This window comes from Pinus tabuliformis, chromosome 1_1 (assembly GCF_031772625.1).
Source record: "Pinus tabuliformis cultivar Carrire ecotype Pingquan chromosome 1_1, CPIR1, whole genome shotgun sequence".
Classification (NCBI taxonomy): domain Eukaryota; kingdom Viridiplantae; phylum Streptophyta; class Pinopsida; order Pinales; family Pinaceae; genus Pinus; species Pinus tabuliformis.
In genome coordinates, this window is record NC_142297.1 from 178,848,827 (window position 1) to 179,137,184 (window position 288,358).

At 38.9% G+C, this 288,358-nt stretch overlaps 1 protein-coding gene and 1 pseudogene across 2 annotated transcripts; one reads left to right on the forward strand and one right to left on the reverse strand.

Moving 5' to 3' along the window:
* Nucleotides 1–30,428: 30,428 nt before the first annotated feature.
* Nucleotides 30,429–32,687, reverse strand: LOC149212136 (uncharacterized; annotated as a pseudogene).
* A 6,046-nt stretch (nt 32,688–38,733) lies between these two features.
* On the forward strand, nt 38,734–201,037 carry LOC149212137 (uncharacterized). Of its 2 annotated transcripts, XM_089391730.1 has the most exons (7): nt 38,734–38,886; nt 39,051–39,439; nt 117,487–117,622; nt 141,601–141,685; nt 141,796–141,846; nt 200,271–200,371; nt 200,461–201,037. In XM_089391730.1, the coding sequence occupies exons 2-7, from the start codon at nt 39,160–39,162 to the stop codon at nt 200,591–200,593; spliced, it is 786 nt and encodes a 261-aa protein (XP_089247856.1). In that variant the 5' UTR covers nt 38,734–38,886; nt 39,051–39,159; the 3' UTR covers nt 200,594–201,037. The 2 variants fall into 2 exon arrangements, with proteins under 2 accessions (XP_089247856.1, XP_089247855.1); XM_089391729.1 differs by lacking the exon at nt 38,734–38,886 and having other exon boundaries at nt 38,897–39,439.
* Nucleotides 201,038–288,358: the final 87,321 nt, after the last annotated feature.

The following is a 288,358-nucleotide window of genomic DNA, read 5'->3' on the forward strand; positions in this document are numbered from 1 at the left end:
CGATGATACACAAGCTGTGTGAAAAAGCCTCTGCCCTGATTAAGCAATATGCGCACTGGATTCCTAGCAATGGACAGCACATCCAAATTTGGGATGATTGCATTATGGGCAGCGATCCACTTGTTGATGACCGATCTCTAGCCTCACTGAAAGAATGGTTGGAAAACGCAGGTATCAAAACGCTGTGGGATTTATCCCACTGGGAAAACGATGACTGGCAGCGATGGAAAAACTTAGAGGTGCCACCGAATCTTGTCAAAGACTACGCTACATTTCTCTCCCACCTAAAAGGCAAAGCCCCAATGAATAGAAGGAAAGCAGACACCCGGGGATGGGGCCCGACCCCTGGAAATTACACTGTCTCGCAGGGATATAATCAGCTCTCTCGTTATCCTAATGTTCCGCCTGATCCGAAGCCCTGGCAGGGGATCTGGTCATCAACAACGTTTCCCAAAATCGACTCCTTTTGTTGGCTTCTATGTCATCACAGAATTTTGACAGAGGATAGGCTCCGGAAAAGAGGATTTTTAGGGCCCTCTCGCTGCTCGCTGTGTGGGGAACATGAAGAAAATGCCTCCCATATGATGTTGTTCTGTAAATTTGCTGCAGATCTGTGGAAGGAGGCTTTAAGCCCATGGAGCATGGAATTCGTTCCCCTAATCACTGCTCAGAACTGTTCTCAAATTGGAAGCGAATGTACCCTGGTGGCACTACTCAGAACCCCCATATCAAAGAAGCATGGCTCGCCCTTCCCAAATTAATTTGCTCGAACATTTGACTGGAAAGAAACCAAAGGATTTTTAAAGATAAGAAGAGTGACCCTAAGATAACCTAGGTAAAAATTAAAAGTCATCTCAAAGAATGCTTATGAGACCAGCTAGATATGACGGATCTCAGTGAATAAGAAATTGTATGGGACGCCTCCCTGGATCTCCAATTCTCTGATAGAGTAAAGGCCCCCTCTCCTCCGCTAAAACATTGGCAAATCCGCCTTAAAGATACAGAATTTGCTGAGTTTTGCATCAAAAAGGTGAGGAAAGCTCTCTTTTTGGACGGTGCAGCAAAAGGCAATCCAGGCACTTCTGGAGCTGGTGGAGTTATCAAAAGCGCAGAGGGCAGAATTGAAGCTAGATACGCTTGGGGAGTGAGCATTAACACCAGTATGCAAGCTGAAGCACTAGCTCTCCTCCAGGGGCTTAAGGTGCTCAAGTTCTTGGGAATCAAAGATGCATTTGTTTTTGGGGACTCTCAGACTATTATAAAGGCCATTGTGGACAAATCCTCTCCTTTAGATTTAAGATTATCTAGATTGTTGAGCAGAATTAATTCCCTAACAAACTCCTTTCAAAGTTTGGAATTCCTCCACATAAAGAGGGACAACAATAAAGAAGCTGATGCCGAAGCCAATAAAGCGGCTCTCCTCCCTCTCGGAAATCTTATAAGAGACGGAGACGAAGGCTGGGATCCCATCCCCTAGCTGTCCGATAAAAATGTTTTACTGTCTATTGTTGAAGCAGTTTGTTTGCATCTACAAATTAGGAAAGATAGAGAAATCTGCAAGAAATATAGAATGCAAAATGTGCAGGTTCATTAGGAGGATAGTTATATGGTTCCTGGTTTAGGCAAAATCTAAGCCCTCCCTTCCTCTTTGTAATCTGAATTGAGGCATATCAACCAAGAATTAATATACCATTCTAACCGTTTCTGTAAAAAAAAAATGAGATATAAGAAACAAAAATATTAAGCGAGGTTCCACCTCATATAATTAGCAAATGGGGGAGGAATTTCCAAGTAGTAGCGATTGATGCTTAGAGATACATGGGTGGAATGGCTATTATTTGGAATGATCACGACATCAAGGTTACCCATATGTTTACCTCTTTTCGCATTATGACAATACAATTTTGATTAATTGACATCGAGGACTACTACCATGTATCCAAAGTCTATGACTCCAATATCTCAAATGGAAAACCTCTATTTCTCAATTCTATTTCCAGTTAAAGTAATTTATACTCCCCATCTCCATGGATTATTGGGAGTGACTTTAATATTATCAAGTGTCTTGAGGAAAAGAAAGGATGAATCACAATTTTTACCAAGAGATTTTGTAAGCTATACCATCAAATCCCTAAAGTAGTCTCCATTAAAGTTCTCAAGCAATGAGTCTCCAACCCACACATGTGGATCAATGAGATGTAATACATGTGTGTGTGGTGACTAACTTAATACACTATTCTAATAACTCCACAAATTTAAGTATTTCACTCCATCACATAAATTGACTGTAGTGTGACATAAGTAAACCAAGAGTAGACATGAAACCCTTAGGCAACAAACATTCCCTAGATCCTCAATTAGGTGCTTAAATGATGAAGTCAAAATGCAAGGGAACAAGAGGACTTCGTGATTTAACCATCACAAACATGTGATCAAATGTGACTAGGAGTGTATATATTCATATGTTTGCCAAAGAGGGAATGAATACACGAGTTACCATTCATCGGGCCTTATTTTTCTTTCTTTTGTTTTTTTCTTATATATAGGACTTGGGGAATGAGGTTTTCATAAGTTTGGCACAACTCATAGATACAACATTTACATGAATTTTCACTTCAACCTTAGAGTTTAGACTTAGATAAATCATTCTAGTGTATCTTTAATGATTTTGGCTTTCACTTTTTTATTTTCTTTCATCATAAATGACAAAAGGGGAAATATTTTGCCACAAATCTATGAATGCTTAATCATAAAGGCGTCATGCAATGAAAACAAATTAATGATGTTATTCTCTATGAAAATGATGGGTATTCTTGAGAAAAGCTTATGCTTGTGGATGTCTCCTCCCTGGTTGAGAGGGAGTAAGGGTGGACACCATATTATCCATGTGTCATGTATTAGGGTCAGAACTAACAGTCATAATCCTAGTAAAGACACCAGTAGGGAGAATGGTGGATTGGATAAGCATCTGGGACCAATATTCTTTGAGAATTCGTACTTTGACTAGGACTAACTTTAATAAGTTAAGTACATTAATCCAAGATAAGAATAGTCATGAGGATCGATATTTCCTGGTGTCAAATATTATGACATTGGATAAGGAAATGATCATGTAAGGACATACCTAGTGAACATCCTAGTGGGGTAAGTGCCTAGAGAGGCAATGGTGTCCAAATTTAAAATAGTCTCATGGAACATGAGGGGCCTCAATAGTAAAGGAAAACAAAGACTCCTAAAAAAAATGGTACACAAAGCACCCATCAATAATGTAGATATAAGAAACAAAAATATTAAGTGAGGTTCTACCTCATATAATTAGCAAATGGGGGAGGAATTGCCAAGTAGTAGTGATTGATGCTTAGAGATACTTGGGTGGAATGGCTATTATTTGGAATGATCAAGACATCAAGGTTACCCATATGTTTACCTCTTTTCGCATTATGACAATACAATTTTAATTAATTGACATCGAGGACTACTACCATGTATCCAATGTCTATGACTCCAATATCTCAAATGGAAAACCTCTATTTCTCAATTCTATTTCCAGTACAAGTAATTTATAATCCCCATCTCCATGGATTATTGGGAGTGACTTTAATATTATCAAGTGTCTTGAGGAAAAGAAAGGATGAATCACAATTTTACCAACATATTTTGTAAGCTATACCATCAAATCCCTAAAGTAGTCTCCATTAAAGTTCTCAAGCAATGAGTCTCCAACCCACACATGTGGATCAATGAGATTATACATGTGTGTGTGGTGAATAACTTAATACATTGTTCTAATAACTCCACAAATTTAAGTATTTCACTCCATCACATAAATTGACTGTAGTGTGACATAAGTAAAACAAGAGCAGATATGAAACCCTTAGGCAACAAACATTCCCTAGATCCTCAATTAGGTGTTTAAATGATGAAGTGAAAATGCAAGGGAAAAAGAGGACTTCATGATTTAACCATCACAAACATGTGATCAAATGTGACTAGGAATGTATATATTCATATGTTTGCCAAAGAGGGAATGAATACACGAGTTACCATTCATTGGTCCTTATTTTTCTTTCTTTTGATTTTTTCTTATGTATAGGACTTAGGGGATGAGGTTTTCATAAGATTAGCACAACTCATAGATACAACATTTACATGAATTTTCACTTCAACCTTAGATTTTAGACTTAAATAAATCATTCTAGTGTATCTTGAATGATTTTCTCTTTCACTTTTTTATTTTCTTTCATCACAAATGACAAAAGGGGAAATATTTTGCCATGAATATATGAATGCTTAATCATAAAGGCGTCATGCAATGAACACAAATAATGTTATTCTCTATGAAAATGATGGGTATTCTTGAGAAAAGCTTATGATTGTGGATGTCTCCTCCCTGGTTGAGAGAGAGTAAGGGTGGACACCATATTATCCATGTGTCATGTATCAGGGTCAGCAATAATAGTCACAATCCTAGTAAAGACACCAGTAGGGAGAATGGTGGATTGGATAAACATCTGGGACCAATATTCTTTGAGAATTTGTATTTTTACTAGGACTAACTGCCATAAGTTAAGTATATTAATCCAAGATAAGAATAGTCACGAGGATCGATATTTCCTGGTGTCAAATATGATGGCATTGGATTAGGAAATGATCATGTGAGGACATACCTGGTGATCATCCTAGTGGGGTAAGTGCCTAGAGAGGCAATGGTGTCCAAATTTATGCCTCCCAACATTGTGCTCTGATCTAATGGAGAGATAGAACTTGTTAGTTAAGGCCTTGATATTTTGATAATGTTGGCTATGATGATGTAAATCAACATTGATTCTTATCAATATAGGTCCCTTCTTATACGAATATTTCAACTTGAGAGTACTTTTTTGTCTCATCATGCGTACCTCCCTAGTTTAGAGGGAGTGTTGAAAAATGTAACTAGTGTCGGTCTTCATAATGCAATAAAATGTAAATTTTATCATTAATATTTATTATTATATTCATTATTATTATTTCATTTTTGTCAAATCATGTTCTTCATGCTTATAGAGTCAAAAATAAATTATTTTGAGTCAAGAGAAATGTATTTGAGTCAAGTCCCATTTGGACTTTTGAAAGAAAAAGAAAAGGAATTTTTATTTTGAGTCAAAGAATCAACACAAGACCAAGTCGGCCCTCCTTGGACAGGTCGGCCTGAGAGGTAGCTATTCGACCCTCTTGGATAGGTATATATATCAGTCAAATCGATCACTTGGAATACCAATCACTTATCATCACAAAACATCGTTACTTGTGCCAAATAAGAATAAAAGACAACTGGAATTAAAGGATAGATAAACTATAATTTTTTCAGCTTGTTCCTACACACATGTGCAAAGATTTTGTGGCATCTCTACGAAAATTATAGGTTTGAACTTCATCCTTCACTATAGGTCCAAAACTTCTATGATTTGACCTTATTTTAGAATGTTTAATCAACGTTGAATTTCGTTGACTTTGACTTGGTTGGAGAAGACATGGAGTAGGGTTGACTTGGATATTTATGGAAATCTTGGTCTTGGTCTTGGGGCTTGTATATCTCATTTTGACCTAATTTTATAAGAGAACTATTTTTTGGGTTTTCCCCCTTATGGGGTCTTGCCCTGGATTGGAGCCTAATTCAAGGTGTTCTTTGCTTCCTTGTGATCTTTATGTTTTTCATTTTTGTGTAATTACTTGATGAAGAAGACAATCTAAGTAATGATAAGCCAAAAAGCATTCACAAGTAATTATCAAGTTAAGATAAATCAACCATTTTTTTCTAACACTTCATTCTCAACATGAAGTAGGGTAATAGGTCCTATGACATCCAACCTACAACCTATGATGGGAAATCCTCAATAGTCTCTCTAAACAAAGATGTCCTATTGAGGGTACAAGAAGAGGTATGAGGCATCACCAATTTTATAGTTGAAGAAGTTTAAATCTTGGTTTGTCAATTTTGGCCCTATGTAGGAAAGAAAACATGGAAGGAGGTGATCCCCTTGGAAGATTTGAAAAGGGGAAGGCCACATAAGGCCTTATATAAATATCTAAATCCAAGGACCTCCCTCATAAATAGAGTTAGACATGTATTGAAAGAGAGTAAAATGGGGCATATAGGAGAGGGGAAGGCCTTGAATCTCATAATAAATGGGGCATCTACATATTAGGTGACACTCTAACTCTTATCACAGGTGAAATAGAAAATGTAAAAAAGTTTGATAGTAATATGTATGCAAAAGATGATCTTGAAACTAGTAAGTTCATGAATCCATGATGTAAGGTCATTGGCATCATCATAGTCATTTTCATCATCTTCATTATCATCATCATCACCACCGTCATCATCATCATTATCGTCATCAATGAATTATCATCATAATAACCATTCATGTCGTCATCATCATCATCATTATGGACATTGTCGTCAATTGTTCATAATTATAGAGGTCGTAAGAAATATTATCAACCCAAAAAATGTTACAAGTGCTAGAAAAGGGTTGTTAGGACACACGACATATGCAAGAGAAATAACAACTCTATTTTTGAGAGATGATCAATCATCATCATCATCACTACCATTATCATCGTCATTATAATCTTCATCATCCCCATCATCATAATTAATGTAATTTCTATCGTCATTGTTGTCATCATCGTCATAAACATCATCATCATCATTCATGCCATTATTGTTGTTGATGATGACCAAAATGAAAATAATGATAATGATGATCAGATGGTGATGACTTGGAAGACGACGCCAAAGATAATGATCATGATTATGACCATGACAACATCTAAAAATTGGGAATATAGGCCAAGGTCATTAGCATCATCATCATCATTGTCATTGTAACCCCCATCATCTTTATCATCATAATCACAATTGATGTCATCTTCATCATCTTCATTATCATCATTGTCATAATTATTGACATTGTCATCAGTTGTTCATAATTGTCAATGTCATAAGAAATATTATCAATGCAAAAAATATGATGAGTGTTGGAAAAGGGAAGCAAAAGTGAACAAAAAAAGGGAGCAACAATAGACGTAAAATTGGATGAAGAGTGGACACAACATAAGTAGATGCAAAACAAGACAGAAAAATTGACACAAAAGTGGATGAAAAAGTAGATGTAGTATTTGATGCAAACTTGGACACAAAATAGGATGCAAACTTGGATGCAAAAGTGGAAGAAAACATGGATGCAATAGGAGGCATAAAACTTAGCATGAATTGTGGTGAAACAAATGTGGATAAAACAACGAACACCAAAAGGGACACAAACTTGCATGAAAAAAGGAGGAAAAATGGGATGTAAACATGGACCAAACATGGGTGGAATAATGTACACAAAATTAGATGCAAAATTGGACGCATCAAAAGTGGATGTAAAAGTATATGAAAAATGGGATGCAAAAAACATAAGCAATATTTGATGCAAACTTGAACACAAAAGAGGATGCAAAAGTGGAAAAAAAGTGGGTTGCAACGGTAGGCACAAGATATGGCACAAATTATGGCACAAAAAAAGTGGATGAGAAATTGGATGTAATAACAGACACAAAAAAGATGCAAACTTAGATGCAAGACAACATGCAATAAGGGATGTAAAAGTGGATGCAAACATGGGTGCAACAGGAGAAACAAATTGGATGCAAAATATGGATTAAACGAAAGTAGATGTAGTAATTTACAGGGCAAGTTCCTCAGACAGAACACCAAAGGACACCGCTCACAAACAGATCGCAGATCAATACACCAGTACTTTTGACGTGGTTAAAACCCTCAAAGAGGGAAACAGTCCACGGCCTGAGCCAACGCGGCCACTTCAGGCAATTTATTAATAAAAGAATGAAAATTTACATAAGCTTCTCTCATGAACGGTTAACCTACAAATGACCCTCCATGCTCTTTAAATAGAGATCATGGACCAATCGGGTGTTAAGCCACGGATCAAGTGTCGATCATACCGAGGACAGAATGAACCGTCAGATCACTACATATCGTGACAGTCAGATTGTAAGTTACAAAATGTACATAGTAATGAAACACACTTTACCTAACTCTATAGTAGACCAAGTTATACTTAACTATTTCCTATGTGTCAGAATATCCTAACATCCCCCCTTAAGAACAACTTGGGATAGGATTGAAGGATTTACAAATATTACACAATAGGAGAAGGAAGGAGGCACTAGAGCCTATCCCCCCTTAGTGACAACTTCCTGAACTCCAACCATAAATCGAAGTTTAGTGAACTTCGCCTCTGTGAGAGCCTTTGTAAAGATGTCTGCAACTTGATCATCTGTTGAACAATATTGCACTTCAAGAACATGGTCGTGGATGAGTTTTCTGATGAAGTGCATGTGCAGTTCAATGTGTTTGTTGCGCTGATGTTGGACTCGATCTTTGCATAGTTGAATGGCACTTTGATTATCACACCAAAGTGTAGTCGGATGCTGCTGTTGAAAGCCAAACTCTGACAGGATCTAACGAAGCCACAAGGCTTCCTTACTAGCTTCTACGGTACCACGATACTCTGCTTCTGCTGAAGAAAGAGAAATGGCACCTTGTTTCTTGCAAGCCCATGTAATAGGTCCTGAACCAAGAGTGAACACATAACCTGCAGTAGACTTCCGATCATCAGGGTCACCAGCCCAATCGGAATCAGTGAAACCAACCAATAGAGGAGATGCTTCGACACTGTAATGAATCCCAAACTGAACTGTACCTCGAACATAACAAAGTATTCTTTTAGCTGCTTTCCAATGACTTTCACGTGGGTTTTGCATAAACCGAGCAACAAGGCCAACAACAAAGGAAAGGTCAGGACGAGTATAGGTTAGATACAAAAGTTTTCCTACAAGTTGATGGTATAAGGTAGCATCAACTTCAGGAGAAGTACAAGTGACTGAAAGTTTGACTCCAGACTGAAAGGGAGAAGGGGCTGGCTTACAGTCTTCCATGTGAAAATGGCGTAGAATATCACAGACATACTTGGACTGGGAAAGGGAAATACCTTCCTTGGATTGCAAGACTTGAAGACCAAGAAAATAATGTAAGTGTCCTAAGTCTGTCATTTCAAACTTCCTTTTAAGGCTAGTCTTCACATGGTTTATAAGGTTAGGATCTCTACCAGTCAGGATAAGATCATCAACATAAAGAACAAGAATGATAAGAGACTTGCCCACTTTCTTGGTGTAGACAATATTGTCAGAATGACACCTAGAAAAGCCATTTTCTAAAAGAAAGTTATCCATTTTGGCATACCAAGCTCGAGGATCTTGCTTGAGACCATAAAGGGATTTCTTAAGCCGACATACAAGGCTGGAGTCTGTTTGTATAAAGCCAATAGGTTGTTCCATATAGATTTATTCATGCAAGTCCCCATGCAAGAAGGCGGATTTAACATCCATCTGATGGACTTCCCATTTGAAAGAGGCAGCAAGGGAAAGAACAATGCGGATAGAGTTCATTTTGGCAAAAGGGGAGAAGGCTTCAGTGTAGTCAATGCCTTCAACTTGTGAAAAACCCTTAGCAACAAGACGAGCTTTATGTTTATCAACTTTCCCATCTGGTCCATACTTGGTTCTGTAAACCCATTTGCATCTAACAAGTTTTCGTCCCTTTGGTAGAGGAACAAGATCCCATGTATCATTTGCCAATAATGAATGATATTCTTCATTCATAGCTGCTTCCCAATCTGGATGGCCTGAAGCTTCTGCAAAGGTGTAAGGATCATAATTCATTGAAGCTTGAGCCAGTAAAGAAGAGGCTCTATCAAACTGAGAACGTGTACGTCGCTGATCTGTAGGATCACCGGCAAGATCACCTGCTGCATCCCAAGCAGCACAGACCCATTTTGGAAGCTGAGGAGCTGAAGGAGGATCCTGAGAAGGTGGGGGAGGATTTTCATCCTCGCTTTCATCATCTGAAGAAGAAATATTTTCAAAAGTAGAAGAGAGAGGGAGAGGTGGCACATCCACCGAACTAGGCTCGTAGGCCGATATATTTTCAACAAACTTTACATCTCTTTTAATGATAAAATTTTTGGACTTAAGTGGAATAAGTCTATATCCTTTGACATCTTCAGAATCTCCAACAAAAATACATTTTTCACTCTTAGGTTTTAAAGGTTTATGTTTCTCATCTGGAATATGGGCCCATGCTTCACTTCCAAAAACATGAAAGTGACTTACATCTGGTTCAATTGAGCTCCATGCTTCTTCTGGAAGTAGGAGTGTGATTTATTATGTAATTTGCACAGTTAATTGTTTCTGCCCAATAATTAAGACTAAGTCCTTTAGATTGAAGCATACAATTAGCCATTTCCTTTAAGGTGCGATTCTTCCTTTCAGCTACACCATTTGTTTGTGGAGTATATGGAACAGTATGCTGCATTTGAATTCCATTCTCAGTGCAAAAGTTGATGAATTTGTTGTTAACATATTCTCCGCCATTATCAGATCTTAGCTTAAGAATTTGATGTCCAGATTGTTTTTCAACAAAGGCCTTAAAGGCCAAGAACATGTTAAATACTTCACTCTTGAGTTTTAAGAAGTATACCCAAGTGTGTCTGGAGAAATCATCAAGCAAAGTTAAGAAATACTTGTAGCCAGAGAATGAAACAACTGGAAGTGGACCACATAAATCACTATGCACGAGCTGTAAAGGGGTTGAGGCGTGCCAAGAGGCACGTTTTTCAAAACTATCCCAATGATGTTTTCCGAGTACACATCCGGAACAAACACCATCTCTGCAAGATACCATTGGAAGACCTGTCACCATATTTTCTTTACATTGATTCTGAAGAGGGTGATAGTTTAAGTGACCAAATCGCTCATGCCAAATTTTGCTCACTTCATCATTATGAGCAACAAATACTGAGGGAAGATTTGATGACCCAAAGTTGTAAAACTTATACAACCCTCTAGAATCATCAGCAATGCCAGTAGCTAAAATCTATCTAGGATCTCTTAGGTCCTTAATTACAACATCATGAGGTGAAAATTCAACGATTTTACCTTCACCTGAATGAGTTATCTGATATACAGATAAAAGGTTGCAGGATAAGGTTGGAACACATAATACATCATTAAACTGACCATTGTCTAGATGAACAGTTCCAGTCCCTACAACACTAAGAGATTTATCATCACCAACATATATATTTTTGGTGTTACAATCATTTAAAGAAGAAAACATGGCTTTGTTTTTGGCCATGTGATAAGAAGCTCCATAATCAATGAGCCACTCATGAGAATGAGAAGAAGAAGATACATTTAGTGGATAGCCAGACCGAGATGCTTTACAACCACATGCAGAAAGTGCCATTCCTGAAGATGAAGTTGAAGTTGAAGAGTGCTCCAAATGGATGTTATGCTTCTTCATTGCTCCTTTGAAGGCTTCCATCTTCTTAAAGCATTTGGATTCTAAGTGGCCATCTCGATTAGAAAAGTTGCAATGTCTATCAATCTTCTTCCCTTTGTTTTTATTTGTCTTATCATTTTGTTGAAATGATTTTTCATTTTGAGGCTGAGATTGCTTAGGACCCTTGTTTGGTTTAGGACCATTCCTTTTAGGATACAACTTCTTAGGATTCTTTGGATTTGGTTGCTACTGGGCGGCTAACGCTTTCTTAGAAGAGTTTCCAAGATTAAGAAGACCAAGGTGTAAGAGTTTTTCTTGTTCTCTTATTAAAGAATCACAAAAAGAATCAAAGGAAGGGGACTTGTAGCCTTGTCCTTGAGAAATGAAGGCTTCTCTTGTAGAATGGAAGGTGGAAACAAACACAGAGTAGGTTGGTCCCAACTTAGTAAGAATGGAATAGATAAGGTTACTATCTTCTTTCTTAACCTTAACACCTGCCAAGAGAAGTCTAAGGGTCTTGAATTTGGACAAAAAATCTTCAATGCAAGAAAAATTATTGGGGTCCAATATAAGCAACTCATTTTCAAGTTGATGGGCTCTAAGTTCATTTTTTATTCCAAAAACTTTAGTAATCTGTTTCAATGCTTCATCAGGAGTATCAAGTTTTGCAATATGGAATCTAAGATCTGGAGAAATAGACATCCCTATCAACCCACGTGCTTGATCTTGCCTATTTTCCCATTTAGCTGCCTTATCTTCATTTTTCAGTTTTGTTTCTTGGCCTGTGGCTATTCTGTAGAGACCTTTACTTCTAAGTAAATCCACAATTTAGGACCACCACTGGAAGAGTTCGTGCTGTCAAGAATAACTTGGCATGGACTTTCCATTTTAACAGAAACTGAAGCTAGAGATGCTAAAACTAAGTGTTCCAATGGAAAGATCTCGAAAAATTAGGCTGTTTCAAAAAAATGGTTCTGAAAACGGCTTCCGGATGAAGAAGTTATGGCTTTTTGAAGGAAATTTGATGAAGTCACCGACGAAGTGCAGGAATGTGCGGAAATGAAAAATCCGCCCCCACAAAAAGGAGACTTGAACTCAAGACCTCTACTCTCATAAATTAGCTTTGGACCAAGTGAGCTATACAAAAAGTTTGAGAGAGAGAGAGAGAGAGGTTGAAGCTTTGGGTTGCGTGCTTGCTTTGAGAAAGCTCTTTTTCCCTACAAAACAAAAAACACAAAACCCAACACGGACATACAAAAAAAAACAAACCTTGCGGCTCGAAGTTAGCTTTAGCCGGAAACTAAATATTTTCCTCAATGTTTCTTATTTTCTGAGATCACACTGAGGCGCAGCGGAAAATAGCATACGCATGAGAAAAATCCTTCCTTTTTGTTTCGGATTTTCCCAGATCGCACAGAGTCGCGAGGCAAAGAGCATACACAGAAATGAAAGGTATAGATCCGGTAATAAAAAAGGCTAAATAAACCGAAACCGAAATAAACAGAGAGAAAATAATTGTAAACTGCAAATAAACATTGTATACCTCCAGATCTTAAAAATGACGTAGCTAGGGCTACCGGAAACCTTTTCGCATGAAACAAAAGGGGTTCCTCACTGGAACAGATGCTCCCAACACAATAGAGCAGTCCTCTCAGCTCGAAAGTAGTCAGAAACAGTAGATCTAGGAAACGTTAGTCGGATGCAGTTCTGTCGGCTTCAGATTTGGATCACCAACGGACGCGGCCCTCAAATAGCTCTGATACCATGTAGGAATTTACAGGGTAAGTTCCTCAGACAGAACACCAAAGGACACCGCTCACAAACAGATCGCAGATCAATACACCAGTAATTTTGACGTGGTTAAAACCCTCAAAGAGGGAAACAATCCACGGCCTGAGCCAAAGCGACCACTTCAGGCAATTTATTAATAAAAGAATGAAAATTTACATAAGCTTCTCTCATGAACGGTTAACCTACAAATGACCCTCCATGCTCTTTAAATAGAGATCATGGACCAATCGGGTGTTAAGCCACGGATCAAGTGTCGATAATACCGAGGAGAGAATGAACCGTCGGATCACTACATATCGTGACCGTCGGATTGTAAGTTACAAAATGTACATAGTAAAGAAACACACTTTACCTAACTCTATACTAGACCAAGTTATACTTAACTATTTCCTATGTGTCGGAATATCCTAACAGTAGATTCAAAATAAGATACAAAATTAGATGCAAAACCCAACACAAAACTGGATGCAAAAATAGATGCAATATTTGATGCAAAAGAGGATGCAAAGATGGATGCAAAATTGGAAGCAAACGTGGGTACAACTGTAAGTGCAAAACATGGCACAAATTGTGGCACAACAAAAGTGATCTAATAATCACCCTATGAGTGACCTCAGTTGAAGATTTATCAAACAAAAGGTATTACAGATCCATGTGCTGGTGTGTGTGTTCTATGTTATTGAAACAACGGATCGATCAGATTGCCAATACACAGAAAATTTATTTTATTTTATTGTGTCTTTCATCAGAGAAATTACAATGTAGGGACTCAATATGAGTTCTCCTGAAGCAGAGTTTGCTTGGCAGGGTGGTTCTTGGATTCCCCAAGCCACTCGGAGTACACAGATTCTTGTTCTTCCTACCAGCTCTGTGACTCTTGGTCTACAGTGGAAAGAGCCAACTATGGTGCTCAATCCGGACAGATTCCTCTATGGGAAGGCTTGAATCTTCAAGCTCTCTGGTGCTCGATGCTGCCTGTGGTCAGCTTGGCCCTCTGTCTCCTCTGCTTGGCTTTACTGCTCTCTGTGCTCAGTCCTCCTCTCAGGGTTCACTATTCACTGTCTCTCTTGGTCGCTTGGACTCTTTGCTCTCTCTCTCTTAATCTCCATTCAGTTGTCTCTGTTCATGGCTTTAGCCATTCGACTTCCATGCATGTTCGGTTCCTCTCCTGCCTGCGTCGATTCTCCTTCCACCTGTGTGCTGGGAGTTCCCTGTTCGGTGTCAGCATGAACGCTCGAGAAGTAGCCATGCGTCCCCATCGGAACTGCGCCAGCCTGCTCGTCGATTCGTTTCTTTCTCCACCGTGGTAGTCAACAGATTCCAAATCCCCTTAAATCGCGGCTTAATTCCCTGTCAATTCCGCTTATGTCTATCGGGCGCAATCTCAGCCGTCCGATCTGGGATCCTCCAGATCCAACGTCATACGCACGTCGATCGCGGTTGACTTGCTCGATCGATAATGCATGATCACGGCGGTTTTTCTCTCACGTCCGCTGCCACGCGTCAATCGTTGAGTGTGATCGCTCCGTTTTCTCCAAAACCTCTTACCGTTCAAGGGCACCCCGATCAAACCGTCGATTTCCAGGTCTTGGGTCCCACCTTCGTACGATGTCACTTTTCGTTTCTCTGCCCACAGTCCTCTGGCTCCCAACGTGACCGAGTGCTTAAGGCTCTACCATTTAAGCCATGTTCGCCCAGCGATGCGCGATTAACGCTAATCGCGCATAAAAAAATCAGCTCCTTTTCACATTCCGGAGCTCTCAGGGGCTACATCAACCTCTTGCACAGTCTCCATGGGCCTCGTTCAATGCGCTTTGACCGAGGTCCTCGTGGTTCCACGCCGACTGCCATGGCCACTGGTTCAGGGTGTTTTCGATTGCTGTTTTGGATTTCATTCGAGATTTGTTTTGTCCCGATACAGTCATGGTTCTATAACAGTCATTTATGGATCCGATTTGGATCAAAAAGTGAATGTAATAATAGATGCAAAAAAGAAAGAAAATGAAGATGCAAAAAGGGATGAAAAAGTGCATGTAAACATGGATGCAACAATGGATGCAAAATAGGATGTAAAAGTTGATGCAAAAGTAGATGCAATATGAGACACAAAACATGACGCAAATCTTGACACAGAAGTGGATACAAAAAGGGATGCAAAAATATATGTAAAAGTCAATGAAAACCTAGATATATATGAGGATGCAATCGTGGATGCAAAATTGGAAGCAAAAATGGGTGCAAAGGTAGGTGTCAAACTAGGTGCAAATTATGGCACAAGAAAATTGGATGTAATAATGAACACAATAACAAATAAAAAAGAGGATGTAAATATGGATGCAAAACAAGATGCAAAAGTGGATGCAACAAAATTAGATGCAAAGCTAGACATAAAACTCGATGCAAAACTTGGCGCAAAGGGGATGCAAAAAATGATGCAAAAGAGGATGCAAGAGATGATGCAAAAGTTGATTCAAGTGTAGGCGCAAAAAGTGGATACAATAGAGGACACAAAAGTTGGAGAAACAAAATTAGGTGTCAAACTTGATGCAAAAATGGTGCAAAGGAAGGCACAAAACTTGGCATAAAACCTGGCGTGAAATTTGGTTTAAAACTTGGTGCAAAACCTATTACAATATTGGTGTAAGACTTGGTGCAAAACTCGGTGAAAACCTTGCATCAATTTTTGCACCATATTTGATAAATGGACACAAATAGCACCAAAAATGGGCTCTAGATGCAAAATAGGAAGCAAAAAGGGACACTAATCACAAGGTTTTATTGTAGTGATAGTAAGTCATTTTGGAAGCATTAACGACGTGATACTGAGTGAGCAAGCTAATTGTCTTTTTCATGTGAAAATAATTCTTCAAAGAACGTTACATAGAATGGAATAGTGATTAAATATATTGCAACGTTGCATAGAATGGATTAGCAATTAACTATAGTGTGATTAAAATACTTGATGCGAAGGTGAAAATTATTAGCAAAGTGATAAAATGTTAATATCGTGATTGCATGGGCATTGTTGGCTGGCCAATAAAAACTAGGAAGGATTTGCGAGATTTAGCTTGAATATAGGAGAAAAATTTTATTTTATAAAGTTTCATCTTTAGTAAAAGCAATTTTAAATGCATGTGACGCATATTAAAGTGAATGGAAATAGAGTTGTTGTGGGAGTGCAGAGGAATCACAATGAAAACTTCCTTTGCATAACGAGTTATGCTTCCTCTGCCCCCCACACAACTCGTTGGCATTTTCTCCATCTTTTTTTATATATATTTTAAATTTATCTTTTAACGAGTCAAGCATAAGGATAATAAGTCACTTTGGAAGCATTGACAACGTGATGTTGATTCAGCAAGCCGATTGTATTTTTTCTTTTTTTTGGTGAAAATAATTCTTCAAATAATGTTGCATAGAATGGATTAGTAATTAACTTGTTGTTGCTATGACAACAACCCTTCAAATTTTTTGTCTATGTCAATTTTGGAGGCTATGCTAGCTGTCGTTTCAAGCCCCCATGTGTCGTCATGCGGTTTGATTTGTTATTTGAGTGTTTTATCCTAGTGTCGCATCCTCCTAAGTTAACATGTCTCAAGCGTTGTCACTTAACCATTAGAAGTGTTTGAGTTAGTAAGTTGCAATTGGGTGAACTAGCAGTCTTTCTAGAATTATAAACTTGCCTTATAGCCATGCACACACTCAAAAAAGCACACAAAAGCAAAAAAAGCAAGCAAAAAGCAAGAAAATTTATCACAAAAGCAAGAGCGCACTTTGAGTTGACGAAGGCTTACACTTGAGGTGAGCGCACTCCTTCGGGTTGAAGAAGAGCGCCCTACTTGGGTGCATTCATTTAGGCTAAGAAAGTGCGCCCTACATGGGCGCACTCCTTCGTGTTGGAGACATGCACCCTGTCTAGTTGCATGCATGACCCAACTTGTTGCATGAAGGCGCACTCCTAGGAAATAAGAACCTCCTTAACTCCTTAACTAATCCTTTCATACGACGACAAGTAGAACTCATGCATTCATCTATTTTTCATGTCAATTTCTTTAAATGAAATCAAATAACCATTCTTTCACCATCATTTCATCTAAGTTGAGCACATAGCTGGAGAATTAAGAAGCCCTTCATTAACTAGTGCAGTAAGTAAGTTTACATGCCTAACCTTCTACTGTTTTTCACAATTCCATTGTCAAATATTGCTTTGTTTGTTGTTAATATCTTTCTTTTCAGTTTGTTTGTCGGTGTTTTAGTTGAATCTTCATCATGCAAGTGTTAAACCACTAACGCATGAAAGAAACCTTTCACATTTTAGAGACCTTCCATATTCCACCGTGCACGCGGCAACAACTATAAATCCTTGCAGGTCATTCTTCTCCTCGTATTAGCATTGAATCTTGTAATTAAAGTTGTATTTGGGATTTCTACAGGCATAGTGCACTTCTTGAGGTCAAAGCTCCTTCAACCTTGAAAATTGTGCCCTGTTTGACCCAGTTTTCTTCTTGAGCTCATGAGAGCAACACGAAGGCACGAAGCTTTTCACTTTGGCCCTTCAGAGTGCTACAATGAACCCTCTTTTCCTTGGGGCACATGGGTGCAACACAAAGGCATGAAGATCCATTGATTCAATCCTTCAGCATGCGACAGTGTGCATTCCTTTGCCTTGAGCACATAGGCTCACTTTGAAGACCTGGAGCTCTATTTTTTTCAACCTTCATCCTTTCGAAGTGCGACAATGTGCCTTCCTTGTCTCCCAAGGCACATGGGAACATAAGGAAGACCTGAAGGCCTCATTTCCCATTCCTTCAACCCTTCAGGGTGCTATAGTGTGCCCTGGCTGATTTTTTCCTCTTTCTTGAGCACATGAGCGCACTACGAAGCCCCGAATGACCATGCATGTCCCCTTCGTGCTTTGAAAGTGCGCCCTTGTAATTTACATGTGTATTTTTCTTGCATGCAAGTTATTTTTGGATCTCATTCATAGTTTTTCATGATCTATTATCTATAATGACTCTTTGAATGTGATTTACGAGTATTGTTGCGTAGTTAGTTGTTTTGAGTTGATATTGTTGCTATGAGTGTGATTCCACAAATAGGTGACTGCGCTACAAGTTTCGTCGTTGTGTCATCATCTATTGGAGACATACCGCCTCATAAAGTAGCCTCAAGAGAAATTTCATAAGCAAGCGTCGGTGAGGCGATTGAAGTTGCAAATCCCAATGTTCTTATATATGCGGACACACAATGTTTTATTAACAAGACGACAGAGGTTACCTGGAGAAATATCTACAACAAACAAGTCATGACATGTGCTAAAGTTATTGAATGGATCATCACACACATGGATGACTCTCACCTTGTGCTTCGCAGTGAGAGTGGTGGTCATCTCTCCACCTATTATGGTGAGGATATGTAGACATACTATAAGATGTTCAAGCCCAATGAGGATGCAAATGACAACTTCTACATGGAATGGGCTACCCTCAACACAACTGATATTATCAAACAATGGTGTCGAGAACCTACAAAGTTTCACCATCGTCCATCAGCAGTTTATCCGACAAAGATCTTAAGAGATGTATATCAGTATTTGATGGCTATGTATTGTCAGATGTTTGGGCTTAAGAATGTTGAAGTGTTCCAAGAGAATTGGATATATACACTTAATATAGTGGTGAACCATGGAAGAGCCTTCAATTGGGCAAATATGTTATCATATGAACTGTAGTGACAAGTGGGACAAGCTAAAACATCTTTAGAGGCAAATCAAGCTCCAAAATTATACATGTCTGCATGTCTCCTGGATGGGATTTGTGCATGGTATGCATTCCTGAAACTATATTGGAAATAGACTCCCAAAGAAAATTTCCCAGTTTATTTCCACTATAGGGAGTTATCAGAAGGAAGCTTTAGAGGCGCATACGACAAGTTGGCAAAACACTTCTTTGCAACTATTTTTCGTCCGATATTTGACATCGATCCGCCATGCATGACTGATCAAGTGAGAGAATCACATCAAGATATCGTGGACTGGTTTGCAGCTCGTGAGGGCACATATATTAGATGCTTTGGATGTCAAACAACCCCTCATCTTATGCCGTGATATGTGACAAACAAGTTTGTCTTGTAGCTGGTGGAAAATCAACTTGACAAGGGGTTGTTAGGAAATCTTCAGAGGAGGAAGAAAGCCCCTTGGCATATCTTTCCATTAAGGATCAGATTATACGAATTAAATGGTCACAAGGCATTGGAAGCCAAGATAGAAGAGTTGAAGCACCTACACTTTGCAACAAAATACTTCCATGCATATGATCCTAGGCGAATTGTAAGGCTCCATTATCAAAGGGTCGATCATAACACAGAGTATTCATCATTTTCCACACTTAGAAGATGAAAAGATAAAGAAATGGTACAATGCCATAATTAAGACATATCCAACCACAGAGGTCGGTTCACTCCATGACCCACCAATTAAGGACTTGCAAGAGCAAGAGTAGGAGGAGGAAGAAACAACACATCAAGTAAAGAAGCTAGCTTCCAGGAAAAGTCTCAGGTATTCGTAAGGAGAGAGCAGTAGGAAATGGAAGGTCGATCCTTTAAACACGAGAGCTACACAAACAAAGCTAGAGAGGAGAGAAGGGGAAGAAGAAGAAGAACATGAGGAGGAGAACATGAAACATGATCAACTGCTTAAGAAGCAACATATAGAAGAAGAAGAAGATAGGAAATAGATAGAGGAAGAAAAACAAAGGCAGTCTCAGGAGGCAGAAGTTGCGCAGAGGTTGGAAGAAGAATAATTGACTCAAGATTTGGATGAGGAGCAGTTTTAGGAATAAGACACCGTCTAGCCCATGGATGATGAGCCCAGTATGCCAAGTGAACAACCACTTGCAGGAGGTCATCTTCCATTCAAAGAGATGGGATCACACCTCCACTAGCAGATCAAGTCATGGATGTATGCATCGTTACATTTGATCAGTTGAAGAAGAGGATCATGCAGCATAGGCATAGATACTTCCCATCGGATCTTGGAAATATAGTCTCATTAGCGAGAGAAAATGTGATCACCTCCAAAACTAGAAGGAATCCAAGGGCGGTCATGGTGGAAAATGTTGCATTCGCCACAATGACACAAGATAACTCAGATTACTTGTTAAATGAGAATGCCAGGTTGAGAAGAGAAATTGTTGTGACGAAGCAACAAGTAATACATCTTGCAGTGGAGAACCAACGGTTGTCATCACATAACTCCAATACTCCAAAATAGCAGTAAGCTATGCTAGATGAATTGGAACCAATGGAGGACACTACGGCGCTGTTGTATGATGAGATGATATTTATATAGCAGGTCATGGCTCCTCTCATTGGCATTTAGAAGAATGCATAGGAAGTGGTGAAAATCCTGAAGATAACAACCAGAACAGTTGACTAGATGCAAGAGTGGACTACCAAATATTCAAATGCCCCGCAACATTTGGAAAAGAGGGATTAAATATTCGCAGAAATTGATAGAGTGCAGTTCAGACTCCACCTAAAGAACTACACGCATCTTGGAGAACAGTTGTTTAACACCATGGCTACCTACAACTGATTGCATAATGAGTATGATTCTCTTACATAGAAGCACAAGATGCTTGCCATCAAATATCCTGAAGCAATTAGAGGGAGGGAAGCCATCTTTCAGGAGATCAGGGATTACATTGAACAAATCAAGCAAGTAACAGAACAAAAGGCTTGGAGGTGACCAAAGATGTTATTCAATAGTATGTCTTTGCACCAGTCAAAGTGCGCATGAAGCTTTCATGGCTATGGAATAATGTCCATTCAAGCTCCAAAAAAATGCTATCAGAGACATTGTAGATGAAGGTGTGCTACAATGGAAACTTTCCAATCCGGGCGAAGCCATCACAAAGGAGTTCAGAGCATGGCACACTTACATCGCAAGTGAACTCCATGAAGAAGAAAATGATATATCCATTTGATGAGTTTTGTCCTTTAGAAATTTTGTCTTATTAGGCCACTATCTCATTTGTAAATTGTCTTATGTGATAAATGTTGTGTAATGAAGTCCAAGGGACACATGTGGAATATGAAAAGCCACACATTGGAATGTAATGAGTCATATTAGAATATGAATAGTCATAGGAACTCAAGAGTCATGAGGAAGCTCAAAAGTCATTGTGTTTGTTATAAATAGCTCCTCATAACTCAAACAAGGGGCTTTTTGTCCAGCTTTTGGAGGCCTAGCCTTGGCTTCTCTTGTAATACATAGGAGATATATCATTCTTTGGAGAAGCAAGTTGTGGCTTCATTTTCCACTATTGGATACAATGATTCACTCATGTAATAATGTACTTGGGATCTTGCACTTATAATAAAAAGCTCAATGAGCCAACATTCTTTCATACATGTATCATAGATGTAGTTGGACTATTCTGGTTATGTGTATGGTATATGTTGTTTTATTCACATACTAAGTTAATGAACTGTTTTGTTGTTTAGATATCTCTATTATTGAATGAATGTTGTTATGTTTCAACGATTGTTGTTTATTATGTGGACTAATTTGTAGGTACTCAACAAGTCTCTCTCATTTCCCTGGTTCCCCCTTTATGATAGTACTATTACGTTTCTAACTGATGGCTTGTTTCTCTCTCCAACCATGCAAGTCTCCCTTATACACCTTGCATTGGGAGTCTCGCAAAGCTCACATTCTTGCTGACCCAAAGAGGCCTTGTGTTCTCTTATGTCCAATTGTAACCAAGGAATTTCTTACCATTCCAATGATGGGTGGGCTGTATGACCATATGGGACTCCTACACCAAATGGTGTGAGGTATAATTGGCACTTCACATCGGGGTTATCCCCTTCCAATGTTGGTAGAATCTAGCACCATCAACATTTCTAGCGCTAGAAGGAGGGCCAGATGACGAGCTCAACCCGCGAAGTCTATCTGAATCTTTTAACTTTAATGGCTTCATCCCAAATCATAATCTCTAGGAGTTTTACACAAGCTTTAGATCTTTTAGTCCCCATGGACTTTTTACATGAATTGTCACGATTTAAATTTAACAGCCAGGGTACATCAATTGTTCTTGGGTATGTTGTTGAATTTGCTCAAATCTACTTCTCGAATGGTGTTGATTCAAAAGAAACCATTGCACATTTGTTTACCCTTACATTAGATGGTTGTGCGAAGCAATTGTGCTATTCTTTACCCACTGCTTCTATCACATCTTTTGATCACTTGGTTAACAAAATTTACCGATTTTTTGACAAGTATGAATATCAAGATGTTATTGATGAAATTGATCAACTTAGAATGGAATTGACTGAATCTATTGAGCATTTTATTGATTGGTTCCTTCATCTTTGTTATTAGTTTCCGGATGAGGACATGGAATGACAGTTCTTAGATGAGAAGTTTCAATTCTTAGTCCATATGTCAAGGAAATATTTCGAATAAAATTCATCTTGTCCTCTTGATTAGGAATATTTTCAACATTCGAAGGAAGAATTAGATATGTTCTTTGTCCCATGTCCTCCTCCCTTTGATGTTTCGTACATTGGACCTAGACCAATTATTGAATCGAAAGACCATCTTGTGGATGAAGAACTTATCTTTCTCTCACATCTCTCATCCGGTGGTGATTCAACTCACTCTATCAATCAACCATCTTCAGCTCTTGATATTCCTCTCGTCAATCTTTCACTGTTAATCAAGGTGAACCCTTGGATGATCATGACCCCGATGATTTTCTTCTTTTTGAATTATATGGTCATGATTGTTCAAGTAATTTGGATGAATTGTTGTTCCCACATGAATATCTATATTTGCAAGATTTTCAAAAGGAGCCTAACACGATTATCGAAGATTTTCTTTCAAGTATATATCCTTTCAATCAAGAAGATGACATGCTTGTCGTTGAAGAATTTTGCACTAGCCTTGAACATCTATCTTTTGTTGAATCTCATTATTTAAATGTCGAATAAGAAACTGACTTTGTTTTATCATAATCCAAAGTCAAGTTAGGTGAGTAGGGCACTTCAACTAAGGCTAATGGTTATGTCAGGTCCCCGTCGCTGTGGTTGTATTTGTGATTTCAACTAGTTTTTTATTTATCTGCGTCGATGTCATCACATGGGATGACGATGCCTTCCTGAGGGATGCTTCCTTTATTCATATAAAAATTTTAAAACCGCAGGTAAGGAAATTTAATTTGATTATTGAAATTCCACCTCTTCATCCCATTTCAAGCAAATCTCAAAAATGTAAGGTAGAAATAGAGAAGAATCTTAATGAACTTGTTTCATCATCCATCAAAGAATTTCACGTGCACGAAATCCTGGGTTTTGGCCAACCTAATGACATGACTTATATGGATTTTCCATTGATTAGTCTCTCTTATAAGTCTTTCCCTAAAGGTTGTGTCCATGATCTTGTTGTGGATTCATTAGAAAAGTCTTTTTTCAGTTTGGGCCCATGTCTCATAGCCTGTACTTGCATACTCTCCATCAAGTCATATATGATCATAAGCCCAATGTTTATCACTGCTGTGAAGTTTCCCGTGTGGTAGAATAGTTGAGTGCAATACATCATTGTGGTTGCACTTCCTATTTTGGCTAGTTAGTGCAAATGTTTGCACAACTCCTCTTGTTCATTACACTATTTTTCATTTTCGTTGTACATGATCACATCCTTCAGTTTAAAGGTTGGGAGTAACTTCTATGGCTACACTCAAAGTTCCACTTCACATAATCTAACCTTGTATTGTTTAGTTTAAGCTAGGTTAGGTTGCATGTAGTTAGATGCATTACACTATCCTTTTTCTTTTCATGTTGCAATTATATTTCTTTGGTTTCATCAATCCTTAAATAAGTCGGTTTTGAGCTCTAAGATGGATTGGCTAATGTTTTGTAAAGGGATTTTTAATAAATCACAACCATTGGCTTATATGTCACCCTCTTCCTTAATTTGGTTTACATCTTTCAAGTTAGTGATTTACTGATGGAAAATACGATCCTTCAATTGGGAAACTGTAAGAAAACCATGAAATCTGCATCTATTTAACTTTCACATTCACACTCGGTCCTATTAAGAATGGTGTGTTCTTGCTTATCTATCAGTGTAGAATAAGACAAGGGGAAAACATTTAGCGATTAAAGCATCTAAGGTATAAAACTTATCTTTGAAGGAACAACCTCTTATGCTCTCAATAAGTTGGGATCCATCTTCCACCAGTTGAAAAACAATAAGTGTTTATGCACAATCCAATGAAATAAAAGAAAATATAAAAGGGTGTAAGAAGAGAAAGGCTTCATGCACAGGGAGGCAAAGCAAGCGACTTCGCTAAGGAACTGTCTAGGCTCACTGGCAGTGAAGTAACATTTGTGTTCCTGAAGTGACTCCGTTGGGGTACTATCTAGGCCTTTTAGCAGTGGAGCAACATGAGAGATGTAGAACTCAAACTCTAATTGTTTTATTTCGTTGTACTATATTACCCTTTCTTATGTCAACAGGATGTCGAAATGGCTTGTTTAATATTTGTGTTACACTGAGCAGTGGAATTGGGAAGAATATATCTTTAACTGGGTAGAGTGGGGAGCTGAAGGTAACTCATTGATTGAATCAATACTTCCTGGAGAAATGAGACTTTGTGCTTACAATGAAACCATTTCAGAGAAGTTGAAGTTCTCCCAATGTGTTTCCAATGTTGTTGCTGCTACAACGACCCTCCAAAATTTTTTCCTACGTCAAATTTGGAGCCTACACTAATTGTCATTTCAAGCCCCCATGTGTGTTCATGTGATTTGATTTGTTATTTGAGTGTTTTCTCCTAGTGTCGCATCCTCCTAAGTCAATGTGTCTCAAGTGTCATCACTTAACCATTAGAAGTGTTTGAATTAGTAATTTGGGGTTAGGTGAACTTACAGTCTTTCTTGACTTAGAAACTTGCCTTCTAGCCATGCACAGTCTTAAAAAAAGCACACAAAAGCATAAAAAAGTAAGAAAATATCTCACAAAAGCAAGAGCGCACTTTGAATTGACGAAGGTTTGCACTTGAGGTGAGTGCACTCTTTCGGGCTGAAGAAGTGTGCCCTGCCTGGGCGCATTCATTCAGGTTGAGCAAGTGCGCCCTACCTGGGTGCACTCCTTCGTTTCAAAGACATGCTTCCTGTCTAGTTGCATGCGTGACCCAACTTGTTGAATGAGGGCGTACTCTTAGAAAATAGGAACCGCCTTAACTCCTTAACTAATCCTTTCATGCGACAACAAGTAGCACTCATGCATGAATCTATTTAGCATGTAGATTTATTTAAATGAACTCAGTTAATCATTATTTCACCATCATTTCATCTAAGTTGAGTGCATAATTGGAGAATTAAGAATCCCTTCATCAACCAGTGCAGCAAGTAAGTTTGCATGCTCAATCTTCTACTACTTTTCATCATTTCACTGTCAAATCTTGCTTTGTTTGTTGTCAATCTCTTGCTTTGCAGTTTGTTTGTTGACGTTTTAGTTGAATCTTCATCATGCAAGTTTTAAATCACTACTGCATGCAAGAAACCTTTCACATTCTGGAGGCCTTCCATCTTCCACCATGCATGTGATAACAACTATAAATCCTTGTAGATCATTCTTCTCCTCATCTTAACATTGCATGTTATCAATGAAACTTGTTTATGAGCTTTCTACAGGTAGAGCGCATTTCTTGAGCTCGAAGCTCCTTCAGCCTTGAAAACTGCGACCTGCTTGACCTAGTTTTCTTCCTAAACGCATGGGCACATCACAAAGGCACAAAGCCTTTCCCTTTGACCCTTCAGAGTGCTACAATGCACCCTCCTTGCCTTAGGGTGCATGTGTGCATAACGAAGCTCCATCCATTCAGCCCTTCAGCATGCGATAGTGTGCCCTCCTTTGCCTTTAGCACATAGGTGTACTTTGAATACCCAAAGCTCTATTTTCTTCATCCTTCATCCTTTTAGAGTGTGACTATGCATCCTCCTTGTTTCCTAGGGTGCATAGGTGTATAGGGAAGACCTAAAAGCCTCGTTTCCCATTCCTTTGACCCTTCAGGGTGATATAGTGCGCCCTGGCTAATTTTTGCCTCTTTCTTGAGCACATGAGTGCAATATGAAGCCCCGAATAACCATCATGTCCCATTCACACTTTATGAGTGCGCCCTCCTAGTTTGCATGTGTATTTTGCTTGCATGCAAGTTATTTTTGGTTGTCATTCATAGTTTTTCATGATCTATCATCCGTAATGACTCTTTGAACGTGTTTTACAAGTATTGTTGTGTATTTAGTTGTTTTAAGTTGACCTTATCGCTATGAGTGTGATTCCACAAACAAGTGACCGTGCTACAAGTGTCGCCATTATGTCGTCATTTGTTGGAGACATGTCGCCTTGTAAAGTAGCCTCAAGAGAAATTTCAGAAGCAAGCATTGGTGAGTCGATTGAAGTTTCAAAGCCCAATGTTCTTATATATGCGAACACTCAATTTTTTATTGACAAGACTACAAAGGTTACTTGGAGCAATATCTATAACACATTCATGCAGGAGAAGTTTCTTGAGGACTTAGAAGATGTTCATGCATATATCAACATTAAGAAGTCCAGGATACATAGGATCACATGCAAATTCCCAGTCATGCCATGTGTTGAAGCTATTGAATGGATCATCACACACATGGATGACTCTCACCTTGTGCTTCGCAGTGAGAGTGGCAGTCATCTTGCCACCTATTATGGTGAGGATATGCAAACATTTTATAAGATGATCAAGCCCAATGAGTATGAAAATGTTAACTTCTATGTGTAATGGGCCACCCTTGACACAACTGATGTTATCAAACTATGGTATCGAGAACCTGCAAAGTTTCGCCATCGTCCATCAACAATTTATCCGTCAAATATCTTAAGAGAAGTATATCAGTATTTGATGGTTATGTATTGTCAGATGTTTAGGCTTAAGAACATTGAAGTGTTCCAAGAGAATTGAATATATATGCTCAATCTAGTGGTGAACTGTGGAAGAGCCTTCAATTTGGTGGATATATTATCATATGAACTATAGTGATAGGTGGGGCAGGCTAAAGCAACTTTACAGGCAAATCAAGTTCCATAATTATACATGTCTGCATATCTCCTAGATGGGATCTGTGCACGGTATGTGTTCCTGAAACTATATTGGAACTAGGCTCCTAAATAAAAGTTCCCAGTTGATTTCCACTTTAGTGTGTTATTGGAAGGAAGCTTCAAAGGTGCATACAACAGGTTGGCTGAACATTTCTTTGCAGTTATTTTTCACCTGATATTCAACAACGATCTGCCATGGATGACTGATCAAGTGAAGGAGTCACTTCAAGATATCGCATACTAGTTTGTATCTCCTAAGGGCACATATACTAGATGATTTAGATGTCAAACAACCCCTCATCTTATGCCGCGATATGTGACAAACAAGTTTATCGTGCAAGTGGTGGCAAATCAACTCGATAAGGGGTTGTTGGGAATTCGTCATAGGAGGAAGAAAGCCACTTGGCCTATCTTTCCATTGAGGATTAGATTGTACGAATTAAAGAGTCACGAGGGATTGGAAATCAAGATAAAAGAGCCGAAGCACCTACACTTCGCCACCAAATACTTCCATGCATATGATCTTGGGTAAATTGTTAGGTTGCATTATTAAAGGGTCAATGATAACACAATGTATTCATCATTGTCGAGACCCGAAGAAGAAAAGATAAAGAACTGTTATAATTCCAGAATGAAGGCACATCCAACCACACAGGCCAGTTCTCCCCACGACCCACCAACTCAGGACTTGCAAGAGCAAGAGCAAGAGGAGGAGGAAACAACACTTCTAATAAAGCAGCTAGTTCCCAGGAAAAGGATCAGGTATTCATCGGGCGAGAGCAGTAGGAAATGGAAGGTCGATCCTTTAAACACAAGAGCTACAAAAACAGAGCTAAAGAGGATAGAAGGGGAAGAAGAAGAAGAGGAGGAGGAGGAGAAGAAGAAGAAGTAGAATGAGTTTCTTGAGAACCAACAAATAGAAGAAAAATAGAGGCAGTCTCAAGGGGAGGTAGCAACGCAGAGGCTAGAAGAAGAACAACTGACTCGAGATGGAGGAGGAGTAGTTAGAGGAAGAAGATACCATCCATCCCATGGATGATGAGCCCAGTACTCCAGGTGAACAACCACTAACGGGAGGTCATCTTCCATTCAAAGAGATGGGGATCACACCTCCACTAGTAGATAGAGTCATGGACATATGCAATGTAACATTTAATCAATTAAAGAAGAGGATCATGCTGCAAAGGCATAGATACTTCCCACAGGATCCTCAGAATCCAGTCTCAGTAGTGACATAAAAGGTGATCACCTCCAACACTAGAAGGAATCCAAGGGTGGTCATGGTGACAAATGTTGCATTCGCCACAGTGGCACAGGATAACTCAGAGTACTTGCTGAATGAGAATGTCAGGTTGAGAAGAGAACTTGTTGCGATGAAGCAACAAGTAGAACATCTTGCAGTGGAGAACCAACGACTATCATCACATAACTCCAATACCGCAGAATGGAAGTCAACCATGCTAGATGAATTGGGACCAATGGAGGACACTATGGCATGACTATATGACGAGATGATACTTATACAACAGGTCATGGCTCCTCTCATTGACATTCATAAGAATGCACAAGAAGTGGTGAAACTCCTAAAGATAATAACCTAAGCAATTGACTAGATGCAGGAGTGGACTGCCAAATATCCAAATGACCTGCAACATTTGGAAAAGAGGGATAAAATCTATGCATAAATTGAGAGTGCAGTTGACACTCCACCTACAAAACTACTCACATCTTGGAGCATATTCGGTTAACACCATGGCTGCCTACAGCTGACTGCATAATGAGTTTGAGTCTCTTACATAGAAGCAAGGGATGCATACCATCAAATCTCTTGAAGCAATCAAAGGCAGGGAGGTCATCTTCCAGGAGATCAAGGATTACATTGAACAAATAAAGCAAGTAACAGAACATGAAGTCTTGGAGGTGACCAAAGATGTTATTCAAGAGTATGCCTTTGCACCAATCAAATCACACATGAAGCTTTCAAGGTTGTGCAATAATGTCCAATCAAGCTCCAAAGATATACTATCAGAGGCATTGGAGGTGAAGGTGCGCTACAAAGGAGACTTGTCAATTCGAGTTGAGGCCATCACAAAGAAGTTCAGAGCATGGCACACTTACATCACAAGTGAACTCCATTAAGAAGCAAATGATCCATCCATTTGATGAATTTTGTCCTTTAGCAGTTTTGTATTATTAGGCCACCGTCTCATTTGTAAATTGTCTTATGTGATAAATGTTGTGTAATGAAGGCCAAGGGACACATGTGGAATATGAAAAGCCACACTGGAATGTAATGAATCATATTAGAATATGAATAGTCATAGGAACTCAAGAGTCTCAAGGAAGCTTAGAAGTCATTGCGTTTGTTATAAATAGCTCCTCATAACTCAAACATGGGGCTTTTTGTCAGGATTTTGGAGGCCTACCCTTGGCTTCTCTTGTACTGCATAGGAGATATACCATTATTTGGAGAAGCAATTTGTGGCTTCATGTTCCACTATTGGATACAATGATTCACTCATGTAACAATGTACCTGGGATATTGCACTATAATTGAAAGCTCAATGAGTCGGTATTCCTTTATTCATCTATCATAGATGTAGTTGAACTATTATGGTTATGTGTACGATTTATGTTGTTTTATTCACATACTAAGTTAATGAACTATTTTATTGCTTAGCTATGTCATCTATCAACAATTGTTTTTTACTATGTGGACTAATCTGCAGGTATTCCACAAATCTCTCTCATTTCCCCCGGCCCCCCTTTAGGATAATACTATTACTTTTCTAACGGGTGGCTCATTTCTCTCTCTAGCCGTGTAAGTCTCCCTTATACACCTTACATTGGGAGCCTCACAAAGCTCACATTAAATCTGACCCAAAGAGGCGTTGTGTTCTCTTATGTTCGATTGTAACCAAGGTATTTCTTGCTATTCCAACAATGGCCAGGTCCTATGATCGGATGGGAATCCTACACCAAACAATGTGAGGTCTAATTGGGACTTCACATTTGGGAGATTCCCTTGCAATGTTGGTGGAATCCAACACCGTCAACATAAACTATAGTGCAGTGTTGCATAGAATGGATTAACAATTAACTATAGGATGATTGTTCTTGCATAGAAGGACCGTCGATACAAGAATCATGACAAAGATACCAATTGAATTGTAAGTTAGTGACCACCTTGGCCTGCATCATTGCTTCATGGCTACCACACTTGACTACATCGTGGTCCTCAGTGTAGACCATCTGGTAACTCTTAGGGATGAAGGGTAGAATCCAGAGCATGAACCTCATGTGAATGAACCACACCCCTAGAACACCAATGACGTGGAGCACACCATTGTCATTAGAAAGCTCTATGACAACGGAACCTTGAGCAATGTCACCAACAAAGTAACGACAACGATGAGCTGAAGAAGCTAGTGGTAGTGCCCCTCTACACCCATGTGGTTTGCTAAGTGAAGGTGGAAGAGCTGTAGCTCCTGACTGAAGGTAAGTGCACTGATCATGTGTAGTGCCCTTGGCGGAAGCGTGAGCTTACTAAGTCTCACCTATAAAGCAACATAAGCATAGATAAGAAAGAACAACGATATGGAGGAATGCTCGAAGTCGTGAAGTTATTGAGGTGCTTTGACAGGATGCTCCAGTGTTTCTAAGTGTTTGTGTGTGTTTGTGTTAGGAAACCAACTCACAAAAAGATAGAAAAGATAGATCAACGCCTTAGAATTCAACCTCTTCAAGGGGGCAACCTCCTTTACATTACACAAATGAACAATTCTTGGATGATACAAATGATTAAACCTCCCTTCTATATATAAGAGTCTAAGGGGTCACAGTATAATCAAGCTGACATAACAGTAATAACATAAGGGCACAACAATAACAATAGTGGGTTTCCATGGGGCACACTAATAATAATACGGTGATAATAGGGGCACAATAATAACAATAAGGGATATAATGACAATAGTAATGGGGGAATCACTAGTATTATAGGGACCTAACATGCCCCTCTCCTTCCGAAAAGTGTTGTCCTCAACGCTTGAGTAGTTCTAGATGCTTATGTATAAAATTCTCATCCTCCCATGTGGAATCTTCAACGGATAAGTTCTTCCACTTGATGAGATACTCCGAAATTGATTGATTTCATAGCTATTGAGTTCTTGTTTCTGTGACTGCTTCCAGTTCCAATATGATTTTTCCTTCCTCGTCAAGTTCTGGCAATATTGTTTGAACTGGGAGCTTGTCACCTATAACCTTCTTTAAACATGAAACATGGAAAACTGGGTGCACTCGGGAAGTTGCAAGAAGTTCCAATTTGTATGCCATAGTACCAATCTTTTGCAACACCTTATACAGACCATAATACTTTGGTGATAGTTTATTATCCTTCTTAGCTTGCTTGAAGGACATTTGTTTATATGGTTATAGCCGAAGGAATACCTAGTCACCTACATCAAAACTTCTTTCACTGCGATGTTGATATGCCTGTTGTTTCATTCTATTTTGTGCCAATGTGAGGTTATCCTTTAGGAGTTGTAGAACTTGTTGTTGATGCTCAATGTGATGTTCCATTGCTTGAACCTTAGAATTTTCTCTTAAATATGATGTGATGGATGGTGGATGATATCCATAAAGTGCCATAAATGGGGTCATTTTTGCTGCAGTATGGAAGGAAGTGTTATACCACCATTCAACCAGTGGCAACCATTTGACCCATTATGTCTGTTTATCAGATACAAAGCAACAAAGATATCCTTCCAAACATTTGTTTACTATCTCAGTTTGCCCATCAGATTGAGGATGATAAGATGAGCTATGAGCTAACTGAGTACCGAGACAAGAAAATAATTTTGTCCAAAAATTTCTAGTGAAAATGGGATCTTTGTCGCTTAAAATAATCTTTGGGTTTCCATGTAGCTTTTGGATTGTTTCCATAAATGCAGTAGAAATTGTACTGGCTTTAAATGGATGCGTGATAATGCACAAAAGTGTGCATACTTGGTAAGTCTGTTGACTACCACAATGATGACACTCTTTCCTTCAGACTTAGGTAAACCTGTGAAAAAATCCATTGAAACCTCCTCCCAATGTTGGTTTGGAATGGATAAAGTTTGTAATAGACCTGGGGTCTTCATTGTTTCAACTTTATTTTGTTGGCAAACTAAACATTCCGCCACAAACTTTTGAATATTTGATTTAAGGTCATCCCAAAAAAAATCATTCTTAATGTTGTGCTAGGTTTTTAAAAATCCTGAGTGCCCTCCTAAGGGAGAAGTGTGCAATTCTATAAGAATCTTTTGTTTGAGTTCGGAATTCTTACGTAGGTATAAGCGATCTTTGTACCATAACGAATCATTTTTCCAGCTAAATGTATAAGATGTACTAGGATCTTGTTGTAGCTTTTCAATGAGTGCCCACACTTCTTCATCATTCTTCCATTCATCCCTTGCTTTGTTTATCCAATCTGGTAGGATAATAGAAATGGTGCACAACAATGCTTCCACATCCTCATCCTTTCTTGAGAGTGCATTTGCCACAACATTTTGCTTCCCTTTTTTGTAGATGAGTTCAAAGTCATAACCCAACATCTTTGTGACCCATTTTTGTTGCTCTTTAGAGGATAATCTTTGTTCTAAAAGTATTTAAGACTATCATGATCTGTTTTTACCTTGAAGTGTCTTCCCATTAGGTAGGGTCACCATTTCTTAAGTGCATGTAGTATTGCCAACATTTCCTTCTCATAAATAACTTTGTGTAAATACTTTCCTTTGATTGGATGACTTTCAAAAGCAATGGGTCTTTCATCTTGCATTAAAACAACACCAATTCCATTTCCTGAAGCATCACATTCCACAATAAAGGTTTTTGTGAAGTCCGACGTAGCTAAGATCGGTGTTTGGCACATTGCCTCTTTAAGATGTTCGAAGGCCTTTGTTGCTTCTGGAGTCCATGAAAATGCACCTTTCTTCAATAATGTTGTTAGAGGTGCTGCTATTCTCCCATAATTCTTAACAAACTTGCGATAATACCCTGTCAACTCGAGAAATCCTCACGGATGCTTTATGGATGTGGGGATTTTCCATTCCTTAATGGCTTTAATTTTGCTAGGGTCTACCTTAACACCTTCATGAGATACAATATGACCCAGATATTCCACCTCTTGTACTCCAAAGAAACATTTGGAGCTTTTTGCATATAATTGTTTCTCCTCCAACAATTTGAGCACCATGTCAACATGTTCAACATGATCCTTCCAAGACTTGTTGTAGATTAGTATATCATCAAAAAATACTAACACAAATTTTCTAAGGAAGGATTTGAAAATGGAATTCATTAAACCTTGAAATGTAGAAGGTGCATTGGTAAGGCCAAAAGGCATGACCAAAAATTCATAATGACCCTCATGAGTTCTAAATGTTGTTTTCTGAATGTCTTCAGTCTTCATTCTGATTTGATATCCTGAACAAAGATCCAACTTGATGAAGTAAATTGATCCATGAAATTCATCCAACAATTCATCAATGATAGGAATGGGAAATTTATCTTTAATAGTGAGCTTGTTGAGCTCCATATAATCCGGACACATGCACCATGATCCATCCTTCTTGTGCACCAATACTACTGGAGCAGAGAAAGAACTTTGACTAGGTTGAATTATACCAGCCTTTAGCATTTGTGCAACCATACATTCAATTTCACTCTTTTGGGCATAGGGATCTCTATACGGCCTGATGTTTGGAGGAACACTTCCTGGAATCAAATGAATAGCATGATCATGATCATGAATAGGTGGGAGGCCTTTGGGAGTCTCAAATACCTTGGAATGATTGTCCAAGACTTTTTGGAGATCAGGAGAAAAAGTTGATTTCGATGTGGGAATCTCTAGTGAACATAATTGTGTAATTACACCTCGTTGTTCCTTCTTTAGAAGACTTGTCATACCGTTAGAGCTGATTATCTTTCTTGGTTTCCCTGCAATACCCCTTAATTCAACTTCCTTTCCTTCCACACAAAATTTCATGAAAAAAGTTCTTGAAAATTAAAATCTATTGTACCCAAGGATTGTAGCCATTGGACTCCTAGTACAACATCAACACCACCCATTAGAATGGAAAGTATTGGGCTATTCAATACATATTATCCCATGGGTAGCTTGATATTATGGCACTTACCAGAGCAATTTATGGTTCCTCCACTTGCAACCATCGCTTGACACTCTGGTGCTGGATACAGGAAACAATTCAATTCCTTGGCTATCTTACAATGAATAAAATTATGGGCACTTCCCGAATCAATCAACACTATTACCTTTTTCTTCTTGATATGTCATTCTATCTTGATAGTTCGAGGAGTGGTAATTCCAACCAATGCATTACAAGATATGGCCGGATTCATTTCTTCTTTATCTAGGGTTTGTTCCTAGAGTATATCCTCTTCTTTTGACATTTCTTGTTCCTTTGCTTCCTCCTATTCACAATCTATGTAGAATAATTTCTTCTCAACACACTTATGACCTTTAGTGTATTTGTTATTACAACTATAACAAAGCCCTTTTGCTCATTTTTCTTCCAATTTTTGTGGTTTCAACCTTGTAGGTTGTGGAAGGCTAGGGGCAACAACACTTCCATCTTTATAGTTGTGAGCGGTAGGCTTCCTGGTTGCCATAATTTTGCTTTCCATTTTTCTTGCTAACCTGAATGCCTTCTCCAATGAATCAGGTTCCCAAAGACGAACCTCATGTTGGATATTATCCTTTAAAGCCCTATGAACACATCAATCCTATGCTCCTTTGGAATATCTTTTACCCTTATATTCAATTTTTGGAAGTCCTCAATGTGCTCCATCATTCAACCCTTTTGTTTGAGATTTATCAATTGGCTAAAAAAGGTGTTGCTTTTTGTATCCTCATAATGTGTTATCATTTCTTCTCTAAAAACTGCCCAAGTGACAATTTGTTTACGAGAGCAAAGCTATCGATACCATACAAACTGATTTGTTTTCGAATATGAAGTTGCAATACGTACCTTTTGTATGTTTTTCACATTATGGAGATTGGAAAATTGCTCCATCTGTAGTATCCATGTTCCAGGATCCTTGCCATCAAACTTCCTCATATCGATTTTTGGAACATGGTGGGTCTTCAATCCAACATTAGAGTCTATGAAATCATGATTACCATTTCTTTTGTTCTCATCATGAGTTTCCTTTACTACCCTCTCACCATTAGTAACCATTTCTTGAGCAACTTATTCAAATTTATCTTCAATTCTTCCATCTTAGCATCCATGTCATTCATCTTAGCATCCATGCCATTCATCTTAACTTGCATTCCATTCATATTAGCTTCCACACCATTCATCTTGGCTTCAGTTACCTTTTGTGAGAGTGAAATTTGTTGTATTTGGTCTTGTAATTTTGATATATCATGTTGCATTTCTTCCTCTTCTTCACGAGTCATGCTAGAGATTTCATGTTTTTTCCAAAGGAAAAAAACGAAACTTTTTATTAAGGATATAAAAGGTTTACATTGCATATGCTGAGCATCACTGTTCGTTCTGAGTTCTGTCCGCTAGAGATTTCATGTTGTTTACTAGGTGTTTCCATTTTTTTCTTTGGGGCATAAATTAATGCTAATAATACTTCACTATTCCCTTTGAATTCCTTCAAACTATTTTTTCAAACCAATCTTATGCCAAATTTAAAAAAAGCTACAAACCTTTTTTTCACTTTATAAGAGCTCGATATTGAATCTGTTGTATCTTTGTAACTGCGGATCTCAAATATCTGAAATTGCGTCCTGCAGTAGCCCTTTGAGTCCTCTTTCTAACCCCACAAGTCTGATCAAGATTGGATTCTCCAAGGAAGTGTTATGTCAAATCTCCCATGGTGAACTGATTATAGACTAGTTCAGTAGAGAAAACTTGTACAAAGTGCCACGTGTCACTGTTTCGACCTTAGTACCTGAAACTTATATACAAAAAACTACAGGCCGTCCTCTTTCTGAAACTTCTTACGAAATTTCAATCTGATGCTCAGAACAAAAGTTATGACGATTTTCCCTAGGTCACTTGTTTGGAATGTAATTTGGGAGTCTGCAAAACCTAACTTCTTTAGATCATATCTCCAAAATATAGCGATACAAGGTCTAGAATTCGGACCTAAAGTTCAAAACGATTTCGAATAAAATGGGGTTTTGTTTTAGCTTCTGAAATGTTGCAGAAAAAAATTTATAGCGAAAATTCCACGATGGCCTGTTTGGAGCAGCGAAACCCTAGAATCCAAAGCTCTGATACCAAATGTTAGGAAGCCAGCTTACAAAAAGATAGAAAAGATAGATCAACGCCTTAGAATTCAGACTCTTCGAGGGGGCAACCTCATTTACATTACACAAATGAACAATTATTGGATGATACAAATGACTAAACCTCCCTTCTATATATAGGAGTCTAAGGGGTCACAATATATCAAGCTGACATAACAGTAATAACATAAGGGCACAACATTAACAATAGTGGGTTTCTATGGGGCACACTAATAACAATATGGGGACAATGGGGGCACTATAATAACAATAACGGATACAATGACAATAGTAATGGGGGAATCACTAGTATTATAGGGACTTAACAGTTTGCACATGTGTGTGGGGTGGGAATATGTGCCTCTTTATATTGAATGAGACTTTACAAAAATCAATAGCATAAAAAATGAGCAAAAATGGTTGTTTGTCAATTTTCTAATTATAGCTTTGTGTATATTTGAAGTTTTGCATCCTTTGCCTAACATGTGTGCTTTTGTTAATGTGCAAGCTTCTAGTTTGTTCTTCAATAGATTTCCTACCCATTACATCAACTAAGCGTAACTTAACAAACCTGGTTATTTAAAATTGTTCTAAATAGTTGCAATTTTCGTCTATTGGCTAGCAACTGCGCTTATTTATGACTAGAAATACATTTTGCTGACTAATGTTGCAAGAAATCTGCTGAAGAGAAAACACTAAAACTCACATTGATTCGAGAATACAAAAATCCTAGTGGTCTATTCGTCTAAACAATTAGACAACTTCCTGAAGTTAGAACTAAATTGAGGAAGCCATAATCATTGGAAGAATGCAGATCATGAAAAATCTACCCATAGGTGCACAATGGTGAAAATAATAAGGTGGATTGACATGGAATTGAAATATTTTCTAGTGTGTTGATTGCATAACTAATGCTATAGAATTTGTAGAACAAGTGGTTGAGTACACGCCACTAAAAATTTCAAAATTTTGTTCTTCACGAAAACAATAGACAATACACTTCCACAATCTGCATATAGGAATTTGCAAGGAATTGGTGTTTGTTTACAACGTACACTGTGGGCAAGGAATTGTTATTGGTGCGAAGGTGCGGAGGAAGAAAGCTTCTTCTTCCTTTGCACCTTCACACTCTGCACAATGTTTTAAATGGAGAATTGTTCAGTGGTCCCCACCCCCTTGTTTCTTTCTTTGCACTCTGCACAATTAGGGAGATTTGTTCAGTGGCCTCCACCCCCTTGTTTCTTTCTCTGCACTTCTCACAGTTATGGAGATTTGTTTAGCCGCTCCCTCACTTACACAAGGGACCTGGAACCCTGTCAGTTCTCACATCATTGGGCAAAGCAATAGTGCGTGTGAGAGCACTCACCAATAAAATAACCACTCACAAAATTAGTCAATTTTATTTTATTATTTTTTTTTCTAAGAAAAAAATTGTAATTTCCATTATATTAATATTGAAGATTACATGTTGTATCAACTGCATAAAGTGTTATGCGTGAATCAGAGATGGACCGAGCCATCTATCCGAGAATATCAGTTCATCGTTCATATAAATTTAACATAAATGACAAAAATATATACATGTATGCGCAGTGTATAGTAATTGTTTGATGCAAAAATATCAGCAAAAAGTGTTTAATAAGATCTGCCAGTGATCATGTAGTTTGACAAATTCCGAAAATAAAACACCCACCATTAAGGGAATTATGTCACATCAAGGCTCTATCAACCAATAAAAAAAAAAAAAAAAAAAAAAAAAAAAAAAAAAAACTAGAAAATTATTTTTAAATTTACCAAAAAACAAAAATATTCAACATTTTCTAAAATTTGATTAAAATTACAAAAACTCTATAAAAAATAGAAATTCAACGCACTTTGACCACAAAACAAGTAAAACAAAAATTAATAATAAAAATAATCCGCCATAAAAAAACCAATTTTACAATACATAAAATCAAAGATTGAATGTGGAAAAAGATAACATAGAACAAGTCACAACAATAATTAAAGATTAAATGTGAAAAAAGATAACATAAAATAGGTCACAACAATAATAGCACATTCCTTATACCGAGAGAGAATTAAGGTGATTGCCATTCGTTGCGAAAAAAAGAAGAAATATAAGAAGAATGAAACGTACATGCATGGTAGGATTACCAAACATACGAGGAAAAACTACAAATCCTCCATGGAAGCAAAAACAAGAGGAAACATTGTTAAAAGGAGGCTACATCAATTAACATGGTATATTGGGAACCACCCCAAGAGCTTAAGTTTTTAAAGCTTTATGACGATTAAAAAGTCAATTGCAGCTCTTAAACCCTTTGGCTGTAAACCCTCCTTCCTCTGTTCAATGTTTTACTCCAATTTTTTTTAAAGATTTATGACCATTAAAATGTCAATTGCAGGTCTTAAACCCTTTGGCTGTAAACCCTCGTTCCTGTGTTCAATGTAATCAATGTAGCTTGCTTTGTTTATCTATTTTTCACATTTCCTACTCCGAAACTATTGGAAACCATGATGAAATTGCGAAGGGATCTTCTGCTGAGGTCAAGCCTCGGCATCTCTTCTAACATAGGTGCTGCCTTCATTGCAACAAGGGCCGCGCTTCAGAGCGCCTTCAACAGCAGAGCCTCGGCTGTGGAGTCTCGCGATGGAAGATTTCTTGGAACGGCTTCGATCCCACGACCTCCTGCCCGTGTCATGCACAACACGCGGTCCTTTTCGGCCAATCCTATCATTTCGCCGATGACAGGTCCTTCGCCCAACTTGGTCCCTCGATCCAAGCCAAGCGGAAGTATGTCGTCTTTGTCCTATCCTGCATTATATTGTTTTAGCAGAGGCAACCATGACTCAGAAAGTCAAATTTGAATTGTGTCTAAAAAAAGGCTGTTTGGGCCATAGGGGCAAAGATTAAAATATGACGATTCGGTATGGACAAAAATAAGCAACCAAAAAAACCAAGTGCTTTCCCATTATGGAAGTATACATCATGCATTTTGTTCTAAATTTTAGAAGAATCTCAGCCTCATGAAAGACCAGTAAATCAGAAAATTAAAATCTTTTCCTGGACTTAGTTTATGTTTATAGGTGTTTTTAGGGTTTTTTTTTAAATGTTTTTGAGGTTTTTTGGGTAAGTGCTGTTGGTTTTATAGGTGGACGGTATTGAATATATAGAAGGTATATTATCCAATCCTGTCAAGAGTAAGGAGACCGTTCGTGTACTGTATGCAAAATTAGGCAAATTTGTTACTACTGCTGAAAGGCTGATATGGTTGAATCTAGCAACTGTGGTCTAGGCAGTATGTTCTGTTGGATCTGGTTTATGGTTATTTCTCTCATCTAGTTAATTTAAAAAAATTCTGTTGGGTGATTAGCCATTCTGCGGAGACTCTTTTCGCGCAATCCGGTTAAAGTAGCCAGACCAAGCCTTAATAATTAGTCATTAAAGCAGTTTTCATAATTGATTCCATCCAGAAAAAAACTTTCGACCCAATGAAATAACGTTTGTTCAAATCAACCTCTAGAGCGGCATCTTTTATAGAAACAAAATAATTAGGGGTTCGGTTGACTTGAACACCAATGTGATAGTTGGCTTGTTTTCTTCTTCTTCCGGCAGTCCGAAAAGTTTTTTGATTTAAAACTCTTGACACAATAGTGAGTTTTAGCTTAAGAACTAGTGAATTAGAGACTCTTTTCGCTCAATCCGGTTAAATTAGCCAGAGCAAGCCTTACCAATTGGTCATTAAAGCAGTTTTCATAATTGATTCCTTTCAGAAAAATACTTTCGACCCAATGAAATAACGTCTGTTCAAATCAACCCCTAGGGAGGCATCTTTTATAGAAACAAAATGATTAGGGGTTCGGTTGACTTGAATACCAATGTGATAGTTGGCTTGTTTTCTTCTTCTTCCGGCAGTCCGAAAAGTTTTTTGCTTTAAACCTCTTGACACAATAGTGAGTTTTAGCTTAAGAATGAATTGCTTGTGGTATTTTGTCTGAATGTAGCGTCGTTTCGTGTTAGGTTTAACAACCAGTGAGCACAAGTTCGAAATATACTAAGGGTTACTGTAAAAATGCTTGTTAGATTGCTAGAATTTTGCATACAAACGACAGAATTATATTGGTTTTCTAGGCACATTATGGTGAGATTTAGTGAATCGGTTTATATTAGTTGCAATGTAGCTATGCAATATGTGTGTATCTGTACACACTCGTGCAATGTAATCTAATATCTAAGATATTTTGTGAGATTACACGTCTTTGTTTCCAGTGCATGATTATGATTTATTGACCCCTAGGTTGTTCCCACTCTTATGGGGTCAATGCTTGGGCATAATGTGCGGTAAAACTCCCCATGCCACTCTAGACTTTTGAGTCTGCTCTCAGGCTAGAGGGGTGTTACCCTCAATGAATTAGATATCCTCTTGGAATGCATGGTCTGGGATTCAAGAAGATAGCATTGTTATAGCCTCAAAATACTGAAAGAGCTTTGAGTTATAGTTTTGGGAGTGGCCAAGAAGCCAAACAACACGGGGATTCAATAGTTTAAGCCAAGGAATGATCTTTCGAAACCATGATTTAATTCTACATGACAAATAAATGAAGGAAAAAGAATTTGCAGTCAAGGGAGGGCTGTTTAGAAATTCTTTCCCATGGCTGCAAACTCTAGTCAGTAGACTTATTGGGTGTTTAAAAAATTAAAACAGATCCAAAAGTTTAAATGAATACCATTAAACAAATAGAAGCAAGAGCAATGGCTAGAACTTTATTTGATCAGTGAAGCGGAGCTAATAGCTGGACTTACACTATTATTTTGCCATTAATGAACAAGAATTGGAAAAATCCACCAGGGATTGGGCTAACTTAGCTCTATCTTGGGGTTGATTCACCTTTGCCCTCCACAATTCCTTAAAAACTGAAGTGGATGCCATGAGGGATTGATTCAGCACTGGTTCTGTGACATTCTCCATTAAATCTCTTCCAGAGTGACATACATTGGGTCTTCTAGGAGAGCTAAGTATCTTTCCTGAGCCAATCTAGCATCTTGGCTCAGACAATGATTACAATCTGCCTATGGGGCATGTAGGGAGAATGAGAATGCAGACAATCAGAAGGAACAGAGCAGAATAGTTACTTGTTTTGTGTAGAAACAGTGGTGCTCTAGACAAATCTTCAGTTTTTGATGGTCTCTTTGCTTTCAACATTCCTTCCGTTGCTGCTGATTTGAACTTTTGGTCCTTAAAATGAGAAATTATTTCTATTATAGACCACTTGGAGAGATATGTGAGCCCCAAAATTAGGTTAGAATAACATCTGTTAATTTTAGATAACAATGGTATGTTCTATGCTTAGAGCAATTTTACTTCAATTTATTTATTAGCCCAATATCAATATCCAGTTTAGCAATCACATCATCATGATAGTAAAATGCAGATAGAACATAAACAATAACAGTAGAAGACAAGCCAAGACAAGAGGACACAAGATATGGCACCAGCCAGGGACAAACCCCAATGTGGGGAAACCCTTGATCAATTCTTCTTATAATTCTTCAAAAGTTCAGCAGAGAGAGAGTACAATATACAATATTCACTTGCCCAATCACAGTGAAATCTGATCAGTCAAACAGCAGAAACAGAAATCCCTAACCAGAAAGTCAACGCTGGTCAACAGGGCAGATTTTGACCTCCAAAACAGCTCGGTCAAACTTGGTCAACTCAGCCTCCAACAGCTAGTCAAATCAGCCCAAAAACAGTCTGAAAAGTCCAGTAAAATCTGGTCAATGAAAGTCAACGCAGCAGCAAGCCCTTCTACAGTCAATGCTGGTAAAACAATGGTCAAACAACCTCGGTTTTTGTGCCCAGAACTGCAGTCTACCCAACAGAGATACCCCACACAAGAACGCAATCAAAACTGGTCAACGCTGGTCAACGCAGGGACAGAAAAAGTACAGTCCTTTATTCGCACGTGTGGAGAGAGAGAAGCCTCAAAAATCTGTACCTAATCAAGAAGAGAGAGATATGTGTGAGTGAAATGCTAAAATGAGGAGGAGGCCTCTTGAATTTATATGCAATGTTGTTATATAAAAAAATAATTAATTAGTAGTTATTAGGCAAAGGGCATGTTCAAAGATCATGCCCACTCACCAAGAGGCACCCAAGGTAGTATAAAGGCAGGGGCCTCCCGCAAATTGTAATCATCTTCTATCTGTTTAATAATAATAAAATATGAATTTGCTGATTCGCTGAGTTTATTTGTGCCATCTGGTATCAGAGTGGTTCCAATCCTTGGTGCCTGGTTATCCGCCCCCTTCTCCACATCCACATCCCTACCCTCATTCCTATTCAACTCCATGGTTCTTCACCCTGCCGTCGTACACCGTCTCAGTCCATCTCTCCCTGCGTATCCGCTGTCATCCTCACAGTACCGTGAACCGCATCATCCACAGTCCCGCCACACAGGCTGCTGTCCAAACTGCCGCTGCCACTGCACAGTCAACAGAGCCAATTCCACAGCATCGATGTCCCTTTCGCTGCCCACACGCTGAATACATGCTATCATCTTTCACGCCCTCGTCTTCCATTAACCCTTCCGCCTCTGCAGTCATTGACCTCTATTGCCGTCCAAACCGTGTCCGTTCACAGTTGTCTCCCTCGAGTTTCGCTCTGTTGACCACCAACTTGCTTTCACACACCGATTTTATTTTTTTCATTCAATATATAATTTTATTATATAGTCACATATAAATCTTAATTAAATTTTAATTAATATTTATATAATTATTATATAATTTAATTATATATCCAATTATTAAATTAAAATATATATTGTATATTTAAAAAAATATTATTATTTAATTTAAAAAAAATAAGAAAACACAAAAAACTATATGTTATAAAAATAATTTCAATATATAATTAAATTTAATTATTAAAAAAATATTCAAATTAAGGAAGGAAGTTTAAGTTGGCAGACAAATATACGATCCCACAAACCCGTTCAATGTCGTCGATGACAATGATCGATTTCAGCAAAAAATTGATTGATCTTGAGAATAAGATTACTAGCCATTTCGATGATTTTAACCAAAAATTAGTTGATCTCGAGAGTAAGGTTACCAGACATTCCGACGACATCAAGAAGCTTCAGGATACGACAAATCAGATAGAAAAACAGCTCGGGCAGAACCATATCGAATCCAAAATGAATCATAATCAGACAATGACAATGCTGACTGTTATTTGTGACAAGATGAAGATTACACCCGAACAAATATTCCAGGATGATGGAGGTAATCAACAACACAATTCATCAGATTCAACAAATTCAACAGATTCTCATGAAAAAACCGAGTCTCCAAAAAAATCATCCACGCACCATCAAGAAAATAGTAATGCGAATTTTCAAAATAAGCAGCTTTGGAATTCATTCACCAATCAATACCCTCTTTTCACTCCACTGTTAGCGATGTATCAACGAAGAGCAAAAAATCGAGCTACCCAAGTTCGACGGTAACAAAAAATGCAACATTATGTGGCTCAATAAAGCAAAAGAATATTTTGAGATTTACGATGTTGATAATGATGACAAAAATATTAGGCACACTTCTATGAAAATGGAAGGCGAAGCATATAACTGGTATATGTGGTGGAAGAAGACGACACTCGCTATCAGTTGGAGAAAATTTAAGGATGCGTTCTTTAAAAGATTCCAAGGTGTTAAGGAAGAAGAGTTCTTTTCAACACTCATCATATTGCGACAAAAAGGAGATGTGGATGAAATTATGAATACACTCGAGAATGGGAGACCTTAGGAACACGAGTACCTGGGTTATCAGAATCTCGTCTAAAGCAATCATACATCTTTGGACCATAAACTCATCTACGAGTAGAACTTGAGCTTCATGACATTACATCGATAGAAGTAGCAATACAAAAAGCAAAAGCCGTTGAAAAGAAATTTGAAAAGATACTGTGGTGAAAACTGGGAAAAGTATATTCGAGACAAAGAATTCCCCAGTCTGTAAATATGGATAATACAAAATATGTTTCACCACATCTTCGTGAAGGCGAAAAGTCTAATGTGGAAATGAAAAGGATGAAAGAAGGCAAGTGCAAACGCTGTGGCAAAAAGTGGGACCCTAAACATAGGTGTGCTAAAGGAAAAGAGACAAAGAACCTATATAACTGTGAAGCAACTAATGATTCAAACAATGATGAATCAGACATAGAAGGAATAGAAGATGCCCCAGAATTCTCTCCAGAATTAGATGATGGAAGCATTCCGCAAGTGTCATTATCGGCTATGACAGGTATATCACAACCCTAGACTTTAAAATTAAAAGGACATATCAAGAAGAACAACGTAATGGTTCTCATCGACACTGGTAGCACCCACAATTTTTTAGACTCAACCATGGCAAAGAGACTCAACATTTTCACATTTCCCATGCCCAACATGAAGGTGATGGTAGCTGACGGTAAGAAGATTGAAAAGGTAGGGAAATGCCATAAGGTCAAATTGCAGATTCAAGACTTTAATTTAGAATCTCTGTTATACTCTGTACCAGTAGGAGGAGTAGGTGTGGTCTTAGGTATCCAATGTCTACAAACTCTAGGCACTTACTCTGCCAACCATCAAAAGCAGTTTATAAGCTTTAAATGGGAAGGGCAGAGGTACAAGTTATACGGATTCCAAGCATCAAAAAATCAAATCGTGTCGTCATCCCAAATGATGAAAATGATTCGAAAAGGAGCACCAACCTATGTAGTACAATGTCACCAATTAGAAATGTTATTTGCAAAAGCGATTAGCGAAGAGTCACCAGAAGTACAACAGCTAATCCAGAAGCACGAAAAAGTATTCCAAGGCCTACCCATGAAAATGTCGCCTAACAGGGAAATTGAGCATATAATAGAAGTCAAAGTAGGATCAGACCATGTCAACATCAAAACCATATCGATATCCACATTACCAAAAGACCGAAATTGAGAGATTAATCTAGGACATTTTAAAATGTGGGATCATCTCGAAAAGTAAGAGTTCGTATGCTGCTCTAGTGGTATTTGATAAGGAAGAAGGGTGGATCATTCAGGCTATGCATTGATTATAGAGGCTTAAACAAAATAACGATTAAAAATAAATTCCCAATTCCTTTATCGACGAAAAGTTGGATAAACTACATGGCGCAAAATACTTCTCAAAATTGGACTTAAGGTCAGGCTATTACCAAATCAGAATTAGGTTGGAAGACATACCCAAAATTGCGTTCCTAACACACGAAGGTCCTTACGAATTTAAAGTAATGCCCTTTGGGTTAACCAATGCACCAACAACATTCCAAGTCACTACGAACGAGTTATTCTGTCCATATCTTAGGAAGTTTGTATTAGTATTCTTTGATGATATTTTAATTTACAGTAAAACTTGGTAGGAGCACCTAAAACATCTGGATAAAGTTCTTACACTATTGAAAGAGCTTCAGTTCTACGGTAAGAAATCCAAATGCACCTTTGGGAAGGAAGAAGTAGAATATCTCAGACACATAATATCCCATGGAGTAAAAGTGGACCCTAATAAAATCAAGGCTATAAAGGAATGGACCAAACCAGTTAATAGGTCCAAGCTAAGAGGGTTCTTAGGATTGACTAGATATTACCAAAGATTTATTAAAAACTATGCACATATAACTGCACCTCTAACAAACCTTTTAAAGAAGAATTCATTTCAATGGAATCAGGAAGCAGGAAGGTGTTTTGAAGAATTGAAAGAAGTTATGTGTAATGCCTCGGTTTTGGCAACTTCAGATTTCTCTAAACCATTTATCAATGAGTGTGATGCTTCTGGGTTCAGTATAGGTGTAGTGTTAATGCAAGAGGGGCATCCAATAGCTTTTGAGAGTAGGAATCTCTTTAAACTAGAACGTCTTAAATCCACATACAAGAAGGAAATGTTTGTTATTATGCACACACTGGCGAAGTGGAGACAATATCTTTTGGGAAGTAAGTTCTCCATTTGAACAGACCATAACAGTCTCCAACACCTTTTCCAACCAAAAACACTTTCCGAAGAACAACAAAAATGGATTGAAAAAATTGCCGCCTTTGACATGGAGATATTACATAAAAAGGGAAAAGACAATGTAGTAGCAGATGCCCTGTCTAAGAAGGATGAAGAACCATCATTACTTGCAGTCTCGATTGTTGTTCCTGAATGACTTAATGAGATTCGAAGTGAGTATGTCAAGGATACTGAAATAATTGCGATAATCAATAACCTTCCAGACCACTCGAAATTTGAATGGAAGAATGATATTCTATGGTACAAGGGAAGAATCTATCTGAATTCAAACTCCAAGTTTAAATCCAAGATACTCAAGGAGTCACATGATTCACTGTTAGTCGAACATGTAGGATTCTTTAAAACTTACTATAATGCACGCCAATCATTCTTTTGGAAGGGGATGAGTCACGATATCCAGAAATATGTAGCAGGATGTGACAAATTTCAAAGAAATAAAAGTGAAAATATTATGACACCTGGATTACTTCACCCCTTAAACACTGCGAATCAGAAATGGGAAGAAATATCAATGGACTTTATTGAGGGATTACCTGTATTTGATGGCAAGGATAAGATTTCGTAGTAGTCGACAAACTCACCAAATATGCTCACTTTATTGCAATGATGAAATAAGATTCAACTAAACAAATCGTTGAGATATTTTGCAAAAATATTTATAAATTACACGGTTTTCCTAAAGTCATTGCGAGTGATAGAGATGCCAAATTTAAGGGTAATTTCTGTAAGGAATTGTTCACCCATATAGGAGCCTACCTAAATATGAGTTACGCTTAACACCCTCAAACAGATGGACAAACAGAGGTTGTCAATAAATGTTTGGAAGCCTACCTACGTTGTTACGCTACAAAAAAACAAAATAAGTGGGTTTAGTGGTTGCATCTCGCTGAATGGTGGTATAATTCTACTTATCATACGTCAACAAAAATGACTCCATTCCAAGCTTTGTATGGGTACAAACCTCTGAAATGGAAGGATCTAGCTACCGTCCAGACAAATCTACCAGCTATTAAAAACCAACTAGAAGAAACCCAAAAAATCATCCAAACCCTAAAAGAAAATTTAAATAATGCAAGAAACTGTATGAAGCAACAAGCTGACCGAAACAGAACCGAGAGAGAATTTGAAGTTGGAGAATGGGTATTTGTCAAGCTCCAGCCATACAAACAATTGTCCTTGAAACAAAAAGGAAAAAATAAATTAGCACCAAAGTTCTATGGACCATACCAGATCAACAAAAAGATCAGCCAAGTTGCATATAGTTTAAGCCTTCCGGATAAAAGTCATGTTCACAACGTCTTCCATGTATCTTGCATTAAAAGGGCACTGGGCGACCATCAATTAGTACAAACAACGCTTCCATCCTTAGATGATGAAGGAAGGGTCATTTTAGAACCTGAAGGTATCATATCCACCAGGAAAAAGAAGCTCCAATCTCGTGTAATCAAGGAATACTTGATCAAGTGGAAGGACTTACCAAAAGAAGAAGCTTCTTGGGAGACTGAAGCATTTCGTCAACAACATTCGTCGTTACGTATGCTTTGAGGACAAAGCATTTTTTGGGAGGAAGGCAATGTTATAAAAAACTAGTTAATTAATAGTTATTAGGCAAAGGGCATGTATAAAATGTGAATTTTCTGATTAGATGAGTTTATTTGTGCCAAACGTTGAGGTGCAAATTAGATGACTAGCCGACCTTGACAATTTGTCCATAGTCAAAATAAATTCATAATTCCATTTGTACATGTCAGGATGGGATGATCTTTAGATCAATCCTACATCTCTTGGAGAGAGGAATCCAATAAAAATATCAGCTGCCTCATATGAGCTGTCCAAGGTGAAGTTTGGCCGTAGTTGCCAAATTTAACAACATCTCCACTAATGAGAATGCTCGCTTTGTGCATTTGTTAGATTCAGTTCAAAGAGAAGCTTATATTCAACTTAGCTTAGCCTTCTGCCAAAATTATGGCCAAATTTGGTGCTGGCTTGGTGCCTTAGTCTTGTTGTTAACTTAGCTTTCTCAACATACTCTTTCATAAAAAGTGTTCCCAGGAAGAAAGAAAATGGCATTGAAAGGTTGATTCACCTTTGCCCTCCACCATATCTCATAAATTGAGGTAAACTGCCACAGAAGGGTTGATTCACCATTGGTGCTATGACATTCTTCTTTAAATCTCTTCCAGAGTAACATACATTGGGTTTTAGGAGGGGACTAAGGCTCTTTTCTGAGCCAATCTTGTATCTAGGTTCATATGATCGTTACAATCTGCCTCTTGTGCATGCAGGAAGAATACAAATACAGGTGAGGAGAAGTAGAAAAACTAGAATAGTTACATGTGTGCAGAAAGAGTGGTGCTCTGGGAAAATATTCAGTTTCAATGACCTCTTTGTTTTCAATGTTCTTTTCCTTGCTGCTGATTTGAATTTTGAACTTCTGATCCTTACAAGAGATTTTTTTTTTCTCTGTTATAGACTGCTGGGAGAAATACATGAGCCCAAAATTAGGTTAGAGTGCATACTTTGTGTATTTGTCAAATTCAATTAGAAGAGAACCTTCTATTCAACTTAGCTTAGCTCTCTGCCGAAATTGTGGCCAAATTTGGGGTTGATTTGGTGCCTTAATCTTGCTGTTGTATTCCTTTGTATGGCTGTAGCAGCTCTTTTAGAGTAGGCAAAAAAGTAACAAATACCTCTTTGCCTTTAAAAATACCTCATTGCACCCTTTAGTCTAAAAACCCATTATACGCCTAGCACTAAAACTGATTTGTAAACTGCCGTGGATATTCCATCGGATAGTCGTCACAACAGATCTGATAAAGAAAATTTACTGAACTCCGAAATCTGTACTATGAGGGTTAATTTTTCCTTAGATGTCTGGAATTATTAAGTCACTATTTCTAGATATGCATGCAAAATATAAAAATGCAGAAAATAGAGAGCAAATAGAACAATCACTTATAAAACCACAATAGCACAAGATATGACTTGGGAAATCCTTTTGTGAAAAACCTAGCTGGAAGGTGAGGCTCTTTGCTCTCTCGTTCTCTAAATGGAAATGGATGCAAGTACAAAGGAGTAAGGCCTGTGGCCCGTGGGTTGCTACAAAACACAAACCCTCTTTGTTTGCTCTCTTTTGCTCTCTCTCTCTCACACACAACTACTCTGCTCAACTATGGAACAAAATGCACTAGAATAGAATCAAACTCCTTTTCCTCCTAGTGGTCCGGTTATAACACAACCCAATAGCCAATTAGGGGTTAAATTCGACCCATTCGACCCTCAATATGGTTACAACTTGACCCCTCTAGAGTATTCTTAATCGTGCCCATGTGGCTAGCCCATTTTCCATGAGTAACGAGGGCTGATGTGGCATCCTCTCGAATTATGGTGGTCAATTCTGATAGGTCAACTTTTGAGAGGTATAACCTTTTTATACAAGCTCCGATTTGGACGATTCTTGCGCTGTTGGAAAGGTATCAATATGCAGATTATGGAATCTAGGTCCATAGTAAGGTTGAGACCACAAGTGGTCATATAAGGCTTCAAAATGGCTCTTGAAAAATTTTCACCCAAAATTTTCCAAACCGGGGGTGCCTGTAAAATGACCTTGCAAGCTGACTGCTCCAAATTTTCCACTCCAAAAGCATTGAGATGGATGAAAAATAGTATATTGATCCAATCTAGATCATACCTCCTCATTTTGGGAGACTTTTGGTCCCCAAAAACTTTTATTGAACGACGTGAGGAAATTTTTCCTCCACCTTCTCCTAGGTGTACCGTTTGGCCTTGCTTGGAAGTTGTCCTTTGAACCCAATCTGCTAAAGGTCATGCTGCCACTATCTTGTAGTTTTGGACCTCTTCTGGAAAATCGTATCCTCTATGACTTTGGTTGAGCATCTGGTGCTAAATCCTCTATAGAAGGCAATATGTGCTCCTCTTTCAAATTTTCTACATTTGTTGAAATTGTGTAGCTCAGAAGGTATTTCCGAGTGGAGAAAACCCACAAAACGAAGAGCTTGTGGACAAGGCACCCAAGGCTTGGGGTTTTGACCCAAAGGAGTGGGCTTAGAACCTAAGAAAATGAATTTTATATTCTAATTTAATGTTGAATGGTGAAATGGGGTTTTTTGAAGGACAAAGAGGGCTCTCAAGACACTTAATGAAAAGTATAAATATAAGACAATGGAGAGGCTATTGCACATCAAGTGAGAAGGACTTCACTTGTGTGAGGAGGCTTAAAGGACTTAAGCCTAGGCATCAAAGCACCTGAAGGAAGCCGATCATAAAGGAAACCCGAAAAGAGCCGCAACATGCCTAAGAAGGCTGCAGCCAAGAAGGAGGTAGTCTATTTGAAGGTTTGTTTGATGGTTAGTTTGTGGTAGGAGAAGAGGCTGCAATCTTGCTATAGGAGGACACATGCAGACTGGATTGTCCACAGGCCTAAGGAGCAGAGGGTTGTTGTTAGGCCACATAAGGCTAATAAAACTGGCCAAGGGCTTGTAACGACTAGTCGAGACCTAGAAGGAGGAGGCCGAGGGCCTCAAGGACTAAGATCGGTCAGGTCAAGGGTTACTAAGCATGTTGGAGGCTGGGTAGAGGTGTGACAACTTGGCCACAACAAGAGAAAATGAGGTTGAGTTGGGTTCTAGGCTACTGTAGTAGCTCGCTGAGGTAAGGAAGGGCAGTCACAGTCATAAAGGAAGGGGCTATGGCCTTGTGGAGTGGCTAAGCAGAGAGACCAAGGGCCTAAAGGAGCAAGCCAAGGTCTGGGAAAAGCTACAAGAAGTCTGCTAGGTGGGCAGAGGACTTGATAGGGGCCTAAAGGAGTAGGACAATGATTATAGAAGGCTTTAGGAGCTTGACTACAAAGGACATCACACTAGCGAGGTAAGTTGATTTGTTATCTAAGTGTTTTATTTGGGCAAATGAGAACCCGAAGGAATTGGCCTTAGCCCTGACTTATTGGTCGAAAGATATACTTGTATATCTTGTATTATAACATTGTACAGGGGTTTGTAAAGGGCCATGATCCCTTGTATGGGAGCCTTAAGGTTTTCTTATTGAAGGATTAATAAGGAACATATTTTAGGCCATAAATTCTTTTGTATTGTTATTGATCTTATTATTGTTATATTCTGTTGTGCAACGTTGTTTAAAGTTGGGCATCTTTAGTGTGTTTATGTTCCTAGCTAAGGCATAGACGAGACCTAAGGTGCTTGGAATTCCAACAACATTCACCACTGAGTAAATATGCATGTATGGGGGCAAACTGAGTTTGTAGGTGTTATCTCCCACCTTATCTAGTATCTCAAAGGGACCATATTGTAGAGCTTTGATTTTCTTACTAGGACCTTGTAGCCTCTCCTTGTTCAACTATGACTTCTCTGTTCTATGTTGATCATACCCGACCTTATACTTTTCGTGTGGCCTCTTCAGTGTCTCCTATACTCGTAGATGGATCTGTCTGATCTTCTCAACAAATTTCTTTGCCCTTAAGGCATCCCTTGTGAGATCCTCCTTTGCTCTTCCTTGTTGTCCTAATGCAATATCCAAACGTGAATGTGGCGAATATCCAAAACAAGTTTCAAATGGGGACTTACCAGTAGAAGTGTGGACTACTCTGTTACAAGAATGTTGTATATATAATAGATTTTCATCCCAAGTCTTCAGATGCTTTTGATTATAACCCCTCAAAAACCTCACCAAAGTCTCGTTGACAACTTTTATTTGCCCATCTATCTGTGGATAGAATGTTGTAGACCTCTTCACCTTTGTGCCCGTCTTCTCCCACATTGTAGTTCAAAATGCATGCATAAATCTCGTGTTCCTGTTTGAAACAATGCTCCTTGGTATCACAAAGGGCACATAGGCTTGTCTAAAGAACATGTTCGCTGCTTCTTGGCCGCTAATGGTATTTTCATAGAGCATTAAAACATACATCTTGCCGAATTTGTCAATTACTATGAATAGGTAGTCATGTTCCTTCCTAGTTGTTAGTATGTTTCCCACAAAGTTCATGGAAATGCTTTCCCAAGAACGAGTGGGTATATGCAAGGGATGATATAGACCCTATTTGAACTCGAGCAGGAACCATTTGGAAGAACCATTTGAACCCTCAAGCAGTAAAGAACCATTTGGTAGAAAGTCAAAAGAAGTGAGTTATTGGCTCGAGTTCTATATTTCGCAAATACACTTCGAAGGAAGTCAGTACTATACAAAATTTCCAGAAAAAGACTACCAACGAATTAAAATAGAATTACCTAAGTACGATGGTAAGGATCATAGAGGCGCTATTGTTTGGGTCAATAAAATGGAGGCCATTTTTGAGTCAAACCCAACCATTGGTGAACGAGAAAAAAATCATGACTGCATCCAACAACGTGGAAGCTCAGCCATATGACTGGTTCCTATGGTGGTCCAACAAATGTGAAGCTTGTTCATTTATTTGGAAGAATTTTGTGGCTGCCTTACTAAGAAGGTTTCATGATGAAGAAGAAGATGTCTACGAAAAATCCGTTCATCTCAAGTAAAAAGGGTCTGTAAGTGTTAAATTATGGTATGTTCTATGCTAAGAGCAATTTAATTTAATTCTTCTTATTAGCCCAATGTCAATTTCTAGTATAGTAATCACATTAACATGAAAATAAAACGCTGATAGAACATAAATGAGATGAACATAAGACAAGCCAAGACAAGAGACACAAGATGTGGCGCTAGCCAGGGACAAACCCCAATGTGGGGAAACCCTTTGATCAATTCTTCTATATTCTTCAATAATTCAGCAGAGAGAGATAGTACAATATAACAAATTTGTGATTTACAACAACAATTATGAAACCTTTGAAGAACAATAGTAAAGGTGATCAATCAACTCCCAAAATGTCCTCAAGACAACCTAGGAGAGCTCGGTCTCCAACAACAGTAATAGCAACCCAAAATAGTGAATGTAAGATGGTCAAAACAACAATCAATGCTACAACATACTGCAACCAACTCTAACCAGTCAATGCTGTCACAAATGTGCCCTCCAACAAGTCAACGCAGACTTGTCTAGCACTACGTCTAGCCTAGGAGAGGCTGCCCACACAAATCCGTAGTCAATGATGTCTATACGCTAGTCAACGCAATGCTTAACCACTTGCTGCACCTTCCTGCATCTTTGCTGGCCTAACTACGTCCTCCTCCAATGCTGCCCTAGCTGCGTCCTCTTTCCTTCGTATACCCAAGAGACAAGGAAGAGATGTGAGGATGAGATGGGTGAGATAATGCCTCAAGGTCTCTTCTATTTATATGCCACATTGATGTTTAGCTGGGGGTGTGCAACACAATTTTACTTGCTGGCCGAACTTGACAAATTGTTAAGAAATACAAATAAATTCATATCTCCATGAATACATGTTGGAATCGGATGATCGTTAGATCAATCCTACACCTCTCGACGAGAGGAATCCAAGAAAAATATCAGCTGCCATAAATAAGATGACCCACATGGAGTTTGGCCCTAGATGCCAATTTTAACACTCCCTCTCAACAAGGGAGAACTCCATCTGCTAATCCATTTGTCTGTCGGTACTATCTCTGCCATCAAATGCATTGCTCGGCTCTGCTGTGCTCTGCTGAACTATGAAGAAGACGAAATGATCGAGAATGTATCATATGTCAGTCCTAGATAAAAGAGAGTGTCCAATGGCACTCTGATTGACTCGAAGTCAGTTCCAATTGATCCCATATCAATGTCATCCTAGCAGAGGGAGTATGGTAGATACACGATGCGTCCATCGGTACTACTATGGTCCCTATCCTCATTTCCCTACTCATTGGCTAGATGAGAGGTACTTCCCATGAGTCCCAGACTGCATGGGTAGGATGTCTCTGTAGGAGAAGGATGAACCACTCATCTTGCCTACATGTCGCCACAGGGTATCACAGGGGAAGGCTGAACCATTTACCCTGTACACAGTGCACCACAAGGGGAGGGTGAGTCACCCTATGGTCGCTCGTCGCTCCAAGAAGTACCCCAAGCCCCTCGGAGCTCCCAGAGCGCAATGTATGCATCATACAGGACCCTCATAAGAGGGTCTCTCAATGACTCCCCTAGTCGTTCTCGGAAAGTCAAGAATTTGACCTTTACCAGGGGCTTCATTAGAATGTCGGCGACTTGCTCATCTGTCCCAATATGATGGAGCCTTATTGCTCCTCGCTGTACCATATCCAGGATAAAGTGGTACCTGATATCGATGTGCTTGGAGCGATCATGAAATACGAGATTCTCATATAAATGAATGCCACTCTGGTTGTCGTAGAGGATCACTGTAGTATCTAGCGTATGTCCAAACAACTCACTGAAGAGATTCCTCAACCAGACAACCTCACAGGAGGCCATACTCGCAATAGTGTACTCTGCCTCAACGGTGCTCAGAGCCGCCGACTTCTGCTTCCTGCTCATCCAGGATATCGAGGCAAAACCCAAAGAGAAACAACACTTGGAAGTGCTTTTTCGGTCCACCACACTGCCTGCCCAATCAACATTGGAATATCCATGTAGCCTCACGTCTCCGGCAGTGTATCTCAACCCATGAGTGATTGTGCCCCGAAGATATCTCAGGACATTCTTGGCACCAATCCAATGTGAGTGATGAGGCTCAACCATATATTGGCTCAACGTGTTGACTGCAAAACATATATCTGGATGGGAGTTCACTAAAAACCTATGTTGTAGGAAACGTGGTATAGAGGTCTGTTTCTGTACGGAAACGGGTACGAAATGCGGAAACGCGTTTGGTACGGCCGTGAAACGCGTTTCCGGCTGTACTGCCACGTTTCCCGAAACGGAAACGTGGCCAGTACAGCCGGAAACGCGTTTCAGGGCCATACAACCCACGTTTCCTCATTAACTTGTGTTTTTTTTAATTTGTTTTTTAATTTACTTTTAGGGTATGTTAGTGACTTCTTGTTGCTTCTAAATGCGTGTCTAAAGTTATAAAAGTGAATTTTTGCCCTAGTGTTGATATGCAGTTCATCAGGGAGTTTGAGGGATATGCATTTCATGGTAATGTTAAATTCTTAAAGTAAAAGTGATATTCTCCTTTATTTTTCATTTTCGTCCTTTTACTTAAATTTTTTACATTACCATGAAATGACTCAGGATGTTTGAGAGTGGTTTCGCCCTCATTGGATTTCATATGGAGAAAGTAGAATTTTAGATCTCACTCAAAATCCAACAGACTTATTTGTTTTTCAGGATTTCAGGATTGGAGGGATTGCAATGTTTCCATTGGATTTTATCATGTACTAGGGTATGGAACTTGTATTTAATCAAGAGAACCAAGCCCTCTATGCAGGGGAAACTCCCAATAATCAAGATCATGTAGGGCACTAGTGTATGAAACGTGTATTTAATCAAGAGCACTAAGGCCGTTCGACTATGTAGGAGGAGACTCCCAATACAACAGTGGTCCTTCTAAAGAATGGGATGTGGATGCAGAAAATCCTGATTTGGATCTCTCTCTTGTAGCCTTATAGTCTTTATTGTACTTGCAGCCTCATATATTAATATAAATAAAGGCTGATTTTGAGATTTGGATATATAATAAAGGTTGCTTTTGGATATTCCGATATTTTTATTTTCATTATGTGATCATTCATGAGTAACTGTGATGTAAATTAAATCTTAATGTTTAAGTGTAATAGATTATAATGTCTCATTTATGCTTTATGATTGCACATATATATATTTAAATATTTTCAATATATATCTATATATCTATATATCTATATATATATATATATATCTTTGCGTTTCCCCGTTTCCAAAATTTGGGGAGGTTGCGTTTCGTATTGCTTCCTGTTTCGGAAACTCGTACCCGTTTCCCCGTTTCGTGCAACTTAGCCAAGAACATCAATGCTCCTAAGAGTTGATGATACCTAGAAGCATTTCCCAAAGCAGGTCCGACAACACTGCCGCATAACTTCTTGAAGTTAAGCTCCATCGGGGTAGTCACGGGATTGCAGTCCACCATACCAAATCTCTCCAAAATATTCACCACGTATTTTCCTTGAGATAGGAAAATTTCTCTTGGCTATTGCCAGACTTCCAACCTTAGGAAATAGTGCATCAATCCTAGGTCCTTTATCTCAGATTCGGAAGCCAACTCCCTCTTACATTTGTGAATGAGAGGGTCTGCACCTGTCAGAAAGAGGTCGTCAACATACAACACCAGTAGGAGAGGCTTATCATCCTCAACCTTAAAGTAAAGGTTTGGATCGACTTCACTCCTAGTGAATCCCGACTTCATCAAGTAGCTATCGATCCTCTCATACCAAGCTCGGGGTGCTTGCTTCAGCCCATAGATGGTTTTCTTCAACGTGCATACGTGAGATTCTCGATTATGAATCTCAAACCCCTCAGGTTGTTCCACATAGGCTTCCTCTTTAATCGAACCATGCAAGAATGCGGTCTTGACATCCATTTGATGTAGGTTCCATCCTTGCGAAGCAACAAGGGCTATGATCGATCAGATGGTGGTGTATCGGGCAATTGGTGCAAATATCTCGTCATAATCTACACCTTCCTTTTGAGAGAAGCCTCGAGCAACAAAGCGAGCCTTATATTTTTCAACACTCCCATCAGCCCCATGCTTTATTTTGTAAAGCCATTGCGAGGTGACAACTGTTTTGTCCTGGGGTCTGGGGACCACATCCCAGACATTATTCTTCATGATGGACTCGTATTCCTCATTCATTGCATCCTTACATACTTGATGCTTCACGACTTCTTCGAACGATGAAGGGTCATTTTGAATGATGGTGCTCATAATGGTCAAGTATCCTTGATACCTGGTCGGCTTCTTACTTTCACGAAAAGTCCCTTTGGGTGCAATAAGTCTCTCGACATCTTCAAGAGTCCCCCTAAGCCATGAGGGCCTCTTCCTAGAAGAGGAAGGCTCTTGCGGAGGGGGATCAATATGATCCATAGGTTCTTCCACATCGGGCATCCTCTCATTTTCCTTCTCATCTGGCTTCCTGGTGTTAGTGTCTTTATCTTTCCTTAGAATAAGAAGATTGTCTACCTTGTTAAGAGCCATATCTTCGTCAAAGGTGACATCATGACTTATCTCGACTTCACTTTGACCAACAACATAGATTCTATAGCCCTTATAATTTTCGCTATAGCCCACGAAGATTCCCTTCTTTCCAGATGCACCCAATTTGCTTCTTTTCTCTTTCGACACATGAAAATATATGGGACTTCCAAAATTCTAAAATGAGAGACATCCGGTTTCCTACTAGTGAACATTTCTTCGGGAGTCTTGGAATCCAACGCTTGATGAGGGCATCAGTTTTGAACATATACGACGGTGTTTGCAGCTTCGACCCATAGAAGCTTCAGAAGCCTTTGATCATGGAGCATGGCACGAACCGCTTCCACAATCGTATGATTCTTCCTTTCCGCCACACCATTCTGCTCATGAGTGTATGGTGTTGTGGTTTCCCGCTTAATGCCAACTTTTTTGCAAAAGTCATGGAACTCATTGGATTCATACTCAGTCCCATTATCAGTTCTTAAGATCTTAATCTTCTTCTCGGTTTGATTCTCGATCAAGGCTCTGAAGTGACGGAACTAGAGAACACTTCATCTTTCTTTTTCAAGAAGTATATCCAAGTCTTGCGAGAATAATCATTTGTAAAAGTGAGATAATATTGATATCCTCCCAAAGAGTTCAGAGGCATCATACCAGATATGTCGGAGTGAACCAACTGTAAAATGTCGGAGGTCTTGCTATGGCTTGAGGGGAATGGTCCCCTTTTGAGATTTCCTTTGGCACATCTCGGATGTACACCTTCATGCTCTACTTTCAACTCGGGCATCCCTGTCACCATCTGTCTCACATCGGGTAGAGCCTTATAATGAAGGTGGGCAAGCCTCCGGTGCCATAGTTCAGACTGTAGAGTTGTGTCGCAAGACATGATTACCAACAAACTTCCTCCAACTTGATATGAAGAGTCAACCCGAAACCCAAGAGTGAAAGCATCTTTAAATTTTTTTTTCCACACATGTACCTTGCCATTGATGAAGGCCACCTTGTAGCCTTTGTCTTCCATTGCTGATCCGTTAATGAAAAAGGTATTATAGACTATGTGTGAATTCATTTATGTTACTTAATGTAATGGATCAAAAAGATTGCGAATAACATAAACCCTTAAGCAAATTGAAAACACATTTAATCACATCAACACAACCAAATTTAATAAAGGAGTTCACCAGCCTTTCTGGCTACGTCTCCTGGTCCTTTCGCTTCCAGTGTTGGCCTCTTTATTTTGTATTCAAAATGCTGTAATAGACATGAGCTCAAAAACAGAGTCTTAGATGAGAAAATGGACGTCACCACTGCGTCTAGCTCGAAATTTCGAGTCAAACGAGTGTAAACTCGACCATATTTGGCCACAGTGACTTTCAAACCCCCTGGAAAGTCAAAAACCACCTCTGCCTATAGCAAAACCGCCTTTCTGCTGCGCAAAATGCCTCCGCCTAGGAAAAACTGCTTCTACAACCAAAACTCGCCTTGGAAAGCGTGCTAGTGGTTTTGGCCTGGTTCAACACCTGCATAACAATATAAAGATTTTTGGCGGATGGAATATCAAGTTCCACTACTTGGTATGTTGGCTAGCACAATTGTGTTAAGGCGTGGTATATGTAGTTTGGGAGGTCGGCGGGTCGAAACCCCCGCCCGACTATTCCGACCTTTTACATTGCTTATATATATATATATCATATGTTATCGCAACGCATGTGGGATCTTTGTTATTCGATACATTTGATATGGTTGGTTTATATGGTTTGGACTATGGTGTAATCTCAATGGTTATGATACACATTTAATGCTAAGGGATCGGCGGTTATGGGGTTGACCGTGACCGTCCAACCCTTTTCTGGTGGCTCCAAACCAACCTTAATAAATATATTATCCATACCTCCGTTACCCAAGCGGCGTTATAGCTCATCCGGTGAGCGGAATCTAGCGAAATCTTAGTATTCCAGGAGGTCAGGGGTTCAATCCTCCTTGACCCCCAAAATTTTGGGATTTGCATGTCGATATAGGGCAAATTCGAGCTGCCACGTTTCAACATTGGATTGGGCTGTTTCAACCAATCAAATCTCGACACGTCATCAACCTTGATGACATCACCCTGGACATATGGCGCATTCCCAGGACGACACGTGTCCTGCTGACATCACCCTGGGTTGACTGTTGACTGTTTGACTTTGACTTTTCCTCATTTTGCCCTAGTTTGACTTGAAACTTTGACTAGCCTTAACTTCTTCATCCGAACTCAGATTTTCGCGCCGTTCGCACTGTTGGAATCGTCTCGTCGAGCACTTTGACTTGATCCCACTTTCAATTGAATTTGAAGACTTTGATAAGGAGGCAAAACTGGATCCATTTTGAATCACTCCTCCCCACTGGAAGCTTTTGGACCACCAAAACTTGGTTTTAGTTATCGAGTAAGTGAGGATAAAGTTCCCTCACTTTTCCAATCTCTATCCATTGTGCCTTACTTGGATTTGTACCTTTGAGTCCAACTCGAAGATACTCAACATTTCCCTGTCGCGAAGTCCTTATCCTCCTCTCAAGGACTGTGTCCTCCGTAGCTCATTGAGATACTCAGGCAAAAGATCTTCGATAGAAGGTAGTTGACCTTGCTCTTCGGGATCTTCAACCAATGAAGGTCCATACAATCACAAGTTTTCAACATTTACGACAAAATAGATTTGCATGTAAGCTAGTAGATCTAGGCAGAAAGCATTTTCACCAATTTTATCAAGTATTTTGAAAGGACCATATCTAATTGGTTTCAATTTTTTACCTTTCCCCTTGCAATCTTTCTTTGCTGATGTACAACCAGACTTGATCACCAACTTGAAAACTATGCTCAACTTGATGCTTGTCATGTCGTGCTTTATACTTTGCTTGGCTTCTTTCCAGCTGTTCCTGTACTGCCTGGTGAATTTCCTAGATTTGTTCAATGAACTTGGTTGCTTTGTCTACATCACTGTGTCCATCAACTGCTATGTCTTTACCAAGGACAAAATCCAAGGGAGACTTTGGTGTAAAACCAAAACAAGTCTCAAAATGAGATCTCTGAGTAGAAGAATGTTTTGCATGGTTGTAAGCATGTTGCACATAACACAAATGCTCATCCCAAAGTTTGGGATGCTTGCTGCAATATCCTCGAAGCAACTGTATCACTGTCCTGTTAACCACTTCTGTCTGACCATCCGTTTGCGGATGAAATGCCGTGCTCTTCTTCAACTTTGTGTCCATTAACTCCCATAGACTTGACCAAAATTTCTCGACAAATCGAGAATCTTGATCGGATACAACGGAAGTGGGTAACCCAAAATGAACCCGTACATTTTGAAAGAACAACTTTGCAGTTTGTTCAGCTGTGACCTGTTTATTACATGGTGTCAAAATACACATTTTACTGAACCTATCCACAACTACATACAAATAATCATGACTCTTTCTAGACTTTGGCAACCCCCCAACAAAATCCATGGAAACACTTTCCCAAGGACGAGAAGGAATTGGCAATGGAGTATACAAGCCTAATTTTCTATTACTTGACTTGCTTGTAGCACACATAGTACATCCTTTAATATATCTAGAAATTGTCTCATTCATTCGTGGCCAATAGCAGAATTTTTGTAATTGTGCAACTGCTTTACTTACACCAAAATGACCTGATATGAGAGAAGTATGTGCTTCTCGAATTATATTAACTCTCTCTGTTTGTGGAATGCATAACTTTCCCAAATGATATAAGAGTTTGTCCTTTATGTAATAATCCAATTCTTCTACCTGCTTGCCATGACTTAAAGTTGCATATACATCCTTAAAATCTATGTCTTGAGCATATCGTTCAATGTAACTTTCATGAATTACTGAATTATGCTCAAGTATTGTGGATGCATTTATGATTGGTCTTGTTAACATGTCTGCAACCTTATTATGTATGCCCTTCTTATATCTGATAACGAGATGAATCGTTGTAGGAAACCCATCCACTTGTAATGTCTTGATTGTTGCAATTTAGTTTGTGAGTGTAAGCATTGTAGTGGTTGATGATATGTGTGTGTGATTGTTTCTTTACCCATTATGTAATGTTTCCACATTTTAACACTCTGAACTAATGCATATAATTCCTTATCATATGTGGGATAGTTAACTATTGTTGATGCGAATGTCTCAGAATGAAAGCATATAGGCTTTTCGTGCTGCATCAACACTGCCCCCATGGCGTATTCATTTGCATCAATCTCGATCTCAAATGGATGCTGAAGATCTGGCAGTGCTAGTACTGGCACTGTACTGATCCTTTCCTTCAATGTGTTGAAGGCTTTCTGTTGTTTGCCTCCCCACTGAAACACGTGTTTCACACTTGTCAAAGCATGTAAAGGAGCTGCAATCAACAAAAAGTTAGCAATAAACTTTCTCCAATATTGTGCTGCCCCTAAGAAACTTCTAACTTCTGTAGCAGTATTGGGCTTAGGCCAATTTACAATGACTTTGACCTTAGAGGGATCTATCTTCAATTCACCACCCCCTACAATATAACCCAAATAATTTAAAGATGTTCTGCCAAATTCACATTTTCACAGTTTTACATAGAGAAAATTTCAAAACATCTTAAATCTGCTTTACATGCTTAACATGTTCATCCCATGTTCTATTGAAAACAAGAATATCATCTAAATAGACTATTACAAAATCATCAATGAATGGTCTAAATACATCATTCATGACTCGCATGAATGTAGCTAGAGCGTTAGTTAAGCCAAAAGGCATAACCATCCATTCATAGAGTCCTTGCTTCGTTTTGAAAGCAGTCTTCCACACATCCTGTTCTGCAACTTTGATCTGATGGTAGCCGCTTCGCAAGTCCAATTTAGAGAAGTAAACTGCATCTTTTAACTGATCTAACAAATCATCAATACGAGGAAGAGGATAATGATTCTTTATTGTGATTTTATTTAATGCTCTAAAATCAATGCACATTCTCCACAAACCGTCTTTCTTTCGCACTAACACAATAGGTGATCCGCACGGTGATGTGCTTGGTTGAATAAACTCTTGATCGAGCAACTCTTGTATGTGCTTCCTTATTTCTGCATTCTCTAGAGCTGATAACTTGTACATTCCAATGTTAGGTAGTGGAGCATCTTGTTGCAAATAAATCTTATGTTCTATCTCTTGCTTGGGTGGAAGCCCTTTAGGCTCTTGAAACATAATATCATAATCGGAAACAACTTTAACTAGATCTGCTTTCTGTTTAGGATTACAGCCTTGGAATGCATTAGATTTATCAATATCCTTTGCTTTTACAATCATGAGTAAAAATTGTTTACTTGCATTTACAATTCTTTTCACCTTTCAGAATTTATGAGAGAGAAGTTATCTTTGAGTTTATGAGCCCTTACAATATATTCAATTCCATCCTTAGTGAGTTGATACTTATTTTCAGTTCGATAGTGTTGACACCTAATCCGAAACGGATGAAGTGAAGTCGGACAGTCATCTAGAAGATGAACTGATCCGTTTTATATGTGTATAAATAAAGTGCTGGCTAATGAATAAATCAATCAATCAGTGTTTTCTCATTTAATTGTTTTCTTGCGCTCATTGCTGGAGTTACCCTGGCCTGACATGGTATCAGAGCCCAGGTCCCCAGGATCCAGAAATAGTGTAACTCCTCTGCTCCCTGGCGCACCAGCCTGACATCCCTTCTGACATCGCTGCATACGCTGCGTTGAGGACCGTTCAAGGAAGAGAAGGTGATGATGCTGTGACCTGCGTTTTTTTGAAAGGTATTAAGACCTGCGTTTCATGTATTATGAACTGATGACTGCCGTTGTTAATGAAACCTGCGTATGGAAGACCTGCTCTGACATGCTCTGACATGGATGAAACACTACATTCGCTGCCTTTAATGTTTATGCCTTTAACGTTTTGAAGTCTGTGTTTATGGTTGAGTGTGTTTTCAAAGACCTGCCCTGAAACGTATGGAAGCCAGCGTTTAACGTATGGAAGACCTGCCTATGTTATATTGAGACTGCGTTTTTTTTGCAAGCCTGCGTTTTATGCCTTTAACGTATGACTTGAGACCTGCGCAGTGATATATTGTGGTTTAACGTATTGATAAGCCTGAAAACGTATGACTTGAGACCTGCGCAGTGATATATTGTGGTTTAACGTATTGATAAGCCTGAAGACGTGTGCTATTGAGACCTGCGTTTTGTAATGGTATGGTTTAACGTATTGATAACCAAGCCTGAAGACGTGTGCTATTGAGACCTGCGTTCAAAGTGCCAAAGTTGAATGCCAAGAATGAGTCATGGGTGGATCAGTGACTGCGTTTTGTAATGGTCATCGTTCTTGAAGACTGTGTTGATAAGACTGCGTTGTATTAAAGATTGCTTATTGTAATGGTCACTGCCTTTTGTAATGGTCATCGAAGACTGCGTTTTGTAATGGTCATTTAAAGATTGCTTATTGTAATGGTCACTGCCTTTTGTAATGGTCATCGAAGACTGCGTTTTGTAATGGTCATTTAAGATTGCTTATTGTAATGGTCACTGCCTTTGGTCATCGAAGACTGCGTTTTTTATTTGTAAACTGACATGGTATAAAGACTGAGTTCCGCAGCGGAAGTGTGGTAAAAGACTGTATTGGCTGCGTTTAAAGACTGACAGCGATACCATGGCGTGAAGCCCCTCCAGAAATCGATATGGGCAGCGGCTACCATGGCCTGACGTGAAAGACAAGGCCGAGTACTGTGTTCCACCTCTGGGCAGCGGATACCACAGAGTTTTCATGTCATATATATATATGTGAGCGCCTTTTTTGAACAGTGATATACATTGATATTTGAGCGCCCTTTGATTTTTTAAAACAGTGATATATGTGATTGAGCGCCCTTTGATTTTTTTTTGAACAATGATATATATATATTGAGCAGTGATATATATAATGCATAAGGCAATCATATTGAGCAGTGATATATATAATACATAAGGCAATCATATAAGGATATTTTTACAGAAGTTTTTGGCAGAGATATTTTTTCAGAAGGATTTTTTTTTCTCTCTCCACAGAAGTGTTTTTGGCAGAGATTATTTTTTTACAGAATGCATTCAATCATTTCTATGGTCGGAATAGTTCTCACTGGCAAGGAGAACTATTCTGAATGGTCCCGGATGGTAAAACACACCCTTATCTACAATGAACTGTGGAAAGGAGTGTGTGTCGGAGAAGAAGACAGAGACCCTGTGCAGCCCACATCAGACAAAGAACTCGCCATTTGGGAAAACAAGAACAGCAAAGCCTTTGCATTGATCGCAGCATCTGTCAATGAGGAAGTAAGTCGTCATATTTCCTGCTATTCCACTGCCTTTGAAGCTATACAAAAGTTGAAAGAACTCTATGATACACATTCTGCACTTGAAGTTGTTCAGCTCATGATTAAACTCTTCACTCTTGAACTGAAAAATAATGATCCTCTTGCTCTTGCATCTGAAATAAAGTCTATAATGCATGATATAAAATCCACTAAGGTTGAGCTGGATATCTCTCTTATTGCCTTTCTCAAAGCACTTTATCCTACCTACTCCAATTATCTCGAGTCTTTACAAGCAAATGGAAACCTTAAAGATATAACCTTTGACTCTCTTGTGAAAAAGTTTGCTGAAAGAGAGAAAGCCTTTGGAAAGAAAACAGTCCCTGAATCTTCTGAAGAGACTGTTTGCCTTGCTCACAAAGAAAAGCATCCTGCTCAAGATTCTGCAAGAGGAAGAGGTGGACGAAGAGGAAGAGGAAGATATTTCAGAGGCAGGGGGGGCAGACATTCTCAAGCAGAAAAGGCAGATCTGCATTGCATTCGCTGCAAACGAAATGGATCACATGATGCTTCTACATGCAAGCTACCATGGGACAAGGTTGAGCGGAGAAGAAATCAGCAGAAAGGTAAAACTGATGACTCAGACAAAGGTAAAGCACCCGAATCTGCACACTATATTGAGGCACAATGTAATATTGGAGTAAATGAAGATTTGTTTAATGCTTCACTTGCTTCTTTGAAAAATGACTGGTTGCTTGATTCAGGAGCAACCTGTCATATGACTCATAGGAGAGATTTCTTTGAAGATTTCACTAACAATGTTGATGGAGCAGTATACTTTGCAGATCAGTCAAAAATCAAGCCATCAGGGCTTGGCACAATCAGGCTTAAACTGCCTGGTCTTCCAGACTTTCTTCTGGATCATGTTCTATATCTCCCACAGCTGAAGAGAAACTTGCTGTCCCTGGTCCACATCCGCCAGCAAGGTCACTCCATTCACATGTTTGATGGCAAGCTTGAGGTAAGAAAGGCATCTGACCACTCACTTGTCATGAGGGGTATAGAAGAAGAAAGACTCCTTAAACTGCAAGGAACCTCTGCTCATGCACAACATTTCTCATATATTTCTCATCATGAAGAATGTACACTTCCATCAAGTTTATTATGGCATGCTAGATTTGGACATTTAAACTATGATAGTCTCCGCTTGTTGAAGAAAAATGGTGTTGCTGGTTTGCCTACAATTCCTAGAAAACATAAACAATGTGATGCTTGCATTCTAGGAAAGCATAGCAAACAGTCTTTTCATGATTCACATTCAAGAGCACATAGGAAGCTTGAACTTATTCATTCAGATTTATGTGGTCCAATGCCTGTTCCTTCTGCAAATGGAAATAAATATATCATGACATTTATTGATGATTACACCAGAATGTGTTGGGTTTACTTATTGAAGAACAAATCTGATGCTTTTCAAACATTTAAGAATTTTCATAAGTGGATTGAAAATGATGCACAATCTCATATTGGGTCTATTCGCACTGATAATGGAAAAGAATATACATCAAATGAATTTGAACACTATCTTCGCCAACATGGGATTAAACATCAAACAACTGTGCCTTATAATCCTCAACAGAATGGTGTAGCTGAAAGAATGAACAGAACAATTTTGAATATGGTACGATCTATGCTTTTCTTCAAGAATATAAAGACAATGTTTTGGGCTGATGCTGTTCTATGTGCTGCATATATAAAGAATAGATGTCCATCTAGTGCTATAAGAAACAAGACTCCTTATGAATTGTGGTATGGACATGTTCCTTCGGTAAAACATCTCAGGATATTTGGTTCCACCTGTTATGCTTTAATACCAAAGGTACATAGAAACAAACTTGGTGCAAGAAGTCGTAAGTGTATCTTCCTGGGGTATTCAAACACATCTAAAGCATACCGCCTTTATGATGAAGTAAATAAAAAGTTTGTTTTATCTAGAGATGTCATTTTTCTTGAATCATCCAAATCTGACAATGTTGTTGAGCGACAACTTGATCGCTTGGATAGATTCACAAAACAGAAATCATTTCAAGAGTTTGATAATCAGATTCTACATCTTGAAGGGGGGATTCCTATACTAGATCAACATGTGGAATCTTCTTCTGAAGAACAATCTCCCCTGCATGACACTCCAACAACGGATGATGCTTTAAGTGAAGTAATTGATAGAATTGGGAGACTCAATCTTGATTCAGACCCAACTCAATCAACAGAACAGCCTGGACCATCTCAGAAAGGTCCCCCAAAGTGGCTGACAAAGACACTTGAAAGTGTTCATCCTGATGAAATTGGAAAAACAGGAACCCGAAATTCAAACCGACAAGATGGAGGTGATGTAGATAACTCTAATTCACCTGTTGATATGGATGTTACTTATGATTGTGAATTGAACTTGTCTACAGATTTTGAACCAACTTCCTTCAAAGAAGCTGCTTCTCATGATGAATGGAAAGAAGCAATGCGGAAGGAGTATGATGCCCTCATAAAGAATGGCACTTGGAAGCTAGTTGATCCTCCATTTGGAACCAAACCAATTGGCTGCAAGTGGGTCTACAAGAACAAGTACAAAGCTGATGGCTCACTTGACAAGCACAAAGCTAGGCTTGTGGCAAAAGGTTTTGCACAGAAAGAAGGGGTCGATTACGAGGAAACTTTTGCTCCCACAGCAAAATGGGCCACCATCCGGACACTCTTTGCACTAGCTGCTCAGAACGGTTGGAAAGTCCATCAAATGGATGTAAAAACTGCATTCTTGAATGGAGATCTAAAAGAGAATGTTTTTATGTCCCAGCCTGAAGGATTTGCTGTGAAAGGACATGAACACAAAGTATGCAAACTTGTGAAGTCCTTGTATGGCCTCAAACAAGCACCACGAGCCTGGTATGAAAAACTAACTGAGCATCTTCTGAAACTCAACTTCAAACATTTTGATCTTGATGATGCAACTTTATTTGTCAAGAAAGTTGGCAAAACAGTTGTATATCTTGTGGTATATGTAGATGATCTTTTAATGACAGGGAACAATGAAAGCTATATTGCATCCATAAAGAAAGAATTAGGAAAAATCTTTGAAATGACTGATTTGGGCTATGTTCATTACTATCTTGGCATTGAAGTAACCCAACATCCAAAGTCCATATTTCTTTCTCAAAAGAAATACATTGGAGATTTGTTATACAGATTTGGCATGACAGAGTGCAATCCCCTCTCTACTCCAATGGAACAAAACTTGAAGCTCACATCTACTGAAGGAAAGGAATTTGAGGATGCAACAAAGTATAGACAGCTTGTAGGAAGTCTCATCTACCTCACTACTACCAGACCAGACATTTCATTTGCTGTTGGAATCCTCTCCAGGTTTATGCAAAGGCCTTGTGAGGGACATTGGTCTGCTGCAAAAAGAGTTCTAAGGTACTTGAAGGGAACTCAAGACCTTGGAATCAAGTATACACAGGTGGACGACTTCAACTTGATTGGATACTCTGATTCAGACTTCGATGGAGACAAAGAAACTGGGGTATCTACTTCAGGATATGCTATGAGTCTTGGATCAGGAGCTGTCTCCTGGAGATCACGCAAACAATCAGTACCAGCAGATTCCACAACAGAAGCAGAATACGTGGCAGCAGCTGAAGCAACGAAAGAAATTGTGTGGCTCAGGAAAATTCTTGAAGATTTGCAGGTAAAACAAATACAATCAACTCCACTCATGATTGATAACACATCTGCAATAAAGTTGGCCAAGAACCCAAAGTTCCATGATCGTACTAAGCACATCAATACTAAATATCATCTGATCCGACATCATGTTGAGGCCAAAACAATCCATCTTCGTCATTGTTCCACAAACGAGCAAATTGCAGACATCTTCACCAAAGCACTTGGAAGAGAAAAACTTGAAAAATTCAGAATGATGCTTGGACTCACCAACATCCCTTCAGATTAAGGGGGGGAATGTTGACACCTAATCCGAAACGGATGAAGTGAAGTCGGACAGTCATCTAGAAGATGAACTGATCCGTTTTATATGTGTATAAATAAAGTGCTGGCTAATGAATAAATCAATCAATCAGTGTTTTCTCATTTAATTGTTTTCTTGCGCTCATTGCTGGAGTTACCCTGGCCTGACAGATAGAAGATAACATTTCTATTGTACAAGTATGGACTTCCTAATACAATTCCACATATGTCCAATGGGACTATGTCTAACTCAACCTCATCTACAAACTTTGACCCAACAGCAAAACAAAGTTTACATTGTTTCGTAACTTGTAGTTTAGTTTTATCACACACCCAACCTAATGGATATGGCTTTTTAGACCCAACTTCTTTACAATTGCTTCAGAAATCAAATTAACTTGTAACCCACTATCAAATAAGGTATCAATTTTAGTATGCTTGGAAATGACTCTTATGTGAAATAGCTCATTTCTTTTCCTCTTATCATTATCTTTATCAATAGAATTTGAAGAAGTGCTTGTAGATGCTTTAGAATCTTTACCTTTTATACCTGTAGCTGTAACCATTGTCTCGTCACCTGAATCTGATCCCAAGTCCTTTTGAATAGCAGCGACATTCTTTCGCTCTTTACCTCCAAACTTCTTAGGCTTTAATTCCGGATGCAAAGACCAGCAGTGTGCCTCATCGTGTCCTTCCTTCTTACAATGAGTGCATGAAGGTTTATCCTTCTTCATAGTGTTTGTTTTCTTCTCCTTCCACTTAAGTTTCTTTTTGCCTTTATTCTTGCTTTCAATAGGTTTGGATGATTTCCCAACATCTGGGGTTACATTTTTACCTCTAGCTTCTGGATGAGTTGCTTGAACAAATACATCGTTTAAGCTAGTTGGATTAAACATAAGTATGGTATGCCTCAAATAACTATGAAGACCACCTATGTATTTCAACAATATTTCTGGTGAGTCCAATGAAATGCCTAATGTTAAAGCTCTCTTACCGAATTCCTAAGTGTAACTTTGAACACTTTGACCTTTTAATTGACGTAGTGTTTGCCAACTCATCATTGCTTGTTGCATATAAGCCAATGGATAAAATTGCTTTTTGATGGCAGAAACAAATTCATTCCAAGTTAAAATGATTCTACCATGCTTTTGGAGATTTACTTGTGTCTTGCCTTCCCACCATACAAGTGCGGTTCCTCCAAGTCGAAGGCTAGCAATCTGGATCTTCTTCCTTTCTGAATTAACTTTCTGCACCCTGCAATATACATCAATTTGCCTTATCCAATTATCAAGCTTTTCAGCATTAAGTTCCCCATCATAAATTGGCAAATCAAATTTTACATCTAATTTGATCAAAGAGGCTTTCTTTTTCTTCTTCTTAGAAAAGCTAGTTTTATGAGAAGAAGACAATGATGATGACGATGATGGTGATGAGGGAGGAGATGGAGGAGGCTTTTCTCCCTTTCCTTTATCTTCTTTATCTGGAGGAGTAAAAAGAAAAGGTTCCTCTGCTCCTTTGTCTGGTTTATGTGATGAAGTGACTTCACTTTTATCCTTTTTAAACTCATTATACATCTCTTCCACCATGGAACGTATTGTCATGAAAGTATCCAAGAATTAGGATTCTAACCCAAGTGGAATTTTATCCGCCATCCTTCTTTGTGAAAAGACCCTTCCAATCTCTGGATTCGCCTCAACAAGCTCTCCTTCGCCTCGTTTGAGCCCCAACCTAGTAAGCATTCAAATCTTCACACAAACTTGTCAAACCTTAGAAACCTTGCTGCTCTGATACCACTTGATCCGTTAATGAAAAATGTATTTTAGACTCTGTGTGAATTCGCTTATGTCACTTAATGTAATGGATTGAAAAGATTGCGAATAACATAAACAATTAAGCAAATTGAAAACACATTTAATCACATCAACACAACCAAATTTAATAAAGGAGTTCACCAGACTTTCTGGCTACGTCTCCTGGTCCTTTCGCTTCCAGTGTTGACCTCTTTATTTTGTCTTCAAAATGATGTTACAGATATGAGCTCAAAAACAGAGTCTCAGATGAGAAAATGGACGTCACCACTGAGTCAAACGAGTGTAAATTGGACCATATTTGGCCATAGTGACTTCTAGACCCCCTGGAAAGTAAAAAACCACCTCTACTTGTAGCAAAACCGCCTTTCTGCTGCACAAAGTCTCTGCCTGTGAAAAACCGCTTCTGCAACCAAAACTCGCCTTGGAAAGCGCGTTGGTGGTTTTGGCCTGGTTCGACCCCTGCATAACAATATAAAAATGTTTGGCGGGTGGAATGCTAAGTTCCACTGCTTGGTATGTTGGCTAGCACAATTGTGTTAAGGCGTGGTATATGTAGTTTGGGAGGTCAGCGGGTTGAAACCCTGCTCGACTCTTCCGGCCTTTTACATTGCTTATCATTGATATATATATATATATATATATATATATATATATCATATAACATATGTTGTCGTGGCGCATGTGGGATCTTTGTTATTCGATACATTTGATATGGTTGGTTTATATGGTTTGGACTATGGTGTAATCCCGGTGGTTATGATACACATTTAATGCTAAGGGACCGATGGTCATGGGGTTGACCTTGATCGTCCGACCCTTTTCTGACGGCTCCAAACCAACCTTAATAAATATATTATCCATACCTCCGTTAACCAAGCAACGTTATAGCTTATCTGGTGAGCGGAATCCGGCGAAATCTTAGTATTCTGGGAGGTCAGGGGTTCGATCCTCCCTGACCCCCAAAATTTTGGGATTTGCATGCCAATATTGGGCAAATCTGCGCTGCCACGTGTCAGCATAGGATTGGCTCGTTTCAACCAATCAAATCTCGACATGTCGTTAACCTTGATGATATCACCCTGGACATATGGCGCATTCGCGGGATGACATGTGTCCTGCTGACATCACCCTGGGTTGACTGTTCACTATATGACTTTGACTTTGACTTTGACTTTTCCTCATTTTGCCCTAGTTTGACTTGAAACTTTCACTGGCCTTAACTTCTTCATCCGAACTTGGATTTTCGTGCCGTTCGCACCATTGGAATCGTCTCGTCGAGCACTTTGACTTGATCCCACTTTCAACTGAATTTGAAGACTTTGATCCGGAGGCAAAACTGGATCCATTTTGGATCAATTGTCGAAATGGACAACATATTCTTCTTGAGATCAATTACATATAAACTTCTTGCAAATGGATCGTGTTATCCTGATTTAATTGAATAGTAACGTTCCGTACACCCTTTTACGGGATAGGTGGAATTGTCTCCAAGAATAATCTCAAAGTTTGTCTCCTTCTCTATCAGATTAGAGAGAGATTCCTTGTAACTAGTGAAATGCCTTGATGCACCACTATTAATAAGCCAATTGCCCAACGAGTCCAAAGGAGAGGTAGTGGAGGGGGCCGATATCAGATAATATTCATCTTGCTTATTGTTAACAACATTTGATTCGTACCTGTAGTTCCTTGCTTTCTTGGAGGGTTGACCACTTCCTTGATTTCCAACATTCCTCTTTCCTTTGCCATTGAATCTGCCATTCCTTTGATTGTGGTCGGAGTTTCCCCAAGAGTGATTTTGATCATCGTCATGAGATGTGTCCTTCCTATTTGGACACTCCCTCCCATAGTGGCCAAATTTATTGCAAGCAAAACATCTTCCCTTCTTGCCACCCTTCGATCCGGTCTTTCCTTTGAAGTGACCTTTAGACCCAGAATTATTTCTCCTTTTGGCATGAGAGGAGAAAGCAGTGGGGTTGCCTTTGCTTGAAGGCATTTCTTGCTCCACCGTCCTTGTCTCTTCTTGAATGCATCTCGCCATCAATTCCTCAAATCCCGGAATTCGATCATTGTTGAGAAGAGTGGTTCTAAATACATACCATTCGGATGGGAGCCCTCCAAGAGTAGTGATAGTTAGTTCCCTGTCAGCAATGACTTCTCCAATCGATAGGAGATCATTCTTGATCTCAGTGATCCTTAAGAAGTAGGATTGAATATCCTCATCCTTGCCCTTCTTAATATCCTTCAACTTACTTTTGAGAAACAAAACTTGATTTGCATCACTAACTTTAAACAAGCTTATCAGTCTAGAGTAGATCTCCTTGGAGGTGTTCAACTCGGAAACGTAGGCCACTAGACGCTTGTCAATTGAGTCTCGGATGATCTTCTTTGCTTTGACTTCACCCTTAGTGTACTTGTTCCTTGTAGCAGCCGATGCATTTGATGGAGGCTTCGTAATTCTGCCTCTCACATAGTCCAACACTTCCTGCTCTTCCGATGTCAGATCAAGGGACATCTTCCATTTGTGATAGTCAGACTTTTCACGGAGCTTGTCTTCGGTGGGGAAGTGTGATGAGGAAACCTTGAAGCCTTTTGACCTTTTCCAACTGTCTTTGGTGATTGCTCTTGTTCTTGCTTGGGCTTTGTCTTCACGTCAGCTCCGATACCATGTTAAATTATGGTATGTTCTATGCTAAGAGCAATTTATTTCAATTCTTCTTATTAGCCCAATGTCAAATTCCAGTATAACAATCACATAACATTAACGTAAAATGCTAATAGAACATAAATGAAATCAACTGAAGACAAGCCAAGACAAGAGACACAAGATGTGACGCTAGCCAGGGACAAACCCCAATGTGGGGAAACCCTTTGATCAATTCTTCTATATTCTTCAATAATTAAGTAGAGAGAGAGTACAATATCACAAATCTGTGATTTAAAACAACAGTTATGAAACCCTTGAACAATAATAGCAAAGGGGATCAATCAGCTCCCAAAATGTCCTCAAGACAACCTAGGAGAACTCGGTCTCCAACAACAGTAATAGCAACTCAAAACAGTGAATGTAAGATGGTTAAAACAATAGTCAATGCTACAACATACTGCAACCAGCCCTAACCAGTCAGTGTGGTTACAAATGTGCCCTCCAACAAGTCAACGCAGACTTGTCTAGCACTACGTCTAGCCTAGGAGAGGCTGCCCACACAAATCCGTAGTCAATGCTGTCTATACGCTGGTCAACGCAGTCCTTAACCACTTGCTGCACCATCCTGCGCCCTTGCTGCCCTAACTGCGTCCTCCTCTAATGCTACCCTAGTTGCATCCTCTTTCTTTCGTATACCCAAGAGACAAGGAAGAGATGTGCGGATGAGATGAGTGAGATAATGCGTCAAGGTCTGCTCTATTTATATGCCACGTTGAGGTTTAGCTAGGGGTGTGCAACATAATTTTACTTGCTGGCCGACCTTGACAAATTGTCAAGAAATACAAATAAATTCATATCTCCATGAATACATGTTGGAATTGGATGATCATTAGATCAATCCTACACCTCTCGACGAGAGGAATTTAAGAAAAATATCAGCTGCCATAAATAAGATGACCCACATGGAGTTTGGTCCTAGATGCCAATTTTAACAATAAGCGAATGCACCCACGAATGGGAAGTATTAGCTGTAAGACAAAGAGGATTTTCTGATGAAGAACTAGTAAAAATGTCTAGATGTGGACTTAAGGAGTATCCGAGCATAATTGAAGTTGTACAAGTCCAAAAATATTGAAGAAGCCAAACATGTAGCAATAATTATTGAGCGAAAATATAAATTTCATAAAACACCCTATACCAGCGATGAAAAATCAAGTAGTTACTCAAAAGGAAAGACAAGCAAGAATTCTCTAGACAAGTCTAGCAAGTACATTCCACCCCCGTTGTAAGGAGGAAAACAATAGTCAAGTTTTGAAAAGAAAAATGTAATGTTCCTAACCCAGAGTATTCCTCAAACCCCAGCAAAAACTCCAACCAAATATGTGCAAATGATATAATAACCCAGAAGTGATAAAATAACAGTGGAACAACATATAATAATGTAAACCGAAAATATAAGCAGATACACAAGAAATGCAGCGAGAAATGCTAAGCCATTTTATTATACTGAGCAATAAATGAGTACAAGAGGTGATTAGATAGATGGCACCTCGACTTGCACAAGGCAAGTGAAGAAATACTCTCAGAATGACAAGAATGGCTTCTCTGTGTGGGATGCTGTTGCTGTGCTGCTGCTACTGCTAGAAAACAAATGATGATTTGGGGTTGCTCCCCTCCTCGAAAAACGCTGAAACTCTAGATTCGGGCTCTACTCAAGAAACCCAGAAAAACCCAGAAAACTTTCTTGGAATGGCCTCACACTGATCTGCGTCCCAGCTGCTGGGAAACTGCGGTGCTGTTGCTGGAAATCGAATGAGGATTTGGGGCTGCTCCCCTCCTTATAAGAGGCTGAAACTCTGGAATCAGACTCTACTAAAAAAACCCAGAAAAACCCAGAAAGCTTTTCTGAAATGGTCGACCCCCGAAAATCACCCCCTTGGGGTTCTTCGCAGTTCCTCAAAGGCGCTGATGAAAGTGCTGCTGAAACGCTGATGGAACTGTTGCTGAAATGCTGATGAATCTACTGCTGGAATGCCAATGGAAATACCTTGCCTGAGCAGGGCACTCGAAGTCCCCCGGGGCTAAGGGTGAGATCTTCGAACGGAGACACTCAATGCACTAAACAGTGTTGCATACTAGCTAAACAGCCAGCGTGCTCTAAGTCGAAATGACTATCACAAATGCTCATAACCAGAATGATCCCAAATGAGGGCGTTCCTCTCTATTTTATAGCCTCTGCCTTTCACAATCCCCAGGCTCACTTTCTCCTGCGTGATCCCCTTCTTGCCATGTGTTCCCTCCCTCTTGCGCAGTCCCTCCATGTGTCTGCGTGGGCCCCATTTCTACGTCCCCCTTTGGCCCCCTTGGTTCCCTCTTAAGTCACAACGTTGTGCTACCTCGGAAGTGACTTTTTATTCTAAAGTGAATTATGTTCCCCCTTCCTCACTTTTTATTTACAAATAACTGTAGAAGACAAAAATCGAACAAAATCGAATATTCCAATTAGCCTCAGCTAATTAGGAATATTACAGTCTCCCCCGGCAAAATGTTGCTTGTCCTCAAGCAACTGAAGTGATGGATGTTGTAAGATCTCCTCACTCTCCCAAGTGGCATCCTCATCCGGCAAATTCTTCCACCTCACCAAGAATTCCCGGACCGTCCTGCTCCGCAACCATCTCTCCCTAGAGTCAATGATAGCCTCCGGCTGCAATACCAAATGCCCCTCATCATCCATGGGTGGTAGCTCATTCGTCACGATCACCTGCTGCCCCAATGCCTTCTTCAGGCATGATACATGAAAAATTTTATGAATCTTGCTGCCTTGGGGCAGCTCCAACTCATATGCAACCTGTCCAATCCTGCGTATCACCCTGTATGGCCCATAAAAGCGGGGCTTGAGCTTCTCAGCCCCCTTCTGCTTCAGCGATGACTGTCGGTATGGTTGTAATCGTAGGTAGACCATGTCCCCTACCTCGAACTGCCTCTCCACCCGACCCCTGTTGGCATACAACTTTTGCTGGTTCTGCGCTGTAGCCATGTTATCCTTGAGAGCTCGGAGGATATCCTGACTCTCTTGGATCCAAATCTTGGCTCTAGGAGCCCTGCTATCACCAAACATCACGTCGACAAAAGATAAAGGATGATACCCATATAAGGCGTAGAATGGTGACATACCAATGGACATGTGATGCGAAGTATTGTAGCAGTACTCCCCAGATGCGGCCACTTCAGCCATGCTCGCTGCTGCCCACTTACATAGTTATGCAAGTAGCCCTCCAGCCACTTGTTAACTATCTTCGTTTGTCCGTCCGTTTGTGGGTGATAGCTGGTACTCGGTGTCAACTCCGTCCCCACCAATCAGAAAAGCTCCTGCCAAAACCCGCCCATGAAACGGCTGTCCCTGTCATTGACGATGGTCTTAGGAAGACCATGTAGCCTGAAGATTTCCCTGAAGAACAGCTCGGCCACCTGTGCTGCTGTACAGTGTGCGGATATGGCAAAGAAATGTGCGTACTTCGTCAGTTGATCAACGACAACAAAGATACAATCCTTGCCCTGTACCATGGGCAACCCTGTGATGAAATCCATCGAAATACCTTCCCATTTCCCTTTCGGAATGGGAAGAGGCTGCAATAATCTTGCGGAATGGCTCATCTCTCCCTTGATCCTCTGGCAAACATCGCATTCCCGGATGTGTTGGAGTACGTCTTCCTTGAGGCCCTTCCATGAGAACCTCTCACTAATGGCCCTGTAGGTTTTGGTAAAACCCAGATGTCTTGCCAATGGGGAATCATGTGATGCCTGGAGTATCTTCTTCTTGAGCTGAGACCCCTCAGTTAAGAAGATCCGGTCCCTGTAGTAGATGATCTCATCGACGACCCTGTACCTGTCATCTGCCACCTGCCCATCCAGAATCTCACATGCAAATCTGTCCTTGGAGTACTCTACTAAGAGTCGAGCTCTCCAATCTGTATCCAAGCTCATAAGAGACAACGTGGCTGGTCTACGTGAAAGGGCATCTGCTACCACTTTGTTCTTACCTTTGAAATACTTAATGTCAAAGTCATATGCTTGGATCTTACTGATCCACTTCTGCTGCCTCTCCTGTAGCTGCCTCTGCTCCAAAAAGAACTTGAGGCTGTTGTGATCAGTCCTCACCCTGAACCTGTTGCCTACCAAATACTGCCAGTACTTAGCCAATGCATGCATGATGGCCAACATCTCCTTGTCGTATATGGAATACAACCTCTCGTGCGGAAGGAGCTTCCGGCTCTCAAATGTTATAGGATGACCTCCTTGCATCAATACTGCGTCGATCCCCTCTCCCGACGCATCACACTCCAAAACAAATGGCTGCGTGAAATCTGGCAGTGCAAGCAACTTCTGGATAGCTCGCTCAATCTCATCTCGATAGGCCTTGGGGTGCCTATAGGGGGTGGTAATCACGGCCTGTATGCCCTGCTCAAGCTCAAGGGTGTGCTCAAACCCCCGATCTGGTGGCTGTCCTAGTGGAATCTCCCCAAACACTATGGCATACCGATCAAGGATAAACTGTATCTCTGGGTGTACCGTCTGCCCTATAGTTCCTGCCTTTGATGCATGCAACTCCACTGCCCACTCTATGTCTCTCTTTTGGAAGACTGCCTCCATCCGATGAACCGAGACAGTCTGAGGCGGATATGTGTGCTGTCCCTGTATCTTCTCATGCCTCCCGGTCTTCTCATCATCCCACTCCATCTCCAGGGTCTTCCAATCTGTCATGGCCTTCCCTAGAGTGATAAGCCATTGAACACCCAGTATCCTGTTGGTATCCGGAATATCGACCACGAAAAAGTGGTCAGTCAATCTGTAGGTGCCCATCGTCACTGAAAGCTCTGGAACATAACAAGCACATGTCATGGTCTGATCTCCTGGGACCAAGACTGAAAACCCATCGAAGCTCTCTGTCTGTATACCTCTCCGCTCAACCATCTGGGCATCAATGAAGTTGTGGGTTGCCCCACTGTCAACCAAAACTGATACGCGCTGGCCACGTACTGTCCCTCGTACGCATAGCGTCAGATACTTGGGAACTCCCCGCAACACTGCAAGGGCCCCTCCGGTGGGTGCAAAAGATGCACCACCTGCTGGTGGTGGTGGAGGTGGCAAAGGTCCCTGTATGGCATGGCTATCTCCTACCTCCACATCCTCCTCGTCATCCTCTTCTCCACTGCTCTCGGAGAAGACCTCAATAAAATGTGCTTTACCAGCAGCACATCTATGTCCTGGTGCCCATGGCTCCTGACAAGTGAAGCACAACCGCTTCTTCTTCAGCTCCCTCCTGGCATCATCGTCAAGCTGTACTCGTCCTGGATTCCCCTTTGGAGGTGGAATCCTCACATCCTTCCCTTAGACTCAAAAGTCTGTCTCTGGGGGTAAGGTGTCTGGGTCCTGGGTAAGACATCCTGTAAGTCCCGGGTCCTGCTGATAGCATCCTGGAGTGTGGCTGGTCTAGTGGATCGGACTAAACCCCGAAGTGGCTTTGCTAACCCCTCAACATACATATAGACCCTTCGTGCCGTGGATAGGTCTGGCACCATCATAGAGACCCTCAAGAAATCTGCAATGTAGGTCTCTCGACTCCCTGTCCGTTTGAGCCTTGTCAGCTCAACAAAATGCTGCTCTGGATCCCTCCGATCAAATCGCTCCATCAGTCTCTTGGTAAACTCGGCATATGTCATCACTGTGGAGTGCCCTAGTGTAACCATACCATGAAACCACCAATCTTGGGCCTCACCATCCAAATGCAATGTTGCGACCTTGATGGCCTCTGTCTCCGACATCTGGTTAAGCTGGAAATAAATGTCCAGCTTCTCCACCCAAGACTTTGCCGAACTGTTTGATGAACCATCAAACGTGGGCAAGTGGAATCTACTCGTTGCATGGTGGGTGTCACCATCATGGTAATGCTGGTACCCTCTGTGATGGTCGCGGGGTCTACTATTCCGTTGGAGCTGAACAAAATCTCTGAATGAGAGGGCTTCCCTGAACTCTTGCCCATAGGCCTGGTACTCTGCAAAATAATCACCCATATGTTCGGGCTCTGCCTCTTGCTGGGCTACGACCCCCGTGTCAGCTCCTAAGAAAGTGGGCATGGTAGAGCGTGTAGGGGCATGTGAGGCCACCTGCTGCGCAATATGACACTGCTCTGGCAAATGGTGGGATGCGCCTGATCCCTCACCAATCTGAAAAACTCGTGGGCTCTCCCGTTGTCTGGCCTCTACTGCCGTGAATCTCTGCCCTATCACCTCAATCTTCCTCGACAGATCTTGCGCTGATTTGAGGAGCATATCCGCAAATCTCTTCCCATCCTCGTCTGCCATCTGCTCTGCGTCCACTACTGGCTCTCTCTATTTTGCGTCTACCACAGGTTCCTTTTGTTTTGCGTCTGCCACAAGAACACAATCTCCCTCTCTGTAGGTATTCTCCAACCTACGCCCAGTGTCTCTGTATCCCTGACCTCTGTAACAGATATAGGGTTTTTCCCTCGGTGTCATAGATTGCTAGCTCCACAGGCTGAGCCAGATCTATGCTTTGATACCACTGTAATATTCCTAACCCAGGATATTCCTCAAACCCCAGCAAAAACTCCAACCAAATATGTGCAAATGATATAATAACCCAGAAGTGATAAAATAACAGTGGAATAGCATATAATAATGTAAACCGGAAATATAAGTAGATACATAAGAAATGCAGCGAGAAATGCTAAGCCATATTATTATACTGAGCAATAAATGAGTACAAGAGGTGATTAGACAGATGGCACCTCGACTTGCACAAGGCAAGTGAAGAAATACTCTCAGAATGACAAGAATGGCTTCTTTGCGTGGATGCTGCTGCTGCTAGAAAACAAATGATGATTTGGGGCTACTCCCCTCCTCGGAAAAAGCTGAAACTCTGGATTCGAGCTCTACTCAAGAATCCCTGAAAAACCAAGAAAGCTTTCTTGGAATGGCCTCACACTAATCTGCGTCCCAGCTGCTGGGAAACTACCGTGCTACTGTTGTTGTTGGAAATCGAATGAGGATTTGGGGCTGCTCCCCTCCTCAGAAAAGGTTGAAACTCTGGAATCAGACTCTATTAAAAAAACCCAGAAAAACCCAGAAATCTTTTCTAAAATGGCCGACCTCCGAAAATCACCCCTTTGGGGTTCTGCGCAGTTCCTCAAAGACGTTGATGGAACTGCTGCTGAAATGCTGATGGAACTGCTGCTGAAATGCTGATGAATCTACTGTTGGAATGCCAATGGAAATACCTTGCCCGAGCAGGCACTTGATTTCCCCAGGGCTAAGGGTGAGATCTTCGAACGGAGACACTGAATGCACTAAACAGTGCTGCAGACTAGCTAAACAGCCAGCGTGCTCTAAGTCGAAATGACTATCACAAATGCTCATAACGAGAATGATCCCAAATGAGGGGGTTCCTCTCTATTTTATCGCTTCTACCTCTTACAATCCCTAGGCTCACTTTCTCTTGTGTGATCCCCTTCTTCCCATGTGTTCCTTCCCTCCTGCGCAGTCCCTCCATGTGTCTGCGTGGGCCCCATTTCTACGTCCCCCTTTGGCCCCCTTGGTTCCCCCTTAAGTCACAACGTTGTGCTACTTAGGAAGTGACTTTTTATTCTAAAGTGAGTTATGTTCCTCTTTCCTCACTTTTTATTTACAAATAGCTATAGAAGGCAAAAATTGAACAAAATCGAATATTCAAATTAGCCATAGCTAATTAGGAATATTACAAAAAAGGATGGCAAATGTTGAACGTGCGAAGACAAATATTCTCCAGGACACAAGTGCAACACACAAAAACTCTACAATTGCGAAGCAGAACAAGAAGAGGAATCTTCAGATAGTGACTCCGACGAAGAAACTAACGAAGAAAATGAGACTCCTAATCCAGATCTAGAAGAAGAAAATATGTCGAGAATTTCTTTGGTAGCTATCACAGGGATAGCCCAGCCACAAACATTAAAGTTGAAGGGACATATTAAGAAGCAAAATGTTATTGTGTTAATAGATTCAAGAAGCACCCACAATTTTATAGATGTCAATGTTGCAAAGAGGTTAAATCTATTTGCATATCCTGTGATAGATATAAAGGTTATGGTGGCAGATGGGAAAAGAATAGATGGAGTAGGGAAGTGCCATAAAGTTAAAATGCAACTAAGCGATTACGAAATGGAGTCTAGCTTTTACACAGTTCCCTTGGGAGGTGTAGATGCCGTCCAAGCAATACAATGTTTACAAATGTTGGGGACATATTCCACACAATTCATTAAGTTTAAGTGGAATGGAAGAAAGTATAAATTGTTTGGGTTCCATGCTCCTCCTACCCAAATCATATTTGCACAAAAAATGAAGAAACTTATTCGCAAAGGAGCTCCGGTATTTGTCGCACAGTGCTAACAATTAGAGTTATTATCTATGGAAAGGACTAACCAACAGTTTGAAGTTACATCCCTAATCTGGAAATATGACAAAGTATTATAGGAATTGCCCATGAAATTACCTCCCGAAAGGAAGATCAAACACATCATTAAAGTTAAATTAGATGCAACACCTATGAATGTCAAGCCATATCGCTATTCCCATCATCGTAAAACATAGATAGAAAGTCTAATACAAGATTTGCTAAAATGTGGAGCCATTACGAAAAGCAGAGGTCCATATGTGGCTCCAGTAGTGTTAGTCTGAAAGAAAGACATATCTTTCTGATATTGTATAGATTATCGAGGATTAAACAAGATTACTATCAAACACAAATTTCCCATTCCATTTATTGATGAGATGCATGGCTCAAAATATTTCTCAAAATTAGATTTGAGGTTAGGTTATTATCAAATCCGAGTAAGATTAGAAGATGTCGAGAAGACTGTGTTCAAAACTCATGAAGGGCATTATGAGTTTAAGGTAATGCCATTTGGTCTAACAAATGCACCGACCACCTTCTAGGCAACCATGAACGAACTCTTTCGCCCATACCTGCGAAAATTCGTATTGGTTTTCTTTGACGATATCCTCGTCTACAACAAAACATGGAAGGAGCACCTTAAGCATCTAGAAGAAGTACTTACCATATTGGAGAAGAATCAATTTTATGCAAAATTATCGAAATGTACCTTTGGATAGAAGGAAGTTGAATATCTGGGACACATGATATCTAAAGGAGGAGTAAAAGTAGATTCCAATAAGATTAAAGCAATCAAAGATTGGCCCAAGCCGAAGAAGATATCAAAACTCAGGGGGTTCCTTGGATTAATCGGATACTACAAAAGGTTCATAAAATATTATGCACATGTGACGGCTCCCCTAACGAATCTACTAAAGAATGGGACAATAAGGCAGACGAATGCTTTGAATCCTTAAAAGAGATAATGTGATCTACCCCGACTTTGGCAACCCCAGATTTCTCCAAATCTTTTGTGGTAGAATGAGATGCCTCAAGATTTGGGATTGGAGCAGTACTGATCCAAGATGGTCGCCCCATAGCTTACGAAAGTCGAAAGCTTAATAAGAGGGAAAGCTTGAAGTCTTCCTACCACAAAGAGATGTTGGGCATTATTTATGCGTTAAGCAAGTAGTGTCAATGCTTATTGGGGAGCAAGTTTTCAATCTGCACTGATCATAATAGTCTGTTGTTCCTGTTATAACAAAAAATATTATCAACATATCAACAAAAGTGGATAGAGAAACTGGCCGCATTTGACATGGAAATTTTGCACAAAAGGGGAAAAGATAATGTGGTTTCCAATGCTCTCTCATGTAAAGATGAAGATGCCACAACATGCTCCGCATTGGTAGTAGTCCATGATGTTGAAGAAAGTGTAACTAGGTTCGGTATTTACAAATGTAATTTTGATCTTTGTACTTGTCAAGAAAAATAAATATTATTTTTGTAAATTATAAGAATGAGTTTCTTGTTCATTTCATAGGTCTAGGAAAGTCAAAGAGTCAAAGTCATGAGTAAGGAGCTCTTCATGAGCCTATGTAAAATGTATACAAGCCTAGAACAACCCTCCAAGACCAAGCACAATCCTCCAAGGCAAGCACAAAGAAGTCTGCAAGCAAAGCGAGGTAGAAGACAATCATGTCGACCTAAAAGTATACATAAATATCATGTCGGCTCAATAAAGAAACACATCGGTTAACATGGACATGTCGGCTAAATATGGGAGACTAACTACTATAAATAGGCGGCTAAAGACACCACAAGAATCATAGAAGCTTGGATCTCTCTATAGCTTCAGATGATGACAGAGGCACAAAACTTCGGATGGGTACAGGAGTGTAAGAATCTCGGTCAAGTACAGTGGGACAATCACTTTGTTAGGCCCCTATATTACTAGTGTAACCCCTTATTGTTATTAGTATAACCCACTTATTATATTGATGTACCCATGTAGTGCCCATATTGTTACTATTGTGCCCCATAGAAGCCCACTATTGTTATTATTATGCCCTTACATTATTATTGTTATGTCGGCTCTGATTATGTTATAACCCCTTAGACTCCTATATATAGAAAGGAGGTCTTTTCATTTCTATCATCCAAGAATTGTTCATTTATGTAATGTAAAGGAGGTTGCCCCCTCGAAGAGGCTGAATTCTAAGGCGTTGATCTATCTTTTCTATCTTTTCTTGAGCTGGTTTCATAACATTTGGTATCAGAGCTTTGGATTCTAGGGTTTCGCTGCTCCAAACAAGTCATCGTGGCATTTTCGCTATAACTTTTTTTCTGTGACGTTTCAGAAGTCGCAAAAAAAACCCATTTGAGAAGAAATTGCGCTGAACCTTGTGTCCGAATTTCAGAGCTTTTCGCGCGATATTTTCGGAGATATGATCTGAGGAAGTTGGTCTTTTTGCAGACTCCTGAATTACACTCAAAATAGGTGACCTGGGGAAAATTGTCATAACTTTCTTTCTGAGCATTGGATTGAAATTTCGTAAGAAGGTACAGAAAGAGGACGGACTGTAGTTTTCTTTTATATATTTTTCAGAGTCAAAGGTCGAAAAATTGACACGTGGCACTTCATACAAGTTTGCTCTTCTGGAAAGGTCTATAATTAGGTCATCTTGGGAGATTGTGCATAACTCTTCTTTGGGGAATCCAATTTGGATCAGACTGGTGGCATTGGAAAGAAGACACAAAGGGCTACTATAGGTAGCAAGTTCAGAACTTAAATATCCATAAGTACAGAGTTACAGTCATTTCAAGTTCGAGGTCCTAAAATCAAGAAAAAGCAAGATGAGGAAGTTTGATGGCAAGGATCCGGTAAATTGGATACTTCAGATGGAGCAATATTTTGATATACATGGTGTACAACTATTACAAAAGGTATGTATTACATCTTCATATTTAGAACCAGATCAATTTTTATGGTACAAAGGGCTTTGTTCTCGTAAAAAACTTGTTACGTGGTCAATTCTCACGGAGGAAATGATAGCACATTATGAGGATACAAAGAGCAACACCTTCTTTAGAGCAACACCACAACAATTGGAAAGAGTAAAAGGGCTTTGTGACATATTTGAAAGTAAAATTATGGCAACAAGGAAGTCTACCCCTCACAACTATAAAGATGGACGTGTTGTTCCCCCTGGCCTTCCACAACCTACAAGGGTTACACCACAACAATTGGAAGAAAAAAGAGAAAAGGGGCTTTGTTACAATTGTGATAGCAAATGCACTAAAGGTCATAGGTGTGCTGAGAAGAAATTATTTTACATAGAAATTGAAGAGGAAGGAAAAATCATATTGGAACCTGGAGCAGTCACAGAAACAAGAACCCGACATCTACGAAATCGATCAATTTCAGAGTATCTCATCAAGTGGAAGAACTTACCCGCTGAATATTCCACATGGGAGGACAAGAATTTTATATAGAAGCATCAAGAACTACTCAAGCATTGAGGACAACGCTTTTTGAAGGAGAAGGGCATGTTAGGCCCCTATACTACTAGTGTAACCCCTTATTGTTATTAGTATAACCCACTTATTATATTGATGTACCCATGTAGTGCCCATATTGTTACTATTGTGCCCCATAGAAGCCCACTATTGTTATTATTATGCCCTTACATTATTATTGTTATGTCGGCTCTGATTATGTTATAACCCCTTAGACTCCTATATATAGAAAGGAGGTCTTTTCATTTGTATCATCCAAGAATTGTTCATTTATGTAATGTAAAAGAGGTTGCCCCCTCGAAGAGGCTGAATTCTAAGGCGTTGATCTATCTTTTCTATCTTTTCTTGAGCTGGTTTCATAACACACTTCGGACAAGCTCAATAGTTCAGGTTCTCAGATGGATAAGAGTCTCTATGTTTTCGAAAGGGTATTACAGAGATAATGATTCGATCTCTTCACTCACTGTCTCGGCATACAACACAACCATACTCTCATGCATACATGTGATAAGAAAGATCTCGGATCTCTGTGATCACACAGTGATACACTATATGTCGGATCTCTGTGATCACAGTGATACACTATATCTCGACTTACATCCTAGATACTGTCACGATCCCAACATAGAGGCAATTATGGTCTTGGTGGTGTCTCAATGAAGATATCAGTGGTGTAGCAATGATCTCAGTGCGACAATGATGAAGATCTTTGGTAAGGTGTAGTCATGGTACAACAATGATCTAAATTAAGGAGCAGTCATGGTGAAACAATGATCTAGATGAAGGAGCAGTTATGGTACAACTATGATGATGATGATCTCAGCAGTGACAAAGAAGAGGATTGGTGTCTTGGTCTTGGAGTGGCATAGCATGTCAAGGGTCATGGTCTTGGTATTCGTCAATTGGAATCTCTATAAGAAGAATTTTGTGTGGGTTTTCCTCTCCAAGAGGGAGAGGTTTTGGCCCTGGCAGAAAGCCAAACATCTTGTGTTCTTGTCTCTTTGTTTTGGTAGCTATTTGATGAACTAACAAAGACACACTCTAATAATAATAAATGAAGACTATGTTAAGAAGAAAAGTTAAAACACCTCACAAATAGTTATCAAGTCGAGAAGAATCACATTAATACTACATTGGCCCTAGATTCTTCAACACATGATTGGTTGGATGAGATCCGAACTGAATATACCAAGGATCCAGACTCTTGTTCGATAATCAAAAACATTGATCAACATCCTAATTTTGAATGGAAAAATGACGTACTATGGTATAAGGGTTGGATTTACCTACGTCCTTCATTCAAATTTAAAATAAAAGCTCTAAAGCAATCACACAATTCCCTTGCAGTTGAGCATGTTGGGTTCTTTAAGACATACTACAACGCACATCAGTCATTCAATTGGAAGGGAATGAGTAAGGACATTCAGAAGTACATCGCCGAATGCGACATCTGTCAAAGAAGTAAAAGTGAAAACGTCTCAACTCCTGGATTGTTACATCCCTTACATGTTCCAAATCAGAAATGGGAAGAAACTCCATGGATTTCATTGACAGTTTACCTATGTTTGATGGTAAGGACAAAATATTTGTAGTAGATAGACTCACTAAATATGCACACTTTATGGTAGTCAAGAAAACAGACTCAACCAAGCAAATTGCGTAAGTCTTTTGCAAAAACATCTACAAGCTACACGGTCTACCTAAAGTCATCATTAGTGATAAAGATGTAAGATTTAAGGGAAATTTCTGGAAGGAATTTTGCAACCAAGCGGGAATAACCCTTAACATGAGTTCATCCTACCATCCACAAACAGATGGTCAAACAAGAATAATAAATAATTATCTAGAAACATGCTTATGATGCTTCATATTTGACAAGCAAAGCAAATGGTCACAGTGGTTGCATTTAGCAGAATGGTGGTACAATACCACCTACCATACCTCAGCCAAAATAACCCCATTCCAGGCCCTGTATGGTTATGAACCCCCGAGATGGAAAGATTTTGCATTAAATGACACTAAAGTTCAAGCAATGAAGAACCATTTGGAAGAAAGTCAAAAGATTATCCAAATATTAAAGGAAAACCTAGAAACTGCCAGAAATTGAATGAAGCAACAAGCTGACCAACACCATTCAGAAAGAGAATTCGAAGAAGGAGATTGGGTCTTCATAAGACTACAACCTTACAAGCAATTATCCTTGAAACAACAAGGAAAGAACAAGTTAGCTCTGAAGTTCTATGGGCCTTTCCAGATAATCAGGAAAATCAATGACGTAGCTTATGGATTGAAACTACCAGATAACTGTCGAATCCACAATGTATTCCATGTTTTGTGTCTAAAAAAGGTACTAGGTCAAAACTAATCAGCTCAAACTGAGATACCTAAAGTCGATGAAGAAGGAAGGATTGTATTAGAACTTGAAAGTATCCTTGCAACCAGAGAAAAGGTATTACGTTCCAAATCTATTAGAGAATACCTAATCAAGTGGAAAAAGCTTCTAGAAGAAGAAGTTCCGACAATAGTACCCTTTGTTACGTTTGCTTTGAGGACAAAGCAATTTTTAAGGGTGGGGCAATGTTATGAATAAATAATTCATAGAATAGTTTAATAATATATATAATAAATAAATAATTAATTAGTTATTTAAACATTTTTTGATTAATGAAGAGTCATTGTCAAAAGACATGACCATTTACCCTCCAGTCACTGCCTATTTAGGCATACCGTCCGAGGGAATGTAAGGCATCATTCAAGTATTCAATCATTAATAAAAAATATTACATTACAGTGCAAATCTGCAAGTGATCACAGTATTCACGTCTAGTATCCTTAACAATTTAGCATGGATTGAATCTATAAAAGAAGGACAATGACACACAAATTTCACAATTGTTTTGTGCACAAAGGTTTGTGACAAGACAAAGCCCACAGGTTGCGAGAGAGCCTTATTTGTGGGGAACGCAAAGAGCTTGTGTCCTAAGTAATAGGAGATCACAAGTGTGCTAGGATTTAGGAGCTGAAGGGTTGGCAGGGCAAGTCTAGGCTAGATCAATATGAGAACAACTTTGTTCTCAAGAGACAAATTGCTTTATGGTTGATCTATTTGTTTAGTCAATAAATACCACATCAAGGAGAGGGTTTTCCCAAGAAAAAACGTGTCTTATTGTGTGATTGTGTTTTATCTCTGTGATTATTCTGTTGCTTATCTATTGTTGAGAAACTTTGTGTCTTGGTGAAAATAATTTAGTTTCAGATTCAGATTGTTCATCATAGCAGTTGCAAAATTTTTGTGGAAGTTCAACATGATCTATCTGTAGCTCTCCTCTATCTATCGCATACCCAAAAAACACCAAAGGTTGATGTTAAAATTCACACTTCTTGAGATTCGCCAGCAGTTGATGCTTATTCAATGTCTAGCACTAGCATCAAATGTGAGATGTCCTACTCCTAAGTCACATTATATGCCAATATATCATGCAAATAAATAATAACAAATGAATCTATAAAACGGCACAACATATGATTTATCAACGTCATGAACGTAACTGGTGCATTACACAGGCCAACCGACATGACTAACCACTCATACAAACCTTGCATGGTTTTGAAGGCAACCTTCTAGGTATCTTCTCCTTTGACTCGAACTTGGTGATATGTTGACTTTATATCTAGCTTGGTGAAATATTTTGCTTGCTGTAATTGGTACAACAAATCATTTATCTTCGGCAGGGGGTACCTGTTCTTGAGTATAAATTTGTTTAACACCCATTAATGAATACACATTCACCAAGTCCCATCCTTTGGCACAATGATGATGGGCAACACACATGGTGAGGTACTTGCTAGTATGACACCCTGTTCCAATAGCTCCTGCAACTGCTGCTTCACCTTGTTTGCTTCTATAATGAATTGCCTGTACATTCAATGTTTGGTAATGGGAAGTTCGACAACAGTTGGATCTCGTGCTCCACTTCCCTCTTGGGTGGTGGCCTATTAGGCTCTTGCAACACACCCTTGTATGCTTGTAATATCTCTTCCAATTGTTATCACTATTCCTTAGTGCACCCCTTTAGGGATGACTTAGCTCTCATGGAATCTTCTACATCTTGATTTTCTCTTCAAAATAACAAAACATACTTCTTGCTACTGATCAACTTTTTGCACTGGTTGGCACTTACAATTGAAATCTTTGATTTGCCCTCGTGCACATTGATGATGAAGGATTTTCCATCTTTGACGAGGTGGTTTTGGTTGGTTCTTCGCATGAAGATCACATCTCGCATGTACATATAGGGACTTCGAAATACAACTCCATATACATCAAGTGGAACTACATCCAACTCTACTTCATCAATAAAATCAACAGCTATTGCAAATTTGATTCTACACTGTTTGTTTGCCTTTATCTCTGCCTCCTTGTTGATCCATCCAAATGGATATGGGGTAGGATGGTCATGAGTCTCCAGTCCCAATTTCTTGACCAGATTTGTTGCTATGAGATTTTCTTGCGATCTTGAGTTGAATAGAGCATCAATTTTCATCTTCTTGACCCGTATCTTTATATGGAAGAGTCTGGTCATTTCCTTCTCTTCCTGTTGTTGATGGCTACTCAAATTTACCCCCTTCTTCATTGATGTACATGCAATCTCCTCCTCCACATGCAAGTTGCTTTCCACCTAGTTGCTTGAAGCGGTGGCCATGATGTTTTTCTTCTTAACATCTTCCTTTTTGTTCTTCGGGTTGAGCTTTGGATGCAACTTCCAACACTTTTTCTTTGTATGACCATCAATGTTTTTGGGATCTTTGGACTGGTGTGCTGTGGCTGCTGTTTTTTGTTCTTTTCACCCTTTACACTTCTTCTTCCCCTCCTTTGGAAGATTCCTAGAGCTCCTTCTACTTTGACCCCACTTGATTGCCCTTTTTTTTGGCCTTATGTTCTCTAAGTACTGTTCCTATGCACAAGCCTCATCCACTGTTATGGGTTTGAGCAACATCACTTGCTTTTGTAGATGGTTGTGTAGACCACGCAAATACTTGAGGAGTACATCTCTGTGTTTTTTGGTTAGATACTCGACACTATTGACACCTTCCTAAATTCCATGATGTACTTTTGTACACTCTGTCGTCTCTTCCTGGAGCAATGCCCCTGGATACATTGGTTTTCTACATACCCAATAGGGTAGAATTTTGACTTTATGAGAGTTTTGAAATCCTTCCATTTAGTCACTAGAGGATCTCCCTCCAATCCCAAGGTTTCTGTGTGGCTTTCCCGCTAGGTAAGGGCACGACCCTCTAATTTTTGACAAACAAATGAAAGTTTTTGTTCTTTCTTGATGTGGTGAACGCTAAAATAAACTTGTAACTGCTGCAGCTGATGATTTAATTTCAAAGCATCAATATCACCTTGATATGGTTTGATGTCAACCTTTGCTTCCATATTGAAAAGGGACTGTGAATGATTCACGACACTTGAACAAGGTTGTTCTTTTTTGGGTTCTCTCTTACTCTCTCTTTGGTTCTTTTCAATCCCTCAATTTTCCCTCTGATCGGGAACTTTGAGTTGGAACCTTCGTCTTCTTCGATTTCAAACATGTTCGCCAAAACCACAATAAGGAGATTCATGTTACAATTGATGTCTACGACCTATTTTTCTAGCCTTGAGAACCTCTCCTCTACCTAATCTTAAGGGTTATTAATATATTCATTGGCCATCCCTGGGGTTTTACGACTTTTTGTTTAAATTGATCTAGATATCCTATAACTTCCCACAAAATACTCAAAGATACTTGCTTTGATACCAATATGGTTTGTAAACTACCGTGGCTATTCCACTGGAAAATTCGTCACAACAAATATGGTAAAGAAAATTTACTGAACTAAGAACTCCATACTATGAGGGTTAATTGTTCCTTAGATTTCTGGAATTATTAAGTCAGTTTATTGCGTATGCATGCAAAATATAAATATGTAGAAAATAGAGAACAAATAGAACAATCACTGACAAAACCACAATAACCCAAGATATGACATGGAAAACCCTTTTGGGAGAAAGCCCATCTAGAAGGCGAGGTTGCTTCACTCTTTATTTCTCTAAATGGAAATGGATGCAAGTACAAAGGAGTGAAACATGTGGCTCGCGGGTTGCTAGATAACACAAACCCTCTCTCTCAGCTACTCTGCTCAACTATGGAACAAAATGCACTAGACTAGAACCAAACCCCTTTTCCTCCTAGTTGCTTGGTTTTAACATAGCTTGATAGCCAACTAGGTGTTAAATTGACCCATTCAACTCTCAGTATGAGTTACAAGTCAACTCTTCTAGAGTCTTTATCATAGTGCCCACTTGGTTAGTCCCTTTTCCATGAGTAATGGGGGTTGACGTGTCATCCTCTTGAATTATGGTGGTCAATTTTGATAGACCAACTTCCGAGAGGCATAACTTTTTCATTTGAGCTCCTATTGAGGTGATTTTTGCACAGTTGGAAAGGTATCAATGTGTAGATTGTGGTATCTAGGTCCATAGCAAGGTTGGGACCACAAAAAGTGGTCATTTCCACTCTCAAAGCATCAAGATGGATAACAACTGTTATATTGATCCAATCCGGATAAAAACCCACTTAGTAGTGCTAAAAAGCTATTTTCATTTGTTCCCTTGGATGTGATAAATAGGTTAAGTGATGTTGTTTTGTTCTTTTATATGACAATAACAACTTTCTTGACAATCAATGAGAGCAATCTATTCTTCAACTGCCAAAAGAGGTTACATAATGGAACCTTGTATTCCAACCATCTCTTTGTTATGCAAAATTGTAGCCTCAAAAACAATTTTTGTATTGCTGAAATAATTTCCCAAGCTGGTTTTTGTTGTTATTTGATCGTGGAAGAGCTCATGACATCATTGTATTTTTATAAGCCAAAGTTCCCTTTACATTTAGCATTATAAAAAAGTCACATTAAAAATATAGAATCATAAAGTGAACTTTATAATACAACACATGAAAATGAATATTTTGAAAGCTAAAACCTTACAATCCATGTTAAGTCATATGCTTAAAATCGTGATGGACTGTAGCCACATCACCCACCTCCACAAATTAATTTAACCATGCTACAATCCTTTACATCTAGTTTTCCATTCTCTATTTGTTTCGAGTAAGGAGTCCACCACATCTCTCAACCCATACATCCACCATGTTATGCTTTCTTTTGTTTCTTTGGCTGTCCATAACCCACATAGTCAACAAACTTGGGTTTTGCATGTGGAATGTCAAATATTATGCTATTGGAACTTTGTCAATGCTCCTAACTCATGCCTACCATATATCATATGTCATTTGATGGATATGGAAAAGGCCATGTGATGGATACGAGTGCACACCATTTTTACCACTGAGAAATTGGCTCTCATTGATTGAATGCAAGTTTTTAGATGAAGAGAGGATCCATGGTTGGGAGAGGTCAATGTGTTGAAATTTGGGCAGCTATGGGACGAATTTCCCATGAGAAAGCCTCCTGCCCTTGAGGAAAGCCCATCGTGCCCTAAGGAGGATTTATATTGGTCAAAAAGAAAATTCCTAGGGATAAAACGAAATATTAATATTAGTGTGTTGGGCACTTCTCTCATTATTATTAATGTGGCAAGCAATCATTAAAGAAATATATATTTAAATATTATTGACCAAATTCAAATTCAAGTATTTCCCACCAAAACCCTTAGTCGGCTTGACCTTTGAAGGCATCTTGAATGTATATAAAAAGGAGATTGATCCATTTCCAAATAGTGAATTCAAACACACACATCCTTGCTATATACTATGTGATTCCCTCTTTATACAGAGGCATGGTATATAACTTTTGTGGTTCACATTGGCTTAAGATTGGCTCACATCCTTTAGATTGTGGCATTGCTTTATCTCCGTGGTGACATGGCTATACTATACAGTGGCTCGCTTATATAGCAAAGGCTCTGGCTTGCATGTCTCTGACATTACAGTGGCTCGCAGACATGATGATGGCTTGCATACATGATGGTGGCTCGCTATAGTGACTCACATCTACTTTACATCGACTCGTTCCCTGTACAATGACTCGTTATTGTTATGGCTCTCACATTATGATGGCACGTATGCCTACTCATTCAACATCAAGCTCACATCTTTGTATGGCATCGTTCTGTGTCATTACTTCTCTATGATAACAATGACCTTGCTTCTCTATAACAATGTCATTGCTTATTTGAGGTATCACCTTATGTGTGACATTGCTTCTCTGTGGTAACATTGATATCCCTCTCAGTGGCATTGATATAATATCGCTCTACAATGGCATTGATATATTAACTCGACATTATACAATAAGACAATAACTTTCAATATGACAGTGAGATGTGACTTTGACATGTAAAAATGACAATACATCACTGTAACCTATGTCACATGGTTCGGGTTCGAATTTGAGTTCGGAAACAATTAAGTTCAATTCGAATTTGAATTTTCCAAAGAGGTTCGGCATTAAGTTCGAATATATATATATATATATATATATATATATATATATATATATATATATATATGACATAGAATAATAAAAAATCAAAATCAATCAATAAAACTATATGAGTAGCAGTGAGCATCCACGAGCCACAAATCATGCTCCAGGCGGGGGGGACAAGCAGCGCTAGAAATTGAATTCAGGAAATTGCAGAGAATACAACATGTAGTGGCAAAACTGAGCACAATAGAGCGAGTACACTCAAACTGAAGTTGTCTTATGAAAATCTATCGACAACCATGGTAAATAAAGGCAAACCAATGTCCACCATGGGAAACTAATTGGTGGGAAGCGAAACAAGAGAAAACCATGCGTTGTCCATGGTTTTTCTCATAAACCTTAAAACAATTGACAAAAACAACCTGAAATCTAACCTCGAACCCCAATTTAAAAAAAAAATTATAAAATTGGGAGTTCGTCTTTAGGTTCACCTTCAGGTTTGAATTCGTTGAGGTTTGAATTTGAGGTTCGACTATCAAGCTCGTCGAACCTGAACGAATTTGATTTTTTTTTTGGGTTCGCCGAATTTCGAACCCCAAGGTTCAAATTCGGCGAACCCTGTGACATAGATTGTAACCTTGATAACGTACTTGATAACAGTGATGACATACTCTTGTTGGTAGTAACCTTGTTGTATGGCAGAGACCTCAATATGGAAAATATGGTAGTAACCTCTGTTAGTTTTTTGTAGCATCGGTTGTGTTCTAGCCACGAAATTTTGTGGAGAGGCTTGAGATCTCCAAAACCCATAATTTGTTTATGAAAATTCCGCCTAGAAGTGTCTCAATTAGATTTTTAACCAGTTTTTAAATATTTCCTAAGTCTAAACTTAGGGAATATGGTTAATTAATCAATATTAATTGAGATAAGGCATGAATCATCTAAAAACTCACACGGATCGACCCATAAATGATCCTAGCCACTGGTTGAGTTTTAATCTTGGTCGTTGGTGCTCCAACAGTGGATTATAAAAGAAAGTCGATGTGTTGATGGAGATCATACAATGCAGATACTGAGTTGCCTAGGTTGTTCGATTTTCTCAGCAACAACAACTCAATAGAGAAGATAGAGTCAGAGGGTGAGTAGCAGGTGGAAGAGGAGAGCAACAACATTCCGGGAGGAAGTTTTTAGTTCCCGGAAGAGACGAGGGAAGGAAGACCGAAATCTTCAGAGGGCTAGCGTAGAGATTGCGTAGAGGCTGACATAGGCATCTCAGTGCAAAGGTTAGGGAAGCTATTTCAGAGGCAAAAATAACTATGGGGTGAGAGAAAATTCTCACAATATTTTTTCCAGTGTTTTCTTCAGATTAGATTGCCAACTGGGCATCTAAATTATTGTACTTGGAATTGTTGCTTGTTAAATTTGGCAATTACGGCCGGATTCCACTTTGGACAACGCCTTTGGGGAAGATAATTATGGCATTAAATTCCTCTTTTCAAGAGGACCAAAAATGACCTAAAGATCTTCAAATTTGGTTAAGGAGAAGTGCGTTTTGAATTTATGATTCTCTCTTGTAAAATTATCAAGGTCGGCCTCATTCATATGTCGGCTCTATAAGCCCAAAGGTCACGTCTCTTCAACCCCATCGAATTGTATATATAGAGGTGACTTCTCCCTCAACTTGAATATATGTCTGAGGCAGCCGTAGGTCTGGATAGTTAAAGGAAGGTTTGTTTTTGGGTTATTATCTGCATTAGGGCCGAGTTCCCTTGGACTATCACCCGCAGGATTTGATGAACTTTTAGGACTTTGTATGGACAAATTCTGTCACTTCAGGACCGAATTCAACTTTTGAAGATTTGATCTGTTTTGGGCATCAACTTCAAGATGATCTTTGGCCTATTTAAGGAAGACCATCTTCCTTTCTGTGTCCGCACTTTAGAGCCATCACCACAAATCTGTTCGCAGGCATACACCGAGTCAGAACAGAGGGGTTGAGAAGCCTATCTCAGGATCAAATCAATTCTGAGAGCCACCTATGGACAACCTCTTGCTTGACAAAGGGAGCCGCAGTTGAAAGGAGGGTTTCTAGATCAATTGAATGGAACAAGAGTGGACTGTAAAAAGCCCTAACTTACCATTGTTGATAGAGTGATTTCATAGCAGTTTTGGGTTATTCACTTGTCTAAAGACATTCACACTACACTGTCAAATTGGCCAAGCATTTTGTCTCTAATTATTATACTCTCTCTCTATTGAACATTTGATATTAATAATAAGATGAATTGATCAATGGTTTTCCCCGTCTTGGGGTTTTCCCTAACTTGAGCCATATCCATGTGTACTCTTCTCTTGGTTTGTCTTCTGTATCCTTTGTCTATGTTCTTTCTTCAGTTACTGTCATGATAATAATGTCTTATGTGATTGCTAATGGAAAATTGGGCTAATATGAATCTCTAAAGTAATTGTCCTATGCAAAGAACATGTTAAACTCAAAATTTAACACTACTGAACATTAATAAGAAAACTCTCATCTGTTGCATCGATTTTCCCAAGTTGGGTTTTTTCCAGGGACAATTGTCAAAAAATAACTGCGTCACTTTTATTGTGCGCGCGCTAGGATTTTTTCGTTTTCAATATTTTATTTTCCGCAGTATTTTTATGGTGAAAATTGCATATGTGATTTTATTCATTATTTGCTGTAAGCAAATAAACTGCAAAATTAATTTTTGAGTTAGAAGAATAATCTCCAATAGTTGCAATAGATAAAATTTTCACATGGCATCAAAGCTTAATTGATCAACCAGGAAGCTCAAAAGTAGAAAGGAATTTCGCTGTTTAGAGGGAGCAACAAATCGAAATTCCTAGAAAGATTGCGTAGATCCTAGAACAGGCAGTTCGAGTTAGTAGGTGAGCTGTTCGATTTTTCATTTGAAGGTAGGCAGGAAAATCGAATTACCCAGATTAGTGATTCTAGCGGTCAGAGGGAGCAATTGTAGCTCAGATTTTCGCTGAGCAAAATCCTGGTTGGACACACAAAGTTTTTTGCTGCAGACTACAGAGCAGAATCTGCATCGGGAGAAAAAGAGAAATATCACACTAAAATTGTTCCAGTATAGCCATGGAAAGAAGTAACATTCGAGAGACTTCATATTTGTCTTCCAGATTGGAAGACAAATTCGCTTGCTTAGTGGGATCAGCTTCATCGAGAATCAGGCATATAGACAGTGGAGCTTCAACTCACATGACAGGGGTTAGAGAATATTTCTCTACCTACAAAGAGGAGCATATGGATTTCCAGATTACTATGGGAAACAGAACGAAATGTACTCCAGTAGGGAGAGGTAACATACATTTTCAGGGGGAGTTAGGAGCACGCACCAACGCTTCAGATGTATTGTATGTGCTAGGATTGGGTATGAACCTGATTTTAGTATCTCAGTTACAGGATAAGGGGTATGATGTTCACTTCGTAGGGAACAAAGTGTATGTCAAACACTTGTGCTAGAAAAAGGTAAGACAAATTAGAGTTCAAAGTAATAGGTTGTACTAGTTACAAATCGATTCTCCAATGACACTGATAGGCAGTAATAGTAGCAGTGGGAAGTAGCTGAATGAATTATGGCACAAGAGAATGAGACATCTACATCATGGAGCACTTAGAATGCTCAAAGAAACCGTAACAGGGGTTTCTAAACTTGGAACCTAACATGATGATGTGTGCCGAGGGCGCGTACTTAGAAAGTATGCTAAGGCGAAATTTCCAAGGAGTGACAACAGAGCTGATGGCGTCTTAGGACTTATACACTCAGATATTTGTGGCCTGATGTCCATTAGAGCTCTCAGTGGTGCTGAGTATTTTGTCACCTTTATTGATGATCATTCCAGGAAAACCTAGATCTACTTTTTGAAGACTAAGGATGAGGTCTTCGATCGTTTCAAAGAGTTTAAAGCTCTTGTGTAGAATACGACTGGGGAGAAGATCAAGGTGCTTCGCTTAGATAATGGTGGAGAGTATATTGATAAAGACTTCACAGATTTATGTGCGAAGGAAGGCGTCAAGAGAGAATGGACAACTCCATATAATCCACAACAGAATGGTGTAGTAGAGCGGAAAAACAGAACCATTGTTGGAGCTGCAAAGGCTATGTTATATGACCAAGACCTACCCAGAGTTTTGTGGGCAAAAGCATGTAACACAACAATGTATATTCAGGACAGGACTCCTCATAGATCTGATTCATATCAGCAGTAGCAAACCCTAGATCAGTAGCATCAGCATTAGCGGCTTCATTATCAAACTAGGGCAGACCATATCTCACAAATCGACAGTCGGATTGACTTCATTCCACCACCAAAAGTTTCGGCTTCCAAAGGAGGTTCAGATGAACCTACAGCGCAGTTCAGATGAGGAGATCTTCTAGGCCACGCAAGTCAATCTTTACTTCTGCAGTTGCAGCTTCAGTTTCAGCAGTTTCCGGCTTCAAACTAGGGCAGTCGATATCTTGCAAACTGTTCGTCGGATTGACTTCATTCCACCACCAAAAGTTGCAGCTTTCAAAGGAGGTTCAAATGAACCTACAACTCAGTTTAGATGAGGAGATCTTTTAGGCCACGCAAGTCAATCTTTACTTCTGTAGTTGCAGCTTCAGTTTCAGCAGTTTCCGGCTTCAAACTAGGGCAGTCGATATCTTGCAAACCGTTCGTTGGATTGACTTCATTCCACCACCAAAAGTTGCGGCTTTCAAAGGAGGTTCAGATGAACCTACAACGCAGTTCAGATGAGGAGATCTTCTAGGCCACGCAAGTCAATCTTTACTTCTGCAGTTGCAGCTTCAGTTTCAACAGCTTTCGGCTTCACATGTGTGAGAGAGAGAGACCCATTTTAGCGCAGTAGAGAAGAGACTCATATCTGCGCAGTAGAGAGAGAGAGATGTGATGAGATGAGTGAGTCTAAATGAGGAAAAGTCCTCTTATATTTATACACAACGTTGGTGGGTGAATAGATGCGACTGTTGGACTTCTGAGCCTACATGAGTTGTAGGTCGGCTTGATAATAATTCCATAATCAAAATAAATTCATATCTCCATGAATACTTATCGGAATTGGATGATCTTTATATCAATCCTACACCTCTCGACAAGAGGAATCTAATAAAAATATTATTAGCCATGAATAAGATGACCCACATGAAGTTTTGCCCTGGTTGCCAATTTTAACAGTGGAGGAGGACAGGGTATTCCTGGTTTCCCAAAAATGATAGACCCAATGGCGAGGAGGGCATATCAAAGAGAGCAAGATGAGGCTGATGGACTTAAAAGAAGGCATGAAGAGCTTGCTAATGCTACTCCTCAAGTTCCAAAGACTGAGTCAAGGATTGTTGTTGAACCAAGGAAGAGGAAAGCAACTCAACAACAACAACTACCACCATCCAAAACTACCAGAGGGGCATCTACATTAGTTCAAGAGAGCAAAATTGCCAAATCGGTGAATGTGCAAACGAGAGAAGCTGATTCTAGAGTGGCTAGGTGCATCTATGGTTTCATGCATATTTCAGTTTCAAATTTTTTCAGCAATATTCAACAAACTTCAGGGACGCGTTTTGACCTCCACAGAGCACTTTCTTGGGCCAAGCAGGAAGAATTTTTCTTTTTTCATTTTTTTGCAGACTCTTTTTTTATTTTTTATTTTATTTTCAGGCGGAGAGTTTGCAAATCAGATCTGAAACATTTGATGCAATATTTACAAAAACAAATACCATATTTGTATTCCTTACGAAAAAATACCACTAATCCGGATCTTGGGGGAGGCCCCTAAGATCTAAAAGATTGGAATGGATCTTGGGGGGGACGCCCCCAAGATCTGAAATATTGTATTGCCAGAAGAAAAAGAGGAGAATGTCCAATAAACAAAACCACAAAGATTTTTTTTATTAAAACGGAGAATAACTGCAAACGCTACATTGTGGCGGACAAACTGTCTTTTTACAAAATGTGACTTGTTACTTATAGTATTTTTCAGCGACAATACCACGGGTCAATTCCATGGGTGAATGAATAACATGGGTGGATGTCATAATACCATGGGCAAATACTATGTGTGAATGCATACCATGGGTGGATGTCACTTACAATATAATGGGTGGATAAATACCATGGGTGGATGCCACTTACAATACCATGGGTAAATTCCATGGGTGGATGAATAACATGGGCAGATGAATACTATGGGTTGATGCCATTTTCCATTCGGATCGTTCCTCCCTCCTTAAGAAGCAATGGTCCCCATTGCGTGAAGCCTTTGCTGAATATGAAGAGCCACTGAAGAGAAGGGTTTTATGTGGTTAACCCATAATCATGAGGAACGAAGATCTAAGGATAGAGATACCCTGTAATTCTTGTGACCAGTTGTGATACTGACAGTTTGCGGCCTAGTAAATGGACTTCCATGAAGTGTGGATTTGTGGATGACCCATAACTATGATAAACGAAGATCCGAGGATAGAGATACCCTGTAATGCTTATGACCAACTGTGATACTGACAATGTGTGGCTTAGCAAATGGACTTCGATGAAGTGTTGGTTTGTGGATGACTCATAACCATGATGAACGAAGATCCGAGGATAGAGATACCGTGTAATGCTTGTGACCAACTGTGATACTAACAGTATACGACCTAGCAAATGGACTTCGATGACAAGGATTTTGTGCGGTTGACCCATAACTGTGATGTTGGTTGTTGATGAAGTAGCAGGTGCCTACATAGCCTGGGGTGGGACGACACGTCTCCAAAGAACTCAAGCCGAATGCCGCTATGTTGAAACTGATGAATGTGAAGCAGGTGCCTACTGAACCGGTGTGGGAGGGCATGTCTCCAAAGGGAACCCGCTCTGAATGCCGCTCCAGATTTAAAATGGATGTAAATCAATCAGTTTAACTCAAAATATTTATTATAACCTATTTTTGGAAACAAAATGACCATTCTGCATCTTCCCATGTGTTAGAAATCCTTATCTCGATGCCCTCGAATCTTAGATTCGCGTTGCAACTGTTCTGCCCTCACAAAAGTTCTGAAAAAATCGCTGATTTTAAATCAGCGATATCTTCCACATCCGAACTCCGATTTAACCCTTTTTTTTTTGAAATTGGATGATTTTCCAAGAGGAGCTCAGATCTGCAATCGTTGTTCTGAAATTTTGCACAAAAACTGCAAAATAATGATAGTAGAGTTGCTGTCCACGAATTGTCATGAGAAACATTTATGCAACATAGCTGATTCTAAATCAACGATATCTCCTTCATCCCGAATCTGATTCGGCCGATTTTTTTTTGGATTTGGGCATTTTTTTTGCAAGGAATCCAGATCTATTATTTGTTTTTGTAAATTTTGCACCAAAAATTTTAGATCTGATCTGCAAATTCTCCGCCCAAAAACATTCCTACAAAAAAAGGAAAAAAAAGAAAATTTCTTCCCGCTTGGCCCAAGAAAATGCTCTCTGGAGGACGTAGCACATGCCTGAAGTTTGTTGAATATTGTTGCAAAATTTGAAACTGAAATATGCATCAAACCCTCATTCTCATGGAATCATAACCTGCTCTGATACCACTGATCCGGATCTTGGGGGGAGGCCACAAAGATCTAAAAGATTGAAATGGATTTTGGGGGAGAGGCCCCCAAGATCTGAAAAATTGAATGAATACCGTGGGTGGATGTCACAATACCATGGGAAAATACCATGGGTGAATAAATACCATGGGTGGATGTCACTTACAATACAATGGGTGGATGAATACCATGGGTGTATGCCACGTACAATACCATGGGTAAATTCCATGGATGGATGAATAACATGGGTGGATGAATACCATGGGTTGATGCCATTTTTCATTCAGATCATTACTGCTGCCAAGTCAAGTAGGATCATCTGCAAGAGAAGAGGAAGGCAGACTTGGTGTGGAGGAAAGTTGTGTCAAGGTCTAGAGTCTTGGAATATTTCTCAAAAAGTATTGAAGGAAGCGTATATCTGGTGTCCATTGTTTTATGTGCTATTGCTTTGGTAATTGTTTGATGAACTAAAAGAAAATATAAAGAAACCTAATAAGAAATCAAGAACATCACAAGTAATTATCAAGTATAAGAAAATCTTTCTGTCTCTCTGATTTTTCTAACAAGAACTTTGAAAGAGAGTAGAAATTTTGGAAGCAAATAGTTGGCATGTTTAAACATTCCCTTCGTAATTGGTGAACAATTAGGATCACCATCCCATTATTAGTGAACAAATAGGATCATCGAAGCTCTGACACAATTAGGTGTCGAACAACATCCCAATGAATAGTTGATTTGATTCTAGGTAGTTCGTTTAGGAGACTGGTTGCTCTGTTGGAATTCCCAAATGTTGATTGAATTTTGATTGATAGGAGTTTAAAACTTGAAACATGACTACCATCACTGATATTTGATATTCCCCCCTATTATGTTCAATGTGAGAAGATTTGTTAATTTTAGGGCTAGATTGTTCTCTGCGATAGATAATTGCAATTTTAAAACTTTTCAGCATTTTCACATTATATTCACCCCATAACATCATATCATCATTAGCAATTATGTAGAGAAAACAACAACATCTACAATGCAGCAGAGCAATAAGGAACAATAGACTAAAAACATACACAGTAGAGACAACAAGATTTAGGTAAGAGATTAGGACAAAACCCCACAAGGGGGAAAATCCAACCAAATTCTTCTTCTTAGATATTCATCAAATGTTTAGTTGAGATACAATGTACAATTATCATGCGAAATAAGTCTTTCATCATCAATCACATTAGGCCACCTAGGGCCAATCATGGATCATGCTAGATCCTCATAAGATAGCAGTAAACACACCTCTCAAGTAGGTATTCACATGCCCTCTTAGCACTGTCATAAAGATCATTGTCATATACATCATGGTCATATACACTATCACATCTGTCATAGAGGTACTATCACAAATGTCATACACCACTGTCATGAAGGAACTGTCACAATTGTCACACATCACTGTCATATTTCATGGTTATAAGCACAAGAGTTACTGCCATCCAAAACGAGAGGTATTGCCATCCAACTCTGTCATAAGCACATGAATTATTGAAGATAACTGTCTATTTGACACTTTTCAATAAGAACAAATAACTCTGCTATACATCACTTCATATTCTTGTCATAAGAACACTGCCTTACACCACTGCCATTACTGACATATATAACTATCATCATTGTTATAAGCATACTGCCAAGCATCGCTTTAACTCATTATTACAAGTAACATTACAATAAGAGCCACTACTATTCATCATACGCACCGTATCATTCTCACAAGCATCATTACTGAACAAGGTCTCTCCTAGGAGCTCTTCTTACATCCCTTCATTTTTGTACACTAACTGCCATACTATTTGATCTACTTCTCATTACCAAAACAACATACCTTTGCTTGGAAAACACTTTAGACCTGTGCAGATGAGTTTGAGATTTTTGGCCCTGGTTAGGGCTTCCTGAAGTAGCGGTGATAACCCTAAACAGGGCCTTAAATGCCACAAAAGCCCTATGTTGTACTTGAGATAATTTCAGCCTTTCATTAGTAGTCCCTTAGGCCTCGCGACCTTCTCAAAATAGATTTATATGCCATGGTTATAAACTGATCCCACCTGCGGCTAATGTTCAGAGAAATTGCCTCCACACCAATGTTGCACAAAGCAGGGACGAAACGGGGATGTTTTTTGGAAGCGGGGACGTGGAAGCGTCATTTTCCCAAAAATCTAGGAAGCGAAGTGTCTGCTATATATATATATATATATTTTGCATTTATACTCAAAACAAACATCCCAAATACCAAACTAGTTCTAGGAGACATGAAACCTTGCATATTTTTGCATAAATCAAGATAGATATAGCATCCGTTGTACATTAATGATTAATTATTCGAGCGTTAACCATTTAGATGCATCAACCATCTAAAATCTAGATTCTTCTCCTCTTGTCTAACCTTTGCCTCTACCTCAATTGTTTAGGGATATTAGTCAACATTGCCCAATTTTGATCAAACTACCTAATCCAAGACTTAAAATATGGTAGAAAAAGCTTAACATGCTTGATCGATGATTTTGACTTGATTGAAAGGTAATTTTTTTGCTAAGGGCGTGACAAAGGAGTTCAACAATTAACACCACCAACACTAGGGTACATATAGGGCTTGGTGCTCCTGATTAAATGCTAATCACATACCTTCATACTTGATATAATCTAATGAAATGCCACATTCCCATTGATCCTGAATTCCTGAAAATTGTTAACTCTGCTGAATTTTGAATAGGATATGAAATTCTATTTTCTCCATATGAAGTCCAATGAGGCTGGAACCACTCTTAAACATCCTGAGTCATTTCGTGGCAATGTTAAAAATTTAAGTAAAAGGATGAAAATGAAAAATAAAGGAGAATGCCACTTTTACTTTAAGAATTTAACATTACCATGAGGGATGAATGGGGGCTTTATTCCCTTCATTCCTCAACCCTAACCCAGGGTGGACCCACCCCCAACAAGCAAACTCACCTAAAAAAAAAAAATTGATTTTTTTAGGCTACGTGACGCACTTTTCCGAAGCACGTACGGAATCGTACGGGAACCGTACGATTCGGCCTCCGAAGCACCGTACGAAACGCGATTCGGAGGTTTCGAAACGCACTTCGGAGATTCCGAAACGTGTTTCGAAAGGACACTTCCGGAATTTCCAGTAAGCGTCATTATTATTCCGAAACGCGTTTCAGGAGGCGCTTCCTGGACGCATCCGTACGGACCACGTTTTGGGGGTTAGATCCGGGGGGGGGGGCGTATCCTGCAACATTGCTCCACACTAGGCACAAAATCTGTCCTTAGATTCACTAACTTAAGCACAACTTCACAAGGGATCTCGGCCTATACTTTAGAGGTCTGTTCTAGGATAGAATATCATCAGATCTACTCCAATACAAGGGCTCGACCCTCCTATAATAACAAAGATAATTTGGCCAGATCTCAAGAGAAGGATAACCAATAAAGATGCATAAAACTTCCTTTTCAAAAGTCGAGCATCCATTCGCCAAATTCGTCCAAAATTAATCACAAGAAAGAGATGTCTAAATTCCTCTTCTCAACTTCGGCTAGGGCTCTCCAAGTCTTGCGACACCTCAGAAGATCGACCTTAGATGAGCGAGTTCACATCTCAAATGGAGGAGGATAGACTCCTATTTATAGTTGATCGTTCATACGAAGGGACACATCCATTAGGGCAGATTGACTTGACAATTTGTGAGGCCGACTAGTAACTTTGGAGGGAAAACTCAAATTCTAATAATATATAAATATATTTGACAAATGCCTTAGCGATTACTCGCCCAAATATTTTTTTGTAAGTAAATAATAATAGGAGGAGAGCCAAATAATAATTTCCTTAACCCAAATTAAATTCTCTTTGGGGCAAGATGGATTTCTCTTTGGGGAAATTCGTCCCATAGCTGCCCCAAATTTCAACACTCCCTCTCAGCTAGGGAGGAATTTTGAACTGTACCATGTGTCTCATCTCAGATGTACATGTCTTGATATAAAAGAAGCTCATCTCATCTCATCTCATCTTATAGAAGAAGAATACTCCACAACCGAAGGTAGGGGAGATCGATTTACCACTTCTTGGTAAATATATTTCAAACCTTATTGGTCTCCAGGTTAAGTTCCATGACCTTCATCTCAGCTGAACACGGATGTTCTGATATAAAGAAGAAGAATTATCATAGGGGAGATCCTAGGGGTAAAGATCTTCCATCCCTCTATCAAGGACAATATGAGAGATACGATTTGGCATAAATGACAAAGATCTTCCAATCCCATGTCCAACTGGCTGATAAAAATTTCATCTAAATAGTAGGGGAGATTCAATTTACCACTAGGGAAAAGATCTACTAACCCTATATGTTCGACAATAGGGGAGATACAATTTTCCATAAATGACAAAGATTTTCCAACCCAATGTCACCCAACCTAATCCTTAGTGATCAAGAGATTTGAACACTATGCATGTTGGAATTATGGAATAAAATTACCAGACGCATCCACTATAGGTAAAGGTCTTCTGACCTAAGTCTACTCACTCGTTGGCCAGATGAGTGGCAATCCCAACAAGCCCGACATGTGGGTAGGATGCATTGTTGGCATTATTGTCATTGATGGCAAAGGAGCAACAAAGGCATAGGAGCAACAAGGTTGATTTGAAGACTAGTTAGTTGGAGAAAATTGTTGTGATGCAAGACAAGACTTCATGGCAACATCAACAAGGCAAGGAAGGCAAAAGAGCAGCAACGACAAAGGAGCATCAACAAGGCAAGGAAGGCAAAAGAGCAACAACGACAAAGGAGCATCAACAAGGCAAGGAAGGCAAAAGAGCAGCAATGACAAAGGAGCATCAACAAGGAACAACAAAGGAGCAATGACAAGCATGTATGTTTGTGATCAATGCAAAGAGGCAACAAAGGTGTGATGGCAAAGGAGCAGATGGAAAAGCAGCAAGGCAAGGAGAAACTATGTGACTCAGACTGTTGAGCTTGGGATGTTGATGCGCTGATGATGTTGGCTTATGTTGTTGTATGGATACGATGAGTGAGATATTGTGATGCAAGAAAATTGTTGTGATGGAAGGCAAAGGCAAGACTCCGTGACAGCGAAAGCAAAACTCCATGTCATACAAGGAAAGACTCAGGGTTACTGAGGCAATGGTTGAATCATATGTTGTGTGCATATTTCTTGCATTGGGAAGTGCTTGCATTGTGTGCATGTGTTATGATGTTATAATGTGTTGTTTGCATATGTTAGCATTATGTTGATATTGGTGTACTTAATCATTATAGATGGCTGAAAATAAAATTTGAACACTTATTTGTGTTCTTATAGTCAAAATATGTAGAGTTTGGAAACAAATGAGTGGAAGGCAAAGAGTCAAGTCTGTTCACCTCATCTTCTTATGTGGGATACAAACAACCAACAAACTATCTTTATAGAAGCTGTGATTTTGGAAGGCAAGATAGAGTTAGAGAGGGTTGGAAAATGTGTGAGAGCTGATTGATGTGTTATGCATTAGTTATTTGGCATATATGAGGCTTATGTGACGCAGATTTGAAAGGAATAAGAGGCAGAAATGAAGATGGAGATATGCAAAATTGATGACCGGTAAACCGACACATTGTTGTTACTTGTTTGCATCAGGGATTATAGTCTTCTTTCAAGTAGTGGCTTGATAAATATCAGGTTGGAGCCTATTGAGGTAGGAGCCTCCCGTGGTTTGTAGACTACAAAAAACATATGGGAGTTGGAGCTTCCTTGCATGTTGCAGCCTGCAAAAAATTGAGGTAGCAACCTCTTGTAAGTTGAAGCCTACATAAAATCAGATGTAATAAGGGAGTAGGAGCTTTCCTTTGCATCACAACAATAACAAAATTGTGGTTTTCTCCCTTTATGGGTTTCCACTTATATCTGGTGTCAATATGTGTTGTTTTATGTGCTGATGTGATTTTTTGGTTTGCTTATTACTTGCTGTTCACATATTCAATTTGCTGGTCATTATTTATCAAGCTGCTCATTTAATGTTTCAGTTAATGAGTTTTAGAGAAAATAAATTAATGTCCATGAATGTACTAAATTGATTCACTCCCCCTCTCAGTTTAGTCAAGTTTTCATCATGCATGCTAGGGTATGTACTTTGTTAAGTCCCAGACTTGACTAGGGGAGACCAAACTTATCAAAATGATAAGGATCTTCCAACCCCACAGTGCCAAAGAGTATGCCGGGGTATGTATTCCGTCAAGTCCCAAACTTGACTAGGGGAGACAAAACTTATCAAAATGATAATGATCTTCCAACCCTATAAGGATCTTTATAGAACATATTGTTGAAAAATATAACTAGTTTCGGTCTTCATAATTGTATTTGGCTCATGACATGATGTAATTATTGTTGTACTCATCAAAAAGAAAGAAAAAGAAAAATAAATTTTTAAAGAATGGGTTTCTTTCCTATGGTCATTGGGTGTAGGTCTAAGCACCCATAAGTGCTCTGGGGTTTATGTCTTGAGTCAAAGTGAATGTAATGATGTAAAGGACCCTATTTAGCATTTGTATCACGAAAGAAAATGCTATTTTGATGTAAAGAAGTGTCTAGAATAACCACCAAGATTAGGTCGGCCAACCCCTTCATGTCGGCCTAGAAGAGGACCTTCCAGCGCTTAAGAAACCTATAAAAGGAGGACTTCAACCTCACTTGAAGACACACACTTGGCGTTCATTTGATCTGCGGCTAAGAAGAATGTGAGAGTCATAGAAGAGGTCTAGAAGACTTGCAAATGAAGAAGGAAGGAAAAATTCATTGATTTCTGGAGTCCTTCTCTTGTCTACCTCACATATGCGAAGTTTCTGTGGTATCTAGGGTTTCCACAGGTTTGACTTTGCAGAAGAAGGTTGTACACTTCATTTAAGGAACATATCTACTTATTGGTGGCTGGCCTGGTCTTGGTGAGTTGGTCTTGGGTCTATGGGCTTGGAAATCTTCTTTGAATTGATTCTATAAGAAGAGAGTTCTCTGGGTTTTCCCCTGTTGAGGGGTTTTGCCCTGGCTTGGAGCCTATCTCTGGTGTTCTCTTTATTGTCTTTGTGATCTTCTTGTTTAGCACTTGTCTTGATGATAAAAGGAGCATAATAATAATAAGAAAATAATGCAATATCACAAGAACTTGTCAGGGAATAAGAGAAATCAAGTAAAGAAACCCTATCTATATGTTGCCCTATATTTCTCAATACATATTTAATGTACAAATAATGGCTTGTTGTATGACTCCTCCAATAATTATTTTTACTAGTCATCTACAAGTTGGAGACTTAGTAGTTTTTTCATAGAATATTGCATTACAATTCTTTATTTTCCCTTTAAAGGGTCAACTTCGTTCAAATTTCGCAATTCGGTCCACAATTTGCTTCGCTAATGGCTCGACATGGTCAAAGAAGGAAGATAGTACACAATAGTAGCTCAACGTTCCACTTATGTGCCTTTTGGGAAGTTCGGCCTGGTCCATTGAGAGGTTTGATTTGACTAGGAGGTTTGACTTGGTCATTTAGAGGAATAACGTCTTCTAATGGCTACTTTCTTGGTCCATTGCTCAACTTCTTAGTCTATGAAGTCTCTAACATTTAGTTATACCACCCAATGGCTAGTTGACTTCACCAACAACTAGTTTGAATTAATTGTTTCCCTTTAGTACGAGTAGGGTCTCCAATGCCCTTGACTTTTTGACTTTTCCAACACCCAAGTTTGGCTAAATTGGCCATGATTTGAATTGGGTCTCTCTCAAAATCTTCAAATCTTACCTAGCATTGCCACATCATCACTTGCTTTGCCATATCATTTGCCACCTATGTCGGTCCCATAAAGTTTTTGAGGAATCTTGGAACTCTGAAACATGGATATTGTTCTTGTCATTATGCTGATCATTTTTGATGTAATGCATGCATACATTTGCTCAATGTTGCCCCTGTTCTGCCACCTGGAGCTTGGTTGACTAAGTTTGAACAAGCTTTAACTAGCCATTGCCACCTTTGAATGGAAAAATTCAATGTGACATGGACTCCTCTCATGAAACTGAACAATTTGAGACCAAGTTTGCATTCAGAATTGCGTATGGCCTCAAGAAATGTGAAAGTTGTCAAGATGAGACTGCCATGCATGAGAGCTGTCTGAAAGATAATACACCTAAGCCAAGGCCACCTACTAACTCGATAGAGTCTAACCATGTGGCAAAGACATAAGTGCACCTTGAATTAGGTTGGACTAGCCCATACACTGGTGATCACCCCTTCAAAAGTAGGCTCCCATAAAACCATGAGTTCTCAAGTAAGTGCACCTAAGGCCCTCCAATTCTATATAGGAAGAAATGCAATTAAAGTGAGCTACAAGGGATGAGCCATGGTTTTGACCAAGACAACAAGTAACAAACAATGAGGACGAGACACGGGCTTGGGATACTGAATACAAAGCTTCACATGGTTTTTACAATGCTTTGACTTGTGACCTTGGGCTTACAATTGTGGTGATAAAATGCCGCAAAAGTTTTTCGTACCCCTATTGACATGCGGAGTACCGGCGACTTTGAAGGTTATTTTTCATAAAATCATCTTATTGTAGAGATTAGTACCATATAGCCCTGAGTGGAATGGAGTTATAAAAAGGAAAAATACAGTGTGAATTGAGATGTCTAGAAGTTTGCTTGAAGCAAAGGGTATGTTGATAGCTTTCGGGTAGAAGCAATAGCTTGTTCAAACTATATTCTAACAAAGTTCCAACCATAGCAATGTGGGAAGCGATCCTTTTTGAAAAATGTAGTGGCAAGAAACCGTCCGTTTAGCATTTGAGGACCTTTTGCCATCTTGTATGGGCATATATACCTAACAACAAGTGGAAGAAAATCAACTCAAAGAGTCTTTCATGTGCCATTTTTGGAATTTTTGAAGAGTTGGAGTCTTATTGTTTGTATGGCTGGATCAAGCAAGAAGAATTATGTTCACGAGATGTTATATTTGATGGAAAGATGTCTGGAGTAAGCTTCCTTTGTCAATCTACTAGTGGTGCATGTAGTAGTATTTTAGTTGGAAATCTTGAGGGTTTGATAGTGACCACAACACCAACTTCAGGTTTGAACTTACAACTAGATCAACTTGGAATCGATCATTGATTGGGTTTATGGCTAAATTTATTCATCCAAAGTGTGTTGCAAGGGTTTCCATTGCAAAATATTTTTTTTGTCCTAAATGGTAACAAAGAATATCATTTTCATTGGAGTAGATGTTGGCAATGCAATTGATCCAAGGTGAACTAGAAGTGAAAAGCAATGAGCTATTATTGCACTTGGTGCTTGAATTTGATATTCACCGTTGCTTTTCATGAAAAGAATCATGAGGGTCAAATATTTTTGTAGTCGTTTTATTTATATTCAAATTTTTTTTATTGCTGTTCAATTCACATGCAACATAAAGGGATCCAAGGATAGAGTCATGAGACAATTAGGGAAAATAAATTAATGTAATGCTATTATTACACTAAGTTATGCATAGGGAAGGATGACTAAAAATAGATACCTAGAAGCCTAAACTAGAGACCTCCTAAAAGGAGATCTCTATAAACCTACTAGAAATAACACAACGTGTTCTATCCTCTTGGAATGCTAATCTTTAGATAATCTCCAAACCCTCATGTATTACAACTATCGAACAAGGCCGGGATGGTATAAAACTCTGCAACAAGGTACACATATGGCAAGGTACTCACAAATGTTGATGTTGGATGGTGACTCTGTAATGTTGAGTCCACCTTGTACATTGTTCACAAATTGTTGATTCTGAATGGTGAACTTTGTAATGTTGAGCTTAACCTGTATAATGTCCGGGAACATATGTTGGATCTTAACACCCAAATTTGTGTAGGTTAATAAGATCCATTACTGAAAAATGTAGTGGCAAGAAACCGTTCGTTTAGCATTTGAGGACATTTTTCCATCTTATATGGGCATATATACCTAACAACAAGTGGAAGAAAATTAACTCAGAGTCTTGCATGTGCCATTTTTGGAATTTTTGAAGAGTTGGAGTCTTATTGTTTGTATGGCTGGATCAAGCAAGAAGAATTATGTTCACGAGATGTTATATTTGATGAAAAGATGTCCAGAGTAAGCTTCCTTTGACAATCGACTAGTGGTGCATGTAGTAGTATTTTAGTTGGAAATCTTGAGGGTTTGATAGTGACCACAACACTAGCATCAGGTTTGAACTTACAACTAGATCAACTTGGAATCGATCATTGATTGGGTGTATGGCTAAATTTATTCTTCTGAAGTGTGTTGCAAGGGTTTCCATTGCAAACATATTTTTTTGTCCTAAATGGGTAACAAAGAATTTCATTTTCGTTGGAGTAGATGTTGGTAATGCAATTGATCCAAGGTGAACTGGAAGTGAAAACAATGAGCTATTATTGCACTTGGTGCTTGAATTTGATATTCACCGTTGCTTTTCATGAAAAGAATCATGAGGGTCAAATATTTTTGTAGTCCTTTTATTTATATTCAATTTTTTTTATTGCCGTTCAATTCACATGCAACGCAAAGGCATCCAAGGATAGAGTCATGAGACATTTAAGGAAAAGAAATTAATTTAATGTTATTGTTACACTAAATTATGCATGGGGAAGGACGACTAAAAATAGATATCTAGAAGCCAAAACTAGAAACCTCCTAAAAGGAGATCTCTAGAAACCTACTAGAAATAGCACAACGTGTTCTAGCCTCCTAAAATACTAATCTTTGGATAATCTCCAAACCCTCATATATTACAACTGTCAAACAAGGTCGGGATGGTATAAAACTCTGCAACAAGGTACCCATATGGCCAAGGTACTCACAAATGTTGATGTTGGACGGTGAACTTTGATATGTTGAGTCCACCTCGTACAATGTTCACAAATTGTTGATTCTGAATGGTGAACCTTGTAATGTTGAGCTTAACTTGTATAATGTCCGTGAACATATGTTGGATCTTAACACCCAAATTTGTGTAGGTTAACAAGATCCATTAGTGTGAATTAGTCTGTAGTCCATGAATAGATCAATCGAAAACTCAAAAATAATAACTAGGTATGTCATATTTTCATCCTCCTTGAATAGAGTTTTTTAAGGAACAAGCAACTCTATGAATAACATGGGCATGAACTAAACTCAAGTGAATTGAAGTCAAACTAGGGTGAACTCAAAGAGAGGTACATTGAAAAAGAGGGGTCCATTAAATTGAGTTGAAGTGAACTCAATTGCACTAGGGTGAACTAAAGTGAAGGTCAACTAAACTAGATTGCATCAAGATAAACTCAACTGAATTGTCAAACTATAATGAACTATAGTAAAACTCAAGTTAGATTGAACTAGACTCCTCCTAGGTCGATCACACTTTTCCATGCAATACTAATGGATCATGTGAAGTTCATAATATAATGAAAACCTTTCTTCATGAAGAATGCACCTTCCTTCACTACTTGGACAACAAGTCCGCTTCTCCACATGTCAATTACTTGGGCAACAAGTAACTCAACATCTTAACTTGGGCATTTTTCTCTCTTAGTGAAAATATCTGGAAATGGATAATGAAGAAAGGTGCCAAACTCAACATGAAAATATCACATGGGTATTCCTTGGTCAACCATTGCTTCTGGAAGGTGCAAAAGCCCTTATTTTGATCTATTTTTCTTGTCTCAAAATGACATAAAATTTGACCGTACATGCTCTTCACCATAAAGGTACTAAAATGATGGTCAAACTTTAAAAGTGGAAACCTTTGTTTTGACCTAATTTTTCATGGTTTAAGTTTGCTCTCAAATTTGGGTCTAATGTTGTATTCAATAAATAGTATCTAAAACATAATTACTTTTGAAAGTGCAAAAACCATAATGTTGACCTATGTTGGACCTGTTACAAATTACAACTTATATTGTATGAGGATCCTTGTGATTTTGATCACATTGATGGAGGCTTGCTACTAGTACTCTTGAGCATTGGATTGGCTTGGGGGATACATCTTCATGGAGCCCCTTTCTCTTTGTTGCATTTGACCACTTGATGGAAATATTTGTTGGGGGAATCTCACCTCTCCTTGGTCAGATGAAGATGTGGGTTATGTTGTGTATTTTCTTGGTAATTGGTTCTCTTTTCATGATTGTATATCTTTGGTTGATGGAACTTTGAGTTAGGAGTTGATGCTTTCACTTGATGCCTTTGTTGATGGTTGTGAGATGTTCTATGGTGGTTTATTATGTTGTTCATGGTTAGCCTAGCCTAACACTCATACATCTCATTGTCTTTTATTATTATGACTGTGGCCTATCGTGGTGTTTGCTAGGAGGTACCACTTCTATGTTGTTTGGTACAAAATCTGTGTGCGGTATACTCCTCATTGGCACATATGCGGAGGTAAGCACATTGTTTATTTTAATGGGGCCATCCCCTTTTTACACCTTAAACCTTATCTTCAATGGGGCAGGATTATATGATAACACACGTGTGGAGGAAGGTAAATCTTATTTTAATGTGGGGCTCATATTTAAAAAGTCGTGGGGCACCATTTCCATATCTACTTGGTGCCATAACTTCATGTGGCCTTTTAATTAAGAAGCTATACTGACACATGGAATGATATTTTACACCAATGTATGGAGCCCTCTTTTATTGGAAGCTACACTGTGGGTCCTCAAACCAACACTTCCTATTGGATATATCATATGGAGATGATATCATTGTAGTACATATGTTCATGAAGATATAAGGTAATTGTGTTAGAATTCCTGTATCCTTGCACCCCACACTTAATTCCTTACAAATTAATGACATATTGATTAAATGCATAGCTATATTTATTAACACAAAAATTTAGCGGAAGCAAAATGTACCAATCTCAATTACAAAAATGACACAATAGATTTTGCCCAATCAGAGTTCTTCATTAAAATTCTAAGCTTACTTGGTCTCCTTTCCTAGGAAAATGGGCAAACTAAGGAAGTACATACTATGTTGGATTTGATCCATTTGATCAAGCCCTCCTTGGCTGATCTGGATCTCCTTGCTACCCCTTCCTCAGATCCAACACGCTCACTGAGATGCCTCCCTCAATCTTGTGTTGCAATATGGTGTACCTTCTCCTTCTCCTTAGCCTTGCTTTTATAACTTTGCATTGAGCTAAATCCTTAACCTTAATCTCCAAGGTGATTGACGACCGAGATTAGATCTTGCCTCACTTGATATCTAGGGCTGAGATGAAAACATAATCACTAAAGTAATTTACTTTACCTTTCCTAAGTTTACTTTAGGTCAATAAGCCATCATAATAATTATGTGCTTTTCCTAAGTTTACTTTAGTTCAATAAGCCATCATAATAATTATGTGCTTTTCCTAAGTCTAATTTAGGTTAAGTTAATAAAACAACTTTATCACACTAGAGCAAGTGTCTAAGGAGATCTTGGGAAACTTTTGCGCGCCAAGGCACTTAGGGCTATGCAAAAGTACTTTCCCGAGCTATAAACATCAACACTCCCTCTTACCGAGGGAGGTGCTTTTGCCACTTGGAAGTTACTTTGATCTTGGAATTGCATCAATTGCCTTGGTTGCTCCCTCTGAACTAGAATCCTTCCTTGCCATTTGGTCTAGAAACATCCTTGAAATCTTGCCGTCCATTGCCTAGTTCCTGTAACCCTCTTGCTCTTGCTTGTACTAAGAGACCTTATTGATAGAGTTGGGGGAATATGTTAACTGTTTGTCCCTTTTTGAACTTGAAGGTTGACTCCCTCAGAGTTGCTCAATCTTCAGAGTTCCCTGCTCCTTGTTCTTTGTCACTCTTTACTTCTTCTTGTGGCCCCTATGCTAAGTCCTTCCGGCACCCAGAAGAACCTTGTTGGTTTGTAGATCTGCAAAGATTTTTCCTTATGGATCTGTCTCAATCCTTTGAGACATCCATTAAATCCACTGCCATCCCTTGAATTGTATAGTCTTGCTCTCTCCATATAATGGTTGAACTTTGCCAATTTTGTTGGAAAATCTCACTGGTACTGTCCTTTGTACCATGCTTTTCCAAACACTGCAAGCTCATGCTTGTTGCGGTAGATCCCTTGCCAGTGACTTTGTTGGCCATTGCATCTTACAACTACTCAATCATGCCCAACATGGCATGATCCTTTACTTTGTGGCACCACTTGTACCAGACCTTGTTGCTCCCTATGCGACTGACTCATCCATAATTCAACTAAATTGTCCTGACATGCCTATCACAAGCTACATGAAATCCTTTCTCGATGGCTCCTCACGCACAACCTTGAATCCCCTTGCACATCTCTCTCACGCTTTATTCAAGGAAAGTTAACAATAATACATGTCCACTACATGCTTAGGAAAGCTTGTTGAACTTTGAAAATATGAATTGATGCACTAAATATGGTGTTTCCAAGCTAAGCCTCTTTGAGGTATTCACAAATGGTCATTGTTGAATCTATTACTAATGTTTCCACTAACCATTGATACCTAATAAATCAAGATGAAATTTGAAGAATTCCATCATGACTGTACTCAGGGACATGTTGGAATTTAACGCTCGACTTGCCCAAGGAAAATTCACTATTAATAATACCTTCATAAGATATTAATCATATTAATAGCATTAATAGCAATGATTTTATCTTGATACTACTTACTAAGAAAATATTAACACTAACATGGCGTAGCTTCAAATTACCTTAAAGTTTCCCTAGATTTTCCTTTACCAGTCATTTAGGAGCACAAGATGGCATTAACATGATGGACAGGTAATTGGGGGCTTAAACATATCATTTAACACCTTGTGTAGGTTTTATAAAGAAAAAGGCTCCAAGAAAGATAACTCAAAACTTGATTGGAGATCAACTTAACAACTTTCTATGCTTTCAAGTGATTTTTTTAATGAGGATATACTCTATGTAATCTATTCCAGACTTTGTCATACTTGAAGAGTTCCCCTTTTTTTCTTATGAAAAATTTAGGATCTCTTGATTGATCTCATTGGTCTTTCATGACTCTTTGTAGTTGACTACTTTTTCTAGGGCTTCCTTTAGGAATATAGATCTGAATTCGGTTATTACACCATTATGGTAGATTACTCGTTCTTGTAATTTGTGCCAATGATAAGAACCTTTTCCAGTCCTTTAAAAATATTTAGATTTCACTTGTCAAGCCCTTTGATTTATCATTAATTTGTCCAATTGAAAACTTTTAGAGACAACCTTGTATTGCATCTATATTTTGAACCAAATTATGGCATCATTGCAATAGAAAATTAGTTGTCTGTTGTCCTTGTGTCAAAAATCTACGTTGCAGTCATAAAATAAAAATGTAACATTAGTTGCTTTTGAGAATTGATAAGGGTGATCTGATCCATGGAGGTGCTAAAGATGGTTAATATTAGTATGTACTTGAGGATGGGTGAAAGATATTGGGATGCTTACTTTTGATGTTGCGTTAGAAGTACATTACTAGGATTAACTAGTATATTGATTTCTTTATAGATGAAGCAACATTATGTGAGCAATTCTCACCTTTTATATCTTTCAAAAAGTATCATCATTGTTGAAGCTTTAGTTTTGTGTACTTATCTTTGCAAGTACTAATGTCGGTGTGGTCAACGTTTATATACTTAGTTGTGCTCAATATTTGTGTTGCCTTCTTACTTTCCTTACTTAAAAATGGGCACAATTAACTTTACATGGCTTATTATATAAGTACTTGTCTATTGATATGGATTTGTTAACTTATCTTGAAAATCTCTTCATTGATTTTAACAGGTTTAGCATATGGAAAATTGACTGGTATTGCACGAAAAACCTTGAAGACGGACATAGTGCATTTCTTTGAAGGTTGCAATTTGAAACCAGAGGATATAAAGTTTGCATACAATAGGGTCTATGCTCCCCTTGGCATGTAAGATTTTTTCAACTTTTTTTTTCTCAACTTTGTTAAACATAATGTTTTGAAAGCACCAAATGGTACAGGGTGGTTGTCTTGAATAATAGTTTACATGGCTAAGCTTAAAAATGCAACTAAAATATGGTTCCTAATCATACAACCTTCCTCTTGCAAATTGGCTATTATATATGCATATACATCAAGAACTATAAATGCATTTAGCATTAACTTGCTATCAACATTTTAAATATTTATGTTATGCTTTGCTACAACTCTTTGTTCTCATTCTTTGCTTTGGTATTGACATTGCTTTTCTTGTGTATTTCATGGGTGGGAGATGCTTTAGGCACTCCTTTTGTTGATGTTGGTATTGCTTGTACTTGTGAATATTGCCACTCCTCAATTTGCTTGAGGTCTGTAGTAGTGAAAGAGCTATGGATGGTTAGGGTGCTAACTTGGTTTCATGGATTGTCGATGACATGGATGATGATGTGCTAGATGTTGGATGACGTATTGCCTTATATTCTTGTTTATCATAGAGATAACATTACATTTGATCATGTGGTGTTTTAGTTTCCATTCTGATGCAGGAGCATCTGAGGACCCTTAATGAAAAGTCAAAGTTAGAGCTATGGAGGAGGAGACATGGACAATCATGTAAACTGGGAGCAAATTTTATGTTAAAAACGAGCTAATTTGATGGAATTGATAAGTCTCTAGAAGACTTAATATAATGTAATTATCTGCCAAGTATGTGCGTTGAGAGATTTAGGCAATTTGTGAGAGGAAATCGTGATCTGAGATGATGCACGACTTTGTAATTTCTCTGTAAAGAGTCTGTGTTGTGTGACAGAAAAATAGAGAGAGTGAGAGGGAGAGCATAGACCGAGAGTGCGGATTCAATGTAGTCGAGAGGAGAATTGTAACTAAGGCTGAAATGCCTTAGAATGTAATCTAATTCTATGTGTAATATAAGATATACGTGTTATGTGGATTTCTGTATGCATGTTTTTGATTTACATATATATTCATCACTATGAGTGAAATTGCGTGTCACGAGATTGTTGATCGACGACCGATCACTATAAGGATCGATGGCGATCCAATGTAAAACTCGTTAACTGTTGTATAAGTGTCGTGGGTGTGTAGGCAGAGTTAATCTGGGTGGAAAGGTGAATTCCATCATAAGCAAACAAGCGTAGAGGGAGCCGTCGGATCGTTTAGATCAATGGATATGAATGGTGGAGGAATAGACCACGGGGGATAGGAGAGCACTGATGCCTGGATCATGGTCGAAGGCCCGCACTCAATCAAAATCGTCGATTTCATTTTCAATGCTTATGTCATAGTCAACTACGGGGGTTGAGAGCTTGATAATCTGCATGCTAGTTGAAGGGCCACAGACTGTAGGATTTGATTGATTTTGTTATCTAACGGATATCGACCATAAAGATGATCGAATGATAATCTCCGAACAGACCCGAACATTTATGGATTGAGGACTGATAATTCTTATCGGCTTCGTAAGGTCGGGTGAGGTCGCACAAGTGGTCCGTGCGATACCACTATCGACCGTTAGATCAAGTGTGTCTTGATCAAACGGTGGAGGATCAACGATCAGTTTCGCATTGCAATATTTCATGAACCGTGGTTGGAAGAATTGCGAAATGCGATGTGCGATCGAAGGATTGTTGTGCGGACCCGAGGAGTTCATGGACACGGGTTTATTTCATTTGGAGTATGGTCTTATGCATTTAGGTGGAACCAACTTAGTTGGCGGATTATACGTCATTCTGCTGTTCGGTGATTGGTTGGGTTTTGTTTTAAATCCACCAATGTAACTTTTCCGATTGGTATAGGTGGGCCATAACCCACAGGCTCACGTAAGGTAATTATGAAAACTAGGGAAATTGCCTTTTGGCCGTTTTTCCTGCGTCAAAGTGGTATTAGAGCAGGGAAAGGTTTCTTGCGAGTAGAAAGAAGATTTTGTGTGCAAAAAGGGGAAAGTCAATGTGAAAGTCAACGTGGGACGAATGCTGTTCAAATGCTGTTCAATTGCTGTTCAATTGTTGTTCAATTGTTGTTCAGTTGCTGTTCAATTGCTGTTCGATTACTGTTCGATTGCTGTTCAATTGTTGTTTAGTTGTTGTTCAATTGCTGTTCAATTGCTGTTCAGTTGCTGTTCAACTGCTGTTCAATTGCTGTTCAGTTGCTGTTCAATTGTCGTTCAATTGTTGTTGTTCAATTGTGCTATTCAGTTGCTGTTCAATTGATCGCCCGCGTCATTTTAAGAGAAAGGAGGAGGTACAGTTGTGTGAATATTGGTGAGTTTGTGATCTTCATATTGTCGTACAGGTAGCGGCAGAAGAAGGTGAGAAGATTGCTGCAGCCTAGAGCATGGAGTGCTCAAATGGTTCCAAAGAAGAGAGAACCAGAGAGATGCCAAAAGACTGAGCTTAGAGGAGAGAAGCTTGGTGAGGTATTGTGTGACAGAGGAGATTGATACTGTAGAGGTTTTGTGCAGCTCACAGAAAGATCATGAAAGCAGTTCCATTGAGGAAGTGGATAGAATTGCTATGGGATGGAGAAGCATATGACCCGGAGGTCATAAATTTTTGTGCCTCGGGAGTCTGATGCAGGAGCATCCGACCACCCTTAATCAAAAGTCAAAGTCAGAGCTATGGAGGAGGACACGTGGACAATCATGTAAATCGGGAGCAAATTTTTGTTAAAAATGAGCTAATTTGATGGAATTGATAAGTCTCTAGAAGACTTAATTTAATGTAATTATTTGCCAGGTATGTGCGTTGAGAGATTTAGGCAATTTGTGAGAGGAAATCGTGATCTGAGATGATCCATGACTTTGTAATTTCTCTATAAAGAGTCTGTGTTGTGTGACAGAAAAACAGAGAGAGTGAGAGGGAGAGCATAGACAGAGAGTGTGGATTCAATGTAGTCGAGAGGAGAATTGTGACTAAGGTTGAAATGCCTTAGAATGTAATCTAATTCTGTGTGTAATATAAGATATACGTGTTATGTGGATTTCTGTATGCCTGTGTATGATTTACATAATATTCATTACTATGAGTGAAATTCCGTCTCACGAGATTGTTGATTGACCATCGATCACTGTAAGGATCGATGGGGATCCAATGTAAAACTCGTTAACTGTTGTATAAGTGTCGTGGGTGTGTAGGCAGAGTTAATCTGGGTGGAAAGGTGAATTCCATCATAAGCAAACAAGCGCAGAGGGAGTCGTCGGATCGTTTAAATCAACAGATATGAATCGTGGAGGAATAGACCACGGGGGATAGGAGAGTACGAATGCTTGGATCATGGTCGAAGGCCCACAGTCAATCAAAACCGTCGATTTCATTTTCAACACTTATGTCATAGTCAACTATTGGGGTTGAGAGCTTGATAATCCGTGTGCTAGTTGAAGGGCCGCAAACTATAGGATTTGATTGATTCCGTTATCTAACAGATATCGGCCCTAAAGATGATCGAACGATAATCTCTGAACGGACCCAAACATTTATGGATCGAGGACTGATAATTCTTATTGGCTCCATAAGGTCGGATGAGCGTCGCGCAAGTGGTCTGTGCGATACCACTATTGACCGTTAGATCAAGCGTGTCTTGATCAAACGGTGGAGGATAAACGATCAGTTTCCCATCAATATTTCATGAACCGTGGCTGAAAGAATATGCGATGTGCGATCGGAGGATTACTGTGCGAACCTAAGGAGTTCATGGACGCTGGTTTATTTCATTTGGAGTCCAGTCTTATGCATTCAGGTGGAACCGGCTTAGTTGGCGGATTATGCGTCATTCTGCTGTTCGGTGGTTGGTTGGGTTTTGTTTAAAATCCACCAATGTAACGTTTCCGATTGGTATAGGTGGGCCATAACCCACAGGCTCACGTAAGGTAATTATGAAAACTAGGGAAATTGCCTTTTGGGGGTTTTTCTTGCGTCACATTCCTTTCTAAATGATTGGATATGAGGATATATGGATCCCTTGGTGGAACAACTTAGCACTTTGGGGCTTGTTGCTACAAAATCTGGCAGGCCTTGCGAGAGGCCTCAGAAGGCAAAGGCCAGACCTTGTTGCAACAATGAGGGAAATTGCTATTGTCACCTCAATAATCTACCTCCTGCTCTTTTGTGGGATTGCACCACAAGCGAAGCTTTCCGGTGATCACCTAAAGGGTATTCTAGATTATATGGCTCTAGGTGATGTGGATATAGGTGTTGATTTTCTAGTGCAATCAAGACTAGTATAGTTTTTAAAAAATTGATAACTACTTCTAGTGACATAATTAAACTTCTTCTAACATTCCAATCATTAAGCAGTTATACATGAAAAACATTGAATTTCATCAATAGAGCAATAGAGATCACATTGAATAGTAAACAAGAGACAAGGGACACCAAAAATTAGGCTCATAGCCAGGGAAAAACCAATGAGTTGAAAAACCCAACGAGTTTTTCCTTATTAGAGATAAATTTTGCCCAATTCCAACTTATACAATAACCGGTCAAAGGTCAATTATTGACCATCCAAAATATCTGAGTCAAACTAGTCAAATGAGAGAGAAACCATACTAATCTTTTCCACAATCAAAGTCAAGTCAACAAGTCGTATTTTGTCTTGTAGAAGTTCGGTCAAATTGCAGGTCAACACAGAGAATCACCACAGAAAGTCAATGAAAGTCAATGTAGATCACACAGTCAACAAGATTGAAATTCGGGAGCCACAGTCAAAGATGCCACAAAATATTAGCCCTTCAAAGCAGTTTGGTCAAACAATAGAAGGACAAGTCAACATTGGTCAATGTAGTAAAAAAATAGAAAGTCAACACTAGTCAAAGATGCTCTTGTCTTCCTTCACACGTGTGAGAGTTCCTGCAATTTCAGATTGAATTTGTTGTGTGATGAGATTCCAAAATGAGCTCCAACGAAGTCATATTTATATGTAGTTGAGGAGGTGCCTTTTCACGCATGTGGGGCCGACTTGTCCTTTTTGAGGCTGACTTGGTTAAAGTTGAGAATATGAAATGTCTCCATTATTTTCCAATGAAAATGTTGACCATAGCTACCCAATTTTTCAACACTCCCTCTTAGCTAGGGAGGTACTTTTCATTCCCTCTCAAGATCAATCTCCCCGACCAATCCATAGGTTTCTTGACTCACAACCTAAGGGATAAGCACAAGTCTCTCTCTTTATCAAGATCAATATCCCCGACCAATCCATAGGTCCCCCGACCCACAACCTAAGGGAGAGATTATCAGTCTCATCATAAGGAAAATCCATAGCATCCAACGCATCCCACAAGCCACAAGCCCATGGCATCCAGATTAGTGCCCTACTGACCAGTGGGATCAATCAATGAGGCCAAACCAATCATATGCACAAGATACATCTCCCCAACCAATCCATAGGTCTCCCGGCCCACAGCGTAAGGGAGGAAACTTGAGATTAATCTCGTCGACCAATCCATAGGTCTTTTGATCACTACCTAAGGGTGAGATCACAAAATCAATATCCTCGACCAAACTGGTTTCCCAGTAAAAATCTCAAGGATCACTCCATGCCTCGGAACCAAGCTCCCCAACCAGACTCGTTGCCCTTCCGTCAATTGACCTAAGGGAGTGATAATCTTCCCTACCAATTCATAGGTCTCCCAATCACAGCCTGAGGAATATTGTCCATCATATGATGCTATACAATCAGTGCTCCCTTTCTCTTAGGGAGGTTTCTCAACAACTCCAAGTTGTTCTTTGAAATATGCAAACTTCATTCGGGACAACAACTTTGTCAATACATCAATAACCTGCTCATTAGTAGGGACATACTCAAGCCTCACAGAGTCACAACTCGCCTCTTGACAATATTCCAGATGTAATGATACTTGATCTCAATGTGCTTCGACCTATCATGAAACACCAGATTCTCAGAAAGCTTCACAAAACTTTGATTATCACAATATATAATGGTCGATTCCAACACTTGATCAAATAAACCATCAAACAATTTTCAAAGCCACACAACTTCATAACAAGCTGAACATGCTACTATATACTCAACTTCAGCATATTTAAAGCAACAAAAGTTTACTTTCTAGTAGACCATTAGATCATAACGAAGCCCAAACCAAAACAAAATCTATAAGTGCTCCTTCTATCATTAGAGCTTCCATCTCAATTATCATCAGTAAATCCATGTAGCTGTCATTCTCCATTAGAAGCATATTTCATACCATATTCAATGGTACCATGCAAATATCTCAGAATATGTTTTGCTACAACCCAATGCACATGTCAGTGCTCAACCAAGAATTGGCTCAACGTGTTCATAACGTGGCAAATATCATGTCTAGTGTTCACATTTGGTGCTCTAAAGTGGATTGGGGCACGAGTAATGGTCTCATGGGTCTCCCTATGAAAAATAAACCTATATACTGCTCTAAATGTGGGCACAAAAGATAGTGCTTGCCCTGCCATGTCTCATGGATGAGACAAACCTCCTCTGAGCCTCAGACTAGCTGCCAAACCTTGTATATACTGCTAAGCCATCTAGGGGCACTGTTGGCCCAAGTGCATCTCGCATATAATGTGGGGAAATGAACAAGCTGCTAAAGGTGCTGAGGGCGCCCATGAGTTGAGATAATGCTATATCATATGACAGAGTCCCATGGCTCTCAACGCATCCCCTAAAAGTGTCAGTATGATCCTTTAGTGGGCTTGGGCCCTAGTTAAGTTGCCCAACCCATGATGAAACCACTTGCCAGTTAAGTTGCCCAACCCTCACCCTCAGGTACAATATGCATCTAAGTGAAACAAGCTTGTTAATCAAGGGCACAAATGAGACTTCATAATGGGTTTCCCTTCCAATTTGGGGCTTAGAGCATGTAATGGTGTTACCTCCATAGGTAGGAGTGGCTAATAAACAATCCAATTAGGTGTTCCTAGCCCCTAAAGGGAAATACATATCCAAGGTACATCCTTCAAGTGGTAGGTGCCATGTGGATAATGATGATGTGGATTGGGATACGTGGGTCTCAAGGCCAAATGTCATGGGATCAAGGGTGGTAATGATGAGGGATGCCCACATGTTTGGGTGTATGAATGTAGGAGGGAGCAATCGTGGTACATGATTTACCTGACCTTTGTTTTTGCACCCTTCTTCATTTGCCTTTTGCCTTCTATTGATTTTTCTTTGATTATACTGCTCGGGGCTCCAGGGGATGAGAACATGCTGTGTATGATATAATAGTGATTACTCCCTTAAGTTGGGCAACTCGTCGCCCACTAGGGGTTGGGACATGCATGGGTTCCTTAATGATGCAGGGGGCACTCAAGGGGGGCCTTAGGAACCAAGGTGATCACCATACTGATAAAGGGGTAGAACCCATGCTTGGCTTTTGCTCACATGCTAATATTTTATTGTCTCGACCATCTTTTGCATTTTGTGGTATTATTTCCTTTTGTATGTGGGCATGGCATGCTTTTATCTTTTTTTAGCTGCATCAACCTTCGAGGTATTATTCCAGGCCTAGCCCAGACATGTGGACAAGGGGAGGGGGGTACCAGAGCCTTATGGACCCAACAGTCACATGGACCTAGAGGGGAAGATGATGAAATAGGGCATGTAATGTATGGAGGGGAGTGAAAATTATGGAATGGGAAAATGGGACTGGGCCACCAAATTTAGGTTTTCAAAAGTAGTGACCATCCTGAAGCCCTAATACAATAGGGAAGATCCCACAGGACTAGGGTTGACGATTAACCCCCCATTTAAGGTGAGGGAACAAGACTACAGTTGAAACCCTTCCTTCCAAGTTACCCAATAATCCATACCCAAGAGTTCCCCAGGAAAAACACGTATAAACACTCGATTGCACAATGAAAGACATACCTTTAAGATTGGATGACCCACCTTCAAACATACGTTCTCGACAATTGGGCAAGGGGACATGTCACTGGCTCAGGGAGCGGATATCAGTTGGCACAATATCGGCTACACTGGTGGGTGTCGGGGTTGTTGGTTGCCGATTAAAGAAAAATCTAGGAGAAATTATTTCCTATTGGGTCACCCATAGGTGGTGGGTAACATCTAGCTCCAATTGGGACATGAGCTCTTTGTAGAGTGCATGAACCATGTACTTGAACGAGGAGGTCATGAGAACACCAATGATCCTCTGGGACCACAGGTCTGTATCCTTTGCATCACAAACAATTGTTGGAAGCATCTGTCCTTGCGTACTTTTATTGCCCATGTTTTCATCAAATAATACAAACCATACTGGAAATAAATTTCTATTCTAAAATGCAAGTCCAAACTAAATGCATCTACTCTAGCATGAGAACATGATATGTTGATGTTAGCCATGCAGAATTCAATATGCAATACATTCTACTCTACCATGGATGTTACATTATGCAAATACTAAGTGTAATCATATAGCCAATATAACCAACATATTATTAGATCAATATAAAAGCACTGCCCCTTATGAACCATCATGAGGTAGGGGAACCAAATACCACTTTTCCCATTTCAAGATTTTCTTGATGAATGGTAAGGGTGGGGGGTAGGAACATATGAGGACCATGCATCAAGGATCATGGATGAGGAGGGAAAAGAGGAATCCAACTCATGCAACCTTTCTTGCAATGAGAATATGGAGAACTCAATGACCAAGCTCATAAACTTTCGATGAATAGCAAGCTTGGGCATATCCTCCTTATGGCATGAAGAGATAGATTGCTCATACACATCCACAATCACATCATCCCAATTATCAAGGAAGGAACAAGGTGGAGTACAATCATCATATCTTGGGAAGAACCACAACCCCCTTTCAAGGCATTGGGAAGGCTTCTCAATTTCATGGCTCCCAAGAGATTCATTAAGAGGGGCATCAAACTCCTCTTGGCTACTAATGACATCATGATCATTGGATTGAGGATCATCATCTTGAAACATATAAAATATGCCTTTCCAGTAAGCCATTTATTGCCATGCACATTGTATGGAGTTGCTAGCGTGAACTTGAAATGCCTTGAGAGATGCTTGCTTCACCCTACAAGCATTGACTTTGAAGTTCAATGAAGAACTAGGGCTTCGTTCTTCCAATGGAGTTACCAAATAAGGATCTATATTGTCATTAAGGAAGAAGGTGAATATTTCATAAAGGTAGACTCGCTTCTTCCCTTACAACGACGCCAAAAATGTTGCCACACAATCTAACAGGGGTCCTAGGAGGGGAACCTATTGGACAACGACTAGCCCAAATGACAATAATGGGACAAAGACCCATTGTCACTTTAGTCAGTGTCCCCTACTCTTTACAGAATTTTACCGATGGGAGGAGTCCCAGTATGAAGGAAATCACTTATAATGATGGGATCAATGATAAGGTATGAAGTGATTCCCAAGGCCCATTCAAGGAGAGTCTCAATTAGGGCCCAATGATTCAAAGGAAGTTAAAGGCTCTCCAAGAAAAGACCTAGGAGGAAGATCTAGATTTAGGGCTTGAGATTTTCAATGATGATGAGTATACCTAAGATCAAGTCTTCCAAGATGATATAGGACCTCTCAAAGCTTTGTAAGATGCTTAGACACCTTAAATAGTCTTTTGCTATTGTTGAGAGACCTAATTACGACTTACGCTAGACCTAGGATTTAAGATATACGTAAGAGGAAATTCCTCCATAGCCTTCACTAGGTCAAGGCAAGATAGAAGAAAGGGTCTCTTGAGGTTTATTCCACTGAATACCAAGCTCATATGACCCTCAAGAAAGCCACCAATCCAATAGGTTCAAACTAGGTTACCCTTATAGGGCACACCTAAGGCATCAAGATTTGTGGAGAATCCATCGTGGGAACTCAACCAAATTTTGGTATCCTATAGAGTAAACACAGAGGGAGAGTCCTATCCAGACGGATTCTCAAAATTCCCTCTCTAATGCAATTCATGGGATGCCCTAGCTAGATGCCTAAAGGAGAGGGGCCGAAGATTTAGAAGAGAGAAAAAGGAATAAATTTGTGGATAGAAGTTAAAGATGACCATGAAGGGATATGATTAGTGCCTAGACCGTTGGGTGTATAGAGTCATAAATGTTTTAGATGAGCTAATTAGGTCCTTAAGGAGGCCAAAAGTAGAAGCCCTAGTTGCCACTTTCAACAATTACCCTCTTTAAGCAAAGTCAATGGAGTTTCATGGACAAATTACAATAATTCTCCACTAGGAACATTCATTTCATATCATCAATGAGTAACACATGCAAAATTTCCCAAGATCACAATTTTGCACCATATTCAATAAATTAGGGCATAAATCTTCACCATGAGAACGAATTCCATGCATTAGACATTACATAAAGATATTCAACAAAAAGAAGCACCTACTAGACAATATTAAGCATATCCATCCATTAAACAATGAAAAAGAGGCTTCAAAACGATGCCAAACCAAATTCAAATGTCAAAGTGCATTTATAAACATCCAAAACAATCCCAAATTGCAAGTCTGAATTCTCTTAGTAGTGCGAAAATCCCAAGTGATGATGCTTTCTCACAATGGGAGAGAGTTTTATTTATATGTGACCTTTCCTAATCCGAACTAGCCTAGTTAGCCCCAACAATAATAAAATAATGTGCAAAATACTAATCCTTGGTGAGAAGCCCACCAAGTAGCTCATAAAGTGATGACCAAGCCATCCATAAGTGAACCAAAATGATGAAATCATTGTGTAGAAGGGCCCATGGAAGGCCAAGTTGAGTCCTCAAGGTGCCATAGTGAGAGAGAGAGCTCCATGAATGATGGACAAGAGGTTGGCCCCTTAATCTTTATGTAAATGATCATGTGATGCTCCAAAGTGGCTTTGGGGCACAAGTAATGGTCTCTTGGGTCTCCTGATGCAAAATAAAACTATACACTGCTTCTAATGAAGGCACAGAAGATGGTGCTTGCTCTCCCATGTCTCACGGATGAGACAAACCTCCTCTGGGCCTTAGACGAGCTGCCAAACCCTGTATATACTGCTAAGACGACTGGGGACGCTGCTGGTCCAAGTGCATCATCTTCCATATAATGTGTGGCAATGAACAAGCCGCTAAAGGTGTTGAGGGCGCCCATATGAGACAATGCTATATCACATGACAGAGTTCCATGGCTCTCAACCCATCCCCTAAAAGTGTCAATATGATCCTATGGTAGGCTTGGGCCCTAGTTAACTTGCCCAACCCATGATAAAACCACTCGCCAATTACACATAAGATCGAATGCGTCTCCTCACCCTTAGGTACACTATGCATCTAAGTGAAACAAGCTTGTTAATCGAGGGCACAAATGATACCTCATAATGGGTTTCCCTTCCAAATTTGGGGCTAAAGCATCTATTGGTGTTACCTCCCTAGGTACGAGTGGCCAATAAACAATCCTATTAGGTGTTCCTAGCCCCTAAAGGGAAAGACGAATCCATGCATTAGCATTACATAAAGATATTCAACAAAAAGAAGCACCTACTAGACAATATTTATTATTAAGCATATCCATCCATTAAACAATGAAAAAGAGGCTTCAAAACGATGCCAAACCAAATCCAAATGTCAAAGTGCATTTATAAACATCCAAAACAATCCCAAATTGCAAGTCTGAATTCTCTTAGTAGTGCGAAAATCCCAAGTGATGATGCTTTCTCACAATGGGAGAGAGTTTTATTTATATGTGACCTTTCCTAATCCGAACTAGCCTAGTTAGCCCCAACAATAATAAAATAATGTGCAAAATACTAATCCTTGGTGAGAAGCCCACCAAGTAGCTCATAAAGTGATGACAAAGCCATCCATAAGTGAACCAAAATGATGAAATCGTTGTGTAGAAGGGCCAATGGAAGGCCGAGTTGAGTCCTCAAGGTGCCATAGTGAGAGAGAGGGCTCCATTAATGATGGACAAGAGGTTGGCCCCTTAATCTTTATGTAAATGATCATGTGATGCTCCAAAGTGGCTTTGGGGCACAAGTAATGGTCTCTTGGGTCTCCTGATGCAAAATAAAACTATACACTGCTTCTAATGAAGGCACAGAAGATGCTGCTTGCTCTCCCATGTCTCACGGATGAGACAAACCTCCTCTGGGCCTCAGACGAGCTGCCAAACCCTGTATATACTGCTAAGACGACTGGGGGCACTGTTGGTCCAAGTGCATCATGTTCCATATAATGTGTGGCAATGAACAAGCCGCTAAAGGTGTTGAGGGCGCCCATAAGATGAGACAATGCTATATCACATGACAGAGTTCCATGGCTCTCAACCCATCCCCTAAAAGTGTCAATATGATCCTATGGTAGGCTTGGGCCCTAGTTAACTTGCCCAACCCATGATAAAACCACTCGCCAATTACACATAAGATCGAATGCGTCTCCTCACCCTTAGGTACACTATGCATCTAAGTGAAACAAGCTTGTTAATCGAGGGCACAAATGATACTTCATAATGGGTTTCCCTTCCAAATTTGGGGCTAAAGCATCTATTGGTGTTACCTCCCTAGGTACGAGTGGCCAATAAACAATCCTATTAGGTGTTCCCAACCCCTAAAGGGAAAGACATGTCCAAGGTACATCCTTCAAGTGGTAGGTGCCATGTGGACTGGGACACAGGGGTCTCAAGGCCAAATGCCATGGGCTCAAGGGTGGTAATGATGAGGTATGCCCACATGTTTGGGTGTGTGAATGTAGGAGGGAGCAATTTTGGTACATGAGTTACCTCAACCTTTGTTTTTCCACCCTTCTTCATTTGCCTTTTGCCTTTTATTGATTTTTCTTTGATTATACTGGTCTGGGCTCTAGGGGATGAGAGCATACTATGTATGATATAACAATGATTTTCCCCTTAAGGTGGGGCAGTTCATTGCCCACTAGGGGTTGGGACATGCATGGGATCCTTAATGATGAATGGGGCACTCAAGGGGGGACCCTAGGTGTTGAAATAAGTAACTAGGTTCGATGTTAATAAATATGAAATGTAATCTTGATTCTTGTATATTGTAAAAAGAAAGAAAAATTATTATTATTATTTTTGTAGCATGGGTTTCATGCTCAAGGTCAATTTATTTATAGGTCAAGCAACCAATGAGTGCTTTTAGGGTTTGTCATAGAGTTGTCATATATGAAAGACCCCATTAGGCATATTGTATCATGTCAAGAAAATTATTGTAAGTCAAAAATTGTCATAAGACTCCCTCCAAGACAAGTCGGCCTAACAGTCAACAAGTCGGTGCTCAAGCAAAAACAAGTCAGCGTCATAAGGGCTATTCGACCTCCACAAGAAGCCTATATATAAGGTATTCAACCTTACGGAAGGGCATCCAACAAGTTCTATCAATGACAAGAAAAGGAAACCTAGAAGGAGCGAAGGAGAAGAAGACCTAAAAGAAGAAGAAAACCGAAGATTTTAAGGACTAATTTTGGGCTAAATCTTCCACACGTGTGAAAGGAATTAGGGCATCACACATTTGCAGCTAGACCAAATCGCAGTCACATCAAGGAGGGGAATATAGTGGCAAGAGACATCAAGATTGAAGGCCAAATCATCAAGGAAAGGGAAGCATACCAAGCGAAGGAGAAAAGAGACCCATACCACCATAATCCTACCACACGTCGAGCTAGGGTTTTTGCACGAAGGCTGAGAATTACAGTCCAGTATTGCAAGTACGAAATTGTGGTCAATGGAAAAGTTGCATTTATTGTGAAGCAATGCTCCAATATTGACTTGGGTTGACTTAGTGAAGGACAAGTTCATCTAAAGGAGAAGCTGACTTTATCTTGGAGGGTTCTCCGAGAAGAGTTTTAAGTCTTGGAATTCGTCATTTAAAGATTCTATAAGAAGAGACGAATTCTTGTGGGTTTTCTTGTCAAGAGGAGCAGTTTTAGCCCTAACTAGCAGCCTACATTTTGTGTCCTCTTGTCTCATTGATCTTCATTGTTTGGTAGCTGTTTGATGATAAAAGAACACTATAATAATCAAGATATGAAGAAGTTAACTACTATTATATGAAGTTAAGTAAAAGAACATCACAAGAAGTTACCAAAGTAAGAGAAATCACCCAAATCTTGCTGCCCTTGATTTCTCAACATGGTTTTAGAGCTAAGGTGACTACAACAAGGAAAGACAACTTGAAGATCGTCCAATTTATGAAGGATACATACGGGCCGAGCACAAGGAGATCATCAAGGAAAACTAAGAAGTATCAAGGAGGACTATCCATCACATCACAAGGATCACATCATCACAACTATTGGAAGAAGAAGAAGACCTCAAAGACCCTACCTCCATTCAAAGAAGGATTCTACACTTGAAGCATTCTTGGGAAGCTTAAACATTCTACAATCATCAAGCAAAGGAATCAAGAAGAAACACTTAATCATCATCAAGGAGGTATCTTCAATTGTGTCAACAACAAAAGAGTCGTGGAAGTCAACATCATCAAGAAGGCATCAAGTTGAAGATATCATCATCAAAGGAGCATCTTCACTTGACATGTTAGTATCAAGATTGCACGAAACAGGGAAACGGGTACGAGTTTCCGAAACGGGAAGCGATACGAAACGCAACCTCCCCAAATTTTGGAAACGAGGAAACGCGAATATATATATATATATATATATATTAGGACATTTAACATTTAAGAAATATGTGCAATCATAGAGCATATATGATACATTCTAATTTATTACATTATGATAAAATTGTCAATTGTCAATGCATAAACTATAAGTATCTAAATTTACATCACATTTACTCATGAATAATCACATAATGAAAATAGAAATATCCAAAATCAGCCACAAGAAATTTCTAATTTTTTGTCTCGTGCTTGATTGGGAGTCTCCTCCTACATAGTCGAATGACCTTAGTGCTCTTGATTAAATACAAGTTTCATACCCTAGTACCCTACATTCTCTTGATTGTTGGGAGTCTCTCCTACATAGAGGGCTTTGTTCTCTCGATTAAATACAAGTTCCATACCCTAGTACATGATAAAATCCAATGGAAACATTGCAATCCCCCCAATCCCGAAATCCTGAAAAACAGATAAGTCTGCTGGATTTTGAGTGAGATCTAAAATTCTACTTTCTCCATATGAAATCCAATGAGGGCGAAACCACTCTCAAACATCCTGAGTCATTTCATAGTAATGTTAAAAATTTAAGTAAAAGTGATATTCTCCATTATTTTTCATTTTCATCCTTTTACTTTTCATTTTCATCCTTTTACTTTAAGAATTTAACATTACCATGAACTGCATATCAACACTAGGGCAAAAGTTCGCTTTTATAACTTTAGACAGGCATCTGGAAGCAACTAGAAGTCACTAGGCTAACGTAAGAATAGATTAGAAAAAAATAAAAAAAATAAAAAAAACACAAGTAAATGCTGAAACGTGGGAGTACGGCCTAAAATGCGTTTCAGGGCCGTACCAAACGCGTTTCAGCGTTTCGTACTCGTTTCCGTACGGAAACGCCCTCCTACCCCACGTTTCCTGCAACATAGGTTAGTATTCTATATTTTATGTCTCAATCTACAATGACTTCTTACTGCATGGAGAACAACAAACTTGTTGGGACATCAAATTACCTTGCATGGAAGAAGAGAATAGATTTGATTCTCTTAGAAAATGAGGTTTGTGAATATGTCATGGGATTAATCACCAAACCTTCTCAAGAGAAATCTCAAGCACTATCAAGGTATATGAAAGGAGAAGTAAGAGCTCAAAGAATCCTCATAGAGTCAATCACGAACTCTCTCATCTCTTATGTAGCAAAGTTGAAGACACCTAAAGAAGTCTATGAGAAATTGGTGCAGTTGTTTTTTGTAAGCACTGCAGGAGAAATCATATGTTTAAGAACCGAACTATACAAGATGAAAGTCTCAAGGGAAGAAGGGGTAGCTTCCTATTCATGAAGGTATCTCAAATTAAAGACCAACTACAAGAACTTGGAGATGCAATGTTTGATCCAAAGATGACCACCATTGTGCTCAATGCACTACCTAATGAATGGGGCAACTTTGTATCAAGCATCTGTGGGAAGAAAGAAACCACTCCATTCAACGATCTATGTTCATTATGCAAGATTGGAGAAACTAGATTAAAGGCGAAGAACGATGTTGGATCAAATGAACGAACACAAGCATATGCAACAATGGCAAGGAGGAAAGGGAAGTTTGGAAATTTTGGGCCTCGAAAGAAGTTTAAAAAGAAAATTGATATGTCCAAAATTCAATGCTATGAATGTAATGAATATGGGCATTTCAAAAGGAATTGTCCTAAACTCAAGAAAGACAACAAGAAGAGAAAGGAAAGGAATGAAGCCCATGTCACCGAAGAAGTAGAAGAACCTGAAAAGAAGAAGTCAAGGGAGGAAGTAAAAGACCTCTACCATGACTGAGATATCGTTATATACTTAGTTCCTTTCGGTTTGTAGAAGATAACTATCATGATGGAAAGCATCACAAGTATGCTAGGATGCATTTTAGCAGTGATTGAAATGGCATCGTAAGCAGTCATCGTGATAGAAGTGAAGTAGCTCATGGCATCTTCATTGGAAGCATAGAAGGACAACAAAAGTAAGCAATTTATATGGTTGGAAAAAGCCATCTAGCACAAAAGGAAGATAAAATTTTGTCCCACTTCATCATCATTAGGAAGAAGCATTTTGCATAATGAGGATCATCAAGATCCTCCATTGGAATCTTTGTTAGAAGATTCAGCGCTACTTAGAAGAAGCGAGTGTCTTGCAGATAGTCTACTTTCCGCCTTGTGTGGGATCCACAATTTAGGAGGATGATGATATGATGACAAAGATGTGCATCATATCAAGTTGGTTGAAGTATCTTCATCTTCAAGCAAGGAAATGAAGTTGCTAAGAAGGAAGTCTAGGTGACCGCATGAAGGAATAGGTATGTAAATATTTGGTAATAGATAGATAAAGTCATGTCATCATATGGTTGTAGATAAAATGATTAGAATGCTCTATCTCATGAGCATGATGAAAGAAAAAGAAACTCTTCCATTAAAATAATGCATGAAGGCATGCAGACAATGTGCCTTGAACTCTACTACATATTGACAAGATGAAATCAACATAATATGACCTCATGAAGAATATGAGGTGGTTGGCAACTGTGGTTCCTATGATGAAGGAACTATGTATAAAAGATCCTAAGGAAAGATAAGTGATCAACATCCGATAATAAGAAGGATTAGCTATGACATCTCCATGGAGAAGATATGAAGACCCTAATAAGTATGTTGAAGATGGAGAACCTTGGTAATGTATGTTTTGGAGATGGATTTATACAATGTACAAAAGGATGTTGATGTTGCAAGAAGGAGATGTTATGACAAAAGGCCATCATAAAGAGGTAACTTTGATTTAATGTTCATTTTAATTTTTGAGAAAGCATCTGGTTGGGATGTAACAGGGCCTACCGAAAGAAGGTTGTAGAAGTTCATCTACAACTGAGAATGGATGGAAGATCCTGAAAGAAACATGAATTGGAAGAAGTAGTTGTATGAAGGATAGCCAGATGTGGATTAGAAGATCACTTTTAGATGAAGAGAAGGATGCCATGAGTATTGGTTCAACACTATGTTTTGTGGAAAGGAAGTGATGGAGAAGATGGCCGATGCCCCACGAAGAAGTTTTGAAAGAAGAAGGCTCCATGATGAAGAAGTTGAAGTTCATTCATGACATGATGCTGAAAGGAGGAGCCCTACTAACAATTGATGGTACCATGATCTCCATCGAAGAGTAGATAACTTCTGTTGAAAACAATTCCCTAGGTAAGAGCGAGCTTCTGTATATTCCTTTTTATTGAAATGAGTAGATCCTCCCTCGTTGAGAGGGAGAGATAGACACATCATTCTTGTCTTCATGGTATGAAGAAAGAATGGAGGATTGGTTAAGCATCTGAATTTTGATACCCTTTGAGGATGAGGTAGATCATCCAATAGGTAAGAGTAGTCGAAGAGGAAATTCCACAAGGATATGTAAATCCAAGATGGGAATGGTCCTAGAAGGACATACCTTGTGAACATCCGGATGGGGAATGTGCCTTGAGAGACAATGATGAGGGTGTCTATAAATCATTTGTCTCGCCAACATTGTGCTTTGATCTTGTGGAGAGATAGAGCTATTAGTCAAGGCCTTGCTATGTCACAATGTTGGTCGATATGATGAGATGCACTGATATAAGTTGAGAAGATAGCTTATGGGATGGCTTACCAATTCGAGTCTTTTAATGAGATTTTTTTAGTATGAGAATGTCCAAGTGCCTTGTATGTATTATGAATACATCCCTAGTTAACAGGGAGTGTTGAAATAAGTAACTAGGTTCGGTCTTCATAAATATGAAATGTACTCTTGATTCTTGTATATTGTAAAAAGAAAGAAAAAATATTATTATTATTTTTGTAGCATGGTTTTCATGCTCAAGGTCAACTTATTTAGAGGTCAAGCACCCATTGAGTCAAGAAGTCAAGTGAGTCATTGTCATGTATGAAAGACCCCATTGGGCATATTATATCATGTTTAGAAAATTATTGTAAGTAAAAAATTGTCATAAGACTCCCTCCAAGACAAGTCGACCAGGCAGTCAACAAGTCTGCCCTCAAGCAGAAACAAGTCGGCCTCATAAAGGCTATTCGACCTCCACAAGAAGCCTATATATACAAGGTATTCAACCTTATTGGAAGGGCATCCATCAAGGACAAGAAAAGGAAACCTAGGAGTGAAGGAGAAGAAGATCTAAAAGAAGAAGAAAACCAAAGATTTTAAGGACTGTTTTTGGGCTAAAACTCCCACGCGTGCGAAAGGAATTAGGGCATCACTGAGTTGCAACAAGATCATTACAACGAGGAATCGAATATAGTGGCAAGAAGCATCAATATTGAAGGCCAAATCATCAAGGAAAGGGAATCTTACCAAGCGAAAGAGAAAAGAGACCCATTCCACCATAATCCTACTACACGTGCAACCTAGGGTTTTTGCACGAAGGCCGAGAATTACAATGAAGAATTGCAGGTCCGAAATTGTGGTCAAAGGAGAAGTTACAGTTGTTGTGAAGCCATATTGACTTGGGTTGACTTTGTGAGGGACAAGCTCATCTAAAGGAGAAGCTGACTTGGTCTTTGGAGGGGTCTTTGACAAGAGTCTTAGGTCTTGAAATTCGTCATTTGAAGATTCTATGAAGAGAAGAATTCTTGTTGGTTTTCCTTTCAAGAGGAGAGGTTTTGGCCCTAGCTAGCAGCCTACATTTTGTGTCCTCTTATCTCATTGATCTTCATTGTTTGGTAGGTGTTTGATGATAAAAGAACACTATAATAATGAAGATATGAAGAAGTTAACTACAAGTATATCAAGTTAAGTAAAAGAACATCACAAGCAATTATCAAAGCAAGAGAAATCACCCAAATCTAGCTGCCCTTGATTTCTAAACACTATGAACCAAGGTGATGGCCATAATGATGAAGGGGTAGAGCTCATGCTTGGTCAAAGGAGAAGCTGCAGTTGTTCTGAAGCCGTATTGACTTGGGTTGACTTTGTGAGGGACAAGCTCATCTAAAGGAGAAGTTGACTAGGTCTTTGGAGGAGTCTTTGACAAGAGTCTTAGGTCTTGAAATTCGTCATTTGAAGATTCTATAAGGAGAGAAGAATTCTTGTGGATTTTCCTCTCAATAGGAGAGGTTTTGGCCCTAACTAGCAGCCTACATTTTGTGTCCTCTTATCTCATTGATCTTCATTGTTTGGTAGTTGTTTGATGATAAAAGAACATTATAATAATCAAGATATGAAGAAGTTAACTACAAGTATATCAAGTTAAGTAAAGAACATCACAAGCAGTTATCAAAGCAAGAGAAATCACCCAAATCTGGCTGCCCTTGATTTCTCAACACTATGAACCAAGGTGATGGCCATAGTGATGAAGGGGTAGAGCTTATGCTTGGCTTTTGCCAACGTGCTAATCTTTTATTGTCTCACCCATATTTTGCATTTTGTGCTACTATTTCCTTTTGTATGTGGCCATGATATGATTTTGTCCTTTTTTTCGCTGCATCAACCCTCTAGGGCATCATTCCAGGCCCGACATAGGTATGTCGATAAGTGGAGGGGGAGTATCAGAGCCTTGTGTAACCAGGGGTCATGTGGACCCAAAGAGGGAAGATGATGAAATAGGACATGTAAGGTGTGGAGGGGAGCGAAAATTGTGGGATGGGAAAACGGGGCCGCGCTACCAAAATCAAGGTTCCCCAAGTAGTGCCCATCTTGAAGCTATATGCCAATGGGGGAAATCCCATGGGATTAGGGTTCAGGATTAACCCCCCATTTAAGGTGAGAGAAAAAGACTACAGTTGAAACCCTTCCTTCTTCCATGTTACCCAATAATCCATACGCAAGCGTGCGCATGGGAAAACAAGCATAAGAACTTGATTGCGCAATGAAAGACATACCTTTAGGACTGGATGGCCCACCTTCAAACCAACTTTCTTGACAAATGAGCGAGGGTACATATGACTGGCTCAAGGAGTGGAGATCAATTGGCACAATATTGACTACATTAGCGGCTATTGGGGTTGCAGGCTGAAGGCAAATGTAGGAGAAAAAATTCTCCTATGGGGTCACCCATAGGTGGTGGGTAACAAGAATTATTTTCTTATGAAGCCTTTATAATAATGCAGTGAGCTAGGTTCAACCCACACTTATGTTGGAAATACAATTGTTATTTTTATGCCAGTTAAGATCACTTATAAAACAGAACACAAAATGAACAATAAAAATAAATACTTTTATTAATAAGATTAACGAGGACTCAAATCTTCAATCTACTAGGCACCAACCTGTACTTTGCCAAGCACCAACTTGGTCTTCTTGAGGACTCCAATCCTCTAGGGCTCCAACCCTCTTAGCTAGTTTAGGCTCCAACCTGGTCTTCCTAAGGATTCTAATCCTCTAGGGCACCAACCCTCTCTTTCATTTCTTCAATATGGGTACAAATGGTTCTTCAAGGCTTCCAATATTATTCTGCAACAAGCCTTGATAATCTTCAACAATTCCCTCAATTAATCTCCAATAACCCTTCGTTCATCAATGACAACTTTAGCATCCACAAATGGTGTCTACAAGACTCTTCATGATACCCAAACAATCTTCTCCAAGGTTACTCCATGAGGGCTTCAATCACGCATCAAGGTCTCCAAGATCAGGTTCTATTATGCTTCCAATTGTCTTCAATAATCTGCTCCAAATGAGGGTCTGATCAACACTTCTCAAAATATGCTCAAAACTGATCTTCTAAATGGTCCAACAAGTTCAAGTCTTCACAAGTCTTCCCCAAATGATGGCTTCCAAAACATACCAATAAACACTTCAAGAATGCACTGAGATATCTTCAAAAATGTCACTCAAGTTTGCTTCAAAATGCCCACAAAGTAAGCCCACAAGTCGGCTCAATCAAGCCCAACAAAACTGCCCAATCAAGCTCAACAAATTTTCTCAATCAAGAATGTCTTCAAACACTTCTGAACTGCCTACAATGGCTCTTTAGTATACTACTTTAATGTCTAGTCTAAGATCACTACAAGTCTTAATAAGTCTGCACAAATAACAGCTACAAAAAAACACTTCTATGAATCCTTCAAATATGTATTAAGATGCCTCCAAAAGGTTACTCAAAGTATGTCTCAAAATGTCCACAAGTCTGCTCAAAAACTGCTCCAAACAAGCTCCAAAATACTGCTCTCAATGCCACAGATCAAAGCTACTAGGAGACTTCAGTAGTGTTCTTCAATTATGTCTTAAAGGTGTTCCAATTATACTGTTACAAGATATTCAAGGTATACTTCAAAACAAGTCTGGTTTAGGTCAGGTTCCTTTTTCTATACAATGATTTTTCAAGAATGCAAGTGCTCCAAATATCCTCTGGAAACTTCATCAATCTTCACTAACAATATTTTTTTTTCAAAGACTTCAAGAAAACTGTTCAATAATCGGCATAAAGAAGAACTGTATTTCTGCTTCAGTGTAGAGGTCTGTTACAGGTTTCCAGATGCTTCCACAGGTCTGCAACAAGAGCTATTACAGGTACGAAGTTCTATCTTCACAGATCTTCTTATCTCAGGTCTAAAAGAATCCTGCACAGGTCTGCTATCAAGCTTCTAGAGGTCTGCAAAACAAGATGTCTCCTCAAAACTTCAACAGGTCCCAAGATATCACAGAAACCCTCCACCACAGAAGGGTTGAGTCTGCAACTAAAGTAGGGCAGAGTCTGCAACAATATAAACACAAGAATATACTCAAATACTGCTTCAAAATCCGTCCTTTACTTCAGATCTGAGTCTTTTTCTGCTTCAATGCTTGATTGAATTCTAAAATGTCGAGTTTAGTTAACTATTTATAGTTGTTTGAGTATATTTGAAAAGACACGTCTATTGGAGTTTGAGCCGACATGTACCAGTGAGCTTACATAAGTCGGCTAGCAAGTTTAAACAATATTGCTATACACTGCCTTAAAAAATTAATATCTCTGCAATGGTAAGGAGTTATGAGGGATGTAGGTACTCGTTAGAAAGCTTATGACCTCCTCTACAAGCTGGTGTAAACATCTCTTTAAGATATGACCTTTAATGATGACAATTTTATTTTTATTTTTTATTATCTACATGTTTTTTATTTTTATTTTTAGTAACAGCTCTAATTGAAGTTTTCTTTTATCGAACTGGGGCATGATGTAGCTTAGGTTTTCTTCATCTATATGTCTTGGGCAATCTTAGGGTTTCTTAGGATATCTTAAGCTAGGGTATCATGAGAAATTTATGTGCATGGGACTAGGTGCATGAGATAGGGCTAGGGTATCATGGACATTTTAGCATCATCATATTGACATCTTAGGGCTTCGTCATTCTTCTAGGGTTTTATTTGGTATTAGGGCATAAGTGCACTTAGGGTTTATCAATGCACTATACTTAAGGTTTCATGGGCACCTTCCATCATCCATATTAAGACATTGCTTCATTTCGGGCTTTTCAAGCACCTATTAGCTTTTGCATACTCTTAGAACTTTAGGGCTTTCAATAGGGAACAAGTCTAGGGCATACAGATTAGGGCTAGGGTTAGGGTTGCACTTTAGGGTTATCAAGAACCATTAGGGTTTTCACTTAGGGTTAGGTTTTTATTATCTTCAACAATGCACCCAAGTGGCCATCTAATTGAAATCAATGACAACTTTATTCAACACCTTTTTGATCAAACCATCTGATTTTGCCTCTTTGGTGAGGTTGGCATACTGAGAGTTTAGGGAAACTGGCTTTTATTCTTTCTTTCTATGCTTTAGAGGAATGGTTGAAGTCAGATAGATGCTCAGTTTGTATGTACTATGGATAAATTTTATTTTATTGCAAGAGATCCTTATTGTATTACATTGGCTACTCTCTGGGCAGAATGTGATAAGAACCCACTGGATTTTTTAATATGTTTGTAAGAACAGGCATGATTTAACAGTCCATGTTTTTTATGGGTGGCTATCATACCTGTATTTTGCTTTCTTTACAATGTCAAATATTTCAAATAATACCTTATGTTAATGAGGTGACATGCATTGTTGTACCCCTTACATTTGAATTCTAAACGAATGAAGCATTGAAATTTTATGTTAAGCTTTTGTTTGAATATAGTTTCATGGTCGACCTTTAAAGGACAATCTATGGTGCTGTAGTTATGATTTTCCTTTATTTAGGTAGATGTTTTCTGTCATCAAGCTCTCACATCCCTCATGTTCATAGATGTGGTGGTGCTTATTTGTTTTTTAAATTAGTCTTTTGTTTTCTTTTTAATATTTCTCAGTTAGTTGAAAATGATATATGCCATGTTAAGAACTATAGGCTGCGTCATTGTGTTTCTCATAAATTTTAATGCTTGGTTTTGAGCAGGATTATTCAATTCTCCTCCAGGACTGCATTTGCTACAGCACAAAAATGTATAAGTAGCAAAGGTCGTTTTTATAGGTTGGTTGAGGTATGATTTTTAAAATCTTTGCTTCATGCAAGTTGTAATTAAGAGCCTAATCATATTCCTTTATTCTATGAAATCTCTATTGAAAAGCATGCTTTGCTTTTGCATGTCAGGTAGATCACCGTCAGTGGAGTAACCTCGAATCCCCATTTGATGGAAAAGTTGTAAGTGTCATGTTATTTTTTCTTAAACAAGCTTTAGGTCATGATCTATCAATATACTGTGAGAAGTTTCAATTTGCTTTTAGCATATGCAGAGAGCTCGCAGTCAATCCTTGATGGTTTGCAGTGGTGTTTTAAAAATCTGCCTGGATCCGAACTTGAACCAGTTGGACAGGGCACGGAGCCTAACCGGCCAATAAAGTAGACTGGTAGGCTGGTTTTTACTGGTTTGGTACCAAACCAGTACAAACCGACCCAAACTGGCCAGTCCCGATTTGAACCGGCTGAGTCGATCCAGGGTGCATGCACCCACCCCACACAAGCAGACCTCAAAAAGTTTTTTAGGCTGTTTTTAATTAAAAGAGGGGAATTTCCCTTTCTAAACCGTTCTAATTTGCTATGAAGAGAAACCCATCCCCCCTACCCCCCGCCCCCCCGCCCCTTGCCTCACACCTCTCATTGTGAGCTTTTGTGAATATTTGTGAGCTTGCTAAGCTCTGCTATGGTGTTGAGCTATTCAGCAGTGGTCTAGCAGCAGCAATGCTGAAATTGATTTGGTACCATGAAGAAAATTTGGAGCTGGTTTGGAGCTGTCCAACGGAATTGGCATCTTTGGGAGGAGGCTCCAGCCCATCTTTTCATTCCTAGGTATGCTTCCCCCCTTCAAGAATTGCAGATCTGAATGCTGTCCCTATCTTTTATTTTTTTTCTCTTTCAAGTTAAAATATGCCCCTCTTTGTTCTTAAATTTAAGATAGGGTCTGCATCGTGATTTCTTGCTCTTTTCCCTTGTAAATTGCAGATTTCTTTCCTTTTGAATTCCATTATCCTTGGCCCCAAGAGCCAAAGGTGCTGCAGGGACCCATTGTGATGTTTTGATGGCCAAATGTTTTGCAAATAGTGTCAGCACCCAAGTGAGAGGTGGTGGGGAGATATTTGTAGGTTGAAACAACACTTGGGTGGTATAAGAGGCCAAGAAACTCCATGTGGTGCACCAAAGGAAGTGAAAGGGCATATTAGAGCAAAAATGCTTCAAAAGTTCGAAAAATATGAAGAGGGGAAGGCTAGGGAAAAGGCAATAAAAGAAGAATTATGTAAGGATGAGGCAACTTGCAGAAGTTATAAGAGCAAGCACTGGTGATATTGGTGATTTTGGACTTAAAGACTCTTCCTATATCCCTTCCACCGTTGTCCATGACCCCTTCAATTATCTTCCTCCACCTATTGAGTTTTCTGGTCAACCTAAAAAGAAGAGGAACATTAAGAACTATTTCACACCTACCACCAACTCTTCCTCTACTATTGCCTCTCAGTCTGAACCAAGTCTAACTCAACCCACCTTAGATACATTGGAATATGCAATGCAAATAAGTTTTTTTTTTTTTTTTTTTTTTTGTAAGTAAGAAGATTATATTATATAAAGAGTATAATACAAAAAACTGCAGAGGCAGTGAGAGCAGGGATGTACAATAATCCTTGGCTAATCGCCTGCTCAGAGGGCAAATTACATGTGCACCAAAACAAAGTCCACCACGCAGGGTGACAAGAGACAGAACGAAATATTACTAAGTCATGGGAACTACCAGGAGTGGAAGGTAGTAGTAATATACTAGCAACAAACACAGACTTAAAGCCGAAAGACCAGAGTGAAAAGAAGACAGAGAAGCGAAATCGCGGGTCCAAACAGGAACAGACATGAAAACTTTAGAGGCGGTAATTGTCCATCTGGGCAGTGGTGTCCGGTCCTCTGTTCCCTGCATGGCTGCCAATCCTTGTTTGCAACTCTTCCAGTGTAGCCGGCTGAAACGCTGCGGAGGTAGAAGGCTGGGCAGCATAGTTCGCGTTGGAGTTTGCTTGCTGCGTAACAGGAGCGGTGTCTATGGAGTTCTTGAGTAGCTGAATGAGCAGCATTATCAGACGGTTCTGGGTTTTGATCGATTCATTCACGGCAGTTAATTTGCTGTCCAGAGAGCTGTTGTAATCTGTGATCCTGGCCATCTGTTCTGTGGTGAGATTGACCTGAGTGGTGAGATTGACCTCTGTTATAGACTCCAGAGCTTTCGCAATTAAGGTTTTCATGCGCCAGCATTCCTCCTTGGTGCGCACATACTGAGTTGCCCTCTTCGCCGGCGTACCAGGGTCTGTGACCCAGTCGACCTCAGCAGCGATTTCCTTCTCCGAGCGACCACCCTCCTCACGCTTCGCATCAGCCTCCAGTTCTGCCATTTTGCGCTTGATGCGGGTTACAGTTCTAGTTTCGTAACCCCTTCTTGCGGCCTGAAGTTCCTTGTTAGCCGCCTTGCATCGACTGATCCCCTCTTTCATGGTGAGCCTCTCGTGACTTGCCTGAGTATAAACAGAATTGAAGACTAAACCCTTCTTCACACAGATGTTTAGAACAATGAGGAGAACAGGGCATTTTCCCCTGTTTTTATAGTGAAGGAGGCGATGCTTCCTCATGGGAGGGGAGTAAATGCCTGCAGTGATGGTGGTACCTAGTTGGTAAGTGACCTGAGGAGTCGCACAAGCGGACTTGTCCCTGGAAGAGTTGGAGCTAATGATGAAATTGCTAGGTTGACGAGCCAGGTGCCAAGTGTGTGGTGCGATCCTTCGCCAAGGGTGGTGGCGCGTGAGGGTAGATATGCGCTCTGAGCTATCATGCCTGAGGCTGATCCTTCGAGCATTGTACCATCGTCTTCCACTCAGAATTACCATTAATGGTTGAGGTTCCTTACCGTGCGAATCCGCTCCGTGCATGCTGAAGGGACGGTGTTTTATGTGCCGTATCCCGAAACTTAAATTGTTTTGATTACCATTCCAGATGGGCTGGTTCCGCCATAAGTGCCGCCGGCCCCTGCATCCAATCATCCCGTTATAAGCTTGGGGATGAAATTCCCTTCTTGTCTTCTTATAATTTCGAGAATGTTGCCAGCTGCCAACCTGGATTAAGGTTGGGTGGTCTGAGTCAGATCGTTCGCTGCCAGATGAATGCATTCTTCTTTTATGGCTGGGTCATCAAACTCTCGCCAACATCTATCAATGGCAATGTTGGGGTTGTCTGCTCCACAGTTTGCTAGATAATCAGCAAGACCATTTGCCTTTCTCCTGGCTGTTTGAAGGATAAGACCCTTCATCCCCATCACTAGCTCAGCTATGTTCTCCGTTGCTTTGGCTAGCCTCCAATGCTTGGTTGCTTTGCTTGTGGCCGTGCCTGTCTGTAGGCGTTTAGCCGCCGTGATAGCAAGCAGAGAGTCTCCTTCAACTATTAGATTTCCCCTTCTGAGATTTTTTAGGATTTTCAAGCTCTGCTCAAGCGCCGCAAACTCGGCCTCATTATTGGTTGCTTCACCTAAAGCTCTGCAGAAAATATGAGTGATTTCCCCTATTTGATTTCGGACCGCTCCCCCAATACCTGCTGTGCCCGGGTTTCCCCGAGAGGCACCGTCAAAGTTCATTTTCAGGCAGCCCATAGGAGGTCGTTGCCACATTGAAGAAGTTGAGGCGGGTTGGTGAGAACCTCCCCCTGTTGGTTGATGGCAAACATTGTCCAATTGAAACGCCTTGAGGATTTTTAAGTCCCGAGCGGTTGGTTTTTCCTCAGCTTGAACTTTGCATTTGGCTTGTATGAGCTGTTTGATATTTGTTGAGATGGATTCCTTTGCAAGTTCTAGGCTTCTAGTTTCTTCTTTGAAGATTCTGCGGTTGTGTTCTTTCCAAATGGTCCATACTATAAAGCCAGGGGCAGCTTTCCAGATGCTTTCCACTCTGTTTACTTTTGAGAACTTGCTTCTCCAGTTGGAGATCGTTTCCTGTATTGAATCCCTATTCCTATCAGAGGCTTCAAGGATTCTTTCCATCCATTCCCATAGCTTAGACGCCCATTCACATGAGTTGAGGAGGTGGTTCATTGTTTCCTCCTCCTTATTACACATAGGGCATCTGGATGGACCACTGAAGCCTTTCTTTAAAAGGTTTTCCCAGGTAAGAGTCCTCTTCTTCATTAATAACCATAGAAACGTTCTAATTTTCGGCCAAAGCAAGCTGTCCCAGACCTTAGTTGCCCAAGGTTGAAAATTTGGTGGTCCTTCCTCATCTATGATATTCCGGGCCTCTTTCAAAGAAAAGTTCCCGTTCCCTTTGGGCCCCCATCTAAGCTTGTCATTCTCGGTTGCAGTTCTGATTTTCCTTTTGGATAGCTGTTGATTTAAATTTTGTAGATTCTCCTGAGGGAGAACATTATTATTTAGATCAAAAACTGCCCACTGCCTCCAATCCTGGTCAGCATTGTTGATCGACCAGTACTGACTTACAGTGAATTTGCCTGCCGCTTGCTGATTTTGTTTTAGGGGAAGGAGGTGAGGGGATTCTAACTTGGGAAGCTGTTGCCAGGCATCTTCCCAAAAGAGAGCATTGTTGCCGTTTCTTATCTCCCAGAAGCTGTGATCCTGGATTATGCCTCTATTTGCCTGAGCATGGTTCCATATTGGTGAGCCATGGCGGGTGATCTGCATCCTGATTATGTCTAGATTGTTGCTGTTCGGCATGTACTTTTCTTTCCAGTGAGTGGCCCAGGGAAGATTTATGTCTGAGATCCACTTCCACCAAATCTTGGCTCCACAGATGTTATTTACTGTGGCTGGATCAACTAGATTTAGCCCTCCCTGGGTTTTTGGTTTGCATAACTTCTCCCAGGCCACAAGCGCCCATTTGTTCTTCTCGCTGCTTCCGCTCCACAGAAAGGAGCGCTGAATGCTTCGAATTTGGTTTAAGACTCCTTTAGGTGCCGGGAGAATAGAGAGCATATAGTGAGGGATTGCCTGCAAAACCGCCTTTGTGAGGATTAATCTGCCTGCAAAGTTTAGAGCTCGGTGAGTCCAGTGCTTGCTTTTCCTTATCATGCTAGCTAAGATTTTCTCCCAGTGCCCTTTCTGCCAAGGCTTTAGCGTGAGGGGGGCCCCAAGGTATCTGGAGGGAAGAGATCCAATTTTGAACCCAAGAAGACGTGAAAGGTGAGATTGAATGGAAGGGTGAGTATTGAAGAAGAACAGCGTTGATTTGGAGAAGTTGATCTCCATCCCTGAAGCTTGGCTGAAAAGATTGAGAATGTTTTTGAAGGCTAAGGCTTCCTTGACAGTGGGGATACCATGAAGCATGGTGTCATCCACAAATTGTTGATGGGTGGTGGCTTGACATTCTCTAATGGGTTGAAGGCCTTTGATGATGCCTTCTTCTTTGTTCCTGGTTATTAGTCTGCCAAGTCCCTCCATGAGGATGATAAACAAGAAGGGGGAAAGGGGATCACCTTGCCTAATACCTCTAGTCGGCTGGAAGGGAGCAGAGGGCGCTCCGTTCACAAGGATAGAGTGTTTAGGTGACTTGATGAGGGCTAAAATCCACTTGATCCACTGATTGCTGAAGCCAAAGGCTGCCAGCACCGCTTCTAGGTATGACCAACTTACCTTATCATAAGCCTTGGAGAGATCGAGCTGCATTAGCATACCTGCTTCTTTTTTGGAATGAAGAGAGTGAATCATCTCTTGCGCCAACAAGATATTGTCCATGATTTGCCTTCCTTCCACATAGCCAGATTGTTCTGGAGATATGATGCCTGGAAGGATAACTTTCAACCTGTTTGCAATGACTTTTGAGATTATTTTATAAATGACATTACAAAGGGCTATAGGCCGAAACTTATCCGGAGTGTTAGCCGCTTCCACTTTAGGAACAAGAGCTATGAAGGTGGAATTTAAAGACTTGAGGATGGTCTTGGATCTTCTGGAGTCTTCTACTATTTCCCATATATCTTGCTTGACGATGTTCCAGCATGCTTTGTAAAAGTTAATGGTGAAGCCATCCGGGCCGGGAGCTTTATCATTGGGCATGCTTTTGACAGCCTCCTCCACTTCTTCCATTGTGATTGTTTTTCGGAGGGACCAGTTCTGTTCTTTAGTAATAATTTTTGGAATTACTTCTGTGATTTTTTTGATGGCTTCCTCCCTGTTAATGTCTGGTTCCTGCGCTATGAGGCTGAAATGATTTCTGAGGGTGGCTGAGATTTCATTATGATTTCTTACCAGGTTCCCCTCCTCATCTTTTAACTCCAGGATTTTATTGGCATTTCTGTGGTCCATGGCTGATCTGTGGAAGAACTTTGTGTTTTGCTCCCCTTCTTTCAGCCAAAGAATTCTGGATTTCTGTTTCCATAGAGTTTCTTCTTGTTTGCACCTGGTGTGCCATTGCTGCGTGAGTTCTTCTTCTATTTTGCTTGTCTCCTCCTCTCTGCAGCCTTCCATGCCTTCCTTTTGTATTAGTTCTAGTTTCTCTTCAATAATTGCTTTCTCCTGAAAGATATTTCCGAAGACTTGTTTGTTCCATTCCTTTAATTTGAGCTTGATGTTTTTTAGTTTCTGTTGGAGATTAAACATTTTGGATCCTTCTTCCCTTGTGGGCTCTTTCCACCATTTCTCTACCATTTCTAGGAAAGAGGGATGTTCTATCCAGAATTTTTCAAACCTGAAGGGTTTGTTTTTGGGAGTGTCCTGGATCTCAACTGCCAGAGAGACCGGCCAGTGGTCAGATCCTCCAGAGGGGAGGATGTTTGATTCTACGTCTATTCCTTCCAGCAGCAGATTCTCTGAAACTAAGAAGCGGTCCAATCTAGACGCAATGAGCCTATCTCCCCCCCGTCTATTATTCCAGGTGTATTTTCCGCTTTTGGGGTAGACATCCACCAGTTTTGTGTTCTCTATGAAACTTAAGAAGGCCTCTCCATCCTTGAGTAGTTTTCTTATGCCTCCTTTCTTCTCCAGGAGGGAGGTTATCATATTGAAGTCTCCCCCCAGTATGAAGTTGGCATTCTGGTGTCTTTCTATGAGTTTGGCGAGCGAATCTAGAAAACAAAATTTATCTTCTATCTTTTGGGGATTGTAGACGTTAATACAGAAGAAAGAGGAGGAATTACCCGTTGGCTGCAGCTCCAAAGCTAGGTAGTGCTTGCTGGCTTCAGCTGTTAAGAGCTGAAACTTACGAGTGTCCCAGAAGGTGGCTAGGCCTCCCTCGCGACCCTTACTTTCAATCTCCGTTGCTTCAAGATTCCTATTTATCTTCCCTCGAAGCTTTCCTATGAGTTCACTGTTGCATTTGGTTTCTTGGAGAAACAACAAATCCGGATGATACTTCCTCATTGTGCGCTTTAGGACCCTCTGTTTGGCCTGACTACTTATTCCTCTGGTGTTCCAAGAGATGACCTTCATAGTTAACAGTTTGGTTGGAAGGACGAGTACTCCTCTAGCTGCCTAATCAAACCAGCATTGATTAACATTTCTCCAAGTTCCTGTAGCTGCTCTGTGTTTGTTTTTCGGCCCCGTCGACGCTTATGTCTTGGGCCTGAAATTCTTCCCAACTGCAGTTTGTAATGTGGTGAACCTCCCTTGATTATTCCGAGTTTGCCTTTCTGTTTCTCCATGAGTGCCTTTTGCCTTGCAATAAACAAATCATTAACCTTCCTTATTTCTTCTTCTGGAACTGCTTCCATTCCCTTAGCTTTCCAGCTTGCGGCCAGCTCCTTTAGGTCCATTCCAGCTGTTACTAGGGTATTATCCAGCTCCTAGTCTTCACTTCCTGCTTCACTTGTCTGCATGTCTGTTTCCTCCTCCGTTTCGACGATTCTTTCGGCCATGAGGACCTCCTCTCCTGTTGTTGCATCCGGCCTGTCTTCTTCTGTGTGTTGTCCCTGCTTCTCTTGCCTAATGTTGCCATGGGGAGTATGCTGTTTTTCCCCCGAGTCCGTCTCTTGGTCAAGAACCTCAAAGGGGTTGCTGAAATAGTTCCTCTCTACTTTCCCTTTACCATTTCTCCTTCTGATGGCTCTCTGCCTGTTCTTGGGTTTGATGAAGTCATTCTTGTCTCTGTTGGTCTGTGTTTTTTCCCCTTCTGTCTCTTTTTTGCTCAAGGGGCACTCCCTTACTAAGTGTCCATGCTCGTGGCATTTCCTGCATCTGAAGGGTATTTGCTCGTAATCAAGCGCCTGATAGTATTCTTCATCCCTATAATCCAACCATACCCCCTCATGCAATGCTCCTGAGACATCTAGTTCAACGCATATTCTCGCGTAGGTAGTGTATCTTTTTTGCATAGTTGCTTCTGAGGCTTTGACAAAAGTGCCAAGCTTGTCTCCGATTTGTTTCAGGGTATTAAGACCCCAGTAGTCCATGGGAAGGGAGAAGAGTCTGATCCAGACAGGCACTTGAGTGAAGGTTTCCTTCTCTGGTGCAAAGTTTGGCTTCCAATGTCTCATGTAGAGCCCAACTGCTGCTAGAAAGTACGGTCCTCCCTCAAACACTCTGTCCTTGTCTTCTAAACTTGCAAAAACCACTGTAAAAAAGCCTTTGGCTCCTAGGTGCAGCTGCACATCCCCTTTCGGTTTCCATTGTTGTTGTATCCATTGGCAGAGGGTTCTCTCGGAGGGCCAGATGCCCATGAATTTGCAGATTATGGCATATTCAGCCATGTGGTCCCTGTAAGCTTGAATTTCAGGGTCGTTGAAATCTATCCGCAGACTATCAAGTTTTTTAGGCTTGCAGGCCTTGTTGTTCTCATGATTTCTTTTGGGGTCTGCGCTTGTTTCCCCCTCCTTTTCTGGATGCACTATTTCTTTTCCTTTCCTTTCTTTGTCGTTTGCTGTTGTCTTTTTTCCATTTTCTGATGACTGCTTTCTGTCATCATTTTTGTCCTGTTTGTCTGCAGTATTTCTTTTTGCTGTGTTCCTGCCGCCTGTGGTTTTGTCTGCTTTGTCAGGATGTGGCTGCTTCTTTTCCTTGTTGCTCGTGCCGCTTATCAACTTGCTGTCTGAACCCGCTATTCTCACTCCCACCGTAGCATTGTGTGGTTGCGAGAGTTTAACCATTTCTTTGAAAGACGGGGTCCCACTGGACCCCTCAGGCTCCATTCTTCCTGAGTCCACTGCCCCGCAAAAGGATAGTATCACCCGTCGTTAGCTAATGGAGAACAGTGCGTACGCCGCCGAGGAACCGAAACCCTAGATAGGTTAAGTTACACCTCCATTATCGAACCAGAGCTCCCGACCGAAACCCTAGATAGAATTCTAATAAGCAGGAATAAAAATTTCTTTGCAATGCAAATAAGTTGCGTTGGAAGAGATTACTAGATAGTGGTATGATGCAAATATCCCCTTCAATGATGCCCTCTCACTTTTTATTAGCAAGCTTTGTGGCACTCTGTTATTGCTGCAGGAATTACTAGATGGTGGTATGATGTAGATATCTCCTTCAATGTTGCCCTTTCACCTTATTAGCAAGCTTCGTGGCACTATGTTATTGTTGCAGGAAAGGGCTTCAAAGGCCCTGTTGACCACCGGAGTGGCACCTGATGACTATATGAAGACTCCATGCCCAAGGATGATCCAGAGGACACTTGTAACATCAGATATCGTCAGTCAATAGAGTTTTTTTAACTTTAATTCAATCTTCTCATTATCTTTCTTATACCCAGATTCCACACCTTATGGGGAATTATAATAAGTGATACTAGTAATGATGAGTTTTGAGTTTGTAACAGGCCTAGGATGTTGGGACTTGATCCGCAAACAAGTATACCTTGGAGTGTTTTTTTTATCTGGTTAATTATCCCTTCTTTTTCAGAGACAAACAATTTTTTAGGTTTTTTCACTCACGTTTTACCCCAAAGCCGAGGTGACAGTTTGAAGGTTGAGCCCCCGACACATCTTAGTGTCTAGAGTCTATGTATATTACCATACTATATCACACAAAAAATTTCGTGCAATTTGGTTAGGTCTAGGTAGTCATTTTTTAATTTTTTAGATTTCCCGCAGGTCAAAAATTGCAAATAAAATTGTATTTAAATTGTAATAAGTGTAGTCTAGAGAAGTTGTATGGGGTATGAGTAATCAAAATTACACCTCTCACCCTCAACTTTCTACTATGACACTTTGAGGGGTTAATAATGTGTTTTGGACCTTCAAAACCCACTTTTTCTATGTTTAGTGGGAAATTTGGCAATTAATTAAACTAGAAATTAAATAAATGGAGAAAAATAAATATCCACACATGCTAAATGTTGTGAAAATGAGGTGGAAAATTATGGAGGAGTTAAAGTGAAGTCCCAAGGTGACGTGGACTCCTAAAATCAAGTAAAGGACCCGTGCTCAAATAAAATCGAATTTCTGGCATTAAATGAAAACGCTGCTTGGAAATTCGAATTTGTGAAGTTAATGCACATTTGGGAGGATTTGGGAGAATATTTGGTGGAGATTTTTGTGGGAAATTGTCCTCACATGGGTTACCACCCATATACACTTGTCATTCTACCATAAAATTCGAATTTGGCATATAAGGGAAGAAGAAAATGATGTCCACTTGCCATAATTCGATTTTTACACTTGGCATTGGAGCTCCATTTAACAAATTCGAATTTCTCTTTGGGATTGTCACCTCATGCCACTTGTTTAATCACTTCTACACTGGGATTGACTCCAATGCCATTTGTCATTGTCCTTCTTCATTGGGACTTGCTTCCAACTCTTTATATAATAGAGCCATGGGCTTTCACATTGCATCATATTGTTACTAGCTATTGTGCTTGCAGAAACACTATTGCCTTGTACATTTTCAGAAATATCAGTAAAGACTTTGGGGTTTCATTCATGAGGTGTTCCTCCTTTTCGAGTGATGAATTGTTGAGCATTGGTATAATTCCTTTTACTCATGCTTTGATCTAATTTGCTTCCATATGCTCTTGTAGATTTGTTAATCTAGAGCTATCTTGCATTAACATTTGATTTAGAAGTATGCTCTAGGTATAGAATGCGCTAGTTGGTTTAAATAAATCTCTAGAGTTTCTTATCATTGTTTATTGCTAAATCTATATGGAACTAATTCTTGTTTGAAGTTTTGTAGAGGGGACATCTTGTTGGGATTATAGAATCAACCGTGAGGGGAAGTCTTTGGAGAGAGCAACTCACTCTTGATACATTCTTAAAGGAGTTCTCATTTGTTCTTTGAACCTTCATAGTCTTATCTTACAAAGTGGTCTTGCAGGGATTTTAACACATAACTTGTACACAAGCCGAGAACTTTTAAATTTAAATCTCTTTTAAAAAACATTGTACTTCATTTCTTTCATTTGCTATCTAAGAGCTTGAAGATTTTTAAGCAAAGACGAGAGTTTACTCTCACTCTTTAGCTTAGCCTTTTTTAAATTATAATTGTACATATACATTTTATCTTGCTGATTTTTCCATTAATTCTTAACTTATTTTGCAGTCATTGTTTGGATTGTTTGCTAACTCTCGTGTGGCAGATTTTGAAAAGCAATTTCCCACAACGTCTAACAAGTGTTTGTAGGACCTTTGGCAAGTGTGGGGGGTTCGATTTCCAAGGATGTCGTGAGCCCTTTTGAGGCTTATTTTGACCAAGTCGAGTTCATTAGAGGGCTGCCCATTTTCCTCTTTAAGACATGGGCATTTGGAGGAAACTCACACCTTGTTTCCCTTGCATAAGTTTTATGAGATCTTGTCACTACTTTCTCAAGAAAGGAGGTCTAGTGTCCAAGTTTCAAGCAATTATTGTGAGGACTCTCCTTGAAGTTTAGTTGAGGACTTTGAAGTACCCTCTTCTCTTTGTAATATTAATAAAAGATCTAATTTTCTTGTGGGCGCTTGGGATTTCTCCCATGGTATCCTATCTCCCCATTTAGAGGGAGACTTCTCTTGGGTGGATTGACATTTGCATGGTTTAAGCTTTTATACTTCATTCACTTACATGCATGCTTTAATTGGGAATTAACACAATGTCACTATCACATTTCATTAAGTTGAAGTTTGTTACAATTTCATTTGAGCTTTTCATTCTCTATCTCATTGTTGCTTGAAGCTACAAGCTTACACTTTACTTTGGGCAATTCATTCTCTACATGCAAGCATTTTATATTCTTAACAAACTTTGATTCGTTTCCATTTACCTTCGTAAATTGTTTCATGAGCATTTGAATACCTGCTTCAATTTTATGCTACATTGTTATCTTGAATATTGGAGCAATTTATTGTCATTGTCTATTTGAAACAAATTTTACTTTCAAGCAAATTGCTTGTATCATTTTAATTCATTGATGAAACACATGCAACACTTGTAAGCTAATTTTATTCCTCTAATTGAAGTTATAATTGCAACTTATGTTGAACACTATTTCATTTTCAAGAATTGCAAATCAATCTCTTTGAAGCAATTGCATGTATCATTATTTTAATTTGGGGAATTAACACAATTTGCATTTCATCTAGGCATTTTAGTGTTGGAAGGCTCCAAGCCTCATTAAAATTTTACTTCCAACATAAGTTGGTTGAAGTAGACATTTTAGGGATCCTCTACTCCTCTATTGACTCCTCACTATGAGATCCGTATCATTGGGAAAGGGTGAGGTCTGAGGATTGAAGAGTTAAATTGTAATCTTGTTGTAGAGCTAATTAATAAAATTAACCAAGAGCACTTTCCATTACATTTACTTTACTCGTCTCTTGATGGTTTGAGTTTTCATATGCAAAGTCTATTCCAAAAGCAAGTATTGTAATCATTTCAAACAAGTGTTTTCTTTTTATGTTTCAAGTCTAATTGCACATTGATGTCTCGGTTTGACATTTCCTTTTTTTTACATTTCCAAGTTAATTACTAATTTTTTGGTTTTGCCAAGATATGTTTCATATGTTTTGATTTATAAAGTTGATTATTTCAAAAGCATTTTGTATCTTACATATCTTGTACTAACAATTCTTATTTACATTTCAGGGTTACTTTGTTTTCTCTTTTGAGAGCATTGCATTTTACTTTGAGCAAATATATCTTTAAATTGCTGAGCAAATTCCTTATAAGGCACTGGTTTTATGGTTTTTTTAATCATATTAATGATTGGCATTGTTATTTCAAGTTGCTCACTTCATATTTGCTCATAAATCCTTAAAAGTAATCCATTTTCACTATAACACTCTCTTAGAAACTCACATCTTTTAACTTAACTTTTCATTAGGAACCACCCGCCTTAGCTAACCTAGGAGATAGCTCAAACGGAGAGAGTCAGGATTAGTGTGATAACCCCTTCTCTGAGTTCCCTGCCACCAACCACACCTTGTGGGGTTGAAGGCTTTTCTCACTGACTTGTAGGTAGGTGTAGGCGGCAGGGTCAACATCTTTGGTGCCGTTGCCGAGGACAAGTCTTCTTGTACTTGGGAAAAATCGACTAACCTTTTGGTTTTAGCATTTTGAACTTTAGATTTAGATTCTTGCTCAAGTGGCAACTGCAATCAATCCAAATTTTGTAAGAGTCTCTACTAGGAGAAATTCAAGTGGTCTAGTTAGCCCCTTTCCTGATCTTGAAAGGCTTTTTAGAGAGAGGTTGAATAGACTTTCTCGTAGTAGAGCTATTGCTAGTCTTAGGCAAGAGGCTATTTTTGATATTCATTTGTTTTTTCAAGAACAAGTAGAGCCTAGCATCATAAATGATCTTTTTGCTCCTTGTGACTTCACTAACATAAATGGCTATCTCCGATTCTCCACAATATCCCTGACAAGACTATTGACAAGTTGCCTTCCTTTCAAGGTAACAATGCCATTGGTGGTACATCACATGTGAAAAACTTTAATGTTTGTATCTTTAAATGGTGTAACACTGCGAATTATGAGGATGTGAAGATGAGGCTTTTTGTTTTATCTTTAGAAGAGGATGCTCTTGATTGGCTCATTGAGGGCAACCTGCTAATGCCAGCCTCCCTCTTAATGCCAGACTCCCTCTTAATGCTAGCCTCAGATATGCTTGAGTGAACCAACTGTAATATATTGGAGGTCTTGCTTTGACTTGAGGGGAATGGTCCCCTTTTGAGCGTTCCTTCGACACATCCTGGACATACACCTTCCTTCTCTACTCGGAATTCGGGCATCCCTGTCACCATTTGTCTTACACAGAGTAGAGCTTTATAATTAAGGGGGGCAAACCTTTGATGCCAAAATTCGCAATGAAGAGATGTGTCATAAGACATGACACCTAGCGGACTTCCATCGACCTGATATAATGAATCAACATGAAACCCAAGAGTTAAGGCATCTTTAACATTATTTTTCCATATACGTACCTTGCCATTGCTAAAATTTACCTTGTAGCCTTTATCTTCCATTGCCGAGAAGGACACCAGGTTCTTTTTGAGGTCAGGTACATATAATACATCTGAATTTCTAGCCTTCTTGAATGGTTGTCCTCTTCCTTGATTCCCAGCATTCCTTTCACCTTTGCTATTGAATTTTCCATTCCTTCGATTACCATGAGAGGGATTTTGATCATCGTCACGGTGAGAGTTCTCTCTATCAGGGCATTCCCTTGCATAGTGACTTGCTTTATTGCAAATGTAACATCATCCTTTTCTTCCACCCTTAGGTCCAACCTTTCTTTTCAATTTAGACCCAGAATTATTTCTTTTCTTAGCATGAGAAGAAAAAGCAACAGGAGGACCTTTAGGCAAGGGCATTTCTTGCTCTTCTACCCTTGTTTGTTCTTGAATGCATCTAGCCATTAATTCCTCGAAACCAGGAATTACATTATTAGTTCAGAAGAGTAGTCCTGAACACGTACCATTCGGATGGTAATCCTCCAAGAGTCGTGAGTGCCATTTCTCTGTCAGTGATAGTCTCCCCAATAGATAGGAGATCATTCTCTATCTCGGTGATTCTTAAGAAGTATGCTTGCATACTCTCATCTTTACCCTTCTTGATTTCCCTCAGCGTATTTCTAAGAAACAAAACTTGATTTGCATCATTAACTTTAAATAAACTCACCAGTCTATCATAGATTTCCTTGGAGGTGTTCAGGTCAGAGATGTAGGCCACCAAGTGCTTGTAGATAGAGTCTTGGATGATCTTCTTCGCTTTAACTTCTTTGTTCTTCCATTTGTTCCTAGCAACAGAAGGTGCATTTGATGGAGGCTCAACAATATTACCTCTCACATGATCCAACACTCTTTGATCCTCAAGGGTTAGATCGATAGATATCCGTGATAGTCAACGTTCTCACGGAGCTTGTCTTCGGCAAGAAAGAGTGTTGAGGACCCCATCGTTCTTTTAGGATAGCCTTGCCAATCTTCTCTTCGGTGATTGCTCTTGTTCTTGCTTGGGCTTTGTCTTCACCTCAGCTCTGATTCCATGTTAAGTTATGGTATCTTCTATGGTTATGACAGTTTACTTCTTTTTCTTATTATCTTCCACAGATTAGCAATCACATATACATAAAGTAAAGTGCAGATAGAACATTAAACGATCAACAAAAAACAAGCCAAGACAAGAGACACAAGATGTGGCGGCTAGCTAGGGACAAACCCCACAATGTATGGGGAAACCCTTTGATCAAATCTTCTTTTATCTTCAATAATTCAGTAGAGAGAAATAGTACAATAAATCTGATTTATATCAGCAGTAGCAAACCCTAGATCAGCAACATCAGCATTAGCGGTGTCATCATCAAACTAGGGCAGAAGATATCTCACAAACCGACCGTCGGATCGGATTGATTCCACCACCAAAAGTTGTGGTTTTCAGAGGAGGTTCAGATGAACCTACAATGCAGTTCAGATGAGGAGATCGTCTAGTCCACGCAGGTCAAACTTCACTTCTGCAGTTGCAACTTCAGTTTCAACAACTTCCTTCAAACTAGGGCAGTCGATATCTTGCAAACAGTCTGTCGGATTGACTTGATTCCACCACCAAAAGTTGCAGCTTTCAGAGGAGGTTTAGATGAACCTACAACTCAGTTCAGATGAGGAGATCTTTTGGTCCACGCAGGTCAAACTTTACTTCTGTAGTTGCAGCTTCAGTTTCAGCAGCTTCCTTCAAACTAGGGCAGTCGATATCTTGCAAACCGTCCGTCAGATTGACTTGATTCCACCACCAAAAGTTGCGGCTTTCAGAGGAGGTTTAGATGAACCTACAACGCAGTTCAGATGAGGAGATCTTTTGGTCCACGCAGGCCAAACTTTACTTCTGCAGTTGCAGCTTTAGTTTCAACAGCTTTCGGCTTCACATGTGTGAGGGAGAGACCCTTTTCTGCGCAGTAGAGAAGAGACTCTTTTCTGCGCAGTAGAGAGGGAGAGATGTGATGAGATGAGTGAGTGCAAATGAGGAAAATTCCTCCTGTATTTATACAAAACGTTAGTGTTTGAATAGATGCAACTATTGGGCTTCTGAGCCTACATGAGTTGTAGGTCGACTTGATAATATTTCCATAATAAAAATAAATTCATATCTCCATGAATACTTATTGGAATTGGATGATCTTTATATCAATCTTACACCTCTCGACGAGAGGAATCTAATAAAAATATTATCAGCCATGAATAAGATGACCACATGAAGTTTTGCCCTAGTTGCCAATTTTAACAAGCAGGAAGTAGAAGAGGGTTGCTTTGAGCACTGCTAAGACCGAATACATAGCTACGAGTATGACCTTGTGTGAAGCTGCCTAGTTGTGGAAGCTCTTCAGTGAGTTGTTTGTACACATGATGAATACCACTGTGATTCTCTGTGACAACCAAGGGGGGATTCAATTATTGAGGAATTTTGTATTCGATGATTGCTCCAACAGATAGACATCAGATACTACCTTATTTGGCATATGGTAAGTCGATGAGCGAGAAGGCTCCAACATATCGGTACAGATGAGCAGGTCGCCGACATTTTTGATGAAGCCCCTGGGAAAGGTCAAATTCTTTACTTTTTGAGAACGAATTGGTGTCGTTCAGAGACCCTCTTATGAGGGATATGTATGATGCACACATTGAGCTCTGGGAGCTCCAGGGGGGCACAGGGTACTTCTTGGAGCGACATACGACTCCAGGGCGACTCACCCTCCCCTAGTCGTGCGCTATGTACAGGGTGACAAGTTCAACCTTCCCCTGTGATACCCCGTGGCGACTGTGGAGCAAGATGATTAGTTCTCCTGTGGGACGGGATGATTAGTTCTCCTGTGCCAGCTGTGAAACAGGTTGATTAGTTCTCCTGTGGGCCAGGATGATTAGTTCTCCCATGGCGATTGTGGGATAGGATGATTTGTTCTCTTGTGGACAGGAGGATTAGTTCTCCTGTCGAGGCATCCTACCCATGCAGTCTAGGACTCATGGGAAGTACCTCTCATCTGATCAATGAGTAGGGAAATGGGGTTAGGGACCATTAGTAGTACTATCGATGGACGCATCATTGTATCTACCATACTCCCTATGCTAGGATGACCTCGATTGATCTGGGATCAGTATAAGTGGTTTGAGACACTCACTTGTAATATTGATATGGGATCAATAAAACTAACTTCAGGTCAGTAGAGAATGGTATGAGGCATTCTCAATCGATTCTTCTTCTTCATGGTTCAACAGAGCAGAGCAGAGAAGTGCAAGGCACTGATGGCAGAGATAGTACAGTCGGACATATGGATCAGTGGATGGAGTTCTCCCTAGTTGAGAGGGAATGTTGAAATTGGCAACTAGGGTCAAACTCCATGTGGGTCATCTTATTTATGGCAGTTAATATTTTTCTTAGATCCCTCTCATCGAGGGTGTAGGATTGATCTAAAGATCATCCAATTCCAATAATTATTCATGGAGTTATGAATTTATTTGTGTTAGAAGACAATTCATCAAGGTTGGCCAACAAACAAATAAACCCCTCGTGCTCAACATTTTAGTATAAAAGGAGATGACTTGATAGTCATTTAGACACACAGTTCACTCTTGATTTATCTCCACTTGTTTTGGGTTTTAGTGGCAAGAGAAATCTAAGAGGACGAAGCCCTAATTGCAGGTCAAGAAGAGTGGCTCCTAGCCATATGCTGTCCAGAGAAAGGTCTGAATGCAGACATGAAGATGATAATGATGCCCTAGCTATACACTGTCTAGAGAAGTCTAAAATGCAGACATGAATATGATAATGATGCCCTAGCTATACGTTGTCCAGAGGAAGCCTAAAACACAGTCATGAACAACAAAGAGAAATGCCCTAACCACAACAAGGAGAGACAACTTAACGACAACGTGGGCATTACTAAAGGGGAGGCTGTGTTGCTGAGGTACAACAGACTGTTCTAGGGCATGTTTAAGGGTTGCTTCTAATACGTTGAAGGGCTGGTTAATGAGTAGAGAAGGCCGCAGCGCTGGAGGTTAAAACACAGCTGTTTAAGGACTATTATGTGTAGAATAAACCCTTGTGAAGGCTGTCGTAAACCTATAGGATTGCTGTGTGGTAGGCCGCAGGCCATACCGCCAGAGCCAAGGGTAGGTTACACAGATTTGAGGGCTATCTTGTGCCCTACACCTTTAACGAAGTGCCCTAACCAGTCATCATGGTCACAACAACTAAAAGGTGAAGAACAACAGTATGAAGGACAACAACAAGACACATAGTGCTGCAACATCAATTGGGACAGCAGCAACACATAGTGTTGCAATATCGATTGGGACAACAACAAGACATAGTGTTGCAATAGCAATTGGGACAACAACAAGACACATAGTGCTGCAATATCAATTGGGACAACAACAAGACATAATGTCGCAATAGCAATCGGGACAATAGTATGGTAAGCAAGATGCAACAAGCATATGGTGGCAAAACAAGGTGCAACAATGTCACATGATGGTACATACAGTACAATGATGGGTACTGTCATGATTGATGAAGCATGATGAGATGGAGCATTGTGATGATGGGTGCAGCATGGTGAGGTGCAACATGATGACGAGATGTGACACGATGATAGGTGAAGGAGTCACCTTGGAGAATCAGCTGAAGTAGCATGTCTTCAACTAATCTCATGTATCATCTTCTTAGAGATGATCTATGCTCTTATCTAGATAAGTCAAAGTGTTGACTTCTGTTGTAAATGTACCATCTCTCTTGCTCTCTCTGCTGAACTATTGAAGATCATATCAGAAGAATTGACGAAGGGTTTCCCCACATTGGGGTTTGCCCCTAGCTAGCACCACATCGTGTGTCCTCTTGTCTTGGCTTGTCTTCTGCGATTTATGTTTATGTTCTATTTGCAGTTTACTTTAATGCTGATGTGATTGCTAATCTGGAAAAGATATTTAGCTAATTGTGAAAATTAAAATAAATTGCTCTAAGCATAGAATGATAGAACATACCTAGACTTAACATTCACCAAGTTCATAATAAAGTGGAACTTATTTTTGATATGTTTCATCCTCGAATGAAACACAAGATCTCTAGACATCTTGATACAACTTTGATTGTCACAATTAATCACAGTATGACCCAGAGACTTCCCGAACAAACCTGTCAGAAGCTTCCTTAACCAAACAACCCCTTTTCCTACTTCACATGCAGCCACAATTCTTTCTCGACACTACTCAATGCAACACGATCTTGCTTCCTACTTATCCTTGAGACCATAGCAACTCCCAGACTAAAGCATCCTCCAATAGTGCTCCTTCCATCGGTCTCACTACTACCCCAATCAGAGTCTGTGAAGCAAATTAGCTTGACTTCCTTACTATTGTACTTTAGGCAATGATGTAAAGTGCCATGAAGATACCTCAATATATGTTTGGCAGCTATCTAGTGATCATGACGAGGCTCCGACTGAAATTGACTAAGAATGTTCACTGCAAAACATATTCTGGCCTAGTATTTACCAAATACATCAGGGAACCCACCAACTGTCAATATGAGGTAATATCCACAAGACTAGAGTTAGAGCCACTCAACTTCTTGAGGTTGGTGATCATAGGAGTAGTCATCGGCTTGGAATTCATCATCCCGAATTTCTGCAATAACTTGATGATGTACTTTACTTGCCCCAAATATATCTCGGGGAGAAATGCCATACTTCTAGACCTAGGTAATAGTGCATCAGTCCTAAATCCTTCATTTCAAATTCAACGGCCAACATCTTCTTGCATTCTTGAATTCTTTGCTCTACACTTGTGATGAATAGATCATCCACATATGGTAGAATAATGACGGGCTCATTATTCACGACCTTGATGTAGAGATTTGGATCAGCATAACTCTTTACGAACCCAATTCTAAGTAGATATGCATCCATCCTTATATACCATGCCGTAATTGCTTGCTTCAAACGATATAGCGCCTTCATAAGTCAGCAAACATGAGATTCCTTGCCATTCACTTCAAAGCCCTCAGGTTGTTCGATGTACACTTCCTCATCAATGGTCCCATTCAGAAACACAGTCTTAACATCCATTTGATGGATATTCCACCCCATTGTATCAGCTAATGAAGCCAACGATCTAATCGTAGTGTACCTCGCTGTAGGTGCAAAGGTTTCTTCATAATCAATGCCTTCCTTTTGAGAGAAAGCCATTGCAGTGAGTCTTGCTTTGTACTTGTCTATACTTCCATCAACAACATGTTTGATCTTATAGATCCACTTAGATGTGACAACCAATTTGTCACTAGGTCTAGGAATGGTCTCCTAAACCCCATTCTTCATGATGGATTGATATTCTTCCCGCATTGCTTTCTTCCAAACCTCTTCATGCGCAACTTCCTCGAGTGTAGATGGTTCGGTTTCAATAAACTTCGTTATATATGCAACATAGCCAGAATATCTCTTTGGTTTCTTACTTTCCCTGAAGGAACCTTTCACAACTTCATGTCCTTCAACATCTTCTAATGTAGCTTTCAACCAATTTGGCCTCTTCCTTGTGGTTGGGATAACCACCAATTGAATAGGCTCACTTGGTCCTTCTTCTTCGAGATTTGTAGTAGAGTTTTCATGATGAACTTCTTCTTCTTCAAATATGGGAACTTCTTCGTCATCAGAATCAATAGGAATATCCTTTGATTTCTTGTATGCTTGATTTTCATCGAATATGACATCCTTGCTTACTTCAATGTGTCTTCCTTCCTTTATGTAGATTCTATATGCTTTTGAGGAAAGACTATAACCAACGAATATTCCCTTGATACTTGTAGAGTCCAACTTCTTTCGCTTGTCTTTCGAAACATGGATATATGCTGGACTTCCAAAGATTCGGAGGTGATCCACACTCGGCTTCTTTCCTGTGAATACTTCTTCGGGTGTAGTATTATCAAGACTCTTATGAGGACTTCTATTTTGAATGTATACGACAGTCATCGCTGCTTCTCCCCATAAGAACTTCGGTAGATCTTGATCAAGGAGCATAGTTTGAATGCCTTCTTCAATTGACCTATTCTTCCTTTCGGCCAATCCATTTTGTTCGGGATAATAGGAATAATAAGCTCCCTCTTAATACCTACTTCCTTACAATATGCAATTAATTCCTTAGAAGTGTATTCCCCACCATTGTCAAACCTCAAAGTTTTTATCTTTCTTTTGGTTAGGGTTTCCACTTCAGCCCTAAACTCCTTGAACTTGTCAAATACTTCATCTTTAGTTTTGAGGAGGTAGGGCCATTTCTTTCTAGAATGGTCATCAATGAATGCCACATAGTAGAGATGGCCTCCAAGTGATTTGTCAAACATGGGCCCACACACATCAGAATGGATGAGGTCTAAGATCTCTTTAGACCTAGTTTCACTATTATAAAATGGCTTTTTGGCATGTTTTCCCAAAGAGCATCCCTTGCACACACCTTCATGATCTAACTTCATATTAGGAATACCATGAACAAGTTGACTAAGAGTAGGGATGACCTTATAATGTAGATGACCATACCTCCTATGCCATAGCTCAATGGGACCTATTTCCATATGAACCAAAGCTTGAGGAGGTGCTGTAATGGCCCTATAAAGACTTCATGAACTCCAATAACCCTAGCTTTATCAATGCTAGAGTCTTTTCCCCAAACCATTACTTTTCCATCAACAAAAGTAACTCTTTCCCCATTATCTTGTAAACAAGAAATAGAAAGCAAATTCTTTTTCAAACCTGGAAATATAGAATGTTGTTGATATGCAACTTCGATGAGTTATCCAGCTTCAATGATGTTGATCCCAGGCCTCTAATAATGTAGCTTTTGTTATCACCCCATTCCACTGCATGAGAAGGTGACTCCTTTGATAGTGTATGAAGTTGCTTACTTTTACCTTTCATGTGTCTCAGTGCTCCACTATCAATGGTCCATGTATTGTCATCAGTAAGAGAACCTCTAAGGGCAACCAAGAATCCTTGACTCTTGACCTTGTTGAACAAGTAGTAGATGACCTTCTTGATCCAGCTTCCAACAGTGTTGCAACCCATCCTTATGTAGTTCATCATAAAGGGAGAATCTATGCCAACAAAGTTATCTTCAACTCTTCCTGACCTTAGCTCCGATACCATGTTGGAAAATCAAAATAGTTGTATTAGGGTTTGATTCTCCTTTCTTGATAATTACTTGTGAGTGTGTCGTCTTCTTTTACTTCTTTATTATCTTATCTTTCATGAAGCAATTACCATATTATGTGTGTATGAAGATCACAAAACAAGAGACTCAAGATATAGGCACTATGCTAGGGAAAAACCCCCCTTGAGGGGAAAACCCAGTCAAGACAATTCTTCCTTTCAATAGTATTCTTTGAGACTCTTCACCATAGACCAAGACCAAACCTTCCCTACACACCAAGTCAGCCTTCTAGATCTTCGAGCCCTTCCAACAACTTCGACTAGGTAACAACTTCCGACAACAAGCAGCTTTCAGCGACAACGAAACTTAGGAGACTTTGATCTCCCAATCTAGAGCACAAAACACAGAGAGAGAGGCACCAAAAGCTCGATTTTCTTCCTCTCTTTAGAATTCCGCAAACTCGCAGTTCTTTCGACTTCCCGGCAACAGACTTCGCAATTCTTCAACTTCTGTTGAGATATCGAACTAGTTTGAGAGATGATGCTCCAAATGACTTTGATTAGCTTGTATTATAGGCTCCTTGTGGGTCGAATTAGGGTCCTTAGGTCAACTTGATCTCTCTTAGGCTGACTTGATGTGGAGGATGCATAAATCATATTTGGCTCAATACTAAACCTTTTTACATGATTCAGAAGCCTAAGAAGGGTCTCTTTGAATGTACAATGACTCTATAAACTCAATAGTAATCCTAGGAGTCCACAATGGGGACTTTGACTAATATAATGATGACCCAAGCATGAAACCCATTCTTTAGTAAGTCATTGTTACAATAATAAAAATTCTTTTCTTTATTCTTTTGACAAGTACATGACATGATGACTCAAGTACTTTAATGAATACTGAACATAGTTACATTTTCCAACAGACCTCACTATAGTAATCCGAACTAATGAAAATTAAAGTATATATATGACATGACTAGACCTTTAACAAATTCGAACCTTTTGAGGCACTATATTGTAGTAGCATTCGAACTTTCTGTGGCACTGTGGTATACTAAGTTCTTGAAGCACTGTGAAAAACTAGATCATTTGAGAACCACGTCTCCCCAAAGAGTAGTGCAAGTATTGACAAGGATCAAGGCATCTATAACCAATAATCGATAATCGTTGTAAAAGGCAAGTTTATCCTCATGGAACCTTGTGGAGAAGTCTGAATTACCTCATAGAAAAATATTTTTCAAGAAGCCTCCAAATTTTCCGACTAAGACAAGTTTGAATGAGACATGTTCGAGACAAGCCTAGGAATAATGAATTTGAGACTTATAAAGAAGATCATGCCTCAAAATCTGAACACATGTATTCTATGTCTCAAACATCAAAGTTTGGTTTAGAAATCTTGAGGTATCATGTTTTTATGGAACCAAGCTACTTGTGACCATGGTTTTAAGAAATGGCCGTTTCGAAACCGAAACGGCCGGGTTGATCCGAGCCGGCACCTCAAACATTGAAACGACCTTTGGAACGGTCCGGCCGGCCGAGTCAGCCATGACTCGGCCGAGTCATTGAATGACTCGGCCGAGTCATGGCTGACTCGACCAACTCGGCCGTTTCTATAGTAACTCGACCGAGTCACAAATAGTGGCCTATAACACTAGTAAAACAACAATTTAACAAATTTTTAGTGATTTTTTAAGGTGTTTGCTGATTAGTTTGGACTCCAATGTGTTGTATGAATTAGTTAAATGTTATTTAGGGTCCATTTCCCCCTCCCAAACCTATTTAACACACTGAAATGCTCTGTACTATTGATATGCTATTCAAATTTCATGGTAATGTTAAATTCTTAAAGTAAAAGTGACATTCTCCTTAATCTTCATTTTCATCCTTTTACTTAAATTTTTAACATTACCATGAAATGACTCAGGATGTTTGGGAGTGGTTTCGGCCTCATTGGATTTCATACGGAGAAAGTAGAATTTTAGATTTCATTCAAAATCCAGCAGACTTATCAATTTTTCAGGATTTCAGGATTGAAGGATTGCAATGTTTCCATTGACTTTTGTCATGTATTAGGGTATGGAACTTGTATTTAATCAAGAGCACCAATCCCTCTATGTACTTTGATGTTAGTGACATTGGTTGTTGAACTCCTCTGGGATTCGCTCCCAAACCAGGAGCTTCTTAAAATGTCGCTCCCGCTCCCATTTTCGCTCTCGCTCCCCACTTTCGCTCCTACTCCCAAGTAATACTGAGCCAGTTGATGTTGGCAACTCTAGCAGTAGCCAATAGTACTGGTCACAGACTTTTGTTGTAGAGGCCATTTATAGCCTCCTTGGTTATGTGTTTTTGTTTTGATCTCTATATCATCATCGTGTATGTATTGGACAATGCACTGGGTGCCATTTTGATATAATGGATATATTCATGAGCCTACTTTGATCATATGTTGTCTTCTATCTATATCCTAATGCTGTGTGTTTGGAAACATGAATGAAAATCTTTAAAATTATATGTTTTTATAGAAAATAAATATTTAATGTATTTTTTACAATGACCGAGTCATTGAAATCGAGCCGGCCGAGTCGATACCGAGTCGGAGTCGGAGTCGGAGTCGACCCTCGGCCGAGTCGGAATCGGAGTCGGAGTTTTAAAACATTGCTTGTGACACTTGAAGCACTGAGAATAATGCAAGGATCTATACATCAAGAAGGAATGTAATCCTAGTCCAAAGATGTGTGAAGTCTGTGGAGATATATGATATACCAAGACCGTCTCTGTGGCACAAATTTGAGAAGTAGCCATGCTATTGAGACTTCCTTCCTATATATAAAAGGAGAACGACTTACACTAGTGACTAATCAAACCAACCTTTTTGATACTTTGAAGTATGAAAGGTATGAGGAAGGAGATGAAAAGTCATAGAACTAGATCTATGCAAGGATGGCCAATTAAGGTTAAAGAGGTACGTATAATTTCTGTTTATTTACAACCAATTACCTGTGTCAATTATATTGCATATAATGTTAAGTTTTCTAGGTCATGGTGAAATCATATCCAGAAATTAACATGAAGTATTAGCTAATGATCTTATGCCCTTTTTGAAAGATAGTGACGTATTATAAAAGGGTTTGCATAGATATATTAGAGATTGTGAGATATTAGATATGTCAAAGTCTTTCCTCGCATATGAAGACTAGATTTTTGTGATGTAGGAATTAAATGAACTCCATAGTAGATTTCTAAATAACATTTCTAGGGTTTGAAACTAACACATTAGTGTACTTGTAGAAATTGCAATTTTTAAATAATGGTAGGTCTTGAAGACTTTGGACAGTGAAGCATCTAGGGTTTGTAAACCCTAGGAAATATTTGAATTAGAAGATCCTAGGAACAAAATCCTAACTAATCGTTTTCGCTGTAAGAAGAAGCCCTAGCTCTTGAGAATGACATAAATGACATAATGCTGACAAGATTGATGAAAAGATCCAAGATTAAGAAGACGCTGACCTTCCTCAAAAGATAAGTACTCTACATCTCCCTGATTACTACTATCATTGTTGTCGTTGTACTTTGCATATTTATACTTGTTCCTCTATAGCCTTCTAATAAAGTCTGTAGGATAATAACTACTCGAGACTTGATCACAGATGAAAGAATGGAAAGAATGTAGCTAAACATGAAGAAGGAAGAATGTGATTGCCAAAAGAGAAAGCTGTTTGAAGGTTCTCCTAGTAAGAGGGAGAGGATCAAGTTAAGATGATTGTCTCAGTTGGAAGAGCCACCATAGACTTTGAAGAAAGTTTCACAATTAAAGAAGACCTCGAACTTTGAAAAAGAAGGGCTCATGAAGAAATATTGAATTCAGAGGGAGCTAGAAGCAGAAGTTGACATGTAGGATCTTACACTACAACTTGAGACTTGAGGATACATTGTTTAGGTTGACAGTGCTAATACTGAATAGAGATACTATTGATGGTTGGGATAAGGTATGGTTTCCTGGAAGAGTATGAAGCAAAATTTTGTTGCACTATTGAGGCAGAAGATGTGGCAGTTGGTACAATTAGCTATGAAGCAATTTGGCTCCATAAATGTTTGATAGACTATTTGACAACATGCTGAATTCTATCGCGATGCTTGTCAGAGTACCAGAAAGGTCGAAGCACATTATGATTTCGTGACATGATAGAGCCGAGAAGCTACAAGTATTTCACCACCAAAGAACAAGTCGCTGATACATTGATGAAGTTCCTTTTCATGGAAAAGGATGTGTATTTTTGAGATAAACTTAGGCTTGTGGTGTTGAAAATAGTGTAACTAGGTTCGATCTTCATAATATCAAATATTGTAATGATGTAATTTTGTATCAAGATTTTTTTTTATATTTTTGCTTGAGGCATGGTTTTCATGCTCAAGAAGTTTCTTGGTCTAGTTGTGGCTCCATTGAGACTCATAGGATGAGTCATGTAAAATGAAGACTGTTGGACACCTAATCCTAAATGGGTTAGTGTGGAAGTCGAATGGACAAAAGCAGTCCAAGAGACCTTGGGATCTGAAACCCAAGAGTCACATAATGTACTATAAATGTAAATCATTTGTCAATAAAAAGGTACTCACATGATTTATCTTTCATATCTTTTGTGCTGTCCATGTGTGTTTAACATGGTATCAGAGCAGGCGTATTCCTGCCCTGCATAAATTAATTTGAGTCATTTGTTTTATGGCCTCTTTGTGTAGTTTATTTCTGCCATAAATTTTATGAATATTTTCTCATGAATATTGTCTCAGCTAAATTTTAGCTGCAATCTGTTATTTCTCCAGTGCTATTTTTTCACCTATGCTCTAAAAACGCTCATTGCTCAGACCTGCCATCTCTGCCCTAGCAAGAACGTATCTCTGACTGCAATATATTCCTCACTATGGCCTCTGCGCATTCCTCAATTTGTAACGCTGGCCCTTTGATTTAAACATTGAAGTGTTATCTGCCATTGTCTGCCAGAAATCCGCTGCCTCTCCTGATTGACATCTGTGACCTCTCTGCCATAATCATTGTCTGCGCCATCTTCCTAACAGTTGGCACGGTTTTCCTGTGTAACGTTTCCGTCTCTCAGTTTTCTAGAAGAGGAGCGTTGAATCTCCACATCATTGAAACTCCTGGTCGGTTTCTCTGTGCATTAATACTTGAAGGGCGTTGTGTTTATACCTTTCGTTTTGAGAACTAGTATCATTTGTTGAGGATGGTTCAGCTTTGTTGTGGCATTTGATACCATAAACCAAATGAGTCACAGTGCTGAGAAATAACTCTGCAAAGCATAGACCCAGCGACGCTACCTTCAGAAACCGGAGAAATGGCTTCATGGTGCCTCCACGCTGGACCTACTGCTCATTCTTGGATAGAATAATCGATCTGGAGCTGGTGAAGATTTATTTGGGTATTGAAAAATTTCATTTGGATGCTGAGAAATGTAATCGGTTGCCGGATTGCTGCCTAACTGCATTCATTGTTGTCATGACAAAGAGGAGTAATAGAATAGGTGTCAGGATCAATCCAGTGGCCTGACATATGCGTGGTTGTTCATTAACATGTAATACCGCACCTATCCCAGTTATCCGTGTTGTGGTGGCTCTGAGTCACACTTTGGAAGTCTCTACGCCCTCCTCAATGGTCTGTAAGTTGTGGCGATGACTGTTAGTTTATTCTGTGGCGTCTATTTAGTTTATGATTCATTGCCCGCTGATTCATATGCTGTTCATCTTAACACTGCGCTGCCTATGTTATTCTATCCATAGTAGTAATACATACCGCTCAGTCCATATTCCATGCCATATGCTGCCATAAGCTCCATATCCTCTATACGCTTTGATAATCAGCCTCCACAACCCCATTGTTTGCAATGTTGTCTCTTCCATCCAATGGAAAGGTAATGTAGCACCGGAAGTGTGTAGAACAAAGTGAGGGCACTCTTCACATACATAGCACTTACTCGTAGGAATGCAGTCGTCACTAAATATACGACAATTCAGGTGTAAATTGTGTGGAGTTCGCCCCGGTCGAAGACAGCACAGAGGAGTTTCCTGCAGTCGAAGGATGTGCTGTGGATGCAGAGGGTGATTGAGTTCACACAATATATGCATGCTGAAGCTACACCGCTCATCCTGGCAGACATAATACAAATCTCCTGAAAGCTCTGTTGCACAGACGTCGCATATAGGATCCCGTAAACGTTGTTGGTGGTCTCTTATGACGTTTAGGGTATGTTGCGGATGAAAGCGATTATCATAAAGCGGCTCGGGAGCCCGAGCGCAGGATCGTCGAGAGCTTGAATTTGCGAGTTGGAATTTCTGATGGGCATCCTGGCGGAGAGTTTAATTCTGAACTGTATTATAAATACGACGCTGATTGAAGAATACGTCTATGGGTAACACTTCTACATTGTATGCATGAGTCATATATGTACACCGGTCAAAGGAACCTTTTTTGGTTACCAAAGAAATTTCACGGGACGCCAGAGATCGAATCCTCATTTGTAAGTTTCAATAAAGTTGTCCCCATTGGTATCGCTGCGCTGCAGACGCCTCACCAGAGATCGAATCCTCATTTGTATTTTCTAGACAGATATTTTTTGACGAAAGTATTTTTCTTCATTGAAGAATTGTCAAAAGCTTGTATTAGTTTTTGTATTGTGGCACTGGCTAGTAAAGCATTCATTACGGGAAACTTAAACTTGCACCAGAAAATTGTTGGTGATTTATATACCATAACTGTTATACACTGTCAAATAGCAATGACAGAGCAGAAAAAGAAGAAAAGGACACACAGCTAGCTTTAAGTGCAGAAGATTCAGGTGCTCAAATTGACTGATTTATAGCATATATATAGGGTATTATTGTTCATTTTTTTAGAATTGTTGGATTCGAAACTTTGTGGAATTATACTGGACTTTGAGATTTTTCCAAACTCCTTCGCACAAGCTGTCAAGGGGGCGAAGATCAGCTGACTTATTTCCTGTATATGTTTGAAATGATTCTTGCTCATTTTCATTAATCACCTTACACATCTCATTGTAAAGTCTAGCTAATTCCAGGCGATTTGAATCATTATCAAAAGCATGTGTTGACACCTCTTTTGGAACTGGAATCAAAACTTTGGGTCAACTTTCAGCAGAAACACATAAATATCAACCTAGAGCTGATAGAGCAGAATAGCAGTGCTACCAATTTCTGCCAGTGGTTGATGTACATCTCTAGCCTCTTGCTCAGGTTCTTCATTGATAGACTCAAATTCCTTCTGCTCTGCAATTATTGACTCCTTATGGTATTCAGCATTCAGTGTTTTTTCTAGAAGTGATACCCTCTTTCTAATAAACTCAAGGAGCCTCTTTTGTATATCTCTTAATTGGGCAAGAAGACTCTCTGAAGATCCAGCTTGAGGTAGCTGGCTTCTCTTCTCAGTTGCCAATGTTGCAGTTGCTGCTGCCCCAGTTGTGAAACTGTATTTAAAACTCATTATAGTTTCTGTTCCTTGATTCATTTGCTGCACATTTACAAAGGATTTTTCTGTGAATGGGTGTTGCTTTTACTCATTGAGTCATAGTTGTAATCAGTGTTTTAAAGGGGTGTAATTTTTGACAATGAAGAATATGCCTCGAATTACTGAAATATTAGAGTTCTTAAAAACTCTCATACATTCCTCAGATCATGATACAGTGAGAATAAGCAAAGCTTCTCTGGTTGATATTAGAACCTGCTTGTATAATGTACAAGAGAATATTGAGTTTTTGCAGCTTGAGACAAAGCTACAGCAGGAAGAATTACAGCAGTGGAGTCATCATTCTGAACCTGTTCCTGTTCAGAGGATTGAAACAGACTCCCATAAACAGCAAGTCAATAATGTTACTGTTCATTCAAATAAAGCAGCAGTTGTACATGCAGATGCAGAAACTCAATCTGCACTTCCCAAGCCCATCATCAGACCTTGGGAACAACTTGTCCACAACAAGCACAAAACTGGTCTTGGATATGACAAGGACTTGTCCTTTCATATTCCAGACTATGCCAAGCCCATTTAGTTTCAAAGTGCTGGATTCATTTATGACAGTTCACCTGCTCTTCATGACAGTTCAACTTCAGCTGTTCCAGATTTTGCCCTTCTTCCACAGCAACAACAACAACAAAAACAACAGATCGTGAAATGCCAACACTGTGACCGAGTTGGCCATTTGAAAGATCACTGTTTTGATCTTCATCCATGTAAGCATTGTCATAAAACCAGTCATTCTTCACACAGATGCTTCAGAAACAAACGTCCTGCAAGAACAAAGATTCATCTTGGATGGATCGCTTCTTGGCAATGGGCATCAACAGCCAAGAAGATATTCCAAACACATGTCAGAACTTGTTCCAGAATATTAAACAGTCTTGCAGTTGAGTTTTCTCCATCATCTCACCTTGTATCTAACAGGGGGGGAAATGATGGTCATCTACAAGCTTCAAAGTCACATCAAGCGAGCCTGAGCCACAACCTGCCACACCAGTTTCAGAGTTGTAGCCAGAGACAAGATGCCTGAACATGCCTTCAGTTGGCAATCTGGGACACTTCCTCTAGCAGAAGACTCCAGCTTCTTGCCAGTTTTGGAAGAGTTCCAAGAATTACAGAGTTGTTGGTCATCCTTAAACCATCACAGATTAAGAACACTTCCTCTAGCAGAAGACTCCAGCTTCTTGCCAGTTTTGGAAGAGTTCCAGGAATTGCATCAAGCATTCCAGAGTTGTTGGTCATCCTTAAACCATCACAGGTTGAGACTTCCCTTTTCAGGTTGAAGTTTTACCTTTTATGCGGGGTGACACCTCCCTTTTATGGTTGAAGGTTTCCCTCTTTAAAACAATAGGATCACTTCCTCTAGCAGAAAACTTCAGTTTCTTGCCAGTTTTGGAAGAGTTCCGGGAACTGCACCAAGTGTTCCAGTGTTGGTGGTCATCCTTAAACCACTGTCCTTTATACCAACATTTCATAGAGCACATTCAGCCTAGTGCTGCCATGCATTTTTTGCACATTTTGTATTACAGCTCTCTTCTTGGACTCATACATAACCCTTCGGATTAAGGGGGGGAATGTTGGACACCTAATCCTAAATGGGTTAGTGTGGATGTCGAATGGACAAAAGCAGTCCAAGAGACCTTGGGATCTGAAACCCAAGAGTCACATAATGTACTATAAATGTAAATCATTTGTCAATAAAAAGGTACTCACATGATTTATCTTTCATATCTTTTGTGCTGTCCATTTGTGTTTAACAAAGACAATCATGTATTGTTACACTTGTAATTGTAATTGTTGTAAGTCAAAAGTCCTTCTAGATCATCAATGAAATACTCCAACATGTACCCACTAAATTGATGCAAAGAAACTGCTTGAAATAATTCTTTTGGACAATTCTAGAAGCCTCTTATTATGTCAACCTAATCAAGGGATCACGTCGGCCTAGAGATGAGGAGGCAAGCCTATATAAAGGCAACATTGATACCTCCTCACAACACAATTCATTCTCATTCATTCATGAAGGTAAAGCGAAGTGAAAGGGTCGAAGAAAAAGGTAGCCGCAGTCAATAAGGAAGTCTGTTCCCTCATCTGAGTTCATCATCAAGCCTGTTCACACGTGCAATATTCTTATCTAATTTAGGGCATCACTTTATATGACTATGTTATTGGGTTATAGGTCTGATCTAGCCGCAGTTTGAAGGAGGAAGTCATTGCCAAGGAGATTGAAGTCATCAAAGGACTAGAAGAAGCATAATTCTCCTAGCACGTGTGCCTACGTTCTAAAGTGGAAGGTTCTGTTCTTGCTGCTCTAGAACAGTCACTCCTTTGGCATCACAAGATCTCAGATCAAGCTTAAATCAAAAGGTTATTATATGTTTGATGGGTCTACAAGAAGTGCAAGGATAAGAGGAGGCTAGATGAGCTTGTCCTAGACCATATTAGCTAACTGTCATACTCTTGTTGCAGACCTGCTATACTGTTCAAAATTGTAGAAGGAGACAATTTGTTTGGGTACATGTTTGGAGGTATTGTCATTTGATGTTGAAGGTCAAAGTTTGGGTCTTAGAATTCCTCAATAAAGATTTTATAAGAAAGAGTTCAAAGGGTTTTTGCCTCTCACAATTTGGAGAGCTTTTTTCCCTGGCTTGGTGCTAATATCTTGTGTACTTGTGCATTTTTGATCTTGTTTTGATAGCTAGTTGATGATAATAACTCATGTTAACAATAAGAAGCAAAATCTAAGGAATTAATATCACAAGTAGTTATCATAGTTAAAGAGAAATCAAATATTTAAATTGCCCTCAATTTCTCAACATGGTATCAAAGCATGGTTCTACAAAGGGCGCGAAGAAGATCATCTCCCTCATGAAGAAATTGGCTAGCCTCAGATCAATTGTGTCAAGTTTCATTGGTCTAAAGATCAAGCAAGTATGGGTCTATTGGATCTCCAAAATTGATAGATCTACAAAAGCTGATGGTTTATTCTCTGCACTCTTGGGCACATTCCAAGATGAGAACATTTGGGTAATAGACAGTGGAGCTTTGAGGCATATGACGGGACACCATCACCAACTCAAGACTCTCTCCAAGGGAAAGTCCTCCTATTCTGTGGAGCTTGGTGACAACAAAAATTATCTGGTAAAAGGCATTGGATCTACCTCCATCAAGCTTGAAGATGGAAGCAACATTCATCTCAACAACATACTTTATGTTCCAGGTGTTATTGCACAGAATGTCTAGGCACCGTGACAACGGCTCAGATCAGGGGCTGTCACCCTGATCCCCAATCTTTTCGTTTAAGCTGTCTCCCTACAACAGGCTAAGGCGGGTAGACCTTATGGAAAAGTGGAATGAAGAATAACTAGTTGGGACCCAGTCAGTTCGGGAGACACAGTGAAGCGATCAAGTACTTGATTAAGATTTAGCAAGACTTATAGGATTTTATTAGATTTTAAACGATTGATACCAGTGCCTTATGGAGTCAACGATCTTGCTAGAGAAATTAAGACCAAGTAATCGATTAGCAACTGCTGCTTAGATGAATGACTATTTTATACGAAATGCAGATCCTAAAACTAATGTGAGATGCAAGAATCTTGGTTAATTTTAGTTAAATGCCTATTTAAATGTGAACCCTTCAATTCGTCTTTTCTTGAGAAGCCTGTTTTAATAGTACTTAAAACGGTGACCTTGCAGTCGTCAGAGCCACAGTTCTCTGCAGCGCCGGAGGCACCGGGTATGTTAGAATTTCAGGAGAGGTATCATTAATCACACCTTAGTGTGCTTCTCCTCATCTTCTCTTTGCCAATTACTACGAAATCAGGCTCAACACAGAAAATGTTATCGCACAGAATGTCTAGGCACCGCGACAACGACTCAAATCGGGGGCAAATCTGTTTGTTGTTTCTAAGATCTGCCATGTCCAATCTTGCATACGGTAGGACTTTTTCCTATCCGAAAGTCAAGCTGATCGCGGCCATCTGATGTATCAAATCGCTTTCTCATTCTGTTTCTCTTGCGCTTTTTCTTTGTGGCAGGCTGTATCATTGATGACGTGGAACATCCTGCTTCAAAACTATCAGATGAAGTATGTAAGATATGCATGACATGTCTTTTTTCATTTTGCATCTAGTCTGTCAAGAACGATGGATCAATCACACAGGTGTCATGAGTAATAACTTGATCTTTTATGACTGGTGGATTAATTGTGTGAGCATCAACCTGATTATTAATTTCCACTTTATCTAGGTCACCTTAAATTAGCCACTTCTCAATGGAACAAAAGACCTCATAATAAGATGGAGCTTGCTGCAGCAGATAGGGAGGCTTATGATCTGTTGACGTTTCCTTGTTTCTTTCATCCTCTGACTGATGCTGAAGTTTTTGTACCTGTATGGTTATGGCATCCATCTAGTTAGAGTGTTCAACCTTCATAGCACTGACTTCCTTGGCATGGTTTTCCTCCATGCTCAATAACTTACTCTGAAGACATATCTGACTAGCTTGCAGATCTTTTATTACTTTGTCATTATCTGCTTTTATGGTCATCAAACAATGTTGCATAGAGTTTATCTCTTTCTCATGATTTGCTTGTATGATAGCTAATTGTATGATAGCTAACTGATTATTATAATCGAATCTCATGATGGTCATTTCGTCATCCATAGTCGCCAATCTGTTTTGAATCAAACTTATTTTTTCCTGATAACTTGCTTCCCTCACTTGATTTGAATGATTGAATTCCATGATCGTCATATTTTCCTCTAGGGCTAATAACTTGCTTTGCGTAGAATTAATTTCTTTTCCATGATTAGCTTTCATGGTTTCCATTTCCTTCTGCATGTCGGTCCTCATATCCTCCATATTATGAGCACACTTTTCTACTACGGTGGTTACGTGATCAAAGTGTTTAATTTTCATGATTTCCATCTCCTTATCGCGTTTTTCCAGGTGGGTGTATAAAGTTCTCATATCCTTGATGTAATCAGTTACACATTTTTCTTGATTAAGATCCATATTTTTTACCAGCCGCATTAGTCCTTCAATAATTTGCTTATCATTTTCCCTTTCATTGTTGACATTGATTTGACAACTTGTCCCTGTCTTCCCACTGTCATGGATTTGATTTGTAACGGTGCAAGTGGATGGTACATTTTGATATGGAGAATTGTCTTGAAATCTTTCATCAATAGCTAGATCCTTCACAATATCACTTTCATTTTGTTGCATAATTTTAGGGGCATAATGCGAGCTATCTTGATAACCATATCTATCTTTAAAAGCATTGACAATGTCTTGTAAAGAAGCGAAAGAATCTTCAGGACAATTATTAAACCAATTCAAAGCATCACCCGCTAAAGAAAAGGCAGATAGACGCATTTTGACAGCTTCATGATCATATTGGGGAGAACTACAATATATGAGCATTCTACGAGTAAACCTGCATAGATACTTTCTAACAGCGACTGAATCACCACCCGAGAACAAAGACAATTTATGAATGGCCACTTCCGGAATATCATGGAGAAGATCAGTAAAATGACACGGGGTAAACAAATCATCCATGATGAATTGCCTGAAGGAATAATGAGGGACCAAATGGATGGTAGAGAGAGAACCCTGTTCAAGAAAATCAAGAAATCCACATGAAGTGAGCTTCTAGTAGAAATTCTTGTAAGAAATGAAAGAAGTGGAGTCGCCACTTGAACATGAATCTAACTCTAGGATCCAAAAGGCAACAAACAACCAGAAATTAGGGAGGGCTTCTTGTCTGAGAAATAATAAATGGAAGAAGTGGAGTCGCCACCCAAACAAGAAACAAAACGAAATGTCCAGGTGCTAAAAGTGCAGATGAAACGATAAATGAGATGACAAAAGATAAGGTGATGAAAAGATCAAATGATGCCAGGAAATGTTGTGCCTCTTGACAGGCTAATGAATGGCGGAAACGATGAGATGTGCCAAGGAGTGTTGACTTTTCCAGTTCGAATGAGAGATGAGAAAGATGAAAGATGAATGTCGTGAGGACCAAGGACATAAAAACTCTATCCCCGACAGCGGTGCTAAAAATGTTGGCGTTGCTGGTAAAAATGATAAAGATGATATGAGGAGAATAAAGATAAAATGTCGTTGAAGCGTTGAGAATAAAATATCCCTGGCACCGGCGCAAAAATGTTGTTGCATAGAATGTCTAGGCATTGCGACAACGACTCAGATCGGGGGCTGTCACCCTGATCCCCAATCTCTCCATTTAAGCTGTCTCCCTACAACAGGCTAATGGGCGTAGACCCTATGGAAAAGTGGAATGAAGAAGAACTAGTTCGGAACTAGCCAGTTCGGGAGATACAGTGAAGCAATCAAATACTTGATTAAGATTTAGCAAGACTTATATGATTTGATTAGATTTTAAACAATTGATACTAGTGCCTTATGGAGTCAATGATCTTGCTAAGGAAATTATGACCAAGTAATCGATTAACAACTGCTGCTTAGATGAATGACTATTTTATATGAAATGCAGATCCTAAAACTAATGTGAGATGCAAGAATCTTGGTTAATTTTAGTTAAATGCCTATTTAAATGTGAACCCTTCAATCCTTTCTGTTTTGAGCCTGATTTCGTAGTAATTGGCAGAGAGAAGATCAAGAGAAGCACACTAAGGTGTGATTAACGATACCTCTCCTGAAATTCTAACATACTCGGTGCCTCCGGCGCTGTAGAGAACTGTGGCTCTGACGATTGCAAGGTCACCGTTTTAAGTACTATTAAAACAGGCTTCTTAAGAAAAGACAGATGGAGATCTATCTGTCTATCGTCCAAGCTTATGCTTGGAAGTAAATTTTGTCTATGCAAAATTAACTTATATGCAAATGCACTGGAAGATGAGATGAAGTTAGACTCGAGAATGGGAAAACACTTATGCCGCAAAAGCCCTCTATTACCCAAATGAAATGCTTGCCTTTTCTTAGATGAAGACTTAGAAAATAAACTCTTGAAGATACTATAGTTAAAACACCAGCTTATTTCAAATCTTCTTGATACAATTTAGCTCAAAAAAAACAAAAACAACTTTGCAATTCGATATCAATGTCAACAGATGCTCAAAAAAATACTCAGTTTATGAAACAAGGGATATGCATTTTATCACAATTCCATGACAGAGTACTTAATTTTTAGAAATTAATTTTTAGGACAACAGTAAGAAAAACTTTATGACAACAGCAATATGACAATGAAAACAGTAAGCTATCAATGATATCTTTATGCAAAAAATTTACCGAAAATTTTCCAAACTTGCCCATATGAATTATCAAAAATTTTCAGCCTGTTATGATGTGATCTCCGGAATTATATCAGATTTGATATACTTATTACAGCTAGTAATTAAAACATGAAATAAGCCTAATGATGAATGCCCAACTCAAGAAATTAATTCTTTAATGTACTAGACAACTTATGAACTGATTTGAGGCTAACCCATATGAAAATTTTCCATTGTTATATTTCAAACTTCAAAAAGAGAATTATTCAGAGATATCAGTGACCCAAAATGCAGATCTAGGCCAAAGTATTGATACACATCAAATATAAATGACTTATTAATGTATCTAGCAATTTTTTAGTTTATTTCAAACCACTTAGATGTGTTTTTCACCATTACTAGAAAGGTATATGACTGCTGTAGCAAACAGTGAAGAAAAAGATGGTTTAGAGATCAAACCCTTAGGCCTTAGGCCTTGAAGATCACTTTACCAAAACATTTATATACTTTAAGCACAAATTTTTACCAATTTTTTTGCAAAAACCCACCAATGATTAGCTTCAAAAAATCAAATATTCAAATCAGAAATGGAGCAAGGGAAATCTAGGCCCAATAGAACTAGCATTGGGCTAGGAGAAAACAGATCTTGCTTAGGAGCCCCAAAACTTGAAACCCTTGTTTTGAAAAAAATTATTTTGCTTAAGATCTTCAGATTTATTGCAAAATTTTTAATGGCTGGACTTGTAAAAAGATTTGAGATAAGATATTGTCCTTCAGGGCCTAGATCTGTCTCAAAACCGCCATATTTGCTTGAAAAATCTCAAATCTGAAGATTTAATTGGCTGATTTTTCAGATCTATTCCTGCAAAAAATCTTTGAGCCCAGATCTTGCCCTCGAGGTTCTAGATCTAGCTCAGATCTGAAGATTTACTTGGTTGATTTTTCAGATCTATTCCTGCAAACAATCTTTGAGCCCAGATCTTGTCCTCCAGGGTCTAGATCTAGCTCAGATCTGAATATTTTCTTCGCTGATTTCTCAGATCTATTCCTGCACAAATGAAAAGAGAAAAACCCAATACCCAATATGTACAAAAATAGAGAAAATCCAAAAAACCCAAGTGTTAAAATTCAAAATTATGTTACAAAATTTCAGATCTACACAAGTAAATAACAGATCCACACAAATAATTTACAGATCGATACAAATAATTTACAGATCTATCAGATCTGAGGAGTAGGAGTCCAACTCTGCTCCCAGATCTGATAATCTAATGCTCTTAATAGCCAGATCTATCAAAATTTCCACAAAATATTTAAAAGATTTTGAAATATTAGAGAGATACTAGCCCAAAAACACCTTGCAGAAAAAAGATTATCGTTAGATAAATCTTGAGGCTTATATGAAGTAGGCTCTTCATAAAATATGTGTTGAGAGTTAGTTGATCCAACCAAGAACTATCCCCAAACGCTCAATGAGAACCTGAGAGATCTTCCGCAAACACTAGAACAACCATCAAATCAAGTAGAGAAATAGAACAACAATAAAATTCTAAAGAAATAGAGATACCTGCTACTTCAATAAAAATTAAAAATGTTACCCTAGATCCAACAAACTGAATAAGATACCTGTATTCAGATTATTCTAAGAGAGCTATTGATTGATAGTTTTTACATAATATTAGCAGAAATTAAAACAATGTTACCATAAATTCATGAAGAGGAACACTACAACACGTTGAAACCTCAAAGACTTTTGCATTAATTCAAAAAAGTATAGAAGAGAGCTTGAGAGCTTAGTACACGATCCAGAGATCGGATGATCTCAACTGACAACTGACCTCCTATTTAAAGATAAATCTTCCAACGACTAGTTCGAGTGATTCTTGTTAAAGTAATCTCGACTGTTGATGAGGATCAAAATTTATTTTAATCTCATTCGTCAAAATTTTAATTGTTGAGGAAATTTCGAATTTTTCAATTAAATGCATTTTAGTTAATTCAAAAATTAAATTTTTGAATTAATTTCCTCTAAATTTTGACTTTGACTTATTTCTAGGGACCAAAGGCTTAAAATTTAGCAAAATAATCAACCTTAGTCCTTGGACCTCTTAAAATTTAATTTTTAAAGGACCCACAATTTTGCCTTTGGAAAATTTAAATTTACCTAGGACCTATAATTAATTAAATTTTTGGTTTAGGATTTTAATTAATTTTGACCAGAAAATTTAATTAATTAACCTATGAGGGGATAAATTATTTTTCCAACTCTCACGACACTTTACATCATGATTTTTACATTTTTTACATCTTAAGGGGGAAAACCCATTTGCAAAAGACCCTTACAGACTACCCAATTCCGCGACACAAATATAGTCTAGCACATCAAACAATTTGTACTAAAATAACCTAACCAAATAGTTATGATTATTCCTAAATAACTTTTACATAGACTCGATCTAGAATATTAGGACCCCCCTAAGATCCTAGTGACAAAATCCACTCCGGCTTTCGGGTAAGACTGAAGGAAAACTTTGCTGACCATCTGAGAATGGATTGGTGAAAGAAAAAACTTCTCGGAATGTAGATCGTCACCAGAAAAAATAGGTTTACTTAGGCAACTACATACATGACATATATTTGTTGAGATTATTTACAATTTACACATGCAAAAAGGGTTTGCAATATAACATGATGATCAGGTTGATGATGATAGTTGAATGGCATAGACACGTTGATCATGCGCTATCCCCTTTGCGAAAAAAGGGGTGTACTGTTATGGGTCGTTGACATGTAGTGGTCAGCATCAGGTCTGTGTAAAAATCTTATTTCTATTTCATCTTTAGAAGAAAAGGGTGATAGAGTTGCTTTTATAGATGGAAGGGTTGTTTTTTGGGCTAAAGATTCAAGCATTGAAAAGGCTAGAACCATTGGTGTCCGAGAAGGCAAATTATATAGATTGGCTTCCCCTGTCAATCAAGCACTTGTTCATATTGAAGTTAGTCCATGTGAGCTATGGCATAGAAGAATGGGTCACCTTTACTACAAAATTCTTCCAACCCTAAATTCCGTAGTAAATGGAATCTCGAATCTCAAGGAAGAACATGAAGGTGTGTGTAAGGGCTCTGCGTTGGGCAAGATTGCAAAGAAACTATTTGGACATAGCACATCTCGTGCTCAAGAGATACTTGATCTCATACACTTTGATGTCTGTGGTCCCATGACCAAATCTCTTGGAGGACATCTATACTATGTCACTTTCATAGATGATCAGTCCAGGAAAACTTGGGTTTACTTTCTTAAGTCCAAGGATGAAGTCTTTTCAAAATTTCAAGAATTCAAAGCTGAAGTGGAGAATCTCATAGAAAGAAAGATCAAGACCCTGAGATTTGACAATGGTGCCCTGAGATTTGACAATGGTGGAGAATACACTTCTAAAGAACTTATAGCCTTCTGCAAGGAGGCTGGGATTAAGAGGGAGCTCATAGTTCCATATAATGCTGAGCAGAATGGAGTAGCTGAATGGAAGAACAGGGCCATAGAAGAAAGTGTCAAGGCAATGCTTCATGACCAAGATCTACTAAAATTCCTATGGGGCGAAGCAACGAAGATTGCTGTCTATATTTAGAATAGAAGTCCCCATAGGTCTCCGAATAATCGAACTCCTGAAGAAGCTTTCTCTGGAAAGAAACCTAATGTAGACCATCTCCGAATATTTGGATCTCTAGTATATATCCACATTCCCAAGGACAAAAGGAAAAAGCTAGATCCAACAAGCAAGAAGGGAACATTTATGGGATATAGTAATTCATCCAAGGCTTACAAAATCTACATCAAGGAAGGACAAATAGAAGTAAGCCAAGATGTAATCTTTGATGAGAATATTGCATTCAAGAAGTCGAAAGACATTTCATCTGATTTCGATGAAGAGGATCTTCCTATATTTGAGGAAGAAGTCAATAAAGAAGAAGAAGATGCTCATCAAGAAGATGAAGGTCCAAGCGAACCTATCACTATCCCTGAAAAGAGGAAGAGACCTAATTGGTTGACCTCCACACTTCAAGATGCTGAAAGACACCAGGCAAGTGGAAAATTTAGAGAAAGCAAGAAACCTAAAAGGTACTTTGGGTATGCAACCTACATGTCAAAATTGATAGAAGATGAGCCATCCACATTTGAAGAAGCTTCCAAGCACTCTGAATGGAAGTCTGCCATGAATGAGGAATACCAATCTATAATGAAGAATGGTGTTTGGGAAATTGTTCCTAGACCAGAAAACAAATCTGTGGTAACTTCGAAATGGATTTACAAGATCAAGCATGTTACGGATGGGAGCATAGACAATTACAAAGCCAATTTTGTGGCTAGAGGTTTCTCTCAAGAAGAAGGAATTGACTATGAAGAAACCTTTGCTCCTACCACAAGATATACAACCATTTGTTCACTGATTTCTTTGGCAGCATCCATGAAGTGGAAAGTGGATCAAATGGACGTAAAGACTGCATCACTGAATGGCACCAAAGATGAAGAAGTCTACATTGAGCAACCTTTGGGATTCGAAGTCAAGGGTAAAGAAGGCTATGTTTACAGGTTGAAAAAGGCTTTATATGGCCTCAAGCAAGCACGTAGAGCATGGTATGCCAGGATGGATGCTTATCTGCAAAGACTGGGCTTTACCAAAAGTTCGGCTGATCCCAACCTCTACACCAAAGTGGTAAATGATGAACTTGTCATCATCTTACTATATGTAGATGATCTTCTATTAATTGGTGTAGAAGAACGTATTTAGGAATGTAGGAAACAGTTGACTACATAATTCGATATGAAGGATCTGGGATCCATGCACTATTATCTGGGACTGGAAGTATGGCAAGAACCCAATGAGATTTATTTGGGTCAAGGGAAGTATGTAATTGAAATTCTCAAGAGGTTTGATATGATGGAGTGCAAGGCTATGACGACTCCTATGATCACAAACCTAAAACTGTTAAGAAAATCTGAATCCAGTCTGGTGGATCCCACAAGGTACATGCAATTAATTGGATCCCTGATGTACTTGGTAAATACTCGGCCAGATATATGTTTTGCAGTGAATGTTCTCAGTCAGTTCCAGATGGAGCCCTGTCATGATCATTGGGTGGCAGCCAAGCATATACTGAGATACTTGCGAGGAACTATATATCACTGCCTTAAATATGTGAAAGGAAAAGATGTGCTTCTGACAAGATTTACTGATTTTGATTGGGGAGGTTGCGAGAAGGATGGAAGGAGCACTATCGGAGGATGCTTCAGTCTAGGATCGTCGATGGTCTCTTGGATGAGTAGGAAGCAAGAGATAGTTGCCTTAAGCAGTGCTGAAGTCGAGTATGTAGCAGCATGTGAAGTTAGTCGGGAAGTGATCTGGTTGAGGAAATTGTTATTTGACTTGTTTGTAGGACCGTTGGCCCCTACAACTATTCATTGTGATAATACCAGCTGTATAAGATTGTCTGAGGACCCAGTGTTTCATGGGAAGACAAAGCACATTAATAACAAGTATCATTATATTTGGAAGCTGGTGCAAGATGGTGTGCTGAAGCTGGAGTATGTTCCCACTGATGAGTAGACTGTCGACATATTAACGAAATCGCTTCTGAACAAGAAGCTTGTGTATTTTAGAGACAAGCTTGGTTTGGTTGATATGTCATCCCTATTTGAGCAGGGAAGACTAACACTACATTTTTGTCTTCTGAGAATGAAGAAGAAATGGAGGATTGAGTTATCATCTGGCATCTGACACTCTTTGAGGATGTGGTAGGGCATCCAAGATAAGAGTGGGCAAGAGGACCGATATTCTCGAGGGTTGGGAACCCGAGATGGGAATAGTCCTAGTAGGGCATACTCAGAAAACACCCAAGTGGGTATGACCCTAGGAGAGACAATGGAGAGTGTGTCTATAAGTCATTGGTCTTGCCAACATTGTGCTATGATCTAGTTGAGAGATAGAGCGGTTAGTCAAGGCCTTGCTATATGGAAACAAAATTGGTTGAAATGATGCTAGAATAGATGGATAACTAATCCGACTCTTTGCTTATGAGAACCCTTGTATTGAGAATGTCTATGTACCATGTATGTATGAATACCTCTGTAGTTAAGAGGGAGTGTTGAAAATAGTGTAACTAGGTTCGGCGTTCATAGTATCAAATATTGTAATGATGTAATTTTGTATCAAGAAATTTTTATATTTTTGCTTGAGACATGGGTTTCATGCTCAAGAAGTTTCTTGGTCTAGTTGTGGCTCCAATTGAGAGCCTTAGGATGAGTCATGTAAAATGAAGACAATCATGTATTGTTACACTTGTAAATGTAATTGTTGTAAGTCAAAAGTCCTTCTAGATCATCAATGAAATACTCCAACATGTACCCACTGAATTGATGCAAAGAAACCACTTGAAATAATTCATTTGGACAATTCTGGAAGCCTCTTATTATGTCGGCCTAATCAAGGGATCACGTCGGCCTAGAGATGAGGAGGCAAGCCTATATAAAGGCAGCGTTGATACCTCCTCACAACACAATTCATTCTCATTCATTCATGAAGGTAAAGCGAAGTGAAAGGGTCGAAGAAAAAGGTAGCCGCAGTCAATAAGGAATTATGTTCCCTCATCCGAGTTCATCATCAAGCATGTTCACACGTGCGACATTCTGATTTGATCTAGGGCATCACTTTATATGAGTATGTTATTGGGTTAGAGGTCCGATCTAGCCACAGTTTGAAGGAGGAAGTCATTGCCAAGGAGATCGAAGTCATCAAAGGATTAGAAGAAGCCTAATTCGCCTAGCACATGTGCCTACGTTCTGAAGTGGAAGGTTCTGTTCTCGCTGCTCTAGAACAATCACTCCTTTGGCATCACGAGATCTCAGATCAAGCTCAAATCAAAAGGTTATTATATGTATGATGGGTCTACAAGAAGTGCGAGGATAAGAGGAGGCTAGATGAGCCTGTCCTAGACCATATTTGCTCACTGTCATACTCTTGTTGCAGACCTGCTATACTGTTCAGAATTGCAGAAGGAGACAATTTGTTTGGGTACATGTTTGGAGGTATTGTCATTTGATGTTGAAGGCATTGTTGAGTCAAAGTTTGGGTCTTGGAATTCCTCAATAAAGATTCTATAAGAAAGAGTTCAAATGGTTTTTCCTCTCACGATTTGGAGAGGTTTTTGCCTTGGCTTGGTGCCACTATCTCGTGTACTTGTGCATTTTTGATCTTCATGTTTTGATAGCTGGTTGATCATAATAACTCATGTTAATAATAAGAAGCATAATTTAAGGAATTAATATCACAAGCAGTTATCATAGTTAAAGAGAAATCAAATATTTAAATTGCCCTGAATTTCTCAACAATATCTCCTCCTTGGCTGAGAGGGAGTGAGGATGGACACTGTGTTCTCCATGCGTTATGTACTATGGCCAGGACTAACCGTTGTAAGTCTAGTGCATGAACATTGGTAGGGAGAATGGTGGATTGGATAAGCATCAGGGACGAACATTCTTGAGTCATATATTGTGGTTGATTAGGATTGATATCCTAAGTTGGATACATGGACTTGGTAAAGAATGGTCTGGACTCTGAAGCACAAACTTTTCCTTGGGATTAGGAAATGGTCATGTGAGGTCATACCTTTGGAACACCTACAGTGGGGTATATGACCTGAGAGGCAGTGGTGTCCAAATTAATGCCTCCCAACATTTAGTTGATCTAGTGGACAGATAAAGCGTACTTGTCAAGGCCTTGGTAGTTTGACAATGCTGGTTATGTTGATATAATCATCATTGATGATTATTAATTCAAATCCTTTCTTATATGAATATTTCAACTTGAGAATATTGTGTTGAGCCATTATGAATACGTCCCTAGTTAAGAGGGAGTGATGAAGTTGTAACTAGAGTCGGTCTTCATAATGTAAATTTATCATTGATATATTTATATTCATATTTATTATATTTTTGTCAAAGCATGTTATTCATGCTTATAGAGTAAAAAAGAGTCAAAAAGAATTTATTTCGAGTCAAAGGAAAATGTATTTGAGTCATGGCCCATTTGGACAATTGTAAGGAAATAAAATTTGAATATTATGTTGTGTTGTAAGCCCACAAGATCTTGAAGTCAACCTTCCTTGGAACAAGTTGGCCTAGTTTTTCAAAGGACACTTATTCGACCTCCTGGACAACTATATATAAGAGGGCAATTCGAACTAATTGGGAGATAATTCAAGCACACAACAAGAAGTATTTTTTTGAACCAACGTAAGAGAGAAGAAGCCTAATAAAAGGAGAAAGCGAAGAAAACAGAAGCTTGAAGAATATTCCTATTGGTTGATTGAATTTTTAGCCACTGATTCTTGCACATGTGAGGTCTAATTCTCTGAGGAGAGGCAGAAATTTCTAAGGCACTACGGGCCAAATTTCGACCCTCTTTGTCATAGCTCCGAATTACAGATTGTTAACCAGAATTGGAACAATTTGACTTGCATTGACTTTGATTATTGGAGGAGACTTAGAGGAAGGTTTGACTTGAATCTTTGTGGCAAACTTGGTCTTGGTCTTTGGTTTTGTTTTTGGTCTTGGTCTTGGTCTTGGTCTTGGATATCTCATTTTGATCTGATTCTATAATAGAAGGATTATTGGGCTCCCCCCTTGTGGGGTTTTCCCTGGCTAAAGGCTAATTTTGGCATCTCTTTGTTTTTTGAAAGACTGAGCATTGGTATAATTGCTTGATGAAGAACACATAAGTAGTAATAAGAGGAGATTTAACATTCACAAGTAATTATCAAGAAGATGAATCAAGTATTAAACTCTATGCACTTGACTTCTCAACAGGGCGTTGGTATTTTTGATGATGTGCCTAGATGGACCTAGGAAGGCCCTAGGCTAGCTTTGACCCTGTTTGATAGATGGTAGCTTGTTCTGAAGCCTAGATGAGGATGGTTATCACTAAAATGACTTGGGAGGGATGGCACATCCCTCTTTCATAGGAACAATTGTCCTTGGAGATGCCACATCACTCCAACTTGCTTGCAAAGGGTGGTGTATGGCCTCTCTTTGATGACATCATGATGGAGGACGCACCATTTTGAGATCAACACATGTATTTTGCAACTTTCTTAGAGTGAGGAGCACTCTTGGACCTTTGTCTTATGTTCCTTGATGCCTAATTAACTATTTGGGAGGATGACGGTCATAGTGGAGACTATTTTCTCCCACATGTGTGGGCAATTTTTGGCATTTTGTTATGTTTTGGAGCTATTTCAAGGTCAACTTGCAACTTTTGACCTAGTTGAATGCTGAAATAAACCTTTTTAAGGGTTTTGTTTGTAAAATTAATGAAATAATGCTTGGTTACACTCATATAAGTAGAGGGTAGTCTTATTCATTTTTGATCATCATTCATTCATCATACTTCCCTTTCTTTGGAATTGTGCACTAGCTTCTTGTCTCTTTCTACTTGGTTGCAATGTGATTCTGTGGTGCAAATTGTTCTTGGAGGTGGAACCTTTACTTGAAGTTGGTTTCTTGGGATTGATTGAAGAGATTCTTGTGGAAATTTTGTAAGTTTATTGCATATCTTCTATATTTCGCTGTTATATTGTATTGTGTAAATTAGGGTTTATACATGTGCCATGGTTAAAATTGCTAAATTTATCTAGAAATTTTGATCCTCTATGTCACGCAGAGTTGTTTTCCTTGAATCCTTTAAGAGAACTTTGAGTTATGCATCTCCTAAATTTAAAATTTCCCTATTAAGGAAGCTAGTAGGGTTTGTAAGAACAGGCTTTAGTTGTCTCACTCTCTTCAACAAGGCCGTCCTCTTTGAATTTCCCTTGTTAACTCCATTTCCCATTTAGATCAAGGCACTAGTCTAGGTGGTGATGATCAATTCTTCTACTTTTACTATTCCTCCCTTTCTTCTCTCTTATATTGTAGATACCTAGAGTTGTGGTTAGGGTTTCTTTGAAATATTTCTAAAAAGTAATTTCATTTGATGTGTTGTTTCCCTCTAAGTAGAAATTGCATTAAATAATTGTTAAAAAGAAAACTTTAGCATTTATTGTATGTTAAAACCCTATTTCGAGGGCTGATGTCATCATTATATTATGTTTTATTCATAAAAACTCAATCAAAAACCATAAGCCTTGCATATATAATTAATAGTCTTGATTCTTTGTTGATTAACCATTGTAAGACCATTTCTTTTTGATGTTTTATGACGTTGCATGCCTTATTCTTGAAAATCAATCAAAACATATCTTATAACGACCCTATAATTTTCTTAAGTGGTCTAAGGAGAGAGTGCATGTACTTTGGTAAAGATGATCTTAGCCCTCTAGGCTTTGCTAGTATTGTATTCCAATCATTAGATCTCATCCATCGCCTTGAACCTTTCTTATTGAATATCCTTAAGTGATATTTATAGGGAATCCCCCCTTGTGGTTCAAATATCACTAAATAGTTGGAGAAAGATTGTTGAGGTGATAGTGGTGGATGATCTCTTATTGCCATGAGGTTGGGACCTTCCTAGTGGGGATTTTTACTAAGGTTACTTGATTTTGCCGTAACATTTTTGGCACTGTTGCTGGGGAGGTGTAGGTGGAATTTATTTGAAATCTATGCTTCGAGATTTATTGATGAGAACATACCAAAGCCTAAGTTAGTATCGATCATTTGGAAACTCCTAAAACCAGTTGTCTCTCTCAAGTCTCTGGTAGAAGGTCAAAAGGAGCCATTCCTACTAGAAAGAAGACTAATCATAAGACCACTATCAATTCTACTTCACCCATAACCTCTCCCTCTCCTATAATCAAGAATGTCTTTGGTAGTCCTACCTCAACCATAATGGCCAAACCCTAGCTTAATGTTTCCTACAAGCTACTTGATATGAGTTCCATTAAGGTGTTGTTGAAATATGTAACTAGGTTCAGTCTTCATAATGACACATGTAATCATGTTTTTATGTATCTAATGTAATGAGAAAAAAAGAGGAATTTATCTTATAGGTCAAGCTCCCATTGAGAGCTTCTAGGGCTTACGAGTCATTGTCATGTATGAAAGACCCATTTGGGGCATGTTACATATTGTAAAGAAATTTCTTTGAGTCAATGTTAGAGTCGAAAGACTCTCCAAGACCTTGTACAAGTGCTACAAAGAAGTCGGCTTTAAAAAGGAGCAATTAACCTACACAAGATGACATGTGGGCCTAGGATGATGTCAAGTCAGCCTTATTGCATGGGTATGAAGACTCTATAAAGGAGGATTTGGCCTCACTTGAGGCATCATTCATTCAAGTATCCACAACAAGAAGAGAAGTGTGAATTATACGGGAAGATAGCCTCTTGAGTAGTGAAGAGAAGGAGAAGAAGATCGAAGTCTTCTAGCACTGTTTTTGGGTCTCCACTCACACGTGTGATTGCAGCTAGTGTAGAAATTTCACCTGTAGAACAAACTGATATATGCAATGTCCTAAAGCTAATACTTGTTCTACTTCTACAAAACATTAAGCGGAAGCATAATCGAATTCATGAGCAACATCAAGTAGAAACATGCATAACTGATCAAGAGAAATCAATCACACATAACACATAATATATCACTGGGGAAAGCACCAACATACAAATCCTCTTCACTGTATTATCAATCAAGTGGAAATCCTCTTCAACATACAAAAAGGATCAGCTCAATAGCTATCCTGCTCTCTCTGTACTTTGATGATTTTCAATCAGAAGATGAAAATCATGGACTACTTAGGCCTCAATATATAGGCCACAAGTCCTCCAATCTCCTATAATAGATCCTTCTCCATGCAAGGAATACTTACTAGAAATATCCAAGCATCTGATAGTACACTGTCCCACATCTGATCTCAACTGGATCTCTGACAGAACTGACATGTAACAGTTATCCATGAGTGAATTCTTAGTTATCTAAAATAATAGTTGTCACATGCATGCAAGCATTAACAAACTATATTTTATTATTTTAACAAGTTGTTAAAATAATCTAACTAGACTTGACTAATTAGAACTAAGTCAATTGATTCTCTCATTATAGAACTCATACTTATTCCCTCAATTAGTGGAGGAAATTAAGAATAAATTCCTCAATCAATGGGACAACTCATGTGCATGCTCACAAAGACTTCAAATTCGAATTTCCTTAACTAATTAACTCAACTGAATTAATTAATTAATATTTTCAACTGCTGTTAAGACCAAAAATAATTTTACTTCCTATAGATAGACTAGGGACTGCTATAAATAGGAAGGGACCCAGAAATGCTATTTTTCGAACTTTCTATTTTTAGAAGTTTCACCTCTCACCCAATGTGGCCAATGACCTCACTGGCCAAACTGCTATTTTTAGACATGCTATTTTTAGCAAGTTTATTTTTGGCACATTCTAAATTTAGCATTTCTTGTTGCACACTTTTCAATAGCTAGTGTTTCTGCAGTAGGGTTTCGATAGACCTTGAAGTAGTTATGACATAGCCCAACAAAGGAGTATTTGTGCTAGCTGAGTTCACAAAAGAAAGGGTCCAAGTCAAGCAATGGAGAGAAGCCTCACATTCGGCCCCAAACAACTCTCACGTAGGGTAATATATGTGATTATAGTTAGGCTTGAAATAAGAGGCCAAAATTGAAGAGAGTTGAAAATTAGTGGTGTAGCAGTCAATTTGACCAATGTTGATTTCAGGGGAAAAAAGCAATTCAAGGGAAGTAGTGTGACTTGGTCTTGGAGGAGTCTTTGGTCAAGGGTCTAGGTCTTGGAATTTGTCAATTGAATATTCTATAAGAAGAAGAATTCTGTGGGTTTTCCTCTCAAGCTTAATCAATCTAAAGAAGAGAATACAATATCAATCAAGCTAAAGAAGAACCTAATTAAGAAAAGTAAAAAGTCTTCACAATCAGTTTATCATTGTAAGAGAAGTAATACTTACGCTACTGCGCTAGATTTCTCAACATGGTATCAGAGCTAAGGTAACAAGTCAAGGAAGGGCAGCTCAATAAAGGACATTCAAGGACCGAAGTTCTAGAATATTATCAATGTTGAAAATTGTGTAACTAGGTTTGTTCTTCATAAGTATGAAATGTATTCTTGTAAATTCTAAAATGAAAATAAATTATTATTATTGGAGCATGGATTTCATGCTCAAGTTCTTTTATCTTATAGTTCAATCAGCCATTGAGTGCTTCTAGGGTTTGTCCTTGGTCTAAGAGTCATTGTCATATATTGATGACCCTATGGGCACATTGTATCTTGTAAAGAAAAAAATGTTTTTGTCTTTGAAGTGTCAAAATGCCCTCCAAGATCAAGTCGGCCTACATGAAGAGCCATGTCTACCCTTGAAGAGGCCTATATATAGAGAGTAACTCATCCTCCATTGTGATCAATTACAAAACTCTCATTCTATGCAAAGAAGACGACAAGAAGAGGTCGAAGAAGGACGAAGAACAGGTCGAAGGAAGTCGAAGTGCTTGGGCTAGTTCTCTCTCCCATGTGCAAGTCGAAGCTAGGGTTTTTCTGCACAAGGGTCATCTCTGGTTCAATCTTGGAAGAAGGAGAAGAAAGAAGTCAAGCGAAGGTCACTTAGGGTATATCTCTAGCCCTAAGTCTCAAGGAAAGGCAAGCAAAGGGAAGAAGAGGCCATACGAAGAAGATCAAAGTCTTCAAGAGGGGTAGCATCAGTTGTTGGGAGACAGAATTTCAGATCTGCAATAGGAGGTCGAAGTTCTTGCAGTAGGAGGCCGAGTTGATCTTGATCTTGGAGGGTATTGTCTGAGTCACTAGGTCATGGTATTCGTCAATTGAAGGATCGATAAGAAGAGAAAAAATTTAAGGGTTTTCCCCTCAAAAGGAGGGGTTTTGGCCCATGGCTTGAAGCCTATATACTTTGTCAATGTTCTTATTGTTTGGGTAGTTGTTTGATGTATTTCACACTAACTTAATAAGGATCAAAGCTAACAAGGTAAAAGGTAACATAAACAGTTATCAAGTTAAAGAGAATCAACACATTCATTGCCCTATTGAATTCTCAACAATCAAGGGCATCAAATCATCAAGAAGATCCTCTCATCTCCAAGACCTTTCAAAAACAAGGATCACATCATCATCTTGAAGGAAGTATCAAAACCCTAGTTCACTCAAAGAAGAATTCCACATTTGAAATATTCTTGGGAAGCTCACTCAATCATCACCTCGAAAAAGGAGACCACAAAGACCCTACTTCTACTCATATTTAGCAAATCTACAATTTGAAGCATCTTGAAGTTTACTCATCCAAGGGAAGCAAGATCAAAGGCGTTGTCATGATCATCAAGGATTCAAGGTGATCTCTCTCCTTAAGTCAAAGATCACTTTTGAAGGAAGACATCTTCCACTATCAATATCAACATCTAAATCAAGAAAGAAACAAGTTGAATATATAATCATCAAGGAGTATCTTCTCAAGTATGTATCTTTATGTCCACATCAGAATCTATCAAAATGTCTTTTTGCAAAGAGAGCAACAAGTTGGTTGGGTCATCAAACTTTCTTGCATGGAAGAAGAGCACTGATTTGATCCTCGTAAAAAATGAAGTTATGGAACATGTTAAGGGCTCAATCACTAAACCTCCAAAAGAAGCTCAAGCACTTGCAAAATACGTGAAAGGGGAAGTAAAGGCTCAAAGGATTCTTATAGAATCCATAAAATATCCCCTCATACCTTCTGTATCAAAGTCAGGGAACATCAAAAGAAATATATGACAAGTTGGTAGAATTGTTCTCTGTGAGTATCACCGGAGAAGTGATCTAATTAAAATAATAACTCTACAAAATGAAGATATTAGAAGAAGGAATAACCTCATACTTTATAAGGGTGTTAGAAATTAAAGACCAACTACAAGAGTTGGGAGAAATAATGCCTGATAAGGAAATGACCACCATAGTGCTCAATGCACTTCTAGAGGAATGGGGCAACTTCACATCCAACATCTATGGGAAGAAGTAAGCTACTCCATTCAATGAACTATGGTCATTGTGCAAAATTGAAGAAACCAGGCCAAAGGCAAAAAGTGATGTAGGATCAAACAAGAAAACTAAAGCATTTGCTGCCATGGAAAAGAGAAAAGGAAAGTTTGGGAAATTTGGTCCTTAGAAAAGAAAGAAGAATATGGCAAAGGTTCAATGCTATGGTTGTCAAGAATATGGGCACTACAATAGAGACTGTCCCAAGATCAGGAAGGACAACAACAAAAGAGGAAGGGAAGAAGCCCATATCACCGAAGAAGTGGAAGATGCTGAGAAGAAGAAGTCAAAGAAGGGAGAAGTAAAAGATGTCTACTATGATTGAGATAATCTTCTTCACCAGGTCCTTTTCAGTTTTTGGAAAATATAACTAGCATGGTTAGAAGCATGGTAAGATGCATCATTTCAGGAAATGGCATCATGAAACATGATGGAAGCAAGAGCTCATGACATCAAAAGAAGCTTGAAAGATAACCGAAGTAGAAGACTATGGCAGTCATCATTAGAAGGAAGTAGCTCTTGGTAACCTCATTAGGAGCATAAGTAGTACTTATGGGTAGAAGGAAGTCATCTAGTATCAAGCTCATCATACATCATTGGAAAGGAGCATTTGCAGGATGAGGATAATCAAGATCCTCTGCTGGAATCTTCATTAGAAGGTTCATCTCTTGATAGAAGCAAGTGGCTTGCTGAGAATTCCACCTTGAATGGGATTCATTATTTGAAAGAATGATGATATGATGACAAAGGAATGTAGCATGTCAAAATGATTGAAGTGCTTTCGATCAAGGGAAATAAGCCATTGAAGTTTGTCTAAATGATCAAAAGAAGAAAAGAGGTATGTATGGATATGTTTAATAAAGTAGGTCATGTCATCATATAGTTGCAGGTAGCATGAATGGATACTCTATCTCATGAGTATATTCAAAGGAAGGGGTTCTCTTCTAAAGATCCATGAAGGCATGGTTCACATATTGACTAGATGAAATCAACATAATATGTCCTCATATGGAGTATGAGGTGGTTGACAAAAAATGAAGGAACTAATGGCTAGAAGTTCTTGGGAAGTAATCTGTGAAGAAAGAAAGAAGAAATCATGAAAGATGCAACTACAAGAAGTCAACATCTGACGACTAGAAGAATTAATCTTGACATCTCCATAGAGAAGAGGATCGTGATAAGGTCTGTAAAGAAAGGAGACCCTTGACATATTAAGTCTTGGAGATGTGTTTATAAATGTGCAGGATGTTGCACGCAAGCTAGATGTCATGATGAAAGGCCATCACAAAAGGTAACTGTGATTTGATGTTCATTTTTTTATTTTGAATAACATCTGGATGGGTTGATACAGGGCTACCGAAAGAGGGTTGTAGATGTCACCTACAACTAGCACTCATGTGGTTGGATGAAAGATCCTAAAGGAAGCATGACTTAAAAGAGGTAGTAGTATGAAGAGAAACCAAATGTGGACCAAAGGATCACTTTCTGACAGAGAGAGGGATGACATGACCGATTTGGCTTGTGAAGGAAAGTGATGGATGACTGATGCCTTACGAAGAAGTCCCAAAAGATGAAGGCTCCACAAAGAAGATAAACTCATGACATCAAAAGAGGGAGCCCTACAAGCAACTGATTGTCCCATTATATCCACCTAGAGCAGAAAGCTGATGGAAGCAAGTCCTTGGTTAAGAGGAAGCTTGGTCAAGTCCTTGGTTAAGCGGGAGCTTGGGTACATTCCTTTTATAGGATTGGGTACATTCCTTCATAGGAATGGGTAGATCCTCCCTAGTTGAAAGCAAGAGATAGACATATCATTCTTGTCTTCACTTGGGAAAAAGAATGGAGGATTGGGTAAACATCCAGCATCCAATACTCTATGAGGATGTGGTAGGGCATCCAAGATAAGAGTAGTTGTAAAGGACCAATATTCTTTGAGGACTGGGAATCCAAGAGAAGAACAATCCTAGAAGGACACACCCTATGAACACCCGGGTGGGGTATGTTCCTTGAGAGACAATGATGAAGGTGTCTATAAATCATTGGTCTCACCATCATTGTGCTTTGATCTCGTGGAGAGATAGAGTTGTTAGTCAAGGCCTTGCTATATGACAATGCTGGCTGATCTCTCACCATCATTGTGCTTTGATCTCGTGGAGAGATAGAGTTGTTAGTCAAGGCCTTGCTATATGACAATGCTGGTTGATATGATGCTAAACAGATGGGTTACCAGTCCAACTCTTCTTATGAGAATTCTACAGATTGAAAATGTCCAAATACGTTGTATGGATTATGAATACCTCCTTCGTTAAGAGTGAGTGTTGAAATAAGTAACTAGGTTTGGTCTTCATAATGACACATGCAATCATGATTTTATGTGTTTAATGTAATGAGAAAAATAATTTTGTTATTGTTTTCTTGAGGCACGGGTTTCATGCTCAGGAGGAATTTATCTTATAGATCAAGCTCCATTGAGAGCTTCTAGGGCTTATGAGTCATTGTCATGTATGAAAGACCCATTTGGGGCATGTTACATATTGTAAAGAAATTTATTTGAGTCAATGTTAGAGTCAAAAGACCCTCCAACACCTTGTCCAAGTGCTACAAAGAAGTCGGCTTTTAGAAGGAGCAATCAGCCTACACATGATGACATGTCGGCCTAGGATGTTGTCAAGTTGGCGTTATTGCATGGGTATGAAGACTCTATAAAGGAGGAGTCAGCCTCGCTTGAGACATCATTCATTCAAGTAACCACAGCAAGAAGAGAAATGCAAATTATAAGGGAAGATAGCCTCTTGAGCAACAAAGAGAAGGAGACGAAGATCAAAGTCTTATAGCACTGTTTTTGGGTCTCTCCACTCACACATGTGACTGCATCTAGGGTTTATGCAGTAGGGTTTCAACAGATCTTGAAGTAGCCGTGACATAGCCCAACAAAGGAGTATTCTTGCTAGCCGAGTTCACAAAAGGAAGTGTCCAAGTCAAGCGAAGGAGAGAAGCCTCACTTTCTGCCCCAAACAACTCTCACATAGGGTATCTTTGTGATTACATTCAGGCCAAAAATTGCAGGCCTGAAATAAGAGGCCAGAATTGAAGAGAAGCCGAAAATCAGTGGTGTAGCAGTCAATTTGACTAGCGTTGAATTGAAGGGAAGAAAAGCAATTCAAGGGAAGTAGTGTGACTTGGTCGTGGAGGAGTCTTTGGTCAAGGATCTAGTTCTTGGAATTTGTCAATTGAAGATTCTATAAGAAGAATGCTGTGGGTTTTCCTTTCAAGCTTGGAGAGGGTTTGGCCCTGGCTGAACACCTACATCTTGTGTCCTTTGTCTCGTCGTTCTTTATGTTTTGGTAGTTGTTTGATGAAGAGAACACAATATTAATCAAGCTAAAGGAAAACCTAATTAAGAAAAGTAAAAAGTCTTCACAAGCAGTTATCATTATGAGAGAAATCATACTTACACTACTGACCTAGATTTCTCAATAGGTGTAACCCCACATCTTCCTGAGAAGTATGCAGAATGATTTCCCAAGTTCAATGGGACTGATGCAATCATGGTTGAGAAACGTATGGATGAGTTTTACTGGTGTGTTTGTGGAAAGATGATTCTAGAGGAAGATATGATTATGATGTTGTTTATCCTCTCCTTGGAAGGAAATGTTGGGTATTGGTATCTAGACTTGCTCACAGTGGGACTTAAAGATTGGAATAAACTCCATGAAGCATTTAACTAAAGATGGACCACTGTTAAGGATGACATGCAACTCGTAGCCAAGTTCCAAGAAGCTAAGAAGACTGACAATGAGAATGTCAAGGACTTCACATAAAGGTTTGACAAGTTGCTCAGAGAAGTGCCATTGCTATACAAACCTACTGACAAGACCATCCTTGCATTCTACATTGATGCTTTCATTGGACACAGATCTTATGCCTTGAAGGACAAGGATCCTCAGAGACTTGACCAAGCCAAGGCCTTTGCTGACCATTGAAGGCAATCTGACTACATCCAAGATTGATTTGCTCTCATATCCTTGAGCCAATGTGGAGGTCAAATGTAAACCATCTGCCCAAGTTGATCCCACTTTGCATGCCTTTGCCCAAACATTTTACAAGATTACTAATGAGTTGATGCAGGGGCAAATGGCTATGATAAATAAATTGACAATTTTGGATAGTGAAAGAGGATCTTGTCAAAACTATACTCCTAAGTTTCAATTCAATAACGAAGGGGCCGCTAAAAGGAATCCTAATAATGGTGAGAATACCACACAACAAGCTATGTCTAACACCCTTGCCCTTACCAACATGATTAATCAATAAGGTTTTCCTTGGTGTCAGATGTGTAATGAATTACAGAGTGAAGAAGGGTGCCCTTGTAATCAAGTTGAAGTGGAAGATAGCCCAGAACATTTGAACTTGATCAATGACTCTGGTCCTTTCACTATGTTGTTTAATGATACTTCACCCCTTTCCAAACAATAGCATGGAGTATTAATCAAAGAACACGATAAAGAGTGTGATGAGCATATGAATGCTGTTGAAGCCAGGGATGCGTTTAAAAGGTTTCGTTATACCAAAAAGAACAATGAGCAAAGCTGCCATGAAGCAAGTGGTAGTGCTGGTCCCCAAAAAATGTGATTAAGGCACCTCTTCCCTTTGGTAAGAATATTCCCAAGTCTACTTGCTCTGATGCCAATAATGGGGTATCACTAGATGTAGATTTGGGAGGTGTTCTCACTAAGGTGAATGTGCCTGTCTCAATCTTGGAGCTAGCAAAGATCAAACCTCAGAGGGTTCAAATTAGGAAAATCTTCAACCTAGATAAGGAGCCTGAGGACCCTCTTGTGATAGTACAAAAGATGCACTATGATCGGAAGAATGGAGGGTATGCACCTTTTCTGTTATCTCTAGTAATTAATGACTTGATGTTGCACAATTGTATGCTTGACTCCAGAACCTCTTCCAATGTCACGCCTTTAAGAGTCATGAATCAATTGGAGCTGCAAATTACTAGACCTTACAGAAATGTGTGGCTTTGATTCAAGTCCATTGCTGTGCATGGTTTAATCAAAGATGTTAAGGTTGCTCTGGCTGCTAATAGAGACATAGCTGTACTAATGGATATAGTAGTCATTAAAGTTCCTGATGCTCAGGGCTGCCAGTGTTGGTGGGCATTTGCAGATGGACCTGTTCTCTGCTCCCGCACCCACAACTGATGAAAAAACATTTATCTTATATCACAAACCACATATGGCTGAGCATGTTGAACATATCATTGAACAAAATCACAATAATAGCTGGGATCCTGTACAACCAATATATGTAGAGTCTCTTGATAATTAGTTGGGGCCCCATCCTGGCCTATCATGAACAAGCCCCTTCTGATGCTCGTATGATCACTTATTAGTGTCTCTTATTGCTTTTATGACTCTTTTGACTTTGTCTTAGCTTTGCGTATATATGATTGCAGGTGTTTTTGCTTAAGCCAACCACGTTTTAAAGTTTTCGTTAGCTTTTGTTTGTTCTATGGAGTTTGTGTTTGCAGCCTGCTTGTTTTTGTATTAAAGCTCTATATAAAATATTTATATTAATTGTCAAAGGAAGCTTTAATTAAGAAATAAGACAACTTCTGCCTATGTGGTAGGTGGTCTGAAAGTTTCAGTCTACATTGACTCTAATCCCACTGATGAGTCAATGGTTAAATGGGGGGTTTGTGGCTTGACATATCTTATGTCAACTGAATTAGTAATGGGTCATGTGGGGACCATCATCTCGAACTGTGGCAGCATTGAACACTGATTTTTAGAGTGCATTTAAAGGAGCATGTAATGTACACAATAGGCATTATGATGTGAGGTTGTGGATAGCGGATTGGTGGATTTCTAACAGGCTGACTTCTGCTATCATAACCTTCAGTAGTAGTTCAGTAGCACAACTCAAAGGTGGACTGCAGGCATATTTTACGACACTTTCGGTTTCGATGGTGGTGATGAGTTTGAATTATAATATTCATTAAATAAGGTGACTTAAGTGATTGATTAAGTCGCATGTCCTTTTTGATAACTTTTGCGGTAGATAACTTTCTAGTGACTGCATAATTTAATACCCTTTTCGCAACAGTTATTGAAATTCATCGAACATTGTTTTCAAGCCAGCTTTGCTTACCTCGTCAGCTGGAATTTATACTTCAATATATTGCCCTTTCATGTTATCATACATATACTAATAATTGTCTTATTTTTCCAGTTGCTATTACATGGGGTTCCACAGAATGTCGTTCAAGAAGATGTTGAGCGATTTTTCTCTGGATATAATATCGATAGTTCTAATATACGAATGTTTGTGAGGTATGCTAGTTTTTCTAGGAGGAAACCACAATAATTAATTTGTGTGGTTTGTTTTCAGTCATCTGATAAGAATGAGATATTTGATGCAGGCAGGGATTGGATCAGCCAGTTAAACTTGCTCTAGTTAATTTTCGGTCGCAAAGGGATGCAATGCATGCTCTACGCGAGAAAAATAGGAGCATTTGTCTTAATAGTCCTATCACGTTGAGGCTGCTACAATGATGAAAATGATTTGGTGGTCCTAAATAACACGAGCTTTAGTGATGGTTATATTTGGAATGGATTACTATGTGCAGGCATGCAATGCGTTGGATCTGATTTTGATCTTTGCATTGAAATATTCAGCAATGTCTTTTAAGAACATTCTGGGGACTTGTTTTAGGTCCCAAGTCTCAACCTGTGATCAGTTATGGGAAGGCCTAAGTCTCAACCTGTGATCTGTTATGGAAGGTTTGTAGAGCCAATTTTGGAAACCAGCTTTTATGTTTGAGTCGTAAAAGCAAAGCTAAATTAATTTGGGAGTTATCATTAATAATTTGGATGGAAGAATTCAGAGGTGAAAAGCTTTCAAAGGATCTGATTGCCCTCTGTGTTCCATCTCCTTGTATGTTTTGTATGACTAATTACTGAATTCTTTATTGAAATTGCAATTATGTTCACGGCCAAGGCAACTTCACATCAGAAAGCATTTAAGTAGCATTTATTCTCTGCATGCATTTTGCGTAGTTGTCTATGTTTAGGTTCAAGGATTGAACATATGTTAAAGTTTCAAGTAGATGGTTGAGGGATTCTATTTCTGACTGCGGGGATATACATATAGATTTAAGCAAATTCCATTATTTAATAAAAAGTTGCAATTGTACCCAAGTAAATTTGTCTTGTTTTTTTAGTTATATTGGCGGCTAAGGAAACGTTCCAATTAAATGCAGCTTTCATAGGACATGTTTTTGCTGAACTTATGGGAATTAAGTGTGGTCATCTAAGTTTCACCAATACGCAACCTTTACATGTCTTTGAAACGGAACGCTGGGAAATTTGGTCCCTCCCCCAAATAACATTATCTTGTTTTATATATATATATAAAACAACAACATTATCTTGCAAGAAAATTATATATATATATATATATATATATTATTTTCATAAATGATTACATGATGCAAAATCTTTGTATTTGGGTGGTCTTGATTAATGCTATTCACATATTCTTGTACACGATAATTCATTCAAAATCCTTGAAAACTGCTGAGGTTAATTTTTGAATAGGATATAATATACCACGTTGTACGCATGAAGATTGACAAGGTTGGAACCACTCAAATATCTTTAAACAATATGTAATTACCAGTAATTACTAATGATTATGAAGGTTACAAATTCCTTGGGACTTTATTTCTGGTCTTTTTTGGGTTTATAAAAGGCTGTTGGTGGGTCCCATGCCTCTCTGCTTGGTGGGCGCACAAGCTTCCAAATAAGTACTTGAAACACCATTGGAAATTATTGAATCACCTTGAAACATCATTGGTTGTCCCATATGACATATCTTGATTTGGAGACACTATAATATGGCCAACATTTGGTTCTAAGGCATTTTGTACATATTTTTGTCTTTATGGGAATTTGGAAATATTGTATGGTATGAACAACATTGTTGTTTCCAAAGTGTTTTTTATTTGTTTTAGTGTTTTTAGCCGTTTTAGGTATTAATACATTGCCTAAGTAGATGTTTCTCATAGGTGGTCATATATACCATGGAATAATATTGCATGCTCTAATTTGGATTACCCTTTAGTCTCTTAGGTACTTAGACCTATTATTTATAATGTTATTGTGATGGTATGTGGAAATCCCCTATAGTTATATGGCAAGTGGAATCTTAGTTTTCTTAATTCTTGTTCAAGATGAAGAAATTACATTGCGAGTTATGGTCAATTTGCAGTATGTTAACATTTGTTTCTACTTTTTGGCATTGCACTTTTGATACTACTTGATACTTATTTCATATGTTGATGAACATTTATCTATAATCCCTCATACCAACTTTATCATTTTCAATTTCAAAAGGTGTGCCGGGAATGTACCAAAAGTGGGAATATTCGAAAAGGTGTGTCAAAAGCATATTAAAAGAGGGAATATATACATGCACAAAGAAGAGGTTGTACTTTTCTTAAATAATGATATAGAAAGGGGTCACAATTGGTCAAGGGTATTACAATGAAATATGGAAAATATCTTCAACCAAAATAAGTTATGAGGAGCTATGTGCATTTAAAAAATACGACAAATAAAATTATATCTTGTGTCGTTTATAATTTCTATAATAATATCATAAATTTTTATATAATTTTTATAAATTATAATTGAGATTACTCTAAAACCATTGCACCCCTTCCTTCCCCTCATTGACTGCTTAAACAAGCACTAGGCCATTCTTTCAAAGTGGTAGGTGAGGAGGGCACCACCTCCCTCCCTTCCTTTTTAGTAAACCATAATCCAAATGAGGAGGTGGGGGGTGTGGGGTGGTGTGTTGGAGCATGATGACCCCCGCCAACAACACCAAAAGGAAAAATGAAAAACCTTGTCCTTCATTTTGAGGCACCAGTGGTGCCTTATTGCAATGGGAGGGGTGGGAGGTGACACCTTCCCAATTTGCTACTCCATTAAGTTGAGAATAGGGGAAGGGTGGCAAGGGCAATCTCGGGAACTAAAATCATATGAAATTGAAAAATAAGGGATAAAAAATAAGAAATAATGAGAATAAAAAAAGGAAAAAACCCAATTGGAGGGGAAACAAGTTTTTAATTTTAAGAAATAAAATTGTAGTTTTTAAGCTAAAAACTTTAAAAATAAATAAAAAGAAAAAATTAAGAAAAAGCTCACTTGTTCACCCTCTTTTTTAAGTTAGAAGAATACAACTTGAAAAATAAATGAATAAAACAAGATGAGAAAAAGCAAATCTTAATTATTTTAGGTGGGCAATGCAGTTCTTATGATCACCATCCCGCTTCTCTCCCTTTCCCCCACAACCCATCGGTTGCACTCATCACTTAAAGGAGTGATAGTCCATTCTGCAAGTGATTTGGGGAGGGTGCCATCTCCCACCCACCCCTTTGCAACAAGTCACCACCAAAATGAGAGTATGGCTGAAAACAAAATTTACAATAAATGCAAATCATACTTTACAAAATGCCATGACAGAGTCGCCAAGTTGAGTTTGCTTTTCGAGCCTTCACATTTGCTAGATGTGCTTAGCTCTACATCCAACAAAGTCTTTAAAATTGTAAGGAGCAAAGGTGTTGTTGAGCTTTATTCTCCACATTGATGCAAAAATGTTATCACTCAAATTGTATGTTAGAATGGTAAGAACTCTAACACACATTGTACAATCCAACTGAGACATTGAAAGGTCACCCATCCTCACCTCAATGACACACCTTTGCACTTTAGGCCAATTCTCCTTTGGCTCAAGGGGGACTTTCCTAAAGAATCTCTAACGCTAAGCAATAAGGAATAAGGTGATATCAAAAATAGCCCCAACAATCAAAAGAGAATAAAATACTAGTAATGGAGGAACATGTAGATCAGTGCCAAATTTTGAGGATTATGGAGTCAAGAGAAAATAAATGACGAGAGGATATACAAAACAACACTCCTTTTATCAATTGCTTAGAACAACGTATTGGGGAAGACACTAGCATTTACAGGGAAAGTGACGTTTGACTTTGGAAGAAAGGAATTTGACTTAGTTTCACACGGCTAGGCAGAATGGACTCGCTAGGATTGCTAGTCTTGCTGGTTGGGATGGCTGGTTCAAGCTTTCCGCTCTACGAGAATAGGGGGTTGACAATTACGTGCTACTCTTAGGCAAGGTTCCAGGTCTGTCTCAGGCATTAGTACAAAGGCGTATAATTACTCTCCCTATAGGCCAACCTTGAAGTATTTCATCCCCGCTATTGAAGGGTTATCTCTTATACAAATGGATAGCCAGATAGGTGAAGATAAATAGAGATTTGTGGAAGAGAAGCAACTCCTAATACCTGATTGAAAGGCAAAGAGTGGGAGCTGATTCACCAGCGTGCACCTGGGGCTTTATCTACATCTACAAACTCCACTAGGCGCTTAGCAACCTTTTCAACTACTCGATCTGGTCCTGCTCCTGGAACATATGGCTCTGAATACCAATCACGCTCACGAGCATCTTAATTACCACCATGAGCATCCCACTTTTCATATCCATAAACCGCCTTAGCTCCTAGCGTTCGTTCCAAGCTGTTGACAAACCCATGAATCTCGTTACTTCTACTCTACAATATGATAATATGATACTAATTTATCCGCCCCTGCATACCCACTAGTTCATTCCGCCTCTGATTCCGGTTCAATAACAACTGCTTTGAAGCTTTCTTAAGTGGTTTCATTGATAGGTAATCTACCCAATTAGGGAATATGTATAGCCAAAAATCCACTAAAGAGGATCCCTTAATAGGATTTTCCTCATTACAAGGATTGACTATGGCATGAAATATATCGAAGTTTTTATTAAGGGAACCCCCTCGAGGGTCTACGTAGCAAAGAGGTTTAACGTTCACTACACATCAACAAAGGAGACATAAAGACCTTTGCCTTTGCCTTTGACATCCCCAAGCACATGACAATGTTGCCCCTCGATGGACCAATCTCACTAAACCATGTGGTGTTCTTGAATCACATACAAATTAAGCCCTGGAAAATACTACCGAAGTAACCATTTAAGGATTAGCCTATTTGTTGGAGCTTACACCACAGAATAAACACTCAACCCCAATAGAGACCAAGAAATATTTTCAATAAACCCCAAGGAGAGGCCCCCCTATCCAACCATGATTATAAATGAGGAAGTTCTTCCTTTATATATTGGAGGTAAGGAGTGAACTTTACATTAAAATAATATTATTTGCGGAATTTCCTTAGATCTGCACAAAAAGGCAGATCGATCGATTGAACGAGGGAAGAAATATTCGATAACATATTATTCCTTGAAAATGATCACTGATGCTGCCTTGATTCATGTTTGAATTAGTTGTGTTATAGGTCATTTTGTTGCATTTGGTCAATAGGCCTTCAAACAGGATTAATTCACATCTTTCAACATATTGTCATCATCCCTACACAAAGCCATAAGCATGAATTTGCTGAATCCTTGAGTTTCTACTCTTAATTGCTGAATTCCCAAGCTTTTAAGGCCTAGCGCACCCTGACCCTTTAGGGACTAGCGTTGACTACCAAGTTAACCCTCTCTGCACCTGCGCTGATCACCAACATGTTGCTTAGTGTTGGGGATGCGCTGATTCTAGAAATTCAAGAAAATTTAAAGTAATCCTAAAGCTTCCTCTTCCAGAAGCTTCTTGAGGTTGTTTCAACCATTTACCTTGTATAAACATTCAAATCCTATCTAATTTCACCTTGGAGAAATCACCATCTTATCGCTTGAGCTCATCCTCCCATCACTTTTGGATCTCAAGCCTAGATTGGTAAATAGATAAGAATTCATGAACTACCTCTCACATCTATATATTTACAACCATCCATGGGTAAGGGGCTGGCTTTTGGAGATTGATTCTACCCTCGTGTTGTTGCTTTGAGAGTCATTATTCCATGCATTAGGGTGACATAGAGACACACTTTGTGGAAAGGAAAGGACAAGTCAACTTGGGGAGCCCTTCTATTAATACAAAGAGTCCACTGTTTTCTTATATATGCTGTTATGATTTCATATATTTCAATACCATGTTGATCTATTGAATGAAGTGACTGGATTATGCTACATAGACGTCGTAGATCGTTGGCTTGTATTGTTTGATTGTGTAGGTTTTAATTATATAGATCGAAGCTAGGATTAGAGCATAGAAGCTAAGGAAGGAGCGAAGCTTGCGACAGATTCTAGGTAGGCCTCATCCCATCATTCAATTACTTTATAAGAAACATTGTTCCATTTTTTTTCTGTTGTTCTAGGTTAGTCCACTAGGCCTAGGGAAAACACTTTTGTTTGCAGTCGTAGATTCCATATAAAAAATTGGCGACCATATTGAAGATCGATTCAATCCCTTGGTGGTTTTTTCTTGCCCTTAGTGTCTATTTTTCCTCTTGTTTTCATCTTTATAGTTTCACTCGATCCTGATCAAACATAGGAATATCAACGATTGAGATCCTGTTACATTTTTGTGCTAGAACTTGAGATTCCTTAATCAACGCACACCCGAGTCTAGAGATAGTGCGTTGTAGTGCACGTGAACCTTCCTCGCACCTGCGTTGCATTGCACCCCAACCCTCTTTGTGCCTGTGTTTCAGAGCACTAGTGCCCCTTAAGCACCTGCGTTGACCCCTGTTTCATGCAAAAATTTGCCTTCTTTTGGTTTACTCTCTATATATCTTTCTTCTAGCTGCTCTTGTGTCCCTCAATGTGTTAGTGTTTCTCAGAAGCCTCGATATGGTTTTCTTGTGGTTTTTAGATTTTCCTTTGTTCTTGTCATTAGGTCATTAGCAAACATATTTGTTTAGTCATTGAGTGCTTGAAAGAATTGGTGTTCTAGTCATTTTTCTAAAAAGTTTGCTTTTATCAATGGTTAAACATACATCTTAGTTTTCTTTCATTTTGAAAATTAAGAGGAAATTGAAAAGAGAAATCTCTTTGCATTTACATCTAGGGTTTTGTCAGTAAAATTGAATTGAATAGTTTCATTTTAGGGAATAATACTTAGTTATTGTTTGCTGCATATTCTTTGTCTCTTCCCCCCTTTAGATAGATTCTCATTGAAATCAAAAGTTTCCATTTCTTCATGCTAATTTGCATTTTAGGATATTGAGGTGAAATTCACGGTGAGCCATGAAATTGAAACTTAATCAAAGATAAACTTTAAAATCTTTTGAATCAACTTAAGGAGCATTTGTAACATTAACACAAACATTTAGAGGTCTAGGTTAGAGATGTGTTCCAACGTTGTTAAATGTAGGAGCTGTCGTTGTTTGCCATCGTTGTATCTCGTTCCACAGACATACATGTATCAGATCATACTCGATGTACCTTTGGGTATATTGGATGGCGATCCACGCATGAAAAATATATGGGAACGCTCTCATCGAACAGTTATGCATTAGACAACACTGCTACAGACTGCACTTCCACATAGATTATATTTCGGAATTATACCATAGGTTGCAATCCTCGTGATAGGTAATTGAGTCAGCCGCTTGGTATACTGTGATACACCAAATACAACATTCGGGGAGATTTCTTGCATGTACGTTAAGTCCTTGGTTAGCCAAGGTGTATATTGCAGTTCATGGTTGCTTGGTAAACCTTTATGCCTAGTATTACCCTCTTTTTGATTTAATTTTTATGTTAATTAAAATTTATTAATCCAACATGGAAAAACGCACCCGTCATCTCCATCATTTCCGTAGAATGAAAAATAAGCCTCCTCTTCCAGCAGAGGCTACTCCTAGCCATCGTGAGAAGCATAAGAAGATGCAAACTACTAGATCAGGAACTACTTTTGGTCCTTCCCTTGAACCTGATCTACCAAAATCATCCTTCCTTTTGAGTATTGAGCCTAAGATTACTTCATCATTCGCTGGTGAATCTGATACAGTTGAAATTGAAGCACATGAGACTTTGTTGCCTGAGGTCATTGAACCTGATTTTATTGAGTCAGAGACCTTATTACCTGAGGTTATTCAACCCGGGGTACCTCAACCATCTTCATTTGTTACTTTAGGACTTTCCTCTTCTCTTCCTCTGTCTATGACACAACCACAAACCATATATCTTGGACCCGATGGTGAACCCCTTCCACTTGGTCTTGTGAGTATCGAAGAGATCCCACAGGAAGAACCTTGTCCCTCTACTCCTATTCATTGGAGTGGACTTCATTTTTATTAGACTCATCCTCTTCCTCCTCTTCAAACTCCAACACAAACTCCTTTACTTGATTCTTCTCGCTCACCCGTGAGTTTCTCGTGGCAATCTTCTTTGGGATTGTTAACCATGACTGAATCCGCTATGGTTTCCCAGCCTGTGTCCACCACCATGGCCGAGACAACTAGTGTTGCTTCCTCATCCATGTTTATGATATCACGAGAGGCACATCTGTATGGTGGCCTGTCCGCCCCCCCGGTTATCAGTCATTATCTGGTACCTTCTATGGTGCGACATCCAATCCATGGACCTCTCCCTTGTTACCTATTTATGGAATTCCATCTGGCACTTCGTTAATGAGCACTATACAACCTGCTCCTCCTCCTCCACCTACATCTACAATTGAACAACAGGTTGACCCTTATGCTAGTGGGCTTGGTTACCTTCAAAAGCCAAACTCTCCTAATGTTGGGTACACTCCGCAAGGGGGGAAATTTCCTTTATCATCCCCTCCTCCTTTAGCAGGGGGGCAACTTGTTGTTGGTATACCTCAAATTGGCGCTCAACCTTATCTAAATCCTCCATATCTTGGAATGACTGATAATGTTTGGCAACCTACTTTTCCTATACAGCCTAGTCTGATCGTGGATCCAATTTTGAATTCTCAACCTATGTCGTCCACATCTCAATCCCTACTTATCAATCTGTACCTCTACAAGCTCAAATTCATGTAATCCAAAATTTACAGGCTATAACTATGACTCAATCTATTCAGTTGGTATCTAGTACCCCTAGGTTCCACTTGCTCACCCTTTACAAGGTACCTTACAATCTCAATTGCTTGGACAAGGTGTCCCTCAAATTCTGATAGGACAAATTGTTCATAGTATGGCATAACCTTCACCGAATCCACCTTATGTTGGGATGATGCAAAATCCCATGGGGCAACAGTATCAACTCTATCAAGGTATTCCTCAAGTGCCCTATCAAGGCTGTGAACACCAGAAAATCATACACCTGCTAGTACAATCCATAAGGCATTAAAAGTGTCCCGCAGAATGCATAGGTGGACATTTTTCTAGTTGAATACATTATGACGTTTAAAAAAAATCAAGTTTCTCCTAAAGTCCAAAGTTTATAAAGGAAAAGCAATTAAGGTTGTGCGTATATTTCTTCGATAAACGCGGGCACGACATAACCTCCCAAAGCCGCGTGGTAGCAGAAGAGGATGACTCTATGATCCGGGACCACTTTACACACTTGGGGCCAACTCTCTGACATGAGATTGGTCCAGTACAGTCAAATTCGAGTCACCTTGGAGATATGCAACCCTCAATGGAATCCTCTTGTCCTACTCATGTGTCTTTATCATACATGTACCAAGAGCGGAAGAAGGATTAAAAAACTCTATATAAACAGGCCATGGGAGAACCAAAGCATGAAACATTGTTATGCTGGCCAAATTTCTGTTTGAGCAAACCACCATTGCATTGTTGAAGCCAAGGAAGTGAATAGCACTAGCATGTTGGCCAAATTGCTTCTAAGCAACCCAACATCTTAATGAGAGAAAAAGAACCCACCATTGGAGTCTTCACATTTCTTTGAGAGAGAGGATAAATTTGCAAAGAGATTGAAGAAAGAAACCCCCTTGCTAAGGATTTTTGAGCCCCATAGCTCAAAGAATTCTCTTCGAGTGTCTGTGATTTAAATTTTATTCAACCTCTACCACCATCAATCAATAAAGGGAGATTTTTCCATATATTATTGATGTGTTTGCTCCATTTGAACATTGTTTTGTTTATGCACCTCTTTGTTTAGTTCATGTTCATGTATGCATTGTTTCCACTACTTACAATGTTTTGTTTATTTAAGTATGTCCACTAACAACACCAATTTTCACTGTGATCTTTTGTAGGGAACAATCTACTTCTAAAGGGGTGTCTTTTGGTACACTTGTGCTCCAAAAACACTACAACAAGAATGATGACCATACTGATCTCTTTTCATTAATCTAAAGATTGTTTTTGTAGGACCTCCTCTATTCACAAATATTGTACAAGGAATTCTTCACCTCCTTGGATTTTTTATAGACCCCTAGGATCTGTTCTGAGTCTGCAGAAGTAAAAATTTTTCCCGATCTTTCTCGCCCGCACACATTTTCCTCTGACAGACGTGAGCATGCACCTGTTTTTGCAAAAATTGCGAGTTCGCGTCTACGTCTGAAAAAACTGTGCGGTAAACAAAGAGTAAGAAAAACCTTGTATTGTTCAATTTTCTTAGGTGATTGGCAACCTTTAGTGAATTGCCTTCACTTCTATATTCAATATTTTCTGTTTTAATATTTTTGGTTGATTGATGAACCATAATTCGTCCAAGAATTAAAGGTTTTTTTTTTTTTTTTGTAAAATACCCACATAACATATTTAAGGAGAAAAGTAAGTGGCCAAAATCCACATATGTTTTCAAATTATTTTGCTTAAAATTTTTTCAAATCACATAACTTAATTAGTAAAGCAAGTGACCCATTTTGCACGAATATTTCTACTAACCAAAGCACTTTTTTGGGACTAGGAGAAAATGTTACTAGAGAAAGTAAGTAATCTCTGCTTCCCTTGTATCTCTTACACGAAACTGGGATTGCATATGAAAAATTTTGCGAAAACATTTGAGTTTCCATCTCCCTCATTAAACTCCACATAGTTTAATAAGAAAAAAGTAAGTGGCCCATAATCCACAAACACAATTCTTTTTTCCACGCAAGGAACAATCAACACTTAGAGTAATTAGAAGGATATTGAAAAAGATCATCGCATATCCACATCTTATCACACTTTGTAGGTTCATTTGCAACAATCACTAAGCCTTCATACACTTTTTGCTCAAGAAAGCCTCCCGTTTTTTGGAGCTTTGGGTACTTGGTATATTTTGGCTTACAAAATCACTCCATAAGTGAAGTAAGACTCAAAAATTGTTAATCTAGGTTGTCATTGATGTCAATATGGAATTCTTGGGATGAAAAATATTCTTGTGATGCATGTTGGTATCATCCTAAGACCCTTTTTCCTTCCCAGTTTCACATCATTTATCCATACATTTTCATCATTTATCCCTCAAAATCCTTGAATATTGATTATTAATTGTTCTATAGTTATTAAATTGCATAAGAATTAATTTAGGGGTTTTATGTTCCAGAATTAGAGGTTTTTGATGACTTGACTACAGGAAGTACCCACAACCTGTAATGAGTTTACCGTTTGACATGTGGCGCAACAGATGAGCGAGAACGAAAAGCATGGGCGAAAAGTGGAATGTCCAAGGATGGACAAACACCTATCTTCCATCCAAATTGAGCCTCCTTTGCATGCGGTCAACTTCAGTGAAAGCAGGGTACTCTGGCGCATAAAGGCAGCAACAACATTGTTCTATTTTCATTTTGATTTTTGTTCTTTTTGAAACTTATGGTATGGAAACATTTTTCAAAAAGCTATGTAAAAACGCGGCAACAACACTATGTACATTCACTGCATCGATGACATGGCTGTATGTATGCATGTGTAAATACAGTTAGTTTAATGTTTTGAAGGTTAATTAATCAGTTGTTAAAAACATTTTGCTCAGAACAGAGTTTAGTTAATACACAGAACCGGTTACAGTCCCAACGAGTGTTCACTCTTTTGCATTGGTTGATTGCTGAACGGCGGTAGTCAGTATACCCTTAGGCGCGGACGGGCCCTGCGTCCTTTGTTTGGTATACTGCTCTTTGTTTTGTTATATTTCATTTCAGTTTATACATATATGTTTGCACAGCGTTGTATTAGTTTCAATCTATATGCTTACACAGCGTTGTATTGGTTTCGACTTATGTATCACACAGGTTACATCATAGTTTCGATTTACATCACTGTTGATTCACATAGCATATACGTTGCAGTCATATGAGCTTTCGATTCCTTTATGTTTTGAGTTTCATTACATGTATATGGTGTGCGCATCCGAAGGGTTTATTGTTATGTTGAATGGTCAGCACTAGGATCTAGAACGAGAATCTTGTAAGGGATTTGGTCCTTGTGTGATTTACAGATGCATGCTCATAAACTCTGCCTTATTTCACAGTCTATTCATGTTCTTTTTATATAGTTTCATAGTGTAAATATCTTGCATGCTGTGTGTGTTTACTAAGCAAAGGTTTTCTGAGTGATACCTCTGTAAGGGGGTTAGAATCATTGCCACAATCATACACAGTCTTTAGATTCACAGTTTGCTTTGATAGATGCATGTCATAACCAGCATTGTAGTCAGATACATCAGTAGGGTAATCTAGGTGTGTGAAGGATAGGCTACATATCACGGTCTTCCATAAAGAAGCCTTGCAATTTACCTCATAATCACCTGGGCGGTAATTCTTTATGTCTATATACCTTAGACCACGCCTCTAAGCTTACGCACCTCGGTCGATATTAAATATAGAGTCCAGTCTAGCACCCTAGCTGGAACCACTACAATGCATATTATGATGATGTCCTTGCTCATGATGACAAGTCCCTCTTGTTTGATAAGGATACCATTAATGAAGATGTCAAGCTATTAGTGATGCCATTATGAAGTCAAGCCACTAAGAAGATGTCTTGTCCTAGATACTTGAACTAACCATGAAGACACCATAACCTCATGTATCCTTGTTCTTGATGAAGAAGCCATATAAATCAAGATGATGTTCTTACTCTTGATGAATAAGCCTAGAACCCGGACGATGTCCTTACCCTTGATATTGAAGGATTATACATGAATGACCACACTTGATGATGTCATACGTGATGGCTCTTGATCAAGGTCTTAATGACATGGACAATGATTGGAGACATGACATGAAGGACTTGGAAATCACTTAATGGCAAGACATAACATGAAGGACTTGGAAATCTCGTAATGGAAAATTAATAAATGCTGCACTATGGTTGGTGACATATCACTACACTATTATTGGATACATGATGCTACACTATCATGATGACATGAATGCTAAATTCACTATCATGATGCCGGATACAATATCATGGTGACATGGATGACTTACATGATGACAAAGCACTTGGGGACACACTGATAACCTCTTGCTGTGCTAATCATCAAGCCCTAATAACCTATTGCTGTCCTAATCATTTTTTTGCGCTAAAAATTCCAAACAGTCATAAAAAAATTTAATTTCTGACATCTTGAAGACATCATTTCATTATGGCTGCTTGACTATCTTGTAGAGGACTCTTTCCTCTTTCTAATGAGCCCTCACTTTCCTCCTAACACCTAGTAGTCTAAGAGAAATTAATTTTTTAAGTTAATATATCCTATTTTTTAAAGCTAGCTGACCTACACTCAGTCTGTCATGTCGGTCTCCCTCCATAAGCCTATGTCCATTCATCTTAACGTCAAACTCACATAAAAAGGAGGCACAAACCACTCATTTGACCAAGCAATTTCGGTGAAAATTTTAGAGATATAAGGCAGAAGAGGGAAAAACAACAAAGAGGCCGAGGAGGATTGTTTTTAGAGCACTGTTTGGGCATTTTTAAGCTCAGAATTGTTGTAAGCTCAGACATCAAACAATAGCAAACATAACACACTTGTGGAGGCCTGTAAATTCGGACCTGTGGCGTTGTAATTGTGGACAACAACCTGTGATAGTTACAGTCACATTCACATGTAGCCGCGTGTTTAGACAGAACAATGGTGGATTTTGACTCGGACCTGTGGTAACAGGATTGCATAACCTCTTTTCTAAATGCAGTATTTTGGAAGGATTACACCTTCAGACATGTGACCAGTGTCCGTGGAGACACAACTTTTAGGCTCAGTGGTGTACTATCCTTGAAGGGTAGTCATCAAGAAGTGGACAATCCTATAGTGACACTTCTCTTGACCTTGTGACAACTTGAAGAAGGAACCAAACTTGTGGACAGTCAAGGTGGTTGGAGAATAGTTTGAAGAGTTGAGTTGAGGACAACTGGAGCAGCCTTTCATGAGCAGACTTCAAGACATCCATGGAGCATCTTTGAAGCATAGTTGAAAGTTCTTGGAGAAATCTTGAAGTAGGTTGGATCAACAATTTTGGATCAGCCTTCTATAGGATATCTTGGGCAGTCTTGGTCAACACTTTGAAAGTAGTCTTTGAGGCAGTTTTGGATTTGAACTTTAGAGCAGATTTGTTGAAGCAAAATTGAAAGGCAACCTTGATAGACTTGATCTCAGTTTTGGAGTTGCTCCCTTGTGAACACTCTTTGCATCTTTTGGAGGCCTATAGTTGTGAAGCTTGGAGGCTTGTGCAAGTTGAAGAACTTGAAGACCTTGAACAATGGAACGTTTGGGGATTTGCAGAAGAGAAGTGTTAGATCTTGACGAACACTCTTGGAGAAGCCCATTGAAGACTCTCTTGAAGAAGCCCATTAAAGACACTCGTGAAGAAGCCCGTTGAAGTCACTATTGGAAAAGCATAATGAAGCCATCATGAGGTGACCTTGAAGATTTTGTTTGGGTATGATGAAGAACAACGCTGACACCTTCTAATTGACAAGGTTGTCATTGATGATGTAGCATGGAGATTACAATGAAGCTAAAGATTGACAAGGCTCAGTGAAGAAGATTTTGGGAGCCATGAAGTACAATCAAACATATCTTGACAAAGCAAAGCTATATGATTGGTGTCCTTGGGGTTGGTGCTCCTAAACTCTAGGTTGGTGCCTTGGATAAGGTAGGGTCGAATCCCTAGAGACAGGAGCCTCACTAAATCCAAGTAGGTGCTTGGCACATCCCAAGATGGAGCCTGGGTGTCTTCATCAAGGGTTGGAGCCCTACCCATATTATACTTGATTCATTATTAAGGTTATATTAATAAAAACATTTTATTTCTATTTTTCATTTTGTGTTCTAAATATAAGTGATCTAATAGGTAAAAGGAACAATTGATAATAAATACTGATTCACCCCCCTCTCAGTATTTCCAACAAAAACAACCATAACTTGAACCAATTAAATTTCCCCATAGGGGCCACCAAAAAATTTATAGTTCAGGTTAGGACCATTGGGGGTAGGCATCCCATAAGACGCCATGGTCATGTTACACCAATGAAACATAGTTGTTGACTTTCTAGGGTGTTGGAAATAATGAGAAGGTGGGTGAATGAATATTTCTTTTCAATTGTTACTTTTAATAGTTAGATCACTTGTATTTAGAACACAAAATGGATACTAATAAAAAAATATTTTATTAATTTCTTCTTTACAATAAATCAAGTACAATATATTAGGGCTCCAACCTAGATGAAGACACCAATCTTCAATCTCCCAGCCTCCAACCTGTATTTCCCAATCACCAACTTGGACTTCCAAGGCTCCAACCTTGTCATTTCTGAGGCACCAACCCTATATTTGGTTCAGGCTCCAACTTGGATTCTTGAGGACTCCTATCCTCTAGGGCTCAAACCCTATCCTCCAAGGCACCAATCTTGTCTTTTCGAGGCTCGAACCTCTTGGGCTCTAACCCTCGAATTCACTTCGTCAAGATGTATTTGGTTATACTTCAAAGCTCCCAATGTCTTCTTCAATGGGCCCTGTCTATCTTTGTCTTCAATGTAGTCACCACGTTATGTCATCAATGACAACCTTGATCTCTTCACATGAAGGTGTCTTTGCTGTCCTTCATTGTTCCCAATAAAAAACTTCAAGGTCACCTCATGATGGCTTCAATAAGCTTTTCCAAGAGTGACTTTAACGGGCTTCTCCAAGAGTTTCTTTAATGGGCTTCTTTAAGAGAGTCTTCAATGGACTTCTCCAAGGAGTTCTTCAAGATCCTATACTTCTCTTGTGCAATGTTAGATTATCTAGGGCAAAATAATGATGTGATGATTTTTTGAGACTTGATAACAATTTGTGAAGTATTTTTACTTTTTCTTAGTTAGCTTATACTTCTTCTTCTTATTATTAGTGCATATGTGTGTGCTTCATCAAACTGCTACCAATAAAAATAACAAGAACACAAAATTTGACTCTTTGCCAGGGACAAACCTTATGACCCTTTGTAGTATTTCTCTTATTGAAGCTTTTTATTTGAACAAATTCCAAACCCTAGACCCTTGACTAATATGTCCTCCAAGCATGAGTCAAATCCTTCTTCTTTTTGCACTGTCACTTCCGGCACATCTTTCGACACTTTTTCTCCTAAGTTAGGAAACCCTAGAATATTAGGGCTCCTTTACTTCGCTATAAGGGGGAAATTATTTTCTTCCTCTGAGATACCTTGTAGACCTTAAAGTACATTCAACTGAGACTTCTCATGCTGTTGCCCTTGATTGCTATCAAACTTGTGAAGTTTGCTTTCTGCACATGTGAACAAAACCTTGGAACAATCCTCCTTTTCCCCGTCTTCTTTTCCTTTATTCTTCGTTGGAGAGAGAGAGACCTTCTAGGACTAGATTGTACCCAAAAACATGGAGATATAAGGATGTGAACCTTACTGTTGTTGTAGCCGCAGGAAACCCTTACTCCTCATGTGTGACTGTGTGTATGCCCTAAAGACAATATTTTCTTCTTTTTTTGTAGGGCTGCCTTCAACGCTGGAGTATGAGGCACTTTTAGGCCTAATTACTAGCCCAAACTATAAGGTATATACCTCTGTTACTTCACTGCTATTTTGGCCACAAACTGTACCTTATCTCTTTGCACTTGTGGCTATTGATGCCCTAGAAAGAAGACCTGTACCTTCACAGTCCTTCCTCCTATCTTCACGCCGTTGTCTTCATCTATTTTATCCTTCTCTTGTATGCGGATTTCAGAGTGCATGTGTGTCCAAATGAGGAGTGGAAAACCTCTATAAATAGAGGTATGTCCCTCCTGTCTCAAGCTGACATGACTGTCCATTAGGCCGAATTGAAAATTGCATTATATTTAACATTCATTCATCGTTTTTGCTGCTTATAGACTTCATTAGTGCTAGGAGAGGATTTGACCATGCTTGGAGTTATTTCATTGACCTTGTATGATGACTTACATGATGTAACATGCCCTCAAAGGGTCTTTTCATAATTACATTTTGACTTTGACTCGCAGTTCAAAATGTGCTTAACTTATTTTCAATGAGCGAGAAACTCATTGACAAATAATACAAAATAATTTCTCTTTTCTTGAATAAGTACAGATATCAAAATTACATTTATGAAGACCTAACCTAGTTACATTTTCTCCAACACTCCCTCTTAACTAGGGAGGTATTCATACAACATTACAAGGTCTTTGGCAATTTTCAATCTTGAATAATTCACATAAGAGAAACTGGATTAGCAATCCATCTATTATAGCATCATATTCATAAACATTGTCATAGTGCAAGGCCTTGATTAAAATCTCCATCTCTTTATGAGACCATGAGCCACAATGATGGCGAGACCAATGATTTATAGACACCTTCATCTTTATCTCTCAAGGTACATACCCATGTGGGTGTTCTCGAGTATGACCTTTTAGGACTATTCGTATCTTGGGTTCCCAACCCTCAAAGAATATCGGTCCCCTTGCCTACTCTTGTCTTGGATGACCTACACATCCTCAAAGAGTATCAAATGCCAGATGATTACCTAATCCTCCCATTCTTTCTTCCCAAGTGAAGACAAGAATGTTTTGTTTATCTTGTGTCTACATTTCCATTCATGGCCTTCATCTAGACTTACCACTCTTAGTCCTGCATGACCCATGACATGGAAAGCACAATAGTCACTCCTTTGTAATCAGGGGTGATTCAAAAATCCCTCTTGATCAGGGACTTGTTATATCTCCCTCTTAACTGGGGACTCTTTCTTTCATCAACAACGTCTTCTTCATGGGTCCTTCAGCTACATGATCTCCTTCCTTTCTTGATGTCATGAAGTCTTCGATCGAACTTCTTCTCGGTAGAGCACCATCCATCCATCACTTTCCTTCTTTGTTAGTCATGTCATTGCTTCTAGGAAAGTGACTATTAGTTTCTTCTAGTCATCTTGACTACTCCTTTGTCATCTTGTCCATGCTTCAGAATGCTCTCCTCATGGATTATCCATCATACTTGCTAGGTTATATGCTTTGACCTGGTAGCCCATCATGACTTCATCCTGATATTGCTTCAACCTTGCTTTTCCTTTTATTGGATGGCTTCTTCATCATGACATCTTCATAGAGTAGAATAAGTTATTTGCACCTTTTATATCTCCAAGGCCTTCATAGGTGTCAAGGGTCCTTTTTTCCTTCATCAAAGTTATCCTGCCTTATTTCCGGAGATATCTTTCAAGGCATTTTTTCAAATAGTGATTCTCGGTGATCATGGTGTTCTTCACATGTTTGTTCTCTTTCTTCGTTTTCTTCTTCTCAGATAGATCGATAAACCACCTAATGCTTCTTGTGGAAGCATCCTTCATCCCTTGCTTTCTGGACTTGTCATCATTTCTTCTTGCTTATTAGTCAGTGACCTTATGCTCGTTATGTGAGCATGTTCTTTTGTTGATCTTCGTTGCATTGTGGTACATTCCTTCGATCATGTTCTTGGTGAAAGAGATCCTTTCAATGCTTGATCATGTGATAGAACTATACCCATGACTCAATAATATACAAATGATGACATGACTTAAACTTTGATGCATACATACCTCATCTTGATCCTCCTTGATCATTCTTTGGTGGAGCCCTTCTTGCTTCATCTTAGCCTTCCTGCATATCATTCATTTTATTGAATCCCATGAGTGGGATTCCCAATGAGACATCTGTCTTGGTTCACGAACCTTCTCGTGAAGATTCCATCATAGGATCTTAAAGATCCTCGCCTTGCAAATGTTTCCTACCTTTGATGATTTAGGTCTTCTAAAATTATTGTCATGCTATATTTTCCATGCTCCTATATTCTAGGATATATTTCTACTTATGCATTTTTGTTCTTCTCATAAATGCTACATCTACATGAGTGTCTAGAACTCCATATACATCATGCTGATAGATTCTAGAGGGTAATTCTAGCCATGCAATTTAATTTATTCCTACACGCTCCTATTCTACTCAAAACTTTGAAAAAGTTTAGAAGGAAAGAGTTTGACCTAGTCATAGTAGAGATCCAGAGGATCTTCCTTCTTTTGCTTCTTTCCTTCTTATTACACCTGTTGAGTTATATGAAATTCTTCTCTCTTTCTCTTGTTGTTGTTTTCCTTCTTAAGCTTAGGATAATTCCTTTTGCAGCATCCATATTCTTGGCATCCAAAACATTGGATCTGGGACCAAACTTTCCAAATTTACCATTTCTTTTGGCCATGGTAGCAAATTCTTGCTCCTTTGATCCCACATCTTCTTTCACCTTAAGTCTAGTTTCCTCTATTCTACATAGAGACCACATATCACTGAGAGTGGTTGCTTCATTCTTGGCATAAATTCTTGATGTGAAGTTTCCCCACTCCTCAGGTAGAGCATTTAGTACAACAATTGTCATCTCTCTGTCAGACATGACTTCCCTAAGCTCTTGAAGTTGATCTCTCATTTCAGATATTTTCATGTACTAGGGAGTTATTCCTTCCTTTGTTATCTTCATCTTGTATAATTAATTCCTCAGAGATAATACTTCTCCGGCGATGGATACCAGGAATAGCTCTACTAGCTTATCATAAATTTCTTTTGATGTCTCAAACTTGGAGACATAGGGAATGAGAGAGTCCTTGATTGATTCTATCAGAATCCTTTGAGCTCTTGTATCATCCTTATTATACTTGGCTAAGGCTTGAGTCTGTTCCTTAGCAGGGATAGCGATGTTCCCCTTGACATATTCTAGGAGCTCATTCTCCTTGAGAAGTATATCAATCCTCTTCTTCCATACAAGAAAGTTATTGTTGCCTACCAATTTATTGCTTTCCTTGTAAAAAGACATTGATTTATTTTCAGAAGGGGACATGTACTTGATAGATTTTGAGATTTGATGGATTTGCTTCCTCCTTGAAAGCTTGATGGCTTGTCTTCCCTAGATGTTGATGTCCTTCAAGTTGTATTCTCCAAGTGGACTTTCTTGGTGATGAGGTGTGCTTTAGGACTTGTAGCTTGATGTAGATCTGCTTCTTGTTTTATATAAGGCTCTCCTTCTAGCTTTGTAGCCCTCCTTGATGAATGATGGATTGTAGACCCTTCTGGTCCTTGAAGTAGTTGAGACTTACAGGCTTGATGCTTCAACTTTGTAGATGCTTGAGTGTTCTTGAGTTTCCATTTCCTTGATGTGTCACCTATCGATATGATACCATGTTAGAGAATCTAAGGCAAAGTAGTGTTGTGATGATTCTCTAAGACTTGATAACAATTTGTGAAGTATTTTTACTTTTTCTTAGTTATCTTATACTTATTCTTCTTCTTATTAGTGCATATGTGTGTGCTTCATCAAACTTCTACCAAAACAAAATAACAAGAACACAAAATTTGGCTCTCTGGCAGTGACAAACCCTCTCCACTCTTGAGAGGGAAACCATTTGTAAGATTTATCTTACTGAAGTTTCTTATTTGAACAACTGCCAAACGCTAGACCCTTGACTAATATCTCCTCCAAGCATGAATCAAATCCTTCTTCTTTCTGCATTATCACTTCCGCACATCTTTCGACACTTTGTCTTCCAACACTTTGTCTCCTAGGTTACGAAACTCTAGAATATTAGGGCACCTTTACTTCGCTATAAGGAGGACCTTCTTTGCTTCCTTTGAGATACCTTGTAGACCTTAAAGTACATTCAAGTGAGACTTCTCATGATGCTGCCCTTGACTGCTGTCAAACCTGTGAAGTTTGCTTGCTGCACGTGTGAACAGAAACTTGGAACAATCCTCCTTTTCCTCGTCTTATTTTCCTTTCTTTTTCGTTGGAGAGAGAGAGACCTTCTAGGACTAGATTGCACCCAAAAACAAGGAGATCTAAGGACTTGCACCTTACTGCTTGTTAGGTCCCTATACTACTAGTGTAGCCCTTTATTGTTATTAGTGCAACCCCCTTATTGTATTATTGTGCCAATGCAGTCCCTATGTTGTTATTATTATGCCACATAGAAGCTCACTATTGTTATTGTTATGCCCCTACAATATTATTGTTATGTAGGCTCTGAAAGTGTATGATTTTCTACAAATCCAACTCTGATACCATGTAGAAAATTTGATGTAGGTTAACCCGATAATGCAATATAAATCAAAGAAGAATAATATAACCTACTTCTACTATCAATTTGCGGAAGCTTAAAGATCGAGCGGAAAAATATAACCAGAAGAAGAAGAAATCAATGCACAATACACATGAAAATACTTTTGGGGAAAGCCTCAGCCAAAAACTCCACACTATTGTATTATCATACACGGTGGAAATACATATGAATTATATAAAGCCTTAGCTCTCACAACTAGCCAGCTCTCAGTACAATCCTCACAGATGGTCACAGGCAATCTTGGCTTCTCTCAAGCCTTCCTCTCTACCCTCCAAGCTCCTATTTCCTTGCGTTGTTCCTCTGGGATTATTCTCCTTCAACCAAGTGGATGATCTCCTAACAGTGGATGATTATCCTTCCAAAATTGCGCAATCCTCAAGGCTTAAATCCTTGACTGCATGCATGAGTTTTCTCTTTGGGAAAACACATGCAACTGATAGTACATTGTCCTTGACTTTAATCTCAACTAGGTCTCTCTCATAATAGACATGCATGAGTTTTTGATGAGGGAATCTTCAGTTAACTAGAGTAGCCCTAGTTGAGTGCATGCATGCATCAACTGACTGTTAACTCTTTATTAGTTCCTCAAATAGTTTGGATCTAATTTAACTAGACTTAACTCAGTAAACTGAGTTAACTAATTACAACTCAAATATAACTCAATCTTATCTCCTTAATTTAAGGGATAACTCTTGCATGACTTCAGAAAGAATTCTAACTTGAATTTCTCCAACTAATTAATTAATTATTTCCAAGTAGCTGTTAAGACTAAATTTGATTTTAATTCACAATTTAATTCAAGGACAAATTAAATTGGAATATTCGTGTTGCCAAATTTCAACACTCCCTCTCAACAAGAAAGGGATTATCTGCCACCCCGATCCTGTCTCTATGGAACTCGAATTTACACTTTGACAATGCCTTTGTCAAAATGTCAACATCTTGCTCCTTTGTCGAAATATACTGCAACAACATGATCCTCTCGACCTGTGAAAAGCAACAAGCAACAAATCTTGCCTTATGCTTCTCCACACTACCATTGGGAGCTTGCTTTACCTTGTAAAGCCAATGAAAACTCACAACTGACTTGTTCTCCGGACTTGGAACCACATCCCAAACACTGTTATGAACTATGGAGTCATACTCCTCCACCATAGCATCAACCCAAATCGATTGCTGCATTGATTCCTCAAAGGAATATGGCTCGGTCTCAATGCATTCCCTAGTAAGGGCCATGTATCCAGTGTACCTCTCAGGTGATCTCCTCTGTCTGCGCTGAGAAAATGGTGCTCCCATATTCTCTCTCGCATCCTCCAACAATATGTCAGCTTCTCTTGTGCGCTTCCGTCCATCTTTGGAATATTCTGCTTGAGCGAATGTATCCACTCTTGGAACCTCTGCATGTGGCTGCTCTGCATCAGTCTGAGGCTCCTCCTCCTTAGGAACCAACATTTCATCCACAACCTGTAGTTAGAGCTCCCTCTCAAGGGAAACTCGCATGGCCTTCTGCTCATCAAACTTGAGATCTATGCGAACCACTCTCCTCCGACTGGTAGGCAAGTACACCCGATAGTTGTGAGGTGTATCAGTGTACCCCACAAGTATCCCTAACTTTGCTATCAGCTCAAGCTTCTTCCGTGCATCCTTTGTCACATTGCAATATACTGACGAGCCAAAGATCCTAAAGTGACCCACATCTGGTCTCTTACCGGAGAAAGCTTCCTCTGGTGTCTTCATCCCAAGTATGCGATGCGGGCTTGTATTCTACAAATAGACCTCTATGTTGCATTCCTTAGCCCACAAATGAAGTGGTAGGCCTTGGTCATGTAGTGTTTCCTGTGCTTCCCCTACAATAGTTCTATTCTTCCTCTCGGCCATCCCATTTTTCCGTGGGTTATGAGATGCTGTCAACTCTCATTTAATTCTTTTCGTTGCACAGAAGTCCTTAAACTCCTGAGAGACATATTCTCCACCGTTGTCACTTCTCAAAGCTTGATCTTCTTACCTGAATCTTTCTCGAACAAAGCTTTGAACTCACAAAACTTTGTGAAAGTTTGGTCTTTCTTCTGCATGAAATAAATCCAACATTTACGAGAATAGTCATCAATGAAAATCACATAATACCTTTGCTTCACTGTGGATTCCATCAAGAATGGTCCACACGCATTAGTATGAACTCGCTCTAAGATAGCTTTTGCTCGACTGTCTCGATCATGAAAGGAAGACTTGGTGTACTTTCCCAAGGTACAACCTTTGCATGTGTCAACTTGCTCAAGTTTACCTTTGGGAAGTCCTGTAGATATCTGCTACATTATCTTCAAAGCCCCATGATGAAAATGGCCCAACCGCCTGTGCCACAATTCACCAATGTCTTGGCTTTGCACCAATTCTGTTTTTGTACTCAATGCTGTGCAATCATCTACCTCTAGTTTATAGAGATTATTCAGCCGAATCCCTATCCTCTTGGTCTGACACGTGGCTATGTGTCTTAGGAATGCGTTTCATTTACTGAAGACAACATCGTAGCCTTTGTCCTCCAACATCGCAACCGATACCAAGTTCTTCTTCAGTCCAGGCAGATATTTCACACCTGTCAAGGTGATAGGAGCTCCATGCTCCCTCTTAAAAGCAACCATGCCCACTCCTGAAACACTATACCTTCCGTCGTCACCCATCTCTATGCACATCTTGAGGTCTTTCTCCTCCAAGGCACTGAATAAACTTTTATCACCGGTCATGTGGAATGAGGCTCCACTGTCAAGATACCAGACACAACCCATCATCGATGAAACCATGCATGCGATGAGCGTAAAGTCCATTTCGAACTGAAAGGCTAATGCCTCACCTTCTGATCCTTCCGAGGATCCCTTCTTGGACTTCTCGATGGGAAATAAGTCACATAATGTCCCATATTGTGACAATGAAAGCATCTCACATTAGACATGTCACCCTTCTTCCCTCCATGAGAAGAATTCGATTTGGAATGGAAGCCTTTCCCTTCCCTTTCCTTGCCTTACTTGCTAATGCCAGATTTTCTTCATCATCATTCTTGGATGAAGAACCATCTCGTGTGCTCCTCCTGATCTTCTCCTGCATAAGATTCGACCATAGTCGTTCCCAATCTGACAGTTTCTCCCTTCCATTCAGAGAGTCCTGGTAGCTATTCCAACTCTTTGAAAGGCCAAGGAGAGCGAGGCTTACCATATCATCATCGGCAGTAGTTATTCCCACACTGCCATGCTCATCTCTGCAGGTGGTGAGCTTGTTTAGATATGTGGAAATAGTATCGCCCTTCTCCATCTTGATTCTTCGAAGCTTATCCTTGAGCACCAATTTCCCCTAGTCGCTACTGTTCTGGTAGAGGTCCTTCAATGTCTTCCACATTAAAAATGGAGTATCCTTCCCATGGAGACTCGAGACAATATGGTCTTGAACTCCCTTAAGGATGATCCGTCTCGCCTTCGCCACACACTTCTTCCACTCAGCCAACTGTTGTGCATTAGTTGAAGTTGGCTTTGGGATTTCTTGATCAATGAATTCCTTCAAGCCATTGTCTTCTAATACAACCTCCATTCTATCTTTCGATGCTATGTAATTCGAGCTACCTTCCAAGGCATACTCAAGTTTCAAGCCATAGAACGCCATTGGCCAACCTTGAAGTATGATATGAATTCGATTTTCACCTGCAACCCCGAACTTCAAACTTCGAATTCTCTTATTAGTATACTATTCATAGCTCGATACCATGTAGAATTTTCCACAAATCAAACTCTTACACCATGTAGAAAATCTGATGCAGGTTAACCCGATAATGCAATATAAATCAAAGAAGAATACTATAACCTACTTCTACTATCAATTTGCGGAAGCTTAAAGATCGAGTTGAACAATATACCCAGAAGAAGAAGAAATCAATGCACAATACACATGAAAATACTTTTGGGGAAAGACTCAGCTAAAAACCCGACACTATTGTATTATCATACATGGCGGAAATACATATGAATTATACAAAGCCTTAGCTCTCACAACTAGGCAGCTTTCAGTACAATCCTCACAGATGTTCACATGCAATCTTGGCTTCTCTCAAGCCTTCCTTTCTGCCCTCCAAGTTCCTATTTCCTTGCACTGTTCCTTTGGGATGATTCTCCTTCAACCAAGTGGATGATCTCCTAACAGTGGATGATTATCCTTCCAAAAGTGTGTAATCCTCAAGGCTTAAATCCTTGACTGCATGCATGAGTTTTCTCTTTGAGAAAACACATGCAACTGATAGTACACTGTCCTTGAATTTAATTTCAACTGGGTCTTTCTCAGAATAGACATGCATGAGTTTCTGATGAGGGAATCTTTAGTTAACTGGAGTAGCACCAGTTGAGTGCATGTATGCATCAACTGGATGTTAACTCTCTATTAGTTCCTCAAACAGTTTGGAACTAATTTAACTGGACTTAACTCAGTAAATTGAGTTAACTAATTACAACTCAAATATAACTCAACCTTATCTCCTTAATTTAAGGGATAACTCTTGCATGACTTCAGAAAGACTTCTAAATAGAATTTCTCCAATTAATTAATTTAGAAATAATTAATTAATTATTTCTAAGTAACTGTTAAGACTAAATTGGATTTTAATTCACAATTTAATTCAAGGAAAAATTAAATTGGAATAGTATTGTTGCCATATTTCAACAGAAAGGAGGTATTGTCATTTGTATCATCCAAGAATTGTTCATTTGTGTAATGTCAAGGAGGTTTCCCCCTAGAAGAGGATGATTTTGAAGCTGTTGATCTATCTTTTCTATCTTTTTGTGAGCTGGTTTCATAACATTTGGTATTAGAGCTTTGGATTCTAGGGTTTCGCTGCTCCAAAACAAGTCATCGTGGAAGTTTCACTATAACTTTTTCTCTACGAAGTTTCAGATGCTAAAAGAAAAAGCCATTTGATTCAAAATATTTTTGAACCTCCGGTCCAAATTGTGGATCTTGTCTCATTATATTTTTGGAGATATGATCTGAGGAAGTCAGGTTTTTGCAAGCTCTAGAATTCCATCACAAACGGGTCATAGTGGAATTTTTGCTATAATTATTTTTCTACAAAGGTTCAGACTCTGAAATTAAAACCCATGTGAGCTGAAATTTTTATGAAGCTCGGGTCTGCATTTCTTATATTGTCTCGCTATATTGTCAGAGATATGATCCAAGGAAGTTAAGGTTTTTACAGGCTCCCGAATTACATCCCAAACAGGTGACCTTGGGAAAATCATCATAACATTCTATTTGAGTATTAGATTTAAATTTTGTAAGAATTTACAAAAATAGGACAAACTTTAGTTTTATGTGCATCGTGTTTATATCCGAAGGTTGAAACGGTGACATGTGGCACTTCGTACAAGTTCACTCTACTAAAAAAGTGTATAATCATGCCATCTTTGGAGATGGACATAACGCTTTCTTGGAGAATCCAATTTCGATAAGACTGGTGGCGTTGGAAAGAGGACTCATAGGGATACCACAGTTCATAATTTTAGACCTTGGAGATCCGAAATTTTAGAGATACATCAAATGCAATATCTAGCTCCTACAAAATGAAAAAAGGTGTGTAGTTTTTTTTTTTTTTTTAAATTTTTCATAAGTTTGTTTTGAAAAATTACTTTGAGGGAATTCAAAGGGCATAGTGAAGCATAATTATCATTAATTGATGCCCCGAAGAAAGAAAATGGAAACACCTAGTAAGCAACCTGAAAGCGCTAGCATGACTAATGAAGAAGATGAAGAAATGCAACATGATATATCAAAATTACGAGACTAAGTGCAACAAATTTCATTCTCAAAAAAAGTAATAGAAGCTAAGATGGATGGTTTAAAGAAAGACATGGAAGATAAGATGGATGGTATGAAAGACAACATTGAATATTGGAAGAAATACATGGAAGTTTGGAATGAAGGTTTGACAAAGTTACTACAAGAAAGGCTTCCTAATGGGGAAAAGGTAGTAGAGCAAACGTATAATGAGAGCAAAAGAAATGTTAATCATGATTTGAAGAATGAAAACATTGAATATTTGAAGAAAGATGTGGAAGGTTTGAAAAAGGTGGTACAAGAAATGCTTCCTAATGGCGAAAAGGTAGTAGAGAAAACTCATGATGAGAACAAAAGAAATGTTAATCATGATTTCATAGACACTAACATTGGAATAAAGACCCACCACGCTCCAAAGATTTATATGAGGAAGTTTGATGGCAAGGATCCTGTAAGATGGATACTACAAATGGAGCAATATTTCGATCTCCATAATGTGCAAAACACACGAAAGGTACACATTGCAACTTTATATTTGGAACCCAATCAGTTTGTGTGGTATTGATGGCTTTGCTCTCGTAAACAAATTATCACTTGGGAAATTCTTACGGAAGAAACAATAGCACATTATGAGGATATAAAAAGAAAAACTTTTTTTAGCCAATTGATAAATCTCAAACAAAAAGGTTCAATGGTGGAGCACATTGAGGACTTCCAAATAAGGATAAAATATATTACAAAGGAGCATATGAGTAATGTGTTCATAGTGACATTAAATGATAACATCCAACCTGAGATTCGCATTTGGGAATTTGATTCATTGGAGAAGGAATTCACGTTGGAAAGAAAATTTGAAAGAAAAATTAGGGCAACAAGGAATCCTACAAATCATAACTATAAAGATGCCAATATTGTTTCCCCTAGCCTTCCACAACCTACAAGGTTGACACCAGAACAATTGGAAGAAAAAAGAGCAAAAGGGATTTGTTAGAGTTGTGATAGAAACTACACTAAAGGTCACAAGTGTGCTGAGAAGAAATTGTTTTACATAGATTGTGAAGAGGAAGAAGAAAAGGAACAATAAACATTAAAAGAAGATGATACACACCAGGAAAAAAGCATAGAGAAAGCAGAAATTAATCTGACCATATCTTGCAATGCATTGGTTGGAATAACACTCCTTAAACTATCAAGATAGAAGGACATATCAAGAAGAAAAATGTAATAGTGTTGATTGATTTAAGCATTATCCATAATTTTATTCATTGTAAGATAGTGAAGGAATTGAATTTCTTTCTATATCCAACACCAGAGTGTGAACTGATGGTTGCAAATGGAAGAACCATAAATTTCTTTAGGAAGTGGCATAATATCAAGCTATCCATGGGAGAATATTTGTTGAATACTCCAATGATTTCCGTTCCAATGGGTGGCGCTGATGTTGTACTAGAAGTCCAATCGTTACAATCCTTGGGTACGATAACTTTTAATTTTCAAGAACTTTTCTTGAATTTTTTTCAGAAGGAAAGGAAGTTGAATTAAGTGGTATCACAGGGAAACCGGTAAAGATAATCAACTCTAACGACATGAAAAATCTTCTAAATAAAGAAAAACGTGGCGTAATTGCACAATTATGTTCTCTAGAGGTTCCCACGTCGAAATCATCTATCTCTCTAGATCTCCAAAAAGTCTTGAACAAGCATTCTAAGGTATTTGAGACTCCCAAAGGCATCCCACCTATTCGTGACCATGATCATGCTATTTATTTGATTCTAAGAAGAGTGAAATTGAACAGATGGTTGCAGAAATGCTAGAGGCTGGTATAATTCAATATTGTCAAAGTTCTTTCTTTTCTCCAGTAGTATTGGTGCACAATAAGGATGTATCATGGCATATGTGTGTGGATTATAGGGAGATTAACAAGCTCAATATTAATAATAAATTTCCCATTCCTTTCACTGATGAATTATTGGATTAATTGCATGGATGAATTTACTTCAGCAAGTTGGACCTTCATGCAATATATCATCAAATCAGAATGAAGACTGAAGACATTTCGAAAACAACATTTAGAACTCATGAGGGTCATTATGAATTTTTGTCATGCCTTTTGGCCTTACCAATGCACCTTCTACATTTCAAGGTTTGACGAATTCCATTTTCAAACCCTTAGAAAATTTGTGTTAGTATTTTTTGATGATATACTAATCTACAACAAGTCTTGGAAGGATCATATTCAACATGTAGATAGAGTGCTCAGACTATTGGAGGAGAAACAATTATATGCAAAAATATCCAAATGTTTCTTTGGAGTACAAGAGGTGGAATATTTGGTTCATATTGTATATCATGAAGGTGTTAGGGTAGACCCTCAACAACAACAATTTCTCCAACTCTTAAAGGATAACCTAACTTTGGCACAAAATGGAATGAAAAAACAGGTAGATCAACATCGCAGCGAAAGAAGTTTTGATGTAGGTGGCTGGGTGTTTCTACGGCTACAAACATACAAACAAATGTGCCTCAAGCAAGCTAAGAAGGGTAATAAATTATCACCAAAGTAATATGGTCCTTACAAGGTGTTGGAAAAGATTGGTGCTATGTAATACAGACTGGAGCTTCCTGCATATTCCCAAGTGCCCCATCTCTCCATGTTCCATGCTTAAATAAGGTTATAGGTGACAAGATCTCAGTTCAAACAATATTGTCGAAACTTGACGAGGAAGGAAAAATCATATTGGAACCTGAAGTAGTCACCGAAACCAGAACCCGACAGCTATGAAATCGATCAATTTCAGAGTATCTTATCAAGTGGAAGAACTTACCCACTAAATATTTCACATGGGAGGACGAGAATTTTATAAAAAAATATCCATAACTACTCAAGCGTTGAGGACAACACTTGTTGAAGGAGAGGGGCATGTTAGGCCCCTATACTACTAGTGTAGCCCCTTATTGTTATTAGTGCAACCCCCTTATTGTATTGTTGTGCACATGTAGTCCCCATGTTGTTAATGTTGTGCCCCATAGAATCCAACTATTTTTATTGTTGTGCCCCTACAATATTATTGTTATGTAGGCTCTGATTCTATAGGGAACTCTTAGACTCCTATATATAGAAAGGAGGTATTGTCATTTGTATCATCCAAGAATTGTTCATTTTTGTAATGTAAAGGAGGTTGCCCCCTCAAAGAGTCTGATTTTGAAGTCATTGATCTATCTTTTCTATATTTTTGTGAGCTGGTTTCATAACACTTCTGTTGTAGCCGCAGGCATCCCTTACTCCTTTGCACGTGTGACTGTGTGTATGCCCTAAAGACAATATTTTCTTCTTTGTTTGTAGGGATGCCTTCAATAGTGGAGTATGAGGCCCTTTTAGGCCTAATTACTAGCCCAAACTATAAGGTATATACCTCTGTTAATTCACTATCTTTCTGACCGCAAACTATACCTTATCTCTTCACACGTGTGGCTGTTGATGCCCTAGAAAGTAGACTTGTACCTTCGCTGTACTTCCACTATATTCGCTGCCCTTACAGACATCTTTTGCCCTTGTCTTCGTCTCTTTTATCCTTATATTGTATGCAGATTTCAGAGTGTAAGTGTGTCCAAATGAGGAGTGGAAAACATTTATAAATAGCGGTCTGTCCCTCCTCTCTCAAGTCGACATGACTATCCATTAGGTCGACTTGACTGTCTTCTATGCCGACTTAACTGTCTTCTAGGCTGACTTGACAGTTGCATTATATTTAACATTTATTCATTGTTTTTTGTTGCTTGTAGACTTCGTTGGTGCTAGGAGACGATTTGACCATGATTGGAGTTATTTCGTTGACCTTGTATGATGACTTGCATGATGTAACATGCCCTCAAAGGGTCTTTTCATAATTACATTTTGACTTTGATTCTCTGGAAGCACTTCAAAATGTGCTTAACCTATTTTCAATGAGGAAGAAACTCATTGAAAAATAATACAAAAATGATTTCTCTTTTCTTGAATAAGTACAGATATCAAAATTACATTTATGAAGACCGAACCTAGTTACATTTTCTCCAACATGAAAATCCCCAAATGTTCCACTGTTCAAGGTCTTCAACTTGCACAAGCCTCCAAGGTTCACAACTATAAGTATCCAACACTGTTCAAAATAAATAAAAATCCTTCAAAAGACACTTAACAACTGCTCCAAGCTACTCTAAAGAGGCTATAAGAGAGGCTTACAAACAACTTCAAAACAGTCCAATAATATGCCTCAAAAGATGCCTAAATACAAAACACCATCTTCAAAAAATTCTGTTCATTTGCAAGATTGTGTGAAGAAGGGCTACATGTCTATCACAAATCTGAACACCTCATGCATCACAAGTCAAATCTTTATGGCACAGATCCATAGACTAGGCTGAGGTCGAAGTTTTGATGTACAACAAAGCTGAAGTTTGTTCACAGTTGCGAGTATTGTTGCTTCCACAGGTTCGAGATTCAGTGTTCCATAGGAATGTCCTCAATTAGACACATGTCCGAGCTTCTACAAGAGTATAGACCAAGATTTAAGTAGCCATGTGTTTAGTAATGAGGCTAAACAAGCGACTGCTTGCCTAACTGAGCCCTCCAAAGTGACTGTCCAATAGTTCTAAAGTTTACTTGACCTCTCCAACAAATCTGAGTCTCACTGATATTTTTATCACTGTAAATTCAAAAACTATAATCTTCTACTCCTCAGTGAATGTCCTTGACTTTTAGGAAAAAACTTTAACACCAGAAATATGCCCAAACAATGATTCTTTGTCCTCTTTGGCCTCCTTTCTCTTTCTGTACTCCTTCTCTGAGTTGATCACCGAAATTATGGTTAAAATGAGGTGATAGAATCATATTTATATAGTGTTTCACCTTGAATTTAAGGGACACGTCTTTCTACAGGTAGAAAAACATGAATGTCAAAGTGTAGGTTGGCTCAATATCAGAAATATATTTTTTAACTTGAGAATTCGATATCTCACAAACTACTAGGAGTTTTGAGACAAATAAGGGCTCATTGGAAAGAGGAAAAAGTCCTCTTTTAGATAGTCTAAGTCCCATGTTAAAATGTTGCCTCTAAGCTTAAAATAATTATTTTCCTGTGTCTTTCCTTGAAATATTTAATGTAAAAAATGATGAGGACAATATGGTTTCTCTTGTTTGGCTTCTCAATTGTTTGGATTCTTCATTGTTTGACTTCTTCATCATCATAGGATAATAATGTAATCATGTAGTATCCAACAATGAGTGTATCATCTTGTGTCATCATATAATGTTGCAGTGATACGTCATAAGAAAAATCATTAGGAAGGTTTCAAGGTAGTCTTCTAATCATCAAATGAGATCTTCCATGTAATCATGTGGTCCACCATGTCATCATATGTCACCGAGTGCTTTAAGTGAGGTCTCCACTTGTCATGTCTTAAATTATGTCATCAAGTGATCTTCAAGTCCTTCATGTCATATCTTCAACCATTTTCCATGTCATCAAATATAATGTGTTGTCATTGTTATTCAATAGAGCTTGTTAGGGCAAGGGCTTGTATATAATGATTAGGGCTCCATACTTTGTCATTTGGATTAGGCATCCTTATCAATCAAGAAGGGATTGTCATCATGAGAAAGGACATCATCATGGTTTTAGGGCTTTATCATCAAGAGAAATGATATCATAATATAAATGAGGTTATGGCACCTTCATGGTTAGTTCAAGGAAATCTATGGCACTAGGGAAAGGTCATAGCTCACACGAATTTTCCATCACGAACAATGCCATATTGACATCAATGACATCCTTGCCTAACAATCTCCCCCTTTGTCACTAATGGCAATATTCTTGCTCTTCAATATTCTCTCCCCCTTTGACATCAATGGGAAACTGGGTGCCCAAGTACTCCCCCTATCAAGCTGCTTCTCTTCATCATATTTTCTTCATCAATAATATTTCTTCATAGGCATGTTTCTCCCCTGTCATGGTGTTCTTATTTCTCGCAATGTGGTCCATGATAAATGTGTTTAAATTTCTTCATGTGATGAACCAACTCCCCTTGCTTGCATAAACTCCTCTAGCTCAAGAAATATTGCTTGCCTTGTAATCAAATGGAATACATCTTCAACAATGGTCCATCGAATGAAAAGGTATTATGTTCTTCAATGGAGTTTCTCCCAAGAGATTATTTATCAAAATATAATTTTCCATGTGTGACTCATCAAGCGTTTCATAGGGCCCTTTCAAGGATAGCTTCTGCAAGAATGTTCAAGAATCACAAAATCCCCCTAACTGCATGTGTGGTCTCCTTTTTGGAAGAGTCTCATCATCAAACACTTGGAATATCACATTTGCCAAGGATGTCTTAATCAAATCAACAACATGTGTTATTGGCTGGAGTGTTCACGAGACTTTCAGATCCAAATTGATTCCTTCTCCATATTTGTGTAACTTTCTTCTCTAGCTTGGTTGTCACGGTTTTAGGGACCCAAGTAAAGTTACACTCAAGTGCCATATATCCATTGTTATGGAAATTTAAGCACCCCATCTTGTTCATGATTGAGAAATCATGACTTCTTCGTGCAAAATTGCTTCTAGGAGATTGACGGGGACCATTATATTTGTCTTTGTGATATGCCCTACAATATTTTTCCATGTGACCAAAATTTGTACAAGAGTAGCAATAACCAAGAAATATACTTTGGTACCTGGGAGATGAATATTTCCTTGATTTACTTCTGAAGTCTTTTTTCCTTGGGATTCTTTGATGATATCCATTTCCTTTTGTATTCTTGACACCATCTGCAAGTCTCCTTGGAGTAGGATTTCTTCCATAGTTTTCTTGACTCTTCTCCTTGCCTTTGCTGGAACTGGGAGCATCAACATTTCTTCCAGGCTTCCTCACATTCTTGTTGTTTGAAGAATTAGGGTTTGAATCATTCTTGCTTAAGTTTCAACTGCACAGAAAATTCCTAATTTATCAAAGGGAGACCTTCGATGACTTAGGATGTAATCTAGGGTTTGAGAACTTTTCAAGCTATTATTCAACAAGTCAACTTCCTTTTTAAGAAAGATAGTTTTTTCCTTCATTTTCTTGCATTCTTCATCCTTATTTGATAGAATGATCTCGATTTCTTTCTTCATCTTGGTTGCTTCACATGATTGGGCCTTAAGAGAAGTGATTTCTGATCTCAACTTGGTGATGTCATCATCCTTTTCTTCTAGTTGGCATATCATGGTGTTTCTCTCCTTTTCCACTTCATCAAATTATCCTTCTATGGATGCCAAAATTTCCATCACCTTCTCATCTCCCTGTGCTTGTTTCCTTGCTTCTTCCAGTTGAGATATAAGGGAGGATACCTATTGCTTGTATTGACCAATCTCTACTTCAAGTTTTTTCAAGATCTTGAGTCTTTGTTCAAGGTGGCTTGACAAATTTTCTTCCCTTTTCTTTGCCTTATCCAATTTATTTGTCATGGATATGACTTCTTCATGATGCTTTATTTTGTTTTGATGAAATTCATCCCTAATATTGGTGAGCTCCTCATCTTTTTCTTATACTTGAAGCTTGAAAAGGTCAACTTCATTCCTTGTCTTGTCCTGGTCACCATCTTGCGCTTTCTTTTTAAGTGCCTCATTTTCCTTTTTCAAACTGTTAATCTCTTCCACGGTAGCTATAAGTTTAGTCAGGAGATCTTCTTGGAAGCCTTCTTTTCTTTCTTCTTCTTCTAGGTCTTCTTTGGCCTTGATGTCATCATTCTGATTTTCAGCTTCCTTGACGGGTTCTGGATTTCCTTCTTACTTTCGATCATATTCTTGACTAGAGATCACAATCAATGCTTCTTTTGAGTGAAGGTTATGAAGTTTGTCCCAAATAGCTTTTGCTGACGAACATTTTTCCAAATTGGCCTTTATAGAATTTGGTAGCCCATTCAAAATTGTCTTCATTTGTCTTGTATTATACTCCTTGGATTCATCGTCCATCGTGCTATCAATATTCATTGATTCCCATATTCCAATGCCTTGAGCCATTAAGAAATTCTCATTCTTACCTTCCATACATCAAAGTTTCTATTGAACACTGGAACTTTCTCAATTTGATTGTCTTCAATTTTCATGGTTGAGGAAGATACATCTTTAGGACGATTGGAGGCTTTCTTCCTTGGCTTTGCCATTTGTGTTCTAAGGATTAACCTTGAAGCTATTGGCTTTGAGTGAAGGTATTGGCTCTGATACCAATTGTTGTAAACACTGGGGGGGGTGAATCAATATTTATTTTCAATTGTTACTTTACCAGTTAGATCACTTATATTTAGAACGCAAAATGAATAATAAGAATAAATGATTTTATTAATTTCTTCTTTACAATAAATTAAGTACAATATATGTAGGGCTCCAACCCTAGATGAAGACACCAATATTCAATCTTCCAGGCTCTAAACTATATTTTCCAAGCACCAACTTGGACTTCCAAGGCTCCAACCTTGTCAATTTTGAGGCACCAATCCCAGGGGCTCCAACCCTATATCTAGTTTAGGCTTCGACCTGGTTTCTTGAGGACTCTGATCCTCTAGGGCTCCAACCTTGTCTTTTCGAGGCTCCAACCTCTTGGGCTCTAACCCTAAATTTCACTTTGTCAATATGTACTTATTTATACTTCAAGGCTCCCAATGTCTTCTTCAATGGGACATGTCTATCTTTGTTGTCACTGTAGTCTCCACATTAAGTCATCAGTGACAACCTTTATCTCTTGACGTTCAGGTGTCTCCGCTATCCTTCATGGCATCCAATAAAAAAATTCAAGGCCACCTCATGATGGCTTCAATAAGCTTTTCCATGAGTGACTTCAACGGGCTTCTCCAAGAGTGTCTTTAATAGGCTTCTTCAAGAGAGTCTTCAATGGACTTCTCCAAGGAGTTCTTCAAGATCCAATACTTCTCTTGTGAAAATCCCCAAATGTTCCACTATTCAAGGTCTTCAAGTTCTTCAACTTTCACAAGCCTCCAAGGTTCACAACTATAAGTCTCCAACACTATTTCAAATAAATAAAACTCCTTCAAAAGACACTTAAAAACCGCTCCAAGCTTCTTTAAAGAGGTACTAAGAGAGGGTTACAAACAACTTCAACACAGTCCAATAATCTGCCTCAAATGATGCCTAAATACAAAACACCGTCTTCAATAAATTCTATTCATTTGCAAGGTTGTGTGAAGAAGGGCTACAATTTTTTCACAAATTTGAACACCATAGGTATCACAGTGTTGGGTTCTGTTATATTCTTTCCACGACTAGCTGATGTAGTTAAACAGGTGGTTAGAAGGGGGGCAGAGCCCCCCCTCCGTTGCGTCGATTGCGTAGTGGGGGGGGGGTCACAGGGGGTTTGAGGGGTGCAGGTAACCCCACTCTATGGGGTCCAGGGGCAGATCTACCTATGGTTTTGTGCATTATTTTCGCACATGGTTTTTGGTCCATGGTATTGGATGCTTCGGCATGTATAAATATGTATTGTAACATTGAAAGGAACATAATGAAAAATCAAGATGGTAGTCCCGGTTTTGGGATCCAGGGGAAAATCTCCATGTATATGTGTTTTATGTGTTATTCTCTCGCATTGTTTATTTTCTGTGTTTTAGAATTCGTATGCAGGTAATTTTTGTACAAGGTTAAAACCTACATTTGGTATCAGAGCTGTTTTGGCTTCAAGGAGACGCCTTTGTTGCTGAGGGGTTTCGCCCGGGCTTATGGTAGACCCTGTTCAGTGGGAGATCTACGAGATCGATTCTAGTGGTAAAAGAAGATGGCGAGTAGTGGAAAGATATAGATCGATAAATTTAATGGTTAGAGTTTTGTGTTGTGGAAACTCAAGATGGAGGATCTGTTGGTGGATAAAGATTAATGGATCATGGTAGATCTGGGTACTAAACCAATGGGAGTGTCCGATGAAGAATGGAAGAAGTTGGATCGGAAGGCAAAGAGCATAATATGATTGTGTGTCTCAGATTCAGTATTATTGAATGTATTAGGGGAAGCTACGGTGAAGGATTTATGGGACAAGTTAGGGAATTTGTACCAATCTAAGTCTCTGGTGAATAAACTGTTCCTATGGAAAAATATCTATAACCTGAGGATGAAATATGGAGACTCGGTGACAGAGCATCTGAATGCATTTAATATTGTGGTAAGTTAGTTATTATCTATTGATATTAAAATTTTAGATGAAGATAAGTGCATCAATTTGTTGTGTTCTCCACCAGATTCGTGGGATAGTATGGTTATTGCAATAGGTAGCAATGCAACTGCCTTATAGTTTGATGAAATAGTCTCATCCTTGTTGATGGAGGAGATGAGATAGAAAAATATGGAGAGCTAAAATGGTGATGCCTTTTCTGTACACGGACGATCTCAGAACAGAAAGAAAAATAAGTCATCGAGTGGGAGATCTAAATCTAGAGGGAGATCTAAATCTCTAGGAAAACCTATAAAGGTGGTGTGCTGGAAATGCAGAAAGGAAGGATGGGACTATAAATCTAAAGCTCCTGACAAAAGAAAGGGATTTGATGATGCTCCTTCTACAGAGGTGAAAACCACCTCATATGAAGGTGGGGATGTGTACTTGGCTTCTTCAAGTACACATGTAGATCATAAGGCATGGCTGATTGACTCAGGTGCATCCTTTCACTTCACTCCCCATAGAGAGTGGTTATGCGAGTATGAGAAATACGATGGTGGTGATGTCTTCTAAGGGATGATAGGAAGGATAAAATCGTTGGTCGTGGAAAGGTAAAGTTGAAGTTGCAAAGTGGAAGGGTTAGAACGGTTCCAGGTGTTCTACATATTCCTGCATTGGCCAGAAATTTGATTTCTGTAAGCAAGATGGATGATGTAGGTGTAAAAACAGTGTTCGAGAAGGATACCTGCAAGATGGTTTGGGGAGCACTGGTATTGGTGCAGGGAGTTCGGATTGGAACTCTGTACAAGCTAAAAGGTAGCATTGTTGTTGGTGGGTGCAACAACTCTATGGTTCCTGAAAGTGGAGCAGAAAATCTAGTGGTATCTGGAGAGAATACCATGCTGTGGCATCAAAGGCTTGGACATATTGGAGAGAAGGGCCTTTGAATACTTCATGGTAAAGGTATGGTAGAAGTTATGAGTAATAGCTCTCTGGATTTTGATTTTTGTGAAAATTGTGTATATGGGAAGTAGAATCGGGTGAGTTTCCCCTCTGGCGGTAAGAGGGAAAAACAAATATTAGAGCTTGTGCAGAGTGATGTGTTTGGACCTGTGAAGGCTCCATCACTGGGTAAGTCTGTGTACTATGTATAATTTATAGATGAATTCTCAAGGAATACATGGATATATTTCCTTAAGAATAAATCTAAAGTCTTTGACAGGTTTAAATAATGTAAGGCTCTGGTGGAAAACTAGACAGAGAAGAAGATAAAGGTGTTGAGGACAGATAACGATGAAGAGTTTTGTAGAAAGAAATTGAAGAATTCTGTAAGAAGTGTGCTATAGCACGACAAAAGACTACTCCATATATGCCTCAGAAAAATGGAGTTGCAGAAAGAATGAACAAGATGTTGATGGAAAAGGAAAGAAGCATGCTCAGTGGTGCCAGGTCAGGACAAGGATTCTGGGTAGAGGCGGTGGAGACTGCATGTTACCTGGTCAACATATCACCTTTATCAGTGTTGGTGGATAATACTCCACAAGAGGTATGGACTGGTAAGAAACCCTCTCTTTCACATCTGGGGGTATTTGGATGTGATGCATATGTACATGTTCCAAAGGAGAAAAGAACAAAGTTGGATAGTAAATCTGAAAAGTGCATCTTTACTGGGTATAAGGATGGTTTAAAGGGTTATAAGCTTTGGAATCCAGTAACAAGGAAGGTTGTGTACAGCTGAGATGTGGTGTTCAGAGAGGTGAAAGATGTTATTAAACATGAATTCCAACCAAAGGAACCTAAGAAGATAGAGTTTGAGCTTAAGGAGTAAGATTCAGACTCTACAACAAAGGAGGAATCAAAAGATGAAGAGCCACAAAATCTGGGTGTGAGAAGATCAGTTCGAAAAGAAGGTAGCCAGAAAGGTATAGTCCATCTGATTTTTGTTCAAATTTTGCTTTATCTATTACTGATGATGATCCCAGAACTGTGAAGGAAGCAGTAGATTTAGAGGATGAAAAACTCTGGAAAGAGGCCATGGTTGATGAAATGGCATCTTTGCACAAAAATGAGGCATGGGATCTAGTGGAGTTGTCGGCTGGAAGGAAATCCATTCGTAGCAAATGGGTGTTCAAGAAGAAGACAAATGAAGAAGGAAAGGTGTAGAAATATAAAGCTCGGTTGGTAGAAAAAGGTTATTCCCAAGTGTCGAGAATTGATTTTGGTGATATTTTTTCTCCTGTTGCCAAGGTAGCTTCTATTAGATTACTTCTATCTGTTTCTGCTGCTTTTGATTTTGAGGTAGAACAGATGGATGTGAAGACAACATTTCTTCATGGGGATTTGGAAGAGGAGATCTACATGAAGCAACATGAAGGTTTTGCGGTGAAGGGTAATAAAGAACTGGTATGCAAGTTAAAGAAGTCTTTGTATGGGTTAAAACAGTCACCAAGTATGTGGTATCAAAAATTTGATACATTTATACGGGGACTTGGCTTCACCAGAAGCAAAGTAGATCACTGTGTGTATTTTAAATTAATTGGTGACCGTGTTATTTGTCTGGTCTTGTATGTGGATGATATATTGCTAGTTGGAAATGACAAAGAAATTATCCAGGATTTGAAGACCCATTTTTCCTCCAAATTTGACATGAAAGAGCTTGGTGCCGCAAACTATATTTTTGGCATGGAAATTAAAAGAGATCGGACAAAGAGGAAGCTCTGGTTAAACCAGTTGAAGTATGGCGAGACAATATTGTAGAGGTTTAATATGTAGGATATAAATTGGTGAAGGTTCTTATTGCTGTAGGTGTAAAGTTATCTGCTGAACAATGTCCCAAGACACAAGAAGAGGAAGAGGAAATTTCTCGTGTTCCATATGCAAGTGCAGTTGGTAGCATGATGTATGCGATGGTCTGTACTAGACCAGACATTGCACATGCAGTGGGAGTATTGAGCAGGTTTATGTCAAAACCAGGGAAGGAGCACTGGAAAACAGTGAGGCGGGTTTTCAGGTATTTGCATGGCACTAGTGATTATGGTTTGTGATACTAAGGAAGACCAGGATTGGACAGAGTGTTGGATATTCGTGGCTTTGTTGATGTAGATTGGGCCGAAGATTTGGATTAGTGAAGATATACAAGTGGGTATGTGTTTAACCTATTTGGAGGTGCCATCAGTTGGATGAATAAGAAATAATATGTAGTGGCACTATCAACTATAGAGGTGGAATACATGGCAGCCACTCATGCAAGCAAGGAAGCAGTTTGGTTGCAGAGATTGTGTTCAAGTATGGGGTTAGTACAGGGAGCTATAAGGATAGACTGTGATAGTCAAAGTACAATTTTCTTGGCAAGGAACCTTACATATCATTCAAAGACAAAGCACGTTGATGTTCAATATCACTTTGTGAGGGATATGATAGAAGACAAAAAGGTGTTGTTGGTAAAGGTGGACACTTTGAAGAATACTGCAGATGCGTTGACAAAATCTGTGAGCTCTAAGAATTTCTCTTGGTGTAGAGAAACAATGGGCATTGTAGGGATGGATAAATGACTAGGCTCTCTTGTGCCCCATGTGGAAAGAAAAAAACAAGTGGGAGAATGTTGGGTTGTGTTATATTCTTTCCACGACTAGCCGACATAGTTAACTGGGTGGTTAGAAGGGGGGAAGAGCTCCCCCTTCATTGCGCCGATTGCGTAGTGGTGGAGGTCACAGGGGGTTTGAGGGGTATAGGTAACCCCACTCTATGGGTCTGGGAGCAGCGCCCCAGAAAATTTTATTTTTGGACCTTATATTAGGTTGGGTGGATCTACCTATGGTTTTGGACGCGATGGTTTTCGGTCCATGGTTTTGGACGCGATGGTTTTCAGTCCATGGTATTGGATGCTTCAACATGTATAAATATGTATTGTAACATTGAAAGGAACATAATGAAAAACCAAGCTGGTAGTCCCGGTTTTGGGATCCAGGGGAAAATATTTGTGTATATGTGCTTTATGTGTTATTCTCTCACATTGTTTATTTTCTGTGTTTTAGAATTTGTATGCAGGTAATTTCTGTACAGGGTTAAAACTTACACACAGGTCAAATCTTTATTCCAGAGACCCAAAGACTAGGCTGAGGTCAAAGTTTTGTTGTATAACAAAGCTAAAGTTTGTTCACAGTTGCGAAGTTTGTTGCTTCCATAGGTTCGAGTTGCAGTGTTCCAAAGGACTGTCCTCAAATAGACACCTACCTGAGCTTCTACAGGAGTATAGACCGAGATTTATGTAGTAAGGTGTTTAGTAATGTGGCTAAACAAGAGACTGTTTGCCTAACTTAGCGCTCCAAAGTGACTATCCAACAATTCTAAATTTTAGTTGACCTCTCTAAAAAATCTGAGCCTCACAGATATTTTTATCACTGTAAATTCCAAAACTGTAATCTTCTACTCCTCGATGACTATCGTTGACTTTGAAGAATAAAATTTAACACCATAACTGTGCCCAAATAATGATATTTTTTCCTCTTTGGCCTCCTTTATCTTTCTGTACTCCTTCTCTGAGTTGATCACCAAAATTATGGTTAAAATGAGGTTCCAGACGTCATATTTATATATGATTTCACCTTGAATTGAAGGGACACGTCTTTCTGCAGGTAGGCCGACATGAATGTCCAAGTGTAAGTTGACTGAATATCATAAATATATGTTTTAACTATAAGTTGACTGAAAATCCGATATCTCACAAACTATTAGGTGTTTCAGGACAAATAAGGGCTCATTGGAAAGAGGGAAAAGTCCTCTTTCAAATGGTCTAGGTCCCATGTTTAAAGGTTGCCTCTATGGTTGCAATAATTATTTTTCTTTGTGAATGTCCTTGAATTATTTAGTGCAGAGAATGATTAGGATAGTATGGCTTCTCTTGTTTGTCTTCTTCATCATCATAGTATCATAATGTCATCATGTAGTATCCAACAATGAGTGTATCATCTCGTATCATCATATAATAGTGTAGTGATATGACATAGGAAACATCATTAGGAAGGTTTCAAGGTAGTATTCTAATCATCAAATGAGATCTTCCACATCATCATGTGGTTCTGCATGTCATCATATGTCACCGAGTGCTTTATGTGAGGTCTCCACTTGCCATGTATTAAATTATGTCATCATATGTCATCAAGTGATCTCCAAATCCTTCATGTCATGTCTTCAACCATTTTCCATGTCATCAAATGTAATTTGTTGTCATTCTTCTTCAATAGAGCTAGTTAGGGAAAGGGCTTGTATATAAGGATTACGACTCCATACTTTTTCATTTGGATTAGGCATCCTTATCAATCAAGAAGGGCTTGTCATCATGAGCAAGGAAATCATCATGGTTTTAGGGCTTTATCATCACGAGCAAGGATATATTAATATGCATGAGGTTATGACATATTCATGGTTAGTTAAAGGACATCTAGTGCACTAGGGCAACATCATAGCTCATGAGGATTTTCCATCATGAAAAATTCCATATTAAAATCAATTACAACCTTTCCTAACATAGGGAGCTTAAAATCCTTCAATCATTCCATGGGAAAGAATACCCGAGCATTGTAGAGACCCGATTCAGAGGGGGTCCGGCTGAGGTCCAATGCATGTGGTACCCTTTGGGGCTACCTAACCCATCTAGTGCTCGGTACTAGTAAATGAATACCAAATAGCTAAAGAATCAAATGCTCAGTGCTGAGCCTCAGAATTGCTACAAGAATGCTACAACTCCCAAGGCTACCGGATTTAATTATTAACCCAGGGTTTGTACAAACTTAAGAGTTTTGTTGAAATTAGCCTTTAGTGAGGGACCTGCCTTGGTGCAGGAGATGGATTGATTTGAAAATTGATATAGTTGGATCATCTGTTGGATAGTGCTCTTAATCTGTGTCCACAATCTCATCAATTGTGGCCTGTTCAATTTCTAGGTTGAGTGTTTTCAGTGTTAGCTACTCTGCGATTTTTGATGTGTCCAACAATGGTGGAAAGTATGGACGAAGGCAGTCCATAATGAACATTGGGTGCAAGCCAAGTAATGGATGGATATTCATAGAATATGGGGATTCTAACATATGTTCTTAGGGGAGATTAGGAGATTGTGAAGAATCAAAGAACGAGCCAAAGAAAGGACTTGAAAAAGAACAACCCTATTTGAGTGTCGTGAACCATTCACCATCCATGTTCAAAATGGAAGCTAAAGTTTATATAAAGCCATACCAAGGTGAGATTGATGTTCTGAATCTAAATCACTGGCTACAATACTTAGAAGTTTATTTCAATGTTCATCATATAGAGGAAGCACACAATATTTATTTTTTGCGGTTGAAATGAGAATTCCATGCCATGACATGGTAAGAAAGGCACACATAGACCTTGAGGTTGGAGTGATATCCTATAGGGTATAAGTGGGAGGAATTTAAAACTCTCATAAAGTCCTAATTTTTCCCTAGCTGGTATGTCGAGGAGCAGTGGACTTGGTGGCACTACTTCAAGTAGAAGCATGGGCATAGTGTACATGAGTACACCACAAAATTTAGAAATATGACCATAATTATGGGTGTTGTTCCATAGATTGACCCTATTAAGTATCGATGCTAGGGAACCTAATGGAGGTTAATAAGACATCCCCACTTTAGGTCCTAGGTTGGCCCATTAGACCAGAGGGGGTGACCCTCAACATACTACAATGGATCATTGTCCCAAATTTATTTGGAACAATTATTTGAAATTGATTAGATGCTAGATTAATGATAATATATAATATTAAAAAAATTAAAGAGTTAATAAAAAAGTGGATATAATAAATACTTGAATTGAAACATGTTGATTGAAAAATATTTGATAGTCATCATATTGCCATAACACAAATTCCTCAAAGTAAAAGGTGATAGGTTAAGAAGAAGGATATGCCCAAATGAATAGAATTGGTATTCATTGGTCATAAATATTAAACATAAATGGTCATAACATTAGTATTCCCACATACATTTAATATTAGAAAGCGTACTAAATTTATACCAAGGAATTCATTGTATGTGTAAAAACAATGAATCCACTAGGTAAATTTAATAACTTATAAAACAATTATAAACTTTACAAGATTTAATTTTTGACAAATATATCTACCGTGAGTAATTAGCGATAATGTATATCAAACTAATCTATAAGTTCTAGGAAGATACATAAATCAAACCCTAATTCAAATGTTAAAGAATATCCATGAAATATTTAATATTTATATTTAACAATTTAATCATTGACTAACGTTGTTAAGGAAACATTAATATATGATCATAGTTTGTGAATAATTATTTCATGAACTAAATTGTGACCTTGCAAAGTTGTATAATTACATAAAGGTAAAAAAAATATTTTGAATTCACATAAGAAATTTTTTACAATCACAATAAGAAGAGATGGATCAATTCTGCATTATGGGAGACAAATCTATTGGCTAATCTTTGGTCGTCTACATAAAAAATCTAGCCCAAGCTCTCTTGAGCATAGCCTCCTACCCCTACCCCTACATAAAAAACTCCATTGCTTTGATGGATTTGAGACCATTTTATTCTATTCCAAGTTGGTTTACCATTTCCATTTTTATAACTTCTCCCTTAATAACAATCTTAGGATTAATGGTAATTTAGATTAGTTCTTCTGGTTCAATCCTTGATTATTTAGTAAATTAAATTATTTCTTTGTTTTAATTTATTTCAACCAAGTTATAATATTCCGGCTTAGAATATCTAATCCATCTCTCATTAAGCTTCCCAAAGGAGAATTAGTTCCTTAGAAATTATGTAAATATTTAGAAATGAAATAAAGTAAATATATTTTATTACGTCATTGCATCACTGTTTCCTTAAACTAATCTTGTAGTAAAACTATTCCAGGTACAATATATACTTTACGTGCCTCTCATTATATGTAAGATAAATGAGTTACTTTTTGTTTTTATATCCATGAGTAAATATGTGTAAACATAATTTCCCCAATTAATCCATATATGACAAGACCCTAAAATTTTGGAACGTGTTTTATGTTTAACTTTGATAAAATTTGTTTCCCAAATTTTAATCAAAACGTGTTTTATGTTTAACTTTAATAAAATTTGTTTCCCAAATTTTAATCAAAACCACTAACAAAAGGAGAGCCTAAAGTTAGGAGGAGATAAATTGATGGTTAAGTTTTGATATCGGGTCTAAGAGAGATATGCGAAATTTAAAATTGATGTGTGAGCCCAATGTATTTAAAATTGATGTGTGAGCCCAATGTATTTAAGGGTTCAGAACTAACAAGATTAATAGTGGTAGAAAAATGTTCAGAACATAACCTTCTGAGTTTCACCCAATGAGATTTCACACATGAGCATGTAAACTCTATTTTTTTTTAAATAAAAGTTATATTTTTGTTTACTTTCCACTTTTATGAGCATTATTATTGATTGATATTTTCACATGTGTTATTGTTATATGATTATTAATGCTATTTAGAAATAGTAATAATTTGGAATAACATAATTATTGCTTAAATGATTGTTTTAAACATATATATGCATATATTAACACAAAATTGATAATATTATTATATAATTAAACAATTACATCATATTATATATATATATAGTTTTTATTACATTAATATTTCCTGTTATCCTGAAATATTTTAAGTTCATCTAATGCTTAATCCTAAAATTAGATAATGTGATTTGAATATGGTGAATCTTTACATCATTGTGTTGAAATGTTTCAAATGGGATATGATTCTTAATAGTGAATTTAAATAATTGAGGTAGAGTTTAATTGTAGGCAGCATATTAGCATGTTGAATATGGGTTTTAAAAGACATAATAAGACTAACAATTTACAAGATGAGGGTTTAAGTGAAAAAATAATTCATACAGATAACCGAATTTAAAGAGAGTCACATTGAGCTATAATAGTAGGCATCTTACCAAAGAATCCATATGTACTCCTCATGTATTTGGCGGGTCTAGATAGCCATATGTGCAAGAAAGTGATGTTGTTTAAGCCCAAAGCAATGGATGAAGCTTGTTTATAGACACAATACCTGAAGAACATAGGCCTGAAGAAAGGTCAATCAAGTGGATCACAATAGAATGAGCACCATGATGCTTCTAAGGAGGGGAAGAATAAGTGGAAAGGGGGAAAAATATAAAAATATGAAAGCCATAGGAAATCAATGTTAAGATCTCGAAAACCATGACAACCACTATAACATTGACAATCATACATAGGAAAAGTCTTTGAATTTGCATCCGGAGCATAACTTGAAGAAGAAAAAGAAATATAATAATAAGAAGAATCTCATGGCCATTGATTCAAGCAACCACATTGAAAAAAACTTAGATGTGGATGATACATTTGTCTATACATCTGTGGAGAAGGAAGTGAATTTGAGTAGCCTTCAACAACAAGAAGAGAACAAAAGAACACACTCTTCCATATAAATATATAGGTTAAAAAGACAGTGAATCTAGTTGCAATAGAGTTGGTCAACAAATTGGGATTGGAAGTTCATGACCATCCAATCCCATATCCATTGGGATGGGTAAACAATGATGCAGAGATAAAGGTAAGGTAACATAACATTGGAAAATTAGATTTTCAATCAATGTTGCTTTTATTGATGAAGTAGAACTAGATGTAGTTCCCCTTGATGTATGTGAAGAGTGTTTGGTGTTAGTTTTTGTAGCACTGGATTTATTCTAGCCACGAAATTTTGTGGAGAGGCTAGAATGCATGAGATCTCCAAAACCCAAAAATTGTTTCTGGAAATTCCGCCTAAAAGTGTCTCAATTAGATTATTAACCGATTTTTTTAAATATTTCCTAAATATAAACTTAAGGAATATGGTTAATTAATCATTATTATTTGAGATAAGGCGTGAATCATCTAGAAACTCACATGGATCGATCCAGAAATGATCCTAGCTATTGATTAAGATTAAGTTTTAATTGTGGCTGTTGGTGCTCCAACAATGGATTCGAAAAGAGAGTTGATGTGGTGATGGAGATCATCTAGTGCAGATACTAAGTTACCCAAACGGTTCGATTTTGTTAGTAGCAATAACCCAATAGAGACGATAGAACCAAAGGGTGAGTAGCAGGTGAAAGAGGAGAGAAGTAGCATTCCGGGTGGATGATTTCCAGTTCCTGGAAGAGTTGAAGGAAGGAAGGCCGAAATATCCAGAGGGCTAGCGTAGGCTCTGCATAGAGGGTGATATAGAGAGCTCAGCGCAGAGGCCGGGGAAGTTATTTTGGAGGAATAAAATAGTTCTGGGGTGAGAGAAAATTCTCACAATATTTTTGCCAGTGTTTTCCTCAAATTAGATTGCCAGTTGGGCATCTAAATTATGGTACTTAGAATTGTTGTTGAATATTAATAATAAAACCCTCACCTGCTGCACCGATTTTCCCAAGTTGGGTTTTTCTAGGGACAATTGTCCAAAAAAAACAGTGTTGAAATTATTGTGTGTGCTAAAATTTCTTAGTTTCCAGTATTTTATTTTCCACAATATTTTTATGATGAAAATTGTAGCTGTAATTTTATTCGTTATTTGCCGTAGCAAATAAATTGCATAATTAATTTTTGATTTAGAAGAATAATTTCTAGTAGCTGCAATAGAGCTTAATTGATTAGCCAGGAAGCTCAGTAGCAAAAAGGAAAATTTCGCCGCTCAGAGGGAGCAACAAGCTGAAAGTTTTAGGAGCAGCACAATCCATTGACAGAGAGGGCGAGTTTCTAGGGCAGCAGTTCAATTTTTAGTTGAAGGGAGGCAGGAAAATCAAATTTTCCAGATCTGTGATTACGACAGGCAAAGGGAGCAGTTGTAGCTCAGATTTTCACTAAGAAGAATCCTAATTGGACGCAGAGGGTTTTGTTGCAGGATGCAGAAGCAAAATCCGCATCGGGTGGAAAAGAGGAATAACACACTAAATTTTTTCTACTATAGCCATGGAAAAAAGTAACATTTAGGAGATCTTAGATTTGTCTTCTAGATTAGAAGATGAATTTGCTTTCTTAGCAGGATCAACTTCACAGGGAGTCTATTATATAGACAATGGAGCATCATCTCACATGACATGGGTTAGAGAATATTTCTCTAGCTACAAAGAGGAGCAGATGGACTTCTAAATTACTATGGGAAATAGAACGAAATGTACTCCAGTAAGGAGAGGCACCATACATTTTTAGGGGGAGTCAGGAGTAAGCGCCCACACTACATATGTATTTCATGTGTTAGGATTGGGTATGAACAACCTGATTTCAATGTCCCAGTTACAGGATAAGGAGTATGATATTCACTTTGTGGGGAATAAAGTGTATGTCAAACACCTGAGCTGGAAACATGTGAGACAAATTTGATTTCAAAGTAATAGGCTATACTGGTTAAAAATCGATTCTATAATGGCACTGGTAGGCAGTGGCAATAGTAGTGGGAAGGAGCTGAATGAGTTATGGCACATGAGAATGGGACATCTACACTATGGAGCACTGAATATTCTCAAAGCAACCGTAACATGGGTTATCGAACTTGGCACTAAACACAATGATGTGTGCATAGGATGCATGCTTGGGAAGTATGCTAAGGTATAATTTGCAAGAAGAGACGTCAGAGCTCATGGCATGTTAGGACTTATACACTCAGATATTTGTGGCCCCATGTCCACTAGAGCTCTCAGTGGTGCCAGATATTTCTTCACCTTTATTGATGATCATTCCAGAAAAACTTGGATCTACTTCTTGAAGACCAAGGATGAGGTCTTTGATCATTTAAGAGATTTTAAAGCTCTCGTGGAGAATGAGCCAGAGAAGAAGATCAAGGTTCTCCACTTAGATAATGGTGGAGAATATATTGATAAATAATTCATATATTTCTATGCAAAGGAAGGCATCAAGAGAGAATGAACAACTCCATATAATCCATAGTAGAATGGTGTAGCAGAGCCAAAAAATAGAACCATTGTTGGAGCTACAGAGGTTATGTTATATGACCAGGATCCACCCATATTTTTGTGGGAAGAAGCATATAACATGACAATGTATATTCAGAACAAGAATCCTCATAGAGCATTCGAGAAGAAAACTCCAGAAGGGGTCTTCAGAGGGAAGAAGACAGAAGTTAGCCACCTCAGAATTTTTGGCAGTGTTGCTTATTGTCATGTGCCAGATGATAAAAGGTCCAAACTAGATCAGACCACAAAGAAGGGGTTCTTTGTTGGATACAACGAAACCTCAAAGGCATTCAAAATATACATTCCTAACAATAGGAAGATAATAATAAGGTGGGATGTGAAGTTCATGGAGGATCAAGATTTTAGGAGGTTTTGTGAGATGCCTGCATGTGATCAGAATCAGTTAGTAGAATATCCTTTAGTCTAGCAGTAGGGGTAGCCATAGGGGAAACTAGTGGGGCAGGCAGGAGGAAAGATACAAGGGTTGAGTACCATGAATAGCACTAGTATTTTCTCAGGTGTAGGAAATCTGAGAAGTTCTCAGCATATGGAGCAGTAGAGACATGATGAGGAGGAGCTGGAAGAACCTCCCATGACTAGTGGTCAAGCCAACATAGAGGTTTTTCAGACATTGAGAGATGTAGAGGAGTTCATTGGAACTCCTAGGATGAGCAAGAGACATCATAGACAACCTAACAGATACCACGCTTTGGTGGCTCAGGTTGCATAACCTTCCAACTTTTAGGAGGATGTGAAACATCAGGTGTGGATATATCCCATGGTAGAAGAATATAACTCTATCATGACAAATGATGTTTGGGAGGTAGTGCCTAGGCTAGAGAATAAATCAGTTGTAGGTTTGAGATGGATCTACAAGATCAAGTATGTGGAAGATGACAGTGTAGAAAAGTACAAGGCTGGGTTCATGGAAAAATGGTATGCATAGAAGGAAGGGATATATTATGAGGAGACCTTCGGCCCAGTTGCCAGATATACTTCTATCCAGTCAGTTATATATCTAAAAGCCCAGATGGGTTGGCAGATTCACCAGATGGATTTCAAGACAACCTTCTTGAATGGGGTGATAGAGGAAGAAGTGTACATAGAACAACCATAGGGATTTGAGACTCTTGAAAGGTGCACACATGTGTGAAATTGAAGAAATACCTAGACGAACTCAAGTAGGTTCCCAGGGTTTGGTATGGTGGAATTAACACCTACTTACAGTAGATGGGGTTCATCAAGAGTGGCGTTGATCCCAACCTTTACTATTTGATGGTAGAAGATGAGCCACTCATTCTAGTCTTGTATGTGGATGATATCTTTTGACAGGATCATCAAGGCTCATAGAGGAATGCAAGAGGAACCTAACAAAAAAATTCAACATGAAGGATTTAGGGTTGATGCACTATTTACTAGGATTGGAGGTGTGGCAGAAGGATGGGGAGATTTGCCTTGGGCAATGAAGATACATTATAGATGCTCTAAAAAGGTCAGAATATAGGAATGTAAACCCATGTATACACCCATGATTACCAACTGGAAGAAGATAAACACATCAAATGATAAGGATGTCGACCCCACATTGTATAGACAACTCATTGGGTCTCTCATGTATTTGGTCAACACTAGTCCATATATTTTCTTCATAATTAATACCCTTAGTCAGTTCATGGTTGAACAAAAAAGGTTACTTTGGGCAGAAAAGATGCATATTCTAAGGTATATTCGTGGCATAGTCGAGTATGGGTTGAAATATACTCAAGAGGATGACATCAAACTTTGTGGATACACAGATGGAGATTGGGCAGGCAGTTCATTGGACAAGAAAAGTACCTCTGGATACTGCTTCAATGCTTGATCAGGGATGGTTTCTTGGTATAGAAGGAACTAGAAGTCAATAGCACTAAGCTTTACAGAAGCAGAGTATATGAAAATCAACATAGCTATGTGCAAAGCTATATGGTTTCAGAAGATGCTAGTAAGCTTGTTCAGGAAGAGGATGGATGTGACTAATGTCTATTGTGATAATCAGAGTTTCATAAAGCTCTCTGAGAATATATTGTTTCATGACAGGTCAAAGCGCATCAACACTTCACCAAATATTGTGTATAGTGAGGAGCAGTCCCTATATAATATGTTCCCACAGAAGAGAAGGTTGCAGATATACTCACAAAATCTCTAGGGAGAGATAAGTTCATGTATTTCAAAGAAAAATGGGTATGGTGGAGAATCTATTTTAGTAGCAGGGACAAACTATTTTGGATGTTGCAGATATCGTAGTTGAAACAACAACAAATGAGAGGGAGTTGCAGTGTAGTGCAGTGTTGGCATCAATATGGCAGGGTTAACAACAACACAGATGCACCATATATCATAGTTGCATAGTGGTTGGTGGGTAGTATGGTCAAGCATCAACAATGTGACAGGAAATGAGGTAGAGATAGGGTGGTACTACAGGGTGTGAAGTAGCATTAGAACACATTCCTTGCTAAGTGGGAGCGTTAGTTTTTGTAGCATCCGATGTGTTCTAGACACAAAATTTCTTGGAGAGGTTAGAATGCATGAGATATCCAAAACCTAGAAATCGTTTCTATAAATTCCTCTTAGAAGTGTCTCAATTAGATTATTAACCATTTTTAAAAATATTTCCTAAGTCTAAACTTTGGGAATATGGTTAATTAATTAGTATTAATTGAGATAAGGCATGAATCATATAGAAACTCATACTAATTGATCCAGAAATGATCATAGCCATTGATTAAGTTTTAATCTTGGCAGTTGGTGCTCCAATAGTGGATTATAAAAGAAAGTCGATGTGGTGATGGAGATCATCTAGTGTAAATAATCAGTTTCCTAGGGAGTTTGATTTTGTTAGTAGTAGCATCTCAACAGAGAAGATAGAGCCAGAGGGTGAGTAGCAGGTGGAAGAGGAGAGTAGTATCATTTTGGGAGGAGGATTTCCAGTTCCCAGAAGAGTCGAATGAAGGAAGGCTGGAATCTCTAGAGGGACGATGTAGGAACTGCGCAAAGGGTGATGCAAGGAGCTCAACGCAGAGGCTAGGGAAGCTATTTCGGAGGCAACAAATAGTTTGGGGTGAGATAAAATTTTCACAATACTTTTTCTAGTTTTTTCCTCAGATGAGTGTTATACAGCAAAATGACCCCCTCATCAGCTCATAGGGGACAGACATGATAGTTGAAGAAAAGACCAAGATCACAAGCCTTGTTTCCACACTAACGCTGGCTAAACACTGACAACATGCTTTATAAAGCTTCTCTGTAAGCCTAAGGGAGCGTTAGTGACCCTAGTAACTCTACTTGTTGGTTCGGGGACAACATTAGTGGATCCTAATGACTATCTAGAGTTCAAAGGAGCGAATTGACTCATAAATATCTCTATATTCCCTCCTAAACCTACTTAGAAAAGAAAGGAAACATCTAATGTTCAACCTATGTGTGGGATTTATAATCCTAACGAAGGATGAAAATGAGAAAGAGCTAAAACGCATGGTGTTTCCCGGAAAACTAGTGTCTTTTCGATATGCTAGTCCCACTAAGATTGGTAGCTATCTTAGAAACAAAAAATCAAAGCAATTTGCGATTTCCTTTATGTATGATAGATAAGAGATAAACAAAGGGGACCAACCTGGATCTTCCGCTTGACTCCTTGCTTGATTTCTCTCTCCCTTGATAGAGTTTGCAACTCCTCTCCTACTTGTCCCGCTTTAGAGTATACCTGTAGAGCCAAAGTAACAAAACACCATCAAAGCATCTTGATCTATAATATCATAAACAATGCAGAATCAGAAATACATTGAACATACAATTTCATTCACAAATAACAAGATTCACAAATACACGATTGCATGGAGGAAAACTCAAAGAAATTTATTAATAGTAGAAGGGAGAATTACAACCCAGCTGTCTGATCCAACATCATCCTCCCAACATCAAAGCCCTCTTCACCTCATGAAAATCAAGATCACCCAACAATACAATGTTCCTTCTCAAAGATAAATCAACAACACTTCCTTACAAATTACAAAATTCCAGCCTCTAGATCTCTCAGATGAGGGATCCATTTATAGATGTCTGCAAGGGTGTGAATCAACTCTGGCTTTTTGATTAGTGTCATTCCACTGATAGTTCTTGGTTCCACTTGGAGATTTCATTGATCTCTTACTCATCCCTGGGCGAATTCAAAGAGGCAAGTGTCATAGGAGAAGTTTCTAGAAGATTCCATGAGCATCCACTTAACAAACTGTCTCAGCCATTTGTCCATTCTCTCTCATCGCACCCTACAGAAGGCCTCTTCAGTATGCATCGCACCTGGCTAGTGTAGGAGCCAGTACACATCGCACCTTGACAGTGGAGCAGTTAGTATGGTCCAGTTTTGTCTAGTTCTGAGTGGTTTTTCAGGTGGAACTTCTGGGAAATGATGTAATCAGTTGACCATGATCCTTTAGGGTATGAAACAAAAATTTTAGGATTAAAAAACCCTTGGTTTATTGACATATGTGATTGGTGTTGAAGTGCCCAAATATGTCTATAACAATTTCCCCTTAAAGCATGAGGTCGTAAATCTTTTGATGTCGGCTGAAATGCTTTATCATGAGGATCTGAGGAATTCGAATTGGAAGGTGACTTGTATAAGATACAATACAATACTTAATCATCATATTATTTTCATGATATAGCTGAGGCAGGCATTCCCATGCTCAGCTTTATAAATTCATTTTCATGTACATAGAATAGATAATCGTCTGCAGTTGCAGACTGGTGATTCTTCATATGAAGGGTCATCGTCCCTGGCTTGGATGAAAATCTATACAGCTTCTGTGTACATTTGATGTCTTTATATTCCTGAATATATCGCAGCCCAGATGGATGAAACTAGATCCAGAGTCTTCAAACTTGTTCAATCCTCGCCCGATGTACAAGTCGATCCATGTGAAAAGATGTCCTGAAGTCGAACACGGAAAGACATCGCCTGATTACCAGCCAATGATGTGAGATGTTAATAGGCGCGAGAGGAATCACCGATAATGTTAATGACCCTCAAGGTACTACAATACAATTCACGTGGTGCAAATATATGATCCGATGTTAAACACCATGCAAAATCTTTCAGTCAAAGGTCATTGATGTAAACCTGTCGCTGGAAGTGAGAAACTTTCCATTGAGGCATGCAAGCTTCAAAGTATTGAAAGGGTTGTTTCTAAGTCAACTTCTTGGATAATGAGCTGATGTCGACAGGAAGTGACCCATCGTAGGAGGGCCTTGATGTATCCCACATCTACGACACGAAACGAAGCAAATTATTTTCTGGAGGTGAAAACGATTTGATGGTACAAGTTTTAGGAATGGTGGTCATGAAAAATGGAGGGTGAAGGTATTGCAGTGGATGAGGCATTAGTTGGATGGTGAATTCTCTGAATGACTTCTCTTGAACATATCGGTGACACTGAGATGGACTGGTAGCGTTAACCCCAAAAGATGGATGGTACAGATGACCAATGGTGATATGATTGGCGAATGGAATTGTTATCACTCAGGTTGTTCCCGTTGACTCCTAAGGGAATACAGCTGAGGTAGCCACAAAACAATCTTTGGAATGCAGGTTCTAGCCCACTTGCAATTGGAGAGGGCTCTCTCTTAATGATTTAGCTTTGTTGATGATGATTTTAGGATAGTTATGGATTTCAAGGGGTTTTGTTTAAGTTTTGGTGGGAAGGATGACACTTCCAAGTAGAGAGGTAGGTATAATATGAAAGTTTCAAACCATTGGGCATTGGAGTCAAGGAATAGGACTGTTGGTGCATTTTCTTGGTCACAAGAGGAATATGGAGCAAGATAGCAGCACATGAAACAAAATTCAAGCTAAATGGAGATGGATTTAAGGCTAAGGAATGAGAGGCAATTTAAGAATCTCTCATTCAGTTTAACAGAGGGAAGGTGAATGAGCTCTATCTAGGAGCAATGAAGAATCCCTAGATAACTGTCAAACATGGGTGAATTAAGGGAAATATGAGCCAAAGGGAATTCACATTCATTGCCAATTCAGATGAAAACATAAAGGAACAACATAAATTGAGGATAGAGTGCGGTTAAACAAAGTCTAAGCTATTCATTTTTCCTGCTATTTTAGATGGTGACATATCTATGATATGAGCATATATCAATGGAAAACAGAGGTAGGAAACACTTATTGAGTCATGTTGCAGCACAAGAATTCCATAATTTACTCTTCAAAACATTAATAACACAACAGACAGTCCATCTTCCAAACTTTCAGCAGTCTTTGATTAAAGAAATCATCATACATACAGAGCGAGTCTCTAGTGGAGCGAATCAACCAACCAACCCTCTAAAAAATAAATTAGGGTGGTTTATATAGAGAAAATTTTCAAAAATATCTCTTACAACAGACCTTAAACAGGTTTGAGGGAAACAAGTTTTTAACCTAATCTTGTCCTGAAATTAATGCAAGAAAATATCTTTGAGCTGCGCTGGAGGCAGCTGTATCAAAATGAGTTAATATGGTGTCCTTATGGCTCTATGCTGTTCATTTAGCCATAACTATGCTTTGGGTTTTGATCCCCTGCTCTTGAGTGGTTTTGAGGTGCATTAACTGTGATTTGAGAGCTTTAAATAGCTTCACCGCTTTCTTTGACTTTGCTTGGGGCCTTTAATGTTCACCTGCTTTGGTACTGCCGATCTGATACTCTTCAATTGAATTTGGGCTTTTTCCTTTCTCTGATACTCTTTGAAGCGGTCCAATTGCCCCTTTCTGAACCTGCGTGAAGAAATTCCTGTCAAATTGCAAATTTTGGGCCTGCTGGTAGCCGAGCCATGAGAGGGCTTCCATTTTGGTCAATTTTTCTTAGCGTAAGCGCTAATCGCGCATCGAAAACTGCCTCGATTTTCATTCTGGGCATCCCTTGCTGCAAATTTCGTGCTTCGCGCCCTTTTTGGTGATGACGTCAGCATGACGTCAGCGGTGGGTCCCAGTATGGTGGTGACGTGGCAGGGTGACGTCAGCAGGGTGACATGGCAGTACGACAGGGTGACGTGGCGTTTGACGAGGATGGCGACGTGGCAGTGACACAGTGGCAGGGGTATGACAAGGAAACCGCCCATCCCCCGGACGTTAACCTCCGGCGGATCGGGGAGCAGGAATGACCACCCACCCTTGGATCTGGAGTGCTGGCCATCAGACGGCTGGCGGGTTAATTCGAGTGGCGCGCAACTTTGGGGCGGGCCCACCTTTTATTAATATTTTATTGCAAGCGGAGGGGGGGTCCAAAACTTTGGAAATGTGGGTTTTATGTGTTATGCGGGGGTAACGTTTAATGTTCAATTGAAACTTTTAAACACTGAACTTTAAACAATGAGCGCGAAATGGTAGAATAGTAAGGTTTTAAGGGTGAAGGGGTAGATATCGGTTATTGGCCTAACCAGAGGTTTAGACCAATCCCAGAGTTATGACATGGATGGGTTCATAATAGTCCCAGGTGGACTATTATTTCCCAGAACTGTATGTACATAACTATAGTGCTATAGGGTGGGATATGTAATATTTTTGGGATTTTATATAGTTTTTGTAGCAATTAGGGATGGGGAAGTAGCTAGGGAGCTATATAAATAGAATTAGAAGTTAATATGGGATTGATGAAGAAAGCGCTAAGTACGGAAATCTTAGGCTCTAAAGGGGAAATAGGACTTGTATAAGAAATATGAGATCCATAAGTAAAGCAGATCTTTACTTAGGAAAATATTATGAAAAATGATGAATTTAAGAGATATCAAGCAGATCTTGACCTCTTTAGGGGAAGTTAGTGAATGCTTTGGGGAAAGTAAGAATGGGAAAGTTAGACATGCCTCGCTTGAGCTGCTCCAAAGGAAAATTGCCTCATACTTGTGATCACAATGGATATAACACTTGAAAACATAAAATGGATCACAATTCCTCATTTTGCCACCACAAAACTACCTACCCAGCCTGCTTACCTAGCATTTTCCCTTCTTTTTGGTTTGGGTGCACTTGAACTAGCAAACCCAGCTTTTCAACTTTTCTTCTGGCTATCCTCCTATCTAAATCTAGCCTTATATCTTCCAAGGGCCCAGATTAAGCAGTTGGGCACCTTCATTTTTCTACATACCTACAATCTGCCAAGATTAAACAGTTTGGACAAACATTTATTCTCTATCTCTAAAACAAGCAATTTAAACCTAGGGAAGCCAAGATTAAGCTGTTTGGCCTTCCCTTAATCGAGAAATCTTTCAAAAATGGAACTTTTGCCGCATGGAAAAGATGAACATTTTTGGCACTTCCACTGTCAATCATGAAATATGAAACCTATTGCAATAGGAGGCCATTAGGTATAACCCAACCTGACTCAATCATGATCATGGAGTGAAAGTGTCATTTTCAAGAGCGACCTGTTACCAATAAAATTCTCCAAGTTTTCTTCCCTTTTTCCCCAGTCATTGCTGACCAGTACCTCTTTATTTTTGTCAAGCTTGAGGAGGATAACATATGCTTGTTCTATAATTTTCCCTTTGGGAAAACCTGTCGCTATGTTTTAGTGAGCCTAGTGACAGTGAAACTCGTTCTTGTCTAGATGGAAAAGTTTGTCGCTATTGTTTTAATGAGTTTAACGACAAAGACAACTCGGTACTTTTCATGTTTAGAGAGTTTGAAAAGGGATGAAAAGGAAACTCCAACAGTTCTTTTTCGTATCATAATCCCTTGAGTCTGAAAAATATTAAAATAATATAGAAGGGATGACTTTTCCGATCACTTTGGTGAGCTAGAAAAGACAAGTGCTCGATATTTTTGTGGGATAATCCCTCAGGTCCAAAAAGATTAAAATACAAGAGGGATGGCACTTCCCCTTTCTTTAACGAGCTAGAAAGGCCAATAGCTCGACAATATTTTCATATTTAACGAGTCTAAAAAGAGTTTAAAAGAGACTCATTTTTTGAGGAACGAGTGGCGTTTTCGGGTAGCAACTGGTTCCAGGTAAGTTTGGAACTTCTCAAAACATGGTGGTGTGAAGAGGGTGGCTAACAGAACCACTCGTCGCAGCTGTTCATAAAAATGGTAAACAATCAAGTGGAAGCGTATGATCGGAAAAAATAATGGAGGTGATGGTAGAACACAACCAAGGCTCAAAAGGCTGATAACATGTCAATCACAGAGGTCATTTGCTGAAGGCGAGCTTATTTTTTAATGAGCTTGAACCTTGCGTTAACATATGATCAGTAGCGGATTTATTTTTTAACGAGCTTGAACCTTGCGGAAACATTGCTTAGTAGCAGGTTTATTTTTTAACGAGCTTGAACCTTGCGGAAACATTGCTTATTACAGTAGTCAAAGATGTCTCTCATTGGTAGGTTCATTTTTTTTAGTGAGCTTGAACTCTACGATAACATATGCTCATTGCCTTTTTATGTAGGCTAGAAACAACCAAAATACAAAGCTATAAAAACTAAAAAGCTAAGGAACTACTGAGGTTAGGTAGGATGGCTTTGTCTTCCGTCTAGACAAAACCCTTCCTTTGGTTCGTCTGGTGTGTAGACATTTCCAAACCAACCGCCTAACCTGAGAAGTTAAAACTAAAAAGCTAAGAAAAGAAATTGGTCGTTTTTTCGCTTGCGTAAAAAGGTTTGCATGCCCCTAGGTATTGAGAAAAGGAGAGCCTCCAAGTAACTATATGGAAATTACTGTGGTTAAGCAGGATTGTTTCGTCCGTAGTACAAACAAAACATTTCCTTGGCTTCGTCCGCAACGCAGACAAATGTGAATGGTGTGGGTCGGCACTTCCAATCACTTAACTTACAGGGAAATTCATATGGTAGGATGGTTTGGTCCACAGAGTAGACAAAACACTTCCTTGGCTTCATCTGCAGCGTGGACAAAAGTGAATGGTGTGGGTCAGCACTTCCAATCACATAACCTATAAGGAAACCTATTTTTTTAGCTGGGTTCGTTTGCTGAAGCAGACCAGGGTGCATGCCCCCTAAGCCTCGTTACATTCACTGGACTACTCACCATAATCAGGTGGATGGAATGAAGGTTGAAGAGATATTCTCGACGCAAAGAGACCATTTAGGGGTGGTGTTCGACTTGAAGCTGTGTTTGAACCGGGAAATGAAAGCTGGTCGATAAGCTGTACCATTTTGCCTTCATGTGGGAAACACATCACTCGAAAGAGTGTGGAAACAATAGCTTCCATGCTATATATATAGTCACGTCCAAGGAGTAGATTGTAATCTAACGGTCCCTGGACTACCATCACATTCAAGTGAACGATTTTCCTTTTCAAAGTTATCGATAACTTCGGAAGGATCTTTAACAGTCGACTGGTTCCTTTGTCAAAGCTTGATAAATTTTGAGTAACAGGCATAAGCGATGGCGAACCAAGTGCTTTCCAAGTAGTTAAGGATACTCACTGAAGCCCCTTCATATATGATAGTTCCAGACACGATCATTTTGTAAACTTGTACTATGATTCGGAATGGTACATTAGATGGAAGGGGGGGTTTTGTTAGTTGATTCCAATTGAAGGAAACGACTAGACTACTTGGAGGGGGTACCGGATAAACTGTTGGGTCCCTATAATACTAGTGATTACCCCATTACTATTGTAGTTATACCCCTTATTTATATTGTTGTGCCCCCTATTACCCCCATATTGTTATTTCTGTTCCCCATAGAATCCCTCTATTGTTATTTTTGTGGCTTTATATTATTATTGTTAGGTCGGCTAGATTATGTTGTGACTCCTTAGACTCCTATATATAGAAAGGAGGTTTTGTCATTTGTATCATCCAAGAATTGTTCATTTATGTAATGTAAAGGAGGTTTCCCCCTCGAAGAGGCTAAATTCTAAGGCGTTGATCTATCTTTTCTATCTTTTCTTGAGCTGGTTTCATAACATTTGGTATCAGAGCTTTGGATTCTAAGGTTTCGCTGCTCCAAACAGGCCATCGTGACATTTTCGCTATAACTTTTTTCTGTGACGTTCTAGAAGTCGCAAAAAAAACCCATTTGAGAAGAAATCGCGCTGAACCTTGGGTCCGAATTTCAGAGCTTTTCGCGTGATATTTTCGGAGATATGATCTGAGGAAGTTGGTCTTTTTGCAGACTCCTGAATTACATTCAAAACAGGTGACCTGGGGAAAATCGTCATAACTTTCTCTCTAGGGATCGGATTGAAATTTTGTAAGAAGGTACAGAAATAGGACAGACTTTAGTTTCTTGTGTGTGTGTTTCAGATTCAAAGGTTGAAACAGTGACTCGTGGCACGTCGTACAAGTTCGCTCTACTGAACCAGTCTAAAAGAAAGTCACTGTGGGAGATTTCACATAACTCTTCCTTGGAGAATCCAATTTGGCTCAGACTTGTGGCATTGGAAATAGGACGCAGAAGGCTACTACAGGTAGCAATTTCAGAACTGAATGATCCTAAATTACAGAGATACATCAGATTCAATATCAGGCTTCTATAAAGTGAAAAAATGTGTGTAGTTTTTTTTTAAATTTTTGTGTAAGCTTGGTTTGACGGAATTCAAAGGGCATAGTAAAGCATTATTATCGGTAACTGATGCCCCGAGGAAAGAAAATGCAAACACCTAGTAAGGAACCTGAAAGCTCTAGCATGACTCATGAAGAAGAGGAAGAAATGCTACATGATATATCAAAATTACAAGAACAAGTGCAACAAATGTCACGCTCACAAAAGCTAACAGAAGCTAAGATAAGTGGCGTGGAATCTAAGATAAATGGCGTGGAATCTAAGATAAAGGGCATGGAAGCTAAGATGGATGATTCGAAGACAGATTTGAAGAGAGACATGGCAGATTTGAAGACAGACATGGAAGAATTGAAGAAGTTGCTACAAGAAAGGGTCACTAATGGTGAAAAGGTAGTAAAGGAAACTCATGATGAGAACAAAAGAAATGTTAATCATGATTCCATAGATGCTAATGTTGGATCGAAGAATCACCATATTCCAAAAATCGATATGAGGAAGTTTGATGGCAAGGATCCCACTACATGTATATTACAGATGGAGCAATTCTTCGATCTCAATAATGTGCAAAACGCACAAAAGGTACGTATGACAACTGTATATTTGGAACCAAATCAGTTTGTATGGTATCAATGGCTTTGCTCTCGTAAAAAATTTATCACTTGGGCAATTTTTACGGAAGAATTGATAGCACATTATGAAGATACAAAAAGCAACACTTTTTTTAGCCAATTGATAAGTCTCAAACAAAAGGGTTCAGTAATGGAGCACATTGAGGAGTTCCAAAAATTGAACATAAGGGTAAAAGATATTCCAGAGGAGCATAGGATTGATGTGTTCATAGGGTCTTTAAAGGATAATATCCAACATGATGTTCGCCTTTGGGAACCTGATTCATTAGAGAAGGCATTCAGGTTAGCAAGAAAAATGGAAAGCAAAATTATGGCAACCAGGAAGCATACCACTCACAACTATAAAGACGGAAGTGTTGTTTCCCCTGACCTTCCACAACCTATAAGGTTGAAACCACAACAATTGGAAGAAAAAAAGAGCAAAAGGGCTTTGTTACAGTTGTGATAGAAAATACACTAAAGGTCATAAGTGTGCTGAGAAGAAATTATTCTACATAGATTGTGAAGAGGAAGAAGAAAAGGAGCAAGAAAGGTCAAAAGAAGAAGATATACTCCAGGAACAAAGCCTAGATGAAGAACAAATAAATCCGACCATATCTTGTAATGCATTGGCAGGAATTACCACTCCTCAAACCATCAAGATAGAAGGACAAATCAAGAAGAAAAAGGTAATAGTGTTGATTGATTCAGGAAGCACCCACAATTTTATTCATTGTAGGGTAGCAAAAGAATTGAATTGCTTCCTATATCCAGCACCAGAGTGTCAAGTGATGATTGCAAATGGAGGAACAATAAATTGCTCTGGAAAGTGCCATAATATCAAGCTATCCATGGGAGAATATGTATTGACTAGCCCAATGCTTTCCATTCCAATGGGAGGTGCGGATGTTGTACTAGGAGTCCAATGGCTACAATCCTTGGGTACAATAGCTTTTAATTTTCAAGAACTTTTCATCAAATTTTCTACGGAAGGAAAGGAAGTTGAATTAAGGGGTATTGCAGGGAAACCATGAAAGATAATCAGCTCTCATGGTATGACAAAGCTTCTAAAAAAGGAGCAAAGAGGTGTAATTGCACAATTATGCTCGCTAGATGTTTCCACATTGGAATCATCTATTTCTCCAGATCTCCAAAAAGTCCTGGACAATCATTCCAAGGTATTTGAGACTCCCAAGGGTCTCCCACCTATGCGTGATCATGATCATGCTATTCATCTGATTCCAGGAAGTGTTCCTCCAAACATCAGGCCGTACAGATATCCCTATGTCCAAAAAAGTGAAATTGAACGTATGGTTGCAGAAATGCTAGAGGCTGGTATAATTCAACCGAGTCAAAGTTCTTTCTCAGCTCCAGTAGTATTGGTGCACAAGAAGGATGGATCATGGCGCATGTGTCCAGATTATAGGGAGCTCAACAAGCTCACTATTAAAGATAAGTTACCCATTCCTGTTATTGATGAATTACTGGATGAATTGCATGGATCAATTTACTTCACCAAGTTGGATCTTCGTTCGGGATATCATCAAATCAGAATGAAGATTGAAGACATTCTGAAAATGGAATTTAGAACTCATGAGGGTCATTATGAATTTTTGGTCATGCCTTTTGGCCTTACCAATGCACCTTCAACATTTCAAGGTTTGATGAATTCAATTTTCAAACCATTCCTTAGAAAATTTGTGTTAGTATTTTTTGATGATATACTAATCTACAACAAGTCTTGGAAGGATCATGTTGAACATGTTGACAGGGTGCTACAACTATTGGAGGAGAAACAATTATATGCAAAAAGATCCAAATGTTTCTTTGGAGTCCAGGAGGTGGAATATTTGGGTCATATTGTATCTCATGAAGGAGTTAAGGTAGACCCTAGCAAAATTAAAGCCATTAAGGAATGGAAAATCCCCACATCCATAAAGCATCTGCGAGGATTTCTTGGGTTGACAGGGTATTATCGCAAGTTTGTTAAGAATTATGGGAGAATAGCAGCACCTCTAACAACATTATTGAAGAAAGATTCATTTTCATGGACTCCGGAAGCAACAAAGGCCTTTGAACATCTTAAAGAGGCAATGTGCCAAGCACCAGTCTTAGCTACACCGGACTTCACAAAAACCTTTATTGTGGAATGTGATGCTTCAGGAAATGGAATTGGTGCTGTTCTAATGCAAGATGAAAGACCCATTGCTTTTGAAAGTCGTCCAATCAAGGGAAATTTTTTAAGCAAAGCTATTTATGAGAAGGAAATGTTGGCAATACTCCATGCACTTAAGAAATGGCGACCCTACCTAATGGGAAGACACTTCAAGGTAAAAACGGATCATGATAGCCTTAAATACTTTTTAGAACAAAGATTATCCTCTGAAGAGCAACAAAAGTGGGTCACAAAGATGTTGGGTTATGACTTTGAAATCATCTACAAAAAAGGGAAGCAAAATGTGGTGGCAGATGCACTCTCAAGAAAGGATGAGGATGTGGAAGCATTGTTGTGTGCCATTTCTATTATCCAACCAGATTGGATAAACGAAGCAAGGGAGGAATGGAAGAATGACGAAGAAGTGTGGGCACTTATTCGAAAGCTACAACAAGATTCCAGTACTTCTGATACATTTAGCTGGCAAAATGATTCGTTATGGTACAAAGATCGCTTATACCTCTGTAAGAATTCCCAGCTAAAACAAAAGATTCTTATGGAATTGCACACTTCTCCCTTAGGAGGGCACTCAAGATTTTTAAAAACTTACCACAGGGTTAAGAAGGAATTTTTTTGGGATGGCCTTAAATCAGATATTCAAAAGTTTGTGGCGGAATGTTTGGTTTGCCAGCAAAATAAAGTTGAAACAATTAAGACACCGGGTCTATTACAACCTTTATCCATTCCAAGCCAACGTTGGGAGGAGGTTTCAATGGATTTTATCACAGGTTTACCCAAGTCTGAGGGAAAGAGTGTCATCATGGTGGTAGTTGACAGACTTACCAAGTATGCACACTTTTGTGCATTATCACATCCATTTAAAGCCAGTACAGTTTCTACTGCATTTATGGAAACATTTCAAAAGCTACATGGAAACCCAAAGATTATTGTAAGTGACAGAGATCCCATTTTCACTGGAAATTTTTGGACAAAATTATTTTCTTGTCTTGGTACTCAGTTAGCTCATATATCATCTTATCATCCTCAATCTGATGGGCAAACTGAGATAGTAAACAAATGTTTGGAAGGATATCTTCGTTGCTTTGTATCTGATAAACAAACACAATGGGTCAAATGGTTGCCTCTGGCTGAATGGTGGTATAACACTTCCTTCCATACAACAACAAAAATGACCCCATTTATGGCACTTTATGGGTATCAACCACCATCCATCACATCATATTTAAGAGAAAATTCTAAGGTTCAAGCAGTGGAACATCACATCGAACATCAACAACAAGTCCTCCAACTCTTAAAGGATAACCTCGTGTTGGCACAAAATAGAATGAAACAACAGGCATATCAACATCACAGTGAAAGAAGTTTTGATGTAGGTGATTGGGTATTCCTACAGCTACAACCATATAAGCAAATGTCCCTAAAGCAAGCTAAGAAGGATAATAAATTATCACCAAAGTATTATGGTCCGTACAAGGTGTTGCAAAAGATTGGTACTATGGCATACAAATTGGAGCTTCCTACAGCTTCTCGATTGCACCCAGTTTTCCATGTTTCATTTTTAAAGAAGGTTATAGGTGACAAGCTCCCAATTCAAACAATATTGCTAGAACTTGACGAGGAAGGAAAAATTATATTGGAACCGGAAGCAGTCACAGAAACAAGAACTCGACAACTACGAAATCGATCAATTTCAGAGTATCTTATCAAGTGGAAGAACTTATCCGCTGAAGATTCCACATGGGAGGATGAGAATTTTATGCAGAAGTATCCAGAACTACTCAAGCGTTGAGACAACACTTTTTTGAAGGAGAGGGGCATGTTGGGTCCCTATAATACTAGTGATTACCCCATTACTATTGTAGTTATACCCCTTATTTATATTGTTGTGCCCCTATTACCCCCATATTGTTATTTCTGTGCCCCATAGAATCCATCTATTGTTATTTTTGTGGCTTTATATTATTATTGTTAGGTCGGCTAGATTATATTGTGACTCCTTAGACTCCTATATATAGAAAGGAGGTTTTGTCATTTGTATCATCCAAGAATTGTTCATTTATGTAATGTAAAGGAGGTTGCCCCCTCGAAGAGGCTGAATTCTAAGGCGTTGATCTATCTTTTCTTGAGCTGGTTTCATAACATAAATGGCTGAATGAACCCCTTGAACTGGGGGACTTTCCTCCTGTTGTAAAAGAATGGGTGGATTTCCCTCAAGCTCATCAGACTCTGTATTACCAAAAAGAATTTGAGCAATATTGTTCTCATTCTCTTTGGAAATTGTATCATCTGAAGGTGGACCTTTTGAAGACAAGACTGGGTCGACTGCCATCTCGACCCGTTGACTTTGGTCCGGTATGGACTCAGAAGATTCACTTTCAACGATAGGCATTTCGACCAACGATTGAGTTATGTCAGTCAGATTTTCAACTAGTAAAGGACTTGGTGAGAGTTTCTTGTATCCAGGTGGAAGTCGTTGCGGCGAAGCAGGACGGTTATCCAAGACTCTTTTGGCTTCATCCAAAAAAGGACAACGGTGAAGGGCATGATTACCTTCACATAACCTACATGGAAATCTGACCTTTCCTTTCTATCCATTGACTTCACTATTACTAGTTGATGGTGTGCTGTCAACATGATTACCAGAGGTTGATGACACCTGACAGTGCGAACGAGGAGACCATTCTCTCAAGATCCGAGGGATGCACAGACATTCTCGATGAAGGTGGTCTCCCTTGCAAATTATGCATGGAGATCTGCGTTTGGAAAGTTTGGTGTGCGGATTTTCACCAGATGCTGCATGGTTGCCCCCTTGCTTAACTGACTTCTTCTTTTTCTCCTTCCCTTTCTTCTTCTTCTCAGTCACCTGGTTACTAGCATCGCTACTTTCACCAAGCGAAGAGGAAGAAGGGGAGGGAGAAACAAACGAAGTAGAAGGCGAAGGGTCAACTTCAGTATCAACTGGTTGCTGATTCGATTGCTGAGGAATCATGGTATTTTGAACGATAGAGGTTGAGAATAGCCATACTGGCAGACCAATTGTGATTCCTGGAAGGGACAATGTGGCCATATACAGAGTGCCAATATTTCCCCAAGAGGAAAATGGACTAGGATTTCCCTCAAGATGGATTCCTTGATTGGTGGACTCCATTATCTCAACCTAAGATCAACGAAGGAACATGGATGTTATTCCAAATTAAATAAATTTTAATGAAGCTTTGACACAACTTTGCTTTTTCAGTTTTTAAGAGTTGAGAAAAAGCTAAAGATGACTCTAGTCCCCTTCGATTTTTAATGAGTCTAAAGTGACAAGTGCTCAGATAGACCTTTTGTTTTAAGGAGTTGAAAAGGAACGAAAGTGACTACTCTGGAGATCTAGATAGAGGGATTACCAAACCAATTGCAAAACTGCAATATACACCTTGGTGGTAAATTAAAAAGAAATTACCAAGGACTTATGTACGACAGTCAATCTTCCCGAACGCTGTGTTCAGTGCATTGCGATTGATAGGGCGGCAGACACGACTTCCTATGGATAAAGGATATCAACCTATTGTGGTCTGCCAATATATACTCGATGGTATGGGGAGCACAAGTTCGTGCTAGCACTTGTCGTATCAAATAGGAGGAATCACCCAACCTTCGATGAAAACGATAGTTACTAGATTTTACGATGCCAGAACACGTCTCTAGCCTAGACCTTTGAATGTGTTGTGTTAGGTTCCAAAGCATTCTTAAGTTCATTGAGATTTATTTTAGAGTTGATCTTGTTTAGAAGTTTGTCTTTCAAGGTTCACCGCGTGATGTAGATGTAAAATTCCTAAATATGCAATCTAAAATGATAAACAATCGTTGTTTTCTTTTAGCAATGAAAATCCTAGCTACTAAGGAAAGAATATTACGATTCTTTCAAAAAAGAGAAAAGAGCATACACTAAATGCACTTCTCCTAAATCATTTTCGCACACAGTCTAAATGCAAATGCAAATGCATGTATTTGTTTTTTTGTTACCTTAATGTGAGAATTCCAAAAAGGAAAACTAAGTATAGATCTAAACTGTTTTATTCAAAGCGACATTTCGACAATTTCTTTTCAAAATGAAAGGAAGACTAAACGACACTTTTCGATTTCAAATAGAAAATTGTTTTCGACACTTCAAATATTAACAATTCATATCAAATACGATGACAAAAGTACAATCAACTATCTAGACGAGGAAGACTTTACAACACTCTTCTTTTTGACTCAAAATGACAATTACAACACTTTTTGCTTCAAAAACGACAGTTTGATTAGGCTACTTTTGACGAAGGATCGTAAATGATGGAAAAATACATAAAAACATTTACTAATCCTAATCAATGGAGGCTGAACAACGTAAAGGAAGGAGGCTTCAGCAATGAGATACTGATCGTAAGCAGCAAAACAATTGAATAGAGCTGAAAGTAAGGAAAAGAAACCCAAATTTCAAAGAGAGAAATAGTATTACTCAGTCATCACACCTGTGCTTCACAGAAACATGGATGCATCTCACCTTCTACACACAGGAGGTGTGATTCATACTGGTTTCTAGTTACAGACAGTGTGATGGGTCAGGGAGCGCAACTGAGGTGGGTTTTTTCTCAAATTTGTAGCTAAGTTTAGTGATTTAGGCTGAGCTATTATGAACAGTAAAAAACAAAGTATAGGGGTATGATCTTGGGAGGTTAATGAGCTACCACAAGGGCATCTAGGATGCTTGTAAGTCAAATTTTCAGTTCATAAACTAACCCGGAGATTGACTGAAGCAGCATTCATCTACTTTGCAATTGCATAGCAAGAGTAGTTCGAAGGCTATCTGGCTAACTTCAGGCTCTGTCTGTAGTTTATAAAGCAAAAAAAAATAACAAACAAACAAACTATTCGGTCCCCAGTGGAGTCGCCATTTTGTTTCCAGGAAAACTAGTGTCTTTTCGATCTGCTAGTCCCACTAAGATTGGTAGCTATCTTAGAAACAAACAATCAAAGCAATTTGCGATTTCCTTTATGTATGATAGATAAGAGAGAAACAAAGGGGACCAACCTGGATCTTCCGCTTGACTCATTTCTTGATTTCTCTCTCCCTTGATAGAGCTTTCAAATCCTCTCCTACTTGTCCCGCTTTAGAGAATACCTGTAGAGCCAAAGTAACAAAACACCATCAAAACATCTTGATCTATAATATCATAAACAATGCAGAATCAGAAATACATTGAACATACAATGCATTCACAAATAACAAGATTCAAAAATACACGATTGTATGGAGGAAAACTCAAAGAACTTTATTAATAGTAGAAGGGAGAATTACAACCCATTTTTCTGATCCAACATCATCCTCCCAGCATCAAAGCCCTCTTCACCTCATGAAAATCAATATCACCCAACAATACAATGTTCCTTCTCAAAGATAAACCAACAACACTTCCTTACAAATTACAAAGTTCCAGCCTCTAGATCTCTCAGATGAGGGATCCATTTATAGATGTCTGTATGGGTGTGAGTCAGCTTTGGGTTTTTGATTAGTGTCATTCCACTGATAGTTCTTGGTTCCACTTGGAGATTTCATTGATCTCTTACTCATCCCTGGGCGAATTCAGAGAGGCAAGTGTTGTAGGAGAAGTTTCTAGAAGATTCCATGAGCATCCACTTAGCAAACTGTCTTATCCATTTGTCCATTCTCGCTCATCGCACCCTACAGAAGGCCTCTTAGTATGCATCACACCTGGCTAGTGTAGGAGCTAGTATGCATCGCACCTTGACAGTGGAGTAGTCAATATGGTCCTGTTTTGGCCAGTTCTAAGTGGTTTTTTAGGTGGAACTTCTGGGAAATGATGTAATCAGTTGACCATGATCCTTTAGGGTATGAAACAACACTTTTAGGGGTTAAAGAGCCCTTGGTTTATCGACATATGTGATTAGGGTTGAAGTGCCCAAATATATATATAACACATGGCAACATCATTGCTTTTACCTTAAGAGACTCATGGAGGAACTTGGAAACCCTAACTCGATTGCTACATAAGCAAAGCTAGGGCTATGGTGATAGAGGTCAGATCATTTGAAAGGATAGCTTACTTGATTGTTGAGCATAGTCTCAAATCTAAACATAAGAAGTTGGTAAGAAGGGAGAGAGAGAAGCTGGAGGGGTAAGGGAAGGCTGACGCAACAGATGCTTGTAATCACTCTTCTGACATTACTATAGAACTACATTTGTACTGTCTACTTCGTGGTGTTGGTACTATCATTCATTTACTTGTTTGTCTAATACCTTTTAGCATGAGTAGCTTAGTTATGTGTAACTAGATGTCTTTTATGTATTCATGTATTAGTTATCAAGGTTGTATGCTGTAATTATGCTTGTCTCTCCTATGTGCAAGACTTGATCTGGAGCTAGCTCAGGGGACTTCCACCTAGCTGCATTGCACTCTCCAACAAATATACATGGATGCTTGAGGTAATCGATCTATCTTGCTTTGATAGTTAGTTATTGTTTATGGACATTCATGTAACTTTGTGACAACTGCAGATAATCTTATAGTCTACCAAGGGTCCTGGGAAGACCTTTGAGGGTATCTTCATTCTCCATACACCGTGCATTTTATCCTATAGCAATTAGATTTCGAGATGGGCATCTAAATTATTGTACTCAACATTGCTATTGAATATTAATAATACTAAAAACCTCATCTACTGCACCGATTTTCCTAATTTGGGTTTCTCCAGGGACAATTGTCCAAAAATAACCGTGTCGAAATTATTTTGTGTGTGCTATAATTTCTCATCTTCTAGTATTTTATTTTCCACAATATTTTTATGGTGAAAATTGCAGTTGTGACTTTATTCATTGTTTTTCGTAGCAAATAAACTGCATAATTAATTTTTGAGTTAGAAGAATAATTTCCAGTAGATGAAATAGACAAAAAATCACATTTGGAAGTCCCTAATGTTGAAAGAAGTTTTCATTGATGTCAAAGAATATCCAAATGAAAGGGAAAGTTACATATTTGAATAAAACATTTCAAAATTTTGTTTTTTTTTATGCCCCATTTGGATACCCTATATTTGAATTTTTTTACTCCATTTACCTATATTAAATGGAAGTATAACATATATGGTTGGAAATCTTATTCTAATACCTTTCCAATGGTATATGACACTCCCTCTAACTTTGTTTATCAATGGTTGTCATTGATGTCAACCCAAGAAACACTAGGGGCTACCCCGATCTTGCATGGAAATTTTGACTTGAAAGCTTACTCTATTCTAAGTCAAGGGTATTGTAGATTGATTCTACTTGTCTATATGTTTCCGTTAATATATGGCACACCACATAATCCTTCATGGTTTGAGAGATATTCGTGTTTGAAGTTAGTAACCCCAGTTAGTGGGCTAAAACCCATGGGGTTGTGGCATGACACTCATAATTGGTTGTGGTCATTGAATAGTCAATAATTAATATTTTTTTTTTTGGCTCCTAAGATACCTCCAACGTTCACTTGTTGAGGACCCTCTCAACTCAAGACATTCATATAAATAGTGATCCTCATATCCTCCTCTAGTAGGGATTTGTGGCTTCAAATGGTTCACTGTGGAATTTTCTATATAACACTTTTGCTGTGAAGCTTTAGATGTTGAAATTAAAACCCATTTTATATGAAATCTTGATGAACCTTGTGATCGACTTTCAGATCTTGGTTCGCCATATTTTCAGAGATATGATCTGAGGAAGTTAGGGTTTTTGTAGGCTACCGAATTCCATGTCAAACATGTGATGTTGGGAAAATCGTCATAACGTTATCTCTGAGAATTTGATTCAAATTTCATAAATAGTAACAGAAAGAGGACAAACTTTAGTTTGTTGGGTATAACTTTCAGGGCCAAAGGTCATAACAATGACACATGGAGTTTCGTACAAGTTCTCTCTACTGAACTAGTCTATAATCAGGTCATCGTGGGATATTGGACATAACTCTTTCTTGAAGAATCCAATATTGATTAGACCTATGGGGTTGGAAAGAGCACTCCGAGGGCTACCACAGGACGAAATTTCATATCCCAGAGACACGAAATTACATAGACACAATAGATTCAATATCGAGCTCATAGAAGGAAAGAAAAAACATGCATTTAAGGATCACTGCAGTGAGGACCACACATCAACAGTCAAGGGTAAGTCTCCTACATCTAGGTATGTATGATTAGTGTTTACATTTGAATTTTGAGTATCATCTCTGACATGTGTTTTTCCAGGGCAATGTAAATATATACAAGATCTCGGTTATATATCTATGTCTCTATATGTCACAGTTAGTTTTGATACCACATTTCAGATGTCCTATTCTTGATACTACACATTTGATGCTACATATTCTTGATGCTACACCAAGTCTACTAAATCTATATGATGTTGTATGTTCATGTTACTTGTCTTGTCATAGTTGATAGAATGGTCTCTTTTGTTGTACTTAGAACTTGGTCCATCACAAGTCTAGGGTTTGTCATCAGTTTTATTGTATATATCTTTAGGTAAATTTTGGATATAGTCTTGCATAGAGTCCAGGCATATATCAAGAGTCAGAGTCTTTGTCTACTACTGCAACAAGTCAACAATAAAAGTGACAAGCACACTTTAGGTATGCATTGTAATTGTAATTTTAATTTATTCATTAATTTGCAATTACATGTGTTTTGCATGCAGAGGTAAGTTGAAGGGTATTTTGTTTTATTTTGGGATTGGTTTCACCGGGAAAATTTTGCATGCACGTAGAAGAATATTCAAGTATACCATCAAGCAACAATTCAAGATCAGAAGTATCAAATCAAAGGAAGCATTGCAGTGGGACATCCTTGAAGACATGACAACCATCCAGATATCGTGAAGTATTGTTAAGGCCACGAGTCATCATTCTAAATTTGTAATGTTAAGGCCAAGAGTCATCATTGTAAAGTTGTAAAAGAGTCATTTATAAAATAATCATGATTGTAAAAGAGTCATTTGTAAAAGATTCATCATCGTAAAGTTGTAAAAGGGTCATGATTGTAAAGATTGTAAAAGAGTCATTTGTGAAAGAGTCATTCTACCTAGAGCCAAAGAGGCAGTGTTGGGAGGTATAAGAGTCAATGTTGGGATGATGTCATGGTTGGGTTGCAAGTCATAGAGTGATTGGGTATTTGGTCAAGTACACGAAAATCACTGTACATCTTTATTGTATCATGGATTGTTTTCCCTGGTTTCAGTCATTATAGGGTGGCAGGGAGGTGCTAGGCAGGTGTATGAAGTCGCCTACAGGTTGGGGCCTGTGAACACTTTAGGGTGGTAGGGTGGTGCTAGGGAGAGTTGTGGCTCACTAGGGTGTTGGGGTATCCATTCAGTTGATTACTGAAGAAATGTTAGGTCCCTATAATACTAGTGATTCCCCCATTACTATTGTCTTAGTATCCCTTATTAATATTGTTGTGCCCCTATTGTCCCCATATTGTTATTATTGTGCCCCATAGAATCCCTCAATTGTTATTTTTGTGCCTTTATATTATTATTGTTAGGTCGGCTTGGTTATATTGTGACCCCTTAGAACCCTATATATAGAAAGGAGGTTTTGTCATTTGAATCATCCAAAAATTGTTCATTTGTGTAATGTAAAGGAGGTTGCCCCCTCGAAGAGGATGAATTATAAGGCGTTGATCTATATTTTCTATCTTTTTGTGAGCTGGTTTCATAACATTTGGTATCAGAGCTTTGGATTCTAGGGTTTCACTGCTCCAAATAGGTCATCGTGGCATTTGTGCTATAAATTTTGTTCTGTGACGTTTCAGATGCTAAAAAAAACCCATTTGGGTTGAAATCATTCTGAACGTCGGGCCCAAATTTCAGAGCTTTTCATGCTATATTTGCAGAGATATGATCTGAGGAATTTCGCCTTTTTGCAGGCTCCCGAATTACATTCCAAATAGGTGACCAGGGAAAAATAGTCATAACTTTTGTTTTGAGCATTAGATTGAAATTTCGTAAGAAGTTACAGAAAGAGGACAGACTGCAGTTTCCTGTATATAGTTTTCAGATCCTAAGGTCAAAATAGTGACATGTGGCACTTCATATAAGTTCGCTCTTCTGAAAAGGTGTATAATTAGGTCATCTTGGGAGATTGTTCATAAATCTTTCTTGGAGAATCTAAATTCGATCAGACTGGTGGCATTGGAAAGAGTACATAGAGGGCTACTGCAGGTTGAAATTTCAGAACTGGAAGATCTGAAATTACAAAGATACATTAGATGCAATATCAAGCTCTGAAAAAGTGAAAAAAGGTGTGTAGATTTTTTTAAATTTTTGCGTAATCTTGGTTTGAAAAATTAGTTTGAATGAATTCAAAGGGCATAGTGAAGCACTATTATCGGTAATTGATGCCCCGAAGAAAGAAAATGGAAACAACTAGTAAGCAACCTGAAAGCTCTAGCATGAATCATGAAGAAGAGGAAGAAATGCAACATGATATATCAAAATTATGAGACCAAGTGCAACAAATGTCACTCACACAAAAAGTAACAGAATCTAAGATGGATGGTTTAAAGAAAGATGTAGAAGCTAAGATGTATGGTGTGGAAGCTAAGATGAATGGTTTATAGAAAGGTGTGGAAGCTAAGATGGATGGTTTATAGAAAGGCGTGGAAGCTAAGATGAATGACGTGGAAGCTAAGATGGATGATTTGAAGATAGATTTGAAGATAGAATTGAAAACAGGCATGGAAGATTTGAAGACAGGCATGAAAGATTTGAAGACAAATTTGACAAAGTTTCTACAAGAAATTCTTACTAATGACGAAAGGGTAGTAAAGGAAACTCATGATGAAAACAAAATAAATGTTAATCATGATTTCATAGACTCTAATGTTGGATCGAAGAACCACCATGTTCCAAAGATCGATATGAGGAAGTTTGATGGCAAGGATCCCAGAACATGGATACTACAGATGGAGCAATTTTTCGATCTCCATAATGTACAAAACACACAAAAGGTACGTATTGCAATTTTATATTTGGAACGAAATCAGTTTATATGGTATCGATGGCTTTGATCTCATAAACACATTGTCACTTGGGCAATTTATACGGAAGAAATGACAACACATTATGAGGATACAAAAAGCAACACTTTTTTTAGCCAATTGATAAATCTCAAACAAAAGGGTTCAATGATGGAGCACATTGAGGACTTCCAAAATTTGAACATAAGGGTAAAAGGTATGCCAGAGGAGCATAGGATTGATGTGTTCATAGGGATTTTAAAGGATAATATCCAACATGAGGTTCGCCTTTGGGAACCTGATTCATTGGAGAAGGCATTCAGGTTAGCAAGAAAAATGGAAAGCAAAATTATGGCAACCAGGAAGCCTACCACTCACAACTATAAATATGGAAGTTTTTTTGCCCCTAGCCTTCCACAACCTACAAGGTTGACACCACAACAATTGGAAGAAAAAAGAGCAAAAGGGCTTTGTTACGGTTGTGATAACAAATACACTAAAGGTCATAAGTGTTCTGAGAAGAAATTATTCTACATAGATTGTGAAGAGGAAGAAAATGAACAATAAATTTCAAAAGAAGAGGATATACTCCAGGAACAAACCCTAGATAAAGAAGAAATGAATCTAACCATATCTTGTAATGCACTGGCTGGAATTACCACTCCTCAAACTATCAAGATAGAAGGACATATCAAGAAGAAAAAGGTAATAGTTTTGATTTATTCAGGAAGTACCCACAATTCTATTCATTGTAAGATAACAAAAGAATTGAATTGCTTCTTATATCCAGCACCAGAGTGTCAAGTGATGGTTGCAAGTGGAGGAACCATAAATTGCTCTGGAAAGTGCCATAATATCAAGCTATCCATGGGAGAATATGTATTGAATAGCCCAATGCTTTCCATTCTAATGGGTGGTGCTGATGTTGTACTAGGAGTCCAATGGCTACAATCCTTGGGTACAATAGCTTTTAATTTTCAAGAACTTTTCATGAAATTTTCTATGGAAGAAAAGGAACCTGAATTAAGGGGAATTGCAGGGAAACCAGGAAAGGTAATCAGCTCTAGCGGTATGACAAAGCTTCTAAAGAGGGAACAACGAGGTGTAATTGTACAATTATGTTCACTAGATGTTTCCACATCGAAATCATCTATTTCTCCAGATCTCCAAAAAGTCTTGGACAATCATTCCAAGGTATTTGAGACTCCAAAAGGTCTCCCACCTATTCATGATCATGATCACGCTATTAATTTGATTCCAGGAAGTGTTCCTCCAAACATCAGGTCGTACAAATATCCCTATTCCTAAAAGAGTGAAATTGAACATATGGTTGCAGAAATGCTAGAGGCTGGTATAATTCAACCTAGTCAAAGTTCTTTCACTGCTCCAATAGTATTGGTGCACAAGAAGGATGGATCTTGGCACATGTGTCTAGATTATAGGGAGCTCAACAAGCTCACTATTAAATATAAATTTCCCATTCCTATCATTGATGGATTATTGGATGAATTGCATGGATCAATTTACTTCACCAAGTTGATCTTCGTTCAGGATATCATCAAATCAAAATTCAACAAGTTGGCCTTACCAATGCACCTTCTACATTTCAAGGTTTGTTGAATTCCATTTTCAAACCCTTCCTTAGAAAATTTGTGTTATTATTTTTTGAAGATATACTAATCTACAACAAGTCTTGGAAGGATCATGTTGAACATGTTGATAGGGTACTCAAACTATTGAAGGAGAAACAATTATATGCAAAAAACTCCAAATGTTTCTTTGGATGACAAGAGGTGGAATATCTGGGTCATATTGTATCTCATGAAGGTTTTAAGGTAGACCCTAGAAAAATTAAAGCCATTAAGGAATGGAAAATCCCCACATCCATAAAGCATATGCGAGGATTTCTCGGGTTGACAGGGTATTATTGTAAGTTTGTTAAGAATTATGGGAGAATATCAGCACCTCTAACAACATTATTGAAGAAAGATGCAATTTCATGGACTCCAGAAGCAACAAAGGCCTTCAAACATCTTAAAGAGGAAATGTGTCAAGCATCGGTCTTAGCTACACTAGAGTTCACAAAAACCTTTATTGTGGAATGTGATACTTCAGGAAATGGAATTGGTGCTGTTTTAATGCAAGATGAAAGACCCATTGCTTTCGAAAGTCATCCAATCAAGGGAAAGTATTTACACAAAGCTATTTATGATAAGGAAATGTTGGCAATACTACATGCACTTAAGAAATGGTGACCCTACCTAATGGGAAGGCACTTCAAGGTAAAAACGGATCATGATAGTCTTAAATACTTTTTAGAACAAAGATTATCCTCTGAAGAGCAACAAAAATGGGTCACAAAGTTGTTGGGTTATGACTATGAAATCATCTAAAAAAAAGGGAAGAAAAATGTTGTGGTAGATGCAGTCTCAAGAAAGGATGAGGATGTGGAAGCATTATTGTGCGCCATTTCTATCATCCAACCAGATTGGATAAATGAAGCAAGGGAGGAATGGAATAATGATGAAGAAGTGTGGGCACTTATTCGAAAATTATAATAAGATTCGAGTACATCTGATACATTTAGCTGGAAAAATGTTTCCTTTATGGTACAAATATCGCTTATAGTAAGAATTCCCAACTCAAACAAATGATTTTTATGGAATTGCACACTTCTCCCTTAGGAGGGCACTCAGGATTTTTAAAAACTTACCACAAGGTTAAGAAGGAATTTTTTTGGGATGGCCTTAAATCATATATTCAAAATTTTGTTGTAGAATGTTTGGTTTTCCAAAAAAATAAAGTTGAAACAATTAAGACCCCAGGTCTATTACAACCTTTATCCATTCCAAGCCAATGTTGGGAGGAGGTTTCAATGGATTTTATCACAGGTTTACCCAAGTTTGAAGGAAAGAGTGTCATCATGGTGGTAGTTGACAGACTTACCAAGTATGCACACTTTTGTGCATTATCACATCCATTTAAAGCCAGTATAGTTTCTATTGAATTTATGGAAACAATTCAAAAGCTACATGGAAACCCAAAGATTATTATAAGTGACAGCGATCCCATTTTCACTGGAAATTTTTGGACAGAATTATTTTCTTGTCTTGGTACTCAGTTAGCTGGTAGCTCATCTTATCATCCTCAATTTGATGGGCAATTTGAGATAGTAAACAAATGTTTGGAAGGATATCTTCATTGCTTTGTATTTGATAAACAAACACAATGGGTCAATGATTGCCTCTGGCTGAATGGTGGTCTAACACTTCCTTCCATACTGCAACAAAATGGACCCCATTTATGGCACTTTATGGATATCAGCCACCATCCATCACATCATATTTAAGAGAAAATTCTAAGGTTCAAGTAGTGGAACATCACATCGAGCATCAACAACAAGTTCTCCAACTCTTAAAGGATAACCTCACGTTGGCGCATAATAGAATGAAACAACAGGCAGATCAACATCACAGTGAAAGAAGTTTTGATGTAGGTGACTGGGTATACCTACGGTTACAACCATATAAACAAATGTCCCTCAAGCAAGCTAAGAAGGATAATAAATTATCACCAAATTAATTATGGTCCATACAAGGTGTTGCAAAAGATTGGTACTATTGCATACAAATTGGAGCTTCTTGTAGCTTCTCAAGTGCACCCAGTTTTCCATGTTTCGTGTTTAAAGAAGGTTATAGGCGACAAGCTCCCAGTTCAAACAATATTTCCATAACTTGAAAAGGAAGGAAAAATTATATTGGAACTGGAAGCAGTCACAGAAACAAGAACTCGACAACTACGAAATCGATAAATTTCAGAGTAGCTCATCAAGTGGAAGAACTTATCTGCTGAAGATTCCACATGGGAGGATGAGAATTTTATACAAAAGCAAATAGAACTACTCAAGCTTTGAGGAAAACAATTTTTTGAAGGAGAGGGGCATGTTAGGTACCTATAATACTAGTGATTCCCCCATTACTATTGTCATTGTATCCCTTATTAATATTGTTGCACCCCTATTGTACCCATATTGTTATTATTGTGCCCCATAGTATACCTCTATTGTTATTTTTGTGCCTTTATATATATATGTTTTTTTTTTTTGAGTAAAGACTAATTGTATTAAGAAAAAGAAGAGTATAGTACAATCAAGCTTGCAAGCAAGCGAAGAAGAAAAGCAAGGGAGCCCAAGGAGATAGGCTCCACCTTGCTCCTTGGCGAAGAATCATGAGAGGGCTATAGAGAGCATGGAATAACAAAGAACTGGAACTAAGCAGAGAGAACTACCCTGAGGGGGCTGTTACTGTCACACGACTTTTTTTTCCTTTTTTCTTGCTTACTTTGACCCATTCATTAGAGTTTGGCTGAGCCGAAACAAGTTGAAGACTGTTCTGCTCTGGCGGCGGAATATCCTTCTCAGAGTCTGAGGATGAAGTGAAATGAGAATGTTTTTGGGATATCTGAGAGACCGAGGGGTTTGCCAGATCATCCAAGGGAGCATCCAGTGGAATCTCAACATTATGCCCATCTGCAAAAATTTCCTCCTCATCCGAACTGGAGGAATCTGAATCGTCCATAGGGGGAGGGGGCGCACAGGGGTTCCAACTTTTGTACTTGGGCTTGCGCTTTGGAATCTTCTTTTGGTCGAGGTACTGGGGACAGGAACTTTGGAGGTGTCCTGTCTGATGACAATGGAGGCAACGAAAGGCTGTATTCTCGTAATCCAAGGTTTGAGTCCAATGGAAATCTCCATACTTGAGATTAATCTGATCTGGCAGTCCTCTGCTTATATCTATTTCTGCACAGATTCTACCATATGTGTAGAGCCCATTTTCCCTCCGAGAAGAATCTACAGCTAGGTAGCATCCTAAAGTTTCTGTAATTGCTATGAAGACCGAGATATGCCATAGATGCGCTGGAAGGTTCGAAGCCTGAACCAAATGGGAATCTTGGTGATAACAGCTGTAGAAGGGTCGAAGTCTGGAAACCAAGGAGTAAGAAAAAGCCCAGCCGAGCCCCAAAACCAAGGGCCTCTCGTTAAGGCCTTCTGGTAATCTTCATTTCGGTCAAAAACCACAATGAAGAATCCTTTTGAACATAAGTATATCTGGCTTTTTTAGTCCAATTGGTATGAATCCATTGGTATAGATCTGATGTGCGAGGCCATAGCCCATTGAATCTGCAAACAAGTGCGGATTCTGCAAAAAGTTGATAGCGATCATCAATCCCAGGATGGGAGAGATTGATGGAAGGAATATCCTCTGATTTGTCTACCAGAAAAGGCTTTGGAGCCTCAAATGGATGGCCTGCTGATGAAGAGGGTTGTGAATGGGCAGCATCTTTGTGGACAACATCTTTAAAAGAGAAAGAAGGGGCAGAGGAGGTATGCCTGAAGGAACCCCCTCTCAAACGAAAAGTAGCTACAGTAGAGGCGTCCCTCTGAATGCTGTAATAAGAGAGAGGAAGGGTATTCATGAGTTGCTTACCCTTGTATATCAGTCTGAGGCAAGATGAGGGGATCCCTATCCGACCTTCAAGATTTTGCAAAAGGTCCTGCACAATATCCGTTGCGCGTGCCCATTGCATTGTTGTCTTGCCCGTGAGGTTGACTTGGATCTGGAAAACCTGTGAATCTTCATGCAGATCCGGTTCAGATCTGGCTCCTCCTACGTGGCTCCAAAACTTACAAATCTCAGATGAGAGAGAGCTGGAGCTTTGAAGGGCCTTCTCCTCCTGAACTTGCCGCAGGGGAATGAGAGGAGAAGAGGGGAGGGTCCAAAGATTAATGAGTCTGTCAATGCACTCCGCCCAAGAGGGCTTCCGTGTGATCCGTCTAGGTAGATCCAGGAAGCTTGAAAAATTTTGCAGATCTAGAACAGGTAATGGTTGTTTTGGGGGAACAGATAGAGCGCTGCCAAGAATGGGCTTCCTTCCAGAGCGGAGAAATTCTTCCTGGGGGCCGCTGCCTGAGGATGGACAAGAGAATACTTTGCGCGTTCTTCCTTAGCCGCTACACCTTCATTCTGATGGGGTCGGTTGGCGCGAGAAGCGATTGCACAGGTCCACAATCTGTCGGCTACAGGGCCGAGGGCTAAACAACTGTGGGGGGCTTTCAGAGTATGATGGAAAACAAGCGTATTAGAGCTGGAAAAAACCAGAAATTCGTGGATGGAACGCGCCTCTCCGAAGGCAGGTGTAACCGAAGTGAGGTTAACCAGAAGCTTGTGGGAGGAACACTCATTCCCTGCGTCGACAGAGCCGTCTCGAGGCTAGACGACGGCCGAAATCGTGGAGGCGGCGACATTATTAGGGTTCATCTTTCCGCTTTCAGCGCTAGCTTCAACAATCCCAAGAAATTATGCTTAAGCAACCTTCGAATGAGAAATTATCTCTTGTGCCTTTATATTATTATTGTTAGGTCAGCTTGGTTATATTGTGACCCCTTAGACTCCTATATATTAAAATGAGGTTTTTTCATTTGAATCATACAATAATTGTTCATTTGTGTAATGTAAAGGAGGTTTCCCCCTCGAAGAGGATGAATTATAAGGTGTTGATCTATCTTTTCTATCTTTTTGTGAGATGGTTTCGTAACAAGAAACCAGGGCATTGGAGCGTCCTTCCAGTGGGAGATGGAGAATAATGCTTTTCTAAAATTCTAGAAAGTTTTTGCTTTCATTTTAGTTGGGGCTGTAGATTAAATAATTTATTAGAAAAGCATTCGATGGTTTTTGACCCGGACGAGGTTTTCCCAATAAAATTATTATGCCTACTGTGTTCTTTTATTTACTGTTATTACTACATAAACATTAATAATAATTGAAGATTAAATAATTCTTTGAAAAAATATAAAACTGCTAATTGATAAGGAATACTAATTCACCCCCCTCTCAGTATTTCCAACAAACTCATCATAGTTGACGATAAATGATTTTTCAAATTTTCACTATACATTCTACTAATTGCAAAAGCCAGTCTAGCTAGTGGACAAGTCAACCACGTCTACACCAAAAATGCACTATAAATAGGCATAAGAAGGATAATTGCAAGTGACTTGATCAAGAAAGTTTAGATCTCTTCAAACAAGCAAATAAAAGGAGTTTTGAGGTTGTTTAAAATGCAACAAGAAAATCCTAATTTAATTTGTCCTTGAATTAAATTGTAATTACACATCTCATTACAACTTGTAATAGTTAACTAAGTTAATTTGACTTAGTTGGCCCAATAAATTCAAGTTGAGGGTCTAACTAGAGTCATGTAGAATCTATCCTACTTTTTAGGAGCCCTGGTTGTGTTTATTTTAGTTGTAATTATTTAATTTAGTTTAATTAAGTTAAATTCAACTGAACTAGTTCCAACTTATGGAGTAATTAATGGGAGATCTAGTAGTGGCATGTAACCAACACTGATAAACTAGTAAAATGAAGATTCACTTATAATTAACTAATTCCTGTCAGATAAGAGAAAGAACCAGTTGAGATTGGAGTTCAGGGACAATGTACTATTAGTTATATAATCATCTGAATTGTATAGGTGGTGCATGCAATCAGAGGATGGCCTATGAGGATTGCACAATTCATAATTTTTATGCAAGATTTACTATTGCAGACAAAAGTATCTCCCCTAATTTTGGTGGCTAACCTAAACAACAGAGAGACAATGAACCCAATGCTTTCCTTAAAGTAAATAGATGACGTAATGAAGCCTACCTGGAATCTATCGCATGCTTCACTCCTTCTTTAGCTTGAATGATACAATTTCAACTTCAATTGCCAAAATTAGAACCTGCACAGTTAGATAACACAAGCCAAGAAAATACAAGATCTATGTAGTATCATCTAAATACTCTATTCAATAGATCAACATGGTATTGAAATACATGAAATAACAACATCACATACATGAAAACAAAGAATTATTTGCATTAATATAAATAGAAGAAGTTACAACCATAAATAGATGTTGATATTGTAGAAGAGCTCCTCCAGGTTGACTTGCCCTTTCCTTGTCACAATGTGCACATCCAATTGGAAGAGTGTCCTGTTCAAGAGTGACTTGCTGCCATTAGAAAATGGAATACCTTGTTTTTCCAATTTCCCAAACAATACTGGTCAATACATTTTTAACAAGCAGATAACATATGCTTGATCTGTAAGTTCACCCTTCGGAGAATCCCTCTGAGTATATTTAACGAACCCTGAGAAGGAGAGGTTCGTCCTTATCATGTTCGATAATTCCATTGTTGTTTGATGTTTTAATGAGTCTAGTGAAGGTAAAACTCGACATATTTTTCATATTTAGAGAGCTTTAAATAGAGGAAAAAAGAAAACTCTAGACATCCCTTTTCGTACATAGCCTTTCAAGTTTGAAAAGGTATTAAAAAATACTCAAGAGAAACTCTTAGCCATGTTCTATTAAGGTATTCCTTTTTCTTAGATAGTCTATCTCAGTCCGGAAAAGGGTTCAACTTATACTGAGTAGATGTCTTTTCATTTAATTTAACGAGTTCGAAAAGACAAGTGCTCGAAAATATTTTCATATTTTGGGAGTCTGAAAAGAGCTAAAAGAGGAGTCCTTCTAGAGGAATGAGTGGTATAAAGGGTAGAAACTGGTTCCGGTCATGATGGAACTGCTCAAAACACACAAAGGTCAAGAGGTTGGCTAATAAGCCCACTCATCACAACGGTTCCTCAAGAAAGGGTAAAAACCAAGTGAAATCGTATGATCAACGAAGAAGATGGTGACGATGGAATGAAAAAACCAAGGCTCATTTGGAAAAGATAAGCCGATAAAAATGGCAATCACGAGGGATAAAATGGGATTTATAGAAGCTGGAAACATGGGAAACTATGCTTGAAATAAGTTTGCATGCCCCCATAATAATGACTCAACTCAAGGTACATGCCCCCAAGCATTAAAGGAAATTTTTTCCTAAAAGTGGCCTCCTAAGGAAAAATAATAAAACAATAGTTAAGAAGATTATGATAAGAGTTATGAATTTTGCAGGGAAAAGAAGAAAACTAATTTTTAATTGTATTTTTTTATTATCTCATATTTTTACTCAAATTTCAAGTGTAGACACTGATTGGATGCGAAATTAAATTCCACATCGAATGAATACCCATTATGCATACTTTTGAGAAGACCCACATTGATAAAAATTGCAGACACATTAAAAAAACGTGTTGAACACATTTTTTTAATGTATCTTAATTTGTATCAACGTGGGTCTTCTCGAAAGTATACATAATGGGTACTCGTTGGATGCAAAATTTAATTTTTACAATGAGTATCTACACTTGAAATTTGAGTAAACCCACAAGGAGATAAGCCAAAAATACAATTTAAAAAAATGGTTTTCTTCTTTTCCCTCCAAAATATTTACATGTACCTCTTTTTAAATTTAAGGGATTCTGATTAGTTTACATATTATGACATGGAAATATGTGAATATTTCGTGGGAACTTTTAGGCTAAAATTTCCTCTAATGCTTCATTTCATGCACCTAAGTAGACTACGGGGTACTAATAGGTGTATGGAATGAAGGTTCGTTTACGAGATCAAGTGAAAGACTTGACTGGGAGTTTACGAGATCTAATCAAAGACTCTAATTGAAAGGGGATTTGTTTCATTTTTTAACGAGATTGAAGCATAAAATAATTATGCTCATAGGAACCTATTTCATTTTTTAACGATGTTGACATAGTAAAAGAACTATCCTCATAAGATCTTGTTTCATTTTTTAACGAGTTTGACAAAAGAAACGAAACTCTACTTCGATCCTGATCATGGCCTCTGAGATACCATGGCTTCCAATAGGTTCTCATTAGATGGGAAAACAACACTCTAGAAGGGAAAGATCATGCCCCAATTCTCATAGTAAATGATTCACCATATCACCTACTGAGTCTAGGTCGAAAGAAGTTGAGTAGACAATGAAAGGCTCATCTTTGGTAGTAGGTACGTGAATGAGATAGGTTGCCACATAATTAACTTGTGACAAGGAATATACCACTTGAAATTCATAACTCTCAGGGAAGTAGGATTATTGGCATTGAAAATAGGACTAACGAATGGAAGCTGGTCAATAAACACAATTCTTCCTTCATGTAGGAAGCACATCACACGAAAGAGTGAAGAGACAAGAGATCCCACGACATAAACATAGTCATGTCTAAGGAGAAAATTGAAGTCCAAAGGGCCCATGACAACCATAACATCAATACATTCAAATTTTCCTCCCACGGTAATAGGAAACTGAGGAAGGATTGCTAAGGGTTTATTGGTTCTTTTGTTAAAAGCTAAAAAATTCAGAGCAACGAATACAAGCTGTGGGGAACCCATATATTTCCAAGCAATGGAGCATAGAATACTAACATAATCTCCCTCATCTATAACAACGTGATGGATGTTCTTATCATAAGCCTTTACCATGATATTAAAATTAATGTAAGAAGGGACACGCAGTTCTGTCAATTGAATCCAATCAAAACCAATGGCTTGTTTTCTTGGAGGGGGTTTCATGGGAATGGGAGAAATACCTCCTTGTTTGGTAGCATCAGAAGAAACAATAGGAACTTGATTGTTATGAAGCTAACTGTCTATAGGAAAGGTATGATCAAATGAAGGTGGATCGATTCAACCATTTTTTAAAACAATGGTTGGTTGGGAAAAAACTCATGGGATTCACATTCACAGAGAGCAAGATAGATTGGATTTAGATTCTAATCAATCACTTGATGAACTAGTGGAGGACTGGGAGAAAGATTTCAGTAACCAATTGGAATTCATGGCTAAGAAGGTGTAAGTTTTCCAACACTTTAATGGTTTCATCCATATAAGGAAAAAGGTGAATAGGATGATCCCTTCACATAACTTACAAGTAAATTTTACTTTACCCTTTTTCCCATGGACCTTACTATCTCTAGTTGAGGAATTTTCACCAACATGATCTCCAAAAGCTAACGAAAAAGGCTGATGTGAGCCTATGGAACACACTTCTAATACCTTGAGAATACCAGGACAATCTCTAAGAAGGTGGTCACCCTTACATAACATGCAAGGGAATTTAACTTTACGGGGATGATTAGAAGATTTTTCCATACTAGTTGCATGCATAGCAATTCTTTCTTGGTTTCCCCCCTAATTATTTTCTTCTTCTTCTTCGTCCTTTTCTTCGTCTTCTTATCTTCCTGGTTACTAGAATCAAGAATTTCACCAAGCAAAGAGGAAGAAATGGATTAAGAAACAATATGTGAAGAAGGAAAAGGGTCAACTTTAGGATCAACATGGGGTTGATGTTGTTCAGGTGGAGGAGAACTCGGTTGAGATCAATCTAGATATTCAGAAGCATAGGGGTTGAAAATAAAAAAAATTTCAAACCAATGTGGTGGGCTCCAGTATTACAACAATGATGCTGCAATTCCTGGGACTCCCTTCTTTACTTTTATCAACCCGGTAGTTCGTAACAAACTTGGAAGCGACGGTGCTATATGCACAAGTACTAGCTCTTACTGTAGGCTGTCACTTGATTAGCTGGCACAAGTTCGCTAGGAGCTCAAGCCAACTTCTATGAGTTCTTAGAAGAAGCTTTTAATTGTGATGGAAGAAAGCTAACTCAAAAGAGGCTATTCTACTTGTAGAAAGAAGATGAAAGCTGAAAGGAAATGCAAACCCTAGCAAACCCTAGTTTTACCCACTAACCCTACTTTTGCAAGAAAAAGAGATGAAACTACTGGAATGGATGCCATGGACTACTGCCAAGGTAAAATTCATGTGCTTAAGCTACTTCTGAAGGAAAATGTGGAAGAACCATCTTTTTGTACTTTTGAGCAATTTTATGCAGAATTATTATGGTTGTGTTTTAACTAATTGACCGTGCAGATGTTTGGTGGCGAAAAGAGATGGATTTGGCTATTGCAGATGATGAGGAAGGTGCGGAGAGGACCTAAGGAGTCCCTAGTACCCTTTTGGAGATTTCCATTGTGATCAGACTTCGAAAAATTGCTCGCATGAACTTCTATAGGAAGGCTACAGGGGATCTACAGGAAGTTCTATAGGAGGAGGCCGAGAGTGGTTTTTGAAGGTTTGAAGTAGGAAAAATGATGGAAGAAAGGGAAAGGAAGGCTGGATGGAGGTGTCAAAGGGTCTAGGGCTCTATGAATGAAGTTCAAACATGAAAGAGATGGTTGGATTTGTTCAAAGGTCAAAGAAGAAATTTTGCACAAGGATGTAGAAATTAGGGCAGTTTGGGAAAGTATGGCGAATGAGTGAAGGAAATATTGAGAAAGAGACTGGAGCAGGTTGTATGATAGAGGAAGGATATGTTGGAGTCTCTTACAGGTGTTCTGTACACTTCTTTTCAAAACTGACCAAAGCAAAAACTATGAAAATAGAGTTTTACTTATTTTTGACCTAGAAACCAGAAAAGTGTTGAACAAAACTTTATGGATAGGAAGTTATTCAAGAAAGCTATGGAAACTGAGCAAGAATAGATCTAAGAATGAAAACACAATTGATATCAACTTTTCCAACTCAAAATCTAACACTAGCAATTGCATTGGAAAGCAAAAACAATGTTTTTGTGGCAGCAAGAGTGCCTTGGTCTCAATTCATGGTCCCAAGGAGGGGGAAGGAGATCAAGGACTGCTTGGTAGCCTTTTTGTGGATCTTTCCTATTACCAAACTATCAAATCAACCTGAAGCAAAGATAACTATCTTAATCATCAAAAACAACCTAAGTAACAAAGCAAGATTTAAGCTAAATAACATAAATTATTCTATGAATGCAATAGAAAGACATAAAAGTACACAAAGGAGGTACTGGGCACTTGGGTTGGGCCCAACCCCAAGAGCTACAGCCCCCTTAGAAATATCAGTGCTGGTTCAAGGCTGAATTCATCTTCATTGATCAAAAAATAATAGTCATGTCACAAAACTGTTTACAGAAAGAGCTCGAAAATGAGCTGAATGCAGAGCTGCACTAAAGTGCGAAAATGGACTGTTCAATAGCTAAAATCTAACTAAAATCTGACTAACAAAACTGAGGCCCTAAGCCTTCTTATTTATACAAATGGGGACTTCCAATAGTCCTCCTAAAATCAAGGAACTCGGCTTCCTGGAACTAAAGATAACAACAATCCTATTTGACTTGCTTGGCTGCCCCTTGGCTTTGTGCTCCGAGTTTTTGATGAATAATTTGAGGTAAGGACTCATAAATGAAGGGGAAACCCTCCTACAAATCTTCTCCCTTGTTCTTCCACGAATTTAGCTGCCAAATGCTCATTAAACCTTTGATTTTATCCCAAAATTGACCAAAAATCTACATAAAGCACACATTAGACTTTTTGGCATAATGACTAACCCAATTCACTCTATTAGCATAAATATGATAAAAAACATGCAATAAACTAATGATAATGGTGGATTAAGTCGAATTAAGAGGTAAAATGAGCCCATATAATTACCCATTTTTGGGGCTCATCACCACCCCCCTATTGAAGGTGTTGCTCATCCTCTGAGGAACTAATCTATCTCTTCA

Coding starts and splice junctions, on each gene's coding strand:
- LOC149212137 (XM_089391730.1), top strand. CDS start 39,160: ATGATGAAATTGCGAAGGGATCTTCTGCTGAGGTCAAGCCTCGGCATC. Junction 39,440..117,486: donor TCGATCCAAGCCAAGCGGAA/GTATGTCGTCTT, acceptor TGATTTTAACAG/GTTTAGCATATGGAAAATTG. Junction 200,372..200,460: donor AATATACGAATGTTTGTGAG/GTATGCTAGTTT, acceptor TATTTGATGCAG/GCAGGGATTGGATCAGCCAG.